Here is a 288358-nt window from a genome sequence, read left to right as displayed (position 1 = left end):
ATGCACTTAGTTATAAAGAAGTTTCACATACAAAGTGACCAGGAGGCATGGGCAGTGGGGAGGGAAACTCCGGTATCCTCTAGAGGATATAGGTACTACCCTCTGTCACATTCAGCTGCCAGCACAACTTATCCATCTGCTTCCTAAGTTTGATCCTACCTAAATTCAACCAGTTCATACATTTCCACTTGTGTTGCATCGTTTTCCCTCTTGAATGTCTGTGGAGTTCACTTTCTGTCTAAATCCTTCTTTTCAACAAGGACCTGAACTTGGTGATTTGCACTTAGGTACTTCCTTAATGTGTTTCCTTTGGAGGAAGGATTAGCTCATTTCTGTTTCAATTTGGGATTTAAAAGAAAATAAATAGTATTTGATAAGCCTTTCCTTCTTTTTTATTTCTCTTCTTCCAATATAGAACACCTACCATTCATGAAACGTGTCTTGAAAGATGGAGGAGAATAAAGGCTGGACCCTGCCTTCAATGAAACTATGATAAGGTAGGGAACCTGACATGCACTTACATAGGTAGCTATGATACAAAGGCAAATGTGGAAAAAAAAAAAAAAAGAGGGGTAGAACAAGCAAGATTTAGGGAGAACTCATAGGAGGTAGACTGGGCTTCTACTGGGTTGATAAAGGAAGCCTTCATGAAGTAGGTGGCTTTTGAGCTGTCCTAATGGATAAATGGGAGGTTGCCAATATTTTTTTTTTTTCTTGCATGTAATTACTACAGGTCTTACAGAAAAAAAATAGGGAAATGTAAATAAAAGAAGAAAATGAAAGGTGCCCGTATGGCTCATTTGGTTGAGCGTCTGACTCTTGGTTTTGACTCAGGTCATGATCTCAGGGGTGTGAGATTGAGTCCCTTGTTGGACTCTGCACTCAGCTAAGAGTTGGCTGGAGATTCTTTCTCCTCCCTTGTCCCTCCCCCTCTGCTCCTCCCCCTGCTCTCTCTCTCTCTCTCAAATAAATAAATAAAATCAGGAAAAAAAAAAAAGAGGGACACCTGGGTGGCTCAGTCAGTTAAGCATCTGCCTTCGGCTCAGGTCATGATCCCAGGGTCCTGGGATCGAGCCCCGCATCAGGCTCCCTGCTGAGTGGGAAGCCTCCTTCTCCCTCTGTCTGCTGCTGCCCCCCTGCTTGTGCTCTCTCTCTGAAAATAAATAAAATCTTAAAAAAAAAAGAAAAAGAAAAAAAAATAAGAAAGTGAGTCATGTTTTCTGTCAGATGCTATTGGTCGATTACCCGATATCCCTTCTCTCCTTTTTAATAACATAGCCTTGATTACATTCAAGGCAGCAATGTTTCCTCCCCAAAAGACTACAATAGCCAACAAACTTTGTGACAGCCACATTACCTATGAAATTAAATTCTGGCCAATGAGATAGAAGTGAAAATGTGTGGAACTTCTAGGTAGGCTCCTTAAGAGAGATGAATTCGCTGGGAGATTTGGCCCTCTTGCCCTTCCCATTTTTCTTTCTTGACACCTGGAATATAAAGGTGATGGTTAAATCTCCAGAAGGCGAGGTAGACCAGGAAATCACTTTGAGGATGCCCATATATATTAGTCAGAATAGACTGGTTTATGCTACGATAAGAACAATCCCCAAATCTCGGTGGCTTTATACTTCTTCCTCAAAAAGACTTCAGCAAAGAACGCGTTCTGTCACCAGCTGATCGAGGCTTCTTCTTGATCTGTGCTTTCAAAATCACGACAGTGAGTGGAAGGACAGATATAAAGAATGGTGCACTGGCTCTTAAAGCTTCTGCATGGAAGAGATACATGTCACTTCTCCTCACAGTTTATTTGTCAAAATAAGTTACATGTCACAGTAAAATTCAAAGGAAGAGGGAAGGGCAATCCTACCATGTGTTTGAAATAATAGAAGAAAAACTATTAGTGAGTAGAAGTAATGACTTCTGTATTACGTGCTAGGATAAGGAGCTGAAAAATTAGAATGCTCTTGAATTCCTAATGACTTTGCGAATTGTCATACCAACCCTGACTGACCATTGCTAGATTTCTTCCACTTGAGAGAATAAACCCTCATGTGTTTAAATTATTGTGATTTTTGGTTTTCTGTCACAGGGAGCCAAATCTAATCCTAACAGATTCATTTCTTCCTCCCCGTTAAGGCAACACAACCAATATTATTTGATGAATGTACTGGAGAGGAGTCATTAGTCTTTGAGGGCTTGCTATGCTTTCAGAAGCTTCTGAGAGCAGCAGCCATAGCAGAGCCTGGCACATACATTCTCAGTTTGTGTCATGTGATCCTGCCATCCTGCCCACAAGGAACTGGATCAAGGTTGCGGGTAGAGTTTAGGCTGAGCAGACCACTGGCCATGAAATGGCCTGGCCTGAGAGTTCTTCCCAGTGCAGGGGCTCCATACTGGGTGATACCTAAGGGACTGAATCAGACCCTCCCATTCATGTTTTGAATTTGAGACACACAGATGACAGTAGAAAGACACTGAGGGACCAGCAGAGGCTGAGAGAAGCTGCATTCATGATATAATATCAATCTCCAGAGTATCTGCCTACCTCTTACAGTGCATTATCACAGTTTTGAACAGTGAGCAGGGGGTTCAGTTCTCTGTGAGGTCTGGCTGGATCAGTGCCGAGACCTTTCCTCCTTCTCCGTTCTTCTTTGTGTGGCTATACAATAAATTTCCTATGATGTGATAAAAAAATTAGAGACTGACCAACACAGTGTGTGTCCTCCTCCTATGTTCTATATTGTATCTACTAGTGATTTTCTATTTTTTAATTTATTTTTTATTTTAAAAATTTTATTTATTTATTTATTTGAGAGCGTGAGAGACAGAGAGAGAGAGAGAGAGACAGAGCATGAGGTGGGGGAGGGTCAGAGGGAGAAGCAGACTCCCCGCTGAGCAGAGAGCCCGACGCGGGGCTCAATCCCAGGACCCTGGGATTGTGACCTGAGCCGAAAGCAGATGCTTAACCAACTGAGCCACCCAGGCAGCCCTGATTTTTTAAATGGTACTTTCGCTTAACCATATATCATGATCATTCTTCCGTGCCATTAAATATTCTTTACAATAGCGTATGACTGGTATATAGTATTCTATTGTATGACTATATTATTTAATCAATCCCTCACTCTTGGATATTTGGTCATCAATTGTGTTTTTGTTTGTGTGTTTGTTTTGTTTTTATATGCAGCCTCAAACTCAACATCTAAAGTTAGATATTTTTATAGGTAAGAGTTTGATAGGACGATGATGAGATGAGAGACATTTTAAACCAGGGATATGGCATGAAATAAACACAAAGCAGAAGGCATGTCATCAAATCATCAAATTTTGCTAGTGTTGGCTACATGCAAGGAGACAGTGGCCAAATTATTGAGGACTTGAATGCCAAGTCAAGCCACGGTCATTAATGAGGGTGTTTTTTGCATACATGGACAGAAAACCTTGACTATCTTGGGGTGAATCTCTTTGTCTCTGCAAGGCTAGTGGTTGTGTTAAAGAGACAGCAAAAGTTAATTTGGCCCATTTCATATTAGTGCAATTTATAGTAAACAGGCAAAATGATCCTTTTGTACTTTGTATTGGGCTTTGTTAAAAAAATAAAATACTGCGCTTTTAAGGGGATTTTATCAGTATAGAAATAGTCTAAAGACAAATAATATCCTAAGTGGAGATAATTCTATTATGGGTTCATACCGCCACTTCATATTTGTGTCAACCTTTTGAAATTTTTTGAGAAATATATATAAACAGTGTTTCACTGGATCCCCAAAATATCATAGCCCAAATGGAAGATAACCTGCCCATTTTACCAATGAAGGAACTGAGGTTAGGTGATTTGAAGAAATAGAATATCAGAGCTAGCATGTCAGAGCTTGATTTTTCAAGGTCACCAGAGCCGATGTCTACATTTTTCAGTGGTGATGGTGAGGGTTAGTTCAGCTATTAACCATCATCACACAGTTCTTGCAAAGGAGGTAGGAACTTGTGCCCCTTCTGATTTCACATCCTGTTTTCTTTCTCCTTGCCATGATGTCATCCAGCCAGCTGGCAGCAGTGTCTGGATAAAGGACCAGGTAGACTGATTCCGAATTCAATGCTTTTTCCAAAAAACAAGTGGAAATACTCTTGTCCTACTTTCTTTCCTCGAGGAATTATTAAACTTTAATATGTGTAAGAATCATCCAGGAGCTTGTTAAACATGGAGTGCCCCAGGCTCAGCTCCCAGAGACTCCCTTTCAGCAGGCCTGGGGTTAGACCCAGATATGTGTATTTTTACCAAACTCCTCAGGTGATTATGAGAAAGGTGATATACAGAGCAGACTTTAAGAAACACTGCCTGTCCAATTTTGAGCTTGAAATATGCTTTGTCTCCTCTTCAAGCATGCCTGCTCTTAAAAATGTGACTCCAGCCCCACCTTGTTGTAACCCCTTATCAGTTCTATGTGTTTTGCAAATTGCATTTACTCTTCATTTATGGACAAACCAGGTCAGCACTGCCAGGCCAATAAGAGCTGGATTTTCCCTGGCCTCATGCATCAGTGACATATTTGCCAACATCAGCCCAGTATCCCTGCAATCGGCAGTGGTTGATGATGATGCAGGATACACATGACTCGATTTGCAGAGAGCCTGCTAAGCTTTCAGGGAAGTCAATAAGAAAAATCTCATTTTGATCTGCAGCTTGAGCTCATTTGATTTGGAAGTTACTGGTGGCGAAAGAAATATGGGGCCTAGGAATGTCTCTTCAAGCCCCTCTCTGACTGTAATCACCCCTAAGAAGCAGTTTTCTCCATCTGTCTCCTCCTCCCCTCCTCTCTCTCTAGATTCAGTGTGTCAGCAACAGAGTGGGGAGAGAAGCAGCAACACTCTCAGACTTTCTGGACGATTCTTCTATCTCAGTCTGAACAGAGAAGAAAGGGTCAAAACAGCATATAAACCATTCACCCAAACCATTCCTTGCATGACTCCTAGGAAACCCATTTGGCTTTTGTGACTTTTCACACTGGTCTGGGGCTTCCAGCTTGAAGAGGTCAGAGAGGAAAAAGTGAATACATCATGATGCCTTGTGAAGTAGCTCTTGGGTCTGAGTGCTCCATAGGCTGATGCGCACGTCAAAATGGTTACTTTTATCTCCTAAATGACTCCACTGAGATCTATTTATTCTCCCTGACATTACCCTAATGTCTCCTTTAGATTCTATGATATCCTCCTTTCTGGTTTCCCTGCTTCCCACTTTTTCCCATCAAATCTGTTATCCACAGAGCAGCTGGGTGATCTTCACATCCTATTCCTCATTATAGCCCTGTGATGGCTTTGCATAAAGATAAAGTACACCTGTGCTATCCATTGCAGTAGCCACTAGCCACGTGTGCCTGTTGAGCAGTCGAGATGTGATGAATCTGAATTGAGATGAACTATAAATGTAAACATCAAATTTCAAAGATTTAGTAGAAAAAGGGGATGTAAAATATCAGATTAATAATTTTATATTGATTACATATTGAAATAATATTTTAGATATATTGGGTTAACTAAAATATATTATTAAATTTAACTTCATCTCTTTTTTACTTTTTAAAATGTGGCTATTAGAAGATTTAAAATTACATATGTGGCTCACATTATATATCTTAACAGTGCTGATCTAAATTCTTGAATATGGCCTGCCCCATATTGTTCTATTTCCATCTTGTACCCTCATTTTGGCCATATGAATTTCCTTTACTCTCTTGAATTACTCACTCATCCTTTAGTTTCTGGGATTTCGGTGGGCTATTGCTTCCTTCCATTACTTCTCTTTCACTAACTCTTACTCATATTTTGGTATGTCTTCTGGGTGTCATTTCTTAGATGTCACTAGCTCTAGGAAATTGTCCTTGACTTTGTGAGTCTGGTTTAGATGCCCCTTCTGTGGATCCAGTAGAATCTCTATACTTTCTCCTCTGTAATACTTTCCACATTCCTTTGGATTTGCTAGAAGAAACCCCCCCCCCACATATGTATAAGGGACATATGCACATATATGTGCCCATTTTACTAAACTGTAGGCTCCATTAAGATGAGGGCTATTATCTGTCTTTTTTTTTTTTTAAGATTTTTTACTTGACAGAGAGAGAGCACAAGTAGGCAGAGGGGCAGGCAGAGGGAGAGGGAGAAGCAGACTCCCCGCGGAGCAGGGGGCCCAATGTGGGGCTCGATCCCAGGACCCTGAGATCATGACCTGAGCCGAAGGCAGACGCTTAACCGACTGAGCCACCCAGGTGCCCCGCTATTATCTGTCTTATGCACCTTTAACTCCAGAGTAGAAAACACAGTAAATGTTTGTTGAGTGAGCCTGGTCACTTCATTAAATAGGCAAGGGAATTGAGGTCCAGAATGGGGAGACTTCCTACCCAAGTTCACACAGTGAATTCATGGCAGAGTACCTTAGGACAGTGGCATGCAGGAGGAACACAAATTTAAATAATGTATGACATTGGGAGAATTTTTTAAAATTCCATGGACAGAGATTCGTGCATGTTAGTTTAATTTTGCCCAAAAAGGTGAAGAAAGAGCTAACTACCTTATATAGAAGCAACTGTCCTGGTTGGAACACTCTCCAGCTTAAGAAAATCTCTACCCCATCAACTCTGACTCAGATACTTTACTTCTGGCATTGTTGGGTTAGAAGGAATAGGGATGGGGAAAGAAGTGACAAGACCATGGAGATCTCGACTATATATAAATGGAACAAATATATAAGGCAACCTGAGTCAGGGCTTTGATGTGCTGCAGGGAAATTGTTTACCTGGATTATAAACCACAGGTCATTTCTTGAGATGCTGGCACAGCCATTCTTCATGTTGACATGTTTCTGAACAGAATGAAACAAGAAGAGTGTTTGAAGCCTCCAGGGTTCTGGTATCATCCTTAGCCAAACTTGCACCTGGGAGAAAATCCTATCTGGTTCTAGCAATCCATAGTTTAGAGTATTTGCAAAATGTGTCATGTCATAAATTCTTTTGGAAAAAGTGATGTAAGGAGAAATCTATCTGCTTTCTATAGGATTTTCTTCTATAATTGCATCTTTTTCCCCCCCTATATAAGCTCAATGCAGGGAAGTTGGCAAACATTTCAGCACAAAGAAGGAAAGCTTACTCCATAATTCCATCACCAAAAATAATCCCACTATTTATACTTCCTGTAAGTCTTTTTAATGTTCTTCATGTATATTCACTTATATAGTTTTATAAAAAAGGTAAAAGTAGGATACTGTGAATACTATTTAGTAGTATTTTTCCTCTTAATATATATCATGAACAATTTCCTACATCAATAGTACTCTTTTGTAATATGATTTTTATTGCTTAATATTCTAATGTATTTAAACCATCCTAACAATCTTCTATTATTGAACATTTAAATTGTTTCCAATTTTTCAGTATTATAAATCACTCTACAGTAAATTCCTTATACACATATCTCTGATTTTTCCAAAGGATAAATTTGTAAAAGTAGAATTTCTTACTAAAAGATAATGCACATTTTAAAGAATGTTGGCATTTATTTTTAATCAGCCTCCTAAAAGTTTTAGCACAGACTGTTTTTCAAAGTTCCAAAGTATTCTTTATACACAAGTTCTTTCATGTTTTTAAATTGTACCATCTACTCTTATGAAATTTGTCTCCATTAAGTTGATACACCCAAAAGGGAATTCCCCAAAATGTCAAAATGAAATAAATTCTAGACTCTGAATCATATTGATCTCCATCTGATTATGTCCACTTTTATCTAGATCCTTAAAAGTGGTATTTTCCAAAATGCTCAATGGGAAAAGAGTTCTTTGTTCCAGTAGGTTTGAGCAAAGTTTTGTCCTCCATCTCTATGCAGATCTTGGAAACTCCTGCAGTAAATTTTAACAGGTTCAAATTTTTCTTTCTTAAGGTTATTTGGTCACCAAACTATTAAAAAAAAAATCTAAGCCTACAAATATTCCAATGTATACAGAGGAAGTTCAAGGCAGTGTATTATAGGGGCTATACATGGGGTTTTTTTTAAGGCTTTGTATTTTTAAAAAATGTATTATTATTTTAAATTTCAGTATAATTAACATACAGTGTTATATTAGTTTTAGGTGTACAATATAATGATTCATACATTACTCAGTGCTCATCACTATAAATATACTCTTTTTAAAGATTTTACTTATTTATTTGTGAGAGAAAGAGTACACAAGTAGGGAGGGAAGGACAGAGGGAGAAACAGACTCCCCGCTGAGCAGGGAGCCTGACCCAGGACTCAATCCCAGGACTCTGAGATCACGACCTAAGCCTATGGCAGATGCTTAACTGACTGAGCCACCCAGGGGCCCCATAGATATACTCTTAATCCCCTTTACCTATTTCACTCATCCCTCCACCCTCCTCCCCTCTGACAACCACCAGTTTGTTCTCTACATTTAAGAGTCTGTGGGGGTTTTTTGGTTTGTTTTGCTTCTAAAATTCCACATATGAGTGAAATTGAGTGGTATTTGTCTTTCTCTGACTGGCTTATTTTGTTTAGCACTAGACTCTCTAGATCCATCCATGTTGTTGCAAATGGCAAGATTTCATTCTTTTTTATGGCTGAGTAATATTTCTATATATGTATGTGAATATATATATCTTCTTTATCCATTCATGTGTTGATGGACACTTTGGTTGCTTCTATATCTTGACTATTGTAAATAAAGCTGCAATAAACATAAGGGTGCACATATGTTTTCTAACTAGTGTTTTTGTATTCTTTTGGTAAATACCCTTTAGTGGAGTTACTGGATGATATGGTAATTCTATTTTTAATTTTTGAGGAACTTCCATTCTTTTTTCCACAGTGGCTGCACCAGTTTTCATTTCCACCGACAGGGTGTGAGGGTTCCTTTTTTTTCACATCCTTGTCAACACTTGTTATTTCTTATGTTTTCTTTGTTAGCCATTTTGACAGGTGTGAGGTGAGATCTCATATGGTTTTGATATGAGCCTTTGTATTTGACCATAGGCAGCAGGGCCAGATCAGCTGAGTCTTGTGTCCTTGGTCACATGACAGAGCTGAAGGACTCTCTGATATCAGGCCTTATAGATCTTTCCAGTAAGCCAAGACCATTTTCTGACGAGCAAAGGTTAGAATTAAGTTTTTTTCCCCCAAAAAAAACTCTATTCTGTCTCCTCCCCCCAAAACAGATTTGCTTATGACTGTGTGAGTGTAAATGAAAAGTTCATCTATGTCTCATCTTCATATGTGTGAAGTCATTATTTTTACTTATTTAATTCCTGCCCCAAATTGTTTTAAAACTAAAATAAAGAATACATTGAAAGTATATATGTTAAAAACCTCTCTTAGGCCAAATTTTCTTAGAACCAGGGAAATACAAAAATCAAACAAAATTTTTTGGTGTTCATTGTGTCTGTGTTTATCAAATATCAGAGTTTTGCCTACAACCATCATTTTTTAAATTGTATTATTAATTTAGTATTTTTCCTTAACTTAAAGTTTTCTCTCTATATATTCTTTAGTTCTCAACAACAGCAAAATATGCAAAAATACATATTTGGGAGTTTTATCTTTTTTCTAATAGATATTAAAATAAACCTATAACTATTAAAAATAAAACTGTTTGCTTTAAAATGCCTGAAATTATCTCAGGTCTTCTGTTAGTAAACTTTTTGTATGAAGGGTCAGACCATAAATATTTTAGGGTTTGAGAGTCATGCAGTCTTGTCACAATTACTCAACTTTGTTGTTGTAGTGCAAAAACAGCCCTAGACAACAAGTAAACAAATGGGCACGAATCTGTTCCAATAAAACTTTTATTTACAGACAGGCAGAGGGCTGGGTTTGGCTCATGGGCTGTAGTTAGCCAACCTCTGCTCTAGATGAAACAAAGATCTTATTGACATTTTTACCTTCTGAGTGACTACATTGGTTCATTTTAGGTGCAATCTAAATGCACTAACCTGGGCAATAATTGAATAGCAAAACCTCTTATTTGCATTTCACTCCTATTTTCAGAGATAGTCCCAATTTCAAGCCATGTGTCTCAAATTTGGGGATCAGATTCATCACCCTGAATCTTATAGGACTAGGATTAAAATAAAAATCAGAAACCAGCCTTTGCAACAAAACAATGGACATCCTGAGACAAATTAACCTCAACCCACCTTCCTAATGAACTTTACAGGAATGCCCTGCTCAGTGATTTTACCCTTGCAAAATTATTCTTCATAAGAGGAAGAAAAAAAATCACAACCCAAGCAATCTGGGATCCTAAATTATTGACACATTAAAATTTAAAATGTTAATTAACAGAGGCTCTTATCTGAGAGAAGCAAGTTTGCAATTAGTTCCCAACCTTGCTGAATCTAAACCCCTATACATCTTCTATTTACTGAGTTGGTGCAAGGTTTGCCCCAGTGGCCCCAAGATTTACAAGAGGGAAACTTCCTAAACATGATAGAAAGCAAGGCTCGCTTCTGCAGCATGCGTGCATTGGACCACATCATCGACCTTTGTAGATAGGAAGAATATATGTTTTGTATCAATACAATAAGCCCACCTCCACTTACTACTCACTGTTTTCCATCTTAGATATTCACAAATAACAATACATCTGAATAGCATTTTTTTTATGTTTATAAAGCTTTTCTAAATATATTGCCTCATTAAAGTTGCTCAGTAATTCCAGGAGCTGGAAATTATTATCCTCATTTTACAGGTGAGGGATCTGGCGTTAATCCTGCAGTTGAACTGCCAGCCACATGTTAGGGAGAACCCTGGAGCTATGCTAGCCAATTTCCACATGCTAGAATGGGATTGCCAAGGGCTCCTAAAGGTGATTCTTTTCCCTACTCTGTTCTGCCACACTCTGCTTATCTTTATCATCCCAACTCTTACCCCTCACCCAGCCCTCCATCTACCGTGGTTGTCCCCATGGGACCTATTCAAGGGTGCATGGCTGGGTCGAGGTAAACCCATCTCTACCACTGAAACACAACTCCAACCTGACTTAACAACTAGTAATGTCAACTCCCATCCCTAATTGGACTCATATTTTCTAATTCTATGTCTAGTGTTTTCCTATATATTGTAACTGCTTCTGAGATACAGAGGAAATTAATCTGTATTGACAGAATTGCTAATTCAGCTTTCTGTTACAAAGGGTAATCAGAGAATTAGGATGGGGAATTATAAAGCAACATGCATTGATGAGTCTATCTTCTTTTCATTTGCAAACCATCTGAAAACGTTCATCCAGAATCCAAGATTATAACTTAAAGGCACCTTATATATCACCTAGTTCAACTCCTATATTTCATATTTAAGGAAACATGGGAGAACTTTGCCCAAGATAATGATTAATAATAATAAATAATAATGGTTATCATTTGTTTAATACTTAGCATGTGCCAGGCACTAATATAAATGCTACAAATGCATAAGGATTGTTATTCCAGTCTACAAATAAAGCATCCAAGACTTGGAGAGAAAACTGGACTTGCCTAAGGCCATGTGTGTGTAGGTAGTTGGGCCAGGCAGGGTATGAGGTCAGGCCATCTGACTCCAGAACTACCATTATAGTGTAATTCTTCTATTATAGCAGAGCCCAAAGTTGTGATGAGAACAGCAATATCCTGTCATGAGAAGGGCACTTTGCCTCTGTGGTCTTCCTCTTCAAACCTATAACAGCAGTCCAACCATGAGAAAAATATCAGACAAACCCAAACTGAAGGATATTCTACTTGCACACTGCCCAAAGAATGGGTGCCCCGGACTTACCTCAACAGACACTAATTTAACTAGTCTTTGAGTGAAGCCAATGTGCTGGCATTTTAAAAAGCTCCCTGGTGATTCAGATGTACAGCCAGAATCAAAATACCACGAGGCATGCATTTTTCCCAGAAAAAGAGAGTTAGTGAGTGAGCCAGGAAGGAAAAGGAGCAGTAGAATTTGGGCTGGATGAAGCATTATATCTGGAAGAGGGGTTCTCACTGCCTATGTGTGTGATTTTTTTCACTGCAGGAAACAACCAGGAAAGAGGACATGGGCGGGGCTGGAGTTGGGATGCCTGGAGGCTGCCAATCTCACCCTTCCTAATCAAGTGGCCTTTCGGGGATCACTTTGGCTCTAAAGATCACTACATCCTTTGCTCAGCAAATTGCTAGTTCCTCTGCCTTTTTTCCCTTGAGTATCTCTGAAGATTGTTTATAGTCAGCCCCACACCTAAGTGGACACTTGTCAGTTATGCACCCGAAAGGTGTGTGAACAACCAGCCTTGTCAGCTAAAAAGGAGGCTGACTTCTTGCATTTAAAATGAATATTGACTTGAAAAGAAGGGGGTAGGGGGAGGAAAAAAATCAAAAGTGAGAAAAATGGCTGACTCAGGCCAACCTCAATGCATATGGTGTGAAATAACATCATTAAGAGTTTGGCCAGGGGTTGGAATTATGCAAGAGCCTCTTTCAGCAAACCTAAGATGTTTGGGAAAATTGCTCTGGAAACTTCCGTGTTAAAAAATTAGGGAGAACTGGAAGGTTACCTGAGAAGATGCACATAATACTTTAGAAAACTTAAAATAGAGTCTCTCTCATTACTACAAAGAAATGGTGCTATTTTTTTTTTTTTAAACTGATAACCCCAAACTTCTGAGCTCGATAGGTACGAGTTCAAACTGAAGCTCCACCACTGGTAAGTTACTTAATGTCTCTGAACCTCAGTTTACTATTCTGCAATATTGGATTAACCATGCTTATGTCAAGGATTGGTTAAGAGGATTAAATGAGATAATTTAGTGCACAGAAATCAGTGACTTGGCCCAAAGTGATGTAATTGGAAGTGACAAGGATAGCTTTCAAATTCTGGCCCCTTGTGCCATGTATTTCTATTTTACCTCCAAGGTAAAGGATAGCAAGGATGCAAAAGCCATGGATAATCCAGTCACCATAATGTGTGCTATGCTCATGGTTAAGGAAACTGCATGGACCTATGATTTCCAGAAAGGACATTGGGAGGCTTTCCCCCTTCCTCAGTTCCATAGGGATATTTTTCTGTAGGAATCTTAACCTTCTTTAGTGAGAGAAAAGGATAGTGACTCCAGTACTTTTTTGCAACTTGAGAAGAGCATGAGAGAAATGGAAAATCTTACATGTGATTGACATGTGTTAATTATCAACATGCTTTCCCCCCATTATGTCCCCCATATTATGTCCCAATGAAAATTTGGGAATCACCAACTCCTGCCTTAACCTTTGTCTCCCTGAACCCAGCCAGTCATCAAGCCTTGTCAGTTCAGCCTTAGTGAAGCCTCTTTCCAAATGAGTCTTCCTCAAGTACATCTTTGACTGTGACCTCCTCTGCTTACAGCTTTCCTGAAGGCCACCTCTCTCTATAGGGGACTTCAGCTGATATGCTTGTCCTTCTCTCCTACCCCTGCTTTTCCTTCATCCCCTCCTGCAGCCAAGTGTAACTACCCAGTGCCCTTGAGCACACCTGCAGCCCCTCTTTTGTATAAACTTGTCCTGTCAGTTTTACTGCCACTCCCTTCCCAAGTACCTAGAAGCAGTCTTTTTGTGGTGCATAGGAACACAGGATCTGGATTCAAATCCTGACTTGACCTTATAGGATATGGGTTCTTGCTAAAGTTATTTTATTTTTCTCAGCCTTGAGAATAGTATGAGGGATGATAATAATACTTAATTCAAGGGGTGAATTAATGAGATTAATAATATCTGACTCATGGGGTTGATTACATGAAATAATGTAAATCCCCTGCTTCTCACAGCATTTGGAATGCAAGAGGCACTCTACAAGTGTTAGCTGCTATTATTACTGCTGATTTCTTATTCTTGTTTTTTGAAAACTGTTGCCTTTTGAAACAAATCCATCATTTAAATATCACCTTCTTCAAGAAGGCCTCCTGATAACACCTAGGCCCTTAGAGAAGTCATCTCTCTTTGTTTTATGTTGCCATAATATTTTGCAGATCACTCATGGACTCACCATTCAACATGCTTTTTTTGTGTCTCTGTCTTACTCTTTCTTTTAGAATATAAACTAATTGTAGGATATTACCTTGGTAATCTTTATATCCACAAAAGCCCTAATCACAGTAATGACCAAATATTTGTGAAATCTAAATAACTTGGACAAATAATAATAATAATAGATGCCATTAAATGTGATCATCTAAATGTGATCACATCTAAATGTGAAAACAAATTTGGTCAATTAGAGGCTGTTAGCTTAGGGCTTGGTTCATAGGAAATGGTCTATAAATGTTAGCTGTTATTACCATTTATATTTGACTGTGATATTTCATGCATTCTCTTAATTTATTCCTCATAATAGCCCTATCAGGCAAGTTCTATTAATGCTACCATTTCACAGTTGAGGATTAAGGTACAAAGAAGGTGAAATAATTTGCCCAAGATCATGTAGCTAGTGAGGGGCAAAGCAAGAATAAGGACCCCTGGGGATTCCACTATGTTCAAAGGCCTTTATCTTAAGCAGTGACTGAGGATCATTGGATTTTACGTCCAAGTAACAGATGAGAAAACTGATGAACTGAGTGAGAATCAATGCTGGGTTGACTAGTCCAGTGGGTTCTGCATAGAAAGGAGAGGAGGCCCATAGGTGGAAGAAATTTTAAGCTTTAACTCTGTCGAACTCAAGTTAAAATCAGATTTCATCAAACCACTGATTAAAGTGCCAAAAATGGTTTAATTTTTTAAAAGCACATGTAACTTATTTTAATCTGCTTGACTGGTCAAGCCAGTAAAAACAGTAAAAGCAGTTTATTCAGTGAAAAACACCCACACCCACACCGTGGTTGTTGGGCCAAGCTGGCCAGCCAAACAGACAGTTAAAATAGTCAACCAGGTGTGGATAGAGTCTCAGAGGGAAACACTGAAGGAAGCCATTAGCAAAAAGCTTTAATGTCTGTGGAGTTCATTTAGATTGTGTACCGAGGTATCTGGCCAAAGAAACTATGGCTAAGCAAGCGCAAAGGAGGAGAGAGGTCATTTGCATAGGAGCCTGGGGACCTTCTATGAGAGTCAGGACCGAGCCTCTCCTCCTTTTTTTTTTTTTTTTTAAAGATTTTATTTATTTATTTGAGAGAGAGAGAATGAGAGACAGAGAGCATGAGAGGGAGGAGGGTCAGAGGGAGAAGCAGACTCCCTGCCGAGCAGGGAGCCCGATGCGGGACTCGATCCCAGGACTCCAGGATCATGACCTAAGCCGAAGGCAGTCGCTTAACCAACTGAGCCACCCAGGCGCCCACTCTCCTCCTTTTTTAAAAAAAAATTCTAAACTGTCTGAATCTGTTGGAGTAGCCTGAGTAGCTTTGACAGACTCACTTGGTGGAAGAGAGGTCTCGAGACTCCTGAAATAAGTAACTCCGAGGGTTGAAATACACTGATCTGGAGTAAAGGGGATGGGTCTTCTGGGTGCAAGAGGCAGAGGACCCTGGAACATGCTCTGATTCAGATCTTCTGGGTTAACATTGAGCCTTAGGAAGCAGCTTTTTTAGTAAATTAAAACACACACACACACACTAATTTGGGAGCCCAGGGAAGTTTTACCCTGGAACAAACCAAATGTAGCATTGACGACCTATTGGATCTTCAGTAGAAATTTGCACTGGCAAGGATAGAGCACCTGAAGCCCCATGGAGTATAGGTCATTCTTGAACAACCAGCACTTTGCAGGAGCAGGGGAGTTGTCTAGGTTCAGGAAGGCATGTCAGAGTTCTGGTTCTACTGGGCAAGAAAGACCAAGCATGACTTTATCTTAGAATAGTCAGGAAATGGAGATGCTGGGTTTCTGCTAACCCAGGCAAGTTATTCCATGCATATTGTACTTGGGGGAGGGGGAGACACTGCTCAGGACAGAATGTTCTTCACACCCAAGGTTATAAGGCTAGATATACAGCTACTAGTCACTTTTCTTTCTTTCTTTTTTTTTTTTAAAGATTTTATTTATTTATTTGACAGAGAGAGACATAGCGAGAGCAGGAACACAAGCCGGGGGAGCGGGAGAGGGAGAAGCAGGCTTCCCGCAGAGCAGGGAGCCTGATGTGGGACTCGATCCCAGGACCCTGGGATCATGACCTGAGCCGAAGGCAGATGCTTAACGACTGAGCCACCCAGGCACGCTACTAGTCACTTTTCAAAATCCATTAGACTTAGATAGATAGATAGACTAGAGAGAGAGAGAGAGATACGGAAGGTAGAATAAAGGCATATTTAGGAATGAGGGCAGGCCTGGAGGAAGAAAGCCATTAGAAAAGCTACACAGGGGTGCCTGGGTGGCTCTGTCAGTTAAGTGTCTGCCTTCTTCTCAGGTCATGATCCCGGGGTCCTGGGATCTGAGCCCCGCGTCGGGCTCCCTGCTCAGAAGGGAGTCTGCTTCTCCCTCTCCCTCTGCCTGCCGCTCCCCCTCCTTGTACGTTCTCTCTCATTCTCTCTCTCTGTGTCAAATAAATAAATAAAATCTTTTAAAAAAATAAAGAAAGAAAAGCTACACAATTGAAGTTACTTCTAAACCTGTGTTTAATGAGAGAAATCAAGAAAACAAATTTGGTCAATTAGAAAGTAATGAGGACCTTGCAAAAATAACTATTGACAAAAGGCAGCAAGGAATTTCTTATGTAATTTGAGCATAACACACACGTATGAATCACAGGTCAGGAGGGTATGCCTCCTAGGAGATTAGAGTTGGTATCATGCCTACTCAATTTTTGGCAATGATTTCTTCATTTAGCAAGCAGAACTGTGATCTGAAATGAACCCAGAAGCCAGATAAATGGGGCTCTAGATGTCAAAACCAGGAGGCCACATATTAGTGACTATTCAGTCCAGGTATGGCTGGTGCATTTCAAAGGAACTGGGCCTGAAGGATGTCCTAAAACAAAAGCACGAAAAGGAATTCAAAGAGCAGGCCATGGTCTGTTAAGGTAAATTTATGGTGTATTAACCAGCTTTATAACCAGATTATTGGAAAATAGCATAAATCATTCCAGACAAATAGTTCCTTCTTAGGTTATCAGAAGGGGAGGCAGTGTGCAATCTTCTTATCAGAGTGAAAAATGGGGACATCATTTCTTTTTTTTTTGGTGTATATCCATCAGGGAAAAAAAAGATAAAGAGCTGACCTCCTACAGTACTGGATTCCATAAAGTTTCACTTCCAACGCGAAATGTGTATGTGTGTATGTGCATCTGTGTGTGTGCATGCACATTTGGTGGGGAATGGAACTTTGACAGAGCCTGGATAGTCTCTTCCTGAAGATGTAGAATATAGGGGATGAATGCAGTATTGGTGTGGTTTTACAGGTATGGGTCCAGGATTTAGTGTGATTTTTAGCCTATGAGCCCTCTAAAAAATTTTAACCAGGCCATTAAGAAATGATAATGTAGAATGTTAGAGCTGAAGGACTATTAGGAATCACTTAGCCCTGCTTGTCTTCTTAACCATTTACTAGACCAGCGATATTAACTCCTTTTCTAAAGCCACATGGTATGTCCATGTCACAACCTAAACTAAAACTTATATTGAGGGGGAGTGGTCTTTGTATTATATCATCCCACTTCCCGATAATGCCAGTTTGCAGTATCTGTTGCTAAGTAGCAGGCTAAATAACTCAAGTGTTTGAAAATAATAAGAAGAAATTCCATTGGAAAAGAAAGTAAAAGATTCATTTTCTGTGTAAATATAACCCAAAACGGCCAGTCTTTACTGGTGGGCAAATGCCCTACAAATAAGCATGCTGGATGAATCTTGAGAGTAATTTAGTTATATGTTGAATCATCTGGCAAGGGGAAAGGCCTTACTTGGAACTGTTCATAAGGCAACATCACTAAAGAGGAAGGGCAGTTTTGTCAGACAATATTGGCATCCCGTACTTAAATTTTGGAAACACTTCTAGGTACAAAAAAAAAAAAAAATCTGGCCATTGGAAAGATTCCAAAGAAAAACAGCACATAATTAAGGGAATGGAATTGAGAAACTGATTTATAGAAGGAATTAAAGCAACACATTTTTTATGGCTCTGTCACAAATAAGGGCACGTCTTTGACATATATCAAGGACTTTAATTGAAATAATGAGTTAATCCAAAGAGAGATGATTTAGGCATAATATCAGAGGACAGGGTAACATGATGGGATTGGAGAATTACCTATTGAAATGATGAAATTGTCATCTTTCAAACAAAAATGAGACAAATACAGAACAATTAGGGAGCTAGTGCTTAATAGTAATTTTATAGAAAAAGATTTGATTTTTGGCTTTTGGAAAAACTATGAGCCAGTAGAATCATGCTTTCTATGTTTCCTCAATTCTTGAAGAAACTTGAACTTACGATACATCGTCAGTTTAATAGCAGCTATTATACTGCATTAAATGTACAGGTTGATTGCAATCTACATCTCACTTTGAAGAAATGTTAAAATGTGAAAAATATATTCATTTTAGAATTGGAGAACTATGGCAATTATTTAAGTGACATACAACTCTGTTCTGTAGGTTCAATTCCTGACTATTTAAGGGCTAACTGTATAGCTTGTATGACTGTGGATGTTCTAGTCAATTTGCTGCTGTGTCCTCATCCCCTTCTCAGAGAATCTGTTCCCACCCTGGTGATTGGGAAGCTGACCAACTTCTCTGCCATTACTGATAGGACCAGGAATAAATATATGACCTGAACTAGGCCAGTAATTCCCTTTAAAAAAAAAAAAAAGAATCAAAAGAGAAAGAGGTGGTCAGTGAGATGGGGGGTCATATAAAGTTGGGGCCACCATTAAGCCATGGCATCCAACAACACAAACAAATTAGTAAGGGGCAGCAGAGCCATCAGTAAAATGGAAAAATTAAGAAAAACAGACCAGATATCCAGTGAGTACTAGAGAAAATAGGTGAGTAAATAGAAAGGTGCTGTATTCCCTTCTTCTCCCCAAAGGTTCAGTGTAACTCCATGAGAGGCAGAGGGAGGAGCTACCATGTTCCACTTTCTAATATAGATCCTAAGTGGTCTAACTGAACTCAGTTTTCAATCTTTGGGTAACCTTGACTTTCCCTTCAGTAAAGATACACTTTTATCTGAACCAGTTTGAATGGGTATAGTTCCTGGCGACTTGGATCCCTTTCTCTCTACTTCTGCTCATTTCACAAATGCCTCCCAGTTATAACACATTAAGAAAAAGCTTTTCAGAGCAAACTCATAATGTTGACAGAATGGATTGTAACAAGAGTTGTGGTAATCCTCCAAATGAATAAACTGGTGTCTAAAAAACTGGCTGAAAAACCATTGTCTCAGCTATTGGATAATGTGATGCAGACTGGGTTCACTCTTGTCCAGAAGGCGGGTCCTAACTCAGCCTGTATTTTCTGGATCTTCTTGCCTTGACAGATTCCATGATAGCCCATTCTTTTGAACTGTTTGACTCTGAGACTCCTTAGACCATGACCAGTCCACACCAGCCCCCATCCCGAACATTCTTTATCTGGGACAGTGGGACCAACATTTACATTCTTAGAATTTATAAGTCCTTTCTTCCCAATGGCCCACATGGTAGTCATTTTGATAACAGGCCATTCTAATTTCAAGAAAAGCTCATTTTCTCTTCTGAATTGCAGTGCCTTCTTCTGCAGTAGTTCCCTAAGCAAACGTATGGGCTGTTTGCTCTGCTTTCAACCTCATGAATTTTTAATGATTTACAAGAAAAAGATTTTTTTCTCTCCGTTTTTTTTTTACAATAAATTTAATGACTTAATACACATCAAGTGGAATTGTTGGTTTGTGGTGACGGTTTTATAATTCCAAGTTCAAGGGGTTTTTTTTCTATTTAATTATGTAAAATAACTCATGGAATATAATGCAATAAGAAAAACATGCACCAATGTTGGCATAAGAGCCTGTTGTTTATTAGTATTGGTTCTATGCTTTATTTTGAAATAAAATATTTGGAACTAATGTTGGCCATGTTTCCTCCAAACTAGATAAAAAAAAAAAGTTTCTTTCTGAAAACATCACGCTCCAACCTTTGGCGATAAAAACCAGCAGCTCTTGAGATAGCAAATTAAATTTTATTTGTAGAAAGCACTGTGTTGTGTTTTGTTGCTTGCTCAGAGTTATTTTTTAATACTAATAATTTAATAAAGTGGAAGACCAATACGTTGACCTGTGTTCTCTGAGGCAGCAGAGGATTTCCCTGGGTTAAGAGGCACAGTTTGCTGAAAGGTTGTTTGTTTTACATTCTAACCTATTATTTCTCTTGCTGTCTTGCCAGATCTAGCCTTAACTTTTGAAATCATTTTTCAATTTTGGAAAACATAAAGTAGTTGGATTTTCAGAATCGTTAAGTCAGACTTTTAAGACTCTGGTAGATAAGGACTGTTTTTCCTCATATCCAACACATTTGAATTTTGTGTTTATGAATAGTAAAATTATCTCCATTCTTTTTTTTTTTAAAGATTTCATTTATTTTTCAACAGAGAGAGAGAGACAGCGAGAGAGGGAACACAAGCAGGGGGAGTGGGAGAGGGAGAAGCAGCCTTCCCGCCAAGCAGGGAGCCCGATGTGGGACTTGATCCCAGGACCCTGGGATCATGACCTGAGCTGAAGGCAGACACTTAGCGACTGAGCCGCCCAGGCGCCCAAATTATCTCCATTCTATGGCTCAAAAAATAATTTAGAGTTTCTTGGTGGAAAGGAAGTAGATGTCCAATCTCATCAAACAAATTCAGCAAGAAGTTTTGTTCAACATTTCCACATTGGTTGGTGAGAGGAATTATCCAAAGGCCCAGCCTGGAAAATCTGGACTTAGGTGAGGGTTCTGAGAGCCTGGTATTTTGCACTGGTGGAGCAGGACTAGCCTGAGGGCTCCAGAGTGTTTGGCCAAACTGGAGCCAAAAGACAATATCTAAACATAAAACCAAAGACCAAGCAGATGCTGTAAATGAAACATCCCTCTGTAGGACCTGGGTAGGAAGGTTGAAATCAGGTATAAGGTGATAGGATGGAAACTGGATGCCCCAGGAGAAAGCAAGGATGGAGGATAGGGGCAGCACCTGGAGAGATTGTCTGAGGTCCTAGAGAAACCCAAGGGTTCCTTAGAGAGTGCCTGTGGCCTTGCTGTGGAGGGAAATGTAACGCAGTATTTGAAGGTACAAACTGGAGGAATATGGACATGGATTCCAGTTCCAGCTCTACTGGTCAACAGTGATATGTCTGTGGGCAAGTCATGTTACTTTTTAATACTCAGTTGCTTTATGTGTGAAGTGGGGCAAGTAAAATAAACCCCTTCATAAAGGCTGTTATAAAATTGAAGCAAGATAATGCTACTGTTGGTTATTATCAGTGCTGAGTCAGACAGGAAAAACTACTAAGTCAGATTCTTTTTAATGTAAAAATGCTGCTTTTAATTGTATACATATACATATTTGTATTGATAGAAATATATGAAGCTTTGTGTTTTTTATACATAAGTGGTATGTATCACTGGGTATCTATACTTTTATTTTAAAAATATTTTATTATTTATTTAACTTTTTTTCTTTTTATGTAAACATTTTTTAGTTGAGGTATAACAATCATTTAGTGAAATGAAGTGTACACCTAGGTGTACTGTTTTTTTTTTTTAATATTTTATTTATTTATTTGAGAGAGAGAGAATGAGAGAGAGCAAGCACATGAGAGGGGGGAGGGTCAGAGGGAGAAGCAGACTCCCCACCGAGCAGGGAGCCTGATGCGGGACTCGATCCAGGGACTCGATCCAGGGACTCCAGGATCATGACCTGAGCCGAAGGCAGTCGCCTAACCAACTGAGCCACCCAGGCGCCCCTAGGTGTACTGTTTTTAACAAATACATTCACTGATATAAACCATATCCCTATCAGGATATAGAATATTTCTATCATTCCAGAAAGCTATATTTCAGAAAACCCTCCTGCCATCTCACAAGCCCAGAAGCACATACTCTTTCAAGTTATCATCATAGATTAGCTTTTCCTGTTCTAGAACTTTATTTAAATGGAACCAATCAATATATATTATTTTGTATTTAAGTTATTTTGCTAGAAAAATGTTTTGGAGATTTATCCATGTTGCTATATGTAGCTGAGTGATACTCCATATACCATACTGTTTACATTGCTGAGTGATACTCCATATACCATACTGTTTACATTCTCCTGTCAATGGAAATTTGGATTGTCTCTATTCTAAGACTATTATAGGGAAAGCTGCTATGAACATTCTTTTTTTTTAAAGATTTTATTTATTTATTTGAGAGAGAGAGAGAGAGAGAGAAACAGCATGAGAGGGGATAGGGTCAGAGGGAGAAGCAGGCTCCCCGCCGAGCCGGGAGCCCGATGCGGAACTCGATCCCAGGACTCCAGGATCATGACCTGAGCCGAAGGCAGTCGCTTAACCAACTGACCCACCCAGGCGCCTGCTGCTATGAACATTCTTATATACATCTTTTTGAAGCATAAGTTTTTATTTCTTTTGATTATATACCTATGAATAAATTTCTGGGCCATAAGTAGGCATAAGTTTAAATTCATGAGAAAGTACCGGACTGATTTCCAAAGCGGTTGTACCACTCTACACTCCTATCAGAATGTATGAGAATTCTAATTGTTTTATACTCTCCCAAATATTTGATGTTGTCAGTCTTAAATTTTAGCCATTCTAGGGAAAACATGGTTTCGCATTACGATGAAAACATCCTCTTGACAAGTTAACGTCTTTGTAATTATTTCAACTAGTGGGTCTTCTAATTGCTCAGGCCAGAAACCCTGGTGTCATCCTTCCCTCTTTCCTTCTCTCACACCTCACTTCTGATCTATCAACAATTTCTATTAATTCTGGCTTCAAAATGATTCTATCATTCGTTCACTTCTTATCATCCCTGTTGCCACGCCAGGCCCACGTCATCATCAGTGCTCGCCATCATTAGCCTTCCACTTTGTCTCCTGCTTCAACCCTTACCCCTTGAGGTCTGTTCTTAACACAGGAGACACACCTTAGATCATGTCAGTCCTCAGCTCAAGACCCTCCAAAGGTCTCTTCTATCCCACTTAGAATGAAAGTCCAAGTCTTTTCTGTCTTCCGCACGGCTTTGCGTGATCTGGATTCATGGCTACTCCCTGTGCTTATTTTCACATCATCTAATATCAAATATCACCTTTTTCCTGACAACACTCTTTACAAATTTAACACTACTTCCACAATTATATCTTTCCCATCCTGCTTTATTTTTTCTTTATGGAACTTCCTATTACCTGAAATTATATATTTATTTGTTTATTGTCTATCTACCTCACTACAATAAAAGCTCTATACTGGCACTAGAATACGCCTAGTACCTCATAAATATTTATTGAATATATTCCTTTTTGTCATCCTTGATATTTCTTCTAACCTGTTTGTGTGTGTGTATGAATATATGTATGTATTTTAATTAACATATCTCATCTCTTCATCCAAAGGCTTTTAGAAGACTGTGACCTGACTAAGAATCTTTTACTTTCAACATATAAGATAGACTTCCCCTAGGGGATGGGTGCTTGAGCAATATTTCCTGAATAACTGACAGTAGAAGAAAAGGGGTGGCTATTTTTCCAACTTGTTTGTTTGTTTATATATCTGTGTGTACGTATGTATGTGTATGTGCATTTTAACTAACAAATATCACTTCCTCATTTATAGGTTTTTGGAGGATAACAATCTGACTTAAATATCTTCTTTTTCCAACACAATGTAGAATTCCCCCAAACTGTTTTTACATACATGATTTTTGGAAAAAAAAAAATACAGAAGACCCAGAGTTTAATTCTGAAAGAATCTAGTCATCTGAATGACAATTTGGGGGTATGACTGGGGACTAGAATGGACACAGAGCACTTTTAGTTCTGTCAAACAAAGCCACAGACTAATGTTAAGGAATGTTTGTGTGATCTCTCCAGTATGGAATCAGTTACCCAAACACAGGAGTCTTTGCAGAGATCCAAAATAATCATAAAACCATTATAACCGCAAGACCTCTTCGGAGTTATCCCCTCAATAGTGAATGCTGCCCTTCTAAGCCAACTCTTACATTCAGGGAAGGATTGTAATATCTCCAGCCTGGAAGAAATCCCTATTCCTGTGGCTCATTTACTTCATCTCTGTGATTCTTGGAAGTTAAGATGGAGTGAAAGCCACCCAAGGCAGTTGACTGAATTCTGTCTTAAGCGGCGTACAGAGAGCTTTAATAAACTTTGGCCATTTATCTAGCCATCATTCCTGGGAAATACTGTCTAGCTATCTCCAAGTCCCAGTAATTTGTTTGCCATGGGACAACCCTCTGACTTATGATCTTGGGCATTCTTAGGAATCTGATCAGTCAGAGAAGGAAAAGGCATACTCACCATGCAGGAGCTCTGAAAGGAAAGCCTGCCCTGGGACAATCAGGTGCTCCGAGAAGGGCACTGGTGGACATAGTTCTTCTTTCGCTTTGTATCTTGCTTTCATTGACATTTCCTGCTCCAACACAATGCTGGACACATAGTAGACACCACATAAATAAATATTACATGGAAGGGAGAATGAAATAAGATAGGAGAAAGAATGAAAAAGGGAGGAAATGAAAAGCAAAGAACTCATTCTTACTGGATGCTGGCTGTCTGATGGGGAGAGAGGGACAAGAGTTCAACTGGTTTTAAGTTATAAAGCAAGGTTAGAACTTCTACTTCGCTGTGAGTTAACACACTTGTGATTTTTTATTTAACATTTGCATTCTCTCATACACTGTAAACTCTGTGAGGGTGAAAACTGGATTTTTTTTTTTTTTTAAATATCAATACCATCACTTGGACCTACATAAAAAGCCTGACATCTGAACCCACCCTGGGCAAGAAACTAAGTAGGACCCTGCTGTAAGCTGGTCTAAGGATATTTCATGTTGTATCCCTCACAGAGTTTAGATTGGTGATTAGTACAACATGGATGTTTAGTAAGTATTTCATAAATGAATCCCTGATTGAAAAGAAATATGAAAAAGCTTTATAACAATGGATCTGTTATGTTCTTAGAACTATTAGAAAAACAACATTGCTGAATATGAAGTAGAAGCACCAAGTTTTTTCCCATGTTCAGTTAACTTTCTCTTGCCAATATGATGGGTAATGCCAGCAGAGTGTGTCAAACAAGATAGTGGGATTTCAACTCATTACATAATAAGGGAAATTTTTCAGAATTCTCAAACCTGCTTTGAAAACATTTCTACGCAGGTCACATCATGATCTATTTGCCATTTGTGAAGTAAAACACCATCATGAAAAAGAATATTTAATGCCATAAAGAAAAACCCTACTTTTACCAGCTAATAAACGTCAGATTCCCCATTCCAGCTGCATGGGAAAAAAGGAATCATAAAGTAAGATCATAGCCTCCTGTGATTTTTGAATCAAAATGGAAATTAAGAAATGAAGGTTTAATAATCCTTAACGTTTGCTCTTTGGGAAGTCTGCTATTTGTTGAGAGCAGGGCTGGCATACATTAGGAGGTGGAGAGCTGAGATCAGACTCCTTTTCATCACCTTGCTCTTGTAGTGTTCATTTATGCAAACGTCCTTGCTCCAGGGTTGTGCAAATACAATGTTTCCCCGATGGCTTCACAGCATGAGACAAGGCAAAGCTGAGGAGATGCCAACCCTAACTTTCGGAGCCCATTTTAAGATGAGAGCTATAGCACCAAAGAAGCCAAGTGCCTGGCATTGTCATGTGCCTCTAGTTGCTTTGGCCTCATGGCTTTTGATGGCCATCTTTAACCTACTACCGACAGAAGTGCCTTTCTTCAAATCTTCCAGAAAGAAAATTCAGAGTTTCTTTAGTTACTATACCAGGGCACGGTGTTTAGCACTCGTAGACATTTTAGAAAGCATTTTGGTATTATCTACAGGGTGGCCACCATGTCTGAAAGCATTTGGTACGTTTGATACATGTGATAAATTTTGGATGTTTATTATGTGTATTAATATATATCAAATGTTTTATTGATATAATTTATAATAAAATACTATTTAGATTTCCAGACTTTCAGCCACCATGGATTACAATCTTAATGTACCTACTCTATAACCCACACTCTACTTCTCATTATCTACTTGGACATGTGCTCAGAGAGGCACAAATAAGGATGTTCACTGTAGCAATGATTGCACTGCCAAAAAAAATTGGTAAAATTCTTTTTTTTAATTATTTATTTTTATTTAAATTCAATTAATATATAATGTAGTATTGGTTTCAGAGGCAGAGGTCAGTGATTCATCAGTCTCATATAATACCCAGTGCTTATCACGTGCCCTCCTTAAAAACTGGTGAAATTCTAAATGTTTATTAGTCTAGGTCTGGTTAATTAAATACCATGTATATGAGAATGAGATAATAAGATAATGAATAATATATAATGATTTATAAGAATGGCCCTCTCACACAGAACACTATAAACTATGGACAAAATACAAAATACAAAAACACCCACCTAAGTGCTCTAAAGAGTGAACAATAATTGGGAGATTTTGGAAGTAAGTTTTGAAGTCAAAACTTAAAGTTTCTGATTTTAGTGATTTTGCCTTACAGTGGGCAGCAGTTTGGACACAGGGCAGGGCAACTAAAGCTAAAAAAAGAAAAAAAAAAGAAAAATCTCACTATTTTTCTGGTCTAAGGAACTAGAGACAGAGCCTAAGGAAAACACTGGTATTAATCTGGAGGGTCATTTTTAACAGCAGGCCACAGATTCCTGCCTTGGTTTAATAATTTGTGCAAAGATGCAAATTCTTGATTCTTGATTTTAGCTTTTGAAAATGTAATAAAGGCATTGGGCTCTTTCCTTAAAAAAAAAAAAAAACACAAGAAGCACACAAAAATCTACATGTAATTTCACAGGTGTCACAATCCTCAGATTAAAAAAAAAAAGCGCTGCTGTAGGGTAGATTCTCTTCATGACAGAGACCAACGTAAGGTTGGTAGACCAAGTAATATCATGGAAAAAAAAATCAGGATAAAACATTTCTTTAAGGATGGGGATGCTCCAATAATTCAATCTGGCATAAATGTAAAATCTTTCATTTAGGTCTAAATTATTAATTGCAAATGTACAGAATGGCAAAGACATGACTCAGTGAACTCATAAATAGAAAAAAAGCTATGGAATTTTGTTGATAATAAGCTCCACTATGTACTATAAATAATATTATGTGCCTGCCAAAAAAACAAATGTGATCTTCAGTTGCTTTAATGGAAATAAAAGTCTCTAGAACTGTACTGCATAATATGGCAGCGCCTAGCCATGCATGGCTATTTAAGTTAAATTAAGTTTAATTTAAACAATATAAAAAACCCGATCTCTCAGTCATGTTAGCCACATTCCAAGTACTCAATAGTCACGTGTGGTCAGGTGGCTGCTGTATTAGCATTGATACAGAACATTTCCATCATCGCAGAAAGTTCTGTTAGCACTGTTCTAGAACAAGGGAGGGAAGAGTTACATTTGCTCTGGATTGGTCAGAACACACCTGGAATAGTAGACCCATGTTTTTTACTGCTCAGAATGCATTCCTCCCTTTCCCTAGAAACAGAATGCCGAATGTTCTATGGGAAAACACCTCTTTCCCATTCTCAGCCATGTGATTTAGGTGGGATTGGTGCCTCTACTAGCTTTAGGAATGGGCTCTTATTAGCTTTACTAGAGCCTTATGGCTCCCTCTGGACAATGTCTCTAAAGATGAGAGATATAGAACTGCACAAGTCTTTTGATAGCATAACTGGAGAGTCCAGACCTGCTGGACAGCCACCTGAGGATGAAGCCAATGCTGGATTCAGAGAGACAGAGGAGAATTGAAAACTTGGTGACATTGTCTGAACTTCTGGATCGAGCTTCGTCTGAAGCCCATCCAATTTCTTTTAGATAATATGAACTCACAACCTCTCTTCAGTGTTAAGTCACATAAGTTTGGTTTTCTACCACTTGGGACACTAAGAACCCTAAATGATGTCCCTGATAAATTGAGTTCAGTTCAGTGAGTGTTCCATTTTGGACAATGATACAGCATGATGGAATGTTTTCAGAGGAGAAAGACCAGGAGGGTGAAAGAACTTCAAGGAAATATTTATCTGCTATTCCCATGACCAAATTAAGTCTTCATTCCCAGGCTAGTCCAAGTGGCTGATGTGACCATTTTGACATTTCATAAATTCCCCTGGGAAGAAGGATTCTAAAAGCTTTCAGTCTTCATTTAAAGTAGTATGGTAGAAGGAACAAGACCATTTGATGGAGTCCCTGAATCACAGAGTCTCCTGGTATCATCAGGACAAAAAATAAGAGAGAAAATCATGTAAAATTACTTTCCTTTTAAAAATAAGTGACATTCATACCAGCATAAGGCTGCATTTTAATAACTATGCTGCTCCAAAATGTGTCACTTTAGTTGGATGATATTATAAAAGAAAACCAGTGGATATTATTTTTGTGTCATTTTCCAATCCAGTACATTTTTATAAAATTCTACAGATTGAATTAATATTTTAAAGCTGTATATATAATGAAATTTAAAATTTTCTTTGAACATAGCTCTCCTGGAAGCTGATAGAAATGTCCAATAAAGGGCTGCAGAGAATTTTTTCAGAGGCTTGAGTAAGAAGGTAGAAATGTTCTGTATACTCTCAAAATTGTTTTTAATTTCTTAATTGTCTTGTGGCTAAATCAGCTAAGCTGCCCACTTGCTTCTTTCCTGCTGCCCCTCTCCTCATATTGGAATGAGAAGGTAAAGATTCTTCAGAGATTACAAGCTCTAACACAGAAGTTACAACCTTGTCTGTACATTGGAATTACCTAGGGGACTTAAAAATACAGATACCATTAAACATAGAATTATCACATGATCCAGCAGTTCTACTCCTTGGTACATACCCCAAATAATTGAAAGCAGGAACTCAAACAGATACTCCTACAGCAATGTCCATAGCGGCATTATTCACAATAGCCCAAATGTGGAAACAATCCATATATCCATCAATGGATGAATGGATAAACAAAATATAGTAATATGGTATATACATACATACATACAATAGAATATATTCAGTCTTAAAAGGAAAAAGATGTCTTCTGGTCTGAAGAGGTAGAGTAGCACACATTTTTTTTTGATTCTCTTCAATAGCCACAGGCTGGGGACAGCACAAATGGGGCTCACAGGGTTTTTATCTCCCTATGATGTTCATCAGCAGTCCCTTTACACCGAGCCATCCCAAATAAACATGCATTCTAAGTAAAAAACCAGCAAACTTGCTAAGCAAATCCAGTCTTAAGACAAATCTCACAGCATTTGTCCTTGTTAGGTTTATGCCTCTAGGCCTCTCCTTTACAGAAAATTTGGAACCACCACTGGCACAGGGAGCTACTACATAAGGCACAGTTACGGGAAGACAACACCATAGTCATGGTCATGGTTTCTCATTCCTTTTTTTTATAAATGAAGTTGTAGAAACGATAAGGAAAGATGTAGTGCCTGTTCCAGAGGGGGTCACTGGATGTTGCTTAAGGTCTCTTACTGTTCAGGTTTCTATCAATCTCTGTGGCTCTGACTTTTTTTTTTTTTTTTTAAACCACTTATGGTCAACTGCTTTGCTTGGAGGTATTTCCTTGATGAGTAATACATTTATTAACATATGTGGCTGTATATTGTGATTTATAACAATAAATATATATTTAGTCTTCATCCTCATTTTTGGCACAGATCTCCTAAAACCCCTGGAATTTCCTGAGGGATGAGAGCAACAAAGGTGTCTTCTGTTATGTTAATGAGGTGACTTTTGGGAAGCACCTAAGGATGGGGGCCAGTTGCCAGGAGAACCAACCACATGATTAGAAGGTTAGAATTTTCAGTCCCACTCCCCTAATTTCTGGGGAGATGAGAGGGGCTGGAGGCTTAATCAATGACCAATGGCCAATGATTTAATCAATTATGCCTATGTAATGAAGCTTCCATAAAAATCCAAAAGGATTGGGTTTGGAGAGCTTCCTGGTTGATAAACATGTGGAGATTTGGTGACAGTGGCCTGGAGAGGCCATGAAAACTCTTTGTCCTTTACCCATACCTTGCCATATGCATCTCTTCCATCTGGCTGTCCCTGAGTTATATCCTTTTATAATAAACCAGTAATTGAGTGAGTGAATGGGTTTCCTGAGTTCTGTGAGTTACTCTAGCAAATTAATGAAACCCAAGGAGGGGGTGGTAGGAACCTCTGATTTATAGCCAGTTGGTCAGAAGTACAGTTTACAACCAGGACTTGCCACTGACATCTAAAGTGGGGGCAGTCTTGTGGGACTGAGCCCTTAACCTGTGGGATCTGATGCTCCAAGTAAATAGTATCAGAATAGAGTGGAATTGTAGGACACCATTTGGTGCTGAATTGCTTGTTGGTGAGGTAGAAACCCACACACATGGTGGAATTGGGTGCAGAACGTTCAGTGGGAGGATTTAGGGCTAGTCACAAGTTTTCTGCTTCCTTTCTTTCTGGTCACATGGCTTTTCTGGGCCTCTAGCTTGCACGCCCAACCTATAGATCGGGAACTTGCCTTTCCTCATAATTATAGGAGCCAATCCCTTATTATAAATCTCTCTCTTTTTCTCTCTTCTTGTCTCTCTCTTTGTCTCTGTGTCTATCTTTCTCTCTATAAAACAAACCAATAGGATGTATATGTGTATATATGTGAAGGTATATATCTATTTTCCTCCTGGTTTTATTTCTCTGGAGAATGATAATACAGCATGGCATGTAAAGGTGGTCCTAGAAAGGTTGTATATTTCCAAGCCATTACTTCTCTTTGATGGATGTTCAAAAGCCCTTCCTAACTAGACCTAGGCTCCAGCCTCTCTTTGCAACAAATCATTATGCAGCCTCACTGGATTCCTCAAACATGGGGGCATCTTTACCTTCATGCCTTTGCACATCCCATTCCCCATGCCTGGAGTGCCCTTCCCTTCCTCTGGAAGTATCTTATTTTATTTTTTTAGCCATCACCACTATCTATTTCCGGAACATTTATATCATCTCAAACATAAACTCTGTACCCATTGAACTGTAACTCCCATTTTCCCCTCCCCCCAGTTTCTGGTAACTTCAATTATACTTTCTCTATGAATTTGCCTATTTTTTTTAATGTAGGCTCCACAGGGGGCTGTGGAGCCCAACACAGGGCTTGAACTCACAACCCTGAGATCAAGACCTGAGCTGAGATCAAGAGTCAGATGCTTTACCGACAGCCACCCACGCACCCCAACATTTTATCTATTTTTGAATTTGTTGTTCATTTTGTTGTTCTTGTTAGGTTGTAGGCATTCTTTTTGTAATCTAGATATTTATCTGTTATCAGATATATAATTTGCAGATATTCTCTCCCATCCTGTGGATTGTGTTTTCACTATCTTGACAGTGTCCTCTTGACGCATAAACATTTTTTAATTTTGATGAAGTTCAGTTTATCTATTTTTCTTTTGTTGTCTTTGCTTTTGGTTTCATATGCAAGAAATCATTGCCAAATCCAGTGTCATGCAAATTTTTCTCTATACTTTCTCCTAAGAGTTTTACATTTTTAATTATTACACTTAGGTCTTTGATCCATTTTGAGTTAATTTTTGTATGTGGTATGAAATAAGGGTCTAACTTCATTCTTTTGCATTTGAACATCTAGTTATCCCAGCACCATTTGCTGAAAAGATTATCCTTTCCCCATTTAATGGTCTTAGTGCCCTTGTCTAAAAAATCAATTGACCATATATGTAAGAGTCTATTTCTTAAAATTACAAGAAAGTTTATTTCTTGGTCTGATTTCCTATTGTCTTTTCTCCTAATTACATTAAAAAATGCAGCTAATAATTGAACTTATTCATCAGGTAATGTAAGTGGCAGACAAAATGGAAAAGCTTAAATAGTGTCTGTCTTATATTTACATTTGTGTTTATGCTTGTAATCAAATTCAGAATTTGCTATAAAATATTATGTATAATGTGAAATAGAGAAATTATACATAATATATAGAAATTCTCTATCTTATATACTTTTTTAGTATAGAAAAATTAGGCACACTTCCGTATTCACAGGAAAGAAAAAATGAAATTATAATCTTTTTAGACAGGTATTAGCTCACTACTTCCTTGGTATCCCTTGTTCTGAAGGCATCTGCAGTCTGAAGAGTCATGCTGTACCCATGCAGTAGGCCCCCTGACACCTTCTGGCTCTCTTCAGCTTCTCAGGGCAAGCATTTAGCAAATGCAGCCCCAGGTAGTTCCAATTATTTCAGCTTCTTTTCCCTTTCTCTTCACACCTTACACTAAATCCAGGAGATAACAGTGGACTCGGAACACCTTGGCTCTGGCTATACTACTTACTTGCAAAGATTATGAAAGTCCTAAAAATGTCAACTTCTGTATTTCAATTCTGTAATGTTTCTCCAGCCTTCTTGCCAGAAACAAGTTCCAGGCTGTGGATAAAGAACACGCTGAGCTGTCATTCTTACTTTTACCCATTGGCATGAACAACCTCTGAGGAACAGCTATCAGGTCAAATTGAGAACCCTCAGTTGCAGAATGATATATAGGGCTTAGAAAATACATGATTTCATTGTATTTATATAAGTAAGTAATACTAAAATAAAATAATGGCAGCTAAAAACTAAGCTTCAACTCTATGCCAGGCACTAAAATGAACGCTCTATGAACTTTAATTTTTATTTAATTTTCATGACATTAGGACTATTTTACAGTTGAAGAAATAGACATTCAATGGTTTGTTGAAGGTTGCACAACCAGTCAATAGTTATTTGAAAACTGATTGTCTATTATCATCAGAGCCCATACTCCTTCTCATATACCATCCTTCCTCTTGTTAACCTCTATTCAGGTTTCTTCATGTAGAAAATGTATATGTATATGTATACATTTGTGTACATGTATATGCATGTGTGTGTGTGTATATATATATTTATATGCAAGTTCACTCCAATGTTAGAGATGCATGATTCTTAAATGATGAGAACTAGTATCTATGTGTGGGAATTACTGGAAGAATTTTTGCTGGAACCTAAGAAAAAAATTTTAACAATGCTGACTGCCTCAGAAGGAGGAAACTCTCCATCTTTGGGAGTATTCAAGCAAGACTGAAGGATTATTGTTAGTCAGCAATGTTGTAGAACAGATACTTGCCATGGATGGGTAGTTGGGATAAATGACCTTAAAGCTCTCCTTTGTTTGTAGGATCTTAGGTGAAAGGATTCTACAGGATCCCTTTTAGATTTTCTGAGCAGTTTGCTCTTCTGGGATGTACCTCCCCACAATCCAGGACTCAGGGATGACCTCCTTGAACTCACGTTCGTTCAGCTTGACTCCGTTCTTTGCAATAGACAATTGAACCAGAAAAGTTACCAGATCCAAGATGAGTGCAACAGCCTCCCATCCTCAGGAATTTGGAATTGGGATAAAAAAAAGCAAGTCTGCGTTGGCCTCTTAAATAGGAAATTTAAACTGAAGAACACTGTACTCCCTGTGTAGACGTGGGATAAAAGGATAGGGTGCACTGAGTGGGAGAAACAAAGATGACAGATGGTGGGGAAATATCACCAGGTCCCTGATGGCCTATAATTCCGAGCTCCAGTTCTTCCTGAAGACTTCAGGTTCTGTGAGACACTCCTATATCTTTACAATTAAGTTCCCTAATGGGTTTCTTTACTTGAAACCAACCAAAAGAGGCTCAAATAAGAAAGGGTGGGTGAATAGGGATCAACTCTCTCTTGAACACTGGCAAAAGGACAGGTCTCTGTACTGCAACCCACTGTCTCCATTTACTTCACCTTTGCTACCTGTGAGTCTGAGTCTGTGAATGCTCAGGAGAGTCCATTTCTGTGTTAGGGGAGTTGTGCAAGTGCAAGGAGATTTGTGGGGCTTTGTTCGATTTTGCTGTGGCTTAGAGGGGTTAGTAAAAGCAAGGGTGAAAGTGAAGGAAAGTTTACCCAACAAAGGGAGCTCAGGAAACTTGTGTTTTAGAGCAAATCCAACCATTACATAGTAGAGTTTGGCCCAAGTCTCATTCTCTTTAGGCAAGTTAATATTATCGCCTTCTATAGTTCAGAAATCCTTGGTTCATACATGATAAATCACCTTTGAGAATGGCTTTAAGGTGAAACTAGTGAAGCCTGACTGCTGCTTTCCAGTGAAAAATTTGGGGCCACCTCTTGAGCAAACTCTTGCATTGGGCATGCTTAATCGGGAGAAACATTACCGCAGAGAGACAAATAATCTTCCCATTCTTAAGGAAGTCTGGACTGTTTTTCTAGCACACATGGACAACTCATAATTATTCTTAAGTAACCCTGAGAATTTTAACATGAGTTGAGTTATGTGTTTCTTGTTAAATGGATCAAATTTCAACAAAGCCCGGGAAACATCTTGAAAAATCACATGAATGCAATTTCCAAAGAAAACAATCCAAGAATTACTGCCAAAGAGTTTTATTTCCACTAGGAAGAAAGAGAAGAGTTTCATTTTGCCCCCCACACAGACTGTATGTTCAATTTGTGGTCTGCAATGGAAAATTTTGCTGATTTTGCTGAATTCAGGAGAGGCGAGAAATGAAGGGGACTATTGTTGTTTGAGTGATAAAACTGTCTTTCTTTCTCTAGCATTAATATGTTATTAGCATTTTCAATTTGATTCTACAAATATTGAGTTTTAATGGTGTGTGAGGTACCATGGGAGAGGGAACAAAGAACTTACCCCATGATGCTTGTCCCATGGGCCCTATAAATTAGACCCACAAGTAGGGCAATGCCAGCTCACAGAGTGCCCTTGTATAAATTAGAAAAAGTTGTGGGCAACCACTTAGCACAGGGGACATTTGTGCAAATTGGAAAAAAAAAAATCTCTTCCTCTGTTGGGCATAATTTTGTACCAAGGTGCACATCTTGATTTTATTCTCTTTCCCTTTGACTGGATACTCTTGTGCTGGACACAACTTACTCATCTGATTGCAACATTGCTACCTACCAGATATGTAAAGGGCTAATTTGGGAATCATCCGTTGTCTAAATGGATGAAATACAACCATTATTTTTCATCTTCAGTGAGTAGAAGGACCATCCGGGAGCTCAAGAATACCTGAGCCTAACTGCAGATATGATTCAGGATGACTGAGATAAGGTCTAGAGATAATATTTACAGCACACTCCCCCAGGAGTAGTTGTGATACAGGTGATCCAAAAAAATAGTTTGAGAAGTAAAGATGTAAGAAATAATGGGCTGAGTCATCTGGAAAGAGAAGAAATCAAGGCTGGCTAAACTTATTGCAGAAGACCTACAGAAGATGGGGAATTTTATTTATGTGATAACTAAACTGTAATTTCTGGAACTTTTGCCTCAGTAGAAAAATGTTTTCATTTCCTAAAATGGATGAGAAAAGCTCAGCCAGGCTTATTTGAAGTTGTCCAGAAGAGAACAATGACAGCTGAAGAAAATTATCTCTAAGATGAATCCCTGAAGTAAGATTTGTTTGGGGAACTGAAAACTTTGCAGTCACTAGTACTAGCTTTTGCCTTTAGACAAGAAAAAAAATGATAAAAAACCAACATGTTAGCTGGGACTAGGCAGAAATTGACAGTAACACCAAGACACTCACTGACATGATAACTCTGCAACCATCTTTCCCATCTGCTTCCCAGAACATTCCTCCAGTAGCACCCATAACTCTCCAAGGCACTGCTGATAATACCACTGCATACCTAATAACAGAAAACTATTCTAGCTTCTGGCACAACAAGGTTTCCTTGGGAAATGGAACTGTGGTGTACATGGAATGGTGGTTTCCATTAAAAAATTCATTAGAGGTTTTGAGGCTGTTAGCTTGGAGTTTTATACTTTTCTAAAGAAAAATATTCTATGATAATAAGTAAAATATAATCCAAAGTATTCTCTGGCACAGAAAATTTTCTTTTTTCATTCTTCCCATAGCAATAATTACCTCTTTTTGGTCATGTGATCTGGGGAGAGGAGCCTTCCCCATCATTCCTGGGTCAACTTTCTGTCTTTGCATTTTGTCTGTGTCAGAGGCAAGCACTTTATCTATAAAGACCATGTTTGGGAAAGCTCAGAAAGAGAAAAGTGAGGAGAGGTGTAGTTGCAATCCATAATATAGCAATCCACATGACTCAACAGTCTGTATGCTGTTGAACACATAGAAATAAGTATGCTGGGTAGTAACAGGTAAGAAGCATTTCAACTGTTAATCAGTTGTCAGTAACAACAGGGTCTTGACCTGTATAGAACCTGAAGCAATAGAGCATTTTCAGTTGGTTCAGGTAACAGCACAAAGGTGGCAAGAAAATTGGAAGTTATCCCATTTGAAGTGATGATAAGCCTTTTCAACCTCTCTTTCATAAATCAAGTATATCATCCAAGTAACAATTCAATTTGTTTCTTTCTTCTGGTCAACTTCATTGATTTGTTAGTGCTTCCTACCGAAGACCAAAACTGAAGAGAAAGACTATGTGTGGAAAAGGGAAAATGAAACTCTTCCTTTATGTTGGAAATAATTCTTCCTTCTTGCCAATTTTCTCTAGACCATTCATTCTCAATTAGGAGAGTATCCCTGGCAGGTAAATGATCTATTAAGGCTTAAATAAAGTAAACAAATATCTTTAGAGTAATAATTCTGATTCCATTTCAATTCAGTATCAGACAACAAGTTCCTTTTAGAAGCTGGAACTGTGTAGAGAGGAGAGGCAGTGTGGGTTGTGAGTGGTCAAGAGCATGAACTTTAGGTCAAACGGGTCCATCTGGGTTTGACTCATAGGTATGGGATTTAATGGCTGTGGGTCCTCAAGAAAATTTTTTTACCTCTTTGAGTTTTATAGAACCAAGATGAGAATATCTAATCCATTGAGTAGTTTAGGATTTAAACCAATAAGCACGGTGACACAGTGACTGACACATAACAAGCATCCGATATACAAAGATTATTATTCAAAGATGAATATCATATGGTTTTACCTTCAAGGCACCCATAGTCTAATCACAGGGATCCACAAGCTTTTTCTGTAAAGAGAGAAGTAGTAAATGTAGGCTTTGTGGGCCATTCAGTCTCTTTCACAACTATTCAAATCTGCTATTGTAGTATGACTTTTGTAAATGAATGAGTATTCTAATAAACTTTGTTTACAAAGACAGGTCACAGATGAAATTTGATGACGCCTGGTCCAGTAGAACAACCTATCATACTAAACTCATTGAAAGCTAGAGCTAGTCCTTGTGCTGCTGTCGCTTTCCTTAAAGGAATGTGTGATGGCCCACTAAATAGTTTTTTATCCTAATTGGCATTCTCCCTGAATATACCTTCTACTTTATGGAGGAAATAGGTTATATGTAATGATGTCAGCCTTGATGTTAAATTTTGCTACTTCAGTGAGCAGTAGATTTCTGTTAACTAATAAATTCATTAACAAATTTATAAGCAATGTATTTATAAATGTCAAAAAGCAATACGTTTATAAATGTCAAAGTAATAAGTTCATAAATGTCAGTGGCTCAATATCAGCTTCATCTGGAATATGACTCCAATAAGAAAGCATAGCTCATGATGGCAACAAGTGATTGATGTTGAGTCTCCACCAAATTACTACTTTTAAGGACTTACTGCTCTTTCTTTTTTTTTTTAATATTAAAATACATAGATTTTTATTTATTTATTTTTTTATTCTTATGTTAATCCCCATACATTACATCATTAGTTTTAGATGTAGTGTTCCATGATTCATTGTTTGTGCATAACACCCAGTGCTCCATGCAGAATGTGCCCTCCTCAATACCCACCGCCAGGCTAACCCATCCTCCCACCCCCCTCCCCTCTAGAACCCTCAGTTTGTTTTTCAGAGTCCATCGTCTCTCATGGTTTGTCTACCCCTCCAATTTCCCCCGCTTCATTCTTCCCCTCCCGCTACCTTCTTCTTCTTCTTTTTTTTTTTCTTAACATACATTGCATTATTTGTTTCAGAGGTACAGATCTAAGAGTCAACAGTCTTGCACAATTCACAGCGCTTACCAGAGCACATACCCTCCCCAGTGTCTATCACCCAGTCACCCCATCCCTCCCACCCCACCCCCCACTCCAGCAACCCTCAGTTTGTTTCCTGCGATTAAGAATTCCTCATATCAGTGAGATCATATGATACATGTCTTTCTCTGTTTGGCTTATTTCGCTCAACATAATACCCTCCAGTTCTTACTGCTCTTTCTATAAGAACTTTTTTTGAAAGCATCATTCAACTGACAAAGGTATTTGATATCTAATTATACTCATGCAAACTTTTCTAAAAATTTGACTTGACCATGAGATAGTAGTCTAAGCAAATCAAGACAAAAGGTCTAATCAGCCACTCCCAGTATCCTGCATGCCCAGGGCCTCTGGCTCAGAGTCTCCCTTCCACATCCGTGTAATCAGTTCAGTATACAGCTGACTCCACCAGAAATGAGAATCTCTCTGTATCATATTTCAATTAATTTTTGATTGAAATGAATTAAATATTGACTCAATTTGAGCTAAATAGTAAGGGCACTTTATTAGCTTATGCATATGAAAAATCCAGAGTAGGATGCCTGGGTGGCTCAGTCAGTTAAGTGTCTGCCTTCAGCTCAGGTCACCATCCCAGGGACCTGGGATTGAGTCCTGCATTGGACTCCCTGCTCAGCGGGGAGTTTTATAGAACCAGAGGGAGAGTTTTATAGAACCAGAGGGAAAGCCTGCTTCTCCCTCTGCCTGCAGCTCCCCCTGCTTGTGCGCTCTCTCTTTCTGACAAATAAATAAATAAATAAATAAAATCTTAAAAAAAAAAAAAAAAGAGAGAAGTCCAGAGTAAGGATTCAGTTGAGGACTGATCCAACAACTCAAACAATGTCAACAGAGTCCTTGTTTCTCTCTGTATTTCTGGTGTACCTTCCATTGTGACATCTTAGTCCTAAGATTGTGTCCTTTCATATTCTAAAGATGGGGCCAGCAGCTTCTGCCTTATCTCTTCCTTAGTCAAATGCAACAGGAATAAGAATGTATTTTTGTCCCAATGATCACAGCAAAATCTGGAAAACTGCTGTTATTAGACTAGCTTAAGTTATATATTTATAACTGAACTAATCACTGTGGCCAGGTGGATAGGGTACTCTAGTTGATTTAGTCTTGGTCACATCTTCCAATTCTGGAGGTCAAGGTAGAGTTGGTCCCCCTGAGAAATTGTAGTGTTGAAATGGAGAAGAGAGGAGCTGATATGTAAGGAGACAACCAACAAAGGAGCAAGAAAGATCTCTGTACCCACTGGTGAGCAATTTATTCAGGTTGTGGACGACACATAGAAATAAGTAGTGTTTCTTATACTATCACAACCCTTGCCGCCTTCCACTGGCTACCAGAGGATGGAGTGCCTCATTACCTTGGAAAACTTACAGCTGACTAGACCTAACATGTCCCACATCTCATGTAATCTTTGGCCATCTTGAGCTGTGTTAGCCCCTCTGTTATCTCTCCTTTCATCTACTCTTGCTTCATGCTTTATGCCTGGCCAACATCCCTCTTTTGTTTCAGCCCTTCCTGCTATGCCCTCTGAAATCTCCACTAGATGAATAACACGCTACCCTGCCTCTTCAACTGTTTCACATAGTCAGTCTCAGCCTCATTACATGTCTCTCTAGCATTTTTGAACTGAAACCTAGATCTCTTAAATTCTAGGTTTTATGTCCATATCCAAATGTTTGTTCAAATTTTCCACTTGAATATTCTAGAGACATCTAAAACCCAGCATGCTACAGATAGAAATCATTACCCCACCCCATTCAAATTCATTCCTTTCCCTGGGTTGGGCTTCAGTCAAAGTTTAATAGATGATAGATAGATAGATGATAGATAGATAGATAGATAGATAGATGATAGACATATGCATTATGTATGTGTATATGTACAGCATAGTTACATATTTAGACATGGATTATTTGAATTGAGTTGAATTCCAAGAAAAAAATAATTTGGGGGTAGGATTTTAAAGCTGTAATACTCTTGATGTCTCCATACCTGGTATTAATTTAAGAATATTGAAATCTTATGTCACAAGTCAAGAGAAGGTATTATTAGTGTATCTCAAAGTGTAATCATAGCATATGTGTTCTGCAGGATTTTAATAGAAATACTCAGAAGTGTTCCAGTCTAAAAAGAGAGAGGAAATACTAGGTTAAACACTAGATCACTCTACTGCAGAATTTCTCAGTTTTTAATGTTAATTCACACTATAACTATGTCAAATAGGGAAAGAGTGTGCATCATTTGCAGTGTTTCATCATTTTTTAAAGCATAGAAACTTCTCTCCCACTTCCATCTACCTTTTCCTCTAAACACACATACACACACACACACACACTTTTAGAATTAATATACTATGGAGTACACTTAAAGAATATTTGCATTAGCTTGTCTCCTTAACAAATAATATTCACCTTTTCCAAAACTCAGTCTTTCATCCAAGTGATTAACAATTTACCTCATGGTCTGAGATGAGCTTCACCATCTTAGAAACTTACATCCTTCAGAATTTATTGGGACAATGAAGATATTACCATTACATGAAGCAAATAGAGAAGACAAAGAACAGTACTGGGTGACATGAGTTGAATCACCATAGCAGACCAGAGAAGGGTGTAGCAGACACTTGTTGCTCACCTACCATCCATTCCCATTTTCTCCTTTCTGGAGGAATCCTGACTTTGTTCAGGTATCAACCTCTTCACATGAAGGCTTGCACCTTTAAAAAGGTGACCCCCTGGGCACCTGGATGACTCAGTTGGTTAAGCGTCTGCCTTCAGCTCAGGTCATGATCCCAGGGTCCTGGGATTGAGCACTGCATTGAACATTGAATCAAGCCCTGCATTGGGCTCCCTGCTCAGCAAGGAGTCTGCTTGTCCCTCTCCCCCTGCGCACCCCCACCCCCCCGCTCATGCTCTCTCTCTCTCTCAAATAAATCAATAAAATTAAAAAAAAAAAAAGATGATCCTAACTCCAGCTCTTGGGATGGGCCTAATTGGTTTATTAGTCAAATTCCCCTTGTCTATGATTGGTTCCAAGAAAGGCACATGACCCAATCCTGCCCAATGAGACAAGAGGGAAAGATTGCAGAGGGGCTTGTGGTAAAAGTTTCCTTCTTCATAAGAAAGAGAGGTTTGAAGAAATAGTCTCTCTCCTTTTTGTGGATGTTGTGTCTTAAGTAATGGCTGGAAATGTCATCTTGCCAATCAGACATAAAGAGCAAGGATCCCTGATGATAACACTCCAAACTCCCTGAAGCCTGCCTGACAGAGCTCAATTTCTGACTATTTTTAAAGTCCATCTGAGTTGAAGTTTTTGTTGCTTGAGATAGGAAGAATTCTAGTTGAAACTGAGGATGAGATAAATGTATGATGGAGTCTTGAGAGGGGAGCTTCTGGTATTTTCCACTTTCCTCTTATTTCTGTGGCTAGTCAAAACATGCTCTCCCCAAAAATCTTGAGTTGAAGCTACATGGAAATATTATGTGGTGAGCTGAAAGATGTTATCTGGTAAACACCACGTTCACATTTGTTAACCATCTGGATCTAGCGAAGACCAGGATAGTGGAATGGTTGTGGTAAAGATCAAATACTGGTGTCAGCAGAATTGGGTTTGCTTCTGAGTTCTGTCCCTTACTGGCTGTGTGACCTTGGGTAAAACACTTAACCTCTCAGAAGTTCTGTCAAAACTGTAAAAGGGGGATAAATAACAGTATTTATATCATAAAACTTTTTGATGAGTATTACATAACACAACCCATGCCAGTTCCTACCACATAGCAACTGTCAGCTTTCAAAGGGCTGGCTCTTAACTACTTAGGAAGAAGAAAGATATTCATTGGTCTCAGGAGTCAGAGAAGGTATTAAAATAAATAATGTCTATATTACCTTCTTATTCTTAAACTGTAAGTTTCATGAAGGTAAGACAGAGTATATGTCTTATTCATTTTATGTCTTCCAGCCACACTTAGCACAGAAAAAGCATTCAGCAACCATTTATGAAGCAAAATTATATCCTGGATCTTCTTCTGAAAACTTAGCCCATTCCTAATTCTGTGTCATGGAAGTTTCAAAGCATGGCTATAAATTCTTTGACACTCCTCCTTTCAAGAAGTGGTTCTGTTAACTTTTGCATCTGGGTGGGCTTATGACTTGATCAACAGATTATAACAGAAGTAATGGGATGTGATTTCTGAGGATAAATCATAAAAAGTCATGTAGACTCCACTGTGTTCATTGGAAAACCTACTCTTAGAACTCTGATCTTCCTAGGATTTCTTTTTAAAATAAAAGCAAATATTAATGATTTTGAGAAAAGTTTGCATATTTCATGACTCCTTCTTCCAAACTTTGATGCAATTGGAGATACCCTGGTTAGGAATGGTACTTGATATTTTATTGGGTTCAGTTTCCTTCTTTTAGAATTCTGAGGAATAAGATATAGCTCTTGATATATCTGAAAATTAAACATTTTTCTGAACTTCTCTCAATTCAGTGCTATGTTTCTGTATATCTGGCTTGAGGGAATTTAATTGTTGGGTACATTTTAAATAAATTTCTTATATAATAAATAGCTAATTAAAGTCAGAGTACCCTTACCCTCTAGTTTTGCTTTTCATTATCTTTGCTCTCCTACATTGTAGGCAATGTTGAATAGTGCCAGACTTTTTAGCATCTGGAAATAATACAAAATTCATTTTCTGAATAAAAATATTCTACCATTTCCTGGTCAATTTATTTTTGTTAAATACCAAAATTTGGCTTACTTCTTTGTAAATGATGAAGAGGGGCAAAAACTAATGCAACTTTCAAAAAATATGTTTTTTAAAATGACAATCCTATTCCATAAAATAGCCCCACAAGTTAAGTAATTTAAAAAAAATCTGTGTCTGAGTAAAACCCAGTTCTAAAAATGCAATCATCCATTGATTCATTCATTTAAATATTCATTCAATAAATGTTCATTGAATACCCAGTATGCATTAACCAGTATGTTGGGTAATAAGATTTCAGAGGTGATAAAACCCAAAGATGTCTCCTAGAGGGATTCTAAAGAGACATAGAAAATGTTTTCCTGGTGATTACATTCCTTTAGCTTTCAGCCCCATTTTTGCAACAGCTGCAGAAGGTTCTCAGAAGCATATTTGCAGTATCTCCAACTACTTTGTCACTGTTGGCAACAGGCAGGAAGAATCTTAGGTGGAGCTGTTCTTTTAATAAATTAAACAATGATCAAAACTTTGTTCATTTTTTCCACCACTATTTGTCATCTAATTTTCCATGACCATCAAGACACTATGTATGTGACAAGTGTGTACAGGATCATACATGTAACAGAAAGAAAACATGCACATACACAGCACATAAATACATACTGGGTGAGGCATAATTTACCACACAGTTTTAAATACGTGCATTCACCCCATAAAAGATAGTTGCTACTTTAAGATTTTGCAAGGAATGTCTTGTTTTGCCTATCTAGCACATGAATTGTTTTGTTTTGTTTTCCTAGTAATATCACCCTAATTCTGCTTGGGGAAACCAATGCGATTCTATTCTCAATCTCTGTGTGTGTTTTTTTGTTTTTTAAAGATTTTATTTATTTATTTATTTATTTATTTATTTATTTATTTATGAGAGAGAAAGCACAAGGGGGGAGGGGAGGAAGAGTCAAACACTCTCCACACTGAGCACAGAGCCTGATGCAGGGCTTGATCTGGGGTTTGATCCTGGGCTTGATGCAGGCTTGATTTCATCACCCTGAGATCATGACCTAAGCTGAAATTAATAGTTGGAGGCTTAACCAACTGAGCCATCCAGGTGCCCCTCAACCTGTGTGTGTTTTAAGTGTGGTGGACCCTGCTCCCCACATCCAGGAGTGGGCATGTGACATAAGCAGCCAGTCAGCATATGTCAATCCTTAGTCCACAGTTATTGGCTCTGGAGCAGCCATGTGACTCAAGCTAGTCCAATGAGAGCTTCACTCAAGTTGCTCACCGGTCCTAGATAGAGGCATTTGGTTTCCTCTTTAGGGTTGCTCTCTGATTGTGATGTATCCTTGGAGCTTCAGGCTATCCTCTTGCTACCACATGGGAAGATTCATTTAGAGAGTGGAGCCAACCCAGAAGGCAGAGCTAAGAGGAGGAAAGAAAATCACACCCCATGATGTTTAAGCCTTTTCCCCCAGGCTGAAATTTCCTTAATTTTTTTTTTTGCTTTTTTTTAAATTAGCAAACCTGTCAGTTTTAGCAACTTTGTCTGCCTCTGTAGATGTTTATAAACTAACCAGTAGATATATAGTACTTAAACACTCACTTTGCTTTAATAAGCTGCCTTTCAAGCCATTAGAGAAAGATTTAGAGGTTAAAGAATGATGTGGTAGGTAATTTATGTTTGAATCAACCTCCTTTTTTATAGACTATGTTAAAAACTACCTATAAATATTTCTTCTTGGCATCTTCAGTAATCTTAATGGGTTAAGTGCCCAGCATGTTCTACATGCTGTTCAATTCATAATGATCTACCTGAGCAGGCATGGGCTTCTCTCCCATTTCCCATTTCCCTTCCTTTATTTCGATTATTACTCCAAAGTCTATCTCTTCTGCAGTGCAGGGCAGTGGATCTCTAATGTCTCTCTCTCTCTCTCTCTCTCTCTCTCTCTCTCTCTCTCACACACACACACACACACACACACACACAGTCATTCCTGGCCTTAACTTTCTGCTTCTACCCCCAGGATTCTGATTTCTCTAAGCCCAGGTAGCAATCCCAGAATATACATTTTTCACTGAAAACCCAGTAATTCTAATCCATATAAGCTCTTTGAGAGGCACTAGTTTAACTAGTTCTAGATTAAAATCCCAGAGGATTATAGCTGGAGGGAAATTTATATATGATGTAGTCCAGTCTTTATCTCCAATACCCATTTCACAGTAGTGAAAACTAGAACTCAGACCCAGAGGTGAATGTAATTGGTACCAGTACTAGAATCCAAATCTCGACTCTGTCCAAAGCCTTTTCCACTGCACTTGTGTGGTCTTCACACTCAAACCCAAAACAGAACACAGTTGTGCTCTCTTCAGTCTGAACTCAAGATTACATTTTTAGAAAAAGAAAGAGGATAAAAGAATAATGTCAAATCTTTTAACTGATGTAATGCTATCCTGCTGTGGTCTTTGGTCAGTTGTTTTCGTATGGGACAGATAACACCTGTAATGACAATATGCTTACAATTTTCTAAGGATATAATATGTGATAAGCTCTATGTGCATACATGTATTCTTTCTTTTAATTCAACATCATTCTTAGGAAAGAGACACTAGCACTGATACTGGGTGTGAAAAGTGAGGTTAAATAATTTGCCCAAATAACTCAGCCACAATTCAACTATGATTTCAGTCCTAACAGACACTGGTAGCTTGACCTACTTTCCCTTCTCCTCCTTCTTTATCTTTCTCTCTCCCTCACTCCTTCCTTTCCCCCACCCCCCCCAGCCCTGCTCTCTTCTTCTTTCTTCTTCCTCCTTCTCCTCCTTTCCTCCTCTTCATTCTACTCCTTCTTCTTTTCCTTCATGCTAAGGACCCCTGACCTCAGCCAGCAAAACTGCAAATGTAGGCCATTTGTTATAATATAGGAGTGGCTGGCAGTGTGCACTATGCCCACACAGCAATTCAGAATGGGGTCAAAGCTTTGTCTTTGTCAATAGAGGACATGTTTTAAAATAAAGCCCCAGAAAGTTGAGTTGCCTGGGACATGTTGGAGATCATTAAGCTTGAATCTCTTGAGGTAGAGGGAAACTCTGGAATATTCCTAATGGTGGTGATGATGATGGCAGTGATGATAATGATGATGGTAAACAATAATCATTGAGAGTCAGTGATGTCTCAGACACTGTCTTCGGGGTTCTGTATACGTTATTACTCTGACTCCCTGCAGCAGTCCTAAGATGTAAGAACCATTATTATTCTAATTGCTTTTGTAAATAAACTGAGTCAAAAACGGTTTAAGTGGTGAGCTAGGAGTCAAACTCAAGTGGTTGAGCTCCTGAACCTATGCAAAATAGGATGGTCACTAAATTAAAAAATTGAAAGACTTGCCCAAGTCAGGAAGAGTAAATCCCCAACTCAGAGGCTTTAGGAGTATCCAGGAAGACTATATTTCCTGCTTCTTTTGTATCTTTCCAGGTCCCTAGGATAGTATTAGTATGGAGAATAATGACAGTAATATTGATTGCTGATACATTCTGAGAATGTACTCTATATGTTGGACACCTTAAGCCCTTTGAAAGCATTGTGCCATGTAACCCCATAGTTACCTCATGAGTTGAGTACTGTTATTAAATTCCATTTGCAGGTGAGAGGTTTCAGAATTTGCCCAATGTCATTGCCCAAGTTGATACCAAAGCCTTTGCTCAGACGTTTGAAGCCACTTGATATAAAGTACTTCATCTCTATCTCTTCCAGGTCTGAAAGTGCTAGGAGATTCCACAAATCCTTGCAAGACACTACAAGAGCTTGGTTATCCCCTTACAGAAATAACCCCAGTCTTAGTGTGGCTCTCAGTGGCTGAGGATACTTCAGTATATTGTGTGCAGAGTTGTCATTAAACATCCTTCAATAGCACCAGAGTGCAATGGTGCAAACCTGAGTGTAACCCATAGCAGAGAGTCCAGAAAGGGTCAAGCCAGGACTCACTTCTCCCAAATAGCAATGAACTTTATATTCTTTCTGAGTATTCCTGATATGGAGTCCACTGGAAATAACCACAAGGCTCCCTTTTAGAGACTGCTTTATAATTCCTCAAAAACGAATTACCAAAAAGTAAAAATTTGAAGTCATTTAGCTGTATATCCTGCAAGTGTAATTTTTAATACCTTCTTTTCCATTAAAGCTTTGTTCTTTTCTCTCTCTCTCTTCCTAACAAAGCAGCTCTCTAGCTGATTTCCTGTCTGTGGTTTTGAGTTGAGTTAGAGTCTGTGGGTTGAACCTGCAACCCACAGTGAGCCCTCTTTCAGTACCATCCACACACCTCATTTAGCACTGAATCATGCATTCTTCTGTCTTAATGTGTCTCTTATATTGCAGCTTGTATTGTTATTTAAATTTTTGTGCGTTTAAGTCTTGTCTCCTCATTTAACTTGTAAGTTCCTTGAGGTCAGGGACTATGATTTATTCTTTTTTGCAGCCCCCACAGTGCTGTTCAGTACATTGCCAATGAAACATATTGAAGGAACTCTCTCACATGCTGAGTTCTCTGTGCCTTGCACATTGTGGTGGCTTCATAATCTTCTTAAACTTGCAGTACTGTGTCTGTTCAAGACACAGTGATAAGTCCCCAGGAGGGCTCAGTAACAAATGGTGGGTAAAGGTCAGACTGCTTTGGCTTATATACCAGCTCCACCACTCATTAGCTATCTGACTTCAGAAAAAAATTTAACCTCTCTAAAGCTAATTTTCCTCAAGTACTATGGTGCTAATCATCATGCCTGCCTTCTAAATTTGGGTTAAAGATTGAGTAAGTAAACACATGTAAATCGCATCAAAGAGGCCCTGGTGTTTGGTAAATGATCAATAAATGGTGGCGATGTTCTCATTATTACCATTAGCAGTGACCTTCAGCCAAAGACCACTAGGAGCAAACTTGTAGTTGAGCAAGTTGGGTTTATTAATCATTGCAGTGTCAGAGAATGTACATCATGAGGAACCATGGGGCATCTCAGTAAGAGGGCATTAGAAAGAACTTATTGTAGGATTTTGGCTTATAGTAGGTGATTTGGGAGAGGGTTTAAGAAAGCAGGATGGGTGCTGTCAGAAAGTAGGGATAATCCTCTGGGTATCTAAGGAAATCTTATTTAGAAGGGGAGATTAGGTAGAGGTTAAGTTTCTAAATAAGTCTTATATGGAAGTAGGGAATGCCAGACAATCCTAAGACTGTATTGGTTAAGAAGCAGAGCCAGGGAAGAGGGAAGTTTGGTTATTCTTGTGGTTAATGTTCATGCTTTGACTTTATTCAGATGTGATTATGGAGTGGTCTTATTTTTGTCTTCATCCATCATGGTCACCAGAATGGTCTTGTCTGAGGTTGATGCTCTGTGATATTGTTTATGTTCAATATGAGAACACCATGGCCTAGCTGACAGTACTAGGCCAGCTCCTGGATGTCTGAGGTGGCTGGTGTCTTTCTTGACGTGAATAAAGTAATAATGATAGCCACCATTTACTGAACACATTTTACTTTCCAGACATTGTATTTATATCATTCTTACAACCATCCTATAAAGTAGGTATTATTATTAACAATTTACAAGTGAGGAAACTTAGGCCTGGAGAAGCTGAGCAAACTTGACCAAGGTTACAGAGTTGGAAAGTGGTGGGATCTTATGAAAACCCAAGACTGACCAACTCTGAAGTCTGTGATGTTCAACCCTATGAAAACAACAGCTGATTGAGGATCTAGATTGGGCCTGGTACTTTGCAAGTATGATCTCATTTATTCATGATCCTTCTCTCAAAATCTTGTCTAGTGTGAGATGCTAGACTAATATAAACATCTATCATATAAAGCAGATTATGATACAACTATGTTATAAGTGTATAAAAGAGGGAGCGATATACTCATTTTTGAATATTTCCTCCAATGTGGGGGCACCATGCTAAATGCCAGATCTAAAGTTGAATGAGTGAAATTAAGTGTCTGACCTCTTGCAAATTACATTTTGTGGGAAGGAGAAACATTAAACAAACAAATAAATAATTATACAATCAGAAAAAGCATAGGAAGATGGGGAACATATCTCTGTGGTAGAGAGTAGCAGTATGAGGTTAGGTCAGATGGTAGTCCTAGGTAGGCAGGGAAGGATCTCTGAAGAAGTAACATTTCAGCTGGAACGTAATAACTGAGAAGGAGACAGCTTTGAGAAAAACCAAGGGGAGAGCATTCCAAGCAGAGGGAATAGAATGTGTAAAGGATCTATGATTGGAGAAAACTAAGGAAATCCTGGAAAGGGAAGCGGATCTAGGGTGGCTAGAATATAGCTTGAGAAGAGATGAGAAGATAGCCAGGCAGATCATTTAAAGCCTTAAGTTTAATCAGAGACTCCGAAATTCTTTCCTCAATGCAGGGGAAAGCCACTGAAGGCTTTTAGGTAGAGGGATGAATTAATTCCAAACTAGAGCCTACAAAGGGCTTAATGGCAGAGAGGCATTTGAGCTGGCCCATGGAAGATGGATATTATTAACAAAGGTGGAGAATCGCATTCCAGAAAAAGTAGGGCATGTGGAAAAAAAAAAAAAAAGGCACAGAATGGGGAACATCAAAATGTGTTGGGACCAGTGAGTGACCCATGCTGCTGGAGAGGAGACTTTATGATGAAGTTGGAAGGTGCAATGGGAAGACAATTCTGGAAATTTTCCTTGGAGTCAAGCTGTGGGGCTTAAAGTCCAAATTTCTACAGAGAATAAGGATTCATAATATCAAGGGACATAAGATTGATAGATGGAACAAAAGGCCTAAATTCTCCTTTTTGATGTTTTCTTATTCCTATGGATTGATTTGTGCATATTCATTGGGTCTTTTCAGATAAGCCCCAGTGATAACAGAGCCCGGAAGATAGATTTGGTTTGCCTACAAATGCAAACAAAGCAAATACAAGCTTTGAAGTTTATGATATTGAAGAGATTCATTGTCTGTGTTGCTAATGCTTTATATCATGATTATTGTTATTAATGAAGTAGCTCTTCTCAAAAAATCTCACACTTGAAAGTTTTAGCTGGTACTGAAGAAGGCTAATCAGTATCCTGACAAACATGTGGCTTTTCTATTTGCACAACAAAGACTTTTGAAAAAAGTCTTTTCATAATACTGTCATTTTTGCCATATTTAGAAGCTCAAAAACCCAAATTTTCACACCTGAGTAGCTTTGTCCTCTGTTTGGACAAAATACCAATATGGTTGTGGGCCTCCTATCTACTCCTGTGATAGGACCATTTGAAATCATAGGGAGGGAGAAGATTTCTGGAATATTGTGCTCTAACTCTGGGCTGTATTGTTGTAATTGTTAGGCTTCTTTTAATTCTAACCTATTTAATCTAGCATAAAAAAATATTTTTTTAAATAAAAATAGGGGACACCTCTTATTATTTTTATCCTACCATCTATCGACCTTACATAGGATAACTATAAATCAATGCCTTCTGGTAAATCACCTCTTTCATATCTCAATCCATGGACTTCAGTAGAGCTGGCTTTTCCTTTGGCACAAGCTTGGCTGTGTAATTCAGGTCTGCCAGCCAGAGCAACACATTCCTCCAGACCCCAGGTATTGGCTAAGTATGGCCAGTTTGAGCCACTGAGAAGCAAAAAAGACTTTTACAGGCACTGCTGTTAAAAGGGTCTCACTTTTGCCACTGAGAATAAACTTAGCAGGGAATAGTACTGGGAGATCCTGCGAGACATCTTACAAATATGAGGGGTGAGCCTACCAGAGAGCTAAGAGGAAGTTCTACTAGGGACTAGAGCTGAATGATGGAGAAAGAGACAGTTCATTACTTGAAGCCTCGATCAAGCAATGCCTGAAGCTGATGTACCCCACATTGTTCACTAATATGAAACAATAAACTCTCTTGCTTAAGTCAATTTGGGTGAACTTTTCTAGGCTTGCAACTGAAAAATACAAGGGGGTGGTGAGGATTTTATGAAACTAAAGAAGAGGAGTTCTGATGGGGATCAGAAAGGGCATGGAAGAAAAAAATAGTTACCCAAGCAGCTTTCTTTCTCTTTCTCTCCTCTCTGCTTCTGCCTAGGTGCCTATTTAACTTTTTCTCATGGCATTCTGGTTTCCTTTCTTCAACAGCTGCCTTTGCAGCACCTGGCTGCCAACAACTCCCGGCGTGCATGTTACCCTTCAGTCACTGGAAGAGATTAACAGAATCTCTCTAGGTCCTAATTCCCAAATCCCCTGGGAGAAGGCCTGAATGGCTTGAGTTGGGTTGGGTAGTTTTAGGAATAAATTTTAGTATCTGAGCTCTGACTTATCAGGGCTTTGGATGGAAAATGTTCAGCTTCAGAAGAGATTTATTACTTCCACCCTAATGTCACCCCTCATTTGTCAGAGGTTTGGGAACAGGCAGCATGAAAGGCATGCTCAGCATTGATAGAGATGAGCAGTCATGTCCATCAGTGAAATGTTTCTGACTTTGAGAGGAGACTTCTATGGTCAGTCCTTTGCAAATCTGGACAGGAGAGATGGTGGCCAACTGTGTTCCCAGGACTGAGGAGTTTCCTGGAGCAAGGGACTTTGGTGCTAAAAGCAGGTCAAACCTGGACAGTTGGTCACCCTAGATTTGCTGTCACAAGCTGAGTCTTTATCCTTAGACTAGGGTAGAGTGCTGGCTTCATGGTATTCCAACTAAAGTTGTGGTTTCAGAAGTCACACAGTATTATCAGCCACCTTCTCCTTGTTTGTACTTCTATTGGCATCCTGTGTCCTGTATCATCGGACATAAATTAGCAATCACTCAGTAGCATTTCTGTCTAGCTGATTAATGCAGTATTGGTAGGTTTATTGGATTGGCAGAAAAAAAAAATTTCCAGTTTTGGCCTGGGACGTAGGGCTCAGTGGAGAGGAGGTGCCTACACAGAGCAGAGGCAGAGATACCATATTTTGGTGTGACTTTTTCTGGGCCCTTTGTCCTCTACAGGGCACACAACTCTCACCAACACTCTATAAAACTCTAGGGACCTTGTAGAAGAAAGATGGATGCTCAGTTCTGGTTCCACCATTGCCCTTTAACATTCAGACTTATATCACCATCATGGAAGATTTCAAGCTTACAGTCTAGGGCTTTAATTTAGGAAAGTGGCTCCTGGCCTTGGCTGCATATTAGCATCACTTGGGTAGCTTTCAAAAAAATATTCCAATGCCTCCTCCCTCCCCCGAGACTAATTGATCAAAATCTCTGGAATAGGAGTTCAGGTTTTGGCAGTTTAGAAATGCTACCCAGGGGATTGATTCTAAGGGGCAGCTGGGATAAGAACTTCTGGTGTAAGGGACTGTTTACAAAGAATGGGCTCTTGTGGTTGCTGAACCAAACTCATCAGCAAGGCTACCTCCTCATCTTGAGGCTGGGTGAAAAAAGCAAAGCCCGTGCTTGGTGTCCCAGGACAACATTTCAGTCTCCCATCCCAGGCGTTCTGAAAGCCTGCCTCCCTGAACTGGCACTCATACTTCACATCTTATCCCTCCTCACTCCACACAGTGCTTGGGCACCCTCTTCATGTTAACCTGTCTTCATCTTGTCCAAATAAGGCTAAGTAGGGTAAAAAGTTAGGGCTGTGACTCACAAAAAGCATTGCATTGCAGAGTGAGGAGGATCCCACCCTCCAAACAATGAAGACTTTCCAACTCTCCAGTGTGGTTCAGCTGCCCATTGTGTTCTGGTTGGCCATGGCCAGTGAGGTAGGCATCATCTAGTATGGACTTGGTTGCTGAAGTCCCAGCCTTACGTTTGTGGATCAGAGGGCAATGCCTAGTAAAGGGGACCATTATGAGCTGGATAAACACTCCAAAGGCATCAAATATAGTGATTCTTTCCAAAAATAAATATCATAGGTGGAGACAAAAAGGGCATTAGTAGGGTCTCATCCCCTATTCTCATCAGTGAAACCTCCCACTCCCTCCAAAACCTCCATTCACAATCTAATGTTCTGTGTGGAGAGAATGACACATTTGGATGAGGAGAGGAAGAAATGATGGAGAAATAATGGTAAAGAAATGTGGGAAAGTGTCGGAACCTGCTTAGAAACAAAATGTTTGGAGCCTAGGTTGCCAAAAGAACAGAGGGTGGGGGAAACCTATTTTTTATCCCAACCACTACCCTCTACTTGGGGGGGGGGAGCGTGGGGAACCTCACTTTGTTTGAACAGCTGGAGTAAGGAGTTAGTATAGTCCACTTGATCTGTCTGGGTGTGCGCCTTTCAAAAGAGCAATTAAAGCTCTAGCACCAGAGAGTGACTGGCCTGCAAAGGGCCCTAGTGCTTGTTGACTTTACTCACTCACCTTACCAATGGATTGATGGGGAAACAGAGGCCCTAGGACAGGGAAGAGACTTACCCAAAATGTTTTAGCTAGTTCAGGGTGGGGCAAGGACTAGCTGCAATGTCTCCTGACTCTGGAGACAGTGAATGTTCTATTTAGAATTAGGACTTACCAGGAAGAGCCACAGTGAATTCCTACATTCTCACCCACTGCCAAGAGTGGGCCCAACATTCCCTCTTTTAAGACAGGACATTTCCAGGGCGCCTGGGTGGCTCAGTTGGTTAAGCGACTGCCTTCGGCTCAGGTCGTGATCCTGGAGTCCCAGGATCGAGTCCCGCATCGGGCTCCCTGCTCGGCAGGGAGTCTGCTTCTCCCTCTGACCCTCCTCCCTCTCATGCTCTCTGTCTCTCATTCTCTCTCTCTCAAATAAATAAATAAAATCTTTAAAAAAAATTAAAAAAAGATAGGACATTTCCTTTCCAAATGCAACCCCCCACTCCCAACAGGATCAATTATAAGTAAGATTGTGAGATTATCCCTGAACCTACAGATGGATTTCATTTTGGAAGAAAACATCACACTCACAATGAGATTACACTGAGGACGTTCTCCAATTCTGCCATCCTGCTGAATGACTGTTTATTATATCATCATATGTCATGTTGGGTTTTTCCTTTTTTCTTTTCTTTCATTCTTTTTTTTTTCTTTTTCTGAAACAGTAAACCACATTATTTCAGACTAGTGAGACGTGTCCACATGGACTAGTGATTATGATAAATTTGACCACGTTTTCAAATAAAAGTGTTTTCATTATTTGAAAGTATCTCCATAAACCTAGTTAGGAGTCTCAATTTCTTATGAGAAATCCTTAAGGTATCTTCTTTAAGCAAAGATGGAAACAGTTAATGTCTGCCCTTAAGAAGTTTACAGTAGAGTGGGAATAGAATAATTAGTTAATGAAGATGATGGTTGTGTGTAGGATACAAGAGTCTCTAAGATGGTTCATAAATCGATCTTTTCCATTCAGCTTGTGCATCTTCCAATCTTCTGCCTTAGAATTTTCTTCATGCTTCAATTCTAGTACGTACCCTCAGCAAATCTTTTCAGTACAGAAAGTATAAGGGCAAGAGCGGTCCAGCTCCAGTTCCAGGGATTGCAAATTCTGACTCAGTAACAAGATTTGATGAGGTATTCCTTGCACACAGCACATAACCTTTCTTACACCAAAATAACAAATATAATGCATGTATCTGCTGATCTGATAAAGGCAACATATCTCACTGTGCTAATCTCTGTGAAAGACTTGAGGGTGTGCCTTCCTTTGGCTTCATCTCTAAATCACCTCCAGCCCTGAAGTTCCAGCCTGTCCCCAGGCGGCAGGGAGAAGGGGCTCCTGTTATCTGGCTTTGCTGATATGCCAAGCTAATGGCATGAAGCTCTCTTGGCTGTCCAGAATGGAAGAAACAGAACACCAATTTAAATCATGAAAAAAGTCAGTGAATCTATCATCATTAATCTTGCTGTCAGTTTTAATTTTGGGGACATTACCTCACTCAACACCAGTTGAAAAGAGCTGCCAAAACCGATGATGTCATCATCACTAGCTGCGTCTGACCCTGCCTGCTGATTCTCAGAGCTCAGAGCAAGTTAATAAATCCCCTGGCACTTGGACACACAGTGGAGTTTTATTACAATGAAGGTATAACCCATGATGTTGTTTCAATTAAATGGCCTGAGAAAATACTTTCTTGTGTTTAGCAAAACTGTAAAACATAATTATCCTCATGCAGTTGGGCCTGTTCATTGTGCTGACGTGATGATTATATATTCTCTTCCCCATTCCCCCCACCTTTCTCTCTCTCTCTCTCTCTCTCTCTCTCTCACACACACACACACACAAACGCGCGTGCCCACGCGCGCACGCGCACACACACACACACACACACACACACGAGTCTCAGAGAGGAGTGGAAAGAATTCCAAACATGGCTCTAAAGACAGCTGAATATTCCACACAAATAGCTTTTCTAGGTCACCACCTAGAGACCTGGCTGGTAGCTGCATAACTACAGAACTACACGGAGGCATCCAGGAACCTTTTGTGTGAAAAGAAGTTGAGGGAATTCTGGGGCTTGGCATTTGAAATCTTAGTAAGAGCAGAACATTGACTCTCTTAAGAAGGGGCTAATACACTGGGGAAAACCTGGAGACCAACAGCTGCTCACTCCAAACTTGGACCTCACTGCTCTTCAAATATTTATGAATAATTTCCTTCGACATGTTTGCTAACTGTTAAGGATATTAGTTTTTGCTGGTTCTTACTCATGGCCCATCTGAAGTCCCCTGGCCTGAGCCTCCTGTGAAGTCATCCTGCTGAACGGGTGCCATTGTCTTAGGGGCATTGCCATAGCGTCGGCACATGGGGCCATAAACACAGGCCTTGACGGATCCCTTCCATTTTAGCTGGAGGAGAACTGGGCCATAAGGTGAGAAGGCTCTTTCCTTCCAGCCCAGTTTTCTTTTAACCAATGTGGCAAGTTTAAAGGACACCACACTTGGTACATGACTGCATGACGTAGAAAAGCAATATTTTCAGACACTACTACTTTGGGGTGATTATCTCTGTTCTTAAGCACTTCCTATATGATATTCTGCATGTGTGACTGCATGAATGTAAACATGCACACACACACATATTCACACACACATTTTAAAGTTTTCAAGTGAAATGAGAATAGGTAAGCATCAGAAACCTGGCCTAGGTCTCCACAAGTCCTCTCCCTCTGACTTATTCCAAGTGACTCCTCCTAAACTCTTCTCCCCCTCCCCCAGGAAGCTCCCATAAATGGCCCTCATCAATCATGCCAAATGATACAGTTGGCTTTGCACAGAGCACAAATGAGGATGAAGGGAAGAGCCCCAAGCTCATTTTTCAAGCCCATCTCAAATAGGGACTGATCCTAGGTCTCCAGGGGTGAGTGAGCAGTACACAAATTCACTGTCCCTTTTGCCCTCCCAGATGGAGGCCCTTGGAGATTCTTTATTATTATTTTTAATGGTCTAATATAAAGTATATCCATTCACAAGATACATTGCCTGATTTGAGAATCCATAACTGCATCCTGTTAACAATTCCTGCTGTTTATGGAGCTTTGTCTTGACATACTTGTTAAACCTCAATAAATATGTTTTTAATAACCATATGGTATTTAACATATAATAACTGTCTTATTAGGTCTAAATTAAATTCTTGCTCATGACACTTAATTTAAAGTGTGACACAGTCTTTTCCTGGCTAAAAAGGGTTTCAAAATATCCACTGTGGGGACACTTCTTTTGGGGAGAACAGAATGTTTAAAAATCATATGTTTTGATGGTATGATTAAAGCAAAATTACATTTTAAAAAAGTCCTACATGGGGGATCCGAGTGAAAATAACAGTGGAGTTGTAACTGTACAGGAAATTGACTAGGTAAAAGCTCACATACAGAATGCAATTATTTCATGCGTGATGCACGTAAGTCTCCAAGGTATGCTAAGAGAATGGTTGTCGCTTATCTCTCCTTTTGTTCTTCATGTTCCTTTTCACTGCCCAGCGTGAAGGTGGTAGACAGTGCTGATTCTGGGCAAAATAGTGAAGAACAAAAATGAGGTCGCAATGCACTTATTCTCTTTATAGGTGACCTTTACCCTTTTTATTGTTTTTTATCACTTCAGTCATTGTGTCCCTTGGTTACTCAGTTTCCCACCTAAGTGCCTGAAAAGGACTTATATAACCTTTCATGCTCCAATGCTTTCCTTAACACTTTGATAATCTCCAATGTGAAGGGTGAGCGGACAGAAAGAGGCTTGCAGACAACTGGCTGGGGAGATGCATGCCATGGTTGTGTTTTGGCTGATGGAATTTATTCAGGCAGGGAGGCTGCCCAAAGTGCTTTGGAGAAGTAAGAAGTGGAAGGCGAGTGTAAGTCTTGGCCCAGGAAGCACATGCTTCATGGGGCTGGGTGAATGAAGCACAAGGGAAAGAAAGCTCCAGGGAGTAGTAGAGAGAGAAGTAGAGAGAGAGACATTGAAGACAGGGACCAGCTGCTGCAGGAGTCCGAGAAACTGAGCTGATACCAGGAGAGGCTCTACAGAGGGGGTGTCCTCTAAAGCCTTAGTAGGGCAATGTTGAGCCCTGGTGAAAGCCGAGGTCCCTTTAGTCTAGACAATGGTTCTGTGGTCCCTGACCAGCAGCTTCAGTATCTCAGAGGAACTTGTTAGAAATGCACATTCTTGGGCCCCACCTCAGATCTACAGAGCCCCAAACTCCATGTTTTTTAAGTTTCTCAAGTGATTTAGTTGCTGCCACCATTTGAGATCCTCTGCTCTGGAACAGGCTTTCTCAGCTTTAATAGTACTGACATTTGAGACCCAATAATTCTTTGCTGTGGGGGACTGTTTTTTGCATTTTAGGATATTTAGCAGTATCCCTGTCCTCTACCCACTAGATGCCAATAGCACCCCACCCCTCCCCAGTTGTGAAAACAAAAATGTCTCCAGGCATTGTCAGATGTCCTCAGGGAGCAAAATCGTTCCCCCTGGTTGAAAGCCACTGCTTCAGAAGAAAGAACAGCATATGAAAAATCATGGCATTAGGAATCTCAGGGCGTGTTTGAAAAATAATGGGTATTCCAGCACAATGGGCATTCTAGGTACGAGTATAGAAGTGTTGGAAAATAAGCTGCAAAGGGAGGCTAGAGCCTGAGTTTGGAAACCATTGAATGCTGGGTAAATTTGTTTGGACTTAATTCAGAGGGCACAATGAAGTCCCTGCAAGGTTTAGGTAGAGGGTGATGTCACCTAAATCTCTGCTTTGGACTACCCTAGATTAGAGCAATGGCTTTTAAGCTATTGTGAGAAATATATTTACATAATGATGGCTCAGGGCATATTCATACACCTTCAGCAAAACTTTTACAAACAAACAGTCTGATTTTTATTTTCCTGTCCTATTCTGTTCTATTTTGTTCTGTTCTGTTCTATTCATTTTATTTTTAAAATGCTGGTTATGACACACTAAATGATTTCATAACCCACTAATGGGCACAGTCCACCGCTTGAAAAACACTGGATTAGACATGAAAGACATTGGAAACAAGGCAGCAGAGAGGAATATTTCAATTACCCAGGAAAAAGATAATGGCAACTTGATGCTAGGGTGGGCATGAGGCAGACAGAAGGGCTGACAGGGACGTTTCAGCTATAGAGACTGTAAGGAAGAAAGAGAAGTCAGAAAAAAATGTCATGGCTTTTGTCAATGTTTGTAATGATTTTTATTTTTTTAGTACAACCAACATAAATAGATGCCTAAAAAAGTTGAAGAAGGTTTTTCTGTTGTTTTTTCTTTACTCATTTTTGGCAGGGAGGGGATAATGTTTCTGGCTATGGGACTGAAGAGTTTGAGCTGCCTAGCATGGTAGAAATGTCCAGTAAAGCACAGGAAAGGTAGGCTATGGCATGGATGAGGGTCAGAGGTGGTATTGTGGATTTATGAGTCATGCCCTTGCAAGGCCTGGTGGATGAGGTCACCAGAAGAGAGAGAATGTGGTTTCCCAGACTAATAGCCTTTCGCTGTATATTGATATCTATCTGAGTAATAATATTCATTTCTAGTGTAATAAAGACCCACTCAGCAGATGGTATCACATCATAAATAAGTCAAGGCAAACCCAAGATGTGATCCTTGCCCTTTGAGAGGCTATAATTCATTTAGGCCCCCTGGTTTGACCTGAATAGTATTTTCATATTTATTGAGCACCAACTATCAACCACAGACTATTCTAAGTGCAGAGAATAAAGCAATGGACAAAACAAATATCCCTGCCAGCATAGAGCTTATTCTCTAGTAGAAGGATGCAGACAATAAACAAAACAAACAAACAGACCAAAAAAAGAAATATATATTATTTCAGATGGTGGTAAATGTTGTGGAGAAAAATAAAGCAAGGAAAGGGAGGGGTGCCAGATGGAGGGATTATAACTTTAAATCAAGGACTCCTCTTGAAAAACTGGCATTTGAGCCCCCTGGGAGTCCTTGGTTTCTTGGGATGACTGACACGACCAAGGATAAAAGCATAATGAGACTAACCCTGATGGTTTCAAGGCAGAGCATGATGGAAGGCTGTAATAGGCATAGGCAGGAGGCAGGGGGTGGGGATCTTACTAGGAACACTCAGCTCTGGCTCCTCTCTTCACAACAACTTTGGAGACACAGAGGCCAGGGGAGGGGTCCCCTCAACCTTGATTCCTGCCTTCATCTTACTATTTTCCCATTTATTAAACTCTTCCTTTCCAAAGTTCTTCCCCATCTTATTTTCCATTTAGAAGTCACAAAACTCTCTGAACATGGGGATCTCAGAACTTAACCTCATGACAAGTGAGAGACAATGGTCTTGTGTTCTAGGTGTGTCTGCTCATAGCTGACTATGGGACACTGGTTCTGTTGGATAAGAGCTAATACCTGAAAATAGGATTTTGTGGTCAAATACATTTGGGAAATGCTGAGCTAAACAAGTATAATAAACCTGTTTATACTAAACAAGTATAATGGAATTCTTGACTGTTAGACATCGCAAAATCTTCAGTGTGCTGTTGGGCATTGCAAATCTCCAGGAAGGAAACAGAGTATGCATGATTTTCCAAACGTATTTGGCCATGGAAACCCTTTATTAGAAAATCTATCAGGGGACTATTTTTCCTAGGTATACACTTTGGGAAATAGTCAACTGGCTGTATTGTATGAAGATGGGCAAATTATTTATCCCTCCTGAATCTTACTCTCCTTATCCATAAAATGAGAATGTTGGCCTGCTGCCCAAAGAATATCAACAGTATCACAGGGCTCTGTTGTTGGCCTTGGAGTTATTCAGGATTTTATCAGTGACCTCACTGAAGAGAAAAGAGATAATTATCACAACTGGAGATGACACAGGGTTGGGAAGGGTGACTAATAGGTCAGATGACAGAATCAAGACTTAAACTTATCTTGACATGTTAGAATGATAGGCCAAACTGATCTGCAGAAAATTTAATAAGAATGAATATATGTTCTGCTTTTAGTTTCAGAAAATTGATTTTTAAAGTATAAGATGTGGGAAAGTAGGTTTGACAGCAGTTTATGTTAAAGAGAGAGAGAGGGAAAGAGAGAGAGAGAGAGAGAAAGAGCTAAAGATTTTGATTGACCACAAGCCCAAGATGAGCCACTAGAGGATGTGGCTGCTCTAAAACTGAAACCAATGAGGCTTTATTAACAGAAATAATTCCATTCCAAGGGAGCTGTGGGCCCACTGGGGCTGGATCTTCTGGTTAGTTGCTACCTGGAGTATTAATATCTAACATTTTTGAGTGTTTATTAAATGTTTATCACTGTATCATGCATGTTGCATGTGTCATCTGATTTAGTCCCCACAATAGACACACGAGGTGCTATTATTATACTAATAATCATTTCCATTCCGCACTTGAGGACACTGAGACTCAGAGATCATACCAAAAGTGAGCTATGGAGCCTGGATTTGAAAGCAGGTGGATTACATCCAGAATCTGGGTTATTATGGCTTCTACCAGGACAGCAAGAGATCTGGGTATCATAAAATTGAGGGACTAAGTGATGTTGTTTAAAAGGATGAAAGAACCAAAAATAGGCACAATCTCCTAACATACAAAAACTCTTCAGTTGAAGAGGCATCAACTCTTACTGTGCTACTGTATTGGATGGAGCTAGGAATGGCTGATGGAAGTCACAGAGAAAAAAAATTCAATTCAATATAAGGAAAGACTTTTTAAGGGTTAGAGTAATCCAAACTGAATTGAGAAACCTCATTAAATAGCATTCTCTTTCTCTTTCTTTCTCCCTGTCTTTCCCATTCCCTCCCTCCCTCCCTCTCTCTCTCTTCAGGTGCTGGCTACATGATCATGGGTTCCAATTTTGGGAACATGTTGAACTGCATTAACTGGGCTACTAATTAACTGAATAACTTAATATGTCTATAATGCTTGAAAAACTTTGGGATGCACAAAATAATGTGACACAGTCCCTCCTTTCAAAGAACTTCTTATCGAGTCAGTGACAGAGACATGTAAACAAATATAGGTGATCCTAGACCTACAGTGGCTTAACTTGTGAGCTCTGCTTTCATGGCCCTTTTTAGCCTAAATATCACTCTCTCAGAAACAACCAAAGCTGGTGTTTTGGGTTGTACAATGGCTGCCAAAGATAGCCTTTTGACGGTTAATGTTGATCAGGGTCTAAGGCAATTCAGGGCACTCTGGTTGAAATGGGAGAGCAAGAGATCATTGAGTGGAGGGTGGGAGGTAGGGGGAGGGGGAAATGGAAGCAAGCATTAGCTGAAGAAGACTAAGAGTAGGGACATGCAATGCGGAAGCTCTTTTTCCCTGACATCTTCAAGAGCTTTCAGAAGCATTAGCACATATTGAAATATAGGGGTTTTGAGACTAATGACCCTAGGTGTGAATGCCATGCAGGTTATGGCAGCAAAGAAGAGCACCTCCAAGGAGAGTCACCGGGAAAGGAAACCTTCTCCAATCCAAGCTCATTGGATTCTTGTTTTGAGAAGCCTCGTCCATTCTAACCCATGATGAAGCAGTTGCCCAAAAGAACTTTTAGAACATAGCATTTGCGTTCAGTGTTTTATTTTTATGTAATGGGTGCTTTGCAAAATCATTTTTTTCAACTCACTTAATTTATATTTGGTTTGGAATTTTTATAGATTTATGGACTTACTTAGAACAAGCTTTACTCTCTATGTCAAAGAACCAGTTGGGTCAAAGGTAGAGGTCATCAAGTGTAAGGCAGCTCCTATAACTGAAATGTATGTAGGATAAAATGGGGACACCAAAGGGGGGTGACCTAAGGCCCCCAGAGGGTTTGGGTGGAGGTCAGGGAGGCTTGATGATGAGGTGTTCCTTGATATACGAGTAGGAATCATTTAGGCAGAGTAGAGAAATAGAACAAATACCAGCAGTGGAAGTAATGAGATCAATATCACAAAGTTCCACAATAGTGTGACCATGGGAAAATCTTCCATTTCTCAAATTATTCTATGACTAGATCATTCTCTACCAGAATTATGGGATAGCTATTACCTAAGCTATTTTAAGTGGGTGACACAAACTAATGGCATCAAATAAGACAGAATCTCATAATGAAGACATTAATTTCTTTTAAAATTCTCTGCTAATCCTTCTGATTATGTCAGGAGAAAGTCTTGGATTCATGCATGCATGCATCCTAACACAGCATTTTAACAAAAAGAGAGCAGGTCCCAAGTTTATCTTTTTGTGCCTCAGTTGTCTCATCTATAAAATGAGGGTGACACGGTGAAAATAGGTACTAATCATAGGGTTGTGATAATTAAATGAAATATTATATGTATGTAAAGCATTCAGAACAAGGCCTGGCACATACCAAGGTCTCAATAAATGCTGCATGTTATGTTTGTTTTTGTTGCTATTATCTTCTTAGATGAGCAACACGTATCTGGCTAGAATTTAATAATATGGCTTTGTTTGTATTAAATTTAATTTTATAGTTAACAGTTACCTTCTGTATATTTTAACTGATACTGATTTCTTTTAAATTAGATTTATGTAAGTGAAGAATCATAAACGTGGTACATGGAAAAGGCACAAATCACGCAGGTAGAATGCAAATGAACACAGTTTGGAAAATACAGACCTGGATGATCTCTAAGGGTCTTTGTAGTTCTAAAAGACAAAGATTGTACTGATGAAGGAGAGAGGCCCAGAGAGAATAGAAATTTTACCCAAGGTCACTGGGCTCATTAGTGGCAGAGCTAGGAGCAGATCCAAGACCTCCAGATGCTCAGACTCACGTTCTTCCCTCTGGGTCTTGCTCATGGTCCAAAGCCATGGGACTTCTCAGCTGAGACAGCCCTGTCTTGGATTTGCCCTGGCAAAAGGGGCACTGACAGGGGTACAGTCCTACAAAAAAGTTCCACTTACTCCTTCTGACTGCAGCAAACCCTGAACCACGTCCTAAAACCAAGTTGCTTGCCGGAATCTTGCTGCATTCTTACTGAGCCCTGACACCACGTTCAACACTGGGAATTTGGGTGGGCCTAGAGTGCCTTTAGTATTACTGCTATAATTCAAAACATCCAAATTATTATTTTCTCCACAAGATGAAGCCAGGGGAGTGCTGTTAAGTGGAGAGAAAAGTGTTTGTTACGCTAGGCGTTCCAACAAAATGTCCTCCTTTGCCATTAAATCATAACATTTCTAAATGAAATGATATTTTGCAAACTTTGGCAGTGCCTGAAATTTGGACATTGTGCAGATTTTTTTTTTTCTCTTTCTCGTTTTGTGCTTTTTCTCCATGTAATCCAGAGGACTACTATTTGCTGGCTTTACTTTTCTTGTTTGTCTTTCCTTATGATTCAAGTTGTCTACTTTCCCCAAAGACCTCAGATAACTTGATTTTCTGCTCATAACTTATCATTTCCAATAAATAGTGAGGGTGATAGAGGCTCAAGAATACCACCCTTGCCCAGATTGGTTGTTTCTCAGTATCCCCCTTTCTCTAGGATTAATCACGAAGGACTTCATAGAAAGAGATCTGCTTGTTACCATGATATCCTTAAACAGAAAATCAATGAGGGTGGTGCATATATATATATATGCCATGGGATATTACTCAGCTATAAAAAAGAATGAAATCTTGCCATTTGCAACAACGTGGATAGACCTAGAGAGTATAATGCTAAGTGAAATAAGTCAGTCAGAGAAAGATAAATACCATTGGTGGATTTCACTCATATGTTGAATCTAAGAAATAAAACAAACGAGCAAAGGGGAAAAAAGAAAAGAGAGGGGCAAACCAAGAAACAGACTCTTAACTATAGAGAACAAACTGATGGTCACCAGAGGGGAGGTGGGCCAGGGGGAATGGGTGAAATAAGTGATGGGGATTAAGGAGGGCACTTGTTGTGATGAGCACTGGGTGATGTATGGAAGTTTTGAGTCGCTATATTGTACACCTGAAACTAATATTATACTGTATGTTAACTAACTGGAATTTAAATAAAAAATTAAAAAATAAAGTTCACCTAAGATTTTTTTTTAAATTAATGAGGGTGTATCAGCATGGCAATTAAATCCTCAAAGACCAAAATTGACCAATAAAATCTATGAAAATTGGCTTCAACCATATTAAACTGTCTACTGGACTAGTGCAGTCTTGTACACTCTGTGTGAACAATACTAATGTGTATCCACCTGTTCTCCAATTACCTCTGCTTCCATGAGGCAGCTCTGGGTATAACTGACTTCCTCAGGTCCCAGTTTCTCTTTCTCTGTCTTCACTGAGAATGGCTGCACAATTCAGGAGAGTAGCTTTTGCATCCACAGCCCCACTGCTGGGAGCTCAACGTCTCGACTTAGCAGCTGAGGAAATCCATTGAAAGGCCTGGGGTGTGGCTGGGCTGCTCTCCTCCTATAAGACCTGAGGGGCATGGAGTAGGACTGAGTTTGCAAGTCAGAAAACTCTCCCAGCAATCTGGCTTATGTTAGGGAAAATTCCCCTTGGTGAATTGAGAGGCAGGACTTGACTGTTCCCCTGCTCTCTGGCTCAGGAGCACACCATGCCTCTTCTCTCAGCATCTTTGGGCAGTGTCCCTTAGTAGGCTTGGCTGTATCTCTCTTTGGGCCCATTCTTTCTCCCTTTCTTGCCAGCTCACCATCCTTAAACAATTATTTAAGCCTATAACCTAACTTTGGAATGTTTGGACTCAGAACTCAAGGCACAGAAATGATAAATAAGAGCAACTATGTTCCCTGGCTTGGCCTGGGAAAAGGGAGATTCTCATTAATCGAGTATCTTGGTATTCATTCATTTACTCATTCATTCATTCAACAAATATTTACTAAGAACAGTTCCAAGCACCATTCTAGGGACTGTCTGTGAACAAAACAGACAAGAATCTCAGCTGACATGGGAGCTTACATTCCTGGGATCAAGACCAGCTTCGTAATTTGCAGGGGCCAGCTCAAATGAAGATGCAAAGTCCTCAGTTCAAAGATTGTTAAGGATTTCAAGACGGCAATAGAAGAGTATTAGACAAAATGTGAGAGCCTTCTAAGTGTGGAGCCTAATCTGACTTGCAGAGGTTGCACACTCATGAAGCCAGCCCTGGTAGGGATAAGTGAAAAGTTAACATGTACACCACCAATGGATGGACAATGCAAAGGATGGGACACAATAAATCTACTTTCTACAAGAGTGACAATTGTTGGATTTTTCTTTGGTGATTCAGGGGTCAGCACAGAATTTTCTGGGTCTTGCGTCACTATTAGATTATCATTTGTCATTGCACAGTTACAGCGTTGACTTTGTGACCTCTTGAGTATCAGGGTGATGCCTTATGGACATTCAGTGTGCTTGGGGATTCTAAAAGAAATAATAAGCCCACAAAAATGATACTCTTTAAGATTAAACTGAGTAGAATTACTTCTCATGATTGCTTCTCACAGCCTCCTGAAAGTCCTCTCAATATCCAAGCAAATAAAAGTACACATGCCATATGAATACAGAAATTGTTCTAGCTGTAGATACCAATTATTCTGGTAATGTAGGACAACCTGTTTGAAAGGGACCCCAGTGGAATGCCAGTGCAGTAAATTGGTTCAGGGGTTAATTTCTCAGACGACCTGTATAGGTCCTCAATGTGATTTTGAATGCACTGTCTGCAGCTATCTGTGAATGGCTGTTCTATCATTTCTGGCCCCAAGCTTGTGCCGGCTTCTTCCTTTACCTCTGTTCCAATGTTTGTCTTCCATCCAAAAGTCATGAAAAGAGAGCCAAGTCTCTGACAGACTCTGTTAATTTCATTTCTGGAGAAAAATACCAAGAACATGATTCCCAACTCCAAGCCCAACTAACAAGGAGGGGAACTCAAATGAATGATGTGCTGACACACTCATCCTGGAGTTTTGTGAAAATAAAAGAAGTCGTGCAATCTTTGAAAATGAAAACCGATTGAATAACAGCACCATGTAGGAGAGGTTTTGTTCTCTAGGTGACTATTTCACAACTTGGACTTTTGGGGCGCTATTATGTTTAACACATGATGTGGCTCATCATATTATTGACTTCAAGTGTATGGAAAGATCACTGCATGAGGAATCAGGATAACTGCTTTTGAGTCTTTATCGTTAAGTCAAGTTTCTAGTTCTCTGAGCCTCAGTTTCTCAACTGTAAAAGGGGGGGAGCTAATAGTTTGTTACTGAACTGCAAAGTTCAGATTAACAATATGTATGAAAGCACTTATAGCCTACAGGATGCCTCACAAATGTAGGGTTGATGATTATTGTTATTGCTATTGTTGTTAGTTTCTATTTTCCAAAGTGAGCTCTTTAGATGGCAAATGCCAAGATGGATGAAAGCAACATTGCAGGTAGAGCCCCCTGATTATTCCCTCATGGGGGGAAGTGGATAGAGTACAAGATTTTGCCTGGCAGTAATGGTTGAGGGCAGCTGAATCCTGTCACAGAAAATTTAAAGGCCCTCCCCTTTTTCATTTCCCTCCCTGAACTTCTACCTGTAGTAATAAAAAATCCTGTGTTCGTGCCTGTGTCGCTTCATTTTAGGAGCTTGACTTTTATATGAATCTTTGTCCCTGTGTGGGGCTGCTGAGTATTATTTCTGCCTCATCTTACCAATGAAGAAAAGGAAGTATGTGGCATTAAATGATTTGCCCAGGTCACCCAGAAAGTCAGTGCTGAAGTTTATGAAAGGGTCCATTGTTTTCTTCGTTCTCCACCTCAGTCACCAGAGGAAATCCCTGCGGAGTGTCCAGGGTAGTCTGATGGCCAGCCTCAATTCCTCGCCAGCACCAGAAGCCATGGTTATCCCTATATGGGGGGGAAATGCGTTTGACCTTCTCCCTGCCCCATTTAACTGGCAGAGCTTGTTTTCCCGTAAGACCAACGCATTGTCAGCCCATGGGGATTCTAAGCAACATTCACCATATGCAAAACCCTTAAGGCTAGGTACCAGCAGACGCCAGGAGGGGACCGACCACAATGACAGCCGAAGCACAAGCCTAGGGAATAGAATTGGTGGAACCTAGAAAGACCTGCTCTGAGAGCCATTTACAGCTGACTTTGAATCTCAGGGTAGCCACTCACTGGCTGTGTCACTCTGGACAAGTTACACAACCTCTCTGAACTTCAATCCCTTCACTTTTCAAGTGGAGCCTTTTGCATCCGCCTCAGGAGGACTGATGTGAGAATCCAGGCAGCCTATACATGTGTACATAAATGCGGGCAAACATGGAGAATAAGACTGAGAGAAAGACAGAAAGAGAAGGGGAGACTGCTGGCATGTGTTTAGCACATGCTGAGAGTGCAGGGAGCAACCATTTCCGGCTTTCTTCCCTCAAATTGGCGGGCTATTAATCTCAACATTCTTGACTCTATGGCACTTCTCAAAGACTATCACAAAGACTATGGTTTTGTTTGAATTGAACACTACTTTGTATTCATGGAAAATTAATGACTAGTACTCAGAGAGGACAGTTCTTTTATGACTTCTTAAAAGAGGATAGGCCTCAGGCACTGTGTCCCCATAGCTCCCTGTACTCCCCATCATAACCCTTCAGAGGGCTCATTGCTATTGCTTGTTTCAATTTTTGTCTTTCCTGCCAGGCTTCCAGCCCCCTGAGGGCAGGGAACGTCCATCTCTTCTCTACTCACACCACGCCTACTACCTGCATATTCTAGCAAACCAGTAAATATTGCTGATGACTGATAATATGAGAGGCTAGCAAGAATGAGGTTTATGGGGGGCTCCTGGGGGGCTCGGTCGTTAAGCGTCTGCCTTCGGCTCAGGTCGTGGTCCCAGGGTCCTGGGATCGAGTCCCACATCGGGCTCCCTGCTCAGCGGGAAGCCTGCTTCTCCCTCTCCCACTCCCCCTGCTTGTGTTCCCTCTCTCACTGTGTCTCTCTCTGTCAAATAAATAAAATCATAAAAAAAAAAAAAAGAATGAGGTTCATGGGTGCTAGGTTTAAAATGGGTTATTAAGAAGCTAAGTGCATTTCAGGTCCATTTTCGTCTTTTCCATATCAGTGTGCATAGGACAAGCTGGCTCTCAACAGTAGTTCCTTGTAAAAGAAAAGAACCTTGGTCTAGCAGAGCCGTGTGTTCATTCATTCATTTGTTCAACAAAATACCTTTAGCATCAACTACACACCAAGGACCGTTCACGGTGCTGGGATACATATACATACATAAGTGACCTAAAAAAAAACTAAAGCCCTGCATTCTAGTAGATTACAGTCTAGCGGGTGAAAACAGACAACAAACAAACAAAATACACAACGTGTCATGTGATGCTATATGCTGTTAAGGAAAGTAAAGCTGGAAAAGAGCCAGGAAGTGAGAGAGGTTCTAGTTTAGATATTTTAGGTGCTGTCCTATTTTAAATAGGATAACGGGAGAGGCCACAGACAAAGGGAAGTTTGAGCAGAAGCCTGAAGAAGTGAGGGACTGAGCCTGTGGGATCAGAGGAAGCATGTCTGATGTCCTAGGATCAGCCAAAGTTGACTGTCATGATTGGCTTTTACTCTGATGGAGGTTGGAAGCCATAGGAGTAAGGGGAAGCTATTGGAGCCAGTATGGTGGTTGCAAAGAAAATATTATGCTTCTGAGAGCTTGCTCAGGGCAATCCTGGCTCCTCTTTGAAGTAAATTCAGGTGACCATTCTTGTCTTTGGGCTAGAGAAACAGCTGTGGCTTTGTTTTATATCTTGGCCAATAGTCTTACGAAGTTTTTAATGATGGAAAATGCAAACCCGCAGATCCGATTCCCACACTACCTGAAGGCCAAACACCTATTTACATTGCCCAGCTGCTGCAGGGCCTGGCGGGACTCCTTTGTTCTGGGAGGCTACTGGCCAGGAATAGGTCTTGGGAGCCAAGGCCGATGCCAGCCCTCCTCTCCACGCTCACACCCCAGAATCCTTCACTGACAAATGACAGAAGAGCTAGGGCAAGGGAAGAGGAGAATGCCACTCGTCCACTGAACACACACTGCAGCAGTGAGACAGTTAATCTTCCATCTAAAGAAATGTTCAGGTGGCTTCAAGAGGACGTATTTCCAATTTCTCCTGAGAGGAGAGACTGATGGGAAAGTCGCACCTCCCAGTCAGTCCCCAGCTCACAGTGAAGAGTTGAAAAATCACACACAAGGAGATGTGAAACAGATAAACAGAGCTGAGAGTTCCTCTGAGAACCTCAGAAACGCAGTGGCAGCTGGAAAACCTTGTTTTCCTCAGGTTTCCAAACTTCCCTCCACGAACCTCATTGTTGGTCTCCGTCTGGTGGGAAATGATTAATTCTTTTAAATGATGTAGGGCATCACATAGATCCAGGGTTTCTTTTCTCTGTTCTGAAACTGGAAAGAAACAGATTTCGTCACTCTGTTCTCGTTGGTTTTGTGATTTGACCTCTCCCCCATAAATATTTATGCTGGCAATTTAAAATGACCAAGTGATGCTGTATTTACCTGGGGCAAGCTTATCCTCATTCATTCATTGTTTTTCTTTTAGACCCTATCTGCTTTGGCCACAGGACATACTTGTCTGCTGATCTAAAGATAATATTCATGTATTCCCTAGTCCCAGGGGTGATGCAGTGCTTGGTAAGAGTAGTAGGAGCTGACCTGGACCACAGGGCTACAAGAAGGTCAAGTAGGTTGAGTGACTGCTTAGTTTGGAATTATCTCCCAGTGTCTTGTGAATTATTCATTGATCCAAAATTATTTTTATTAAGTGCTGGGTGTTGGGGCTACAGAAATGAATAAAATGTGACCCTCAGTCTCAAGATCACAGATTGGCAGAAGAACAGTATGAAACTAGGAGACCAATGTGACAGTAGTGTGTGTGGTAGTGGCCTGCCCAGAAGTTCCCCCCTCCCTGCCCGCCTTCCTCCCTTCTTCCCTCTCTCCCTTCCTTCCCACCCCCCCTTCATTACATATTATTGAACACTCACCTGAGGCAATTACCAGTTAACACATAGCCCATAAGACCAAGTTGTTACCCTCAACACACTGACTTTTTAATATTATCCAATGTCTCAGTGAGAAATGGTTTACTTTAGAGGATCAGGGGCTCTCAGATTACTGTTGTTTTTTTTTTTTTGATTTTGATTTTTTTTATTCTTACATTAATCCCCATACATTACATCATTAGTTTTAGATGAAGTGTTCCATGATTCATTGTTTGTGCATAACACCCAGTGCTCCATGCAGAAACAGATTACTGTTTTTTTTCTTTTTTTTACCCCTTCAGCCACAATCTCTAGAAACATCTCAGCAGACTGTAAGCAGTTTCTGAGAGTAGGAACTCAGTTTTTCCAATTTCCTTCTACTTCCTGTTTATCTGGCACAGAGTAACAGCTCAGTAAGTATTGAATGAGTGAGTGAATAAACGAATAAAATACCCCAGTTACCACAGAGTGTCTGGGAGACTTGACATTCCACCGGAAAATTGGATCTTCATAGGTGGCCAAACCAGATAACTCAAACCACAGATGGAAAATTGACTTTGGTGTTTGAATTGTAGGCCATAGACATAACTCAATAAAAATATGTGGCTTTCTTGCCCAGGAGGTTTCTAGACCCATCTAGGAATGACACTCACTGAAAGTATTTTGGCAGCTCTTTTGTCAACTTCTTACACTGCTTGAAAGCTGGGTTTTAGTAGCAAGACTATTTTACCAGCTCTTACCTGGAAGGTTCTGATTATGCCCAAAGGGAGCCTGAAGGTGACTAGGTGGAGTCTACTGAGCTTCCTATCCATGCTGATCCCATGCCCTGTTGCTATACCTTTAGGCCTTTGGATTCTGGTGTGCTCTGTGTCATGTGCTTGGTGTGGTGGAAGTGGTGGAAGAAGCTTGAATTTGAACTTCAAGGATCAAAGGTCAAGGTATGATACAGGCAGTGGGATCTCGAGTCCTGTATCAGTTTCCTATTGCTACTACAACACATTACCACAAAGTTAGTGGCTGAAAACAATACAAATTTATTCTCTTATAGTTCTGAAGGAAAAAAGTAAAAAATGAGTCTTATGAGGTTAAAGCAAAGCGTCAGCAGGGTTTGGTTGTTCCTTCTGGAGGCTCCAGGGTAAGTTCATTCCTTGCCTCTTCCACTTCTAGAGACTGCTGGCATTTCTTGGCTTCTGGCTGCACCATCCCAATCTCAGCTTCTGTGGTCACACTGCTTTCTCCCCTACTATAGTCAAATCTCCTGTTTGCCTGACCTCTCATAAAGACCCATGTGATTACATTGGGCTACCCAAATAATCCAGCATAATCTCCTCATCTCATGATCCTTCATTTAATCACATCTGAAATGTCCTTCTTGTTATGTAAAGTGACATTCCCAGGTTCCAGGGATTAGGATATAGGTGTCTTTGGGGGTGGTGGTGGTGGTGGTGGTGTCATTATTCAGTCTATTATAAACCTTTTAGTCTTGCTGAAACTATGTATATAAATTACGGAATAAAAATGAATAAATATTCACGTGCTTTCTACATCACTCTTGTCCTGTAAAGACCATTGAAACACACACTTTATTGCTGTTGTTGTTATTGTCATTACTACTAGTCTACTGAAAAACCCCACTACATTTGCCAGTCAAAACAAGTTCATGGTCCTCAAACAGGATTGTCATTACTACTAGTCTACTGAAAAACCCCACTACATTTGCCAGTCAAAACAAGTTCATGGTCCTCAAACAGGATTGTTTTAGTGAATTCCCCCATCCCCACCCAGGCCCCAATAAACTGCGAAACAGCAAAATTTGTTTGTTACATTTCTTAAGGTGCAATTAACATTCAGTAAAGTGAACCAATTTTAGCTACAGCTCAATGAATTTTTATATATGTATGCCTTCGAGTAAATAGATCCAGATCTATTTTTGAATAGATACAGAAAATTCCTAGTACCTTAGTAGGGTTTCCTCAGGCCACCTCCCAGTCACTTCCCTCAGGTAATTACTATTCTGTCTGGATGGGTTTTTTTTCTTTTTTTTCCCCATTCAAAAATTTGTCCTTGAGATTCCTTTATGTTTTTGCAAAAAACAGAAGTTTATTATGTTTCCATTGCTGTGTAGTATTTCACTGTATGAATATGCCATAATTTATTTACTCATTCTATTTCTAATAGATATTTGGGTTATTTAGTTTGGGCGATCATAAATGAGGCTGTCATGAGTATTTTTGTGCATGTCTTTTGGTGGATATAAGCAGTCATTCCCAACAGCCAAGGAAGTCCATCATAAAGGAGAAAAATAGGGAAATGCAAAGCCAATTTCACTTTTAAATACAATGTAAAAAATGACAAATTCTATGCAGACCCAGATGTGGAGTTTTAGAAACACAAAACGTGAGGAAATGTTCTTATCCAAGTTGAGGACGTCAGCTCAAATCCAATGGAAGAATGTCTGAGAAGTTCACAGTCAATTTCATGGCCATGATTTTGTCTGGGGCAAGAACTTTGGTTCTCTGTAGGAGCTGCAAGCACCCATCAAGTGCATTAGCTGACCTGCACCAGTTAGGATCGAAAACTCTGGCAGGAATTGAATCAAACTCTGGCATGTCTCTCTCTCTGTAAAAGGTGGTTGGGTAGGTGGTAGAGGGCACAGTTGAAAGGCAAGTAGGGAGAACTGTGGTTGAAGAGAAAGGAGGAGCCATTGACCGCTTAGGGCTATGGAAATGTTGAAACAATTCATGTCAGTTTATTTTATGATCATTCCTCAGAGTTTCCATCTCACATTGGATTTTTTTTTTTTTCTGGGGCAGATTAAGAAGGGGAATCAATTAATGTGAATCTCATGTTACTGTAAACAGTTGGAGGTCTTAATTGGGCCAGGAGTGAGCAGGTGGTCCTTCCCCAGTCAGCTATCCTTTCACCTGTCAGTCAAATGAGGAGAGGGCCTCCATTGCTCATTAGCAACCATTTGTCACCTCGAACAGAGCTTTGAAAGGATTTCTTTGAACTTTGTTTGGGATTGATTTTCTGCATATGCTGAGCTGTTACTGACAAACTCTGGGCAACTGCTCTTCTGTAACAAATGCATTAAAAGAAAGGGTGAGAAGATTTTAATAGCCTCCAAATTACATAGCCTAGAAGGCTGAGATTCTTTCCCCACCCCCAGTTCACCTCACCAACCCTCCACTTTCTGGCACTGCATCACAATGAATAACAAGAACTTTATCCTTCAAGAGAACTGTCTTGAACTTTTGCTTTTCTTCTTTTTTGAATTTTTTTTTTTTATCTGTCACTGGCTCCAGACTAAAATTGATTCATAACGATGCTTAGTTAAGAATGGACTTTATACCTTGGCTCTGTCTCTTACTTTTCAAGGAACCTTCAGGGAGGGGATTTGAATTAACAAGGACTGGTTTGGAGCACTACCCAGATGGTCCTAAAGATGCTCTTTTAGCCGCTTTCTTCCATTCTGACTCTTCTTTTTTTTTTTTTTTTGAAGATTTTTATTTATTTATTTGACAGAGAGAGACACAGCGAGAGAGGGAACACAAGCAGGGGGAGAGGGAGAGGGAGAAGCAGACTCCCCGCTGAGCAGGGAGCCCCATGTGGGGCTTGATCCCAGGACCCTGGGATCATGACCTGAGCCGAAGGCAGACGCTTAACGACTGAGCCACCCAGGCACCCCCCATTCTGACTCTTCTTAAGGTCAGGGGCCATGGCTGGTTTGCTCAATACTATATGTCAAGTGTGCTTCACTGTGTCTAACACAGAGGTGATGCTCAATAAATATTTATTGAGTCAATTAATTGATAAAAAATAACTAATTGTCACTTTTGCCTTGCGATTGAAAGGTAAAGGCACATTGTAACTTGCTGTAGCCAAGGAGAGGAGCCTTAGTTCATTAGCCAAGTAAATTGTGGGAGAATCCAGCTTTTATTTCTGATTTACTTGTTTTATTGAGTATAAGTAAAATTTATGCATTGTGGAAGTTTGGGAAAACCTACATAACTCTTATGAAGTTGTGATACCCCCTTCCACAGAGCAGGGTCATATTTAAAGAAGCATGAGTGATCCAGCCAGAAATAACCATCTTCACCTACATTTCTGTCATATGTGGAAAGCCACTGAAGAAAGTACAACATGTGAACTCTTATTTAAATCTCTTCTTCTTCCTATTTCTTCTCTGGTACCAGAGAACATTCAGGGTCTCCATTTTTCTCCCTATCCCTCTCTCCTCTTTCACCTCCCCACTCCCTCCAACCCCCTCCCCAACAAAACATTCATCCCACTGATGATGGTTCCACCCATTAGCTTCCCAGTCCCCTTGCTTTTCCCACCATGGGAGGGTAGTTCTGTTGTGGCTCTTAGGTACATTTTCTAGAGATAATCTGTCTAAGCAGCTTCAGTTCTTTCTCAGAGAGCAGGGATGGATGAAAGGTTGCAGTTCCCCTGCCACACACACATTAATAATTATTATCCCATCTCATGTAAAAAAATATTAGAAAATTCAATTTAAATTAAATCTCCCATACACACATAACCATTTTGTACTTTTTTTTGTGACTATACTATAAATTACAGTATTGTATTCCACTTTCTAACTTAGCGTTCTGAGCATTTTCCCATGTAATTAAATAATATCCCCCCAAAATGATTTATAGGTGCTGCCAATACTCAGTCTTATGGAGGCCACATTGTTTTAGACAATTCTCCTATTGTTGGGCATTTGGGTTGATGTGGGTTTTTTATATTTCTCTTCAATTCCATGCCATAGGGAAGGCATTGGCTCTAAAAAGTGGACTTTGCCAGAAGACAGGAACCAGCATAATGAAAGGGGGGCACTTTCATTATGGACCTAGGTCTCAACGTTTACTATACACATTTCCCTCTTGCTGGTTTGGCCTCCTGGGGGTCAGAAACTGAAGCTATAATCAGTGGAAGCCAAGTGTGCGGGCTGCCAACTTGACTCACATTAGGAAGTTCCCAAATCTCCTGGGCTGTATCTTTCTTTAGAACCTGACAGATCCAGGCATAGTGCAAATTAAATAGGATGCACCAAGCCAAATCTCCCCATCTTTCAAATTTCTAAGCGTAGGTCTGAAGCAGCAAGGGGACTTTTAACACTGACCTCTGGTAAAAAATGATAGCACACTTCTGTTAATGGACCTGGAAAACCCCCAATTGCTTGAATCAGTGTAAGGGGAGTGGTGGTGGTATTTTGCATTCTCAATTTTATTAGTTTGGTTCCCTCTACCAGATTTTTATACTCTGTTCCTTAGGAACTATGGAATGCCTGTAAACTCTGAAAACTGCACTGAACTTTGGGAATTGATCCAGTTCTGGTTGCTAAAGAGATAAAAAAAGATAGAAAAAGAGGAGTTTGTCAGAAGATAAGCTTCATTTCAGTGCTTGATGGTCTTCATATGTGAAGCCCTGAGACCATTTTGCCTTAGTTTATTTGTAAGGGAGATGAACAGTCGTTTTGGTGGTGGTGGCGGGGGATGGGGGACGATATCTGCCATGTGTTCTGCACATCCCACTGCTGAGTAATCACTTGCTGGCGGACATGGGCTTTCTGTGGTCAGAGTACTTTGGGAGTCAACACAGATCCATATGGAAAGCCAAGCTCATCCTTGAGATCCCTTCAGTGTTGGTTTTGGGCCAGGATCATGTCTTTGGATCACCAGAGAACACATGCTTTTTGGTGTGTTTCCTTTTACTCTGGCTAACTTTACGCCTTTTGGTTAGGGAAAGGTGGTAGCGTGTCATCTCCCTTGTTTGCTTACAGAGGTGGCCATCCTGGCATTATATGAAAAAAAAACAATGTGAAAAATGTGACCAAAACTGGGGTGGTAACATTAATAAGTGATCAGGTCCGGGTGTATGGGAGACAGGTGTGAACGGGACACTTGTGTCTAATGGCTGTCTCTTTGTGGATGTGTCATAATTTCTTGACACTAAACATGGACAAACCAGAGGTTGTGTTAATTGGGAATGACATCCTGTATCCTGCCTGTGCTAGTGTTTTGTTGAGGTTGACAAAAGTTGACGAGGCCAGGTACCATGTGCTGGGAATTGGGCATTGTTTCTGACACTGACCTATCCTTTTCTACTAATATTAGCTCTTTAATGAGGTCACGCTGGTATCAATTTTTAATATATAAAAATTTCTAAATATCTGACCTTTTAGCTGCCGAGGAGGCCTTCACAATCTTGTCATCATCTGCACAGATTCCTGTTTTGCATGTTTTTCTCCTATCTTCTTTTACCTCCATGCTTTTATCTTTGTCTTTTTACATTTTTTTTAATTCAAAAATACCAGAATCAGTTTTCATGTTGGAATTACATATCATTCCATTGTTTTAAGAGCCTCTTTATTGGTCAGCTACCTCAAGGGGTGGGACTTAGATTCTTCCCATCTCTGTGTTAATCTATTTATATTGTTCTTTCTTTAGTGTTATGGCAACTTCGGATCATTGTAGAAACCACAGGGTATTCTTATAACACACTCTTTCCAGATCACGTACCCAATGAAGACCAGCAGAAAAAAACACTCTTTTAGAGATTTAGTCTATTAGGGACAGATCTATTGTGGCAGATCTTTCAACCTTCTGCATTGAAGCCAGTGTTGAAAGCAATCATTTGAGATACTGCATAGGAGATATAAAGTGTCTGGATCTAGCTTAGTATTTATGATTCTAGCACATCCATGGTATTAGAAAAACAGAATAGCTCTGTTTAAAAATCCTTGGTACTCTCTGGTCATTCCTTCATCTGCCTCATTGCATTTATACAGTGGGAGGTTGATGTTGAAACTAAACTCTCAGAGTCCTGATTTAGCTATCACCAAAGAGTTAAAGAATGGAATTCACAGCTTAGATTTTTCTCACCTATACTTTGGGAATAATATTTAAATACACAGCACCAGGTATTGGCAAAACTGTAAGTTAAAAATGACTAGATGGATAGGGTATCGGGAGTTCAGATGACAGCAGGAACTGAAGACGTGGAGTAGGTAGCTTCACAAGACAATTTGGAGCGAGAGAGGAAACTGAGGCAAAACTAGTAATGGCTTAAGGTATTGACTCTTCTGAGAATATTCCTATTTAATAAACTGGAAAATCTTGAAGAACGAAAGGATTGACTCTGTAACAATAGAACATCAGGCCAAATGACAAGTGGTGAGGATAATTTGGGGGCAGGGGTTTTAGCACAGAGCCCTTAAGTCACTGAATAAGCTATCCCTGTTAAGAAGCCTCTTTAAGCTGAGTTTTGATAGTCAATGCCCTTGGGCACTAAATCGTTGAAATGAGGCAATTTCTCAGAAAGAGTAATTAGTGCCTTGGTGTAGCACTGCCCCTGGGGCCCTTGCTTTGGGACCACTTTACAACTGAGGCTGCTTTGTCACCGAGAGCTGCAGGTGATTGTCAGAAACAAATCCTCTTTAGGCATCCCTTTTCCTTGCAGCTGATGGTTTTAGTCTGGTGAAATCTGGAAGCCTGGTAAGAGTGAGGTGCAAAGACAGCTTTGAGCCATCAAATCTGCACCCGAGTTTAGTTGGAAGTGGGTTAGACCAGAACATGCATGGCACAGGGTCCTGACCAGACTCACAAGGATGTGGCCGGAGACGCGGAGTTCTCAGTGCTGAGTTGTTGTCATGGGCTATTGTCACTTGTTTGATCCCCGGTGCCACTGGCTAGATATGTTGGGAGATAACTGATGGTGGTACCTGGAAAGTCTGGCAGTAGGAAATGAGCAAAAATTCCAGGAAGGTAGGCAAACAACATCCTTACCATATTCTAGAAACTTCCCTGATCTGGTTCTTTCCTGCTTATCCACCCCAGCTCTCCAGTATCCTCCCCTCGTTCATTATTCTCCAGCCATAATGATTTTGGAACAGGTCACTGCTGGTTTCTGCCTCAAGACATTTGGACTTATCATACCAGATGCCCCACCCTCCTGTGTTCAGCTCCTTTTCATCCTTCAGATTCCATCTTCAGTATCACCTCCTAAGATCATGCTCTCCCAATCACGCTACCTAAATTTCCCTATTATTACTTCAGTCACATGGATTATCTGGAATTATCTCATGAATTTGTTTACTTCTAGCTTATTTCTAGAATATAAATTTCTTTGAGAACAGGGAGTGTATCTGTTCTTTTCAGTACTGCCTACCAGGTGCCTGGAGCAGTACCTGGCATATAGTAACTGCTGAATAAATATGTCTTGCATGGATAAATAAATAAGTGGACAAACAGGGGAGCCAACATGGGAACTGAGAGGTAGATAAAAATACAGCTTTGGGGCATAAGACCATGAGCTAATCATAAAGAATTAAGTGAGAAAGTAGTTATTGAGACCAAGTAAAATGTCAAGCTGAGCTTAGCAGTAAATACTGATTTGATGAAAAGCCACTAAGTTGGTCCTTACTTTGCTCTAATTAGTGGTCACTTTTAGACTTACAGCCTGTAGTATGGCTGAGCCTTTATGAGGGTTAAGTCATTTCTAGAGATGGGTGGCTTGAGATAGAAAGCTAAGTGAACGTTATAAATAAAATCTAAAATCAGAACAGCAAATCCCAGGCTAGCATTGGTTCTACCACACTCCTCTCTGCACCCATGGCAGACATTGATAATAGATGACAGAATCTTTACTGCTAATCCAGCAACCACCAACCACTAGAATGTAAACTCCATTACGGCAGGACTTTTGTCTGTTCACCATTTTATTCCCTGCACCTAGAACATTGCCTTTTACTTATAGGAATGCAATAAATACTTATTGAATTAAATATTTGATGAGTGACTCAAATCAGATTTGGCAAATGAGATATATTTTATTTGCCATCCCAGACCTAAAGCAAAAAAGATAAGGAATTAAAATTGATTCAGAGGATTGTTATCACAAAAGAGTAACAATTAATCTGATGATCCTAAGAAGTGTTTCCATGCTGAGAACAGGCAACTGCTTCACCATCACCCTAAAGTACAAAGCCTGGGGCTGTTCCTTCAGTTGGCTATACATTTGAAGCAACTCAGCTAAGATCCAAGATGCATTCTCTTTGTGCCAAATTATACTACTTAACAAAAAATGCTATTGCAGTATATCAGGTTATTGTCATATTCTATAAGGACACCCATTCAACCTTTATTTACTGTCTACTATACACTTACATGTCCTCCATGATGAGATTTTTGAGCCTGAATTTCTGTTTCCAAAGAGGAGAATTTCTCCAGCAGTCATTTCTCAAAGAGTGACTGTTCAAAGAGAGATTTGTCTGGCCCTGATTTTATCTATTAACATACTGTTTATCCATCACAGGGGCTATAGCTAGAATGGGCTTCATTTAAAAGAACATGATCTCCTTTTAATTCATTCATTTATACAGTTTTTTTTTTTTTGAGAACCTACTATGTGTTAGCCCTGTGCTGAGGATACAGTAATGAAAAATAATGTTCAATAATGAGAAAAAACAAATCTTTTTCATGGAGATTATATTTTAATAAGGAAAATGGACAATTAACAAATCAAAGCATAAATATATAATATAACCTCAGATAATGACAGCTTATTTGTTTCAGTGGAGTAGTGGAAACAGGAATTTGATTAGAATGGGTTCAAGAAGGAACAAGATATTAGGAAATAAAATAATAATATGAGATAATTTTTTTAGATGAGTTTTGTTTTACAGGAAAGTAAAAAAATGGCTATAGGAGTAAGAGTATTGGGGTCAAGGATTTTATAAAGGTGAGAGATCATTTCAGAGCTGATGGCGATGATCCACTGGATAGGGGAACTTTACAAAAGAGCGAAGGGATAATTGCAGGAGCAATGTCTTGGAGGAGGCATGGGGCAGGAAGTAATAAGCACATGCACCTCTACCAGAACATAGCTTTTCTTTTGATGAAGGTCAAGGCCATTCAATGTAAGAGTGATAACTTGTCCAGGAAGAGAGAAGATGTGCTTGTTCTCATTCCTATCTGTGTTTCTTCATGCCAGCCTATTGTCAGCCACATTGGGGAAACTGAGGCAGTTTAGTAGCTGGCTTATGACTGAACCTGGAGATGCCAAGAGAAATGAGTCAGAATTCTTGCCTTCAAGGATATCTCAGTCTAGTAGACTTCTGGAAAAAAAAAAAAAAAACCCTCTCCCCATATTAAGGAGAGGTTTCTCTCAGAGAATGACTTGATCATTTAGTTGATTTCGTTGAGTCATTTTAAATCCAGATTTTTATTAACCTTTCTTTCTTTCTTTTACACCCATTCTTGAGTATCTTGCCTTGAATTCAAAAACTTCAATTAAGTATTCTTGGCTAATAACTTCACCATGAAAATATCTCAAACTATTAAAGTCGTGAATAAAGTATTCTGCTCTTGACACTCCCCACAAACCTCATAGGATTTGAAAAACTTGAAGTATGCAGAGGGAAATCAGACTAAACGCGCACATATATTTTATTAGAAACATTTCTTTAAAAACATGAAGACAAGGAAAAAAAAAAAGACCAAATTCAATTTTTGAGCCTGGCACTTCAAATTCTTTACAGATAGCTCTATTCTAAACAGGAAAAATAAAATCAGCTTTGTTCCTGAGCATATGCTTTTGACATTTTTTTTCCTTGAAGTCTGTGAATTATTAATAAACTAATTTCTCTTTATAGTTCAATCTTTGGAGATTTAAAGTGTTCGCTCAAATGCACAGGGAAGAGATAGAGCTTCAGTTCCAATCAGCTCCAATCCTCTCCAGAGATGCTGGCCTTGAGGTATCTCTGAGTCTTTGATATCAATCTTTGATCCGGCTGGGAATTTCTGATCATTTCTTGAACTAGTCTGTTAATACCACTTAATGCCCTATTAAGCTAGGCCATTTCTGCCAGCTGATTTTATTCTTTCACTTTGCTCCTGAGGTATTTAATGTGTGTGTTTATGGCATATGTATGTACATATATCTCTCTATATAGTTATACTTGATGGATTATTTCTTGGCAAGTTGTATTAGAAGACAGAGTTTTTGATAACAGAGGCTGCCCAGTACATTGGCAGCTCTTGTAATAAACCATGTTGGAGCTAAGAACCACCAAGAGTGCTTCTCCCCTCCTCGGTGGATCTTAGTGAAGAGAACTTTTGGCTCTATTCTATAGAAAATAAGTTTGAAAAACTCAGAGTTTTATGACAGTGGAATGGATGAGCTCTGGATTAATTTCCTTCCATCGACCCTGCACCAGTGAGCATGTTAAAAGGAACATTTGGGTGACCAGTGGTCAGAGGAGGTGAGAGAGAGAGAGGATTCCTCCATCAGGTGGGAGTTCACATAATTTTTTAAAAAGATTTTATTTATTTATTTGTCAGAGAGAGAGAGAGCACAAGCAGGGCGAGCGTCAGGCAGAGGGAAAAGCAGGCTCCCCGCTGAGCAAGAAGCCCATGTGGGACTCGATCCCAGGACCCTGGGATCATGACCTGAGCTGAAGGCAGATGCTTAACTGACTGAGCCACCCAGGCATCCTGGGAGTTCACATAATTGAACTGAAATCACTTCCGACATTATAATTCTATTGCCTCCTGTGGCTTCAGTGTATGAAAATTATCTTTCCTTTTTTTTTTTTTAATAGAGGGAGAAACTGAGACACTGAGTTTAATTGACTTCCTGATATCCTGCATACTGTATTAAGGGACTGAGCATGCTTTTCCATCTATTTGATAGACCTTAGGGGGATTCAGATTCTGGATGAGGTCTTCTGCCTCTCTGATCTCTGGTCTATTTTATCGATCCAAAAGGAAAAAAAGATCTAGCAAACACTGGCCAAGTTGTATGCACCAGTTCCTTGCCCCTCTCTCCCTTGATACTCTCTGAGGGAAGTGGCTTCATATTGAACCCATCCCTGCCTTTATTTTCTCTCTCCTCTCTCCCTTAACAACCTGCTGGATTACCAGGGTACAATGATCGAGCAAGAGGCTCACCGGGCCACCATGTTGAAAGGGCTGCTTAGCAGGAGCACCAAAGAATTCAGATTCTTTCCCAACATTGCCAGCTCATGTAGACAGCAAATTTGCCTCCCTCCTGACAAGGCTTGGATCAGAATCTGAGCCACAGAAGGGAAGGGGGAAGGAGGAAGGGAAGGCAGAAGAAGAAAAGAAAGCTTTTCCTTTTTTATTTTTAAAACCAGTTCTATTCTGGGACTTTATTTACTTTTTTGTTTGGCTCCAGAGGTTAAAGTGCTCACAGTAATGGAAACTGGAGGCCACCACTTTATTGCTCTTCCTCTGGACTCTCTGGACTGATTTGCTTGGTGCTGAGCCTCAGCCTTTCTCACCCAAGACCTCAGCCTCATCCAGCCCTATGAACTCGCTCTGTCCAGGACCTGGGAAAACACAACTCAGCTATAGCCAGTGCCAGGCTCAGCCAATTGGAGGCTCAAGTGGTTGTCCATATGAAACAAGATTTGCTTTTACCGATGTTTACCCTTCTCCTTAAAAACCCAGAAAGCTTTGGGATGAAAGAACCTGTTTGTCAAGAAAAACTTTTTCTCATCTTTTGTAAGATTCCCAGTCTTTCCAAATTTCCTTTTAAAGGGTTTGGTTCTCCCTCTTCTCTCAAACTCCTGGACTTTTTCTAAAGAAATATTTCTGTACTCCACCGTTATTCATATTGCAGAAATGTGTGTGCAATAGCATGTCATTTCTCTGTAGAGGTGGATTTGATATAATTTGCATCAGATCCTTTTCTGGAAGGATCAAGAATATCTCAGGAATGGCATGGAGAGTCTCTCATAGACACCAGATCAGGGTTCTCCAGAGAAATAGAACCAGAAGCTGGCTCACATGATGATGGGACCGGCAAGTCTGAAATCTATAAGGCAGGTCGGCAGACTAGAAACTCAGGCAGGAATTGATGGTACAATTTTAAGGCACATGTTTTTCTTCTCTGGGAAATCTCAATTTTCCTTTTAATGTCTCCAACTGATTAGATAATGCTCACCCACATTATCTGGTGGTGAACTCAACTGATTGTAGATGGTAACCACATCTACAAAATACCCTCACAGCAACACCTAGATCAGTGCTTGATTATTTCACTGAGTTCTAAGCCTTGCAAACTTGACACATAAAATTAATTGTCACGTGCACCATCAAGTCCTCTCATTTATATTTACATACTCTTTCTCTAATTCATTCACTTCCATCTAGAATTCCACTCACCACCCTATTCCAAACTGCTGTCATCTCTCCTGGACCAGTGCAACTTCCTAATTTGTCTCCCTGCCTACATTTTCCCTCCAGTCTGTAACCAGAATGATCTTTCCAAAATGGAAACCCAATCCTGTACCCCTCTGCTTAAAAGCACTCAGTTGCATTTGCCTGGATCTAGGATCAGTCACAACTCCTTAACACCAGCTAGGAAGCCCTGCAAGGTTGGGTTCCGCCCATTTCTGCATGCTTTCTGCATTCCAGCCATACTAGCCTTTCATTATCTTGTGTCCATCCCTTCTGCCATGGGGTCTTTGCTGGCTGCTTGCAACAGGGCTGTTGCTTCTCCTTGACAGCTGGTTCCCTCCTCCTGGGCCTGGGTAACTCCTACTTATGGCCATTAGTCAACCTATTCTCTTCTCCACTACCCTGAGCAGATCAAATTCTCTAATTATATATTATCATAGCCCACACCTCTTCTTTGGAAGATGTATTACATTGGGCAGTTTATATTCATTTGTGTGATTATTTGATTGATGTCTATCCCCCACTCCCCCCAGGCATTGCTCTGTGAAGGTAGCAGTGATGACTAAGTTGTACACCACCATACAGCTAATGTCCAGTATGTTGCTGATTCATGGAGGGTACTCAGTAAATATTATTGACTGAATATAGGAATGAATTGTCCAAGTTAAAATGGAGGTCATGAAAAGGATGCTAGTTACATCCTGTCCCTTCCCCCTACTCATTTCCCATTCTTGTCCCCACATCTTGAACACTGTGGCTACAGTTTCTTCTGACTTACCACCTTCCATCACAGTTAGACACTGAGACTAGGAGTTTCAAAAGTGGCCAGGAAATCAGTGGTGTTCACTGTATTTCCACCTATTTGGCTGCTCCACTGAACTTGTCTGGCACCTAGAAGAGGCATAAACTCTCCCACATATCTAGTGTCTTTAGTCCACCATACATTTTTATAGTTTTGAAGATAGTCCCAATATTTTAAAATCAGGAGATTTCATCTAAAATATAAATTTATGACTTTCCATTAAAAAAAATCTGCCCTGAGCCTGTCATCTAATATGGAAAAAATCAACTTGAGTTGAATAGCTACTGTCCATGAGTTGAGCTGAGAAAGGACAGGTATCCTTCCCTGTGGACATTAGAGTTAGAGGCCCTCACTGTAACTGATGCTAAGCTACCAACAACCTTACATTTTCCTCTCCTTCTTCTCCTCTTCTCTGCAGTAAACTCCAAGGAACATGTCCTAGGTGGGGAAATGCAATAGTTTCAAAACAAAGAGCAATCTGATATTTGTCTGTTGATGCTCCATGCTATCGGCTATAGCTGACCACAGCAAGGTCAGCAAGCTCTATTGTTCACTCAAGCCTTTTGATTTGGGTGGGCCAAGGATGAAGCAAAGCTGTGAATTTATAGGCAGTTTCTCTACAAAAACTGAAACAATTGCTGTATCTGCTTTTGTCTGTAGAATGGGAGTGAAAATACTTAGCAGAACTGACAGCCAAAATGGCACAGAATGAAGGCCATGCACACGAATTTTTTATGGCCTTACTTCTCCCGGGAACTTAAGAAAATTCCCTGAGCTTGTGACTTTCCACTGGATGCAATACAAAGGGTTGTTATTTGCTTGATTCTCATGCTTAAAGGAAAAAAAAAAAAAAAGGAAGTCCAGATGAAAGTTAAAAATAGGGCATGTGAATTTAATGCAACTTTCTCTGGGATCATAAGTCTGGTGAAGGGAAATAAAGAAGGAAGAAAAAATAGACACTATATTAAATGCGCTTCCTGGAAGAATGTTATTTGCTCACAAATATTTATCCAGAGAACTCCTCAGACTAATTCCTCATTAACGAAAGTGTCCTGGAATGTAGGTGGAATCCATCTGAATATCCTCAAAGGAAACTTGATATCTCAGAAAAATCCCAGGCTTAGAGACATTTTCCCTGCTCTGTAGATCTTTCCCAACTATTCTTCTCCCTTACTAAGTACTTTTTCATAATATCTAGAACACACACATATAACACTCCCACCTTTCTGGAAGTCAGAATTTTGCTTTGGGTCATATGGCTAAGTCAGAAAAGAACACCCACATCATTCCCAAATTCCAGGGTCCATTTGCACCAAGCAAATCAGTAAAAGGGCCCCTTCAACTTAGCAGCTTCGATTCGCTTATAATAAACAAAGATCGTTTTCTGCAGTTTGGTCGAGGGAAGGGGTGAAGAGTCTAAACTTCCAGCTCTGCTTCTGAAGCATTATTCCAATCAGGGAATTATGGTGCAGGTGGAGACCTGTCTCTTGGAAAGAAAGCATCTGCATCCATACAAATGTCATCAGTAATAAAGAAAGATGGGGAAGTACATGTGATTGAGGATTTGGATCGCATCCATATCAGATCTGCTTTTCGGTTGTAAAAACAATAAGTTACCCTCAATTATTCTTATGCACTATGTGAAAATCTTTTCTTAGCTTTACCAGGGTCCAGAAAGAGACACAAGAACCTGGTAGCTGCTTTAGAAAATGATCGTTTCTGAATTCTGCCTCAAACTCCAAATACCACTTCCTGGTTCAGAAGCAAGAGGCTTGGGGGGAAAATAAGTTTAAGCTCATAAAAACACTCAAAGGGCATACTGGTCATCAAACAGCTCTGAGCAAACTGCATTTGCAAATGAATCTGAAAACATGTGGATTCAATTTTCCTTGAAATGCCCAGAGGTTAAAAAATTAAGGGGGGAATGCTTGGCAGAAGGAGGCTGGGGTTTGGCTATGTGCACAAGTTTCTGAAACATAAATTGATTGTTTTGCCAGAGAGAAAATATTACCTGGTCCCCCTTCTCAATCACATCTCTAACTTAATTATCAATGGCCCCGTTTCTCATTGTGCCTGCAGAGTGGACAGAGGAGTTGAGCTCATTTGAAGAAAGCAAAGTTTTTTTCATTCCCAGGGTGGCCTTGTACGTGGCCAACCCAGGATCCCAGGACTGTCATGGGTTTCAACTCAGTGACACGGTGGCAAGGAAACCATCTGCTAGCAAAGTCGTTTCTCCTCTGCCGATCGCCTCCCATCTGCCTCCACTCATCAAGTTTTACCCCTTTTTTTCTTTCCGCCAACCCCCCAAATAATACCTTTTTTATGACCAAATAAACACAGGCAAATGTGGAACTGCTTTAGAGCAAATCCAAACTGTTTTAAGAGATCATCAAAATAGAGTGGGTGGGGGAAAAACTCCATCTGTGAAAAAGCAGTGATTAGCCTTAAAACAATGTGAGGCCAACGGCACAGAGTCCCATTACAAGATGATGTGTGGTGCCTGTGAGTGGCTGTTCCTGGTCTCTGAGGTAGCAAAATTGTCACATGTTTCTGTTGTTGCCATGGCAATAATCTGTAATTGTGCAGAAAATCCACAGAACTCGCAAGCAACTCCTTAGTGGATTGGGCTGAAAGAAAAGCATCCCCGTGAAAGCCCTGAATTGATGTGGTTGTGAAAGTGTGTTGGCCAAGCTGGTCCACTTTAAGCTGACCTGATTTTGTGGATTTCCTCCCCCCGGCCCCTATCTAGCTAGGATGAACTCCCTCTTTATGTATAGTTTTTTGCACTTTTATGTTCATCACCAGTGAGAGGTATAAATCCTAGTCAGCTAGGGAAATGCTTCAGCTCACTGCTTAGAATTCTGAGCACACAGTTTGGGATCTACAGGGTGGGAATTGTGGCTGCCAGCCGCTATAAACCTTAGACTCGCACTGAAGACGCAGGCCTGATTTGTCCCTGAAGGTGGAAAACCATTAGAGTGTCTGCAAGGCCAGGTGGCTATTGTTCCCCCAACAGAGGCACCAAGGACACACTGGGCAGGAGATGAGTGCAGCAAGGATGTGTTGTTCCTGGGGTAGCTTGGCAACAGAGTACACACACATGTACAACACACCCATCTGAAGGCGTGCCAAGACTCGCCTTCTTGAAGGCAAGCTAATACGAACCATGCCCAGAATATGGCCAAGAAACAGAGGGTAGGTAGCACTTCTCCTTCTTGCACTAGATGCTGTATGACATTTATGTATGTATCAGCCATCAACCCCAAATGGTTGAGGGCATGAGTGAGTGTGGGGGCCCCTGTCAGAAAATTGAGCAGGAAGAGGAGCCAGACAAATCACTCTCAAGTTCCAAACTTCAGCGAGAATCCCATGGGAATGCAGCTTCCAAGTAGATCCCATGAGAACATCTGGGATGAAGATACTCACGCCAGGCCCTAAACCCAGACTCGTTAGTAATAATGCTTCATTTTTTTTCTCATTTATTTATTTATCCTCTCATATACTGTGAGTATGATTTGTTTTCCTTCCACAATTTTTCCTACTGGGAGCAGGAAAAGGAAGGTGGAGAAAGAACATCAAGCTGTATGTTAGGATGCTTTCTCTTGAATACCCTCTCATTTGAAGTTACTACATTGCAGGCAACAGAAACTAACTTCGCTTAATTTAAGCAGAAAGGAATGTAACATAGGAGAGTGGAGGGCTCATGGATTTTTGGGAAAGACTTGAAAATCAGAATAGGAAACAGGAATCTAACAGCTTAGGGGTCTAGGTAACAACAAAAACATGAACGGTCTCAACATAGTTTGTCCCTAGAATATTTAGTTTCAGCTATCTCACTTTTCTGTCATTTTTCTCAAGATTTAAAATCTTGGGAAAGAGAATCCAAATGGCCTAACTTGGATCATAAACCTAGTTCTCTCTTGGTGAGACGGGCGTGAGAGAAAAAAAAGGGAAAGCATAGCTCTTAACTTAGAGTCTCATCAAGATTCCAAAGAATGGGCAAGAGATAATTTCTCAAAATAAATCCTAAAGTGCACTCAGGAAGGGACGAGATTGGGTATTGTGATAGTTGCGGTGTTGGCTTGGAAGAGAGAGCCCAACAACAAATGTTTAGCATTGTAGCTTGGAGAGAAAGTCGCATAGAGGAAGTGTCGATCAACTTACTTACGTTAGTATGCCTGAGCAGAGATTTGCTAAGAAAAATTGGAACAGAAAGGTAGGTAGATGGAGAGTGAGTGAAGAAGAATCTAGAAAATATTTTGTTTGGCATCCAAAAGAATTTAGAAAAAAGACAACAACCTGATTTGACACCAACCATGCTAATGGGGAAGACTTCCTGCTAGTCAGAGCTCCCGGTTAATGTCCACTTCTCAGCATGTCTGATTACGGGTTGAAGTTGACCGATCAGCAAACTACTCAATTATAAGCCCATCTTCTCCCCGTGGTGCCACTAATTAAAACAGGAACCATGTTACAGCTCACATACTCCATGGAGTTCTACCTTCCAAAAGCTGAATTAGTTACAACAATTAGCTGTTGTCAGTGGAATCGGCCTGCTTTTCCCTTTTTCCAATCCCATTCCTGTTTGGTGTGAATTCATCTCTAAAAAGCCTTCCCTCGGGATTATTGATCTCCCCCATACCCTCAGCTGTGAGAAAGGAGCACATGTGGCGGGAGCTTTGAAATGCAACCTCAAAATGCAGCTATGTGGAAATCTCAGTGTTCTGGAATGCTCTGACCTTTTGTCCTGCCAAGTGCCATTTTTTTTTCTGAAATCATGTCATGAAGGGCATTCCTACATGAACTTAATTTTTAAAAGGAGAGGAAAAAATAAAAAAAGACAGGGCTCAATACCCATCCATTTGCAGGAAAGCTGTTCTTCAGGCAGCTGGGACAAACAGGAGTCTTTTTTTTTTTTCCTGTCTTGATAAACATAATGGGCCACTTCAGTAATTTCAGCTGTAAATGCACTTCTCTATAACAGGATGATGCTTCCATGTGCAAGAGTGGAGAGCGAAAAGATGTTGAGAAGCACTATGGTGACAGGCTAGCAGACGAGGGCTTGCTACACAACTACTTGCTACACAACTACTGGAGCGTATCCCAAACTCTCCTGAATGCCAAGTAAATGGCTTCCTGACCAGAGAGGGGAACTTTTGTAAACTGTTCAAGGTCCAGTTCAAATCTCCATTAGTTATTAAAATCAATACCCCTGGCTGGAAACAAGATGACGCTTCTGGCACCCTTCCAGAGAGACTCCCAGTGAGCCTCCAGCAGAAAGCTCTCTGCCTGAACTCCTCTTAATGTCCCCTTTCCCTTGGAAAGAGACAACTTCAGGTGCCTTTGCCTTTTAATACAAACTTTTCCATTCAGCATTTGATCATTCCATTGTTTTTTCCCAAAAACACTTTTGAGTTTCTCTATCAAAATACTCTCTTCTCAAAACAACTGTGCACATTTAAAAGTTTCTAAGAAAATCACTGCACCCAGTTGTAGAGGGGCAGACCCATCTCAGGGTCACTGCATGAATTCAGTACCGTAAACGAGAACAGAATATAGCTAAATGTTCCATATAACACATAAGTGCCTTGACCCTGAGGTTAAAAGATTTTCATTTCAATTCTGAAATTACTAGTTAATTCTTCTCTTCAGGTCTCAGTTTCCAAATCTGTAAAAATGAAAAGAATAATAATGCCTACCTCATATGGTTATTGGGAAGATTCATTGAAATGAGGGTTAAAGCACTGGGCATAGTATTTGTCACATAGAAAATGCTCAGTAAATGGTGAGAGTTATTATGAACAATGTGCATCTTGGACAAGACTCCCAAGCAGGTGACAAGTCAAAGTAGGAGAGGAGGAAGGAGTGTCTGGAGCTCCAGAACCCTCATGATATGCTCACAGTGATTAGCATGGGACTCCTGATGGTCTGTGTGTCTCCATATTACCCAGATCTCTTTGCCACTTTGTTTCTACCACTTACATCTTTGATATAGTCATGCCTTCAATCCCGAATATCCTGCCTTGGGTAAAATGTCCACAGTGGAATATGGGGAGCTGCAGATAACTCATAAAATCACACTTATTTATCAAGGTTCTTTATCCTATGTGGCTTCAAGGTACTAGTCAGATGACAAAAATGGAGCAGGAAACACAGACATACACACATGCACACATTAAACCAGAGTCATCCTGTTACAAGGATATGTGTTCTCAAAGCTAAACACTCAGTGACTATCCACTTATTATCCACTGATGGAGCATCTTGGAAATGGAGATCATTTTGTGTTTTCCATATGTTACTGATTGATTTAGGTTGGGATGACAAACTGATATCAGCCAAAGTTCAAGTCAGTTCAGAGGTGGAGAAACGGGGTCCACAAGTGGGCAGTTTCCTCTAGCCCCGTGCCTTTTTGACAGTCCACACTCCATGCAGGGGATACGGCCTATGCTAGCAAGGATTTGAAAAGACAGGACAGAGTGATATTAGGGAGATCGTGGGTGGGAAGGCAGGAAATAGCATGGCTAGCTCTTACACAGACTCAGGTTGCTCACTGTCATATACAATAAATCTGCTGAAAATGTTAAGGCAATTAAATAAAATGAAGAGAATACAAATGTGGAAAAAAGCTATTGTAATTGGATATTCCAGAACTTGAGACCCAGGCATAATGTTTTTATAATGTGTATATAAAAAAGTGTTCAATTCAATAACATAACAAGGATTATGTAATTGAACAACATTATTTCAAAATATTTTCTGAGTTGGATCTTATGTTCCAGCATCTCAAATACACACAGTTCTAGTTATGGGAATCTGCAGTTTTAGAACAATGAGCTCCAGCCTGCAGAACATCTGGCTTCAACCAATGTTCCCAATCTCTTGTTTTTATAAGCAATATATTTGGAGGGCCAGGTTTGCATGTGTGGGTCATTTGATTCACTTGACGCACAGATAATTTTGACCACTTGTTATAGCTAGTAGTCAGAGGTACCTGACTTTAATCTGTAAGAATGAAAATGGTTGTAGTCTTTCCAGTTAATCACTTAAGTATATTTTAGGTCCCTGGTACCTACATAATACTCTACAATGGGTCATGATTAAGTCATTTACAAAAATATTTATTGAGAACCAACGATGACATAAGTTCCCTGCTCTCACAAGCTTCAAGTCCAGCAGGGGAGACAGACATTAGATAAATCGACACCTAAATGGTTATTTAATTACAGTTGTGAAGAATGATTCAGAGGAGAAGGATGGGGTGCCATAAGGGTGGATGCTCACTTGGTCTGGAAGTCAGGCAAGGCTTCTCTGAGAAAAGCAACATTGAAGACATCTAAATCAATGGCTGTCTTGATCAAGGGAAAAGGGAAGAGGTGGGAGAGGAGAAGTGCATTCCAGAGAGAGGGACCAGTGTTTGCAAAGGCCCAGAGGCAGAAGGGATAAGATATATTGAGGAACTAGAGGAAGGCCAATATGGTGGGGGCATGGGGAGCTGCAGGGAGCTTGGCAGGAGATGAGAGGGAGGACGTAGGCAGGTCCATGCTGAGGACAATGATCTTATTTGCAAAGGTACCATTTAATAGAGAAGGAGCTACTTCTCAAAAGTAAATTTTCTTGATTAGGCTCTCAAAAAATATTTATCTAATCTATAATTGCCCCTCCCAATTTTTCCCACTACTGGTGAAAGAGAAAAGAAACATAATTCAAGATCTGCCCTACTCATTGCAGGTTGGTACAAAACACAACACACTTCTGTTATCAGTGTTTCCCAAGTGTCTGCCATTCATGGATTAGGCAGGGTTCTCCAAAGAAACAGGGTATATATCTCTGACTTATTATGAAGAGTTGGGGGTAAATATGAGGACCAAGAAGTCCCAGAATCTGCAGTTGGCAAGCTGGAGATGCAGGAGGGCCAGAGCTACAGTCCCAGTCCGAAGCCTGAGAACCAAGATTTCCAATCATGGAAGTTCTAGACTGAAAGCTGGCAGCTGGGGACCCAGGAAGAGCTGATGACTCAGTGTGAGTCTGAAGGCCAGAAAAGACCTTGGTTCCCAGCTCAACAGTCAGGCCAGAGAAGTTCCCTCTTACTCATCCCTTTTGTTCCATTCAGGCCTTCAGTTGACTAGATGAGCCCCGCCCACATTTGGGAGAGAAATCTACTTAGAAATCCACCAATTCGAATGTTGATCTAATTCTAAAACATTCTCACAGACACACCCAAAGTAATGCTTGATCAAATGTCTAGGTACCTTGTGGCCGAGTCAAGTAGACATGTAAAATTCACTGTCACACAACCCTAATGATTTTTGCCACACTCATGTGACACCATATCCTAGCTTATATACTCTTTTTGTTTAAACAAAATCCTCTTTTTCTTAGACACGTTTATTTGTAAATGGAACTTTCAGGCACGACTGTAAATGGAATGTCAGTATTACCTGCCATAAGTTGAAGGCATACATAAAAACAGAGTGGTGACAAAACAGTATGATTACATACTTGATAATCATTGTGGTCTACTGGAGTTCTTAGCCTATGGTCTCCTCTCCATTATGTAAAAAGAGAGATTAGCAAGAGATGGAATAAAAAAGATGCTCAAATACCAAACTGAGACTTTTCCCCTGACTCTGTCAATTGGTTTCAAAGAGAATTGAAAAGGAAGCAATTTTCTCACTGTGTAACACAGTGGAGTAATGTCATGTCATTGTGCCACATAAAAACATCCACAAACCACTGGTGGCACGTGGCCCACACTTTGGGAAACAAAGTTATTTCCTAGATAAATGGAAGCCAAGAGTATACAGTCTTAATTCACTGAAGGCAGGCAGGCCAGTCCTTGCCGTGGCAGTGAACTTGTATGAAGTAGACACTTGGATAAACTAGGTAGTTTTTTTTAAATAGACAAAAATCTCAGAGATAAGCATCTTGATCTGGACCATGACTTGGCCCAGGTGGACTCTGAGACTAAGGGGATCAGCCGGAGAGAGTGACTTCAGAGAGGAGCTTGCCGAAGAGTCGGGCAGACCAGGGGTCACGGAGTCTGGGGTGAGATGGGGTGGTGGGTGACCACTAATAGAGGTGGAGTGAAGCCTGACCGCAACCACAGAAGACTCTTAACTAGTATTCAGTAAGCAGAAGCTCTTAAAAGTGTTGATGCCGGTGTTCTCATTTTAAATAAAGGTATTAGCATCAGCAGAGTCAGACTGTTGGCCGCAGAGACTGGGAATCAGGGACACCAGCTCTGACCTGGGGAGGACTCATGAGAGCCAAGGAAGTTCCAGGTTTCAGCAGGAATGGCCTATTAGGCCTATGAGGCTGTTATTCAGTCAGAGCCTGAGGCATGAGGGGAATGAACAGAAAGATTCCATCATCGAATCTGCAGGCAATTGGCCGCCAGGAAGGAGGTGGGAGTTCAGCAGCCTCATGAAGGTCAATGCAGAAGAGAGGCTGACCAGGTCTTGGTTTCTGTACACAGAGCATAGCTAGCCTAGGCCAGCAGTTCTCAAAGTGCAGTCCCCAGACCACCAGCAGCAGTATCATCGGGGAACTTGTCAGGGAAGTGAATTGTCTGACCCCACCTCCTACCTACTGTACCGGAAACTCTGAGGTGGGGCTCAGCAATCTGGGTTGTGAGAAGTCTTCCAGACGACTCTGGTACATGCTAAAGTTTGAGAACTACTGGTCCAGGGCAGAGGGGTGAGTCTGAGTGTGCACAGCTAGGGGACAACAGGGTTGATTTCCCGGCAGGGAGCCTTTAATCAGTAGGCTCTTTCCTTAAGTCATTGTTAGTGTTTATCTCATTATTACTTTTTTTCTCTTTTGGGTAGAGACTTCTGGGAGAATTTGAATACATGTCGTACTCAATACTTGCAGCCTTGGGGCGCCTGGGTGGCTCAGATGGTTAAGCATCTGCCTTCAGCTCAGGTCATGATCCCAGGGTCCTGGGATCGAGCCCCACATCAGGCTCCTGGCTCAGCAGGGAGCCTGCTTCTCCCTCTCCCTCTGCCTCTCTCCCTGTTCATGCTCTCTCTCTCTCTCTCTCTCTCTGTGTCTCAAGTGAATAAATAAAATCTTCGAAAAAAATGTTAAAAAAAAAAATACTTGCTGCCTCTCTCTCCCCATCCTTCATGCAGACATGGGTTAGTTCTGGTGAAGAGGGTGATTTTGCAACAAAGAAACAAAGATCTTGGCAGAGGGAGGCAGCATAGGAGGTAGAAGGAGAGGTGTTGTGGCGGAAGCCCAGACTATGGATCCAGACAGACCCGGGTTGGAATCTCAACTTTGCTAAATGTTGCCTGCTGAACCTAGGGAAATCACGTCATCTCTCTATACCTCAGTTTACTCATAGTAACATAACAATTTCATAAAGTTATAGGGAATGTCCAGAGAGAGAATGTATGCCTGTGAAATGCTAAGCTTACATTAGTTGCTCAATAAATAGATGTCATAAAATTGGATCATTCCCTATTTCTTTCCAAAGTTTCCTGGGATCCACAGCAGGGTAGTTTACTGGGCACAGTCTGACAGATCATAGCCAATACTTACTGAAGTCTTATCAGTTAGATGATTTTACTGCATGTAACCAAAACCTGACTCAAACCAGTATAAATGATAAATGATTACCTCATTTAACAGGAAATCCAAAGAAAGGAGGGGTTGTAGGAGTGATGTAATCAGAGCTCCAGCCCTGATGTTCTTGATTCTTTCTACTCTGTATCTCCACTTTCTGAGTGGCCTCCTTTGTGGTCACAAGATGACTGCAATAGCTGACCTTAGGGGCTTCTCTGCTTACATCTAGCGAGGAGAGGAAAAATGTCTCTCCTAACCAGTCTTATTGGACCAACCTGGATCGTGTGCTTTTCCTTAGAATAATAACATGTACTGATTGGCTGGTTTTTCAGAAATCTGGGGGTTTGATCCAATCACTGACATCTAATTATAATGATTAGTTAGTCAAACCAGAACTGTGTCTGAAACTTGGAGGATAGTAGTACCAGCTTCCCCTGAGATTCTTGGGCTGAGTTTTAAAAGAAGGATGAATAGCTATAAATAAAGAAAAGGAGAGCTTGAGAGGTTCACTCCACTTTCCTACATCCCAGGGATTGTGCTAAGCATTTTATATTTCATCTTATTTAATCTTCACAACCACCCTAAAAAGTTGCTCTTTTTGCAGATGAGGTAGAAGAAATTCACAGATGCCAAAGCACTCACTCACTGTATATCACTGGCAAGGTTGACAGACCAGAATGCAGACTCTGACCCAAGAGAACCCAGAGCCATATTCTTCACCTTTGTGTTGCCTAGTTGGCTGGCCTCTTTGGGATGGGGCAACACTTCACGCTCAGAGTGCAGGGCCTCCAGGGATCCTGGCAATAGCCCAGTGAGGTGGACTCATTTTTACCCCATGCTGAGGAATGATGGGAACACTCTGGAAAGAACTCCAGCTCGGCTCTCAGGTTTCCAGTTATTTGTCTGTTGTTACCAAACACTAAAGACTTTAAAAATGCACTGTGGTCATATAGGCAGGGAAAATGACCTCATGCTTGCAACCACAAATCCAAAATGCTCTGGAATCTGTAAGACAAACTGCATTTTAATTAGAAGAGAGAAAGAGCAATGAAGACGTTTCTTGGATATTTTTTTCAAACCCTCCCTTGGCTTGCCTTCAGGCCAAAATGTGACAAGTGCCCTAAATCTGATAACAAACACACACTTCTGAAATCACTGTTAGCTTTCCTAAAAAGAAAAAAAAAAATCACATTAGTTTCCTGTTACCAGTAAGAGTTCAAGAATGTGTAGCCTTGAAATATAGCACATGGGGACACGGGTAATCATCCTCCATTAAATATTAAAAAGTAAAAGTGGAGCTCTCAACCCATTTTCCTCTTTGCTTAGAAGGTTTTTTATTATGCTAGGTCCTCAGAACCTTGAACCAGGCAATATTAACAAGGCTTGTAGTTTATCCCTAAAACCTAGTCATTGGTTATGGTCCGTGTATTATTCTTAACCACTGGGTCAAACTTCCTAGCTGTTGAAACATTCCCAACCGACAGTAAAGAGTGATTATGCAATATCAACGAGTGACTATATCCCATGATTTGTAAATAGAAACTCTTAACCTTTGACGCAGTAGCTTTTTAATCAAAGAGTGATGTCAGGGAAACAAGAGAACTTTTACATGTTATATGCTTATTATAAGGTATACACCTTCCTGAGGACCTTTATATGTATTATTTCATTCAATACTCTCAACAGGTCAATGTGATTGTTACTCCATTTTATAGATGAACACATTGGGACCTGAAAAGTTAACTATGGTTGACAAACAATATGGGTTTAAACTGCATGAGTCCACTTATATGTGGATTTTTTTCAATAAATACAGTATAGTACTGTAAATGTATTTTCTCTTCCTTATGATCTTCTTAATAAAATCTTTTCTCTAGCTAGCATTATTGTAAGAATACAGTATGTAATACAAATAACATACAAACTATGTGTTAATCAAGTGTTTCTGTTATGGGTAAGGCTTCTGGTCAACAGTAGGCTATTAGTAAAGTTTTGGGGCAGTCAAAAGTTATATTTTTTTGACTGTGAGGGAGATCAGCACCCCAACCCCATGTTATTATTCAAGGTCAACTGTATATGTAAGTTAGAATTATTTCAACTGAAACTAGGAGAATATGCAACTGAAAATGTTAAAGCAAGGACTTGCAAACTCTTTCTGTAAAGAGCCAGATAGTAAATACTTTATAGCTTTTTAAAAAAAAGTTTATTTATTTAATCTCTACACCCAACATGGGGCTCAAACTCATGACCCTGAGATCAAGAGTTGCATGCCCTTCCAACTGAGCCAGTCAGGCATCCCAGATAGTAAATATTTTAAAATATAGGCTCTCTGTCAGGATCAACTAACTCCGCCCTTGTAGGATGGACATATCCATAGATAATATGAAAACAAAGGTGTGGCTGTGTTCCAATAAAACTTTATGTATGAAAAAGGGCATTAGGCTAAATTGGCCCTCACAGTTTTCTGAAACCTGGCTTCAAGCAATGCTTCTCAAACTATCTGAGACAAATAACTAGTTCACTTCTTCCTCTAATTTCTCATATATCATGGATGGATAATTTTGTGAAATATGATAAAATGAATTAACAGAAGATGAAATAAAAAGATGTTCAAAAGTCTTTTGTTAGATTCAATAGACATAAAATTACTCCATCAAACTGTTGTGAAATTTATAAATGCTCTCAAATGCTGTACTTAACCTGAACCACTAACAAATAGCCCACAGAATGGCACTATTATAATTGACATTTTGAGTAGCCATACTTTAAAGATTAGGATATTTATACCTCACCTAGAAATAAATCCAGGGGTGATCAGGGTCAACTACCTAATCATGTTATCAAGGACCCAGACCCTTTCTACCCCTCATTTTGTGATCCTCGGCACTGTCTCTCTTCTTAGTTCAAGATGGTGGCTACAGTCGTCACTGCATTCTCACGGAACATCTTCCAAAGCAAGAGGGCAGAAGGAGAGGCAAAGAGGGCTTCCACTTGGGCTACTAACACTTTTATTAGGCCCTGTAAACTTGCCCCAAGCAGCAGTCTGTTCCTGTATTTCTCTGGCTATGGATGAAATGACATAACTACAATAGTCTCTGGGAAAGAGTAGTAGGGATCCCATGGTTGGCTCAGTCCAACTGTGATTTGTCCCCTCAGGCTGGAACCAGAGACACCTGACCAAAATTAGGACTTTTTAAACCAAGGAGGATGCCAGCTCCAGGAATGTGTTTAAGGAAACCTTGCTATTTGTTCACATTCTGGGCCTGCAGTCCTGATCTATTCAACTTACAAACTGTACTCCTTCTGTTCTAGTAGAAGGTCCTTCCTCTACTATGGTTCTGGCTTTATGATCTGTGTCAAGTTAATCATTTGTATGAAGCTTTAAAACTTACAATGTGCTTTCATGTGTATTATAAAATTTGAATGTCAAAGCTTACATGTTTGAACTAGTATTATGTCAGAGGGTGGAATTTAAGGCCACTGAAGATGCTTGAGATCATACAGCAAGAAGGGGCAACATCAGAGCTCTGGCCTAGGGCTCCTGGCACTCTTCAGTGAGTTCTCCTGAGGTATTTGACTATTTGTTCTGTGTTGATCAGTCAGTAGCATGAAAACCACAGCCTGCTAATCTTGGCAAGAGGTCAACACAGACGATTGTTGGGGTGAATTGACTGGTTGTGTCACAGAAATGACCCATTTTTGACCATGTTGAGCTGGATGGTCTTCTGTAGGATGACCAACTATCTCAATTTACTTGAGACTAAGGGACTTCCCAGGATGTGAGATTTTCAGTTTTAAAACCACAACAGTTTTTTATTTTATTTTATTTTATTATGTTATGTTAATCACCATACGTTACATCGTTAGTTTTTGATGTAGTATTCCATGATTCATTGTTGCATATGACACCCAGTGCTCCATGCAGAACGTGCCCTCTTTAATAGCCATCACCAGGCTAACCCATCCTCCCACCCACCCCTCTCCCCTCTAGAACCCTCAGTTTGCTTTTCAGAGCCCATAGTCTCTCACAGTTCATCTCCCCCTCCGATTTCTCCCCTTCATTCTTCCCAGTCCTGCTATCTTCTTCTTCTTTCTTTTTTTTTTTTTTCTAACATATAATGTATTATTTGTTTCAGAGGTACAGGTCTATGATTCAACAGTCTTACACAAGTCACAGCGCTCACCAGAACAGTTTTAAAACCAGTTTCTCATTTTAAAACAGAGGAAATCCCAGGAAAGCTAGGACAATTTGGTCTCCCTACTTTCTGGCCTCTGTCTACTCTGTCTACTCTCAAAAGGCGCTTTAGTGCATTTTCTGCCATACGAAGTTCATAGGCCCCTACTTTTCCCAGCAAATCAATATACAATGCATCTAGCTTTGTCTTATGAGTGGCATTTTTTTTTCCACAATTAAAATATCTAAATTAAGAGAACCACAGATATATCGGAGATATTCTTTGCTTCTTCCATAGCTTTTATGATTTCCATGGGAATATTTTAGAAATATTTTTCCTTGATTGTGAAGAGAGGCATGCAGGAAGACCTTGTCAACCTTTATTTCTGCTTCTTTTATATCTACTACCAAGTCCAACACAGGCACATGGCAGCAGGTCTTAGAACCCACTCCTTGAGCTGAATGTATTTGAACATGATTCAGCCTTTCCACTGGTCATCTACTCCTTAGACCACTCTCTATTAGAAATTACCTAGGGCCCTTTAAGAAAAGAAAATAAATAAAAAATTCCTGGGCCCTATGCTATGCCTGTATTGGAAGATGAGAGTGGGTAGGAAATGGGGTACGGGTTTGGAGCCCAGGGACCTTTACCTTTCACAAAGTTCCCCAGGTATTCCTGACATTCTGCCAGCTTCAAAAGCAACTGGCTAGAATATGTCATTCAACCTGTCTGAGTGACAACTAAAATTGTAATTATGCTGCTAAAAGAGAACCTTATGAAATTGCAAAATTGCTCATTTTTGCCTTTCTTCCTTTCTCTTCCCCATCTTCTTTTCTTCCTCCTTTTCTTCCTTTTCTTCAATGGTAGCAGTTCACATGAATGTTGGGGGCAATTTTAAGAAATGTTTGTGGGATGACACTTAAAGATCTTTGAAGTAAATTTAAATATGCCTTCTAAAAATTCAGGCTATATGCCACTTAATTGTCTGCAGGGACTTGAAGCTTGAACAAAAGCTTGAAGTTGATCCCCGGGTTTATTCCTAGCGAGGGACATCTCAGGCTGCATTATTCTTCCATTGTCATCGTTCCTCAGGTCTTTTCCTTCTCATGCCTTCGTAGTCCTTACCCACCTGAGAATCCGTGGACAGAGGAGATTTGATTTACATTGCTCATTAGGCCACTGGTCTCTTGGCTGAGCCAAGCAACAGGAACGAAAATTAGTGACAAATCACAGCCTTGCTTTCTCTAATATGACAAAAGCAAGCCCCATAGCTGTAAAAGTTCTCATTAGGGCCTCTTTAACTGCTCAGACTGATTCTATTTTTTAAGCCACCAGAATAGTTAATACAATGTGTGGGACAACATGATTTCCATTGGGGCGCAATCAAAAAGGAAGCTACTTTCCTCACTTTCTTTAATCTCTCTCCTTACATCAACCTGAAGCAGTGCAGGGGTCCCCCTGGGATTCCTGCTCATCAGCCCTGCCTCCTACAAAAAGGAGATTTTGCCTAGACAGCTCCAAAGAATCCTGATTCAAAGGTAAAACAATTAGTACACATTAATCATCACAAGGATGGTACTAAAAGCATAATCCTCTTAGAACTGGAACAAATTAAACTGAAAGTAGCAATATAAAATCAAGCAAAAAAAAGAACACACAAATGCAAGGAAGATGAGAGGACACTGCTCTGAAGTCCCAAATCTCATTGCCAAAGAGTGTCCCCAAGTATCTGGTATCTTTGGTCTTGATACAAAATTACCCTGCCTTCTTCAGTTGTCTGTAAAAACCAAAAGCTTTTCAGGCAGGGGCCACATAACCATCGCTTCACAAATCTAGAAGCTTTGTGAACACCTGGAAGCTACAGTGACACAATCTGATCTGATGGATTTTCTAAAGGTGGAAAGTTGCCCGAAAAGCCTGGAATTGGCCCACCAAGAACTTCTGCAGGAGGAGTGAAAACCAACCCCCCCCTTTTTTTTTTTTTTAAAAGAATGATTTTTGCTCAAATTTCCAAATGAGGTCAGCCCTGGGTCAAAGTCTGATTTAGACAAGAAATGTCTGCTTCCTTCACACCCCACTGTATGGCTCTTCTTTTTTTCTCTCTTTTCTGGTCTTTAGCCTATGAGGTGAACACTGTCTGGGAAGAAAAGCCACATGCTACCAAAAGTAACACTGCTTTCACACCCTATAACAGCTGGAAGGAATGTAGTATGGGTCCACCAACAGGAAAGTTACAAAGATATTACATATGCCAGTTACACATATGTTTGGAATTCAGAGGAGGGTGCAAAGGTATCTTTCCTGCTTCTTTCAAGTTGCCCTTCATGGGCTCTTTGGTATTTTTCTTTGTTCTCTTTCCATCCCTCCATCTTTTTACACTCTCCCAGGTTCCCAGCCATATCCCAGTACCCCTTGTCATGAAGACAGTCCCATTTCGAATTAGTATCTTTCTTCTTTGAGCCAACAAGCCTCATTTGCTCTGGATCTTCAGAGTATCTGAGCAGTGCTGGGTACCAGTAAACTCATGAACTTCTCTCTTGCTCCCTCATAGCACAAATGATGCATTATTATGTTAGACGAACTCCTTCCTACCAAAATTAAGATAAGAGGATCAAAGGGAATGAAATGGACAGAGAACCCATCCTATCACCAAAGGTGTATGGAACTGGCTATTTTATTTGCACATTAAAAGAGAATTATAGAGGAGAGGACAGTTTTTAAAACAAGGGATTATTGGTGGACTTTCATGACAGTGTGGGAACTATTGGAGATAGATGTATCTTCCCAGAACCCTTATATTCCTGCATATGAAGTTGGAACCTCTTCCAGATATAATCAGGTTTTTCTACTGTGAGAGGAACCCAATTTACAAATTCAATTCCTCTAATTTATTTTGAAGCTCATGCTACTAAATAAATGCCTAAGATTTTAAACTCTCTGTTTTTGTTCTCACCTTTCCCCACTTTCTTCCTCTCAGTAAATCACCACTAGAAACAAATAACATGATGCTAGGAGGAAGGCCAAGTAGTCATTGGCTTCAGTTGAGACTCATGCTTGCAAACTCCCCAGAGTCCTCCTATCTCAGTGCTGTGTGTCTGTAGGACATATCAGGGAGGCGCTTGGTTTACCCACCCGTGGCAGAGTTCAGGTCATGTGATTATGAACTTTGTGCCCTTTCCAAAATGGAAAATATTCAGTTTTTGATGAGATTATTAGCTTTCCTCCTGTCCGGGTCCAGCAAATGAAAACCAGATTTGCGTGTATAAATAACAATCAAGCGCTGAAATGATTTATTTAGTAAAGTTACTGTTTTGGAAACTATATCGATGTGTCATGTCAAGATCCAATCTGCCCTTCACTCACATGGCAAAGGAGACTTTTCCGGGGTCTACTAGAAAAAAAAAAATGTTGGAATCCTATTAATAGTTTACTCCTGCCACGTGAGAATTACAGTGGAATCCAGCTATGAGAATAAAAGCTCAAGATAATGTTTCAGAGAACATCCTGATAGTAGCGTGTGCTATTTCTTATTGTATTCAAGACACACATGAATAACTCTCCCCCAGAAGGAAAGGAAACAAAGCAAAGGGCCACATATTTTCCCACTGTGTAAATTTCCTTCCTCAAGTAGAAATAGTTAAAATTGGAAGGCAAATCCTATGGTCATTACATGTCAGAATGCTGACATGATGACAACTTCAAAGGCGTGTCGGGCTACACTTGGCGTGTTCTTTTTAAAAAAGACAATAGGCATTGAAAATTAAGCACTGCATCAAAGCCTTCCAACTCTATTGAGACGAGTCTATGGAAAACTCAAACCAAGAATCAGGGCTGTTCCTGCGTAAATTATGCGGAGGGTTCGATGCATGGGAATTGCATTGTCTAGGATGCTCTGGAGACAACATACAACTCTGATCTGAGTGGCATGTCAGAGCTAATGACTACAGCTAGTAGGGGAACCATCTGCAGCTAATTTTAGTCATCCTTGTGGCATTAAACTAAGGCTTGTAATTTGAATCAACTCTATAAATGCTCAGGGACCTCAGTGTGATGCCATTCAGTTTACAGTGGGCTTGGATAGTTGATAGTGCCAACCTGGAGCCTGTAAGAGGTCCAAAGACCAGAGGGCAGAATGGACCAGAAGGAAAGGCCAGGCTTTAGACCAATCCCAGCTCTGTTATTTGCCAGATGAATGGCTTTAGATCAATTGTTTAATTTCTTTGAGCCCTAGTTTCTTTATTTGTAAGATGGAAACAGTAATAGCTAACTTGCAGGGGTATTGAGAAAATCTGAAACATTGCCTTATATAGTGGGGACTTGATAAATGGTACCATTTACTTATGTACTTATTTATTTGCTTACTTATTTACTTATTATAGCACCTAATACGTCTCTTTTTTAAAAGATTTTATTTATTTATTTGACAGAGAAAGAGAGAGAGAGAGCACGAGCACAAGTGGGGGGAGGCAGAAGGAGAAGCAGATTCCTGCTGAGCAGGGAGCCCAATGCTGGGCTTGATCCCAGGACCCTGAGATCATGACTTGAGCCGAAGGCAGACGCTTAACTGACTGAGCCACCCAGGCACCCCTATAGCACCTAATGCATCTCTTTATAGCAGTGATTCTCAATTTGGGGTCCAAACTCACCCACCTCCACTGAAATTATATGCAAAGTCTCGTGCATATGTGCATTTTCCTGAAGACAAGGATTCATAAATTTCATAATATTCTTAAAGGGGTCTATGATCAAAATAAATGTTAAAGTCACCACTTTCTGATTTGGCTTCACCTATGTGTGGATCCTATAGCACAGAAAGAAAAAAAAAACAGTTTGGGGTTCTTTCCTTGTTCAATGTATGCTATACCTAGTTGTCTTCTAAAGTCAAGTTCTGTGTGTGTCTGGATATGTGGGTGTTCACATGGACATGCTTGTGGGTTTAAGGAATGCTAATTTTATAATAAGCCACAAGTTTACTGAGAAAAGACAGAACAACTGTGAGACCAAAAAAGTTGATGACAGATGTACACATAGAGAGAAGCCTGGGATACTGTGGGAAGAACACTAAGGGAGAAAGCAAAGGGGATGTGGAGAACAGAGCTCAGGCAAAGCTGAGAGCCCATTGGGGTCCATTTTGCCAGATACTTAGCAGACACAGAACCCCACTGGACTTGAGGGAGGGTTGTTACTAGGAATGTATGATTGGGTGCTAGGTATAGAGAGGGTATGTGGAGAATCAGCAGGAAAGAATATGTGTTATCATTAATGGAGACACCACAACAAGTTCTGGAAGAGAGAAACAAATGCCCAAGCTAGGGGCATATTAAATAAGTTACATAAAATAAGGGATAATCCAACAGGCAAAAGACTCAGAGATTTAGAAGCAGAAAAATTCATAGACCTGTTGCTTCTGAGTTCAGCTGGCCTCCTTGACTGAGATGCCAGTGGTTACCTTGCCCTAGGGCCATACTGTGTTTGGTGCATGGTGATGAGCCAGGGTAAACATGCCTCGTCATGCTGACTAGGGAATGAAGTCAAGGACTTGAGTTAAAAAATATATGTATGTGTGTATTCATATACACATACACATATATGCATACATACTTGTGTATAGTGTATTACTCAAGTTCTTGATCAAAATTCTTGAGCTTCTCTTCTGCAGGATATAGCTACGTGTGTGCATATGCACATAGATGAATAGAGTGGCAAACATGCCTTAGTGTTTACTATTTGCTAAGCACTGTGCAGAGAGTTTTAAAACTCATTCCCCTTTAATCTTTAAAGCAGCTATATGAGCTAGGCATTATTATTAGTTTCCATTTTATAGATGAAGAAACTGGGGCATACTAAGGTGATTTCCCCAAGATCACACACTTAGTAAATTGTTAAGTTGGGACTTCAACTAAAAGAGTTTGATGCTGGAGACTGCAGTATTAACTGCTACACTATGTATAAATCCCTAGGGAAAACTGAGTCCTTTTACAAAATGCTAGGATGACAATTTAAGCAGCAGCAGAAGAGCAGGGGACTCAGGTTTGAAGTTTGAGGCTGATTCTGAGTCTCATGGAACCATTTCAAAACATACCCCAATGTGGAGGTATGACATCTTAACCTTGTACTGTGCCCTGCCATGTTTTATTACTTCTCTGTACACCAAGCGATAGAACTCTAAACAGAGAAGAGAGGTCAGCTTAAGAAAGGAGCAGAAAACTATGGAAAGCCCCTTTATTTTTTTCTATGCTAGTCCCATAGGTCTGAGAAAGTCAAGGACTTGGTATTTACCACTCATTGGCTCTACACAAATGGAGATCCACACTCGGAAGGCATAAAAACAGAAGAAAATGAAATTAAGCACCTCCCAGCAGTCTTGGTGATGTTGGAAGGGCGTGCTGGAGCTGATCTTTGATGGCGGCTGGTTAGTTCTCATGAGAAGTGACCAGCAGGGAGGAAGGGTCCCTTCTGTTATGAGCTTAGAGAACATCTTGACCTTTACAGATGTCTTATGAAAGGAAGTCAGTATATTGCGTATCTCTGAAGATTAGAAATTTGGTGAATTTTTCCAAAGGTCTCAGAGGCTTCTGAATGCCCAATAATTCATCAAGTACTACACACTGTTCTGCCTCTGTTGCTTGCATTATCTTTCTGCTCTTGAACCCTGCAACTTGCTCTTCCCTGCATATTGCTTCCCCACCCCACCCCCTTTTTTTTTTTGACTTACTAATGAGCACTACACTGGAACGATGTTAAGATAGAGATTGAATGGCATGCACCTGGGAGTAGGCAGCCAGGTTTCTGCTGCCTGAATACAGCTACTGAGGTATTTGGGACTTCCTTGGAGAAACAGGGACCTTAGAACACATTGAATTGGATGAACCCTAGTAGCCGTAGGCATGCAAAGCCCTGTTCATTTCTTTGCTGAGGTTTTAGATATGCTCTGAGGATATCATAGAATTCAGAGAAAATCTGTGACAGAGTGGATGTTAGTAGATATGTTTATTTTGTTTATGATATTTTGTTTGTTTATATGTATTTTTTTTCCTGGCCAACATACATTCTCTACCATTCCTAGTTACAGGAACTTCTGGAAATTACTCATGTCTGTCTTTGTATTCCATAAATACTTGCTGAAGAAATGAATAGATGGCCAAATGTGAATTTGTGTCACTAACTAGATAGCCTTATCATATTCCAACCTTGAGTTCCTAACACAGTGCATGATTATAGCCAATCTAAACAACTAATGTGAGCTTCTCCTATAATTCTTGGGTAGATGGGCTGTGGGGTGTTATAAATCATATAGAGGAGCTACCCAAGACTAAGTGTTCCTGTGGAGATCACACTAGGATAATGGATGCTGGGAAGGAGGGGGGTGGGCAGAAGCAGTCACCCCTGCTCTTTAGGATCCTAATATTGTTGCCTCGGTTTTCAACACTGCCTTTTGGTTCATCAGGATCTCCTCCCTAGGACCCCCTAACTTAGTCTCTGCTGCATAGTAAATTCCTATTCATGTACTGACTGTAGGAAATATTTCCATTTTAACAGGAACTTTACCCATATCAGGCATTAGTCTAAAGGAGAAGGCCTAATAGTGGACTCTTCAGAGAACTTAACAAGCCAAAACAGGAGAGTTATTTGGAAGGAAGTGATTATTTTCTGATCTTACTCAAATTCCATCATTTTGGCATTGTCTTTCTCTACCTCCACAAAAAGGGAGTCATTTCCTCAGTCACTATGGTGATATTTCTCTTATTGGAGGGACAAAGAGACTCTCAGGAAAAGAACCAGACCAGCCTAATTGAAAGAAATAAGATTTTTAAAGAATCCCTTTAGATTCTTGCCTACTTCCTACTGCCATTTCTAATCAGCATTCTTCGTAACTTTGCTTTAGAAGAACTCCACCTCCCCTGTGTTTTGTTTATGAGGAAAAGCAACTCCACTTGTTAAAAAGCCATTGCAGCTAGCATATTAGAAAACTATATTTTATTTATTGATATTTCTAAAAAAACCCATACATTTTTAACAAAATTTTTGTTGAAGCTGTATTTATGTGATATCAGCCCTTGGATAAAATGTGACAGTGTATACACAGCATAAATGAGTGAAGTTCTGCACATACAGTCTGGCAATTAATGCTGTATGAGTTTCATTGCATGTATTTTTCCTTTGTATAATACCTATATCTAGAGTAGTACCAGTAGTACCAGTTTCTTTATGTATGTGTGATGCTCGATGTCCTCTTATGTGACTCTGAAATGAGCTCTGGACCAAGAGTCAAGTGCTCTGGGGTTTCATCCTGGCTGTGTCTGAGGCCTTGGGCAAAGGAAGATTTCTAAACGTCAGTTTCCCAGTTTTTAAAAGGGTGTTATTATAATTTATAGAATAAAAGCACTGGATCTTGACAGTCTTGGTTTGGATTCTGGATAGACTCTTATATGATCCTGTGACACTCATTTAACCTCCCTGATCTCTTTATAAAGTGGAAATGATAACAGCATCTACCTCACAATGTTTACATATTAAGAGGCATAATCTATGGACTCGTGCTTCAAGGTTGGCTCTAATAGAATATGGTAGGCAAAAACTCCTGTTGTAATAACCAGTTTACAAAAACAAACTTTTAAAAAACAAAAGAGAGCTATAAGAACAAAGCAGTGGGAACTAAATTAAAATTCCAGAGAAGGAAGATCCCCAGATAGGAAATTCAATGGTTTCTGGTAGTTTTCTTAATTGGAGACATTTGCAAATTCTAGAATTGGCCTAAGAATTGAACTTGAACCAAATTGAGGGATTTTATAGAGGAAAGATAAATCAGCAGAGGCTTTGGCAGTCAAGAGCTGGCATAATAAACCAGAAAATAGAAGAGCCCCAAACCTAAGGGAAAGTTGCTGAGCTCTAGGAGGGTATAGGAGACTTGAGTGCTTGGGTGAGAAAAGAAAAGTGAAAACATGTACACTCTTGCAGTACACCTAAGTGTGGCCAGTTGTCTTAACTTATCTGGGACTCAGGGGACTCCCAGAATGTGGACCTTTAAGTTTTAAAACCAAGAGAGTTCCAGGAAAACCAGAATGAATTGGTCACCCCTAAGTGTTTAGGGAAAAAAGTTCCACTAGAGTGAGGAAGCCTAAATACACCACCAATCTCCTCCTCAAGACATTTGCCAAACATTTAACTTGTAAAAAGTATGGAACTAAGGAACTGAATTCAAAATACACAAAGCTTACACTTTCAGAGTTGAGGAAATTAAGACAATGAAAAGCCTTGGAGGGCCAACCCTGAAGAACCAAGATGGAATGAATCTTACTAAAATTGAAATCTAATCATGACCCAACCAATACTTGATGGGATTATAGTGATCAGCTCCTCACTGTATCTGTCGGTTCTTTTATCTCAATGTTCAGTATAGAATAAAGATTACTAGACATAAGAGGAGCAGGAAAATGTGAGCAATAATCAGGAAAAAAAGAACACAATAGAAACAGACCTGCAGAAATCTAGGTATTGGAGTGTATGTATAAGGAGTTTAAAATGACTATGATTAGCATGCTAAGGGAAATAGTGAGGGAAATTGACAAAATAAAAAGATGGGAAATTTTAGAATTTCAGCCAATAATTATAGTATATAAAAAGAATCAAATGGATATCCTAGAACTGCAAAACACAAATATTCAAAAAGCTGTCTGAGATAGTAAAAGATATAATTAGTAAATTCACAACTAGTCAATGGACAATATCCAAATTAAGGCATAAAGATAAAAAAAGAATAGAATGAACAAGAGGAATATGGAAAGCAATCAAAAGATATAAAACCTGTAGTTAAAGTTCCAGAAAGAGAGAAAAAGGTGAGGCAGAAGGAAATGTTTGACTAGGTAACAGTCAAGAATATCCAAAAACTAATGAAAACTGTTAACCCACAGATTTGAGAAGCTCAAAAACTTCAAATAAGATAAAAGCAATCAACAACATAGTCACATTTTATTTAAGCAATTAAAAATTAAAAACAAAGAAAACATCTTAAAGACAACCAGAAGGAAAAGACCCATTACCTTCAAAAAAGAAACAATAAGACAAATAACTAACTTTTAATTATTGTTATTGGGGTCAGTGGAATGACATCATTAAAGTGATGAGAGGGGGGAAATTGCCAATCTATAGCTCTATACCCAGCAAAAATATTCTTCAATGGTAAATGAGAAAGAAAGACCTTTTTAGATAAACCAAATATGAGAGACTCCATTGCAAGCAAATAGACATTCCAAGAAATATTGTAGGAAAATCTTCAGGCTGAAGGTAAATGATCCCTAATGGAAGCAGGAAGAAATAAAAAACACCAGATAGGGTAAATGGATGAGTGAATGTATACAAATATTAACTGTTTAAAGCAATAATAAAACCATCTGGTGGAGTTTATAACATCGTAGAAGTAAAAAAAAAAAAAATAGGTCAACAATAGCACAAAGAGTAGAGGAGCAAAAAAATGTTGTGAAGCTAAAATGTTTCTTTTGTTACTTAGGAAGTGGTAAAAGTACTAACATAGACTTTTAAAGTCAGGGTTGCATATTGAAATTTCTAGGATAATTGCTAAAAATAAAATATGAGAATATATATCTAGAAAGCTAATAGAGGAGAAAACATTAAATAAAAAACACCTGAGGAATCCAAAAGAAGCAGGAAAGCAGGAAATGAATAAATGTAAAAAAGAGAAAACAGAAGGCCAGGAAGTTTCAGTAATCACAATCAAGGTAAAGGAATTAAATACTCTTTAAAAAACTGAGTGTTTTGAAAAACCTTATCTGTATGTCATTTCTAAGAGATACAAGTTAAATGTAAAATTGCAGCTGGCTTGGAAGTAAACAGATGGGAAAAAGATGCATCATCAAACACTAACAAAGCAAAGTTAGTATCACCACATTTATATTAAATAGAATATTTTACTGGAACATAGCAATTGCTGAGGTTTTTTGTAGGGAAACTTAGAGTTCCACCAACAAGATTAGGAACCTGTGATTCGCAGGAGACTTGCTTTTCCCAACCCCCAAGGCATTTACTTAGTGTCGTTCCACTCTTATTCTAGAAACAATTCTAGCAGATTTGGTAATTTCGTTTCCTAGCTTATAACAGGTTTATCAGCAATAAGTTACATGAAAAAAATAGCTATTAAAGGCTGGCATGGCGATTACACAGAGAGGAGGCTAGAATTATAACTGCAAAACTACAAAAAACAGCCTTTAAAAGGGGGACAATATTCGGATAAATTTGGCATGTGGACAAGGATCCAATCCATGTCAATAGTTTGTGAGGGTGTTGGAGTAATCCGGGAACATGGAGGAGATAATTTAGGATTATAAAAGCACTTTGACATCCTCTATTCAGTGTAATTCTTAAGGTGCTGAAGTGTATAATATAATTTATAACAATTCCCATCAAAAACAGCTTAAATCAAATAGATTTGATACACAATGTGTCCAGCTTCAGTTAGGTTAGTAGAGCACTTTATTTCTTGAAGTTGTTGAATAAATAAGACATCTCTGTGTGCATTAGTATTCTTTCATCATTAAGTAGTAGAATACCTGACTGAAACTGCTATATAGATAAAGAGTGTAGTTGAAACTTAAAAAGTTTCAGGTAGGGTTTGATCTAGTAGCTTACTAATATTAGCAAGGATCTGATTTCCTTCTGTTCTCCAATGTGCTTTCCATGTTCCCATAGGTCTGGCCCACTTAATGGCCACAAAATAGAGGATTGCTTCCTTATTCATGTGCGACAAGGGTGAGGTGGAGAGCGGTGAAGGGAAAGAGAGAGGAGTTATATCTCTTTTGTTAATCATTAAGAGTCCTCAGTTTGAGTGGAACAACAGTTTGTGCACCCATCCCTGATACAATAGCTGTAACAGTAGAGATGACATTATATGAATTGACTTAAGCCAATCAAGGTCTACCTCTTCAGCTAGAGATGATGTTAATTCCCATGGGCCCCATGGTGACATACATAGAGAAATAAATGCCTGAGATGGTAACAGACCATATCCACAGCACTGTTTCTCAAGGTAAATATTGATCAACTGGATTCTAAGCTCAGTGAAGTCAGGAATCATCCTTCTCTTGTCCATTGCTATAGCCCCAGGATGAGGAACAAGGCCTATTATCAGAAGAGCTTAATACTATTTACCTATTTATGAATAAACAAATGGATTTTTTTTTTTCTGTTTAGAGAAATGCACAAGACTTCAAGTTCATTTTTCTACTTCTTGATGCTCCCTGGTTGCTTGTTCTAGCTTAACAAGAAGCAGGAAGTATCAGGATCAGTTGTCACACAGGAAACATTTTATCCTCAGATGCTAAGCACTATTTCCAAAACCCAAGAGGATGAAATCAGTTGGAATAAGGCAAGATGAAGTCAATCATTTATTTCCCCAATCATGGATATCAAAAAGAAGAGAAAGGAAGAGAAAGCGAAGGGAAAGGGAGGGGGGAAGGGGAAAGGAAAAGACAAAAAATAAGAAAAGGAAGGAAGCAAAGAAGAAAGGAAGAAAGAAGGAAGGAAAAGGGAAGGAGGACAGAAGGAAAAGGGAAGGAGGACGGAAGGAAAACAGAAGGGAAGGAAGGATGGAAAGAAGGAAGGGAGGAAGTTTTAACTAGAATATGTTTCCAGGGCAAAGACACTTGAGATAGTGGTTAGTCTATGACCTGAATTTGCTCTGTGTGTGTGTGTTTCTTTTCCTGATAGAGTAAACATCAAGCCTAGTCTGAGGCTTTAAAATTGACCAAATAGCTATGAGAATGTGGATAGCAAGTTATAAATCACCCAGTCACTTGGGTGTGGATAAAAATCCCGGGCCAAATACCTGAGTGTCCACTTCATAACAGGGATAATAAGGCTATTTGAAAACATGACCCAGACCCCAAGCTATAGTTGTTGTTGTTGTTTTTCTAGAGGACTGCCTGACATGTTTATATGCACATACTGGAATTGTATCCAAGGGGGAAAAAAACAATTGACTTTCTGACTTTATAGTCTGTCATTGACTTTTAAGGTATTTTATGAAATGAAGTAATAACTTCAAGATCAAGGGCATTTTCCTTTGGGTCTTCATCAATTATTTCACTTTCTCTTGGCAATGGCCTCCACCCACTTCTTCCGAAATAACACCGGGCTGATGTTGCACTGGAAAAACTTACTCTTTCTCTTTGCCTTCCTGAACGCGTGTTTCATGCATTAAATTGTTTTAATCACTTCAACTTTTACTAGAGTTTGGCAGTTGGTACTATTGCTGAATTGTGTGTTCCCAATTTAATGTTTTTAGAATGTATTTAAGTAAGTTCCAATGCATTTAGTCGTTGCTATTCAAATGAGAGAACCATATTTCAAGGAACAGAGCTCAGGGAGAAAGATGAGGTGAGTAATGAGTAATAAGCAAAACTCATCTACCAAGACACATTGGAGGCTGAAACAGATGGTGAAGAAATGCCCCTGAGTCCATCCCCCCTTGCCCTGAAGGGCCTACCAGTTTTATTTCCAGCAAACATACACCTTGGCTGGCTTCCTCTCATAGCTTCTGGCTGATGTTTCCTATTTTAAGATCTTAGAGAAGTGGGAAACTCACTTGTTTCTCAGACTTCAACTCATGAAAGAGCCAGCCCTGTGGGAAAGATAAAGCCTAATCCTAGGAGCCCTGAGCAGGTGCCGACATTTATGGAGGGAGGGTGGGCACCGCACCCATCCTTAGCACTGGTTTCTGTCGAGTGTTAGCAATAGGACAAAGGAGCAGTGGCATTGAGGGCAATATTCAAAGTAGAGAAAGTTTGGCCTCTGCACCCTACTTTTATTACTCATCCTCCAGGTGCCCAGGGCACTTGTGGCCCCACGATTGTTCAAGTTCCAAAGCTGAACTTCTCTTTTTGAGAAATTCACTCAGCTTCTGAGCGTCCAAGTCTTCATACATAGACAGGATGATACCAACTTCTTAAGGATGATGTGTGGCTTGCACAAGATAATGTGCATAGAGAACCTCCCAGAACCAGGTGCGGGTTAGTTGTGTTCCTTGCCCATTTCCCCTACCCTGGCCTTTCTCTGCAGAATCTGGGCTGCTAACAGTAAGCTTAAGGGTAGGGAGGGCTCTACCACAACTCAGTGTATAAGACCTAAAATTTGGAAAGGAACTCCTCAGACAACCTGGCAGTTTGTACCAAATCAGCAGTATAGGTCATGCAGAGCAATCCCATTTCTGGGAATTTATCCTAAAGAGACATTCACTGAAGTTTGCAAGATGCACACATAAGGTCCCACATCACATCATTGTTTATAATGACAAAGAATCACAAACCACCTAAATAACATCATAGGATACTGGTTAAATATGGCATATCCCCATAGTGAAATAGTATTCAACTTTTATTATTTATTTATTTATTTATATTTTTAAATTTTTTTTTTTTTTTTTTTTAGAGAGAGAGTGAGAGAGAAAGAGCACAAGAGGGGGGAGCGGGAGAGGGAGAAGCAGACTCCCCGCCGAGCAGGGAGCCCGATGCGGGACTCGATCCCGGTACTCCAGGACCATGACCCGAGCCGAAGGCAGCCGCTTAACCAACTGAGCCACCCAGGCGCCCTATTTTTAAAATTTTTTTAAAGATTTTTGTTTATTTATTTGAGAGAGAGTGAGAGAGAGCGAGCACACGAGCAGGGGCAGAGGCAGAGGGAGAGGGAGAAGCAGGCTCCCTGCTGAGCAGGGAGCCCAATGTGGGACTCGATCCAGGGACTCCAGGATCATGACCTGAGCAGAAGGCAGACGCTCAACCGACTGAGCCACCCAGGCGCCCCTGGTATTCAACTTTTAAAAATGATGTAGTAATTCTATTTTTATTGCTATTAACATTTGTCCATGTCACACTGTAAAATAAAAAAAATGAGTTTACAAATCAGTATGCAACGTACGATTGCATATATGAATATATATATCTATAGCTGTAACCATATTTATAGCAGTGCAGAATCAGATGGCTACAGAGAGCTATCTGGAAGGATGTTAAACAGGATTTTAACATTATATTATCTCTGAGTAGTGGCATCTAAGTAAACTCTACTTTTTTCTTTGTACTCTTCTACATTGTGTGAATTATTTTAAGCGATGGGCCTATGTCATGTTTAATCCAAAACACTAAAACTAGGTGGCCCCTGAAAATTTCTGTGCTAGTTTGAAACCCTGAGCATAGATATTTCTATCTCAATCTGTACTTAACTTTACCTCATCTGTTCATCTCTCTACTGATATAATTGCCTAGGTAGCTGATTGTTTTCCCACTAGACTGGAATCTCTAAAACCAGATTTTACCTTTACCCCAGTCCCAAGGCCACATACCATTACAGTAATACTCAATGAATGTTTTCAATTTTTAAATCTAGAAGTCTGGTGATCTGTAAACTATCCCAAATTCTGACACTGCCTGGCAGTGAGGCTATGATCGACGCTTTCTCCTGAGATGGCTCAACCTAAAACAAAACTGGAATGATCGCTGAGGTTCCTGCTATTGCTAACCTTGTGATTCTGAAACCGAACTTGTCCAGTCCTCATAAATCAAGTGAAATCAAAGAAGACAACATACCTAGATCAGCTTTACAGACTCCAAAATGCTATAAAAATGTAATGTGGGATTTAAAATTAAAAACGAATAAACAATACCAGCAATGATCATAGTGACCCATTGTTTATTGAGGCTGGTATAGAGAAAGCCAATTCTAGTAGGATCTGAATGATTTCCTATTGTCCTGCATCTCTCCCTGCCCTCACCTCTGGGCCTTAATTCCTTGTGGAGTTAACACTGGTACTCACTTTGGGGATTAAAGCAGGACCTGACCTGGATTTGCTCCACATTGCCCATGCCCTAGATTGAAATGTTAAAGGACTTGGAATAAAGAAAAAAAAAAGTTGCATTTTCAGTAACAGCTTCACAGTAACTGGGGAATTAATGTCAACCAGGCACTGATTTCCCAGTGGTTGGGTTTGTAGCAAAAGTCTTCAACTTTTATGTGTGGCCTGTTTGAAGTTGAAAATTGTTGTTAGACTCTCCAAAGTTGTTTGAGGTGTCACTCATCCTTCCCTTTTGTGTTGGGGTGAGGATGTGAAGCACAGCGGCTGGGAATAGTTCTGTGACTACCACCCCCAAGGCAGGTCTCTGCCAGGGCCCAATTGAGCCTATCTCCTAGGGAATTCAAAGCTTCCAGCGCAATGCAGCTCTGCATCCACCTGCAGCCTTATCACCCATTACTCCCTTGCAGGAACTCTTCACTCCAGGAAGAGGGAGGATCTCATGGCCCCATGAATGTGCCATGCAAATGCACATGTCTAGCATTTTTATTCAACATACACTTTTCCCTCCTAGGGTATCGTTCTTCAGAGAGGTAACAGCACAGGATAATAATAATAAATAATAATAGCATTGCAACAATAATAATACCAGCAGCTAATGTCTTATTTAGCCTGGATACAGGTCAAAGCACTTCACATAAGACTTCTTTTGATTGTCTCAATAACCCCATTGGGTAGATACAAATATCTTTATTTTACAGATGAGACAATCAAGGCCCCACAAGCTTAAATGAATTCGCCAAGACCCTACAGCTAATAAGTTGGGATTTCAATCCTTGAGTCTCACTCTGAAACCTGTGCTCTTTGTCATTATCAACACCTCGAAAAGCACAGTTTTGGCAGCAGAGAGACCTGCCTTCGAGTTCTGTCGCTGGCATTTACTCTGTGTAAACTTGATCAGGTATCTTCACCTTAAAGCCAAGTCTCCCTCATTTAAAAAGTAGGGTAAATACTGTTTGCCTTGTAGGGTTGCCGAGAGAACCAGAGTTAATAAATGTCAGATGCCTGACCAATGAATGATAAACGCTATCATTGACCTTGATTCATTTTCATCCTAGCCATTTCTGGAGATTGTGCCCTATTGGCTCCTCTAATCCATTTCTGGCTACCTGAGCCCAGGGTGATGGCTCCTTCCTCTTGACTTTGTATTATTCAGCAGAGGTTTTATGTTTATCCACTGGATAGACAAAAGAGAGCTGTGAGGAATCCAAAGAACTAAATCTTAGGTGTTCCTCTGCTAATAAGCCTGGAAAAACCACACATCCTAAGATCTGTGGGCCTGAGGGGACTGAGAGACACCGAGTCCCACACAAACATCTACCCATAGGGAGTAAGGTAGCAATTCCATTCATGGACTTTGAAGGCAAGGTTTAAATTCCAACTCCTGGGGCACCTGGATGGCTCAGTCGTTAAGTGTCTGCCTTGGGCTCAGGTCATGGTCCCAGGGTCCTGGGATCAAGCCCCACATTGGGCTCCCTGCTCAGCGGGAAGCCTGCTTCTCCCTCTCCCACTCCCCCTGCTTGTGTTCTCTCTCTCGCTCTCTTACCCTGTCAAATAAATAAATAAAATCTTAAAAAATAATAATAAATAAATAAATTCCAACTCCTCCATGCTCTGCGTAAAGCAAATAGCTGTTACTGTAACATGGTGCACTCAGTGCCCATTTCACTGCCCTACTAGTTTGACATTCTTATTATAGAGGCTGAGAAGCTCTTGCTAGAGCTCACCTAATCTTGCCTGGACTCTGTTGCAGTTAGGGCATCCACACAAGACTTGGAGGCAGCCCTGAGCAATGGGAGGTAGTGACTGTGTTCAGGGCGAGCAGATCTTCATTGTGAAAGAAGCTTCTTTCTTTCTCAGAAAGCTGTGGTACCATTTCCAGTATCCAGTCTCTAGTGTCAGATATATTGATTAATGGGCAATGCAGGCAATGGTGTAAGTGGGCCTTTCTCCTGGGTGTGTATTACCCAGTTAGTAGTATGCCTATTCTCTGTACCCTCCATACCAAAGCTCTGGACCTCGAGGAGCTTCTAGAAGCTACATAGTATCTTTTTACAAACTTGCCTGCTTGAACCAGCTCTAATGGCTTCTGTGTTCTGCAACCAAGAATCTTGACTGATACGTTACGAGTGTTATCACAGATAATTCCTTAACTTCTTTGATCCTCGGTTCCCTTTTCTGCAAATTAGTAATATTAAAAGGATTGCCTCAAATGAAATAATTCATGCAAAATATTTATCACAATATATGGGACAAATGAGCTCTCACAGAGGATAAAAAAGTAAATAGGAAATTAGAATTAAGCGTGATACATAGCCCGGGATGGTAGAACTCACACGGAACTTTGAAGTCAAGTCCAAAGGAGGAACACCAAACACAGATTTTTCTGGTCAGAAAAGGCTTTTTGGAAGAAATGAAACAAAAAAGCAGTGCTTAAGTTGATATCTAAAGTATGAATCCAAGATAGCCACACGCAGATGGTATGAGGAGAGAGGAATGGTGTGTGGCTAAGCCTCTTTTAAGAAGAAGAAACAGAATATGTGAAGGCCCATAAAGAGGAGAGAACATGCCTTGCTTGAGGAACTGAGAGAAGTTTACTATGACTGCAGTGGCACGTGTGAGGAAGGGACTGGGCGATGGTTTAGGTAGAACAGATAGTGAACAGCCTGGGAAACAGGTGCTTGGAATTCATCCGCCTTCCCCAGCATCACTTGAAAACCATTAGTCTGTGGCATTCCTAGTTTTGCTCCCTCAAGCCACCCTTTTGTAAGTATACATAACCTCAATCCAACCAGACGCAATCTTCTGGAGGATGGAGAATATATTTTGTACTTCTCAAGGGGCACTGTCTTGCCTGTGTAGCTTCTCCACAAATACTTGTCCATCGTCCTTGGTGTTAAGCAAAGTTTAATTGAGCATGTACTTTTACATGGAGTATTTTATAAATAGTAAATAGCTTTCTATTTAAGTAAGGACCTCTGGGCTCCACCCAACACATATGGAAAGTTTGTTCCCTTGAACTAGCACGTATTCTTTGTGGGGAGAGGTGTTTACAAAGTGAAGGACTTAGGACAGGGTCTTTCTCTTTTTTGACTTTTTTTCTTTCCTACTATGACATTAATTATTTTCTAGCCAGTTGAGTTTTTTTTTTTTTTTTAACTTAGAAATCACGCCATAAGGTTGAAAGGGCCAAGTACACTTTTGTTTGTTTGTTTGTTTAAGTAAGCTCTACACCCAACATGATCAAGTCCTCCCCCTCCCAACCCCAGATCAAGAGTCACATGCTCTACCAACTGAGCCAGCCAGGCGCCCCTAAATCTGTTTGTTTGTTTGTTTGTTTTTGTTTTGTATTTGCACCTTAAGCTTTTGTTTCATAAGATGGTATTTTCAGCATTCCAAAGAACACTCTAGCCTAGTCGGGAGTTTCTGATTGCATGGTGAGGAGCCAGTCTGTAATCACCCTGGTTATTGCCCTGTGGGTTTTGGAAGAAATCCTGGAAGGACTTTGTAGATTCCTGAGGAAGAATTTAGACTGGAATTAAGGGCCATTTGGTGGATACTCATCAGGAATCTAACAAATGCTACCATTTCTTAGGCTAAAGAGGAAACAAAAACCCTTTGGTCTCCAACAGTATGCTAGAGTAGGCTCAGGGCAGCCTATGAAAACTAATGATTAAGTATTCAGAAATTTGTCAAACCATTGGTAGCTTAAAATCATCCACAGTGGGAGCATTTACACCATGGGAATTGGCAAATGTTACCAATCAGGGCCTCTTCCTTCTTGAAGCTGGTTTATCAGCACACCACTGGGTCTAGCCCATCTTGAGGAGTAATATTTTGTATATCCAAGTAAAAAGCCTGTACTTGAAAGGACTGGGAGAAGCTGTATGAAGGCTAAATTCCATATGAGCAAGAACCATGTGTATTTTCTTGGAGAATATATCCCAGGACAGTGGACGGCATAGGGCCTGGCATGTAGTCAGGGTTCAGTAAACCCCTATTGAAAAGATGCAGTATTGGTGGGCTGAGGAGCGCCTCCGCAGCAGCATCACATCAGCCCAGTCCCCCGCAGGAATCCTTCCTGAGCCACACATCCTCTAGAGCCACTCAGGAAGCTGGGTTGTCATATTGCTTGTGTTATTTTACTTTTTAAAGACAATTCTAATGCTATCCGTATACTCAGCAACCACAGTAGACTGAAGCTCTCAGAGGCAGGATTCGTCTGATTCATTACTTTTAACATTGCAGGTGCTCAATAAACTTATTTTTAAACAAAAGAAAAATATGTGAATAATAATCTCATAAGAGGTTGCCACACTTCATGGTATTTGATGGACTTTGCTTTATTGATACCATGGCATCCCTGTGAATAGGCAGAAATTATCCTTCTGATCTGCTAAAACAGTGCCTGGCATGTGGGAGCACTAAATATTTGTTGAATTAATTATTAATGAATCATCTCATTTTACAGATGAAAAAACAAGCTTGTGGAAGTTACCCGACATTCAGTTTTAGTTTCTATCATTTCCGTTTACACTATGCTGCCTCTATTAATAGTCTCTTAACTTTTAAACATCCTTTATTGTGTATCTTCTCACTTATCAGCCCTATCAGATGGGCAAGTATTTTCATTCATGTTTTAGGGGGTGGTAATACTATGGCACAGAAAGTTTTAGTAACATGCTTGAGGTCACAGAGGGATTTGAGGGTAAATCTATTATAAAATCTACCTTGTCCAAAGATTCTGAAGCTAGGCTGTATATTGTATAAGACTGCATTGTCCTTTACTTGCTTGTTCATTCCTTCAGAGGGAGAGTGACTGATGAAAACAGGCTAACGAAAAGCACTGTACCAAAGCACATTCAGAAATACCTCTGAAATATTGTCACAAATCCCCCAAGTTTGTTTCTCTTGCTTGAGACACCTTAAAACACGCTGATGATAATAAAATTTGTGCTTTGCCACTTAGTCTACTGAAGATTCAAGTTGAAGTTTCAAATATAATATTACAGGAAATTACCTACTTTTTCTTTTGTGAATGGAATTTTGATTTCTTTTAGTCATCTGAGAAGGTCCTGATTTTCCATGAATATGGAAATTCCATGATTTTTCTTTCCCTAGGACTCTAACATTTCAAAATGGCCACAAGACTCCTGTATGAATTATGAAAAGGACACAGAATTAAGCATGATGACTTTTAAATTTATGTTGCAAAATCCAGTGTTATTCCCAGTGCAGTGCCTCATTTCCGATGAAAAGCATGCTGCCAACTTCCCACTTCTTCTATGGACGATATCACCACTCATTTTATTAAAGCCACCAGACACTCATGGAAACATGCATGATGTCGTTTTTTAATGTGGGGGAAAGAATTTTGGAAGTGGGAGCTAGTTAACATTTCTAAAACATGTTTTTTTTATTCTTGCCTTTCCCTTTTGACCTTCCTGAGGATGCATGTGGGTGTTAAATTGTTACCAAAGGGAGTGGCCGTTGTAACTACATCGGGATCCACACACACAAAGACACACTTTCCCACACAGAGGACTTGGCTCTGTTACACGTTAATGGAATGCTGAATGGAAAAGATGCAGGGTGTTTTTGATCTGCAGAGAAATACAGCCAGTATAGTGTCCATCATTTTTTTTTTTTTTTAAACAGCCAGATTAACATTTGGAAGGCAATGTGTGTGAGGGAGTGGGTGTCACGGGCAAATAATTTTCCTCTCTTTTTAAACACAGTATACTCTGTTTATAAGCATTTAAATAATAAAGAGGAATATAAAGTGAAAAGTAGAAGCCTCCCTTTGCCCCCACCCATCTCATCTCACTCCCACATGTAACCATTAAAGAGTTTGATGTTTGAGCAGAATTTTTCTCTATTAATTCAAGATCCACATACTGAGATTCTACAGTTTGTGTTAGTCATCTCATTCGAGGGTGAGAGTTTGGTATAAAAATGTATCTTTATACGTACTGTCCTACAACTTGCTTTTTTTTCATTTAAAAAATGTATTCTGGGTATTTTTTTCTGTTAGAGTAGACTTCTAAACTTAGGCCATTCTTTTCAGGGTGTATATAACGTTTCATTGTATTGACTGTGCCTTATTATTATTATTATTATTATTATTATTTAACTGATCCTATATTGATGTGTATTTGGATTGCTTCCGGGGTTGTCCACTGTTACTCACAGTGTCTCCTTTGATCTTTGTCTTTACACATTAGGGTTGTATTTCTCTAAGGCTGATTTCTGGGAGCAGAATTTTTAGAGGGACCAGACTATGAATACCTGTAATGCCAGGGGGAAATGTCTCTATTTAAAAAAAAGAAAGGATTTTCACCGAGCAACACATGGCAAGACTCAGCTGCATACAACACAAGACTGGTTCCAAGATTTGTTCTGTTGTAGTGTTCTCAGTACCGGCAACTCACTAGATTCACTTGGGCGAGAAGAGTTTTTGAAACAACCAATCTTTAGCCGCCCCCCTGACAAATTACATCAGAATCTCCGGTGTTAGAGCCCAGGTATCTGTATGTATTTTGTAAAGCTCCTTAAGCCAGATTGGGAGCCATTGCTGTAGTGATAGTCTAGTGAGGGGGCCTTCAACATAGCAATGCATGTGCCATTTCTACTGTTGTTCTATCCCTAAGTATCTAAATATACGTATTATGTATTAAATATTCGAGCTTATACAGGTATGTATGTACACACATACCATGTATGTTTTATGCAGCTGGAGTAATAAGATTTTTCTGCCTTTTGCTTGGCTCTTTGGTACATTTGGCCTCAACTGCTACCAGCTAGCCCAGAAACATAGTATGTGTCATGTACAGTTCTGCATATAAACAAGAATCAGGAGGATGATCAAAGAGACAAATGGGAACTTTATGGGGGAATGGTGAGAAGTCCTAGATGTGATTAAACAGAAGATAAAAGGGCTATTAAGCAACTGTGCAGAGTAATTTTTGGACTGAAAAATTGTAGACAGTCCTATATAAACAGAATCCATATAGGGCATTAACTACCAAGGTAAATGACCCTTTGTCGTCTTCTGTATTTCTTCAACTTACGGAGTTTGGTTGGCAGATGGTGGAAGGATGCAGTGTATCTGAATAAGTGTGTATGTAGGGAGAGTTGTCTTGTACTGACAGGGGCTGTTCGTTAAAAACACCATACATTTATAGTATAGCTTACAATACATGAATTGCATTCATATACATTATTTTATGTGACCCTCACCTCAATCTTGGAGAGAAGATGATGGTATCTCCATCATTCAGAAGAAACTGAGGCCAAGAAAGAAGGGATGAGACCAAGTTCATAATGCTAGCACATGGAAGAACTGGAGCAACACTGTACTTTAAATTTATGCCTCAGTGGAACTAGCACCTAGGCTTTCTGATTCCTAGTCTATGTTCTTTATGAAAACACACAAGTGTCAGCATTGGCAAATAGAAAGTGGTGGAGACTGTGGCAATTAGCTCTGTCTAAATGCATTCAAAATGAAAATGTTTAAAACACTGTGAGAAAAAAAAAATCTTGGGCCAGATTCAATAGACAGGCTTTCAATTGGTGACCATAATTTTAGAAACTCTAGATTTTGTATAATAGAAAATGAGAGGAAGAATCTGCCTTAGCATTTGACAGCAACATTTGCTAAACATTCAAGTAAGAAGATATTGGAAGCTGGTTATAAACATAGATAAATGTGGTCTGATGTGGACACCTTCTAGAATCTTTTCCTTTTTGTGTTTCAAAAATACGTATTAAAACACTAATTTGTAATGCCACTGCCTTCCAATCTTCTTTTGTTAGAAGACCCTGACATTGCTAAGCATGGTTTTGCCAATCCTGGTAATTTTTAGGAACATAACTTCCATGGTGGTCCAGGGATTGCTATTTTGTTGCCTAGAGAGGGAACACATTATGACCCATTTCCTCATAAGTTTGGATCATTTACCCAGTTAGTCAGTAGTCATCTTGCTGACAATGCACAGGGCAGTGTGTTGGGATGAGGGACCAGTAATTGGGGAAGTTCTGGGGTTGAGGGGGTGGGTGCAGATTGAGGTTGGAAATAGGAGGGAGAGCCAAATGAGGCAAGGATGCCAAAATCAAGGTAGATAATGGGCAAGGCCAGTGGGCACAGCCCAGACCCCAGCCTGAACTCTGAAGCTGAATTATTTTAACCTTATACATCAAAGAGGCATTTCATATTTTTTTCTTCTTTACCATTTTCTTCTGTTGATTTTCTCAACCATCTTGTGAATTCAGTGGAGAAGGTAGTCTTGGCTGTAATGTCGAGATTAACAGCAGAAAATGGTTCAATAAACTGCCCAAGTACAACATTAATACTGCAGCGGAGACCATAACTCACGATTCTGTACATAGTTTTTGTCTCTGCATCTCATACTTCCTATTTCAAAACTGGATGGTGGCTGGCCCTGTGGTGGTGTCCATCTGGACACAGACTCTTCAATAAACAGAAGGACTTGTCTCGAAGGTTCACATTTGGGGAACCAAGAGGAAGAGGAAGGTGAAAAGGAAATCGGCAGGTAAAAAGGAAAATGACAGATGGCTGAAGTTTTCTGTATGAGAAGAGAAATTTATTTCTCCCCAGACTGCTAGGGAAGGGAGGAGGGGGCAGGATATCACTGTGGGTGTGGGTGTGGACTATGGACATGGATCCCATATTATGTTGTTAAGCAAAGCTGTTTATAATCTTTGAGGCTGTTTTAGGAATGGGATCCATGTCAGAATGCTAAAGGCAAATAAACATTTTAATGTTTTTTTTAAACAGCAAATTCTGGGAACTATAGAGAGGAACTTAATTTTAACCACACTCAACCAAAATTCTAGGAGAGGCTATTGACTAGAGGAACTTTGGAGCCTGAGCAAAGAATGTGGTGAATTATAAGAGCAAACATGGGTTCACTAAGAAGGAAGCAGACAAGACTAACTTATTTCCTTAAAAAAAAAAAAAAAATGATATGACCGTGTTAAGAGCCCATGGGACACAAATCAAGTTGATCTGAATTTTAGTCAGGTTTTGTCAGGATTTCCTTTTGGAAAACTTGGTGGACTACATACCAAATATTAATTCTGATACATTTTAAACTTGTTGAATAATTAGCGGTTTTGAATTAGTGACCATGAATTTGAATTCCATCGTACTTTGGGCTTTGGACAAGCCACGACACCTACATCAGTTGTGAAGCCCAGTATGTGAAGTCACTTAGTACACTTCAGTACTATTCAAGTGAAAATTATCCTGGTCAACCTAGGGGAGGGTCTCTGTTGGCATGCCACTTGATTCTACCATTGATTTGGTTCCATTGAACATGTTAGCAAGTATTTCCCTAAGTATGTGCTTATGAAATTTTCAGATGCAGAAAACTTGAGGGGACTATTGATATGACATTATAAAGAATTGATTTATCAAAAATCATTCATAAGAATTTTAAATAAGACGGGGCACCTGGGTGGCTCAGTCATTAAGCGTCTGCCTTCGGCTCAGGTCATGATCCCAGGGTCCTGGGATCGAGCCCCACGTTGGGCTCCCTGCCCAGCAGGAAGCCTGCTTCTCCCTCTCCCACTCCCCCTGCTTGTGTTCCGTCTCTCACTGTGTCTCTCTCTGTCAAATACTAATAATAAAAAAAAGAATTTTAAATAAGAAAATAAATGAGAAAATGAAAAGAAATGCGTGTCTGGGAGGAAGGTGGAAGAAATGAGACTCCCCATACTTTCCCTCCATGCGGAGTGAGGGAAGACAGGTGTTGTGGGGCTTTCAAGTCATCCAGCCGTCCTTAGGTGGCCCAAGATGCCTTAAAGCAGAAATCTCCGCAGGCACATTCAGCTTAAGAGCAGCAGCCTGATTTTGGGAAAAGAGATGTTTGGGGAGAAAGCCACATTGTGGGGAAAAAAAAGCTGTAAAGAAGGAAAGAGTGTAGGAAGTTGGAAAGAAGAACAGATTTTGGAAAGAAGAACAGATTTTAGCAGGTGTCCTGAGTCAGACACTTCGAAAAGGAAGAGAGTAACTGCACAGAACTTCCCTCCCCCCACCCGAGAGAGAGAGAGAGAGAGAGAGAGAGCACGCGCAAGTGAGAGAGTGAGAGCATGTTGTGGGGGGATGGACAGAGGGAGAGGGAGAGAGAGAATCTTGAGCAGGCTCCATGTTCATTGTGGAGCCCAAGGCAGGGCTCGATCTCACAATCCTTTCTTTCTTTTCTTTTTAAGATTTTATTTATTTATTTGAGAAAAAGAGAGAGAGAGAACAAGCACAAGTGGGTGGAGGGGCAGAAGGAGAAGCAGACACCCCGATGAGCAGGGAACCCAATGCGGGGCTCAGTACCAGGACCCTGGGATCATGACCTGAGCCGAAAGCAGACGCTTAACCAACTGAGCCACCCAGGTGCCCCAACTGAACAGAACTTTTGAAAAGCATTTTAAATGCTACTCCCTTTAAAGAAGAAACTCACAGTTAAAAAGTTTATATTATTTCTCAAGATTTTTGGAGTTAAGCAGTTGTATTTTTGAATGCACACAGAACAGATTGGGCCATGTAGGGTCTCAGTTATAGCTGGTTTAAATTATTACTGCAGGTAGCAAAACTAACTTTCACCATGATATAAAAATGGAAGAACCTCAGGATTTCATCCTGTCCTCTTGTTTTCTCATCTTATCTCTTTTTCTTGGATAGTCTCCTTAATTTCCATGGGCTTAGCTACCAAGAAACATACCAATGACTATTAGCTTTATTGCTATATCCCAAACCTATCCTCTGGGTTCCAGCTTGGAATTCTGATAGCTAGATAGTTGGAATTCACAAACACTTCAACCTCCACTCATGCCATAAGGAAAACGATGATTCTTCATGCACCTGTAGGGGAAGCCTGTAGAAAAAGAAGCACTCAGTTTTCTTAACTGCAAAATGGGAAGCCTCAGTAATGAGATCTCTAAGGCTCTTTTCAACTATAACATCTTATGAAAAAATGGGATAGCCTTGTTCTTCATTGTTCTAAAAAGACCAGGGTAAAGGTTACCAGGAGGAAGATTTAGATGTCAGATTAAAGTGTAGAACTTTTCCAATAGGACTGCCTCTGTAGATAGTGAGGTAATTAATTCAGACCAACTATGGGAATATTGTGGGATGGATTTCTGCCTACAAAGATTATATAGGTAACTCTTGATGTCCTTTTTAACTCTGAAAATTATATATATACACATACATATGTAATATAGAGTTTATATGTATATAAATTATGTATATATTCATACACATATATGTTTTATACATATTATTTAAGTTATATATAATTTAAGCATTTCTTCACACTGTTATAATTATGAAAATTTCTCATATGAACTCATCCCACCTATATGGTAAATTTTATAAATTCCTATTTATCTTGTTACTTTTTCTTCCCTTTCTGCAATTAAAAATTATATTTACTATAGGGGCGCCTGGGTGGCCCAGTAGGTTAAACATCTGACTTTTGGTTTCCGCTCAGGTCGTGATCTCAGGGTTGTGAGATTGCTCTGCGCTCAGTGTGGAGTCTGCTTGACATTTTCTCTCCCTCTCCCTCTGCCCCTTTCACTTGTGCCTTCACTCTCTCTTTCTAAAATAAATGAATAAATCTTTTAAAAAAATTATATTTGCTGTATATTGCACCAACTTAGACCTCTTAGGTTACTTCATTTCTGAATATTTTTATAATTGTACACAATAAAGCAGTTCTTTTTATTAACTATATCCCCTCTATATCCCCTCTAAAAAGTTACTAATGGGGTTGATAATGCAGTTCCTACTGTAGGCAACTTTGGTACTGTGAAAAGTAAGGACATCATGCTAAACAGTCCAAGCCTGTCCCAACTAACCTTGGTCACAGGGTCTCATTAATCACTATATTTTCCATAGCAACAAAATTGCACATTCAATAAAAAGCAATTGCTCTTAGCAAGAGTGAAACCCCAAGAGATGGAGCAGGAGAGCATTATTTTTTATAATAGCTAGAAGACCTAAGTTTTATTAGAAGAAAACACAGTAGGAAAGCATAGTATAAAAAATGATGCCTTCCTTAAGAGAGGGCTCCAGAGGGTAACTGGGGCATGTTGGCTCTGGGAGAGATTGGACTTGCTATATCTTTCAAGGTAAGGGAAAACAGCAATGTTCGGAACTCTGATGATTGGTCCAGTTTGTCACAGGGCAGTGTTTTACCCTAAAGTGCAATGGAAAGTAATAATCATAAGAAATGTAATTGATAGCATTTATTAAGTGCCTACTGGATGCCACAGTGTATTAAGCATCATGCATACTTTATTTTATTTAATCTTCATAATAATGGTCTCATGTAAGTCCTATTGTTATCACCATTTTTAAGTTGAGTGAACCAAGGCTTCATGATTTGTCCACTATCATAGCTGGTGGATCTCTTACTCCAAGGCCCACCTTTTCAGACAGTTGGCTGTATTGTCTTCCAAGTCCTGCACTTCAGTTGATCTCCAACAATGGAGTGGTCATTGGTCACTGGGAGAAAATCATTATTAAAGATCATTATCTCTCCTTGAAATTCATCTGGAGATTTTAAGGCTTCAACTTAACACTCAAAAGCTCATGAAAAAGACTGAAGAGTGTCCTCAGTGGGCTAGGAACAGTGAAGTTGTAAAATATGGCCCCTAGCCTAAGACTAAAGTCTTATTTAGGCTTATCCACATACGCGACCTGATTAGAAATTAGTTTTTATGGTTCACATTCTAAGAATTCAGAAGTAATGGAGCTCAAATTGAACTCAATTAGGGAACTTATTGTAGAATGTCCTACACACACCTGTATTGGAATATAGCCTTCATATACATTGGATGGAGAGACATTGGGCAGATGCGCTGATGGATGCCTCTTAGATGATGGAGGGAAAGTTTATATTTCAGGGTGACCCTAAAGTTTGGGCAGGTGTGGAAACAGGGGCAAGGCTTCGGCTCGATTTGCCCACATCTCATTTGGCACAGAGATATAAATCTCAGTTTGGCTACTTCAGTAATACTTTTCTTTTGAAAGAATAAAATAAGGTAATGTTCTTCCTCAGATCTTCTCATGGCTGACTCCTCACCACACAATTCTCAGATCCCCTGTCAGCTCCTCAGGAAAAGCTACCTGATCTCCACACGTGAATTGTTCACCCTGGTTCATGCCACTCTCCACTCCATTGCCCATTGCATGTTCTTCAGATATTTCTCACTGTCTGTACCAAACATATTTATATATTTATTTATGTGTTTATTGGCCTGTCTCACTGAATAGAATGCAAGCTGTTAGGGGTCGGAGAGTTTGTCTTTCCATCCAGGGGAACATGCCCAGTGCTTAGAACACTGGCTGCCACAGGGTAGATGCCCATTAAATGCTGGTCTGATGCACACCTGAATGGATGAAAAATGGTAACCACCAGGATGTTTGTTAAAAATACAAATGACCTGGCCCCAACCTTAGAGACTCTGATTCAGAGGATCATTTAGGGGGATTCAGGAAATGAGAATTTTGCAAAGTTCTTCATGTGATTCTGACATGCAACTGGATTTCAGAATGATTATGTTACAAAAATCATCTTTGCCCTCAAGCAACTTGCAATCTTCAAGGCAGACAATATCACTGCTTAGGGAGAGAAAGACAAATACCTCCACCAATTTGATCACCACAGTCCCAAGCTTGAACTCCTTTGGCTTTCCCAAATGACAAGGGGGAAGAAAAAAAGAAAGAAAGAAATGCTTTAAAGATTTTTTTTTTTATTTGAGACAGAGAGAGAGAGAGAACACAAGAGGGGGTAGGGTGAGAGGGAGAAGCAGACTCCCTGCCGAGCAGAGAGCCCGATGCGGGACTCAATCCCAGGACTCCGGGATCATGACCTGAGCCGAAGGCAGTCGCTTAACCAACTGAGCCACCCAGGCACCCAAGAAATGCTTTAAAGAAAAGAAGACATACAGGAAATGAGAAGAAAGAAGCAAAGATAGGGTAGGATGAGTAGATACACAATAAGACACCTCTCGCAGCACTCTGTTAGAACAATGGTGAAGAAATAAGAAGGAAGGTGCAGAAGAAACAGATGTAGCTGCCAGAAGTTAAATACACATCTGTTAAGAAGGCTCTTCTCATATGCAGGGTCAGAAAAATATGTACAAATGTAGCACCTCACTGATTGACAGAAAAACCTCAGCTCTGGCACTGGGAATCTTGTTTTCTTGACAGCACTTTGTTTTAAAGCTGGAGGCAGAGAAATGTCTTATGCATGTCCTTAAACTGGAAGGCCTTTTGTTCAGGATACTTATACCATTTGCAGATAATGATGTGCATAGCAGTTTCAGCTGTCTGCATATGCATTTTTATGTTTTTTTATGACAGCTCTGCGTACTGAACTAAAAGGCCATTTAGAACTGTCAGGCACTGACAAGCATTACCCTTTACATTTACAATTCTGTTAGCGTGCATTGTCAGGTGGGCTCACCAGACTGCAGAAATGTGATTTCCTTTGAAACCTATGTATGACTTTAATTTAATACAGCAGCCTCAAAAAAGAAAAAAAAGAAAGAAAGAAAAAAAGACAGAGTGTGAGCCCAAGAGAGCTTCATTAAGTATTCTTTTTCCATTAATCTCTGACTTTTTTGTTTTTACAAGACCCTTCCTTTCTTCCTCATCTTCTTTCTCCTTCTTCCTCTTCCTTCTCTCTCTCCATTATTTCCTCTTTTCTTCCTTTTCCTCTGTGGAATCCTTCATGTCATGCAGAAGGGCAGGCAGCCTAGGGAAATGACTTTACCTGTCTGAGCCAAGCCAGACCATCTCTTACTTTCCATATGGCCTGAGGTTAATTTTCAGTCAGACCGATTTTTAAAAGATGTTTTTGGCTCAGTGTAGGGCTGGGCGACTAGTCAGGACCTGGATAGTGGGAGCATGGAAAGAATCCACCTAATCCAACTAATGACTTATCACTCCCCATCTTCCCACCACCTGTCTTTGGGAGTCCCTTTCCCTCCTCCTAGACATTTATTTCAACAGTATGGAGAGCCCTTCCCCAAAAGACACTGGCATGTGCACTCTGAGAGTCTTGGACGCAATGTGAAACTGTGGTTTTGCCCTGAAGGATTTTACAGTCCTCCCGGGTGACGGACTGTGTGTGCCCAAAACAGAAGTTTCTACTCAGATGGGGCTGAAGTGAAATGCCCACATGTATGTGCTGACCTGGACCAGATTTACTGCAGAGTGATGAAGCCTGAGCTTCAGAGAGTTCCTCTCACTTGCCTGACCCATATGCATTCTGGGGGTGGTTGGGAGCTGATGAGAGTTCTAGATACAGATCTGAAGGTGAGTTGCAAACAGGTAGCTTTGTTATATGAACGCTGCTGATAAATTGCTTAAAGAACTCCCAAGAAAAAAGGGGCCTGAAATTTCCGGTCTCCTTTTTGAAATCTAATTTTGTAATCTGATTTGTATTCATAATTTTGTATTCTCTATCTTATAAAGAGTTCCCCATATTGTGTAAACCTCAGATCCCATGACCCTAGACCTGCCCCCAGTTCTGATAGTAGGTCCTGTAAGGAGTTCAGAAATCATGGACCAATGTGGTTTTGGCAGTCAAGGTTAGATTTTCTTTAGAAAGCTTGTCTTCACCCAGCCCTTAATAAAACCTGGGATCTGGCTAGTAGAGAGAAGAGATAGACCATCATCAGCTAATAGAGTTTCAGGAAAATATTGGTGCACAGATAAGATTTTGAGAACTAATGTTTTTGTCAGTGGACAAAAGTGGATTTTACTTTGTAAAATCGAGATATATGCGAAATGTAACATGCACTAATCTTAAGTGTATGACTTGATGAATTTTACTGTGCCTAAAGCCATGAAACCACACCCAGCTCAAGAGGTAAAACATTTTCAGCTCTTCAAAAATGTCCTGGCTTCTGAATATAAAAACCATAGTTCTCTGCATCAAATTTTTTAGAAAGGCAGGGTTGGATATCCTGGGAGTGCTAAATATAGTATCAGGAGATCACCTTTTATGTTGACCTACTAGTAGTATGGCTGTTCAAAAAAAAGAATCCAACCCTCAGGGTAGGGAGATACCTCCCCTCCTTTCTTCACCCACAACAAATAAGTGGGAACATTCTGGCACCCTGCTGGCAATGTCCAGCTTTATGTGTGGGTGGCAGAAAGTGTTATCCATTATCTAGATGATGACTTGCCATTTCACTGATACCTGCAGATCCCCTCATTCGGTCCCTATGACTTTGGGCCAAGCACTGCCTTATATGTGAGGTTCTTTGAGACATGATATTTGCCTCCTTCAGTCTGTGGGGGGTGTCACATCAAGTTCCAACACCTTTCTGTCAATTTACTAATCAGTACCTTTCTTCTCTGGCAGAAGAGGTGGGACGAGACCCACAGGCAGGCTCCTGACAAAGGGTGGATGAGAGCAAGAGGGAAGCTGAGTGAGGCAAGGGATGGTGAGTGCAGACTTCACGTCTGCCATACAGGGAGCCTGCCTGTGAGGCTGGCTGGTTGAAGCTCCCTTCTGGAGGAAAAAGGGTAAAAAAGAAAACAAAATCCATATAGTACACTCCCTCTCAGCCCCTCCTCTCTTGTCTCCTGTGTGTCACTAACCTCGAATGCCCTGCGGGAACCAATTACAGTATTCTAATGAGTACAGTTTCCAATAACTGCATTTGGCGGGCATGTTACCTCCTCGTCCACATGCTGACCGCCACCGCCTCATCTCAGATCACCTTTCCCGGCGAGGAAGCTGCCGGCCTGGTGCTTGCTAGCGGGCTGGACACCTCCCTGCGGAGTCACCAGGGTCAGGGGGCCATCAGACCAGCTGTGTGAGTGCTCAGAGTTTGCAGAAAGCAAAGGACTGGGGGCCTTGCGGGCAAGGGAATAAACCAGTCAGGTTTGTGGCTCTAGACAGACATGGTTCACCTGCTTGAAATAGTCTTTGGGGACCAAAATGAAAAGCCACCTTTTTAAAAAAAAAAAGCTCCCATGACCTGGGTATGATTACAGAGTAGGGATAAAGTGTAATGGTGAAGGCGTGGACATCAGAGTTAGAAAGACTTACCTGAGACTAATGTCCCCATTGCTTACTAGCTGCATGACTTCCAGGAGGTTCCTTAATTTTTGAAATGAACCTCAGTTTCACCGTCTACAAGATGGGAATAATAATAGTCCCTACTTCGTAGGGTGGGTGTAAATGTTTAAAGAATAGTGTATGCAAAGCTCTTAGCTTACTGACTAAAATAGAGCTGTTGTTATTCTAATATAGCTTGGTCTAATAAAGATGGAAATAGATACAAAAAACACGAATTCTTGTCACTTGCTGGCAAAGCCCTGCCCCCTCCCCGTCTCTGTCCTTGTCTCTGCCCTGGTCTGATCCCCGTAATGTACTCAGCACTGTGGGGACACCTCTATTCTAGGTAGCTGTTACAAAGCATGTGATAAATCTCCATGGACCTGGTAAACCCTCCCATATTTCAACTGAGAAAGGGACATTTGTACTCATGACATACATGTGTATGTACGTACACAGGTATGAACATGCATAAAAAGGCACTGACCATGATTCTCCCAGGCAAGGAGTGGGCGTAATGTGAGTGGAGCAGGAAGGGAGATAATTTCACATTTTACTCTGACTACTCCTGGGTTTACCCAAATCTTTTAAAATTAGATATATTCAGGTGTTTCTTGTGTAATAAAAATAGAAGTGCTAAAGATGTATTTGAATGGCCAAAAGTTACATGTCATGCTGTTGCTGTTGTTTGGGGTCCTAGTGGTTCCCCATACCCTGCAGGGCCTCCCCATTGTGCAAAGGGCCTCACCCAGCTGCTGCAAAGCAGAACAGCCCCCCTTCACCACTCTACCACGTGTTACAATTTCCCTCTTGACTATTCACAAGAGACTCTGTCACTTAAGCCTCTGACCCTTTTCCCATTGATTGTAAGGATTTGGGAATTATATAATCTTTTAAAGCATTTTCCAAAAAGTAAGAGAGAAAGAAAGAGGGAGAGAGATTGTCTCTGAATTGTTTATAAAGAAAATCCAGGTTTACAAACAGATAATTTGGAAAGTGACTATTGCCTTTATATGGGCTGTTGAGAACGTATTGAAACATTGCAATTATTTGTCTCCCTTGTCCACCGGACATGTCTGCTTCCTTCTAATAAAGCCATAGAAAGGAGAGCCAGAGACAATAATGACCATTGCTGGCAATTAAATATCAATACCAAATGCAGATAAGCCTTCTCCAGTGTCAAGTCCAGGCGGTCAGCACCAGCAGTGGGTCTGCAGAAATCTGAAGGGAACTCCCCCAGCACCATGCTTTTTTGCAGTTTGCAATTATACATACAAGTAAGTAGAGAAATCAGCATCTATCTTAGGGAGTTCGTGTTCTGTCTGGCCCCCTAAGTACGTGAAAGACCACAAGCCTCTTAAGGCACTTGTCCTCTGCAGGGAAGAGAATACCGAATCTGCAGAGCCATGGTGTGTGACATAAGGGGGGTGCTAGGGGTGAGAAGCTGAAAGGTAAGGAGAAGGTGATAGGCTTTGTTTGGTGCCTGAGCCTGCTGAGGGTCAAGCAGAAGTCCGCCTGTCCCTTCCCCCCTGCCCCCCCCCCCCCAGTGGCCTGACTTTCCTGACCTAGCAACTTCATACAGGCTGTTCCCTAGGCCTCGAACACTCTTCCCCCAATTCATTCCCTCACTGACTCTCACTCTCCCTTCAGGTTTCAGCTCCTAAGCCTCCTGCTCAAGAATGCCATCCTTGACCTACCTGAACCCACACCCATTATAAATTCCTCCCTTGTCCTTTCTCATAAAACCGTTATGTCCCTTCAGGGCTCTTATCACTCACGATTTGTAACCACACATTAATTTGTTTGTTGAATTTATATAATGTCTGTCTCCCCAGGATTATTATGCCTTTTGAGTGTGGGCCTCTTGTTTTATCTCCCTGTTCTTAGCTTAGCACAGGGTCTGGAGTATAGTAGGTGCTCAATAAACATTTGTTGGATGAAATGATAAATTAAGTAATTGAATCAGGCAGTTGCCATAGGTATCCTATAACAAATACTTATGCCTATAAGCCTTTACTTCCTCTGCTCCATCTCCCTGAAATTTCCCTTCTGTATTTATCCAAATCCTCTTCAACTTCAAGACCCAATAACAACAACAGGGATAATGATGATATTAAATTACTTCTGGACCTTGAACTGGGAATCACATCAACATGTAATCTGTCTTCATAACTCTATTCTTATTGTCAAATATCAAAGGGCAGACACTCAAAGATCCTCCAGGAATGCGAGATTCAGCCATCGACATCTCAGGGCTCCAGGTCTGCCGGAGAATTTAAACAGTGAGGACAGTGGCCTGGTTCTTTGTGATTTGCACGTGGTGTCTCTTTAATGTGTCTGTATTTTAAGCTGAAGGGCAGTGGCTGCGACTTCCTTGCTTTTGTAATTCTCTCCAGCACTCTGGGACTCCTGGCCTCTGCTGAGGACGGAAGAGCAGAGAGAGATTCGTTATTGCTTTTCTGATGCTTTCGGTTACTCGGTCCTTGGGGAGTTATAGGTAGGGAAGAAGCCTGGGATATGCGGTAGCCCTAGCCTGTTAAGATAGAAGGTGTGTGACTGGGTATGATTTGAGGCAGTGAAAGTTACTCTTTCTGCCCCCAGTACACCACACCCCCGCCTCGATCTTCACCACAAGCTCCCAAAGCGCAGGGCGGAAAGGTGACGGTATCCTCAGAGGTCTGTCCGCTGTGCACAAGCAGCTCCAGCCAGGAGCTCAGCCTCTACACTGACAAACCTGGTTCCTCATCTCCAAAATGGACATAAGAATAATTCATATCCCACAAGGGTTTGCGAGGATTCCATGAAATAATGTGTGTGTGTGAAACCTTCACACAGTGCCTGGTACAACATCGCCTTTTCAATAGGCACTGGTTATTATTTGTATCATTTATTTACGGAATGCCTAAAGTCAAACATCAGTCTAAATTCAAACCTAGATCTTTCTGATTCCTCACTGTGTTCTTTTCTCATCAGCCCTGATCAATTTCAGGACTGTTTGCTGGCACTGTGAGCAGAGAGGGGGGAAAAAGGGAAGATTAATTAAGAAAGAGTTGTAAAAAAAAATTCACTGAATATCGAATGGATGTAATATTAACATACGTAATTACTTCTCAACTTCAGAAGCTATAATATCAAAGATAAAAATCATGTCAGCTTCAATCTTTTTCTCATTGTAGATTCAGACCATTACATTAATGACTAACTTTCTGAGCTGTATAATTTTCTCTTGGAAAGATACCTTTTTTTTGGTGCTAAACACAGAAGCTCCTTCCCAGGCACACCCTGGACTTGAGGGAGGAAAGGGACTCCCTGCGGAGGCCACTCCCCTCCCCTCCTACTGCCCCATTGTAGCGGGTGTGTTCCCTTTGTGAGGGAACAAAGGCAATTAATCACACAGGCAGCCAAGGTTTGCCTTTGGCTGGCTGTGGAGTTGGCTCCCAGGACTTCACTGGGGGGCTGGGAGCCCCGGTGAGTGACTCCATGGAGTGCATGTGGTTCAAGACTGCTCCAGTAATTGCCAGCCTCTGGGCTTTGTCTTGTTCCTAGAGAAGAGGTCCTCAAGTATCTGGATACCAGGCCTTTGTTCATTTTAAACAGAGGCCCTCACTCCCGCCTCTCCTCCCCTGGCCCTCTGGCTGGAACCTTCCATCGGAGTGACAAAGAACAGAGTCCTGGGAACCACGGTTTGAAACCCTCTCCTTGGAACTAAGTCAGTGCCTCTTCCTGCGAGGAAAGACAGGAGAGATGTCCTGGGGATTTTTGCCATATAGGATGCAAGCAGAGCATCCTCCTAGGTTCTACCCCTTTTTCAGGATCTCAGGGTAGAATTGGGACAAGGAGGAGGACCCCATTTCTCAGATGTGATGTTCTGGAGCCTGCACAATGTCAAAATTGCTGCTAAATGGGAACAGAAGTTAAATGTTCTCTCTTTTTTTTTTTTTAAAGATTTTATTTATTTATTTGACACAGAGAGAGTGAGAGAGAGAGAGAGCATAAGCAGGGGGAGTGGCAGGCAGGCAGAGGGAGAGGCAGGCTCTGTGCTGAGCAAGGAGCCCGATGTGGGACTCGATCCCAGGACCCCGGGATCATGACCTGAGCCGAAGGCAGACGCTTAACGACTGAGCCACCCAGGCGCCCTAAATGTTCTCTTTTTACAGCCCTCTGAAACAATGCACAGAATGGGAGGAAAAGAAAGGTAGTTTGGCATTTTTTTCCCTCTTTTTCTTTGCTTTTGGTGCCCGTCTTTCCTTCAAAGCCTTCTCCCTTTCGTTAAATGTCCAGTTTTGTCACCCTAGCTGCTCAGAGCACCCCCTTCCTGAAGTAGCATCTTTTCTCTGGCCCTCTCTCCTCTCCCTATTCCTATGTCGGGTACAAGCTTCTTATCTGCCCTCTGGTTCTTTCCTTCTGTTAGCTCTGACTCAGCAAAGTAGTTCTGGAAACATAATTCTCTACTTGTTTATCTGTTTATCTGTTGCCCCATCACACGAAGATGCCAATAAGTTTAAGATGGGCTGACTTGTCATTGAGGCTACAAAAAATGAAGTCCACAAAAGATTGGCAGTCTTTTGGGGCGCAGCTGAAACAGGTTTCTAGAGCAGTCTTAGTGATTCCACCTGGGAGAGGTATGCCCTGAATCCTGAGGAGTTCTGCACAGAGAAAATAAAGAGTGCTTTTTTTCCCCTCAAATCAAGTCTATCCTTGACTTGGAGCAAGTGTTAAAATGAAGATCCATGTACTGTATGACCAAATATTTAAATTATAACCCCAGCTAACTATTGAATAAAATCCTTTCCCCTCCCAATTTGACACATAGATCTTCATAACATCTTATGTTTTAGTTTAGAATTCTTGGACTCCTTAGAATTAGCATCAGACCATGGAAAAGCAAGACTTGACCCTTGGTGCCTAGTCTCCCATTCCCCTCTCTTGTCTTCACACACCCAATGTTGTTCCATACTGTGAGGGGCCCCATGTCCACTATAGATACCCTGGTCTGAGTCCATTACCCCAACAGCTGCCCCAGCTCAGGCCTTGTGATGCATATGTCTGCACATTTTTCCCACAAGAGAACAGGCTAAAACAAGCCTATTCCGGTACTGAAGCTGGGTTCAGAGTCACTTGGACAGATAATTCCAAGGTCCTTGGTACCCAGAGTATGGTCTAGAAGGAGACATGGCATAGCTTCAGATAGGCACATTCCCGTGGCCCTGTGGACAAGACCCAAGGGGCACCTTCTGAAGCTCAGAGCTCAAGGCAGGATTCTGCTTCCCCAAATCTTAGGTTGACACTAACCTAAAGGGCAGATATTCCCTGTTCTGTGCATGTACTTGGAATGGAGCTGCTTCTCATATGGGCAACTCCAGGTAGGATGCTCTAAGTTGTTTAATTTCAGAAATGGTTGCTTTTATAATGGCTAATGAGGCAAATGAGTTCACACTAAGATAGGCGATCCCTCCTGAATAGCATTGACCAACACATGGTAAGAATTTAATAAATACATTATGTGTGAATAAATGAGTGGCCTACTGAAATTTTATAAAGGGTTTCATATATGAAAGGAGTGACCAACGGTAGAAATTTCAGGCACTAATAGCAGATGAAAAAAACTTCACTTGACTTGGAAACCTTAAGAAGAACCTGCTTATTAGAGGTGACCCCTCTATAATAGCTGAAAATAGAACCTATTTCTGCCGATAAAGCACTCATGGCTGCACCCAGAGACCAGAAAGTATATGTGTGATGCTACTTTCTGGTTAAGTATTGTTAACGCAGGATTTCTGCACCTATCATCACTATTGACATTCGAGGTAGGATCATTCTTTGTTGGGAGGGCAGTCCTGTGCATCATAGGATGTTTAGCAGCCTCCTGAACTCTTACCCACTAGATGCCAGTAACATTGCCTCTCAGTTGTAACAACCAAAAGTGTCTTCAGACTTTGACACCTGTTCTCTGGAGGGGCAAAACAACCCCCAGTTAAGATCCATTTTTCTTAAAGGAACTGATTCTAGATAGATCGGCATCATCTGCACCCAGGCAGAACGAACACGAAGCAGAACTCACAGCACCCAGATTTATTGTCAGAGGAAAACAAGAGTCAGGGAAAGCCAAAATAATGTTACAGCTTGCTTTGTTTCATCAGTCTTTAAGATCATACAGCAAATGGAGATTTTAAGTTGAAAAATAAGAATGGAGAGTAATAATGCTTATATCTCTTAGAGCAAGAGCTTTAGTAATTTTTATTCTTTGTTTTTTTAGTGCTAGGGACTGAGCCAGAGGGGATGTGTTAAAATCCCAGCCTAGAATGAGATAAACATAGGACAGGAAGGCATATGCCAAAAGCAAGTCTGCTCTAGCCTCATGTAAGCTCTTTTGGGAGGTTCAGGAAAGGGTTCTGTGGTCAGAGAGAGCTCCCCATTTCCATGGTCCATTCTCCAGGCCTTTTTCTTACTGCTGATCCTCCTGTCTCTTGCTACTTCCTATGTCAAAACAGAAAGTTGTGACTCAGTGACTTAGTGGTAGGTGCATGTGTGCCCGTCATGATCTGCTGAAAGCAGAACATCATGAAGTTTCAGGTTGCATGGCTATTCATGTGATTTTGGGTCCCAGAAACCCTCGGGATACAATTAGGCATATTACTTGTGTTATAAGGACAAAAATTATTTATGCATGAGACACAATGTTGCCTTTTCCCCACTTTTTCTGGGCAGGAAAGGATTATTTATTGCCACCTTAGCTTCCAGAACCTTTTTCTGTTGTTGAGAAGCTAGTTAGTAAAATGAAAGAAGGAACTAATTTAAACTATATCATAAAGAGCAAGAGTGGGTAGGGGATAGAAGAGCTACATTGCCTGTGATATGTATCTTTAAGAATGCTTGGAAAAGGAAAGGAGGGAGAGAAGGATTTGGGGAGACAGTTGTCATACATGTGTTCTATTAATGGTCGAAAATATTTTTAATTTAAAAAATGTTTTTAATTTAGGTTTTTATTTTGATTTTTCTTAATTTAAGTTTTTAATTTTAAAAGTGTTTGCAGATGTTTCATCACATATTCAGACTCTTTGGAGTAAATAGTGGAAGTTCTTTAAATTAAAGCTTAGCTACAAAATTGAGTTTTTAAAAAAAATTTGAATAACACAATGCCAAGTCTGAGCTATGTGGGCTCAGGGCTAATTCATGGGCTCAACTTGGAAGTGATTGATTGTAGTAACTTCCCTGTCAGACTAATCTTCACACCTACTGTGAGGCCATTATTTTATGTCTAGTTCATCTCTTAATTTAGTTCTTTGGACAAGAGGGCTAAGGAAAGATTTGTCAGCTAAATATGTAATCCACCATATCATTCATTATATACAAATTCATTAAATTGACTATATGTGATAGGACTGTGTGAGATTTGGTGACACAAAGAAGAGGGAGACAGAGCCCCTACTCTCAAAGAGCTTACGGTCTTGTCTATAAATAATTTGTTATAAATACATATAACAACCCACATATAAGCTAAATGTGTATTGTCAAATAAGCCTGGTATTTTCATAACAACCAAATTTACTCCAAAATTGTATGTAGCCTTCTGTAGAATCATGCAGATTTGTAGAATTTTCCAACTGAATTAGACTGGTGTATATAATGTGAATAAATTTGTTAGAACTACTCAAGTCCTCACAATTTTTGGACATCTCTAAAATAACAGGATTCAGAAAGATGTTTATTACATGTTTATTACATTTTGTACTTTCCTTGCTAAATCTGATATGGCTCCAGCAAAGAAGAACACATCTTTCTAACATAATGACTCAGACTCAGAATCAACACTATTTCAGGAGCTGGACAGGCCGATGAGAAAATACCTCACCCTGATGCATGCCCTCCGTTGTGTTTCAGCCTGATGCCACATCAAACTCCAAGGCTTTTACTGATCCTTAAACTAACCGTGAGAAGGAGCCTTCTGTCTATTTTCTCCTCTGGGTCTAGAGACATGTTATATTCCACTAGCAGCCTCTCTGATTTTTCATCTAAAGCCCTTCCCTTGCCTTGGATATTGACTAACATTTTCCACTGCTCAGAAACTTTGTTTATACAGCTGATCAAGTTAACGGTTCATCTCCTCTGCTCTGTAAGCACTCCAATTCTACCATCATCATAACTAGGATTGGTTATTTTACTTGGCAGAATTATTTCAGTAACACAAGATAACCAAATTGGATTGGTGATTGATCAGTTTGTTCAGCACTCATTCCAGTAAATAAAAACCAACCAGGCTCCAAATGGTTGAATTGCTATTGCAGTAGAGACATAATGTGAATCAAAGCTTGGAGACCTCAGGGAATTTCATAAAATCCAACCCTGCAACCAGATGATTGCCCTGTAATATATACTGTATACCCAAGACCTATGCATTTCAGTCTTTCCTGGTGGCAGTCGCTAGTTTTCTGTGGTAGTGGAAGAGAAATACCACCATTTGTGCAAGTTGCCTTTGAAGACTAGACTCAGAGAGGAGTCCAGAGGCCTAAATTCCACTGCTCCCAATGGTTAATAGCTGCTCATTTTTCTGTTTCCATTTCCGCGTAAAATTCCGATTAAGAGAAGAGTTTGAAGGGCCATCATAACCTTTGCACCGATGAACACAGAAGATTGACTGTTGAGTCAATAAATAAGTTTGTTTTTAAATATCTTTTGTTTGAGGGGGAAAAAGTGATTAAAAGAAAACTTGATAGGAGCCTCAAAATTCATTATAGAAGATATAATGGAGAATTTGTCAATAACCTTCAAAATGTATTTTTCAAAAAAAAAAAAAATCCCAATTTCTAGAGAGGGCTTTGCCATTGACCTGCTATGTGAAACTGAAAATATCTTGTTTTGTACTTCTGTTTCCAATAGAATAAAAGTCATAATTACGATTCTGTCTACATCACCTGACTTATCGTGAAAACCAAATAGAACGTCATATATGGAAGCACTTTCTGAAGTCTAAAAAAGGTGTTTAAAAGCATTGAGACTGCTAACAAGGTTCCCAAATAGCTGATGAGATGAGAGCCATGCGTAGGCCTTCAGGGGTTTGCTTTAGGAAACGGACATTAAGCAATATTGAACAACATAGTAAGATAGTTAATCCTTTCTCAATTCTCAGTCACTTTTTCTGATTCCTACAAGAAGCAACTCTTAGGTGCTAGCATGTCTCGGTGCTTCTTTAGCACTTGCTAATCTCCCTTAAAGAGAGAGCTCAGGCATGGAGCTTTGAACAGGCAAAGGTATTTAGCTAGATTTTAATAGCATGATTTAGTTTTCCTTGCTTGTGTGTTTTTGTGGTAAAACTCCTTAATGGCAAGTGGTAATGTTTTTCCATTAGTAGCGGTAATATAAAGTTTTATTTCTATGCAACTTTATCTAAGTGGGGAAAAAAGCATTTTAAAGAAAAATATTAAGTAAATAATAGTCAAGTGATAGATGAATTTGACAAAAGTTGTAAAAGTGAGATGAACATGTTCGAAATTTGGGAATGTATGCACTAGTAAATTTGATGCATAAGCCAAGACCTAATGCGTTTGTCTTTGAGATAGTTAACACTTTTTATGTTGCTGTGGCTCATCCCTCAGCATCCTTGAACAATCCTTACAAAAAAAACACTGGGGAAAAAAGGAAGGAAATTGGAACTTTCAGCTGCCATTTTAACTTCCACTGATAAGCCCTTCCACTGAGAGAACCCAGGCACTGCAAACCCACTTACATCCTATGAACTTTCCAACATTAAAAATTGGCCGTGTTGACTAGTGCTAAAGAGACAGCCCCCTCCCCAAGAATCCAGTTTGTCTCATTAACCTTGGAGAGGGAGCCAGGCACACAGTGATTGACCTGGCACATTCGGACACACATATGCAGTATATCAACCTCATTCAGAACGGGCTTCAGCACTTTGATGAAATACATCTTGCTCTGTCCTCCAGAGACCATATGAATCCACAAACAAATGCAATTTTGAAGAAGATGCGGGTAAACGAATTCCCTGTTTCAGAGTGTTTTCTCACCGTTTTCCTCTCTCTCTCTCTGTCTCTGTCTCTCTCTGTCTTTCTCTCTCTTGGTTAGGAAGGGCGTAGAAAAATCTTCAGACAGTTGTGTCAGAACAAGAAGGGAAAATTTGTTGGTGGGTTTTAAAGATGCTATTTCTAAAAATTTATGGATGAGCTCAATTTAGGAAAAGTGGGGAAAGCACATGATGACATTCAGTCAGCTTTGGGAGCCTATTTTTTTCCGTATAATGTTGTGATGAATAAAATCCCAAAGTAATGATTTCCACTTGTTAATAAATAATTCTTGCTTGAAGTGAGGAAGTCTTGAAGGAAGAGAAATAATAATAAAAACATCACTAGGATCATCTTCATTCCTTTCAAATATGTTCAACTCCAACCTTAGAAAAGTAACTGAACCCCTATCCCAAAATCTAATGTCACTTCTCCTGTGAGTTTTTTTAATTGATATATCTTTATTCCTCCAATCTTTTAGCCTGTGTTTATATAATTATTGTCACGGTGGTAGATACGTGATACTTTCATAACATATTATTGCACTTTAAGGAAAACACACCCTTCTGTACTATTCTTCCTGCCTGCCTGGGTGTAGAGCTCCTTTTTAGAGCAGATGTTCTTGGCTGTTACGAAAGGGCTTTAGAATGCTGGATTCAGATGAAGTTTGGAGGCGAGCACCAATTATGTCATATGGTGTCAGTGCCCAAGTTACAACACTAATATAACCAGCTTTTTTATTATTTTTAATTTTTTTTTTGGTTTTAATTATCCCCATGTATACTTCAGGGCTCTCATTATGGAAAGCCAGGATTAGAACTGCTGTTATGTTTTTTGCCTCAATGGGACAGAGAGTTTTTTTTCATAGTCTGATTTTAGGAGTATTGGGAATGTCTTAAAATGAACAAAACCAACACAAAACCAAAAACCTCTCTTACTGCCTGGTCACTGATGAGTAAAAGTACATTTTTTTTTAATGTCTGGCATACCATAGATTTCCAATAAATTTGCATTGAATGGATTAATTGGATAAATAAGCTAACACCACTTTCTGTCTTTTATTTAGTTCAATTATAGCCTTTCCAACTTCTCCCATTCTGATTTTGGAATATTCATACTGATGTCACCTGAAAAAAAAAAGAAAGAAAGAGTGGCTCATTCACAGGAGAGCTATTTAATCTTTTCACATCTAGGCCAATGCTCTTCCCACATTATTATTATCATGAATTTACGTTACATAGACATAATGGAAATAAATTTGTTGAGGTTTGTTGTTGTTGTTGTTTTTGCTATTTGTTTGACTATAATGGGTCAGCCAGCCATGGCCGCACATGCCAGATCCAGCCTGTTCTGTGTTTTTGTAAATAAAGTTTTATTGGAACACAACCATGCCCATTAGTTTCTGTATCATCTAAGATAGCTTTGTCTCCACAATGACAACCAGATAGTCTGCCAAGCCTAAAATAATTACTTTCTGACATTCTACAGTAAAAAATTGCCAACCCTTAGACTGGAGTAAAGGGAATTTTAGAAGTAGAGAGGAGTCTGAACAGTATTATATTCCTCAAATTCTACTGAAAGTGCTTTTTTTAAAAAAAATATTTTATTTATTTATTTGACAGAGACACAGCAAGAGAGGGAACATAAGCAGGGGGCATGGGAGAGGGAGAAGCAGGCTCCTCGCAGAGCAGGGAGCCTGTAACAGGGCTCGATCCCAGGACCCTGGGATCAGGACCTGAGCCGAAGGCAGGCGCTTAATGACTGAGCCACCCAGGTGCCCTGGAAGTGCTTGTTAATTCAAAGGTTGGCTTCCTCTGGGCTCAAAGATATATGGGCTTGCCTTTTTTTTTTTTTTTTAAGACTGACTTATTTATTTTTTTAGAGAGAGATAACGTGTGAGAGAGTGGGAGGAGAGGTAGGGGAATAGGAGAGAGAGAGAAAATCTCAAGCAGACTCCCCACTGAGCGTGGAGCCTGATACAGGGCATGATTCCATCACCCATGAGATCATGACCTGAGCTGAAATCACAAGTTGGACACTTAACTGCATCTCTCTGGGCTTGCCTTTATAAAATTCTTGATATAGCATGGAAGGCAATACATCAGTTCATTAATATTAAGTTTTTACTCTCATTTTTAATAGTAATGAAAGTAATGATAATTGTAACAAATGCTGCCCTTTTTGATAGAGTAAGAGGATTGGTGAGGTAAAATTTGCATTCGTACAAATCAGCTGCAATTTTTTGTATCAAGATTAGACCAGATGTATGAATGTCACAAAGGAAGTCAACATGTATATTCCTTTCCCCAAGTGGTTCAGTTTCAAATAACATATCGATGATTCTCAGAGAGATTCAGAAATCCTCTTGTTTCCTGGAGATCAGTACTACTACACCTGTTTAAGTGCTAAGGTATTTCCTGATAGGAGTTGCAAACTTTGGAACCCTAAACATGTGAATGCCTCTGTCAGAGACCTGGGGGCTTATTTGGGGCATGCAGGGAGGGGTGGGGGAGGGATCTTCTGTTCAGAAAACAAGTCAAATGACAAAGGGGGTGCATTTGGTTTTCTCTACTACTTCCCAGTCCAAGCTCCTTGGACTATTTGTCTCTATTCACCACTCACCCTGTGCAAAGGCTCTGGGCCAGTGAGCTTGTATCCACAAGGCATCATTTCGAACCTTGCTAGATGCAAGAGGGATCCCTGGGCACAGCATTGGAGAGAAAAGAAAGGAGTTCTTTCTCAAAGTAGCCAGCCACCTCACTTGAGAAAAGAGAGTAATAATTAATTACTACTTTATTTGTGTCTATTATATGCTATGCTCTGAGCTAATTAAATCTGCCCCATAACTAATGGCAGCTAATTGAGTCCTACCCACAATCCATTATAGGGTTATCCACATTTAAAGATGAGGAAACTGAGGCTCAGAGAGGTTAAGTAATTAGCTCAAGGTCACACAGCCGGTTAGTGGCAGAGCAAGGATTAGGTTGCAGAGATCTTATTCTTTAAAATGCTAAGTGAGGGACTTTTTTGCAGAGGATTGGGTTTCATGAGTGGGTGATGTCATTCCACCCCTGACCTGGAGTTGTTCAATATAAAAACCACTTCTTCAAGGAAGTTATACTAGACGACCTCAAGCAGAAAGAATTTTTGCTGTATTAATACAGTCTAGGAACATTCTCCCCCATCCGTTTGATCTGGCTTTTCCCGGAAACCTGGGTCGCTCTTTGTTATATGGAGATCCTTTCCCACTAAGAGTCAGATGTACATCCTAACATGAGAAGCACCAACTGGATTGCCCTGCTTTTGACTATACAAGCATCAGATCAGATGAGGATGTTCAGCAATTCCCAGCTTTTCAGGGGACAGAGCAACAACCAGAGTGTCTGGCTCAAATGCAAGACTTCTCAAGCTTCTCAAAAAACCCCTCCCTAAAAACCTATGGGTCTTCTCCTTGGGCCAGCCTGTAGGGAATGCTGGTAGAGCATCGACATGGCGAAAAAGGGAATTAGAATAAGAAATAGTATAGGATAGAGGGGAAACGGAGACACATACCGCATGTTATTAGATGGAGCCGGGGGCTCGCTGGGAGCACTGGCCTAGGAGCGTGTGTTCAAAAAGCCTGGGCGGTGCTCCCCATCACAGTGTCTCAGAGAAGCTGTGGGCTGTGGCTCATTCCTTAAACTCCATGTTTGATTGCCAGTTCTCTTGCCTAGGGCCTGGGTCTCAAGAAAGCTGCCATTTCAGAGGAAGAGCTAGAATCTCTTTGGGCCCCTGGAAGAAATGATAAGGCAAATTGGGGAGAAGGGTCCTGGGAAAGGCCTCTGTTCACCAGGTTGGACAATTTTTTTTTTTTTTCCAGAGGGAAGAAATAGATACAGTCTGTCCCAGCAAATAATCATGATTCTTACTAGTCATGATCAGCTGGCATTTCAAGACCACCCATGCCAGGCAGAGCGCTCTGTGCCTTCCATGTATTATCGCATTAAATCTTCCCGGGGACCCTAAAAGGCAAATGTTATTATATGCTCATTTTGGAAAGAATTATTGAGCTCCCAGACTGCCCTGGACAACCCAGGAGTCACCAGCCCCATGGGACTTTTGAGCACCTGAGATATCCTGTCAATGTAACGTACACACAAATTTCAAAGACTTAGTACAAAAAGAAAAAAGGAAAAAAAAAGCAAAATATCATATTGATAATTTTTAATTACTTATTGAAATGATATTTTAAATGGGTCAAAAAAATTATTAAATTTACTTTTTTTTTTACTTTTTCTAATGTGGCTACTAGAAAATTTAAAATGACATACGTGCCTCACAAACATGGCTTGTGCTCTCTTTCTATGGGACAGCTGTGGTCTAGAGCAGAGGTCACCAAACTGTGGCCCTCAGGCCAAATGTGGCCCACAGCCTGGTTTTGTTTAGCTAAGCTAAGAATGTAGCTAAGAATGATAGAATAATTTTTACATTTTCAAATAAATTATAAAATTAAAACCGAAACAAAACAAATATATGACAGAAACTGTATGTGGCCTGCAAAGCCTTAAATATTTTTATTAGCCCTTTACAGAAAAAGGTTGGTGACCCCTGGTCTAGATGACTGACAGAACAGGCCTTAAGAACCACAGTCTCCAAAATCTGTGCTTTATCCACTCCGGATAGCAGCTCTTACTAGATGCCAGACATTGCATAGAATCTTTATACAGCACATCTCGTTTGATGCCAAGACTAAATAATATTAATTAATAATGTTTACTAATAATGCTATTATAATATTACATAAGATTAGTAATATTATTATATCCATGTAACAGATGAGCAAGCCAAGGTTTATAGAGACTCAATAATTTGTCTTAAATCACACAGCTAATAATTGATGGGACTGGGATTTGAATCCACTTCTTCCTGAAAGGAACACCTGTATGTCACTTGATATCTTGCCCCTGAATTGCTGTTTAGTTGGGACCCACCTCTTCATTGGTTAGCCCTGAGTTATCTAGTCCTTGAGAGTCTATCTCAGGGTGGTTTGTCTTCCCTCGTATAAGCTAATCCAGGGACCAGCATACTAAGGCCCACGGGGCGAGAATTTGGCCCTAATGGTTTTTGTTGTTGTTTTGTTGTTTAATAAAGTTTCATTAGGACAATACAACCCTGCCCTTTTGTTTATGTATTATCTATGGGTCGCTTCATGCTACCGTAGCAGAGTTCAGTAACCGCAACACGGACCGTGCATCCCACAAAACCGAAAACATGTACGACCTGGGCCTTTACAAAGGAGGTTTGTTGACCCCCAGTCTAACTCAAATGGAACAAGGATTGCATTTGACCTGCAGTGGCTACTACAGTGTGGGGTTGGCGAGGGCTCAGTAAACCTGGAGTGGTGAAGTGAGTACGTGAGTGATGATCGGGAGAGGGGGTCAGGAGTGTTTTCCTCTCCTTTTAGTCCAGACCCTGCTCTGTTGGTACACGTGTACTCACACCCCTGAGATACTGCATTCTCTCTCTCATTGCTGATGTTGGCATTCTCCCATATTCTTTCTGCACTTCCTTCCCCAAAACTTACTTGACCAGGGACTTGCTGATTACATTTCACTTCAAATACACAGGGAATTTAAAATCAGAGGAAAACATGTTTGGCAAAACCTAAAACACTTTGCAAACCATCTGGGATGTTCTCTTGTTTGTTCTGGAGCTGAGTGCCACTGTCCTGCATGGAGAAATGATTTTCACAAAACCCTCATTAGTTTCAGGACAATGGGACTCTTCACACTTAAGAAAAGCCAACAGGAGTGTGCAGGACCTGTCTCACTATGGCTTTGGAAAGGAGTTGGCAACCAACTGGATGTGAAACAAAGGTAGCAATTCAAGAACATTTTGGGGAGAGCCGAGGCAAGAATTATTGTGTGAGGCTGCCATGTGCCATTTCCAAACTATGTAATAGCTGGGTAATATATGACTGTTACTGAGCATTTCCTATGTTCCTGGCATTTTTGTAAGTACCTTCTACCCTTTACCTCAATTAATCCTCCCAGCAACCACATGAGATGGTCCTATTATTGTCCCCATTTCAATTTCAGGAAACTCAGAATTAGGCAGCTCCAATAATTTGCCCCAAGTCCACACAGCTAGTAAGTAGCAGACGACTTAAACTCAGACTGAGGACTAGCTAACTCCAAGGCCTGGCCCCTTACCATTATGCGACACCTGACTGCCCAGAAGGCTCACTAGCTAGGGCCTTGTGACTCACAACAGTGCTGGGCACATGGCAAGCACTCAGCTAGTACTCATTTCTTCACTTACGTATTCAGAAATAGGTATTTAAATCTACTTGATGCCAGGCACCATGGTAAGTGATAGGTATTTAATGGTGATCTAAGAAAGATAGATTTAAACAAAGTTTTTTAATTAAAAAAAAAAAAACAGGCAGCATCGAGTTTTGTACCAGCTATCTCTCTATTTAGAGGATTCCAAACTCAGGGAAGTTTTGCCCGTTTTATTCCCTTTGCTTATCCATTCCATCTTACTTGGAGGACAATTTATGTTTCTGTCTTGTTTCTCTGTCCCTCTCGCTCTACATAGCCCTTTCCTCCCTTTCCAAAAATCCCAGCCCTAAAACAGTGTACATATTGTGAAAAAGATTTCTTAAACCACAGGGGTGATGTAACTCCAGGCCTGTTTTTTCTCTGTCACACACACAAAATATTGGATATGAGTGAGATTTTTAAAAATTGGTTTTCAAATGTGATGAAAAGAGTGTCCTTTTCACCAGAACAAAACAACCCCTAACACTGAAACCTCCTTCCTGATATGGTTGACTTCCAAAGATGAGGAAATCTGTGCATTGGGCCATAGCTTCCAACAAAGTGCGAGGGACTCAGGGAAGCGATGGGTTGGATAGAGCTTCGATGTTTAGAATGAAGCTGGAGGCTCCCTTTGGGCTCCAGAGGCCGTGGTTAAAGACATGGCCTGTATTTAGATGGGCAATGGCCCAGAAGGCTCAGTTGCAATCCAGCTGATATGACAGGGTTTTTGCCATGGAAAGTGTTCGCATTGGAGCATTTCTCAGCAAGTCACTAGCCATCAATTACTTAAGAGTCAAATCTTGGCGAGAGGCCCCCGTTCCACAAAGTATGTCATTCTGTGTTCACAGAAATGGGGTTTACAGTCCTGCTGCTAAATTAAAACTGGTGCTTCCAAATTAAAAGCAGACAGGACAGATGTGCAGGGAAGAAACGGAGACTCACATCTTTTGTGAATCAGCTAATCATTGTGCCAGAACTTGAAATCAGCTTTTCCTGTAGGGGCCTCAACTGCACCACACCTATGTAAACTGCACTAAATGAGGTGGAATTAACATTTTACCAGATATTTCTTTCACTCTGCCATCTGGAGGAGGATAAAGAGCTCAATGAAGCCCTGAATCCCAGGGACTCTGCAACGTGGGAACATGGGGTCAACACCCGAGGGTGGCCACATCTACCTGTCCCCCACGCTGAGGGATATGGAGCTATTTACGGCACGAGGAGTGGATGAAAAGCACATGAGAACAAGCGGGACACTCATAATGACAAAGAGCTCAAGCACTACCCCAGAGCTTTGGGACATGCATTCCTCGGGGGAGAATGATGAAGAATAAGGCTTTCAGTACCTCTGTCTGCCCTGTTAATCTATTCACAGTGTAAGCATTAGCTTTAATTTATTGAGCACTTATTATATAAAATTTGAAAATCTTCAATATGATCATGTGACTCCCTGCTTAAAAGCTTTCAGTGGCGGGGCGCCTGGGTGGCTCAGCCGTTAAGCGTCTGCCTTCGGCTCAGGTCATGGTCCCAGGGTCCTGGGATCGAGCCCCGCATCGGGCTCCCTGCTCCGCGGGAAGCCTGCTTTCCTCTCCCACTCCCCCTGCTTGTGTTCCCTCTCTCGCTGTGTCTCTCTCTGTCAAATAAATAAAATCTTAAAAAAAAAAAAAAAAGGCTTTCAGTGGCTCCCCGCTGCTCTAATGCTAAAGACCAGTATCCTTTCTTGACTAAGTCCTATAGGGTCTGATCCCTGACTCATCTAGTACTTCTCCCCTCCTTCTTTGTGCTCCAGACACACTGAGTTTCTCCCACGTGCTGTGTTTTCGTCCACTACTGGTTATTCTCTCTGCTGCAGTGCCTTTCTGATGGTCTTTTTTTTTTTTTTAAATCTTTCTTGAGAAATAATTCATATATCATAGATTCACCCATTTAAAGTGTACAATTCAGTGGTTTCTAACATAGTCACAGAGTTATGCAAACATCACCACAATGTATTTTACACCATTTTTTAAAAAAGATTTTATTTATTTGAGAGAGTGAGTGAAAGAGAGAGAGAGCCCAAGCATGGGGTGGGGGCAGGCAGAGGGAGAAGCAGACTCCCCTTTGAGCAGGGGGCCCGATGTGGGGCTGGATCCCAGGACCCTGGGATCATGGCCTGAGCCAAAGATGCTTAACCAACTGAGCCACTCAGGTACCCCTATTTTACAACATTTTTTATCACCCCCAAAAGAAATCTCCTGCCACTAAGAGTTGCTTCCCATTTCCCCCTAACCTCTCTCCACCCCCAGCCTTAGACAATCACCGATTTACTTTGTGGCTCTATTCTGTCTCCTATTGTGGACATTTCATACAAATGGAATTATACAATCTGTGGTCTTTTTTGTCTAACTTCTTTCACTTATCATAATGTTTTTAAGGTCCATCCACGCTGTACCATGTATCAGTATTTTGTTCTTTCTTATTATCAAATAATATTTCATTATATGGATATACCACATTTTGTTTTTCCATTGATCAGTTCATGGACATTTGAGTTGTTTCCCCTTTTTGGCTATCATGAATAATGCTTCTATGAGCATTTACACACATACATACATTCACATGTGGATATATGTTTTCATCTCTTGGGTATATACCTAGGAGTGGAATTTCTGGGTCATACTGTAACAATATACTTAACATTTTGTGGCAACCATCACCTTTTGATCTAACATTAACTACTACACATTCTTTAAGCCTCAACAAAAGTGTAATTTCCTCACAAATGAATTCCTGTCCTTCCATTCCCTCTTGAGTTGAGTGCTCTAGTTACATACCTCTCATAACTTAATGTATCTTTTCTTTCATTGTCTTATCCTACTAGGCTGTTATGTTTTATGTTCATAATAATTTGATATATACCTGTCTCTCCTGCCAGACTATATGTTAGATGGCTCTTTAGCTCATCACTTTATCCCTAGAACTCATGCTAAGGCACTGTTGTAGCCTGAAAGATGGTTCCCAATAATCCTACCTTCTGGTATTCACGTTCTGATGTAATACCTTCCCTTTGAGTGTGGACTTGACTTCATGGTCTGTTTCTTAGAATAAGGTGGAACTGACAATATTTTATTTGAAGAACTAAATCTGTTGACTTCCTCTCTCTGTATGATCATTTGCTCTGGGGGAAGCCAGTGTTTGCCTCATGAAAGCACTTTATAGAGGCCCAGTAGTCTTGCCTATAGCCATATGACTATTTCATATTGGAAAGAGGTCCACCAGCACCAGTCAAGCCTTCAGATGATCGTAACCCTAGTACATGTCTTATAACAATCTCCTTAAGGATCCTGAGCCAAAACCACCCAGATAGTTCTTCGAATTCCTGGCCCACTAGAAGTATCAGATAATAAATGTTTGTTGTTTTAAGCTATGGAATTTAGAGGATAGTTTGTTACACAGCTATAAAAAAATGAGTATAGTTATACTGCCTGTAACATAAAAAGAGCTCAATAAATGAGAACAAATGAATAAACAAATGAATGAAAGAGTAAAGAGATGAAAACCTAAGGTTTCTAAAAAATAAAGACATTAAGATATTCCAGATGTAATGTCCTGAATCTGAACTCATCATCTTCTCCCCGTAAACCTCTTCTTTCTCCTGTGTTCCTCATCTTACTGAGAGCTGTCACCATCTCTCTGGAGTCCAAGGGAGCAACCTGGGCAACATCCTCAACTCTTACCCTCTCTTTGCCCCTTACTTCATCCATGCTTTCCTGGATTATACCCTTGTCACTGACTCTCCTCCCTCTGCTTCTATATTAGTGCTGCAGTGACCCTTTAAAAATAAGCCACCTTGTTCATAACCCTGCTTAACAACCAAACCAATAAACCCTGTTTACCAGGTCCTTCATAATTCATTCTGTGCTTTTCTCTCTAACTTCCATATTTCATCACCCTCCATTTGGGTCAAATAAGCTTCCTCTTTTCCTGGAGCCCATCATGACTTTCCATATGCTGTTCCCTTTACTGGAACACTGTTCTCTCCATTATCCTTTAAAACGGCTAACTCCTATTCTCCCAATTTTTTAAAAAAAGAAAGAACTATATTAAAAGCTGCATTTATTGAACACTTCCTAGATTTAACTGTTTATATCAGAATCTCTTGTAATGGCCACATCATCCCTAAATGGTACACATGCTGGTCTGCATCTTACTGGTAAGGAAATGGCAGACCAAAGAAGCTAGGAGTAAGAACAGATCTATGTGACACCAAGTCAGGAAAATAAAAAATCATGCCATGTCACCACCTGGCAGAGCAGATTTCCTCACCCATCCAAGGGAAACCCCGGGGCCTGAAGCAAGGTGAAGGCTCGACCACATAGAACCATGCCATTTCATTTTCACGTTATTTTTGTTGTTGTTGTTGTTTAACAATTTATTTTTGAAAATTTTTTGAGGTGAAATTCGTATAATATAAAATTGACCACTTTAAGACATACAATTTGATGGCAGTTAGTACATTTACAATGTTGTACAACCATCACTTCCATCACCAAAATATATTAATTTATTTTGGACCTTGATTGCAGAGAGTTGAGTTAGTCACACTTCTCAGTTCATGACACATTAATATCATCAGGGCAAGATTCTTTCTTTAAATCACTTATTTATGATTCCCTTTTATTCCCTATCGTGGGAGCTCTGCCCCCAACCAGGCTAACATGTCTTATGTCTATCTTATTGTTTACCGTGCTTTGTTTTATAAAATCCTCATGCACTTTCCAACTCTGATCTTCAATTTTTCCTCAACATTAAGAAAACAACAGGGATGTACAATTCATCTGTCATTAAGGAAAAAGCTTTGTTTTTGTAGAAAAAGTGCTAAATAAATAGTCAAGAATCCTTTGTTCTAAACCAGGGGTCCACAAACTACGGCCTGAGGGCCAAACCCAGCCCTCAGCTTGATCTGTAAATAAAGTTTATTGGAACACAGCTATGTTTATGTGTTTATGCATTGTCTGTGGCTGTTTTCTCCCTACAGTGGCTGAGTTGAGTACTTGTGAAGAGACTGGATGTCCAGAAAGCCTGAAATATATTTATCATCTTGCCCTTTACAGAAAAGAGTTGCCAAGTCCTGCTTGAAACCACAATCTGTCACCTAGAACTCTTTGATCATTAGGCAAATCTTTTCATCTCCTGGGCCTTATTGTCTAGTCCTTAAAATTGAGGCCATGGTACGAAAACTATAGTTTTCAGTCCTCTTTTTAAATTTTCTTTTCTACTTTCTTCTTCTCTGTCCCATACAGTAGGATACATATTGTCAAACAAAATATGTATGAGAAAACCCAGTGTGGATAATACAACAGTGAAATTTCTCTGGTAGAAGCAGAGTCCTACCTGATGGGCCTTCCCCTCTTCTATCTTTCCATTAGCCTCTGAGATGCCATATTGCTATGTGAGGGCAACCCACCTCTTAGGTACATCCAGGGCCAATCCCTTCCATGGCATGCTGCTGTGTTATGGTGGAATGGAAAGCGATGGATTTAGGAGTTAAATTCCAACTTTGACATTTGCTGTGTGACTTGGGCCAGTCACTTTAACCTCTCTGAGCCTTGGTGTCCTCATCTGCATGGGAAAATAGGGATAAATAATCCTGACATCATGCTGGTTGTGAGACTCTAAGATAATATTTCTAAAATACCTGGCACAGGAATCCACACTCTGGGAATTGGAGCTACAAAGCATAAAAAATAATATTCATGAGAGAGAAGCCATGTGTTGCTCTTTGTGTGTGTGTTGGCCCTGGGTCCCCATTTAGAGTATAAGTTCCTTGAGTTTAGTGATCATTTGAGTCTTCACTTTTTGAATATTGCCACTAAGGCGGGAGAGATCAGCCTTATTATTTGGATGGAAGTCTATTACTTACGTGCTTCGACTCAAGGACACTGCTCAGTATCTATCCCTGTCTCAGAATGGTGTTCACAGTGCCTGGATGAGTGCTTGACTTCTACCATCAGTGGTCGTCAGGCTCTGGGCTAAGACAGTGCATCTTCAGCCATATAATGTCCCAGAGAAGAATGGTATGGCAGGCCATTGTTTTCCACAGGAGTTTAGCTCAAATTAATAAATTTTTCAAGTTTAAGTTATTGAAAGAAAGAGACATAAATAAGGCTTAGGAAAGGCCCACAATATGTGTAACCAATTCTGAAAATACACAGCAGTGAATAGCAAGGGCCCTGGGAGGACAGTAGAAAGGGCTCTTCACAGGGAGTCATCCTGAGTTGAGTCAGCCCCCATGTCTTACAGACTGTGTGGCTGTCCCCTCACCTCTCCGAGCTTCAGTTTGCTCATAGGAAACAAGGCTGAGAATTTTGACTGACCTCCCAGGGTCATTGTGAGCATTAATGCCTGATCCAATTCCTGGCAGATGGTGGGCACTCCATCAAATCTTCCTGTAGGAATTGGCACAGTGTCATAATCAATACGATGAGAGCACTTTGAACACCAAAAATTTCGTGTAACATTGAAGCTGTTCCTTGGTGGAATGCCACAATAAGAAACATCAATAAACTAAGGGTCCCCTTGAGGGTGCTGGGCACCCTGGGAGTGCTGAAAGGGGGGAAAAGGCTGAGGACAGGTAGGGACACATCGACAAAGATGAGAGAAAGACCTGGCTCCTAAGAAAATCTGGTTCCGACAATGGACCCTGAGCAGGAATGACCAGTGGTTTAATCCAAGTCAGAATTGCGCGAAATCAAGTCAGACGGGCACAGAGTCAAAAGTAATAACCATCACCAGAGCACACAACAGGCACTAACCATGAGCCAAGAAGTGTGCTAAGCATTCCATACATACTGTCATTTAATCTTTTTACAACGACAATGTGATTTAGGCACTTAGCCTAATTGACGGTAATGACGGCTTCCCGCGCAGTGAGATTGGGGCGATAGAACTGGATCTGGGGGCAGCGCTGTGGGTGGGAAACCTGCGAGCCCCATCTGTAACGGGGGTGGTAAGAGCCATGTGCTTCCTCCGCCTTCCTGTCCTCTGCCACGGCAAACCTGAAAGCCACAGATGGGACAGGGCACGGTCAGCAGAGGGCAAGGTCCCAGATCCCTGAGTTGCCTGGTAGAGAAGAAATCCCTCCCCACGTCTGAGCGAGAAATAAACTTTTATGATGCTAACCCACTGAGCTCTTGAGGTTTATTTTTCACTGGAGCAGAGCTTGATTCATCCTGACCAAAGCGACAGCCAACGCTTATTGAGCACTTGCTACTAAGGACTTTACATATATTTTTAACTTCATTTCATCCTCACAGCAGACCTCCTATTCGCATTTTATAGACAGTGAAAGCAGTATATTATCTGAGAATACACAGTGAGGACGTGGCGGACCCTGAATTTGAACCCAGGCATTCTGATGCAAGAGCTGCCTTCTGCATCACTGCACTTAGCTGCTTCTCTACAGAAGGAAAGGATGGTTGAGAAGTTAAGGAACTTGCCCAAGATCCTGGAACTCAGAAATGGCAGCACCCTGACTCAAACCCAGGGCTGTCTGGTTTCACATTCTGTGAAAGTTGGCACTCGTCTTTGCAGTCTGGGTCCGGGTTGATCCAGAGGGAGCCCTATCTGGCTTTCCCTGGCTTCTCCGCTCACTGTCCAGCATGTGGGATATTGAAAACGCTTCGTGCGGTGTGAAGGGCCGTGCAGATGTGATGGGTGGCACTTGCTGCCACTCTATGGGTGTGGCGGGGGCAGGGGCCGTCCGGCTCACCTTGTGCTCAAATCCCTGTTAACACGGGAAGCTGTAGATGCTCTGGCCTCACAGGGACACAGCCCTTTCTCCGGGCAGCGTTTCCCACCACCATGAAGTTTCTCTGTGCAGGGCTTGGGGAGCTCAGCAGCACCAGCATGGACACTCCCTGGAGAGGCCATGAGTTCTGCTATCGACAGGCATACTGACTTTCAAAACCACAGTGTTAGAGCCTTGGGGCACTCTTTGACTTATATGTCTTTTTTCAGTCTATAATGCCACAGAGGTTCAGAGAGATAACCGGAAAGTCAGGCCCAGCCCTACCTGACTGGGTAATGAGGAATGGACTGTGGCTTGAAGGGAAAGAAATGATAACACTAGCTAACAATCGGGGGCACGTGTGCCAGGCAGTGTGGGAGTTATGTCATGGAATTCTCACAGTAATACTGAGAGAGGGGTTTTATCTGATCGTACAGGATAGAAAATTGAGATTCAGAGAGATCTTGTGACCTACCCAAAGTCATACATCTACGAGCTGGAAAATTATATTGGGTTCCTCTGGAACCAGGCATCTCAATTTGCTTGGCTCTTTCAGTGTTGATTTGCCTTATAAAGGCTTTTCTATGTGGGTTCACTTGACAGTTTTGCTATAATAAATAGTCCATTGGGGTTCTTACCTTGCAAAAAGCATTTGTAAATGTTAATTTATTTGATCCTCACAAAAACCTTGTGAGGAAGGGAGGATGTATCTATTTCCTAGTCAACGACACTTGGACACAGAGAGGTAAGCATCTCACCCAAGGTCACACAGTGAGCAGCAGAAGAAGGACCTAAAATTTATGGGTTCTGAAACCTGATCAGATGTCTTCCCATAACCCCACTGCCTCTTCTCCAAAGCCCAAGATTAGAAAGTGGCCAAAAGCATAGGCTTAGACATAGGGCCATCTTGGATTTGAGTCCTGGCTCAGAGCTCAAGAGCTGTGTGGACCTGTACTATATAAAGTCTTTCTGAGTCCAAGTTTCTTTAGCAATAATGTAAGAATAATAGTAATACCCACCTCATGGTTATTATGAGGATTCAGTGTAAGTCTAAGTCAGTGTTCGATGGATGGAAGCTATTATTTTTCTTATGCTATAAAATCTCTTCATCTGAACGTTGCTATCTGAGAAAGATCACATTGAAAAAATCCATCATGACTATGATAGAGCCTGAGACTCCTACCAGCTCATGTGTGTTTCATACTCTGAGATTTCCAGGGAACCTGACTTTGCCAATTTTGTGGATTCCATGGAAAATCATACCATCCTGTTCTCTGGCTTCTGGCCCTTTAGGAGGAGAGGTTGGGGTTGGGCTGAATTAAAGACCCTACCTACTGACGGATGGCTTTACCGTCTACACAAGCTTGGTTGCTACTGCCCCTCTCAGCGGCTTCAGCTGCTTTCCTGATAACAGTATTATTCTGTTTGGTCTTCTGGGAGTCCCACCAGCATCATTAATCAAAGCACCACGTTGCTTACTCGTACTGAAGTATCCTCACCGCCTCATCAATCATAAAAGCAGCAAAGGGTGTGCTTTGGATTTCTAAGGAAAGCTCCAGACAGCAACCAAAAGAAGAAAAAAATGTGAGGGGGAGGGGGAGCTTAATTATCAGCTGGTCCTCAGCCCATCACTCACGCTAGAAATGTCTTTACAGCTTTATTTGGGTTGTGTCTCTTTTTAAATCCTAGTAAACAGCCGTTAAGCTAAAAACCCTCATTGCTCGGCACAGGGAGCCCCACTGGTTTTCAAGCTATTATTTTAATAAGGCCTATTTTACAATTAAGGCACCATGGGCTTTAAATTACATATAAAATAAAATGTGGAAATTGAAGCATTAAGTGTGTGACTGCTGTTAGAGAAACAACAGCCGCTCTTTGTGGTAAAAGGCTGTCTGGTGTAAAAGGAATAGAACAGAAGGCTGGGGTTATGTGCCACCATGATAATAAAAACGAAAAAAAAAATACACATACACACCATGAGAAAGGTCTGTTCCGTCTTCTCCCGGGAGGATTTGGGGTCTTGACTAAATGGAACTACATAATAATAATAGCTATGACTGTTATTAATAAGAGCGACTCACAATTTTTGAGCATTTTGCTATGCGCCAGGCACCAGCTGAGAAATGTCTCCTGCCCAGTGTGGTCCTCACACCAAGTGTAACGGGGGAGGGGGGTTACAATTCTTATCCCCATGACTGAGAAGGACCTGGAGGCTTGGAGAGGAAGTCATCTCAGTGCTGAGGCCTCAGTGCAGGCAAGGGACAGAGCTAAGACCCAAACCCACATCCCTGAGGAGGTGGTGTTGAAGGTCAAGCGGAGGAGTGAGCGAGGAGGAGCTGAGATGTGCGAGATGAAGCACAGTCTATGCTGTAGCCCAGCGAAGGGGATGCATTTAGTGACTTCAAAGAACTGAAGGGAGGCCAGTGAGGTTGGAGGGTGATGAGAGAGAGAGAGAGAGAGAGTGACAGAGAGAGAGAGGGAGGGAGAGAGAGAGAATGGAATAAGACACTGGGATAAGGAGGCAAGCAAGGGTCAGCCCAATCATGGCTGCAATAATAAACAGGCTTTCTTCTAAGTCTTGGGAGAACTTCAGGCAAGCAAACCCATGCTCCAGTTGTAAATAGATCACTTGGGCTGCTAGTGAGAATGGATTAGAAGTAGGCAAAAAGGAAAGTAAGAAGACTAGTCAGGAGATTGTCCTAATAGCCCAGGTGGCCTGAAAGAGGTGGCAATGGACGTGGAGACTGGATGGATTCCAGTGGAAGCAGCAGGATTGCTGTCAACCGCCCATCTCTCATCTGACTCCGTGTTATATTATGGTCTGGTCCTTGTCCTCCCAGGGGAGGTTCTATCCACTCCCTCCAGCAAAACTCCATGTTCTAAACCAGTCTGCCCCTCCCTTCCTGGAGTATCCACTGGTTTCTTAAAGAGCTTTGCTGGTCTTGCCAGCTACCAACCCCTCCCTCTTTTAAAAAAATAAAGAAAGAAACACTCACACATACTCACATGTTGGTTTTTTGTTGTTGTTGTTGTTTTAAGATTTTATCTTACTTATTTGAGAGAGAGAGAGAGTGCATGGGTAGGGGAAGGAACAGAGGGAGAGGGAGAAGGGAAGCAGACTCCTCACTAAAGGTGAGGCCGTGAGGGGCTTGACCTCAAGACCCTGAGATCATGACCTGAACTTTTTTTTTTTAAAGATTTTATTTATTTATTTGACAGAGAGAGAGACAGCAAGAGAGGGAACACAAGCAGGGGGAGTGGGAGAGGGAGAAGCAGGCCTCCCGTGGAGCAGGGAGCCTGATGTGGGGCTTGATCCCAGGACCCTGAGATCATGACCTGAGCTGAGGGCAGACGCTTAACGACTGAGCCACCCAGGCGCCCCCCCAACACACACACGTTTTTAAGCTACCATCCACTCCCACCACCCTCTCTATGGTTGGCATTTAAGTCCAGGGTATTCAAAAAGGGTTGGAGGGTTATTCTATGTGTAATGAACCACAGGCAAATCCGACCTGCTTGCCTCTGTAGACAACTGTCAGCAGAGGGTGATGCACTCATTTGTCACTCATTTGTCTTTACAAAGCATCACAGCCCCACAGGCAGGATGCCTTTACAAAACAGCACTGAGGGATGGACAGTGCATCTGCCCCAGTGGCCAAGGATACTCTGGTGGCAAGCCTTCGTCCTTCCTCAGAATATTAACCTCCTCTCCGAGGAACAGAGGGCGTGACCGGCTGTGTCATAGACTTGGAAGCTTTTCACTTCTTGTCCACAAAATCCAGCTCCTGGGTGGTACTGAGTCAAATTCATTAACATCTGACAGCTGTTCAGTGGCTTAGGGAAAATGACTTGCAGCTTCATGGTTTGATTCCCAGTTTGGCCCTTTCACAGCTAGAAGCTTCCTTGACAACCAGGACAGAGAGACTGGGATGGGGTGAAGGACCTTCTGAAAGGAGTGGCTCCCTTGAACTCTGCTTCCGTTTCAGTATTAACAGGAAAGATTCAGAGGCCAATGCTGGCAGGGTGGAGCTTAGAACCTTGCAAAAATGCAGTGTAGGGCTCTGTCTCCTAATGCCCTGCAAGTATATTGGGAAGGTTCTAAGCAGAGAGATCTACTGACTTGTCAGGCCCACCTATGTAAAATCTTCCATTTGCAAGAACTGACTCTCTCACCCCCTCAATCCACATGCTTCTTGTGGGTGAAACCGTATTTTTGCAATGGGCTTTCTGTGCTGGCTTCAGCTAATGGAAGACTCCCTCCCCCAGGAAAGTAGAATTAAGATGAAGGTCTCAGTGGAGCTGGTTTCTTGAACAAAGGAAATAGAATCCTACCAGCTGGGAACGTCAGGTTTTCCTCCAGGTAGTGTTAGGTAAATGAGTGCCACCTACCACAATAGACAACCCCCAAATCTCAGTGGCTTAACACTGTAAGAGTGTATTTCTCATTCACACATGTAAGAATGCTACACGAACACATGGCCTCCGGGTTGTCGTGGCAGGAGGAGAGAGAACTGGAGCATCACAAGGGATGTTTTTAAGGGTCAGGTCTTAACATCATTTCCATTTGCATTCCCCTGGCCTGGATGAAATGAGATGATGCAAGCATAACTACAAGAGAGACAGGGAAATGGAGTCTCTCTGCACTTCAAAGAAGAAGAAATGTGACAGTGATTACATGGTATTGCTTCACCACATAGGTGAACCTGAAAACAAGGAAAGCCCATCCCCAAAGAAAGGGGGAAATGACATAGACACATGCTACAAACAGCCTTGTTATAAGGAAACTCCAGTGTGTCCTGAGGTAGTTCAAGGGGTCTCTGCACTTACAAAGAGTAGCATACAAATACAGACTTTAGCATCCAGGGCACAAAAACACTTTAAAAGACTTGAAGATGACATGGCTCAAGGTCAAGCCGAACTCCTCCCAGTGATAAAAAGGTAAAGGCCTACACATTTCCAACTCTAGGCTTCTAACCACAAACGACCTGGGGGACCCAGGTGTCTGGTGCTATGGAGGTCTGTTGGCTCACGTTCAAAAAGATAAAGCTTTTCATCCCGCCAACTGAGAGCTTACCCTTCAAGGCAGTCAGGGTTTTTTTTAATTTATTTTTATTTTTTTTGAAAGAGCATACTGTTTTCTTGCAAAGGTCATATTCTTTTGCATTTCAGACAGAGGGCTGCAAAGCAAGGAGGAAGCCTGACTCCAAGAACAGAGTGAAGGAAGCAAATGCACCATCAACATCCGGACGGTTCCATGTGCCGATGGAGTGCTTGGTGTCATGGGTGTCAGGAGAACCTCACAGGCTCCTACTGCTCATCCCCGAAACCCCATCCTAAGCACTTCCTTTATTGCCATGGCTTCCTTCTAAGTCTTCCTAACCTCATCTTCTTGCCCTCAACATTTCAAAGCTAGTGATTCCTGTCAAATTCCCCAGACTCACTCCAATCTGTTTATTTCTGTCCTGCTGTATCCCTCTGTCAGCTCAGTTTGTCCTTGGTCTCTTCTTCCTCAAGGAAAATTCCACTCACTTTCCTCCAGCCCTCTTCAAAGCCATCCCTGTGCAGCCAGAGATGATCACCCCTTCTTCTGTGGCACCATAACCTTTACCATTGCTCTGTCTTGTATTTATTTCCTGCTCAGTCAGCCTCCCCTGGCCCTGTCCAAACCCCTAACCTTGAGCCTGGGCACTCCTTGAAGATAGGCTTTTTATCTTACTTGTATTTTGCCTGCTATGGAGTCACCTGTTGTCTGACACATATGAACAAGCAAATAAGTGAGTGAATGAATGAATCTGTAAAAAGAGTTACCTCTAGGAAGGATAACCAATCAAGTCTTAGCAAATATGTAAGTGAGCGCTAATCAATTGATTTGAGCTCTAGGGTGAATGAGGACAGTTTTTGTTACTGCTACTAGAGATTTTTTTTTTTTCCCTTTTCTGGCTTCACCCCATGGAGCACTCAGGTTTTCAGTCCTCCTCTGGCCTTTGAAAGTCCACTTACTTCAAATTGAAAGTTTTCTGCTCTACCTTGCAATACAGTTTCCTTCTGTCTCTTGCTCCCATACTTGTACATACAAACTCATTGATATATTTAATAGTATTAGAACATTAGAACCACTGGGGTACAGACCAGGCTTATCATACCCATCAGTATCCCCAGTGCCTAGAACAGTACCTGGCACATAGTAGTTTCTCAGTAAATGCTTGCTGAATTAATGAGAGAACCAACAGAGCAATGTATATGTGAAAAAAATTAAGTCCTTCCCATTAATATGCTATTGATTTCTTGAAAAGTAGTCTGGGTTTTTAGATAATATTTTCCCCTGTGCCCTGTTACAGGAGGATGATAAATTGGTTTTATTTCACTTAAAACCCTGATCAGTTGGAACACTCTATTGATAAGAATTCAAATTTGGTTCAGTGGAAGAGGACCATGATTGATTAGTGATGTCTGTCTTGGAAAAAGGAGAAGAAAGTGGTAATGCATCTTTCATCCCCAAACTAGAAAAATTCCAGGGTAATACATAAATAATACTTGATCATGTAGTCCAGGCTGGAGACATCTGTACAAGAAAGAAAGTAGGGGTGGAATGATCGGAATGTCTACAGTTCCCAGGTAACTTGAATTTGAAAAAAAATTGGTAAGAAGTTTTAAAAGAAATTAGTTAAAAAGCTTCAGTTGTATAAATAAATCTATCAATTTTAATTGTCAAAGCACCAAAATATGAAACTGTAAAAACTATTCATCCAATCAGGTAATACATAGACTGAAGCAAGTGTTTGCGTGTCTTGGAACAAGTCACTTTGAGATTCTCTGTGGTATTCATTAGTGCCATTCATTAGGTATTTCTAATATGTCTTTTGCTAAGCATATGATAGGATTGCATTTTCTCTGACTTCTTTAAGTTGGGTGTGGTCATAAAACACATTTGCCAATGAAATGTGAGTGGAGCTGATATGGGCCTCCCTTGAGCAAAAACCTTTAAGTGCTAGTGTATGATTTGCTCTTCCATCTCCTTCCAGAGCAACCAGCAAAGCTCAGAGATGGTAGGGCCTTCATCAGTCTGAATCCCTGACTGAGGACAGCATGGAGCAGAGCAAAGACTCCACCTGATCTGCTATGGACATAGAGCACGGAACAAGAAAGAAACCTTTGTTAACATTTTTAAGCCACTGAAATTAGGTATATGTTTATTGCTACAGTATAACTATGTCTGTGCTGACAGATACATTTTCCAAATTGGGAATTTGCAATATGTCACAGCACAAGGTAGAGATAAGACTAGTCGCTAAGGACCAGTTACTTGGCTAAGCATCCCCTTCTCTAAACTGTGGCTTCTGTTCATCTGAAATATTTAGGAAAAGAATCAATAGAGGGAGAAATGAAAGCTCTACCTCCCACTGCTCCCCGTCATGAACCTTGTGCTCCAGCCGAACAAAGCAATGCACTGTTCTTTATAATCACCCCCAGGCTTTCTCATTTCATGCCTTTGTTCCCACTGTCCTCTCTCCTTAGAAAACCTTTCTATCACCTTGTATCCAAGTCACTTCCGTCTCCCAAGGACCAGCCACAGTGCTAACTCCTCCAAATGTATCTTCCCACACACTAGGAGTGATGTCTCCCTCTTCTGAACTCACAGAGTACTTTACCATTTTCTCTCTTATTATGCATTTCATTGTCTACCATAAAGGTTTATTGATGATTATATAAAAGACTAGAGGGAGGGAGAAGAAAGGGAAAAGAGAAAGAGAAGGAGGCAAATTCAGGAAATTACGGGTGCCAAGGTAGAAGCAACATTTTCAAATTGAGGAAATTGGTCTTTGCGCCTCTATCTTATATTTTCAGCTTCCCTCCACAAGCTACTCCTTCTCTGTGCTGCCCCACTTTTCCTGTGCCCACCTATTGCCTCTTCCCAACTATGCCTTCTGATTAGTTATGATGGATTGATTGTTTTGATAAGATGTGTTTTTGCTAACAGGTGAAGGAACCTGTGATCCTTGCTGATTAAATTATGCATACTTCGGTTGTTCTTCCTTTCATCCCTTGGTGGCTCATGACACATGTTGATGGCAATTCTACTGTCTCCAGGATATACAATTTGAAAAATTAAAACCTTATCTCCTTTATTGGCCCTTTGGAAAGACACAAACTAATTTGCAGTGCCTGGTGCAAAATGAAAATCCTGGATCTGTTGTTCAAAAGTTACTGAGAATTTCAAGATGGCAACGATAGAACATTAGACTAGAGGTGAGACCTGTCCAGGCACGAGGACCCTGTGTAACCTCACAGGTTGCATCCCCGTGAAGTCATCTCTCATGTGTGATTTGGGAGCTTTCAATGCCTTCAAATCCTACAACGTAGGGGGCAGCCAATTCCACCTATATATAGATCTTCTCCAAACTGGCATCACCTTCGTCTACCTCCTCCTATCTACTAGACATGTCCTAACCATTGGATGAAGACATTGACTGCTAGGAATCAATTATCTAAGGAGTTTGGCAGCCTTCAAGAAGGTAGCCTGCTCATCTTTGTTCTCTGAGAGAAAACGGGATGCATTTCAGCATCAAAGCAGCAACTTCACTCAGCTTCTTCCCATTACCCTTCAAGATGCTGCCATAGATTGAAGGTTTGTGTCCACCCCAAATTCCTATGTTGAAACCTAATTCCCAATATGATGGTGTTTAGAGGTGAGGCCTTTGGGAGGTGATTAGGTCATGAGGGTGGGGCCTTCATGAATGGGATTAGTGCCCTTATAAAAGAAACCCAAAGAGCTTCCTCACCTTTTTCACCTTGTGAGGACACAGTGATAAGACAGTTGTCTACAAATCAGGCATCAGGCTCTTATCAGACACTAAATCTGCTGGTGCCTTGATCTTGGACTTCCCAGCTTGAGAACTGTAAGAAATGAATTTCTGTTGCTTATAAGCCATTCAACTTATGTTATTCTTTTATAGCAGCCTGAATGGACTAAGACAGATGCCAAGGAAGAGTTTTGATTTGTCCTCATTTTCCTCTAACAGTTTGTCTGTGTTCATCTCCTAGAGCACTTATCTGTTTCTTGGCAGAGTTGAAAGTTTGCCCATATCTTCTAAGAACTGTGGTCTTGATGGCCTGGGAGTATGTTTTATTTTATCTTAAAAAAAATTTTTTTTTCCTACCTAAATCAAAGGGAGGTTGAGAATACTTTTAGCTTATGTTGTCTAACTCCTCTACAGTTCAATTCCACATCAAGGTAACAGAGAAACTGTGGAATATTCTCCAGTAGGGCAGGCCAGCAGGAGTTCCCAGCATGGATCTGTGATGCTTTGTGATCCACTCACAGCTTTGGAGAGTACACCACACACAGGGGAGGACTAGTCTGCTCTGTTCAAAATTCCGGGAAACACCAAAAGATTGTTACAGGACCTGGAAGTCATATTGCTATTGTCCTTGGCCTGCCTTTGACAAACTAAGTCAGTAAGTTTGGTAAGTGAGTGTGCAGGGCAGATGAGGTCAAGGTGGTGGCTTCAGTCCCCACAGGGCCAGGATCAGGATGCTCTGGTTGGCTATCCTGTTCATTTACAGTCCATGTCTACAGTGATTAGACCAGCATCCACTCTGATGGACTGGTACCCATATCATACCAGTGGTTACATTTTACTTACTACCATCCCTAGAACAAACCACATACCCATTTTCAATTTGATATTTCCACTTTATACCAGTGACTGAGAATTACTGGAACACTTGTGTGCTGAAGCCAGCTCAGACCAGCTCATGCAACTCTTCCCGACCGCACAATCAATGATACAACATTAGCTTAGAATCAGACATGGTGAGAGTATATACACCACAGAAATCAGCACACACTACAAATCAGGGCTTATCTGCTTTTTTTTCAGAGAGCCAGCTTCTCAGCTTCATCACATGTCTTAGATGTATGAGAGATGTGGGTCTCATTGGTTTAGTTATTCATCCATTATTTCACCCATGATACAGTCAAAAACATTTATTGCTATATAACTTATCTCTCATATTATGGCATTTTCAAGAGTAAGGGGATGCTATTAAAGATTGTACCAGGACAAGCAGGGTAAATGAAGACTGGCTTGGGCAATCTAGAATGTGTTGGCACCATTTTGTCTTGCTTCTATGCACTGTGCTTGTTGTTGGGGATACAACGGCCATATGAGAGACACGATCTCCATCCTTCTGACATTACAGCCTAGTGAGCTAAAAGAATATGTCAATAAATAGCATTATTTGCTGTTTCATCTTCCATGGGTAATATCAAGAAGTTTAATCAAATACTATGAAAACAGCTATGTAAAAACTGGTTTTATCTTAGTAATCTAACCTGAAGAAATTTTGAGTTATGACCATATAAAGCAATTTGGCTATCCTAAAAAATAAACCATATAAACACTACCGTATTCCAAGTGATAACCCTGAAAGGCTGTATATTTATCACAGTGAGGCTGCCATTACTAGAACACTCAAGTCCCAAGGATATTTTGAGAAGTTTTTTTTTTTTTAAGATTTTATTTATTTATTTGACAGAGAGAGACACGGTGAGAGAGGGAACACAAGCAAGGGGAGTGGGAGAGGGAGAAGCAGGCTTCCCGCCAAGCAGGGAGCCTGAGGCAGGGCTCCATCCCAGGACCCTGGGACCATGACCTGAGCCCAAGGCAGACGCTTAACCGACTGAGCCACCCAGGTGCTATTTTGAGAAGTTTTGATGGCAGTCAGTCTTCATCCTTGTATAGATTTAACTTTTGAATTGGACTGGAAGTCATCTAGCATTAAGTGTGATGAAGAAAGAAAATGGCCAAGCAGGGTAGAACACTTTGGTTTACAACAGGGAATCATAAGGTCATGAGATGAAGTTTCCCATGTGGTTACTTAAAGTGACTTTAAAAATAGACACTTGCAAGAAAGCTTACAAGGTGAAGTTTCACTCAGTTCATTTGTATAAGCATTCCTAATTTTAAAAATCACTCCAAGAGCTTTTGACCTCATCTTATATAGCTCAGGTAATGAGGGAAAAGCAAAGTTGCCATGGAATGAAAAGATCCAGTTTGTCTGATATTTATGTCACAGATTCACAAAAATCTTACTGATGTAAATTTTTCAAGACTCTAGAAGCATTAAAACAGCTAGTCAAAAGTCAAAAGTAAATATGGTTAATCTTAAAACATTTCTGTGAAGAGAGAACGGTTGTTGGTTTACTGATCTTCAAAAGGTGCTACTCATCAAACAAATTCCTATTAGTAGAAACCAAGCTCAAGCCCAGGTCCTATCTTATTATATTCATTCAATCAACATAGAGTGATGGAGCAACCTCCCATGTTTCAGGGCTCAGCCCGGGGTGCAGGGCAGTGAGGGAAGTCACAGGCTCCTATTTTCTTGGAAATTAAAGCCCAGCAGGGAGAGATAGGCTTTGATCAAACAACATACAAATAAAAGGACAGTTTCAAGCTGCTGCACTAAATGCCATGAAAGGCAAATTCAAGGCCCTCTGAGAGAGTAGAACCCTCCTGAGGAAGTAAGGTTCAAGCCAGGATGTTAAGGATAAATAAGAATTGGCTGGTTAAAGGGAGAAAACACACACACACACACAAACAAACCAACACACTGCAGGAAGAGAACAGCATGTGCAGAAACCTACGGGTCATGTTAGTATCAGGGAGTCATGCTACTTTGGAGATCGTGTGACCCAACTCCTCTTTTGATAAGTGAAGAGGGTGGAAAGGTCAAGTCTAGAGACCAGATGTCCAGACTTACCTCATTTAACATGTGTCTCATCACCTTCCTGTATTTTCTTGAATTCCAGATGTGTCTGGAGTACGCAGAGAACCTGAGGGCTGGGGGTGGTCAATAGGTGCTGTTCTTGGGGCGCCTGGGTGGCTCAGTCGTTAAGCGTCTGCCTTCGGCTCAGGTCATGATCCCAGGGTCCTGGGATCGAGCCCCGCATTGGGCTCCCTGCTCGGCAGGAAGCCTGCTTCTCCCTCTCCTGCTCCCCCTGCTTGTGTTCCCTCTCTCGCTGTGTCTCTCTCTGTCAAATAAATAAATAAAATCTTTAAAAAAAAAAAATAGGTGTTGTTCTTGACGTTAGTATCTGGGGCTTGTGTGCGTGCACACACAAACACACACACACGCAGGTGCATATACATACATCTATATGTGTGTAAACACTGAAAGAACACTGAATTCTAATCCTGGCCATATTGGTACAAGTCACTGTATCCTTCTATGCCTCAGTTTCCTTATCTGTAAAATAAGGACAAGTCTTCCAGTCTAAAGAATGCACTGGGTTTTAGAGAGGCGCTAATCTGATGGTTAACATGAAATCATTAAGTATACATAGTACATTGGTATATTATTATTAAGTAGCCAGAAAATTAAATGATGGTTTGGAGAGAACCCTTGTGTGGTGACACTATGACTTTGCTTCCTTCTTTGTCTCTTAATCAGGAAATTCTTTACCCCATATGGCCACTTGGTGCAGGCTCTAGAGATCTAGCACCATGAGAACTTCCCCACCAGGCCAGGCTCAAAGCTCTTCCAGGTAGGGTTCAGGGTCATTAGCCTTGGAATCAGAAAAACGCAGATCACTGTCCTGGCTTGGTTACTTTCCAGCTCTGTTGCCCTTAGGAAAGCTACTTAATCTCTCTGATCCCCTCATTTGTAAAATTTGGATGCTAATATTTCCCTCATAGATTTGTGAGGGGTAGGGGCTATTTTTGGAGCCCCCTGAGACCCTGCCTGATACACAGTAAGCCTTAAGAAGCTGTCCTTGACAGGGCAATGCTTTGTTTCCAGGATCAGCCTTAAACATTGCCAAACACCCAGAAGTCCTGTGTATCTGTTGCACCATCATGGATCTGTCAATCTGTGAACTTTAAAGTCTTTTGGAGGTACTACTCGTATTTTCAATCTGTCCCATGTCTTTGAGTTGATTTAGTTGTTTGTTCATGCATCAAACATTTATTGAGCATCTACTATGTGTCAGACACAATGATAGGCACTTGGTATACGTTGTGGACAAGATATACAGAAAGTGCCACTCTGGGCGGTGGAAGATAGATAATAAGATGTAAACACAACATATTAGTAAATTCTGCAATATGTTAAAAGTGATAATAGCTGCGGGAGTAAAATAACAGTGTGGTTGTTCAATGGGTATAAGGTTTCAGTAAATAAAATGAATAAGTTCCAGAGATCTGCTATATAATATAGAGCCTGTAATTCACACCATATTGCGCATTTCAAAATTTGTTGAGAGGTAGACCTCATGCTAAGCCTTCTTGCCTCCAAAAACAAACAGACAAACAAAACCCAAAGGGATACAAAGAAACTATTGAAGATGATAAATATGTTTATAACCTTGGTTATGGTGTTGGTGTCGTAGGTGTTTGAATATGTCCAAATTCATAAAATTATATATATTCATTATGTGCAATTCTTTGTATACCAATTATATCTCAATTATATATAGACACCATCTTTTATATATTAAATTGTTATATCACAAATAAATATCAATTACATATAAAGCTATTTACAAAGCAAGGAGCAGTGTAAAATTATCAAGAATGCCAAGGGTTGGGTAGCAGGTGTACTGTTCCTAGGTTGCTCAGGGTAAGCTTAATTGGATAGAGATTATTTCAGAAGAGATTTGTAGGAGGTGAGAGAGTGAGCCTTGCAGCTATCTGGGAAGTTGGGAGGACAGAACATTCCAGACAGAGGGAAAAGGACCATGGCTGACATGTGGGAAGAATAACAAGGAAGGCAGATGGTAGGAGCAGTGTGAGCAGGGGGAAAAGTAGTAGGAGAAGAGGCCGAAAAGTTTAAAGAAAGCCAGATCATTGAGAGCTTTGTAGGCATTGTTTAGACTCTGGATTTTACCTTGAGTTTATTCATTTGATGAACACGTATCAGGTTTCTGTTTCACAGGCAGCCACACATTAGAAGCCATGGTGGCCAGGAAGAAGTCAGAAACTAAAAGAAATAACAATCAGTTGGTCCCTTTACTATTAAAACTAGTGGACAATCTTAAAAATAAATAAATAAATAAAAATAAAACTAGTGGACAATCAAGGACACCTATTAATGCACCTTTTCTTTTGTTTATCTGTTCAACATATAGAGCCCTTCCCTTGACGGTTGCCAGAACATAACTGTGAGAAAAACCAGAGAGGGTCCCTACCCACATGGAGCTTTCAGTCTAAAAAAGGGTCTCTCCATCTTGGCACTATTAACATTTTGGTCCATTTAATCCTTTGTTTTGAGTTGGGAGGGGGCTGCCCTATCCACAGTAGAGAATTCATCCCTCTACCCACTAGATGATAGTTACACCATTCCCAGTTGTGACAGTCAAAAATGTCTCCAGACATGAATGTCCCCAAGAGGGGACAGGCAAAATCATCCCTAGAGAATCACTCTTCAAGATGGAGTGGACTTTTGTCATTATTTTTGGCTGGTAGCAGCTAAACCTTTTCCCTGATATTTTGCAATCCTTTCACTTTATGAGATTTAGAGGCAGGCCAAGTCGTTTTCCATCTACAGAATCTAAAAATGCCAGAAACTTGCTTTCAAGACTCCCCTGACAGTGAAGGCATACCCCTAAGCTTGGTCAATCATATGTATCTACTCCTGGTTTTGTACCCGAGGACGGAGCTGCAAAGATGCAGGAACTGTGGAAAATTCTTTGGCAGTGATAGTGAGCACAGCAAAGTGTAATTTCCAGGAAAGCAGAAGAAGGATGATCCCAAGACCACCTGGTCCAGATATACAAGTTCCAGACAGAGTACTCAATGCTGAAGGAAGCACTATCTTGCTCACACTATTTTGTGACAGGTTGTGGTTATCTTCCAGACTAGCAGTTTCTGAGCTTGGTTCCTTCTGGCATTTTACCCTATATCCTTTTGATAAATTATTTGTTTCTGCACAAGTCAGCCCCGTTTAGTTTCTGTTGCTTGCCACCAAGAACTTTGCCTGAAACAGAAGATTAGATAGTAAATGAACAATAGTTGATTTCTGAAGACAGAGACCCAAGAGGGTTGGTGTACACACCTTGGACACAATGAGGTTTTACTGACTAGTTGCCATTTGAGTGTTCTTGTGCATTTTGATATTTTAGCATCCTGCCCTCATGGCCTTTGGGTTTTTTAAAAAGAGGACAGAATCTAAAGTCTTAAGTGCTGAGAGGCATTGCCTCAAGCCTTTCCTGGAGACTAATAATTGGGGAGCAAGGGGACAACATGCTACACATGGAGACTTGGGTTGTCGCCTGACCTCAGAGGTCACCACTAAATCCCACCCACCCACAACCTCCAAACTTCCCTTGAACTACAAAATGACTGCAGCAATTTTTACTCAACTCTTTTGGTGGTTTGCCTTGGACCAGTCAGGTGACCTTGTTGGTATCTCTACTGGTTGATAACTGTTTGACTATGGCTCTTCCTCAAACAGATTCCATGAAAGAATTAAATCCTGATGTCTTAATGCATCCTTTGTATATAATGAGCGAGAGGTTTATCAAATAATGATGATAATAATAAAGATTAAGAGTCAACACCAAGCACACTCCTGTGCCAGGGACTATTGTAAGTGCTGTGCACATACAACTCTTCCCTTAATCTTTGCCTTCACAATGTGAAGCAGGTACTATTATTACCCCCATTTTATAGTTGGGGAAACTGAGGCACTGAGTGGTTAACCAGCTTGGCAAAGGTCACGTGGCCAATGAAGGGCAGAACCGCAAGACTGATGATTGATTGATTGATTGGTTGACTGATGATTTAGAGACACCTACTCCTTTCAACATAGTGATTAAATCTGACCTTGAAGCCACGGGTTCAAATGCTAGTTCTTTTCTTTACTGACTATGAGAACTTACTTTTAACTTCAGTTTTCTCACTGTTAAAATAAGTAAAAGTGTCTAGCTTCATAAGGATGTGAGGAGGTTAAATGAGTTATCACATGTAAAAAAGATGTTAGCCAATATTATTATTATTTCTTCATGCACAACTCAGGCAGACCGACTCCAGAGCTTGTGTTCTAACTACTACAGTGTATTGCTCTTCTTGCTAGACTCTGTGTCCTCAGTTCCTTAGCTGAATGGTTAATACATATTAAGCAGTTGATAAATACTTGATAAAAAAAATGAACTAATGAATAATTGAATGAATTAGTGAAAGATGCAGAGTAGAATAGATCGGACCCTACTGGGTGGTGTTTGGAAGGGAAATACAAACTCTTATTTCTTAGGAAACAAAAACAATCACTTATGCTTACTATCATTAATGGATCAAGACAGGCACCTTCCTTCAAAGGAAAATAACCAGCTTGTCTATACTAAAGCAAATAGCAGGCCTTTGGACCTCCCAAGCGCTCAGAAGGGCTGGTCCCTCTCATACTTTCTCTTTGCTTCTTCATTCACAATCCCTTATCCCCCAGCCTGTGCTGTGAATTTCATGGCTGTAGCTTACGCCAGTAAAAAGCCTTTCATGCTCTGCTAATGTGGCATTTGTTTGGTAATATGCAGGAGAGAGCATTAAAAATAAATCCAGAAATGGCATCTTATAAATTTGGATTTTCTGTTCTCATAATTTATAGGAGTTCATGTTAGAGAGCACTGTCTTATGCATAAATACAATTTCTTTGTGAGCTGATGATGGAATTTATATCAAAGGGGGTCGAATATATACTTCATGAACTCGGCATCCGCTATTATAAGCTATTTCATGTATAACTGGAGACAAATGATCTCTCTCCCTGTTTGTCTTAACTTAAAATTCAGTTGGTTCGCTCAAATTCATTTCCAAGGCACGGGAGTGGGGGCAGGGAACCCACGATTTATACACCTTTAATATAATCAATTCTAAACAGATCTTTAGACAAATAATTTAAAGATCAATGCATCATGAAACACCTCTATTAATTTCAGGATACACAGTTTGGTGAATTTTGTTGTGATTGCGGATTTATGTGTTTTTAAGATTTAAAAAAAAAAAAAATCCATCCTCTCTTTCCTTCCCCCTCAGAAAAAATTTTAACGGGAACATTTTGAAATAAAATCCCACAAGGAAACAATCCCCTTAGACAATTAAACTGGGAGAAGGTCCCCTGAGGGCAGACAAAAAAAATCCGTAAAAATAATTGCTGTGCTGGGTCTCTGCTGTATTTTGGCTGGGTGTAAGGAAAGACAGCGGGTGCCTGTACACTCACAGAAAACACACACACACACACACACACACACGAGTAAGTGCGTCCCTCCATGGAACTGGCTTGTGACACTGCTGCGTATAACTACCTGGCCACACTTGGGGCCTTTCTGGCAAGCAGCAGTGATTTGGAGACTGTAGGCAATATAAAATAACAGTCAGGTCATTTACAAGGTTCTGCCCAATATTAACCTTCTATCCAATTCTCCTCCAACCTTTCAGAGCCCCTAATGTGAACCAGGCCAGCTCTCACATCACTTTACAATATTCTGGAATGGGGGGTGGCAGCAGTGGGCGGGTGGGGGGAGCTGGTACACACTTGCTAGAATATTTTAAGGGGGTGTGTTTATACCGAGATAATGATGTGGTTTGTTGTTTTGTTTTGTTTTAAGTGCCAGGAAGATTGTTTAATTGCCCTCCTCCTCCTTAGGGGAAACTCAAAGGTTAATTCGTCCAAGAAAGTGGGGTTTACATTTGCCTTGAAGATAACAGAATTACTGGAGCTGTGGTTGAGGGTGTAGGAAACTGTGGTTTAAGGCCAGGTGGCCGAGAGTGTTTTGGCAGGGAGGACTGAAGTGATGGTTTCGTGTCCGTGTTAGGGAATTGCTTTGGACGAGAGTCATGCAATACTGCGTTTAATGCCACACTTAGGAGCACACTCAGACGGTTAGTATTGTATTAATATTTATTTTTAACATAGTATAGTAATTATTTTTAGCACTTTAAAGAGATCATAGATTGGACCGTGACCTCCACTTCTTCACTTCTCATTTTTTTTAGTAACCATGTTTGGGTCCTTACCATGGGCCAGAACACCAGAGTTGACATCCATTACAGTCTTATTTAATCTGTATGATAACCCCTAGAGGTGGATACTGTTGACATCTCCATTTCAGAGATAAGAAAATACTTTTCCCAGGTCAAATCAGCACTGAATACAGAGCTGGATGCAAATCCCCCTGCCCTGGCAGCCCACAGTCCTGGGCACTATGCGCGCCTTCTGTTTTAAGAAAGCGTGAGCCAATCATGCCTGGATCTCTTCTGCAGGCATTTCTAGTCTTTGCTTTCAAATGCCAAGGAGGCAGAGGCTACTGAACTAGTCTGAGCCATGTCACAGAGAACTATACTCAAATCATTTGTGATCACCAAGATTTGATGAGGGAATCAAGCCCCTCTGTTTGAAGAATGGATTTTACTCTTTCTCTCTCCCTGCTATATAAATCCTAGCCAAGTTTTCCTGCCCCCTCTAAAGACTGATCATACCTTCCTGCTGAAGGCCTTGGAGAACTTCAGTGCAATTTCCAGCTTGAAACTAGGCCAGGTAAAGGCTCAGACAATAACCACAACAGCAACAAAACTGGTCTCTCTGGGTCTTCTCTGGAAATCGATATGATCACTACTTCATTGGAAGTGGAGTGACATTTCTTGTCAGCAAAGATACTACATCTTGCATTTAGTTAGTCTTCTTTGAACATACATCTTTCTTTGTGGGGTGGAAGAGGGCAGGGGTAGCCAAATTCTTTTGCAAATGGAGTGTTAGAATAAACAGCTCTGCTTGAATGTTGGGATGGTGTTTTAAAGCGAGTACCAACGTATGTATTCAGGCGACCCAGTTTTAACAGCAGGGCTGTTATTTTAACAATAGGTTACCAGATCCATTGGGCAATCCAACTAAAAGCCCATATTTATTTCCCTAATTTTATAAACATTTAATAGGTCCTTATTAAACACATCAGCCAGCATGATTTAATAACACAATCAGTCTAGAAGTTTAAGAAAATTGAAAACAGGATTTGAATGTAATGCAGCCACAATTACTGGAGATTATAGGGAATCATTCCCATATGTCTCCAGTGGGGAGCTGCTAATCTCTGTTTGCGTGGAGGTGATTTCTTTTGGAACCCTGCCCAGCCTTCAACAGCACTAGTGCTGAACAAATTAGATTTGAAAGTCCCCAATTTTATGACTAAGGTAATATACTCTGTGAATTTAGAGAAACACTGAGTTCCTATTTTCACTGGCTCTCAAATGCTGGACAGAGACCTTGATTTCATCTAGTTTGGCTTCACTTAGAATATGGTCATAGTTTTGAACGGGTCAGCATATGTTTTTGTGTGTCTTTCATAGATACGCTAACTCCTCTCCACCCATCATGCTGAGGCATTTGCATCATGGCTCAGTGAATGACGGCAGATCTCAAGAATGTGCTGCAATTAGACTTGGAAGACAGCCTGCTGTAGGGGCCTGGGGACCCACACCCCCTCCTCTCCATTTTTGAGCCCCCACCCCATTCCCTGTCCTCTGCTCATGGGCCCTCTGAGGGGCTTTTTGTATGCCCGGGGAGGGACAACCTGTAAATTAGGCTTTGTTTTTCCTCTCTTTCTTAGCTTTTAGGAAAGGGGTGGATTCTTTGACTCTGGGTGAAACAGCAAGGATCTATAAGCTAACAATTAAAGTTCTAGGAGCTGCAGTGTGAGGGACAAAGCCGAAAGTAGGTTTTCTAGGAGCCTGGGATAGGACTGGACAGTCTCTACCTTGATGTTCTCTTCCCATGCTGCCTCGGCTCCTGGTAGAACTACCAAAACAGAATAACTGTGACTTCCGATTACTCCCAATTACTTCCTATAGACCCGCACACTGTAGTATTCATGACTTTAAACCTCCTCATAACCCGATGGGGAGGGCATCACCAATCACACTTTATAGAAGAGGCAACAAAGATTCTATCAACTTCAGAACCTTGCTGTGGTCTCAGCAAAGCAAGGATTCAAACCCAGAGGCCTTTGATTCCAAAGTTCCTATTCTTAATTGTTATTTGGAGCTTGCTTCCAACAGTGGTGTAGATAATGAGATGAGTACAGTGGGCCTTATGTGTGTATGAAGAAGAAGTATGTTTTCCTAGACATCTTCCCATTCGACCCCAGAGTTCTGGTTCACAATCTCTTCCTGACCTTTTTTTTTTTTTTTCCTCTTTAGAATGGTTTCTTTGGCTTTGAAGATAGGGAAGCAGCAAGAGGAGGAGGAGTCAAAGGACTAGAGAAAGAATTTGGGGTAAGGTTTAGAAGTGTTGCACAGCTTGCAGAGAACAAGAGGAAATGAGATTATAAACTCTTGAGTAAGATTTATCGACCGCTTACCATGTGTCAGGCAGTGTTCTAAGCACCTTTCTATATTTCCTTTCATTTTAATCCCCCAACAATCCTGTGCAGTAGTTGTATCCTAAATGATTCCTTATTTTAACCACATTAAAAAATTTGTTCTAAGTTACTCATCTAGTAAGTGACAGCACGGGGCTTTACACCCAGACATTCTGGGTCCGGTACCCACTCTCAACACTGTTCTCTGATAGGTGTGTATCGGGTAATCCCTTCACTCCAAGAAATACAAGGGAGGAATTCATGTTACTTTCAGGTCAAGTTTGTTAGCTGAGCTGTATTTGTTTGGCCTTCACTGGACCCCTTGTCTGAAGGCCTCAGTAGACTTATCTAAGCAGAGTGGGATGAAAACACGTACGAGCTGATCTTGCAACCTAAGCCCACATCCTCCTCCCCGTCACACACATACGTACACACACACACACACACACACTTTCTCTTTCTCTCTCTCTCTCTCTCGCTCTCTCGCTCTCTCTCACACACACACACACTACAGCTCACAAACACAAACAAATCCATTACTATACATTTAGGTTATATGGGCCAAATGTTAAAATAGAGTGAAGCAAAATTAAACCCTTCAGGCAATCAAGAACACCAGAATACTCCATTCACCTTCCATCCTAGCAAGGGATTTGATGACTGCCCTAAAGGCAGAATGTTTGAACACCCAGACATCTGCATATAGACTTTCCTTTTGTTTTTTCCCTTAATCTAGAGCAATTGGTTCCCAACTCCAGCATGCATTAGAATTAGAATTAGAATCGAATGCAAACCCGAAGGCTCCCCGCTGAACATGCTGGGCACAGAGGGTCCTGCCTCCTCAGCAGCCTGAGCCCACCCCAGGAGAAGGCTGATGCAGTGGCACAGTGCTTAGGGGCTTTTGAGGAGCCCCAACCATTGCTTTCTCTGGAGTCCTTTACGCCAACTTTGGGAGGTCGCGTGTCCAGAGCCTGGCCTGGTGAGGGGTCCTATTTACATTACCATTTCACCGATGGTGACGGCAGCACAGGGAAAAGCCCCAGCTTAGTCAGATGGTGCTGGGCTCTAACGAGAACCTCAAACTCGCCCTGAAATACAGTTCCTGGGCCATAGTAGCATAGCATCGTCTATCAACATTTACCTTTCACCATCCATGACTCAAACAGCTCCTAGAGCCACGGTGCTCAGCAGCCTGAGTATTTAACAATTTTTTAGAAGAAATAAGGGGCGCCTGGGTGGCTCAGATGGTTAAGCGTCTGCCTTCGGCTCAGGTCATGATCCCGGGGTCCTGGGATCGAGTCCCGCATCGGGCTCCCTGCTAGGCGGGGAGCCTGCTTCTCTCCCTCTGCCTCTGCCTCTCTCTCTCTCTCTCTCTCTCTCTCTCTGACTTTCATGAATAAATAAATTTAAAAAAAAAATTAAAAAAAAAAGAAGAAATAAAATAAGTTGAACTGTTTGAGAACAAATCCAACTAAACTAACAGAGAGGCTTTTCTGTTTTCAAAAGACAATGCCTCTTGAGTATCACTCCATTCTATCACTAACTATGTTATTTAATCAAAGTATTCCAGTGTAGACTTTCCACCAAATCCTTGGCATTAATTCTAATTTCCGGTGTGTGGTTCAGTAGTTATAGAGCATGACCCCTCCAGGGCCCGCCTGCCTGGCTTTGAATCCTCACCCTGCCAACCGTTAGTTTTGTGTCCAAGGCAAGTTGACTTAATCTCTGTGTATCAGTTCTCCTGTATCTAAAACGGGGACAATAATGGAATCCACCTCCTGAGGCAACCACTTAGCCATTTTTGCATGTACAGTTTAGTGATAGTAAGTCCATTTTCACAGTGTTGTGCAACCATCCCCACCATCCATCTCCAGGACTCATTTTATCTTACAAAACTGAAACTCTGGACCCGTTTCTCTCCCTCCCCACAGCACCTGACAACCACCATTCTACTTCCTGTCTCTCTGACTTTGACTACTTCAGGTACCTCAGATAAGTGGAATCATCCAGTATTTGTTATTTTTGTGACTGGCTTATTTCACTTAACATACTGTCCTCAAGGTTTATCCATGTTGTAATATGTGTGCGAATTTCCTTTCTTTGTAAGACTGAAGAATATTCTATTGTATGTATACACTACATTTTATTTATCCATTCATCTGTTTGCAGACACTTACGTGGGTTGCTTGCACATTTTAGCTATTATAAAGCAAGCCGTTATGAACATGGGTGTACAAATATCTCTTTGAGACACTGTTTTCAATTATTTGGGGGATATAGAAGAAATAGAGTTGCTGGATCATATGGTAATTCTGCTTTCAATTTTTAAAGGGACTGCTATCCTGTTTTCCACAGTAGCTATACACTGAGCACCCCCACCAACAGATCACAAGGACTCTAATTTCTCCACATTCTCACACACCCTTGTTATTTTCTGTTTCTTTGATGGTAGCCATCTTAATGGGTGAAGTGGTATCTCTTTGTGGTTTTGATTAGCATTTCCCTAATGATTAGTAATGTGAAGCGTCTTCTCATGTACTTATTGGCCATTTGTGTATTTTCTTTGGAGAAATGTCTACTCGAGTCCTCTGCCTGCTTTTTAATTGGGTTGTTTGTTTTTTTTGTTGGTCATTTGTAGAGAAAGACATTGTCTTCCAGAGACTCATTTTATGGAGAAACTTTTATTTCCTTTTTTCATCAAAAAAAAATTAATAAAGGAAATATTCTTAACAGAGAGGAAAACAGGAACTGTGAAGTTGTCTTTGCCATAGGTTGACCTAAAATCTCCCTTTTCCCAGGAGTGGCTTAACTAGAGGCCTCGGGTTAGTAGGCGCAGAGAGGGCCTCTGCTTTATGCAGCCTCCCCGCCACCCTCGGTGCCTGAGACTGTGAACTCCACCCAGCACTTTCAGGTGTCCATCCAGGCCCTATGGTAAATGGTCACCACTGGGGGCACCGTAGTGGGCCTGGCAACTGACGTGTCTCCCAGCCTGGCTAACTAAGGTGGCTCTGGGATGACTTCAGTGGAAGGGCATGCCTCCCATTAACTGAACCCTGCCCCATTCACCCTATAACTTGAGACACCGACTTCCTCATTGCACCTTTTCACCTCAGAGCATTGGTCTTGATAGCCTTTCTTTTTGAGAGTCTTCAGATAACTCCTAGGTGAGAACTGAGCTGGGTCGCTGCAGAGGACAATAATATCCTGCTCTGCTTTCCCAGCTCAGCACTCTGATAAGTAGCCAGCAGAAACAGAAGATGGGTTTTACTAGAACCCAAGGCTCTCATTTCTTGGGTGTTCTTGCGGCTGTTCCCAAACCCAAGGCCCGCCTGGCACCATCTCCTGCTTCCATCGTTAGGGAAATGGCAGGATCTCCCTCTTTGCCCTTATCAGATGGATCACTTTGAATTCCTTGCCTTTGACTTCCTTTATTTAATGCTGTTTAATTCTATTTAACCCCTAGGCTTCTACCCTTAATTCAATATTCATTTACTCGATCATAGGACTGGTTGAGCTTGCAATGAAACAGAAAGAGGTCAAAATGTGAAGGGGTGTAGTGTACAAAGACAAATGGATAACTTTTGTCTCCTTTTTTTTCCCATTGAGGATGAGGGCATGGGGCTGAGGACCATCAAATGTCTGGCAGGAATCTGTGAAAATAATATTCCTGTGGTAATTCCTCCTAATATGCAATGACCTGAGCACATTTCAAGCATTTTATTTTCATGTCTGCTCCAATAACTGAAAACAATTTAAAGAAGCAAAATATCGGGGCCAAAATTTTTCAAAGAGATTTTTTTTTCACCTCTAGCTTGAAAGCAAATTGTAACTTTCTAAGCAAGAAACAAAAAGAGCTTTTATGCATATCTGATTAGCTCATTTCCTTTGATTTTGGCAAGTGATGTCATTTGGGCCCAGCTGTTGGTATGCTGCAAATGATTTCCCTTCCTGGTGTTTCAGCAAGCCATTTCTACCCCTAATGGAATTACTTTGACTGGAACCCAGCATTTTTCATGGTTCACCTCTCCTATCAGCTGATACCCAGGACTCCTCTGGAAAGAATGAGGAAAGACCGCAAAGGCATTGAAGTGCCTGGAAAACAATACTCTCGTGTAGACTGTTTTCACACAGTTGTTTTATTGAAGTCTTTTTCCAATGCCTTAGCTTCTTGATTTAACCTATAAAATAATAGTGAGAGTCTGAAGTAGATGGGGGTCTCTGAATTTAAGGGTCCTGGTCCTTGAAAACAGAATTAGCCCACCCCTTTTTGCCTCAGGTGCTTCCAGCAGAGCTGACAGTTAACACAACAAGGAAGGCATCAGGGCTGTGGAAAGAACCAGACCATGCCCAAGAGCATGGCTTTCAAATTCTGCTGATCCCAGTCCAAATTCCAATGCTGCAGCTTGCTAGCTGAGTATTAGAGGTTCTATAAGTCTCTGTTTCTTATAGGTAAAAAGCTACTAAAAGTGAGCTCAGATAATGGGAAAAGCTCTGCATATGTGGGGGCAAGGGGTATACAGAAAATCTGTACTTTATGCTCTATTTTGCTGTGAAGTTAAACTGTTTTTGTTTGTTTGTTTGTTTTTTAAAGTAAGCACAGAGTGTTGCTATGAGAGCAGGCCTGGAAGGTGCTCAGAACCCTATGTAGTAACATGGTAGTCATTATCTGCTGCTTCTAGTTATCTAAAAAACTAGTTTTTACATATCCAGCTAGGGCTCATCTGCTGGGTAAGGGGTTTTCAACCTAGGCACTGTTGATATTTTGGGCCATTAATCCCTTGTCGTGGGGGCAGGAGGTGTCCAGTGAATTGTAGGATGTTTGGCAGCATCCCAGAATCCCTGGTCTTTCCCTACTAGATGCTCATAATACTACCCCCCACAACACATCTACTCCGTTGTAGCAACCAGAAACAGCTCCAGACATTGCTAAATGTCTCCTGAGGGACAAAATTGCCCCTAGCTGAGAACCCCTGTGCTAGGTTAAGGGAAAAACAATAATCAGTGCATTTGATGGCTCCCCTTCACTGTCAAGGTGAAAACTCTTTGAAGAGTTTTGCTTACTTGTCTCTATAGTACTCAAACCCAACAGCTCTGGGTTAATCTCCCAAGCACATCTGACTCCTCTTCCCCCATCCCTGACCTCCAACTCTCCCATCTGGAATGCAGTGTGTCCCCCCAACCTCCTGTTTGAACCATTCCTAGCTTCCACCTTCACTGTCTTCAGTAATCAAGCTTCCTGATTCTTTTAAACCGTCTGAGTCATCCTCTCTTCCTGGCCTCCTATCTGCCACTCAATACAGCACTGAATTCTGTCTTGGCTCTGCAACAATTGCCTTAAAGACAGGGTTTTAGAGCAGGAAGGGACAATGCAAATCATGTGACCCAAAGGAGCAAATGAGGAAATGAGGGCCCCGAGGACCCAAAGACTTGTCCAAGTTCACAGTGCTTGTTGATAGCAGAGCTGGGCTTGGAGCTTTTGCCTGACGGCCATTACCCTGGAGTATATCATCCCAGAAGTTGGTCTCTGTGTCCAACCTGTGCCTTCATCCACAAATAGCAGCTCCATTTGTAGACTCTTTAGCCGGTGCAGACTCATCAGGCATTCAGAGATATTCAAAAGTCTTCCGCTGGGTGTTTGGTTTAAAAGACTATTCTTCCTTACTCTCCCTGTTTGTACTGAACCCCATTTAAGCTCAATAGTCAGAGAAGTGGTATAAGCAATATAGTTCACCAACTTGAGCCTGCATTAGAATTACCAATGGAGGGCTTTTTCAAACACAGATTTTGAGGTCCCACCCCTGGAGTTTCTGATACTGTAAGTTTGGGCTGGGCCTGGGACTTTGCCTTCCCAGGTGATACGGGCATTGCTGGTACTAACCTCCCTTGGAGTGCCTGATAGAACTGATTAAGAACCTGGACTTTAGAACTGGATAACCCTGGTTTGGAGCTCCTGCTTCACCACATGAGACAAGTGGCTCAATCTCTTTGAGCATGTGTTCTCATTTGAAAAATCAAGATAATTAGAAGTACTCATTAAAATGTACTGTTATTTTTCATTAAACATAATATCTTCAATTTCTGGCATTTACCAGCTCTCAGCACGTGTTCTGCCCAGAGGAATAAAAAGGGGCCAATTTCCTTCCATTCATTTAAGCTGGTGGCTTAAGAGGAAATCGCAGGTCAGTTGAGCTCAGGGAAAGTATTTCATTTGGTATGGAACTCTGCAGAAATCACTGGATTTCTCCACCATTTCTGTACGGTGGGCAAAATGGCCCTTCTCAGATTCCCTCCCAACCCCTCAGCCCTGTTGAACAGGTCAGAGGAGAGTAAGAGTGCTTTACAAAATATTACTTGAAAATACGATACTAGTTATTCAAGTTTATTCTTGACTGGAAGCCTCTTTCCTGATCATCCTTTGTTTCTGTCAAAATCCTGCATGTTTTCCTTCCAGTAGGCACTTTCCTCCTCCCTCTAGCCCACATGGATAGCTCCCTTTTCTGACTTGTCTCTGTTACCTAATTGCTACTTAACTATAAGCAGCTTGCTTTGAACCGTACTTGTCTAATGAGTGCTGTCTCCACATCTCTTCTCTCCAATTAGAGTAAACATTCTTTGAGGAAATGACCTTTGCTTCCCATTTCTTTTGAATTCCCCCCCAAGTGCCTGGCATCATTCTGTGAACAGTCAAAAGACAAATGTTGGTTGAATGTCTATTATATAGTTTGCATAGAATTAATATCAAAGCTTCAACCAGGACCTGGGGAAAAAATTTTTTTCGACATCTTCTACAGCTTTTTATTTAAAATGTAGGTCTCTTCATTGTCCAGGTTGTCGGTTCTTGTGTAGGAGGGATTGGTCATTGACAAACTCCTTACCCGTCAAGTTTACTGCCTACGGAAGGATAACTCCTAGGGTGAATCGATACATAACATATTCCTCTGGTCGTGTACTGCAAAATCATTTGGGAAGAGGAAATCACAGCCTTAGGAAACTGAAGCTTGTCTGGCTTTCAATTGCCATATCACTTTGTGACTAAAATTATAAAAGCATTATGCTGAGTGAGTTGCCCAGCCTTCCCAATTTAAATGGACCAACATTAAACTCTTAAAATAATAAAACCCCAAGAGTACTGGGAAGTAGAGCGGAAAGGAGGGAGTTGAGAAATGAGATGAAGGTGTCCAGTCCCACTAAAGTATGGCCATAAAATAAATAACGGGCCTGTTGGAGTGTCTGTGGTTCAACTCATATTATCTCTTGCTTCCCAAATGTGCTTTACTTTAATAGCATACTGATTCTCCAAAGATAGGTTTCCTTGGGGAGAAGTTGGGGAAAGAACCATGACCATGGTCTAAAATCTTCCAGTAATTGGGAGAGGGTTCCTTGTTGCATTTTTTAGCTAGTCTATGTCACTTCAGGAAAACTACTTCATCTCTTTTCATTGTATTCCTCACTCACTCATTATTGGACATCTTCAAAGAGGACTGGGCATACCAATCCCATTCGACTACCAGTTGTGAAGAAAGACTACTCAGCAAGGGGTGGGGCTCCTAAAGGAGACAGCTGGATGGAGGTAACAGGGTCGTGGATTTGCAAGAGGCAGCTTGACTCTGCTACGATGCTCTCCAGTTTTCCACTTGGACTAGTGACTGTCAATCGTGGGTCACGGCACACGTTGGTATATGGCGTCACAAGCCATTACGCACAAGATACAGCACTGATGAGTGACTTTGTCTTTATAAACCCAACTGGAATCAAAGACCTTCCAGGACAAAAGTCACTCTCATGCATATTCAGATGTTCTTTCCGAGTGGTGTTCAACCTCTGTGCCTACATATGCCTATGGGAGTGAGAGTTGAATGTCTCATGTTGAAAATGATTTTAAAAGACTGATACACATCATATTAAACATTTGTATCCCCTCCTTGTGCCCAGTGTGTATAGTATAGCAAATAAGACCTACGTCTAGGGAATTTCTGTTCTGCCACTTACCATCTGTATAGACCTATGCTATTTAACTTTGGGAAATTTTAGATTTCTCATCTGAAAACTAGGAAAAGAAAATCTAGCTCAGAGAGTTGTGGAGATTAAATAGAACAAAGTATGTGCCTATATGTATAAGCCATCAAATGCTAGGAACTATCAATATTATGACTACTTATTAATATATACCAGATGCGTAGCAATGGGCCTAGCACATAATGAATGCCTACTAACTCTTAGGTGCGGTTATTTTCATTATCAATTTTCAAAAAATTGTGGAATAGGACATAATTCTGACAAGCTCAGACCTCATGTTAGCAGTTTTATTTTCTGTCTTTTCTGTGGGTGACACAGGAAATTAGTAGAGCTGTTCCTTTAGTGGATAAAGAAACTTTTCTCTTAAACTTTCTTTATTCCTTCTGTGCTTTTCACCCAGGACTTGTCCTTGATCGAGAAAGTATGTGTACAATAGATAGAGCACTGTGCTTTTGTAATAAATGCCACTATATAAGCTTCATAGTTGTCAAATTCTTGCTGCATTTTGTTATAATACACACCGAAGTCGGTGTAAGATGTTTACTTAAAAGATATTTGTTTTGCCCCTTTTCACCTACCATCCAGTAGTAATGCTGAATGTTTTTAAAAATCATAAAAACTATAGGCGCGCCTGGGTGGCTCAGTTGTTAAGCGTCTGCCTTCAGCTCAGGTCATGATCCCAGGGTCCTGGGATTGAACCCCACATCGGGCTCCCTGCTCAGTGGGAAGTCTGTTTCTCCCTCTCCCTCTCCCCCTGCTTGTGATCCTGCTCTCACTGTGTCTCTCTCTGTCAAATAAATAAATAAAATCTTTAAAAAAAAATCATAAAAACTATAAAATATGGTGAGTGTTCTCTTTGTGCTAAGCATGATATTAAGTGCGCTCCACGTGTGAGCTATTTTCTCTTGAGAGAGTGACCATGTGCATTTGGTATTTACTGCTAACCCATTCTCTGTATGAGAAGACTAAAGCTGAAGAGCCATTGGATGGGTTGTCCTGAGCAAGTGGAAGAGCTGGATCCATATCTGTTGGATTCCAGAACCTCTGAACTTAACTGTTGCAGGCTCACTCTTTAGAATTTTATCGGGAATAGTTGTGTGCCTGCCTTGTAGTTCAACTGGCCTTCCTATCACTGAGTTTTATTCTCCTAGACCATAAGCTCTTGGAAGGCAGAAACCATGTTTCATTCTTCTTTGTACCTTCCTTCTTCCTTTTGATGTGCCTAGAGAATTCTCAAAAAAAAAAAAAAAGGCTCATTAGATACTTATTGGGTGATTTTACATTCCCATCATTGTCAGTTGCATCATATAATTACTGCAAATGAATTTTAAAAATAAGTACTGCTGTTCTTTTGGGGGGTACAAATGGATACCATGGAAATAGTTCCCAAGTTCTTAGATCATAGGACATGATCTGTACCTAAACGCTTCAAGTGGAGAAAAGGAAAATTTGGAGTTGCCTTTCTTCTTGATGCTTCAAGCTTCATTTTCAAGGTATTGGTTGATTAACTCTCAAATTTTACCATGTGTCCAATGTCCAGTAATGGGCAGCCTCTGATGTGTGAACGAATTTAATTGTGGGCCCAGATGCTACTTTCAGGAGTAATTCACTTGTGATTTGAGGAGGTGGTCCCACACCAATCAACTGGGAAGGAGAAAATTACAGTGATATGTTGAAAGCACTCACTGCCCAGGAAGAGGGTGGCTGAACGATTTCTGCCAGGATGGAGGATGTTTTATGGGATTTAAAAGAAAAGCATACTGTGTGCATTTCCCTTTGTAAACATCTGTGTGCATTTCCCTTTCTAAACATCTGTGTTAGCCATATCCCCACCTCTCAGAACATTAGGAAAGAACCAATATGAGCCACTCAAGAAGGAGGTGGCTATGTTCTCTCTCCCTTTTTTTTAAAGATTTTATTTATTTATTTGGCAGAGAGAGTGCAAGCGGGGGGATGGGGGGGGGGGGGGCAGAGGGAGAAGCAGATTCCCCGCTGAGCAAGGAGCCCTATGCAACACTGGATCCCAGGACCCTGGGATCATGACCTGAGCCCAAGGCAGATGCCTACCCGACCAAGCCATGCAGGCATCCTGGTTGTATTCTGTCTTAAGTGGAAACTTGAAGTCAAGGTCTCCCTCCAATTGTGCCCAAGCAAAACTAAAAATGTTAAGTTGTTGATTTGCAGACATATGATCCTAGTTTTTTTTATTTTATTTATGATGGTAACAATGTTGCTATATCCAAATTCTTTTTGTTCCAAGTGACATAACTCAAATTGCTATAAACAGTGAAACAAACAAGAAGCTTTCAATAAAGCCTATGTAATCAAATAGACCAGCATAGATATGACTTTACCTATTGCTGGATACAAGGCTCAAAGGATGCCACCAGGAACCTGGTTCTCTCTCTGCATTTCCCAGTGATCTGTCCTTCAGTGCTGGCTCTTTTGTCAGGCTCCACGTACTCATGGAATGGCCGAGACAGGCCTAGGTCCTACATTTGCTCTGATTCACTTCTTAAAAGGAAAAGTTGATGGTCTATTTCCAGAACTCCTAGCCAACATCTCACTGCTGTGATTCGGTCATTGGCTCATCTCCAAGCCAATCACTATGGTCAGGGCTGAAAACGTGACAAAATAATGACTTATGCCTGCATACATGCTTGACCCCAGAAGTCCGTGGTTTTGGCATTACCAAAACAGATATCCATCATAAATATTAACACCCATTACTATTGCCATGTATCGAGAGCTATAGATCAGGCAGTACCAAATATTACCCCCGCCACTGCCTCTCATTCATTCATTTATTCATTCAGAAAACATTTGTTGAAGTCCAGTCATGATGAGCAAAAACAAACATAGTCTCCACTCACAGTTTGGAAAATTAATGTATTACCAGGTGGGTATGACCATCTACATTTTACAGACGGGGCAACTGAGCCTTCCTAGAGTTCTGTCAGTTTGTTATTTCAGGTCCTGATAGCATTATAATAACTAAGTAAGAAACAGATCCAAACCCAAATCTCAGTTTCCATAGCCCATGTCTGTAACTGCTATGCCACTCTAAAATGTTTTGCTTTGGGGAATAATCTGCCCCAGACTAATGTATGTTTATTTGTGACCGTGACCCCCCACCTCCTCCCCACCGCCCCATCATGAGGATTATCTCATGATAAAGAAGAGAGGGCCAGAATGTGAAGGTTCCAAGGAATATGTGTTCTCCCACTCTACCCCATACTGATGAGTCAATATTAAATTCTTCTGGCTTCTTAATAATTAGCCAGGAATTACCAACTAGCTTTTGTGAATGTGCTTTCATTTAACATTATGTTTTATAAATAACAACCAATCTGGTCTCAGATAATTGGTTCTGTGAGAGCATCTTTGCAGCTCCTTTGGCAAGATCAGCATTTTCAATCTTCTCTGGCTTCCAAGAATTCGACAGGCCACCTAACACTACGCATTAAGGAAACTGAAGTTCGGAGAGGTTAAGTGACTTGCCCAAAGTCCCTCAGCTAATGAGAGGTGGAGCAGGGGCCTAAACCACCTATTCTTTTAATTCCTACACAACACAATTATTTCCCGAACTGCTGTCATCCCTCATGACATTTTGGTCATATACTTACAGCTTTATTTAAATATCTACTCTAGGGGCGCCTGGGTGGATCAGTTGTTAAGAAGCGTCTGCCTTCAGCTTGGGTCATGGTACCAGGGTCCTGGGATCGAGCCCCGCATTGGGCTTCCTGCTCAGCGGGGAGCCTGCTTCTCCCTCTCCCGCTCCCCCTGCTTGTGTTCCCTCTCTCGCTGTGTCTTTCTCTGTTAAATAAATAAATAAAATCTATTAAAAAAATTAAAATAAATGAATAAATAAATATCTACTCTAGTCTTATTCTAAGCAGCAATATTTGTCAGTTGGTGTTCCTGAGTGTATATTTTTCTAAGGCACATTTCATTTAACATAAAACTATCCAAAAATGTCAATATTCGTTCATGAATCCCTGAAAAATTTCTCATGGGCCATTAACAATACTGTCTAACGCATTGAGAAACCTGTTCTATGCTATGCAATTTCCTCACCAGTTAGCTGGCTCACAGTTTCAGGGCCAAGGCGTAGGCTTAGAGGCAGGCGATAGGCAATTTCCATGGAAAGTTTTTTTTTTTTTTTCCTCTCCAGGAAGAGACATACATGTATCAGCTGAATGGAGACGTGATCGTTTTCCGTTCCTTCCGGTCCAGTGCCAGTCTTCCCAATCTCCATCACATCCCCACACTCTGCTTACTTCCTGCCTTTGCTTGTGGGTGAGACACACCTGCTATTTAAAGGCTAACCCAACTTTTCAAGCCCCACTGATATCTGATGGCTTTTTATTGTTTTGCAACTTGCACGAATTTCTGTGGTATACTCCTTTAATCGTCGTCACACAGCATTATTGTTCAAACTAAGAAGTATCTATTTTGGAGAGCGACTTTAACAACCGAGCTATTGCCACCTTCACTTTATTTTGTTTTAATTATGTTTGGCTCCCCATAAGTTTTCCTACTGATTTCTGAAGTACTGCTACCCTCATAAGCCACTTAGGGATGAAATTCAGATCCCAAAGTGCATTTTTATCCCTAGTTACTTGGAAGGAAGGATTAGGTAAACTATCTAATACCTCTCTGTTTGAACACAGGTAATAGGAAGAGAAAAGACCCATTGCACGAGCACATTCCTTCACAAAATTCAAGCTCTTAGAGGCGGCTCATTTGTTTTACCATTTAACAATGAAATTAAGGAAGTCTGTATTTGTCCTCATAGTTATTCTTGGCTACCATGATGCTCAGGGAGATTGGAGATATTGAATGCTAGTATGCCTTCTTGAGGGAAAGAAGTTGCACATTTATCTGTTTGTTTTTTATTCTTTCTCATGAAAGAATCTATCAAATTGCAAAATAGCACTTCAACTCTCCTCAACTATGCACTGGGATGTTAGCCAGTTTACAGACTGCCACTGTTAACTTCAGATGGAGTTTAGATCCGTTCTCCTACTGAACTAGACCTCAAATCTGTTACACATTAAAATCACCTGAGATGTGTTTAACAAATATGATGCTCAGATCTCAGACCAACCAATTAAATCAGGATCTCTGAAGACAGAACTCAGGCATCCTTCTGAACATCACCAGGTGACTCTAGTGGGCACAAAGGGTGGAGAACCTCTCTTCCTCAGGCCCCTGACTTCAAGGGTCCATATAGTGTCATGGTTCGATGCAGTCAGGCAGGTGTGGGGTTTGAACCCCTGCTTCACTTACTAGCTGTGACATAGGGCTATTTATTTAGCATTTCTAAGCCTTAGTTTTTCATTTATAAAATAGAGATGATCATGGCTCTTACCTTATGCAGTTGTTTTGGGGTTCAATGAGTTGATGCATGGACAGTGCTGCCCACTTCTACTTCAGTGACCAGCTAACTAGTCTTTCTGCCTTCGATTGTCTCTTCTGCTCAGTTCATATCTTATACAAATGAGTCTTCCTGAAGCACAGTACCCATGCCCACTAAGAAAGAAAAAGCAGCCTCTGACATCTGGGAACTGACATATATATATATATATATATAACTAGGACTCGGCGTTGTTAGGAGTTGGCCCGGAACTCAAAGCTAGGCCATGATGTCCTTCTGTTGTACATAAACATTCTCACCAAACATTAACAGCAAACAAGGTCACTCTGTGATCATAAGGAAATGAGACAAAAAACAAGACCACCTCATAATTTTGACTAAACACAAAAAGAGGTCACTGTGCAAACAAGAAAGATACCAAACACCTCCTTCCTTCAGTTAGTATATGAATAACAGCTTCTTCTTTACCTATTTAAGGGTTAGCCTCACTCTAGTCTTCTTTCCTTCTAGGTAAAGTTTATTAAAATAATCAATTACAGAATTATACCCACTTTCTGACAGCACCTGATCCAGAGTAAACCCCTTTTCTTTCAATTCCAAGGCCAAATCCTATGATAAGTCCTTTCTAACTCTTCTTACTGAGGTGCCCCATGGTTCCCAATGGTGTGCATTCTCCCCCATGACAAAGAGTAATAAACCCAACTTGTTCAACTATACATGTCCTCCTGGAGATCTTTGGCTGGAAATCATTGGCACCAGTCTCTTGTTTGAAGTCCTGTAATCCCACTCTGATTTAAAAACTTAAGGACTATTAACTCACCTTTATATTGCTCTGCAAAATTTTCCAGGCATTTTTCACTCTGTCCTTATGTTACCTATTCAATCCCACTTATCATCATTCTCTGGTAGGGCCTTCTGGGATATTTCCCTTTCTCTCATTCTCAATGCTTTTTTTTTCTTTCTTTCTTTTGGTCATGTCATTTCTATACTTTCTTCCCTGACTACTTCCTCTACTCATCCATCCTGAAATAATAACAATTGAGCACTTACTGTGTGAATTAACATTAGCTAAGTTCCCAAAGATAACCATAAATTGATTCATTAAGTCTGGACAACAACCTTTGAAGGAGGCGCTATTATTATGTTCATTTTACAGATGAGGAACAGAGGTTAAATAATATGTTCACATTCACACAGTTAGTAGGGAGCAGAATCAGGATTGAGAAATATGTTGATTTAACTTCCTAATAAGGCTGTTATAAGGATTAATGTGATAATGCAAGTAGAGGGCTTAATATCATGGGCTTCCCAAAGGTGTTCCTGGTGCTTAACCCGGTTTTTGAACCCCTATTTTGTTACTGAAAACCTTTCTTTTGTGGTCCTCCTACAACATGAGGCCTGAGTAAATGTTGTTGTATATACTCAAGTGTAGCTTGCCTTAACTCATTCATGTGTAGAATTCTGTTTGCCCCCAAATTTAAGCAGCCATTTGGAGCTTGTCTGAGTCATTTTTGCCTTTCTATTAAGAAAAGTCACATTAATTATCTGCTTATTGATCAAAAATGATCTGAGAAGTTGTTCCAATCCTAGCGTGCTTTATTTAAGATTTATAAAATGCTAACACTCAACTATCTAAAATTGACTTGAAGATACCTCACACATAGAGGATTTTCAGGAGGCTCAATAAATAATGTAATAAATGTTATAAAATTATTTTATTATAAAATAAAAATTATTTTTAAATTACATAAGATACATATAATAAATATTATAATATAATAAATAATATATAAGCATTATAAAATATTGCAAACACCCACTTCGAGAAACTCTGTATTTTCTTCAGGTGGCAACTCTTTGCCAGATACATTGATTAATTAGTTAAAAATAAATGATTCACAGCCCTCTCTTATAAGGCTCAGAATTTGTATAAGACAATGGGTTGCATTCTTTTCTCTTTAATGTAGCAATCAAAATGTAAAGGCTTCTGCATTGCATACTTGCTGGGGACTCATTTAGTTTTCTGTTATATTTTGTTTTGTTTTAAATACGTGTTTAGGGGGCTCTTTTTGATATTTGTCTTGAAGGCACACAACTCTACAATTACAACTCCATCCTTAGGGATGGACCTTGTACCTTGTACCTTGAAGGAGAAGGGATTTCAAATGAGATTGAAATGGAACCATCTCAGTTACACAATTTTAATGAAAGTAAGGAGCACGGAAAGAGAAAACTCCTTAGAACATCATTAGAGTCCCAAGACCCTGGGTTCTGTGTGAAGACTTTGGGGAACCTAGGGCTTAGAAGATTCTGAGAGGATGGATATGTCCTGGTATACTGAACTTAGAAGCTAGGAATGGAAGTCTAGTTTAAAAAGGGACAAGATTCAATCAGGGAGAACAGAAAAGAGTGAAAGGAAGGACAAGTGGGAATGAACCCCCACCACAGTCTTGTACTCACAGCTGGGTATCAAAAAAGTGCTTAATTTAGGAGTTGAGAGTGAGAGAGAATTTGGGGGAGATTAGGGTCATCAGTGTGCAGGACATAGAATAACATCCATGGGGAGAGCATATTTTCAGTGTGTTTTGCAGACAAATGTACTTCTCTTCCTGTCATTTGAGAGTCATTAGAGATTTGAATTTTTTATATTTTAATGGATTTTGTTGCTAACTTATGTTGCTTGACATGTGATGCTGCAATTGGACCTGGCTACTTTATAAGCCCCTTATTTTGGGGTCACATATGTTAGGTTTCATTCAACCCATAAGTAAGCCTAGGTCATATTCAGAATTCATGATTAGTTCATGGCACTATGTTTGAAGAATCCTGTAGCTCAACTTGAATGCAGCCAGGAAGATGAAAGAACTCAAAACCACCTCATCTTAGAATCCTTCAAAAGAATGGGGAATGTTTAGATTGGGGAAAAGAAGTATTGGGATCATCCTCAGAGCCATCAGAAGGCTATCCATCAAAGGGATCATCTGATGAGAGATGATGTATGTGTGTGGTTCCATAAGGGAAACCAGGGCCAGCAAGAAAAAGATCTCTTTTCTTTTCTTTTTTTTTTTTAAATGTTTTATTTATTTATTCATGAGAGTCAGAGAGAGAGAGAGAGAGGCAGAGGCAGAGGGAGAAGCAGGCTCCCCACTTAGCAGGGAGCCCGATGCGGGACTCGATCCAGGACCCTGGGATCATGACCTGAGCCGAAGGCAGACGCTTAACCATCTGAGCCACCCAGGCGCCCAAAAGATCTCTTTTCTAAGGAAAGAAGATTTTAGACCTAAGCTAAGGGAGAATTTTCTGACAGTATTGGCCACAGATGAAATAGTAACAAACAGCAATAAAGTTCTTCAAGGGGGAATATTCAAGCACAATATCTGGGGGATTTGGGGGGATGCAAAAATGTGGTAAATGGATGAATATGAAGTCACTAATCCCCAAATTAGAATGATCATTGGAATACCTGGCCTAACCCCAAAGATTTTTAAAAAGTAGGTCTAAGGAATATATATCTTCTTCAAAACACAACACAGGGCAAATAATTCAATACAGTGGAATATTAGTCATAAGAAAAAAGTACATGCTACAACATGGGTGAACCCCAGAAACATTATACTAAATGAAGGAAGTCAGTCACAAAGACCACATATGATATGATCCCATTTAAAGATTTTATTTATTTATTTGAGACAGAGAGAATGAGAGAGACAGAGAGCACATGAGAGGGGGGAGGGTCAGAGGGAGAAGCAGGCTCCCTGCCGAGCAGGGAGCCCGATGCGGGACTCGATCCAGGGACTCCAGGATCATGACCTGAGCCGAAGGCAGTCGCTTAACCAACTGAGCCACCCAGGCGCCCGATATGATCCCATTTATATGAAATGCCCCAAATAGGCAAATCTATAGAGAGTAAATTAGTGGTTGCCTAGGCTTTGGGGGTATGGGAGGAAAATGGGGAGTGACTGCTAGTGGATATGGGATTTCTTTTCGGGTTATGAAAATGTTCTAAATTGATTGTGGTAACCGTTGCACAACTCTGTGAATATACTAGAAACCATCAAATTATAGACTTTAAATGGATGAACTGTATGATATATGAATTATATCTCAATAAAGCTATTATATTTTTAAAAAAACAGTCCAGATGATGCTGTTTTTGGTGAAATTTGGGAACCAAATCTTAACCCCAGCTTCAGTTAAAATCATCTGAGTTTTTTTCATAAGATACAATACCCATGTGCCATTGCCTGGAATTCTGATTCAAATGAGAATAGAGCACCAGTTTCCAAAAAGTTTCCCACATGAATTTAAAATACCACTTAGGTGAAGAATTTCAGGAACATTTGAACTTTCAGGTCCTCTCTTCCTTGAGGATGTGATTTTTCAAGCTTCTAATTATATTTCAGTGTTTAAGAGCATGAGCTCTGGATCAGGTACCTGCACTAGCATTCAGCTCTGCTTTCATAAGCTGCGTGACAATGAAAAAGTGATTTCGCCTCTTTGAGCCTCAATTTCCTCATCTCTAAAATGGATGTAATGATAGTACCTTCTTCGTAGAGCTTTTTAAAAAGTTAAATTATGTACGTAAATCATCTAATTTTGTGCTTGGCATATAGTAAGAACTCAGTGGTAAAGGTGATGATGATGACGATGATGATCATTTTTTTTGCAAGGAGTAGAAATATAAATTTGGATGTGGGAAGGCTGCATGTTTCTTAAGATGAAATATGGCCAAAACACAGATCAAGTTCATATGTAGTAGGTTTTATGGACAAAGAGTGTGGGGTAAGAGAGCCAATGGAAGTAAGAAATATTCTTATTTGAATACTACAGGATTAAAAAAAGCAAAGAGCTAAAGTTTCTCATTTTCATGATCCTCTTATAAGATGACATTTGGATAGGGCTAAGCACAAACATTGCAATCCTTCCCACTAGCTCTGTTAACCTGAAAATACAGTTTCTGCTCCTGATGCCTGGGCAAGATGGGGGATGTATCTGAGAAAGTTCTCCATTAGGTGCAGGTGTATTTTTAGACCGGCAATGTTTTTTTGTTTTGTTTTGTTTAAACATATATTATCAACAAACCGACGTGGAAAGCCACCAAGCATGAGGAAGCAAGACCCTAATTTAAGCCTTCTGGGAGATCCCAACTCTATCATATACCCATATACCCACATGTGGAAAAAATAATGTGGCACAAAGTTTCTAAGACTTTATTTTCTAACTCTAGAAAACAAGGAAGTTTGATGATGCTTAACCTGCCAAAGGATCAGTTTCTTGCTGCTCTTTTCCATTTTTATTCCTCACTCCCTTCTCCAATACCAAAAAACAAAATCAGAACTCGCTATCCTATTAGTGTACTTTTGGCAGAGCTTGGCTTTGGCATTGTCTTTCTGACCAGTTTACTGCTGAGTGTTTATTACTAATCCTCTGTGGCTAGAAACATGACCCGGAGAGGAGAAAGACCAGGACAACAGCATGCAGTGACATTGTTAGAATTATTCACAGTGTTTTCAGCAGGAATCACTCAACCCAAATCCACAACCACAACAGATGCCTTAGCATGCCAAAGCCCAGGCATTGGCAGCCAGGCAAAGCAGACTTCCCTTAGCACTTGGCGAGATTCCTCTTCCCTTTTCCTGGTATCTGGAGCCCAGTGCTTGGCCAGGAGTAAAGGTGAGACAGGCTGGGGGAATAGGTTTGCTGCGTCTGACAGCAATGCTCTGATCCCATGTATCTGCCTATTACACCATAGAAAATCAAGTTTCAGTGAATAAGCACTTGGGCATGCTTGGGCGTAAAGGCAAGGGGTTTGGGGGAATATTCAATGGCGTACTTTGAGTCACGATGCCTCTTTGAGTAATTTAACCCCTCAGAACTCAGGTTTTCTGATGAAATTTATTCACTCGTGTATTAGTTCAAAAATGTTTATTGAATAGCTACTACAGGCCAGGTCCTTAGTGTTAGAAGGAAGGCAGGTGAACAAAAATATTAAAATTCACTGTTAAACAAAGGACATCTAAAACAGTAATTTTGGAACTGCCACTGTTGCTTGGGGCGCACAGGAGAAACTCCTAGACTGAGGTTTGCCTTAGTGAATAGATATGATTATATATTTTTTCTTTTTTTAACCAAGTTCAGAACCTAATTATTGCTGACTTTGCTAATATTGTAATTCCTTTGTCTGAAAATATGTCTTTTAATAGTTAATTTTTTCCCCTCTGCTTCCAAAAGTAAGAAATCCCTGTTCTTAAATTCATGTGGAAAATATGGGGAGAAATGTTTTAAATCACTTGTCATCTTACCACCTCAAAACAACCACTCTCAGCATTTGGGCATAGAATGGGGGGGTTGGGGGTAGAGGTTAGACCATGAAAAAATGCCTTTAAGATGAACCATGAGAGACGATGGACTCTGAGAAACAAACTGAGGGTTCTAGAGGGGAGGGGGGTGGGAGGATGGGTTAGCCTGGTGATGGGTATTAAAGAGGACACATTCTGCATGGAGCACTGGGTGTTATACACAAACAATGAATCATGGAACTCTACATCAAAAACTAATGACTTAATGTATGGTGATAAACATAACAATAAAAATTTAAAAAAAGAAATAAAGAGTTCAATTCATCAATAAGATAAAAAAATTAAACTTGTGTTTCATCTAAAAAAAAACACCAATCTTAGGCTAATAGATATGCTTAGTATATTGCAAATTAAACTGCCTAAAACAAGGACAGAGGCACAGTATTCTAATGTAAGGATTCTTTAGGAAATGATGGTTTCTTTCCTGGGTGAAATTTTCTAAGGTAAGTGAGCATTTTTGCCAAACTAGGACGGTATGAGGGGATTAGAAAGTGGTAGAGGACAAGATGATGGTATGGTATTTGATGTTTTACAAGCATATTTGTTTAAAGTTGGCAAACGCATTTTCATCTATGAAGAAAATTCTACTGTCCAAGAGAGCTGTAGCTGAGTAATGAGAATGGCTTTTACTTATTTATTTAATATTTTTATCAAGTGTCTTTTATATGTCCATATTTAGGCAGTACACTAGAAAATATAGCGGTGTTTAGTTCCGGGGCAGATGACCTTAAGCCAGAGGTAATACTTAAGTATCATGACTGCGTGTCATAAAGAGAAATGCAGGTGTTATGAGATCACATAGCAAGGGCCCTAACTTATTCTAGATAATGAGAGAAGTTTTTCATCATCAAGTACCCTTTAAGTTCATGCAACGTGAAGGCAGGGCATTCAGTCTGGTTCATGGTGGAGACCATTCCAGCAACTGTAATCTGGTTGGGATTTAATCCAACTGTTCAAAATCACCCCACACCAGCACTTTTCATAACTTGCTGAGATTTTGGTGCTGTGAGTATGATTACATAGTAAATCTGGAAAATTACAGACTAGTGTGGTCAGTATCAGCTAACTGACCTTACTCAGAAGAGCAGGCCACTTCCTGGATGCCATTTGCTGGAGCCCCACCCTTCAGCTTTTGATATATGGTATAACTTTGGACCTAGTTAAGGAGATACCAGGAATTCCAGGCCATATGCATAAATGGATACAGAAAGCATCAGATAGGTTCTTTGAGTGGTTGTGGCAAAAGATTCATCATGATTTATGCACCATACATCGGGAGATGTCTGGTGTGAAGTCAACAACTGAAATCGAATGAATAATTCAGCATGCGGATCAATCGCATCATCTCACTTGCTATGTTATTGCTATTTTTACGTAATTGCAAAGTGAAAAATAAATTGATGTCATAAATAAACAACTGTCATTTGATATGAAATAGATCTTAGCATCTTAGGGAAATTCTATTTTCAGGTACTACTCTGAAGCTTTTTAGACAATTAAAAATGTACCCTTATTAAAATACGGGGAGAAATGTCTCTACATGCTGTTTCAATGCCAATGTTGAAAGAAAAGAACATAGAATGATGAGGCATTTGATCTCTTCTTCAAAGTCCACTTCTTTGCTGATCTTGTTCTGGAAGGCATTGCTCAAAAGAAAGCTCTTAGTGCCCATTGCATAGTGTGACAGTACGATTGAGTATGCAACCAAAACAAAATGCTGAGCTTAATACCTTTCATGTTCGTTTTTAAAGTAGATAGATATGAATGGACACAGTCTAAATGCCAGCTTTCCTTCTCCATGAATCTTTCCTTGATTAAATGAATAGTAATTAATAATATCCCCTTGTCATATTCATCTTATGCCTCTTTCAAGAAAAACACAAAACATGGTCTAGGTGATCTCATATCTTAGGCGGTACTGTAACCTCATTGTGATCGTTGTTACAGCTAGCATCTACTCATAATAACACAAAAAGAATAATCAATTTAATTAATTGTGCATTTATTGGCCTTTCCATTTTTAAGGTTTTTTTTTTTTTTAAAAGATCTTATTTATTTATTTGACAGAGAGAGACAACGCGAGAGAAGGAACGCAGGGGGAGTGGGAGAGGGAGAAGCAGGCTTCCCGCTGAGCAGGGAGCCCGATGCGGGGCTCGATCCCAGGACCCTGGGATCATGACCTGAGCCGAAGGCAGATGTGCTTAATGACTGAGCCACCCAGGCGCCCCCATTTTTAAGGCTTTTAATTAAAGTCTTGCTTCCCTTGATAAGAAATCTTGCTTCTCAAAAGTGTGAACAAAACTTGTTTCCTCGATGGGACGTATAAAAATCTCTAATGTCTAAACTCACTGTAAAAACTCGAACACATTTTTACTTATTAGCCTTTGGTCAGAAGACAAGCTCTAACTTCCTGTTTAATTTTAAAAATATGTGTTATCAATGGAAATTAATGAATCTTCTAGAATATTATCAATTATATCTGCCCTTAACAGAATAGCTGTATATCTTTAAACATCTTATCTCTGGAACTCTTTGAACTTCATGTGAGTATCAGTTAGATCCACAGAAATATTTGCTGTTTTAGAATAGAAATTCCCTGCAGGTCAGGCAGGCACTCTGGATAATGTATGCTGTCTAACAGGACACTAGGTAGAGTTAGTAGTATGGCATGATTCTGAGAGCACGGTCTTTTCTCTGTCTCTTTAGATAGCTACACTTCTCTTTTGTTCATTCTCCGAAGTGAAAATACAGTGTTTTGAAAAGCCAAATATAATTTAAAATAAACTCTTTGGCCTTCTTCTTTCCCAGCTCAGATCTGGGAATGGACAAGACCTAAGTGGGAAAGAATTAGACCTTTTGAACTTGGAGAGGGAAAAGCGTAGGGAGTTTGAAAGCTTCTGATGTTTCTCATCTGGGGCTGGGATTATATCACGGAGTTGCTGGTGTTCTTGACTGTGTCCTTCAATACAGTCGAGCATGTTTGTGCAGCCAAATGTCATTTCATAGGAAAAATCAAACTCGATTTGGTGAGATTTCTGGAGAAGAGTGAATCCAATCTAGGGTGGAATTGACAAAGCACACCAATTAAAACAAACGCTATGCAGTGCCTTGAACATGCCATTGTAATGTCTAAAGATGATTGCTTTTAGAGAAGTACAATAGTTTTAGCTCAGAAGTGACAAAACATATTCTCTTTCCCTTTTCTCTTAGTAGAGCTTCCTTTCAGAAGGGAAATGAATCTCTATTATGTCCCAGTGATCAGGGAGGAAAAGACAACCTTTTGCCAGAGCTGAAAGGCAGAGGAGGTTAGTGATATTGACTGAGTAAATTGGAATCTTGGGTCTGACAGATTCAACACTGCACATTTTAAGGAATACTATGACTTTGCAAAGTGCATGTTTATCTGAGCCTATATTGTAGAAACTTGATACTGTTTTTCTCAGAACCAACCCGAGTGATTTTTTGTTGCCTAGAGTTAGATGGGTAGCTAGATGGACCCCAGTGCCAGGGGGTCCAGGAGTGTAGGTTGGGCACTGCACACCTTCAGAACAATGTCCCTCACTTAGACTACAGTGTGAATGTTGCCCCCTCGAGTAAAGGTAAAGACCACTGGGAGAGTAGTAGCAGCCCTAATGTTCTCCTCATTCAGGTCTGCTCCACTTAGTTATTTAGGTCTTTCACTCAGCCTTCCGCAGCACCAGAATCCAAAAAGAAAAAAATTGATCAGTTTTAAAGAAACAGCAGAATGATAAATATATCCATTGCCTAACAGTGCCTAAATCATTGTACATTCTCAGTAAATTCTTGCTGGATGTATGATTTTATGTTGTACTTGTCAGTGAATCTCTCTTCACCATTAAGCTATAACTCTGTGAGAGCAGGGATCGGATCTGTCATGTTCATCTCTGTCATCCAGGTGCAGGCCCCAGACAGTGGCAGACATTGAGTAAGCATCCAGTTAACATTTACTGAGTGAATTAAAAAAAGTATAAACCAGGGCGCCTGGGTGGCTCAGTCGGTTAAGCGACTGCCTTCGGCTCAGGTCGTGATCCTGGGGTCCCTGGATCGAGTCCCGCATCGGGCTCCCTGCTCGGCAGGGAGTCTGCTTCTCCCTCTGACCCTCCCCCCTCTCATGTGCTCTCTCTCATTCTCTCTCTCTCAAATAAATAAATAAAATCTTTAAAAAAAAAAAAGTATAAACCATTATCTTGTAAGGTACACACTAATATTCCCATTTTACATATGTGGAAACTGAGTTCTCAAAGGTAAAGCGAAGATGCATGGTGTTGCAACCAACCCATCCTTCTGACCTGAGTGTCTAAATTCAGCGAGATCATGGCAGGTTTGCCCCTTTGGACCACTCTCTTTTGGTCCATGTATAATTTATCACTTTTAGCAGATCGATGTGGATTCTTGCACTGAGAGATGCTAAGAGAAATGGCCAAACAAAACTCACCATCTATTATGGAGATATTCTGGAGCACACAAGTAATGAACTACCTTTGAAGACTCAGAGGGAGATTTCTCAGTCCTCTGTGCTGGTAACATTGACTCCTTCTGAGTAACTAGAGGAATTTTGTTTTGTTTTATCTCTTAATGGTTTTTATTTTTATTTTTTGGCAGCTGAAGGTATTTTTGTTTTGTTTTCCTTTTCATATAGACTTTAGTTTTTAGAGACATTTTAGGTTCACAGCTAAATCGGGAAGAAGGTATAAAGACTTTCCATGGTTCTTCTGCCCCCACAGATGCATAATCTTCTCTGTTATCAACATCCTTCACCAGAGTGTTACGCTTGTTACACTTGATGATCCTACCTTCACACATCATTATCAGCCAGAGCTCAAAGTTTATATTAGAGTTTGTTCTTGGTGGTGTACATCCCATGGGTCTGGAAAAATGTATAATGAAACATATCCACCATTATAGTATCCTACAGAGTAGTTTCGCAGCTCTAAAAATCTTCTGTGCTCAATTGATTCATCCCTTCCTCCCTGCCAATCCCTGGGACCACTGATCTTCTTATTGTCTCCATGCTTTTGTTCTATACAGAGGGTGGTAGTGTGGGAATCATACAGTGTGTAGCCTCTTCAGATTGGCTTCTTTCTCTTAGCAATATGCCTTTAAATTTCCTTGCCTTTTCACAGCTTGATAATTCATTTCTTTTTAACACTGAATATACACCATAGTTTATTTATCCGTTCACTCACCAAAGATATCTTGGTTATTTCCAAGTTTTGACAATCAGGAATAAAGCTGCTATTAATATCTGCATGCAGGTGTTTATGTGGACATAAGTTTTCACATATGAAAATGTGTGGATTCTTTGGTAAGAGTATCCAAAGATACTCCAATCCAGGAATACTGGATTTCCTGGATTCTTTGGTAAGAGTATGTTTAATTTTGTAAGATTGGTAGGCTTTTCATTTTACGAACAATGTGCATTGTGTAACTGACCGCAATTCCCTTTTTGCTTTGTCCACTTGGAAAGTCAAAGCTGACTTCGAAGGCCACCTTAATTTTGTGTACCAGTATGTGTGTTTTCTACACACATGTATGTTTCTGGCATTTTATAATCTTTTCTTTTCTTAACATGATGCTTTTTTATTTGTTTTATTGCATTTTAATATGCTATTGCATGCTACATGTTATCTTTAATTTTACTAAATAGAGATGAGAATCTAAGAAAGAACTCCAGTGGACACAAAGTTTATGGGAGTGGTTAAGAGAGTTTAGAGACCCTGGGTTCAAATGCCAGCTTTACTAGTTGCATGACCTTGAGTAAGTGACCTATCCTCAGTTTTTTCACCTATAAAATAGGGTAATAATAATTTTGACCTCAAGGAATTATTGCCAGGATTAAAAGAAATAATCTATGCAAAACACTGTTCTAGAGCCTGGGATTCACAGTACATATAATTTTATGATTTTCATGTTCCAACCCACCTCCACCCTTCCTACCCAAGTCCACTGACTCAGTGCCCAGAGGAGGCTCTGTCCACCCCCACATTGTTGACATCTTGGGTCAGATCATTCTTCACAACCGTTCTGTGCATCGTAGGATGTGAGGCGGCATCCCTGGACTCTACCTACTAGAGCTACTAGCACACCCTTGGTTGTGAAACCCATAAAATATCTCCGGACATTGCCAAATGTTCCACTGGGGACAAAACCCTCCCCAGTTGAGAACCACTGTTCTGGAAGTCTCCCGCTACCGCCAGTTGTTTGGGACCACTTTCTCGTAGTTCTCAGATATTCTAATTCTAATTCGAGATCACATATACCCAGACCAGTCCATATACTGTTAGGTTCATTTATTTCTGAAATCCAAACTTAGTGGCTCACTTGGAATCTACTAATCATGGAGCAAACATTTATTGAGAACCAGGTACAGACCTTTGCCCTTGAGGCAACATCATCCAGGGGGGGGAGTTTAGCCATGGATGCAAACCACTGTGGCACATCCCAGTGACTGCTGAAAGCGGGTGACATGCAAACTCCTCAGGCTTGTACTGCACTTTCAGATTGAAAATGCCAGACACGGGGCACCCGGGTGGCTCAGTCGGTTAAGCGACTGCCTTCAGCTCAGGTCATGAACTCCGGGTCCTGGGATCAAGTCCCGAATCCAGCTCCCTGCTTGGTGGGGAGCCTGCTTCTCCCTCTCCCTCTACCCCTCCACCCTGCTTGTGTGCTCTCTCTCAAGTAAATAAAAAAATCCCCCCAAAAAAGAAAAGAAAATGCCAGACACATGCTTTGACACAGGATTTTTTTTTAACACTTCAATTTATGTAAAATATCGTGAACCTACACAAATAAAATAAGTAGGTTAAAGTTTAATGAATCATCCTTTTGAAAAGAGTAAATTACATGAAATTAGAAAGTGTTTAGAAAAACTGGAATATATGACAGATGTCAGAGGAGGGAGTAATTAATTTTTCTAGAAATAGGCAGATAACCTGATTCCTACTGAGGCAGTGATAACTGCTAGGAGATTAAAGTGACATGCCTTCCTAATACCATTTACTATTTAATGTGGGACCATAATGTGCTAAGTGAGAGCATGAGTGTACGGGGATTAGAACTGTAGAAATGAAACTTGAACATTTCCCTGAAAGCTATTGGTGGGGAAGGACAGGGCAGGGAATGTTCCCTGTAACAAACAAAAACAAAGCAAAGCACGTATTAAAAACAAACAAACAAAACAAAGGGAACAAAAACAAGTTCTGGGTCCCTGGTGATCTTGGGGATTCTTGCCATGACCAACAATGACACATAAGGCGGTAGATAGAGTCCAATAAGGTTGGGAGGGACATTCCTAAGATGAATGACAGTGCTAGGAAATGTATGAGTTAATGATAGCTGGAAGAAACCTTGGCCGTATTCCTCTTAATTTTTATTAAAAAATAAATCAAGAAAACATGACTTTGGCAAAACTTTCCTCCCTGCACTTTCCTCTTTGCACTCCCAGTTATTCACCTCACACAGATGAAACCACCTCTTCACTGTACAATCATTCAGAGGTGTCCAGAGACATTATGGAATTTGTTGTTTTTATGAAGCTTAGGGCTGTGAATCACTACAAGTGTTCAGTCGTAGAAGTTTTCTCCTGGCTATTCCTGTGCTTTCTAAATGTCCCATATCTACATTCAAGTCTCTCCAAGGACAAGGCACATTAGGACACGTCATTTCTTTCCTTTTATCAGTGAGATTGTGGTCGGTTTTGAAGATGGAGGGAACATGAGAGAGAAGACAAACTTCTTTTTGAGAAAGGGCTGGCACTGATGTTTTTACATCAAGTTGTACTGTTGAAGTTACAAAAGACCCATCATACCTGTACACAAATCTTTTTGCCTTCGAGCCTAGAGAGCTGTATAATCCAATACGAGGACGAGGTGAGAAGGTACTAATACAAACCAGAAATTCCTTCTCAATGTGTTTTCTGAAGCTCAACTTTGTACAGTCCCATGAAAAGCACTAAGATACTTCCTTAGTTGTATAATAGGGTCATTTTAAGGACACAGTTGTTGGACTTCACTCTTTTGGCATCTGTTCAGGACAGCTAACAAAAGTCAGTTGTCTCCTACCTTCTCATCACCCCCTCAGCATCGCCCCTCCACCAACAAATCCCTATAGCAAATTCCACTTGCTTAGCGTCCTCCTATTAGCATAATGATGTGTTTTAATTTGGAGAAGAAGCATGTGTTTCCTATAAGAAAGTTGTTTTAGGTCTTTAAATGTCTCTGTCAAACACTTTCTTTTTGTTTGGAGAAATAATTACAAATCAGTACTGTTGAAACCAAAACATCAGAGAAATTGCCTGTCCCAGTGTTTCTAATTTGGTGGATGTCTGCTCAGTGAATGACAAAAGTTTAGCTTGGCCATGCCAAGAAAAACACATCCAGTGACCAGTGCAAATGCTGACTTGGTTATAAGAGATGGCAGTCACTGCCCTTGGGTTGCTTTCCTCAGATCCAAGTGGAAGACCTCTCCTCTACAAGGACAGAACAGTTCCTGTGACTCCAATGGCAGACCCCCAGTGAGACTGTGCTGTTGCCTGTGGTTTCGTTGGATGCCATTTTCTCCTTTTGTAGTGGCATCTTACGTTGGCCTACAGATACTCAAGACAACCACATTGACATCTTAGTCGTTGTCTCTCCCTGTGAACAGTCCACCCTAGACTTTTCCAGTCCCAGACCTAGATGTGTTTTTGTCATAACTGTCATGGCTTCACTGGCTAAAGGGAAAAATATATAATTTTGAGAGTTGCACATAGTAGCATTTAAATGGATGGTATATTCATGGGCTAAAGCTGATACAGATATACACATGCATACACACATATGTATGTATATAAAACTTAATTTAGAAAATAGAGAAAATTATAAGGTAGAAATAAAAATCAGTCATAATCATAGCTCTGGAGATGTACTGGAGAGAGTAGGAAGTAGGTCAGGAGAGGGAACAGATGGTGATCTAGGCTCCACCTCTCCTTCTACACAGTTTCTCTCCTATCTGGTGCTTCAGAGGATGGAATCCCAAATGAGGTTTTATGTCAAGGACAGTTTCTATTGGTGAAAAAGACAAAAATTGAGAAACCACTCTCAAGTCACACAATGGTACAATCTACTGACTATGCGAATGAACAGTCCATAACTGTACACAACAGCATGGATGAACCTCACCCACTTAATGTTGAGCAAAGAAATCAGGCAAAATAGAAGATTCCACTCACAGAAAGTATAAAATCAGGCAAGACAAACCTATACAGTGAGAAGTCAGGAGAGTGGTAATTTACCTTGGGAGTCATGATTAGAAGTGAATGTGAGGGGATGGTGCTTCCAAGGTTCTAGCAATGTTCTGATACTTGATCTAAGCGCTTGGTTACATAGGTGTGTTCAGGTTATGAAAATGTATGGAGCTGCGCTTATATGTGCACTTTTCATATGTATATTTTACTTCAGTACAAAGGTAAACACACATTCACAAAGCCAAAGGATGGCTGCTAAGATAGGATAGTTTTGTATTTTGGAAATCTATTGAGATGAAGAAGGTTTCTAGAAGATCTACTGGGGAGAGGAAGGCGGAAAGAGAAATGTAGAAACTTGGTGGTCTTCAAAACAAATACATGGCTTTCTAGCATAGATATGAATGGAGCTGCCATGTCTGCCCTCCGCACTGAGCCTCTGATACACCCCAATCAATCTCTGAGGTCCACTCTTATCCATACTCTGGAATTCCAAACATACCTATCTTTAAGATCCACAAAAGAGGGGCGCCTGGGTGGCTCAGTCATTAAGCGTCTGCCTTCGGCTCAGGTCATGATCCCAGGGTCCTGGGATCGAGCCCCGCATCGGGCTCCCTGCTCAGCGGAAAGCCTGCTCCTCCCTCTCCCACTCCCCCTGCTTGTGTTCCCTCTCTCGCTGTGTCTCTCTCTGTCAAATAAATAAAATCTTTAAAAAAAAAGATCCACAAAAGATGGCTATATGCTACATGCTATCTAGGCTATATGCTAGACAAATAGGGCATTCAAGTAGATAAAAGACATAATCCTCCACTTAAAAATCTTGCATTAAAAATTTTGGTTTATTAGGAAAGAGCCTAAATGTCCATCCGCTGATAAATGGATAAAGAAGATGTGGTATATGTGTGTGTGTATATACGTGAGTGTGTATATACGTATATATGTATAATGGAATATTATTCAGCCATAAAAAAGAATGAAATCTTGCCATTTGCAATGACAGCTAGAGAGTATTATGCTAAGTGAAATAAGTCAGTCAGAGAAAGACAAATACCATATGATTTCACTCATATGTGAAATTTAAGAAACAAAACAAATGAACATGGGGGGCAAAAAGAGAGAGACAAATCAAGAAACAGACTGTTAACTACAGGGAAAAAACTGAGGGTTGCTGAAGGGGAGGTGGGCGGGGGGATGGATCAAATGGGTGATGGGTATTAAGGAGGACACTTGTGGGGCACCTGGGTGACTCAGTTGGTTAAGTGTCTGACTCTGGATTTCCACTCAGGTCATGATCCCAGGATGGTGAAATGGAGCCCCAGGTTGGGCTCCCCACTCAGCAAGAGGTCTGCTTGAGATTCTCTCTCTCTCTCTCTCCCTCTCCCTCTGCCCCTCCCCCCATTCATGCTCTCTGTCTCTCTCTAAAATAAATAAATAAATCTTTAAAAAAACAAACAAAAAAAAGGAGGCCACCTGTGATAAGCAGTGGGTGTTGTATGTAAGTGATGGATCATTAAATTCTACACCTGAAATTAATACTACACTATATGTTAACTAACTGGAATTTCAATAAAAAGTTGGAGAAAAAAAATTGGTTTATTAAAGCAACAATTGGGAAACAATCTAAATGCCAATAATATAGGCCGTTTAATTAAATTATCTTAGATCCATACAATGATATAATAGTCATTAGAAACAATGTTTCAAAGAATATTTCAATAACATATAAAATGTTCCCAGTATGAGTGGAGAGTAAGCAGGTGAGAGAACATATTTTACAGTATGAGAGCCCGATATTATATATAGCAAAAAACAAAAAACAAAACAACAACAAAAATACCCCAACCAAATAACCCTGGAAGGACATTCACTGAAATGTTATCATCTAGGCATGAGACAATGGGTAATTTTCATTTACTTTTCTTATCTAAATTTGCTAAATTTGTAATCTGGAGCATGTGTTGTTTTTGTAGTAAAAAACAAATTATGTTTTTTAAAACTAAGGGTTATTCAGCCTAGGAAAGGAAAACAAAATACAGGTATAAAAAGAGCAATTCAAATTCTGGTGACTACATAAGTGCCAAGCACAAGCATGACATTATATCTTGTGGGTGCAAAAGGGGAGCAAATACTAAGAAGTCATTGGAGGTGGTAGGAATTCCGCGGAGTATAGATGCTAATATTGAGGATAGTCTGCGTTCGGGCAAAGCTGGTCTCTGCTGAGAACTGCTTTGTTAGAATTTTCCATACAATAGTCTCATGATTTAAGTCCTGGTATTTCTCCTTTGTTTTTGTTTGTTTGTTTGTTTGTGTTTGTTTGTTTTTGTTTATTTTGATGAGAGCATTTTAGTAAAGGGAAAACAACTTGTCTTAGATCACCATGGCTCATAAGTTTCACAGTCAGTATTAGTGGAACCCCCCCTTCTCTGATTCCAAAGACTGTGCTTTCCCCACCTTGCCTTCTTCCTTAGAAGGAGAAGCAAAATTCAGAAAGTTTCCTTTTCTTTGTTCTCAGTCAGTGTGTATGTTTGGGGGTGGGGAAAGGTGATGGTGACAAAAATGGAACCACTCAAGCAAATAGCATTTCCTCTACCTAATAGCCTTTTTGCCTGATATTAAGTTACCGGTCAGGAAAAATGGAAAAATTCTTTCTCTGTCTAATTCAGCATAGGAAATCATTATGCAGAGGCTCTGTTGCCTCTTTCAGAATAAAATGTAACATGACACTTTGGGTTTAACTTTAGAATTATACAGCCAAACTTTCTGGGATTGTTGATACATGTTGTCTTCCAGATTGTCTGCACTCGATTACCTGACTGGAGATGCTCTGCTCCCACATGGCCTGGAGTTTGTCCTCCAAGTTTCTATAAGAGCATTCTGGGCCTATTCATCAGATTCCTTGCCAGCACTACAAACTGAGGATATTTAGGAGGTGCAATGAGTTTATGCATGTGGTAAATCTAAATCCAGCAAAAATAAGTTCTCTACCTCTCTGATGAGATGGATATAGAGAATGCGAGAGGTATATGAATGCATTGGCTCTCACACCTCATCCAGCTGGAGAAAAGAATTAAAATTCTGGTATTCCTCTAAATGGATGTGACAATATCAGTTGGCATATTTCAGACCAGTTCAGCTATTAGATCTTAATTTGTGTTTAAGAGCAAGCTCTCGGCTTTATTACGCTTTTAAGGAACTCCTCGTATATGTTTTCTACTGAAAGATAGACCAGAATGACACTTTTGTGTCTTTTGTTTACTAAATTGCAATGTCAGGATAATAAATGCTGTGGTTGGAGGATATGTGTGTTTCATTTCTCTTAGGGAATTCTGTACTTCAAGGGCTTTTCCTCTTCCACATTGCAGATAAAACACTACATCACACTCTTTAGTGAAAGAGACACTTTCTCCTTCAAGATGCCTGTTCAGCTGTTCTACAGCTGAAGAGCTGGGAAGACTTAAATTACATTCTTTTTCCTGCCATTAAAGGGGAATGGGCTGGGGGGGGGGGGGGGGGGGGGCTGGAGCAGGAGACAAGAAACTTGCATCTGGTTCAATTTCTTTGCCAAATTCTTCATTTAATTGTTTTGTAATTTGAAGAAAACCACAAATGACAAGATGAAATTGCTAGGAATATAAATACAGAATTTAATTGTTCATTTCAGGATTTCAATTCCCAAACCATGGTAATCTGAGTTGCAGTGTTTGGACCAACAAACAAGAAAAGCATTGGAGGCTGCTGCTGAGTTTGCTGAGCCCCCATTATCCCACCCCGCTTCCCCACCAAGCTCACATACCGTCCTTAAATCAGAAAGAGAGAGGGAAAAGGAAGTGGACTCCTCTTACCTCTGTGGCTTTGATCCCAACAGCTGGGATCGAAGACAAGTTTCCTCAAGAAAAACCATTTCATCAAGCCCACGATCCAAAATAAACCAGCACCTAAGTGCTAAACACTTCACTGGTGGGCTTCTACAAGTTCAGAGCATCCTCAATAGCAATGAAGTTCTCCTAAGGAGATACTGTTGTTTTGGTTTATGACATAATCTTCCCTAGACCAAGAAGCAATTTTGCCTACTGGGGTTATTCTGGATTTTAAGTTGGAAAATGTGTGTTGCTCTCAGCCACCAAGCTGAATTTGTTTCTCTTGTTCCACTGCTCGGGATCATGTTACATCTATAGTGCATGCTCAATTAATATTTGTTGAATTAATTTGTTTGATGAAAAAATTCACAGTAGAATGAGCCCTAGAATTCTATAAAGTAGTTGAGTAAACAAGTTCTTTGATTCTCTAATCTGTGTTCTTTTCAAATCTTATGAAGTCTCCAAATTCTCGCTTACCAGAACTGTATCTCATTCCTTTAAAGCTCCGGTTTTGGCTACATTAAAATCTAACAAAGTAATCGCAACTAAAACGCTATTGATTTAGAATGGTTTCATTTGCCATCCAACCAGATAATTTTCTTTTTACCAGCCTGCTTTGTAGTCAGGGAGCTCAGGGTCTATTATAGAGTCAATGGGAAACAATCTTGGGGGGCAGAAGCACCTCTGTATGCCTACAGGCCAACTGATTGCTTTCTTAGAATCTGAACCTTGAAAGGGGGAATTAGTTCCTAATCTTATTTCAAGGTACTTTTTTATAAGATAGTTTGTGGGAGTGATTGGTTATACTATTCAGTGAAGCAATTTAAATCTTATTTTCATATAGACATATTCATAAATCATAGGACAAAAAACTAAGAGTCACAAGAGAGAAAAACCTAGAATTACTCAAGTCATGTGGATGATTAGGAAAATATGAAAGAGATTTATTTATCCAGATCTTTGTGAGATTTTAAAGGAAAATTAATTCTACATATATACTTTAACATACTTTTTGTCAACCACACAGAATAGACATGCTAAGTACTTAATGAGGTATGGAAAAGTTTTAAAATTTATATAAATACTTTTTCCCTCAAGACAACTACATTCAGTTTGTCTTCTTTCTGGAGAACAATGGAAAAATCCAGGCAAAACTGAGTTATCCACCCAATGTAATCTGTACATTGAATCCTACCAATCTATCGGAAATCTTGGTTTCATCACAATAGAGATCTTTTTTCCCCCCTCAGTAAGAAAAATCCCCATTTTGACAACTACCTTGTTATATTTTTCACAAACTTTAACTTTTAAGGATATCAAAGATTATAGTACCATTAGGAATGAACTGTGTGGTTCTGGCTTTAATACTCAGGTAAATGAAAAATATGGTTTCATATATTTTTGAGTTGCACCATGGTATTTTCCGAAGATTTTCTATAAATTTTCATCATGTGGATGTGTATAGCGATACTAATTTAGTAGGTAAGGTAAATCAAAGATTGCAAATTTTGGTGTATTGCCACTTATTTGCTTCTCCATTCATCCCAATATACCATTACATTGAGAACCATAACCATAAGAAATGTTACAAACACCTCCTCCCTGCAGCCTTTCCAGATTAGCTCCATTAACCACCCTTTCCCTGAGAAGTCTTCAGATAGAAATAACTGGTTTAGCTTTGGTGGTACACTTCTCTGGGAGAGGAGTAGTCATTTTGAGGTATCTTTCTAACCACAGAGCCATCTACTCCCATATTATTTCAGAAACTGCCTGCTTTCTTTCCCCCTCCACATGCATAGACCCCAGCAGCCATTTCTATAATGTATGACTATACCCTGACTGGCAAGCTAGGCCAAAGCTGGACATGACAACAAGCAGGGTGAAGTAATCCTCTTTCCTAGAAATCCGTAACCAGGACCAAGAGAATAGAGTGAGGTTGTCTGTGTGGCTAGAAGTCAAACATGTAGACTCAAACTGAGAGTGACCAAATTCAACCATGTGTAACAGAGGCAGAGAAAGTGAAGAAGGAAACAGGCATACAGAGACAGAGAGAAAGGGAGAAAAAGTTTCAACTTTCTAGTTCTGGCTACATCCTCAGGTCCCGTCAATTCCTGCCCTTGATTCCTATACAACGTCTCTACATCCCATAACAAACTCCCTTTTTTACCTTAAACTAGCTAGGAATTAGTTTCAGTTACTTGCTACCCTAGTGTCTCAATGAATTCAAGTAATTTGTCCTTGAGAGGTTGGACAATATTGACCTGATCTCCCCCCATTTGACTGCATGTTCTTCTAGGACCAGCAGTCAAGCCTCCTGTTTCTTTTGGATGCTCCCATGGCCTGGTTCAGGAATCTGTCTTCAGGCTTTGCTGCCAACTGTCATGTGGGGAGGATGGAGGGGGGCAGGTTAGGACTAAGGGATTTCTCCCTATATCCTAATCTCTCTGGGGACCAGCTCAGCTCTTCTGAGCTGCTCAGCTTTCTTGGAGAGGGAGATTCAAAAACTGTGCTCTACCTGATGTTCTCATGCTTCTAAATAACAAGTTTATATGTGAGCATATTATATGTACTTTTTAACCAGGATGTTGGTGGGACTCTTCGGACAGACATCTTCTGATGACTTCAGTGCCAGCTGCCAATCATCAACGGTTTGCTTTGAATAGATTTGTATAGTTATCCTACGTGTAGAAACCAACTTGCCTTTATTATAGTTCATATTTTATAGTTTGATTTTTGATTTGATTCAGTCTTGGTATTTGGGGAAATTGCATTGTTGGCTTTAGAAGGCAAGTCTTACAACCCACGTATCCCTGCTGCCATCCATTGACCTTTGACTACTATTTTCACTGTGGTGGCTACATTTTCTTCAGTGTCTTAGTGGATTCAGAATTATAGGTCCTGCTTTTTTCCCCTAACTTTGTCCCATATTTTAAAGTATTCATTCTCTCCTTAGTGAGCAATCCTGTTGAGATTCTAGATTAATGGTTCCCAAACTATAGAATGCATCAAAATTGCCTGAAGATCTCGTTAACACACAAATTTTTAGGACCCACCCCAGATATAATGAATCAGAAACTCTGATGTGGGATCCAGAAATTTGTGTTTCTAGTATGTTCCAAAGTGATGCTATTGCTACTAATTGGGACCACACTTTGAGAACCACTGTTCAGAACATGAAAAAAGAGCTGCTCTTGACTTTCCCCATGTGTTACTCAAATCACCAACTTTTAATTTTCCTTAACCACTAACTTAGTATTATCATACAGTATAGTTATTAGCTCAACCCTTTTCTAATTTTACAATATAGGTCTGGCCCTAAACCTAGAAAGTATCTACTCTTTCATACACTCCCATCTAGACATAATACAGAAATTCATCTCTCCATTTACCTGAGAGTTCAATGTATTGGGCCTTGATTATAGGATATATATCCTATTGATTCTGCTTCTCTGGATAACCCTAATACAATTCCTTCTATCCTTGATAACACCACGGTAATTTCAAAGATTTTCAATAAAATTTAGCCAGGTGGGTTTTGTATGATGATACTATATTATACAGTTATTAGCTCATTGGAAGGGGGGCTATTAAAAAGAATATGGGCTTCTTAGGCCAAGGAGCCTGGATTTTAATCCTATTTCCAATTTTTGCTATGCCAACTTACAGATCTTTCTTATGCTATATCATCAACTATATGGTGGAAATTATACCACCTGACCTGCAGGTCTATAGTAAGGATTAGCCATATGTACAAAAAGGAATAATATGAAATCCAGCACATAGTAGATATTCAGTAAGCCACAGTGGATGTTGCAGTGGTACTGATATTATGGTTGTCATTGACTGAAGCTGGGAGAATATTATGCCTAACCTAGTCATTTTTTTCCTCCTTGCCTTTGTATTTACTCTTATTTATTTCTCTTTGCCAATTCATGTCCCTCTTTTCCCTCAAAACTCTATTCCAGACTCACCTTTCCATGTCCTTCTTCTTCTACTCCAGTGTGTCTCTATATTCTCATCATCTATTCATGGGGGTATAAGCTCATTTATTTGTCGATTCAATATACTCATCAAATATTTATCGAGTTCTTACTTTATGATAGATGTTAGGCTTCAGCAACAAATGGTACCACTTGAAGTTATCATATTGGGTTAATCATTTAAGCTCTTATGTAAATAAGGGTCAAGATTAGTACTTTTAGGGGGTAGAAGCCAAGCCTTATGGAATAGTAGCTACATATAGCACATACTCAAATATTTAATGACTTGGAAGATTGCTTAGTGTAGTAGAAAATATAGGGGATTTGGAATTGATAGACCTGGGTTCAAGTCTTAGCATTACAACTGGTTACCTGTGTGACCTGAAATATATCTTCTCCACTTTATGTTCCTCCCACCAGCATCACTGACACATCCCGTATGGTTTAAGGTACAGCTCTGGGAAGCCTTCCCCGACCCCTGTCACTCCAAGTTAGTTCCTCTTTTCTGGACTTCTAGAACCCTGGGTTTCTTCTGCTAAGCACTTATCACATCTAGAATTACATGTCTGTCTCCACACCCAAATTTTAAGCTCCTTGAAGAATAGAAAAATCATATTTGTGTTTCTAGCTCCAGTCTCTAGCATAGCATGTGTAGTGGCTAGTGAGGGTCTAAACTGGTTCCAGTGCAGTTTGCTCACTGTCCTTTTTATGTTGTCCCGCTCAGTTTATACACTCTTCATTTGCCCTGATGCATTAGTTAATTTGGAAGCAATGCTGAGACATAATTTGAGAGTTTGACCTTCCTAACTAAAGTATCAGCTCTCCAAGGACAGAGCCCCCATCCTCTCCTCCTTGTTTATGACTTCTGCTGACCCATGCTCTGCTCTGGTCTGTGTAAATGTCCCCTGTCCATATTGTTGACCAAGTGTTAAGCAAGTAACTCTCCAAATGTTAAATCTTTTTAAGAGGTCAGCAAAATCCTTATTTTGCCATTTTCCTTGTTCTTTGAGGACAAAAGAATGCCCCCAGAATTTTTTCTATGCTGTTCACTTGCTGTCAGCCCCAGATGACCTCCTCGAAGGCACAGCCTCTGTAGGTAAAAGGTATTTGTTCATCTTTATGAATGTCAGTCTCTTGACATTCATGGTAAATAGACAAGTTCTCAGTCTCTTGACATTCATAGCAAATAGACAAATCCTTCAGTAAATGACAATGGTCCCCGGCATCACATTAAAAACTCTTGGGGATAAACACTCAAGGGTAGTCATGGTTCAGGCTCAACTTTCAAAGGCTTTGTAATGTGCTTACCTACAAAAAAAAAAATGTCTACCATCACCTGTTACAGCCTCAACAGCAGCATTTTTAGAGCCCTCATCTATATTTAAACTTGCTCTTGCTTAGTCAGGAGTGGAGATGTTGCCTGCCAGCATTTCCTAACAGCAAGAACGACACGGCAGCTTCCAGTATAACAAGCACAGCTCAAGAGGGCTGCTTCTTTGGTATTCCCTACTGCACTGGTTTGCCAGATGATGCTGATCTTATGCACCATCCGAGTTGCCATGTCGATGACTTTCTCTCCAATCCTCAACAAACTCAAGGGCCTTGGGTCTCCCGGTAGGTCATTTAAGCAGCAATCTGTTCATTATTCATTATTAAATTAATAAATATTTATTGGGTAATTACTACTAGAGCACCTGCTACTACTTTAGAAGCAGATTGGTATAATGGTTAAGAGCATGGACTTTGAAGCCAGATTCCCAGGGTTCAAGGCTCAGATGCCCCACTTATTAGCTGTGTAACTATGGGCAGCTTATTTAACCTCTCTGTACCTCAGTTTCTCCATTAGTCAAAGGAGGATAACAATATCTTCTTCATGGGTTGTTGCAAATATTAGGAGTTAACATCTAATGTATTTAGAACTGGTTAATAATGCCTGTTGTTAGTTAGTATTACTACTATGTCCCTAGCCCTGAACAAGGCTCTGGAGATACAATGATGAATAAACTTGTTAAAGTTCTCACTTAAGAGTCCAATGAAATTAAAAAATAATTATGCTAATGGTTGCATACAGTAATTACAAGTTTAGATAAGCATACATAGGAGAAAATTACAGGAAAGAATGTGAGGGTATAATCACAAAAGCATCTGCCCTGAACTTGAGTATTAGGTCTGTGTTCTACATAATCCAAAAGTATATACTGAAGTTGCATGAATGGAGGGAGGGAGTGGTAGGCCAAGAAAGAATGGAACAGGATAGCTATAAATGGTCCTTCAAACCATGTTAAAGAGTTTATTCTTATCCATTTGGAAAAAGGAATTCACTGAAGGATTTTAAATAGGTGGGGAGTTGGTGTTTGATTTGCATTTGAAAGGAGTACTCTGGCTGCACCTTAGAAAATGGATTGAAGAGGTACTTGAAAATAGATATGATGAGACTGCTTAAGTGACCATTTTAATGACCAAGGCAAAAGATGAAGGTGGCTTGGATTACAATGGTGTAGGTAGAGATAGAGATAAATCAACTAGGCCCTTCTCATGTTACCTGGTATCTCCTACCCTTGAAATACCAGCTCTGCCTTTGCCTAAGGTGATGGAGTGGTTTATTTTTGTAAACCTTCTACTTGACTCTAAATACTAACAGACCCCCTAATGGAAGGGACGGGTCACCAATTAATGTTCAAATATTCAGAAATTATTTGCTAGATGCATGGGATCTTCTGATGTTGCCAAGAAGACAAAAAAAAAAAAAAAAAAAAAAAAAACATGCTCAGAGACAAGGAAAGGAATGTTGAAAGAAATTATAAATTTTGTTGTCATGAAATGAAAATAAAAGTGCTCCAACAAAGTGTGTTAGCCATGACTTTCCCAAGGATGGATGAATTTTATGGGAGGTGCACAGCCCTTTGGCACCTCCCGTGGAAAAGCTCATCTCCCTGGATATGGCGAGACTTTGCTCTTGCACGAAAGCAGATCCTGGCTAATGTGTCACAGGCCTGTGTTGACAGTTTTCAGATAGGAAGCTTTCAAAGACAGAGGTTTGGAAAATGGGTCTTAGCCAGAGTGCCTGATGCAGGAAGAAAACATTTGGAATTAGATTAGAATCTTTGCATTTACTACCAGGAAATGGAGACAGCATAACAGCTCTTATGGTACAAGACACTGACATGACAAGAGAGAGAAGATAAATAGCCTAAATCTTGAGCACTATAGTATACTAGCTTCTTTACCTACCTGGTTCTTACCTAATCTTCAGAACAATATTAAGTATTTAGTATCCTTATCTTTTAAATGAAGAAATTTAAGCTCAAAAAAATTAAATGACCTGTTCAAGGAGATTCAGCCTAGAAATGCAGATAAAATTTGAATCTACTGCCATCTGGTTCTCAAAACACTTTTTTTTTTTTTTTTTTACTATATGACATCTCTATGTTTATGGCATCATTTGCCCAGTCTTGTTGGCTTAACTGGGCTTCTCTATAAGGACTTTCCCCCTCATCCTTCTCTTGAAAGTGTAAATAGCTCCCAGATATCTTTCAAATTATGATGGAATTACATTCCAATAAACCCATTGTAAGTTGAAACTATCACAAGTTTAAAATGCATTTAATAAACCTAACCTACCGAACACCATAGCTTAGCCTGGTCTACCTTAAATGTGCTCAAAACACTTATATTAGCCTACAGTTGGAAAAAAATCATCCAACACAAAGCCTATTCTATAACAAAGTGTCGAATATCTCATGAAATTTATTGAATACTGTACTGAAAGTGAAAAACATAGTGGTTGTATGGGTACAGAATGGTTGTAAGAGTGTTGGTTGTTTGCCCTCGTGATCACATGACTCACTGGGAGCTCAGCTCATTGCCCAGCATTACAAGAAAGTATTATACCACATATTGCTGGCCCTGGAAAAGATCAAAAGTCAAAATTTGAAGTACAGTTTCTACTGAGTGCGTATTTCTTTCACACCATTGTAAAGTAAAAAAAAAAAAAATCGTAAGTTGAACCACTGTAAGCCAGAGACTGTCTGTAATGAGAAAGCAAGATAAGTAAGGAAGGTAAAATCAACAACTCTACTAGTTTGTTTCCCCAGCACCAGGGCTTAAGGGTACAAGACAAAATATTGGAAGAAGGAGAAGAAAGATATTTTATAAGAAAATAATAGTAAAATGGGTTAGAAACATCATCTACTAGTAATATTTCATAGCATTAAAATTGGTACCATGTGCTACTTTATGAGAGTCTGATGGATTTACTAAGGGAACATTGTGATTAAAATGGGGGACACAATTCCTTTTTTTTTTTGAGAGAGAGAAAGAGAGAACTTGAGCAGCAGGGGTGGGGTGGGAGAGGGGCAGAGGGAGAGAGAGAATCTTAAGCAGGCTCTATGCCTGGCGCAGACCCCGAGCTCTATCTCACAACCCTGAGATCATGACCTGAGTCAAAATCAAGAGTCAGACACTTAACCGACTCAGCCACCCAGGCACCCCCACCATTCCTTTTCTTTCCATATGGTCTCCACCTTGTGTCCCCACATGCTTTTCTGGGCCCAGCCTCCTTTTGATAACCTTCTTGTCATCAGAATCAGTAACGGTGTTATCCTCACTGGGGTATTAGTTGGGTTATGTGGATTGCCAACATTCTCTGGAAGAAGCTAACAGCTTGAGTCACAGGCAAATGCCATAATCAGATCTCTAGCAGCTGTAGCAAGGTTGTGCTGGTAAATTATAGTGAAATTCTAGGATGAATTAAATATATATATATATATATATATTCCAGTCTTTATGTCTGAATCTCAACCTTGATCTTTTTCTTGGTTGTTTTCCTATTCAACATTAATGAGGAGATCATCTTCCTCTGCTTCCATAAATTATATCCATAATTTTAGCCATTTCATTGTCTCATCAGCATTATTAGTGTTTTAAAATTAACTTAATTTTTTATACTTAGTTTCATCCTCAACTTCTGAGATTAGTAGTAGTTATATTTTTCTATAGGCATTAGAATAAATGTGGAACTATTTGTCCCATCTACCATCCAAATTAACTTCCCATCAGATCAATGATGTGTGTACTCTACTGGAGAAACTTCTCATACGGTGAAAAGAGACTGGCTCTGCCACTTACAGGGCATGTGGCTGCAGTCGTGTTCTTTCCCCTTCCTAATATCAGTCTCTCCATCGGCAAAATGGGCAGGCTACAACCTACCACCTAGAGTTGTTACGAGCATTCAGTGAGAGAATCAGTTACAGCTAATATTTATTCAGTTCTTACTGTGTACCAGAGACCATACCATGCCCTTGATGTACATGTTTTTTTTTTATTAATCCTGATAATGATCTTATGAAAAAAATATTATAATCATGTTAATTTTATAAATGAGGACTCTAAGATTCTGGGTTGTTATGTAATATGTCCAAGGCTCCTCTTTAATCAAGTGGTAGAATGAGACTTTTCCCAGGTTCCTGACTCCTTACTCTACACCATCAGTATATCTGGCACCATGCTTGGCACCAGTAAGTGTTCGATAACCATATATGCCTTTCTTACTGTTTGGAGATACCAACTCATACTGTTTCATCAAAAGTGACAGATTCTTTGTGTCCAGAGCTGCCTTCTTCTCCCCCCATGGCCACCAGTATGATGTTACACAGAGCTGAAGCTAAAGAGCTATTTGTGGTTGATTTAACTGAAGGCTCTATGATCCCAGTGGAATCACTTCCCACATTTGCCTCGAGGAAGACGATTTGCATAACTCTCTAGTGACTCTGGGACAGGCGGGGGGGGTTGTAAACAGAAACTACACAAGCCTGAAGCATTCACCAGCTGATGAGTTCTGAGACTCTGGTTCCCTGGTTTTTTCCATCAGCTGAAGACTTCAGTCTCCAAAAAGAAACCTTTTAGAGACATTTTCTGTTATGTACATTTTCAGAGTGAATTAGGACTCAAGATGAAGACTTCCTAGGAAAGTGGGGAAAGATTGCATCTGGGTACTTGGTGTCTGGAGGCTAAAGGCCAGTATTGAGGTGAAGAAAGGGCATGCCTACAGGAGAGAGACTTTGCTTCCTTCATAATTCTGCACAGAACTCTTCCTTAGTCTATCTTCATTCCCCAAATACAACTAGTCACTAACCTTTTGTTTTGTGATCTGATCTGATGCACACTCTTGGCCCTCTTCCTAGGAAAATGTATGCCCATGCATACACATGAATTTGCATAAAGTTGGAGGGACTTTGAACCCTACTAAGAATCTATGGAGCTCCCCCCAACCCAGGTTTAATAACTGCACATGTTCTGGAGACTTGATGAGGTAATTCCCTCCAGGGAAAGAGGACAATGCTTTTGGGGTATCTTAATATGATCTAGAAAACTTGGTGTTTGTTTCTTAGGAACTAGAGTTGTTAGTAAGCACTCCAAATCAATAGTCTTCAGTGTTAACACTTTCATTAAAAAAGAATTATAATAACACTAGAATTTCTTCCCTTGAACAACATACTGATATCCTATTAGAGCATTTAAACAGGAAGGAAGAAAAGATAACCAAAAGACAGAAAGAGATGGCATGTAAATGATTATCAAGATTAAACACCAAAAATCTGAGCACTTAAAAATAACTATCCTCTGTATACATTGATGCCTAACATAGAAGTGCTAACAATGATGAAAGGAAAAATTTAAGTAGTTCTTACAAAGTGCCAGACATTAATCCATGTGCCTTAACTAAAATGTATGATCTTGTTACCCCTTCTTCCATGAAAACTATAAGAAAAAATATTTTCTTATTCCTAGATGGATATACAGAAATAATCCCACCCTAGATAATCCAAGGTGGGATGGGGATTTAAATACTCCTTTAAAATGACTGAAGAATTTGCATTACTTCATTGTTCTGACACTTTGTTGAGTAAGTTTCATATCTCTAAGGACATAAAGAGATCCACTTAACTGGCCGCTCAGTAGATTAACTGGCCAAGGATTCCTAGCTCTCCACAGTTCATCTGGTGGCAGCAAGTGAGTTAAATTTCCCAGGTCCGGCCTCCTGGAGAGGAATCTTGTGAAGCAAAATGTCTTGCTTACCCTCATTGTTCTCTAGGAAAACTCTTGTTTTCCACCTCAATTGGTATGTTGCAAACACTTTATCCCAGAGACACTGGGGGCCCTTGGGGACTGGAATGCTGCCCATGAGCCAGATGTTTGTAAACCTTAGCTCTGAAATGTGGCACAATACCACAAACTGTCAAGTTGTGTAAGAACTAAAGCAAAGACAAAAACAGAATGTAATATTTACCAGATGAGATTTGTGTGTGTGTGTAATCTTGCTGGAATTTTGGGAGTATCCAACTCTCATACATTTCAAAACGAGCCTTGTGTCCCACCCCATCCTACCCCCACCCCTCACCCCCAGTTTTTCCCTCCTGCACAGGGAAAGAGAAAGTTATGGAAGTGAAAGGCTTTGTCTGAATAAACAATGAGCTTGATATAGCCCTAGGCAGTTAGCTATACATTGAAAGGTGTATAAGACTTTTTTGGCCCCATCTCAGAGGGAGAGTCCTGACAATATTATTTCTGGAACAGTTTTCAGAATTAATGCTGAACAATGGGATATTGTGTGCGTTGGCAATTTTTACTGAGCATGAGTGGTTGAAGTTATATAAGCTGTATGTTCATTAGCTTCTCCAAAATTTTAGGGCGTGTAAAATAAAACTGGATTTAAATGAAAATTTCCAGGCATGTGTAAGAAAACAATTTTCTTCATATGACTATTGGTATAATTTCACTATGTGTGTACACACCAATAGAAGGTACCTGTTTAAAGAAATTTAATTTAGAAAGAATGGGAAGAGTGGGAGAATTTTAAATGCATTTGAAACACAAGCCTTCTAAAGAAGCCTTGGGTTATTTTGGTTTTAATTTTGAAAAGTAGTATGAAGAGTCCCATCACAAGTTCTTACTGCCTTTGGGTATTTCTTCTACTAAGCGAGGAAGCAAGAGATTTGATTCAGTGGCTTCATTATGACATATCTGTGAGTGCTGAGTCTAGGCCACCAGGTTTGTACCATGTTACCTCTCCCCGATTACAGCTGGTTATGTCAGGGTAGACTTATGACCCAAGGGAGCCAGTCCATGGATTAGGCAATGACTAATCTAATTCTCTCTTTCTCTTGAAAATCTGAACTGAGAGGCCCATTGCCTGAGATCAGACAATGGCAGGTCCCTAAATTAAAAGGTCACATTCAGATTGGAATGGGATGGCCTTTTTCAGCCAGTTGCAAACCAGAGGATTAGCAGAGAAAGCCAATCTGCCCAGAAAAACGGAAAGTTTGATCAATTGCATAGAAAAAAAAAAGGTATAAGATGACATGTTTCCAGAAGGAGAAACATGGTAAGCATAGATGCTTGCAAATGGATGGTTTTCCATTTCCAGTCCATGTAAGACCGAGAAATAAGTCACTCTCCCTTGTTTAAGCTAGCTTAGGTAGATGCCTTTCGGCAGCTTGAACAAACTTACATACATAGATACCATTCTTCAAAAACACTCTGATTACAATAGCAAGTTCCAGCACCATAAAACCCAACACTAGAAGAAGTTGCCAAATATTTCACTTATTCAAGTTAAGAAAAAGTAAAGTTTACATCTTTACTTACAGAGGTGGAGATTTTTAAAAATTGTTGTTTACTTGGTTTGTTTTTTACAAAAGTCCCTTCCACCCTTGGGTGACACTGGTAAGAATTAGGTATGCTGAGGAAAGCATAGTGACTGTGCTTGACATAAATCTGCATCTAATAATTGTTTTTTGAATGGAATTTGTGCCATGACCCAAGATAAGTGAGAGGAGGGTAGGTCTGCAAATAAAACTGCTAATAGCTACATTCCAATTCCACCATAGATGGTTGATTTCAATTCTTTTTATCCAGCTGTGTTGAAGTAAGTGAAACTGTAAGTGTTAATAGCAAATTAAATGAAATAGATACTGTACATGTGCATTATGGGAACCATAAAGTCCGTAACATTAGCAGAAGATTCTAGAGGCGGAGAAAAAGATCCCCATGGTATGCTAGCGGATAATTTGAAAGAAACTACCTTACTTTCAAGTCCCGCTTTTGACTAATGGAGGCTCTGATGACAAAAGATCATGCTGCCACTTTCGCAGGTCAAGATTCTAGTTTCAAATTGCAATTAAAATGGATTTCTGCATCGCCAACCCCCTCCCATCTCTTCTCCAGCACCTCCCTTCCCCAACCCGGTCCCTAGATTTCTCATTTATGACGTGCCCTTCCCAAACACTGAACTGAGAAGGAAGTCTTTTTTGCAATTTAGCACACACGTTAACAATGAATACTGCTGATGATTACTTACTATGTGCCAGGAACCTTGCTAAGCACTTCATATATTTTATCTCTTTAATGGTCCCAGTAACCCTGGGTGATGGACATTTTCCTGTTCTCTCGTTTACAGGTGAGGGAAGTGATGCTTCCAGAGGTCAGGTGACATGCCCAAAGACACACAGCTGTAAGTGGCAGGGCTGGGATGCCCCCCTCCCCCAGATCTGACTGCTTGGCCCATGTCATAAACAATGAAGCTCTTCAAATTACATAGCCGTGTGCTTGAATATCATGAAAAACCGAATCTCAGGGTTACCTCTGATATTAGTTATTTTTCCATAAGTGACCAGGAACCTAGATCAGAAGAGTAGAGATTCTATAATTGAGAAAACACCACTTCTCAGTTTAGGGAGTGTGGTTTTTCATGTGCTCACTACCATAAAATGTTTTTCATGTGCTCACTACCATAAAATGAATATTTTTTCCTATATAAAAACAAAGTCATTCCTTCTAGTATTCTTATCTATTGCAGCACATTGACTTAACATGCAAAAAATGCTTTATAAGTTTTAACTATAAAGGTTATTCAACTTCATATAAATTAATATACATACCTTTGGACTTTATGCTCTGAGACGGTCTTATCATAAACTCCCATTTCAAGGGACCTAGGACAGAGATATACATCCTGCATAATTCTGTGTGGCAGCAAGGCATAGACAATAAGATAACAAGAGTTCCTCCAAACAAATGCAGAATTCTTTGGATTTACCTGCTTTTTTTCAAGAATTATTAGGGTTGATAGTTGACCTCTCTTAGAATGAATGGAGACTCTTTTTGGAGACCCATTTTTCAGAACAGCAAAAAGTTCTTGCATTCTGGTTTCCAGTTCATTTTTAACCTTATACCAAATTTTTCTCTTAAATGTAATGTCAGGATAAAATTTCATCTGTAAAATGTGTTAAAATTTTTCCCTGAAGGAATGAGGTGAGAGGGAGTGATAGAGCAGGGTAAGTCCTCCCTGGCAATGGGACATTGGCCTTGGAGGAGACATAGGTTGCTATTTCCCCCACTGGCTGTTCCCTGATGAGGCATAAGGTCTTGCACACTATGTCCCTTCCGAATCTAATGCTGTTGGTTTTGCTGCTATGCTAATATAGAAAATGGGAGTCACAATTATGCAAATAAATATTTGCTTAATATAACAAATTGTTCTATTTTGGCTTCTTTAGCTGTGTTGTGTGATTTTTTTTTCCTTTGAAAATAAACTGACATTGGAAATAAAGGAAATGTAATAATTACCATGGGAAATATAGTTTGAAGATGCCAAAGGAGCCAAAATAGCAGTTGTGGAAAAGGGAATCAAAATCATTTGATGTTACCAACTGTACTATTAATAGGGCTACAAGGAGAAGAAGGAGTGAGTGAGTTCCCAGAGCTATTAAGATTCCATCAGCCCTTCTCTTGCTTTCAGCAGTTCTGTTGTATACCTTTGATTGTTGGCATGGATTCAAGGTGTAGAAGGGTACTTCACTTGGAAATTCTCTCTCACACAAGCAAAGAAGGATGGGGATAAATGAATGTGTTGCCTAGAAATGGAAGCTGCAACACAGCACTCAGCCAGTATCCATGGCTCATTCATTTACCTGTAATACTCCTCATACATACTTAACCCTGCTGATTTCTTCTCCCCACTTCTATATTTTCTGTTTCTTATTTTCTTTTTCTCTTTTTTGAAGAGAAAATGTCATCTGATCTGGCAGAGGATGACAAACCTCCAAAGTAAGCATTTTGTATTCTAATGACAAATGTTATCCTGGGGCAGCAAGCGGGGTCTGGATGTGCACACAAAATGAGTTATCTAGTTATAACAGTGACAATGCCGGGTAACGGGAGAGCTTGGGAAAGGTCTTCCATCAATGGCCAGGTGCATTTTCTCTTCGAAGGAGAGTCCGAGTCAGCAGGTGGGATTCTCTCCTTGCCTACTACAAAGGCTTGGGGGCACTAATTAAGATTGCAGACCTCACCCTTATCAGAGTGGTCAGAATACAGTAATGCTAGCCTTTTCTTTGTCTTACCAAATACAAAACCCTGTCTCAAAGAAGGCAATAGGAAACCCTTTGTGATTTCCGGGCTTGTATTGAGTTTACGATGCTTCTCTGAATTCATAGTACATTCCAGCTTGGAGCCACCCTACGCTCTAGGCTGTCTTGTGTTCAAGTGGGATTTGGGGCAGGGGGAGGAGGGTGATTTAGGGTCCCTCCTAAGACTGTTGGGAAGGAAAAGTTTTGCTTTTTATTTTGTTTTTGTTTTATTTTGCCCATCACTCCCTGAATGGTCTTGGAGAGAACGCAAACTGGAAGAGTAGGGCTGCTTATTGAACTTGAGGAGATCGGAACAGTGGGATAGAATGGGCCATGAAACGTGGTTATATATACAACTTCATACATGCTAACATGGAAACACATACATAATACATTGCGGGGGAAATAAAAATTGGGCCATGAGCTAATATGTATGATATCTATCTTAAAATTATGTATGTGTGTATATACTTTGAAAAAAAACATGTCTGGAAGGAAATAGACCAAAACGTTAACAGAGGTTGTCTTGGAGTGGGTCATTTGGATGGTTTTACATTCTTTTCTCCTTGCTTATGTATAGTTGTTCCTTTTTTTTCCTAACATGTTCGAGCTTTTATTACATGTATTTCCATTTTAAATTAAGAGCTAAAAAAGTAAGATATTAATGAAAAAAAAAGAAGCAAAGATGCCAAAGCTTGGGTCCTGCTCCTGTCCGCTTCTGCCTGAGGAACTTCTAACAACTGTCCTCACATCTTCAAGTTCCCACTTATAAAACAGTGATGATCACTGTACCCTCCTCACAGGGTAGTTGTGAGAACTTAATGATTTAACATCTATAACAATGCTTTGTAAAGTATATACTTCCCGTCACCAGGGAGCTATGCTTCCTAAGATTTGGCCTCCTCCCCTTCTGGGAAAGCCAAGTCCCTCTTTAAGGATTTTCTGTGGGTCTCCTCTGTGGCTTAGGGAGTGGTGGTGGTGTCCTGCCTCCCAGGAGGGCACCCCATCCCCCAGAGCCCTGCCTCCTGGACTCCATCTGGCACTTTCTGCATCAAGGTGGTGGCAGTGTTAAGCCTGTGGCGCAGAGGTTACCACCGGACGTTTAGTCAGAGAAGAATGGGAACTGTGTACAAACAGCCCCAAGATAGAATTGTGGCTACAAGGGAGAGCAAACAACCCAGAATTTAACCATCTTTGGGACAAGCCACAGAACCAGCCTGAACATGAGCATCCTCATCTGAGAGAAGGAAATAGCATGTCGCGCCCTCCCTGGGTTAGAACACCTGTCATGAGAGAAGGACGACTCAGCACTTCGTGGGCAGCCAGGCACAGAGCGAGCGCTCAGTAAGTGTTCACTGCCACTGCTGTTCATCCCCCCAACAGCCCCTGCTAATGACCTTCAGTGCTGACTGAGGGTTACAGTTATTTTTACAAACTATCCGGTAATAGTAAGAATAGTTATAATGTGGATCCATTAACACTTGGATGGCACACCAAGGGAACGCCCAACGTGCTGCATACTTTATGTTAACTTTCTCATCTTTTTGGTGTTTGAAATGCCACGGACTTGGTCCTCTGGATGGTCTCAGGGCTTCATTACATTCTGCCCACGAGTATTTTGTTTGCCCAACCCAAGAGACCTGGGGAGAAAGATCAGAGAGAACACGGCTATTGCAGCAATGAATAGGTAAGGCTGTAATCTGAACACTCTCCCCACCCAGTGCTGCAGGGTTTGCAGCTCATTTTATAGCTTTGCCCTGACTGCCAAAGTCAGAGGCCCTGTCATTCCTTGGAAACTCAGCACAGACGGAGCACAAACAGTGTGGAGGCATGGAGCATGACAGGAGGGCCCCCTCCAAGGCCCCAGAATCTGTTTGGATCCCCGCTCCTCTGTCTCTTAGCGACACAGGCCTGTGCAACCTCTCAGGCGTCCTAGGAATGAGAAATGATGTTAAAGAGTCTAGCATAATATCTAAATATAATAGACACTTAATATAGTTTGTGTGATTATTAATACTACTACTATCGCAAAGCTGACTTAAAGAACATTTGTGGATGACGGTCCTTCCCTAACCTGTGCTGGACAAACAGTCCCTCGTGTTGGGCTCTGATCACCACAGTGAGAGAGATCTAACACACTGAATCTAACACACTTGGTTCTGGAAAAGACCATGGAGATAGAGCAGCTGTGGGTCATGTCATGGCCGGCTGTTATAAGGACGCTTGGTCTAAAATTGAGAGGACAAGAGACTACAAAGAATATTAATAAGAATAACAGTAACAACTAATATTATTGATCATTAATTATATGCCAAACCCTGTTCCAAATTCATTGCAAGCAGTAAATTTTTTAACATTCAAAACAGCCATTGGAAGCTTAACATTATCCCCATTTTACAGATAAGAAAATCAGGTCATAGGAACGTTAAAGAACTTGCTCAAAGTCACACAGCTAGTAAATTTGGGAACTGAGATTCAAAGCTGGACCATCCAGCTTCAGTGTCCGTGTTCTTTTTTTTTTTTTTAATTTAAATTCAATTAGCCAACATGTAGTACATCGTTAGTTTTAGATGTAGAGGTCAGTGATTCATCAGTCACATATAACACCCAGAGCTCATCACATCACATGCCCTCCTTAATGCCCATCACCCAGTGACCCCATCCCTCCACCCTCCTCCCCTCCAGCAACCCTCAGTTTGTTTCCTGGAGTTAAGAGTCTCTCATGACTTGTCTCCCTCTCTGATTATTTCCCATTCAGTTTTCCCTCCCTTTCCCTTCCAGTGTCCATGTTCTGCCCCACTGTGCCCATATCCATTTTCATCATCTAACACGGTTGTCGAGAAAGAGATATTAAACATCCTCTATTACCACAGGGGGTCAAAATAGGACTAATCAGAGGAACTTCAGAGAGAGATTTCATCTCAATATAGGAAAGGTTAATGGTCAGCAGTAATTCAAAGATTGGCTGCCACATGAGGTAGTGAGTCTTATGTTCTCAGAAGTATTCAAGTAGCTGTTGGACAGCCATCTAGGATGGGAACATTTCTGAGGGGGTTCTAATATCTGGAAAAAGATTACACGAAATAAATCCTAAGTCTTTTCACGACATTGACATTCTCCTGTGCCTCATGTAACACATTGTAGTTGTTTTAATAAGCATTTCAGTAAGTGAATAACTGAATGAGGCCCTCGATTGCATCAGATCAAAGACTTGCCTAATATGTGCAGAGCAAAAATGATCTTTTCTTCCAGATGCCTTAAGTGTTCAGCGCCTTTAGATATGTCAATCAACAATAAACGTTATCCTCATATTGTAATATTGTATTTGACTATTTTCTTTGTTATAATTGGATTTTAAAATCCTTGCAAAGACAGTGCCTTACCTCATATAAAACCAAGCACATATTAGAGGCCCTAAATATGGTATTAAATGATGGAGTCAATAGAAAAATATGATTCAGCTTCAGATGAATATTCTAGATGCTGCCAAGATGCCCTGGATCAAAGATACATGCTGAACTGCTCATTCATTCATTTGCCAAAGTTGATGATTTTGTTTAAATTAACCTTTACTACATGCCAAGTGCTGCACAAAGAATGAAAACGATGCTGCCATCCAGGGGGAACCCTTGCCATAGAAAGTAATAGGTAAACCCATGGTGGAGGAAGCACCGGTGATGCCCCAGGGGCTCAGCTGAACTCAGCCTGGGAGATACGGAAAGTTCCAGAACTCCAAGACAAAGACACTGTCGATTCAAGACCTGGAAGCAGTTGCAGGGCCAGGCATCCAGGAGGCATTGGATGAATAATGGGTTCATCGAATACAGCTGATCTGTGGGGCTACATTGCCTAAATCAGGGGTCCTCACAGTGTGTCCCCAGATGAGCAGCTTCTGCGTCATCCAGAAACTTGTTCGAAATGAATATTCTCAGGCTGCACCCCAGATCTGACTCTGAAACTCTGGGAGTGGAGCTCAGCACTCTGTTTTAACAAATCCTCCAAGTGATTCTGAGGCACATGCAGGTGGCTCTTCCTCTCTAGCAACCAGGCACTCAAATAGGATTAAGCCAAGTAAATCTCCCCTCCACACACATCTCAAATGAGATTGTAGGTAAACACTGGTAGACCACCATTTCTCAGGTGAGGCAAAGCTCTTCTGCCTGTGGATCCTTCAGAGCATTCTCCTAGTTTGGGAAGGGCAGATGGAGCAGTACCTGCTGGCCCTGGTAGGCTAGTACCTGCTGGCCCTGGTAGGCAGCACCGATGCCCTCTCCAATGATGGAACAACATCAAGAATTCCCTCTCGTTCTCACAGGGGTTAATGGCAATCTGTGGCTTATTTCCCTGTGACATTCAGGAGTGGGGATCCAGGTCTGCTTCCTGAATCTCCAAGGATAGCCCTAAGATTTGGGCTGTGAGTCTCTGGACAAACCAAGGAAATAGAGAGAGAAAACAAACATGGATGTTTATTTTCCTAACTTGCCAATTGCAAACAGAATTTTGTTTAATAAACCATGAAATGATTCACAGAGGTCTGTGTATTATTCCAAAGTGCAGCTGGCTAATGTAAAAGAAGTTTTCTCCGTGGTCTTTCAGTCCATATACAATTCTTAGGCATGCCAATTTGTGTTTATTTATTGGTAAGACCTGTTTGTGCTCTGTGAGTCAGAGCATCGGGAATCCCACTGTCAAGTGGGCACCGTCAACAAGAACCGTCAGGGGCAAATGAGATGCTATTCATATCAGACACTCTTCCTCCTCTCCATGGCTCTCACCCCAGCCCAGGTCATCATCTGCACCAAAGGGTCACTGCAAGTCTCCAAAATAGTCCTCCTGGATATCAACACCAGTTCTTTCCAGTCTGACCTTCACACCCAGCCAGAGTACATTTTTGAAAAAGTCTGATTATGTCAACCACTTGTTTACAAGAATATCTTCACTTGGATTCTTATAAGAATATCTTGCCACTGTAATTGGAATAAAACCCATGCTTTTATTATGGCCACCAGCCTTGCCTGTGGCCCTTCCCACCTCCCATTCCTGTCACTGTGGCTCATTCCACCAGCCACAATGTCCTCCCTCCTGGTTTTCAATTCAGGACAATTGCTTTGTTCTTTGCTGCCTCCGGACCTTTGCACCATCTGTGGCCTCTGTTATAAATGCACTCGCTTCTGCTCATCACCCAACTGTGTTCAGCTCATTCTTGAGGTCTTATCTGAGCTGTACTTCCTCAGGGAACCCTTTCCTTCAACTCCGGCAGACCTTGAAGACTAAGTCAGGCCTTCATGTTACACATTCAAAACATTCCCTGGATTGGTGCAGCCACCAGGGAAAGCTGTATGGAAGTTCCTCAGAAAATTAAAAATAGAACTACCATACCATCCAGCAATTTCACTTGTGGATATTTTTCTGAAGAAAACAAAAACACCAATCTGAACAGATATATGCACTCCTATGTTCATTGCAGCATTATTTATAATAGCCAATATATGCCCATTGATAGATGAATGGATAAAGAAGATGCAGTATATATATGTAATATTACTCAGCCATAAAAAAGGATGAAATCTTGCCATTTGCAACAACATGGGGGGGTCTAGAAAGTATTACACTAAGTGAAATAAGATAAAGACAAATACCATATGATTTCACTTATATATGGAATCTAAAAAGCAAGACAAACACATAAATAAAGCAGAGACAGACTCTTAGATGCAGGAAACAAACTGCTGGTTACCAGAGGAGGGTGGGGTTGGGGGGCAGGTGAAATTAGTGAAGAAGATTAAGAGGTACAAACTTCCAGTTATGAAATAAATAAGTTATAGGGATGTGATGTGCAGCATAGGGAATATAGTCAATAATATCATAATGACTTTGTGTGGTGACAGACACTAAGTAGACCTATTGTGGGGGTCATTTTGTTATGTGTAAAAATACTGAGTCACTATGATGTACACCTGAAACTAAGAGGATATTGTATGTCACTTATACCTCCATAAAAGAAGAAATTCCCTGGATAACCTCCACCTACCATTGTCACAATTGCAAGAAAACAACTGTTTACTTGACTATATACTATTCTCTTTTCTTGTGGGATACAGCTTCATAAGAGCAATAACACTACTCTTCATTATTGTATCCCCAGCTCTGGCATAGAGTAGGTTGTCAATCACTGTCATTCAATATCCACTGAATGACCCAATGGATAATCTAAGGTTTATAAGGATTTAAACTTTCTGGAGCAATCTAAATGAAGGGAGAGAGACGTGTTAGACTAGGGTGAAGACCATTCCAGCATAGGAAAAAGTCAAATTTAGACACAATTTTAGGCAGAGGACTTGTAATTCAGAGGCCACAAAATGAAGAGTCATCATTTGAGAGTATCCACACATAGATTCCACAGGTGTTACAGCCTCTGAGCTCAGCTTTCCAAATGGAAGGAATGAAGTGGAGAACCCCAGCACTGTAATGCAGGATGTGTCTTTTTACTTGAAGTTGGATACATTGTTGAAAACTCTTTACGGTTTATTAAATCAATCTCTGTTTTCAGAGTTCAGAAGCAAGATCATTTCCTCTTGCCATTAACATTTAAAGGCCTTGATTCCCATAATATTGTGCTTTCTAGAAACCTCTCCCCATAGACAATCCCAAGTAAGGAGGCTCTGAGGACCAGGGCAGCTCTAGATTTAGGGTGAGGGCATAGGGCAGTTGATGCAGCCTGTGGTGCAGCTTCTCTCAGGTCTTTTGGCTTATCCATTATTATAGATTTGTTCTGGCCAGAAGAAGACATATAAAGAAATAGATTTGTTCTGGCCAGAAGAAGACATACAAAGAAAGTGATCTACTTTTAAAGAAATATTAGTGTCTTGAGCTAAACAAAGTGTCAAAACTACACTTTTTTTCAACACACATACACACACAAGGCATAGGACTCCGGGCTGCAAGATAGCTTCCACTCCAGACATGTCACCCACCACGTGCCTACGTCATGCAACGTGATCTGACTCAACACATACTGTGTCTGAACCACCTGAAGGATACCACAGAGGCCCTTTCGTTTTCTCTCCTCTCAAATATTTTCTATTTAATGCCTCAGTGTGTGAAATTTACGCTGTTAGGTAGCCTTTCTGTGAGATAAAGAACTGCCCTTTCTATGTAGTCTTTTTCAGTAACAAGCATTTAAGATTACATTTAACAAAATATAAAATAAGCTGCCTAATATTCTGTATCTTGATAGCAATTTGAGTTATACAGATATATTCATTTATCTAAACTTGGTGAATATACACTTAAGATTTGTGCATTTTTTTTCCCAGAAAGTTTACATCAAAAGAAAAAGTAAGCAAATATTGTACTCTAGTTAATGATATACATGTTGAAGTATTTAAAGGAAATTATACAGATGTCTATAATTTGCCTTGAAATGTGTAAAAAAGCAGATGCTTTGATGGATAGGAGGATAAGTATATGATAAAACTAGAAATAGTAAAATAATGGTCTAATCTAGGTGGTCTGTAAATAGAGTTCACTATAAAATTATTTCGACTTTGCTGTATGAAAAAAATTTCATTTTAAAAGGTTGGGGAAAGAAAAAAAACCTAACCTGCTCCAGTTTCTATTAGAGAGCTCCATACATAGTGGCCACTCAGTAAATGGTAGCTGCTATTTGATTAATGAGAGAGCTAGTAGAGTGGTTTTCAACCTTGGCAGCTCTTTAGAATCAATGGGGAGGCTTTTCTAAAGCACACATACGGGAGCCCCTCCCCAAGATTCTGATTTAATTGATCAGGCATCAGCATCTTTCGGTTTCAGCCCCCATCATCCTTGTAGGCAGGCAGCATTAGGAACCTCAGTCACTCAGGCATGAGGTGGCTGACTTGAAGGGCATGTCTTCCCTGGGGGTGGAACCAGGCCCGCTCAGAGAAAGGAGTAAGGGGAAATTGCTCTCACAACCAAGGCCTGAGATCACACGAAGACCCCTCACTGGTATAATGCAGAGTTCTGCCTTTCTCTCTACTCAGACTATGGCTTTCCTGTTTATAACTCAAGAAGAACAGAAAAGGCAAAAATCACATATAATAGAAGGAGATGTTTCGTCGAGGTGGATGGCTAAAATAATCCTTACTACTTTCAACTCTGGAAAACAGATATAATAGCATCAATGAAAAGGAAAATCTTCTTTTATTAACTTTTATTCACCTTCATTTAATTTTTAAATATGTAGTAAACATGATTGTAAGGCTTCTCATTAACTAGGGTATCTTAGAGTCATAATTTTTGATACACAACATTACTTACCAATTAGCCTGTCTTGTTCGTTTAAATTTCTTTGCTCATATTTTAATGGGAGCTAATGATGCCTTTGTTGACTTATTTAATGTTATGTAAATGTGGCTATAAACTGTGAAGGGTTTAAGCAGAAGCATTATTTTTGCTTACTCTTCAGATTTTGGAGTGTGTAGAATCCCCAGGAAACACACATATCAACACAATGAATATAAGCTACTGAGGAGACCAAATAATAATAATAATTTTTAAAACAAGCAGTGAAGGATGTTCAGAGAATGAAATTTTTATTTTCTTCTGGGTTAATTGTTTATTTGGATATTAAAGGAGTTTCAAAGTTAACTTCAGTAAGTTTTTTTTTTCTTCTTTTTCTGGTCCCACAATCACAACATAGGTCAACCTAAGACTATCTTCTAAGCTCAGGCAGGGACACCTGGGTTTAGCAGTGGCTCTCTTGTTGAGTTTCGTGAACCTTGCTCTCAGCAGAACTCCATTCTGCCTATGGCCAGCACATAACTATTTGAATGAAGAAATGAATGAATGAATGAATGAAAACATACACATAGATGACAGTGACTTCTCAATTCTGTGGCCTCCACTCCTCCGACAATCTTGTCCATTCCCCCACCTCAGACACTCACTCCTTTGTCACCTTAGACTTTGTAATTGAAAATAACCAAACACCATTTTATTTCACTTCCATGCACCTTACTCTCTTCCTACCACTTTGCAATTTTCTAGCTTGCTTCCTCAAGGGCCCCACTTTAGTCATCTTTCCCCCTCCCACCAGGACCCCTGATCCATTGATCCTAATACTTTTTCTCTGTCCCTTCCACCTTCTAGTCCTCTCTTCTCTCCCTCTCCAGCTTCAATTCCATAGTAAATCATAATAATCACCAACTGGCATATGTCCTTGAATCCCTTGCTTGAGCTTATCATGTAAAACCACAACTTTGGATAAATCCAGTTCTCTTTCTACTTGGTACTTGTGCCCATGCAACTGAATGTTAGTGGAGGAAATGGCCTCCTGGAGTTGTGACCACAAATGTTATATGGCTCCTTTTGCTGCCACGTAAGCTCACTATACTTCTAGCCTATTCTGCTGCCAATCTTCTTGATTACTTGTTATGGACTGTATTATGTCCCCACCCCCAAAATTCATATGTTGAAGCCCTAACCCTTAGTATCTCAGAGCATGACCTGATTTAGGAAGAGCATTGTTGTAGATGTAGTTAGTTAAGGTATGACCAGGTCATGAGGGTGACCCTTAATCCAACATGACTGGTGTCCTTATAAAAAAGGGAAATTTGGACACAGATACTTACATAGGGAGAACACCAGGTCAAGATGAAGTTGAGAGATTGGGGTGATGTTTCTACAAGCCAAGGAACACCAAAGATTGGCAGCATACCACCAGAAGCTGGAAGAAGTGTCATAGAAGATTTTTCCTCACAGCCTGAGAAGGAACCCACCTGCCAATACCTTGATCTTGGACTTCTGGCCTCCAGAACTGTGAAACAATACAGTTCAGTTGTTTAAGCCACCCAGTTTGTGGTACTTTGTTATGCAAACCAATATGTCACTCCATCATAGCTTCTCTAACTTCAAATCATTGACATCTCTTTCCTATCCTCACTCCTCTCGACAGATGACTCTGCTTTATTCCTCCCTGAGAAAAAATAGAAGCAATTAGGAGCTCCCACCCCCACATATACTCAGCGGTATAGGAGCATAAACCAACTATGCTCCTTTCTGTTGAAAGCTGGTCTGATGCACTAGATGTCATCCCCACTCACCTCCTCAAGGATGCTACCCTGATCAGTCACTTCTCTTTCTCCTCTGTGTCAGTTTCTCCCTTTCCACTGGATCATTCTTACAGGAAAATATGAACATTGTGCTATTTCTCCTAGTTTCTCTTGAAAAAAGAAATTCTCCAAGAAAATGTCAAATATTCTTTTGACTCCCACTTTTCCCCACCAATACTGGCTCCTTTTGTTTCTCCCCTTGGCAACAAAGCTCCTTGAAGTAGTTATTCACATTCAGTCCTTAATTCCTCTCCTCTCTTTCTCATATATTCACTTAGACCAAGTTATCTCCCCTACCATCCCACAGAAAGTTCTTTTGTCAGGTCACCAATGCTTTCCATGCTAAATCCAAAACTCAATTCTTAGAACTTATCTTCCTTGATTTAATGGCAGCATTCAGCACAGTTGATCAATCTTTTTTCCTAAAAACAATCTCTTCACTTGTTTTTTGTTTGTTTTAGGGCAATATAAGATGCCATACTCCTTCTCAGTTTCCTTTGCTGATTCTTTGTCTTCTGCCTGATTTCTTCATTTGAGGTTTCCCTGGGTCTCCATCTTTGTTTCTACTTTGTTTCTAACTATACTCATTCTCTTATATCCCCAGCAGAATGCTTTTTATGAAACTTCAAACTCCAATATTAGACTGCTAATTTAACATCTCCATTTGGATGTCTGATATTTCAAATTCAACTCATCAAAAACTAAATTATTGCTCTTCCTCATCATCACTTCTACCTGCAGCCTTCCCATTTCAGAAGCTGATATCTATGCTCTTTCATTTGTTCAGGTGAAAAACCTCGGGGGGGGGGGTCATCCTTGACTCTACTCTTTCTCTCATATCCCATGTCCAATCTATCAGGAAATCCTCCTGGCCTCACCTTCACAATAGATTCAGAACCTGACCATTCATTACCACCTTCATGCCCACTCTAGTTTGAACTTACCATCATATCTTGATGATAAATTACTACACAATAGCCTAAATCTATTCTTTTTTTTTTTAATTTATAATTTAGAGGACATTTAATTATAGGTCTATAAAAACTTTGGCATTATATCCTTATTGCATTCTTTTTTTTTACGTATTTTTTTTATTCTTATGTTAATCCCCATACATTACATCATTAGTTTTAGATGTAGTGTTCCATGATTCATTGTTTGTGCATAACACCCAGTGCTCCATGCAGAATGTGCCCTCCTCAATACCCACCACCAGGCTAACCCATCCTCCCACCCGCCTAAATCTATTCTTAACACAGAAGCCAAATGATTCTTTTAAAATATATCAGGTCATGTCACTCTATTCAGAACCCAGCAAATTCATTTCATGCAAATAAGAAATCAAAGTTTTTACAATAGCTTAAAAGGCTTTACCTGAACTGTCCCTCCCATTGCTCCCCAACCCCACCTACTGCTCCCCTTGCTCATTCTTCTCCAGTCCCCTCTTTTCAGCAGTTGCTTCTTAACATACCTGGAATAATCCCACACTAGGGCCTTTGTACCAATGGTCCCCTTTACCGGGAAAAGCCTTCTCCTGAATGTCTCCATAGCTAATTCCTTTATTTTTGCCAAATCTTTGCTTGGAAGCTTGCTTCCAGATGAGATTCTATTAAATATTGCAATGTGCTCTCCAAAGCTCCTTATCACCCCTAGCATTCTCTTCTTTTACTTTTTCCCATAGTTCTTGTCAATTTCTCTTATTGGATACATTAGTTTGCTAGGCTGCCATGACAAAATACCACAGAGTGACTTAAAGAACAAAAATCAATTTCCTCACTGTTCTGGAGGCCAGTAGTTCAAGATCAAGGTGTCAGTAGATTTGGTTCTTTTCAGACCTCTCTCTCCTTAGCCTGTAGATGGCCATCCTCTTGCTGTATCCTCATGTGGTTTTTCCTTTGTACTTGCACCTCCAGGCTCTCCCCCTGAGTCCAAATTTCCTTTCCTTAGGTACCCCAAACAGATGAGATTAAGGCCTGCACCAAGGGTCTCATTTTAACTTAATCACTTACTTAAAGGCTTATCTCCAAAAGCGGTCACTTTCCTCAAAATATACCAGGTACTAGAGCCTAAATATATGAATTTGGGGCCGGGGGGAGTGGGGGAGGATATGATTTAACCCATAATATTAGGAAATTTACTTATTATGTTATTTAATTATTCTCTGTCTCAACATCCTGGCCCCAAATTTGGGAAACTAAGCCTATGACCACAAGCACCTGTCTGTCTTGTTTCCTCCTGTGGCCTCCACACTGGGCCACAAATACTGATATAAAGTGGGCTCTTGATAATCTGTTGAGTGAATGACTGGATGAATGGGTGCAAGTCCAGGGTATTAAGAGTTAAGAGAATTAAGGAAAGGCTTTATGGGTCACTAGGATTTGGGAGATCTAGGTTGCGTTTCCGGGTATGTGATCTTGAACAAATAGTTTATTTTTGCTAAGTCCTCATCTACATAAATGAGGGTTCTCATCTTTCTCTCTCACCAGATGGCTTGGATATTCAAACGTAATAATGTCTATGGAAGTGCTTTGGGATCCTGGATTTTCATTCAGATATGAATCCTTTTATTTACCTTGTCACTAGTGGTAGTTATAACAGTAATGATACTTTCTACTAGTCCTTGCTGTTTTGTAGTATCTATGCTCTTTCCTTGTAGTAGGTGTTTTACAATTCACTACCTCATTTAAATCCTCATAGAAACCTTCTCCATTTTTTTTGACTGAGGGAACTAAATAGTGCTCATTGAGCATTAAAAAGATGTATTTATTTGCTCTATACTATTTGGCAGAAATTAACTTGACCTTAGAACTTCAAAGAAGCATATGTTTGTGGGTGTTCATGTGTATGTGTATTTAGATTAGTATTAGAAGTCTATCCTTTGGATGATTAACAGTAAAAATAAAAGATCTATAGACTGGTGCTCTGTCTCATGACATTATACTCTATAAGGTAATATAGTGTCCAGGGAATTTCAGAAATGGCAAAATCTCTGGGGTTTTCTGTCCTTTTTTCTTTAACTCTTAAAAAGGTAGACATTAAATTTAGAGAATTTGGAAGCATTCTTCTCTCTTCTTTAGGTAAATATAATCTACTGGCTGTCTTGACTATATATATATATATATATTTTTTTTTTTCCTAAATGCCGCATTCCTTTTTGTTTTTCCAGCATTTTAGCAATTGCTAAAGGTCTGCCAAGAGGGATTATTGCTAAACCTTGTCAGAGCGAGAACCAGAGTAATTTGTGTACAGTACAGTTAAAATTACACCATTACACTTGAAGCTAATATTATCCTAATGAGTTGAAATGGGAGAAGAAGCTTGCTTAGAAAAGACTATAAGTGACTTAGCACCGGTTTCTCACTTCCAATGATAATGTTCTTCAGAACTGTGTTTTGAACACATTATTATAGATTTAAATATTTTAATATTCATTTATTCTAATTTCCCTTTTGATAGGTACCATCTCTGTGCTTGCTTTTCATCAGCTCTGACTAGTGACACCACTCTATTTATAATGTCTTCCTTGGCCAAATTTCTCGTGAATTGGGAACTAGATTTTAGCTGCTTGAGGTTTTAACAGTTCCTTTGTAGCTCAACATTTAAAACTCAGATATTAATCTAAAATCCTTTGACAAGGAATTATTCAATCCAGAGTTTATATAAGTGTACTGGGATACAATCTATTGGAGATATTGTCAATATTTGGCCTAAATTGCAACCTAGCTCCATTTTTAGTTATATTTGGAATTGAAATAGAAATCTTTATTAAGTGTCAGTTTGGAGTATATTCTAGATATCACTGATTTCTGCACACAGGAAAAGCCAGCCCTGAAAGAAAATATGTATCTCCCTATGCCGGGCATCTACTCTACAATACCCCCTTAGTGGTCTCCATGATGCCTGGATTCCCACATCTCTGCCACTCATCTAGAATCTGGTTGCCTTTAGGGGGTCCCTGTGAAATGTAGATGTTATCTGGGAGGAGTAATTTATGTCCCTTAGGTATGTCAGCCAGTATGAGTTACTGAGGAAGTGGGGCACAGGAAAGGCAAGTTTTGATGGAGAAAGGAAATCAGAAAAATAACAAGCCCAAGGCTTTCTGAGAAGGGTGAGACCATGTAGATGGTTCCATAGGGATCACAGGTACCAGTTATAGGCTTTGAATCCTAGCCATGAGGCATTATTGGTAGAGCATGGAGGAGAGGAATGGAAGAGCGGAGAATTGATGTCCTTATGTGTCTGTGTCATAGGTATACAAAGGGCCAGTCTTCCTTACACAACCTCCTTACTCAAAAATCTATTCCTTTATCCCAGATCTTCACTTGACTGGCTTTTTGTCAACATTCAGATCTTAGCTCAAATGTCAGCTTTTTAGAGAGGTCCTCTCAGACTACCCAGTCTAAAATGGCAGTCCCCAAGTCACAAGTCTTAGCTTGGGCTGTCATAACAAAATACCATAAACTTAGTGGCTTAAACAACAGAAATTTATTTTCTCACAGATCTGGAGGCTAGAAGTCCAAGATCAGCATATCAGCATGGTTAGGTTCTAGTGAGGACTCTCTTCTTTTTTCCCCAGATGACAGCTTTCTTGCTGTGTCTTCACATGGTGGCGAGAGAGAGAGAAAGAGAGAGAGAGGAATGGAGGAAGGGAGGGAAGGAAAGAAAGGGAGTTAAGGAGGGGAAGGGAAAGAGAGGGAGGGAGAGGGAGAGAGGGGAAGGAGGTGAGGGAGAGGGAGAGAGACAGGGAGAGAGAGAGAGAGAGCAGAGGTTAAGGGCCTGGCATGGGGCCACTGAGCCAATGTCAGGGATGGCAAAGAAATCTGTCTCCAGAACCCTCACCCTGAACTACTACACTTAATTTCCTCTAACTCCATGGAGTTAGAGATTTGGATCTAAAGAGTGACTATCACCAAGTCTGTAAAGGACTGAGTCCTCAGCTGTAAGTTATTTCAGAAGGTTCAAGAAGCAAAATGGGAAAGAAGGTGAATAATATGGAGTGAGGAAGCAGAAACGTAAGGAGAGAAAGGAAAAGAGAAGAGAAACATGCCTGTAGTAGAGGGAGAAAGGGCTACAGTTGCCTTCTATGACACTCAAGTGAATACCCACTTTCACTCTCACTTGGTGATGATCAACCCTGAGCCTTCCTGAGCTTTGCTCCCATGTGCAAAGTGTACAGGATGGTGCAGTCGGGGAAGAATTTGTTTTGGAACTGGGCAGATACAGGTTCTCATCATGACATACTGTAAGCCATGTGACCATGGATGACCTTATCTTATATCATTTATAAAAGATACTTAAAAGTTTACAGTCAATATTCGGTGAAAGCACATATATACTGTATATTAATATATATATTATACACTTGAGTCCAACGCTCCTCCCCTCCTGCCACAGAATGCTCCCCTTGCTCTTCATAGCTTTGGACTGGAGCTTGGTGACCCTCTCAAGTGGTAAGTAAAATTGTGTGTGCGCGTGTGCCCATGGGTGCTCTCCTGGGAGTAAGTCAATCTTTCCCTTCATGTCCTTCCAGGAGTTTATGATTCCAAATTATTAAGGACTCTAATTTTAACCACCCTCCTTAGTTTCCTTCTCAGACACTCACAGGGTGTCCGCACGTGCAGCATGAGCACAAGGCAGCATCTTCTTGCCACATCAGATGTTCCTCAGCTCCGATAATCGCTCTCAGTTCCTGGGACCGCATTTGTTCCTCCTCTCTCCACCATCTCTCTTCCACATGCGATTGGCCACCAGCTCCCGGCACTCCGTCTCTCCAGTTTTCCTGGAGCCAGTCCCTTTTTCTCTGCCCTAACCGGCATCTCCCCAGGGCAGGCCTGTACCACCTCTCACACTGACCAGCACAACAACCTCCTTCTTGGTCTTTCTACTTCTGCCCTAAATCTGTCCCTACTGTGGCCAGATCCCACCAGCTAACACATGGCCTGTTCACCTCACTACTCTGTTCACATGACTTGCCAGGGCATCCGAGACCAAACCTACATCTTTAAAGGCAAACAAGACCCTCCATGGGCCAGCCATTTTATCTACCTCCTCAGCCCCATTCTCCCCACGTACTCGATTACATGTCACACTCCAGTCAAACTGCACAACTCACAGTGTCCCCTATGCACCTGCTGCTTCATGCCTCTCAGAATCCTATCCTCCTTTAGAATATCTGATGCTCTGTTTTTCCTTCAAGAGTCTGTTGTCTCATCTCCCTTCCCCAGAAGCTTCCCCCCCGACTCCTCCCATGTCACCTTCCTCATTCTCTCTTCACTCAGATGGACCATGCATCTCTGTGCTGACAGAGCCCTTCTATGCACCGCTATTACCTGGACCAACCCTAGTATGTGAAGCTGTTCGTTTCATGTTTGTGTTCCCCATGGGACTGTGAGGTCCTGAAGAACTTCAACCATCTTGTAACCCAGTGCCCGCCACATGGCCTACCCCTTAACAGATACTCAGCAGTGCCTATTGAATTGAAGACAATTAAATGCAAAGAAAGTAGTTGTGCCTGAAAATTCTTTTTCATATTTGGCAGTGCAGAGAAGTAAAAACTAAAATAGTAGCACAGTTACAGTTTTACTCCACTCACTGGTACTTTTTTTTAAGATTTTTTGATTTATTCATTCGAGACACAGAGATACAGAGAGAGAGAGAGAGAGCATGAGCAGGGGGAGAAGCAGAGGGAGGGGGAGAAGCAGACTCCCTGCAGAGCAAGGAGCCTGATGCAGGGCTCGATCCCAGGACCCTGGGATCATGACCGGAGTGGAAGGCAGACCCTTAACCATCTGAGCCACCTAAGTGCCCCTCTACTCACTGATACTTAAGATGATCTGCAAGTTACTTTTTTTTTTCCTATTTCTTAATACCTGCGTCAATGTTTTCTGTACATGCTGATATGAAATAAAAACATATCTATAAAAAAAACCTCTTTGAGAAATAGCACACACATCTAAGTAATCAATGACATTGCTGATGCCATAATTTGTTCCATGACACTTTATACCCTCCATAAGGATCTGCTCACACAATCAATAACAGTCTTCCAGAAATGATGGTCCAGGTTCACCTGGACATGCCAATTCTGAGGTCAAGGCAGAATTCTAAATTGGCAGGAGGGAAGTTCAGAGTTTTTCTGTAAGATGCACTTTGAAACCTATATGACCAAGGCATTGATGCACTGGACAAAGATGCACCATAGAATTCTCAATGGTAGATAAGTTTTTTGGGGAGCCTGTGAGCCCCAAGATGAACGTGCAATTCTATCGGTAGGGCCATTTCACAAGAGAAGATGTCCACAGCTTTTATCATATGTCAAAAGGGATCTCTGATACTCCAAAGTTCATGAAGCATTTAAGAAAACTTTAGATTCCTTTTCATGTGATATCTTGTTCTGTTTATGACTATTAATCCTGGGTGGTGGTGGTTGTGGTGGTGGTGGTGAGTGGGTGGTAGATACCAAGTTGAAGCAATCTGTTCTTCATTGACCAGCTTATGGCTCATAAGTGAGTAATCAACATAATCTAAATACTCTACAATGAAATATTCTTTTGGGCTCAACAAAATGCTTGTTAGGTTGAAACCAATCAGTAGGTAATGACTGGTGTTTGTTAGTGTTTGAGAGGAGAGACCAGATTCTTTGCACATTAGCATTCCAGTTGGTGCCAACATAAACCTCCAGACCTCCAAGTCACAGAATGTGTTATTGTTTTCATATGAGTGAATCTGGGACCACTTGTTAGTCCTATTTCCATCACTCGCTTAAAAAATCGAGCTCCATATTTCCACACACTGGTGACAGAAGTAACAAAACAATCCTTCTGGGCACCTGGGTGGCTCAGTTGGTTAAGCGACTGCCTTCGGCTCAGGTCGTGATCCTGGAGTCCCTGGATCGAGTCCCGCATCGGGCTCCCTGCTCAGCAGGGAGTCTGCTTCTCCCTCTGACCCTCCTCCCTCTCATGCTCTCTGTCTCTCATTCTCTCTCTCTCAAAAAAAAAAAAAAAAAAAAAAACAATCCTTCTATGGGTTGAGCACTCAGAGAAGGACATTCTTTCCCCAGTTGGTGTAGTCCTGGCTATTGTTTTCATATAATCATGGAGTTGGGAGAGGACAAATGGCACAAACACCAATTTGATGATCACATAAGCTGAAAGCTTTCCTCATTGGAACTCAGCCCACACAGTGAGGGGCCCTTCCTGCTTGTGGAGGAAGCTCCCCCAGAAAGAACATGATAGTTTAGGCCTGTTAGGCATTTTTCTGAGGATGCCATAAAATATTATTTTCTAGTCTACTGCCTATCATATAACAACAATTACCTAGCACTTCGGAGCATGTTATTACTCTATGCAGAATCTTTGGATTCTGGGGCTTTAGGAAGAGAAGTGGTAATAGAATCTCCCTTTTATACTCAAGGAAAATAATGCCAGTGTCTTTCCAAACCCCACTGCACCTCCTGAAATGGTGGACCTGAGAGGAGGGCCAAATCTTGGGGCATTTGTTTGCTCCCATCTTCACTTCACTAGTGAATGTAATGTTAAGAGTTCAAGCAGAAGGGTTCAATAATCAGAGTCTGAGCCCCTGCACTTCCATTTACTAACTGTACCCCTGAGCATGTTACCTGATCTCAAGTCTTAGTTTTATAATCTGTAAAATGGCCCGAGCTGTACATGTGTCTCATAGGATTGTGGTAAGGATTAAATTTTTAAACGGCATATTGAGTGATGTTGGTTAGAATGGAGTAAGTAAAAAAGTATTTCGACTTCCAAAAATTATCTCCTCCACAAAAGCAATTAGAAAACTGGCAAAAATTGTCAGAGCCTATTTTTTAGAACTCTGGGAATTAACCAAAGGCTTACAGTACTTGAGAGAACATTTAGTAAAGAAAAGTGACTACAGCTCAGTAAGAACAGAGGCTCTGTGGCATTTCTGGTTGCCCTATTCCCATACCACACCCATCCACCCAACTCTTTGGTAGCCTTGAAAACCCACAGCTCATAATAACAGTGAAACCCAAGCCCCTGGCAGCAACTGAAGGGGGCAATATGGCATTGGAGCTCCTTCAAACCTCATTCCCATTATTTGACCTGTCTGGTGGTTCCCTGGAAGACCTCACATGGGAGGTTGTCTTTTTTTAACCTAACTGAATGCTTGCTCTGGGAAAAGTTTTTCCTCAGGGTTGTTTGTCACAAACAAATAGAGGCAATTGATTTTTTGTTTGTTTCAAGTTTTTGTTTAAATTCTATTTAGTTAACATATGGCATAATATTAGTTTCAGGAGTAGAATTTAGTGATTCATCAGTTACATATAACACCCAGTGTTCATCACAAGTGCCCTCCTTAATGCCCATCATCCATTTAAGCCCATCCCGCTACCCACCTCCCTCCAGCAACCCTCAGTTTGTTCTCTATAGTTGAGAGCCTGGTTTATGGTTTGCCTCTCTCTTTTTTCCTCTCTTTTTTCATCTGTTTTGTTTCTTAAATTCCACATGAGTGAAATCATATCGTATTTGTCTTTCTTTGACTTATTTCACTTAGCATAATGCACACTAGCTCCATCCACATGGTTGCAAATGACAAGATTTCATTCTTTTTGATGGCTGAGTCATATTCCATTGTGTGTGTGTGTATACATATATATACATAACACACAATTAATTTTAAACACACACACACACAAATATATGTATGCACACATACACACACATCACATCTTTATCCATTCATCAGTCAGTGGACATTTGGGCTCTTTCCCTAATTTGGCTATTGTTGATAAACATCAGGGTGCATGTGCCTCTTTGAATCAGTATTTTTGTATCCTTTGGATAAATACCTAGTAGTGCAATTGCTAGGTCATAGGGTAGTTCTACTTTTAACTTTATGAAGAACCTTCATAGTGTTTTCCAGGATGATTTCACCAGTTTGCATTCACACCCACAGTGTAGGAGGGTTCCCCTTTCTCCACATCCTTGCCAACATCTGTTGTTTTCTGTGTGGCTAATTTTAGCCACTCTGATAGGTGTGAGGTGATATCTCATTGTAGTTTTGACTTGTATTTCCCTCATGATGAGTGATGTTGAGCATCTTTTCATGTGTCTATTAGTCATCTGTATGTCTTCTTTGGAAAAAATGTCTATTTATGTCTTCTGCCCATTTTTGAACTGATTATTTGTTTTTTGAGTGTTGAGTTTGATAAGTTCTTTATAGATTTTAGATACTAACCCTTCATCAGATATGTCATTTACAAATATCTTCTCCAATTCTGAAGGTTGCCTTTTAATTTTGTTGGTTGTTTCCTTCATTGTGCAGAAGCTTTTTATCTTGATGAAGTCCCATAGTTCATTTTTGCTTTTGTTTCCCTTGCCTCTGGAGACGTGTCTAGGAAGAAGTTGCTACAGCCCACGTCAAAGAGGTTGCTGTCTGTATTCTCCCGAGGATTTTGATGGTTTCTTGTCTCACATTGAGATCTTCATCCATTTTGAATTTACTTTTGTGTATGGTGTGGGAAAGTGGTCCAGTTTCATTCTTTTGCATGTCGCCGTCCAGTTTTCCCAGCACCATTTGTTGAAGAGACTGTCTTTTTCCCATTGCATATTCTTTCCTGCTTTGCCGAAGATTAGTGGACCATACGGTTGTGGGTCCATTTCTGGGTTCTCTATTCTGCTCCATTGATCTATGTGTCTGTTTTTGTGCCATAGCTTTGTAATATAGCTTGAAGTCTGGGATTATGATGCCTTCAGCTTTGCTTTCCTTTTTCAAGATTATTTAAGCTATTCAGGTTTTGTTGGGGGTTTTTTTGTTTTGTTTGGTTTGGTTTGGTGGTTCCATACATATTTTAGGATTGTTTTTTCTAGCTCTGTGAAAAATGCTGGTGGTATTTTGATAGGAATTGCATTAAATGTGTAGATTGCTTTAGATAGCATAGACATTTTGACAATATTTGTTCTTCCCATCTATGAGCATGGAATGTGTTCCCATTTCTTTGTGTCATCTTCAATTTCTTTCATAAGTGTTCTATAGTTTTCAGAGCAGAGAATTTTTACCTTTTGGGTCAGGTTTATTTCTAAGTATCTTATGGTTTGGGGTGCAATTGTAAATGGGATCGACTCCTTGATTTCTTTTTCTGCTGCTCCTTTATTGGTGTCACAATTGCCTGAAGAGCTGGATAACAGAGTAAACAGAGTAAACATTAAGGCATATGTCTCCTGTGCTGATAGTGAGAGAGTAAATGGTACACCCCTCTAGACAACTGGTTGGTGGTATAAAAGCTGAGAATACCCTGCTTTCTGACAGCAATTCCATTCCTAGGTATGTATCTAACAAATATGTGTACATATGTTCACAAGGAGACATGTTCTAGAATATTCGTAGCAGCACTATTTATGGTAGCCTCAAACTGAGACCTACACAAATCCCCATCAAGGGTAGAAACCATAAATAAATTGTGGTATGCCTACATGATGGAATATTCCACAACAATGAGAATAAGCAAACTATAGCTAGGTATAATAAATCAGATATATCTTATAAACATAATGTTGCATGAAAGAAGCTAGACACAAAAGACTGTATACTATGTGATTTCATTTATATAAAGCAAGCAAAACCATTTGATGTTTTTGGAAGTCATAATAATCAATTGGAAGAATTATCAGCGACTGAAGGGAAAGAGGGAGAATTCTGGAGTAATTCTGTAAAAACAGAAATATTCTGTTTCTTGAGTTGATTACATAGGTTTGTTTAATTTCTGAAAATGCATCATACTATACACATAGTGTGTGTATGTTTCTGTATAAATGTTACACATACACCTTCCATTAAAAATCTTTGAATACAAAGAAACATGCAAAGAAAAGAATATCCATAGTCCCACTAAGCCATTAACCCCAAATGACTATGGTTAATATTTTACATTATGCTCTTCCAGTAATTATTTATGCATATCTGAATACATGTATTCTTTTTCTTATAAAAACAGTATTGTACTATACTGTTGTAGAACCTACTTTTTCCATGACAGTATGCTACAACCATCTTCCCTTGTCAATACATAATGTCATTGCTAGAACATCTTCAATCTTGTGAATATAATTTACTTAACCAGTCCCCTATTGTTGGGCATGGTGGTTGTTTCTAGCTTGATCTTTTACATGAATTGTTAAAACATGAATCATCATACCCATCTCTATTTTTTTTTTCTAAGAATAGAATTGCTGGTGAAGAGGAATGTAATAGTGAACTCTTTGAAAGCCTTAGTACATGTTTTAAAATCATCTTCCAGAGAAAGTTGTACTGAAACTCTACTCCAATCAAATTTTATGGAAGGGTCCATTTCCCTTGCCAAGATTGGGGGTTATGAATCTTGTTCATATTTTCCATTTGACTGGGCCAAATAAATTATATCTTGATTTATTTTTGTAATTTTTATTACTGCAAGAGTTGAACATTGTTTGCATATGTGTATCAGCCGTTTATATTTCTTCTTTCATGAATTGCATGTTCATGTACTTTATACATGTTTAGAATATCAACCCTTTGTCCATTTCAGATTTAAAGTATATTTCCCAGTCTGTTGTTTGCTTATTGATTTCTTCATAGCTTTTTAGGGGTACAAGCCAAATCTATCATGATTTTCCTATACAGAATTTATTTAGTTATATTTCTTAATTATTGCTTTATTTTTTATATTTAAAGTCCTCATCTGTCTAGAGGATGCCTTGGTAAATGGAGTAAGATAAGAATATAATTTTTTGCTTTCTAATAAGTAACCATTTCTCTTCATTTATTGAATAATCTTTTCTAAGGCTGGCATATTATAGGAAACATTTGCTTTTTTTCAAGGACTAAGGAGAGAAATTTTAGGTTAAGATCTTAGCAAACCCTAAAATTCAAAGAAGGAAGTCTCTCTGAATATTTAATATTTTATTCAACACACTTGAAACAAAATTTTGCTTATCAGCATTCCAAGTTGCTTACAAAGTCCTTAGTCCATTTAGTCTTTATCTGTTGAGGATGTTAACTATTTGTCATCCTATATATACATCAAAATATGTTTCAACTGATTTCTCTCTTCCCTTTTGAGGAGTAGTGAACTTGGCAACTTTTGTTGAATCTGAGTACAGATAAATTTGAACATGCCAAAGCAAATAAAGGAAGTGCTATTGTTTATTTCCTTCACAAATAGAAAGCCAGCCATGTACCAGGTTTTGTGATGGGTAGTGGGGATCCAGTGGGAAAGAAGGCACATTTCATCCTGCCTTTCCTGAGTTTACACTCTAGATGGGCATACTGATACTTTGTCTTTCTATGCTTAGCTATTATTTATTGTGTGAGATAGCTATATGGAATTCATATATGTATATATAAATGTATATATACACATTTGATATATATGAAGTACTTACAACAAAGTATAAAAACTGCTCAAAATTCATAACCAACTACTACATAGCATAATATGTTGACCATCAAGTATTTATCAGGCTTACAAATCTATTTGAGCACAGTCCTTAAAAGTCATTACTATGCACAGCTTTCTTATTTGTTGCTTGTGAATCATAGTCACCAGCTCTTTGTCCAAATCAATTGATATAACCACTGGTCTAGGCTCAGCTTCTTTATTGTTAGGTTGCTGATGGAAAAGAAGGAAATGGAGGAAGAGGAGGAGAAGAGGAGAGGAGAGAAAAGGAAAAGAAAAGGGAAACTCCCAAGCTGGGTAAACATAAAAGGGGATTTATTAACTCAGGAAGATTAAAATTCATCATGGTCCGACTCAAGTACTCAGATAATACCAGGAATCTATCTCTGTAACTTTTAGCTCTGTTTTCTTCACCCTCGGCTTTTCCTTCAGACAAGACCTTACCACGTGTTAGCAGAGGTGGATGTCAGCCGCTCCAGGGTTTCAGCCTTCTACTTTAGCCAATTCCCCAGGAATAAGAGCACCTCTTTCCCACTAGCTCTGGCAAATGCCCTATGTGATTCTTGTTGCCCAGCAGAGGTCCTGTGTGCATTCCCGAACCAATCACTATGGCTAGAGAAGAAAGGAATGTTCTCACTGCCCGGGTCTGTATCACATGCCCACACCATGACCTGAGAGTGGAAGTGATACTGTGATATAGTTGTCACTAGTTGGAGGATGTTTGCAGGCAAAGCAGATACCCTAGAAAATTCCAAATAGTTGACTTGGTCAATCTTGCTTCCCTATGCCCAAACTGTAGAGTACTATCTGTAGTAAAAGTAAGGAAAGCTTTTCTATAAAGGAACTTTGAGAGTGACTTCTTTTCAGCACTTTCTTTTAAAGAGGAGAGACATGCTTCTACTTCCTCCATAGCTACTAACATTGGAAAACTTAAAACATTGTTTCCTTGCATTTTGTTTTGCCATATGCCATTGACTGTCACATTTCACAAGTTAAGAAACATGCTATTTCTTTGTTTATTTTGTCAATCTTTGGTATTCTCTGGAGAGAAATTATATATCTATGTTTCAGTGGAATAGATTTAATCTGTTTGTCTTGTTGTGTCTAGACTCAACTAACTTCTTGTCTTTCACAGTCAAAGGTTTTTCTTTTTTTCCTGACTTGGTGATCAGGTGAATCTGTTCCCGATTCTGGAAAATACAGATTTCTATGCATACTATGCCAAGGGCTGGAAAACACAGATTTCTAAGTATATCACATTAAAGACTTTCCATTGTAGAAGGAAGTTGCCCTAGAAATTTTATCTCTTGCTTCAATTTTGTTTGAAAGTTGCCCCATCAAGATAATTACTCAGCAACTCCAAAGGAGCCTTGACCTTGTACTTTGGACTTTTCCATCATTCCAATGATACTTTGCCTGCAAACCTGTTGTTGTCTTCTATATATTAAACATCCACCTTCTTATAACCCAAGTTACATTGCAGATGTGTACATTGTATATCTGGGGTTGGGGTTTGAGGAAAATCCTTTGAATGCTAGTTTTCCCAAGTAGTTTGTCTGATTTTATGGATTGCCTTCTGGTCGATAATAAGGATCAGTTGGGCCATCCTAGTTATGTTACAGAAGAGGAAAGCAGTGGACCAGCTGGATGCTTTACTGAATGTGCCCCTGGTATGTTTTTATGAAGACATTTGTTTCCTATCACTTAAAATGTAAGGAAGTTAGATGCTGTCCTTTAGGCTTATTTAAGTTATTCTTATCTTTAGGCTGCCTTATTATTTATTTGTGGGTTATACCCTATATATTGCAAATTCTTCTCAGCCAACTATGTATAAACATCATGTAATAGCTATATTGCTTAGCATATAAATTTCTCATAACTAATAATTAAGTATATTAAAGTCTTTGCTAGCTGTCTTCAAGTTATCTGGCTTCATTTGCCCTTTTTCCAAAGCTTTATTCCCCCATGCACATTCCATGTAGCACTAGTTCTGGAGGATGCTAATGAGTGTTACCAAAAAGGGGCTGAAGTTCCTTGTTCAAATATATTTGGAAAAAAAACAGGTGAAGCCAAATTAAGCCTTTATGATATCAAATGTATTGTTATTCTCCAGATGACTACATATGTTTCCCATACTTAGGGGAAAGTGAGACAAGTCAGAAAATCTCCTGGGACTAATGGCTGATGGAATACAATTTGGGAGGTACCTTTCTGGAGCCATATATCCAATGTCAAAATTCCCTTGATTGCATCCTTACATTCTGATCACTCTTCCTTCTGGAAGGGCTGTAAGCTGTCCCTCCAGGATTCCTCAAAAGGCATCAAGCAGGACATCATTGGGGCAAAAATCAAGTCCCATGATTCATTATCTTATAATTCACCAGGAACTTGTCTCTATTTGGATACCACTAAATTCCCCAGGACTTCCTCTAAAAGTATGAAGTGATGAGGTTGTAGTTTGATGGGTAAGAATTTACGGAAACTTTAAACCTCACTATCTGTATAATTCAATCTAAATTAGTATATTGGAGCATCCTGATGAAATCCAGTTCTACTTTGTCTCATCTATAAGACATGGCCCACTGGGGGAAAACGATCCATTGTGAGATCTGCCACAGATATTTTGGTACCAGTCTCTCTCATATTGTGGTGACGTGTGCTTAGAATACTGCCATAGAGTGATTTCTTAACTCAGTAAGTTCTTATTGAGAATAATTTCTTACATGCTCTGAATTGAGATAGGTATTGGGAAAAAGACAAAAATATATTAAGACATGATTCCTGTCCCCAAGTGGAAGGTAAGACTAACACAAATGAATGCTTGGCATGCAATATAAGATAGTTTATTATTAGAACCAAACTAAATGTAGAGTAGACTCTTAACATCCAAAAGGGATTAGTCCAGAGACATATTCGAATCCCCCAGTATGTACAACTTCGTCATAAAATGCATGGGATGAGAACAACAACACTTAGTGAATGCTGGTTAGAAGGTCCAGCTCACTCACCAGGAACCTTTGGATGTTTGGGGAGAACCAACAAATGGTTGAACCAGAAAGCTCACTCTGTGAATGCCAGAAGTCTACTGCAAACATGTTAATACATATCTTATGCATAATAAATGTGAATAGCTTAGAAGAGGATAATGGTCATTTTGGGGTAGAAGTATCTGGCTTAAATCATGAGAAATGGAAGTCAGAACATACTCTGAAATATTAGTAGAATAGGAAATCAGAACAAGGGTAATCCAGGAGAGGATCGAAGGGAAATGAGGTAGGTCTGAACTCTGTCATAGGCCAGCAGAGCTCACTGAGAAAGCACTTGCAGTAAGTATCACAGGTAAACCATATCCTCTCCACCTGGAGCCTCTCCTCTGTCCTCAGGCCAATTATAGATAGTGTTCTCCTCCATTACAGTGCATCAACCAGTGTGTGCATCCCATCTTCCAGTCCATATTCTGCCCCGAGGTCCAATTCCCCACATAGTTGTGCAGATTACACACTATACAAGGATTTCATATCTATAGGAGCACAATTTGCCTAGTTGATATCCCAAATTGGTAAAATGATAATGACAGCTTTTCTGCAGATTGCACCCAAGTATCCACCCAAAATCAGTGAATTAGAGTCATTTTCTGACCCATGGAAATAATGTGTCTTAAAGGAAGAGGTGTCATTTTCTAATTTACACAAATGTACTCTATGTGCAAGGGACAGTCTTTGTTATGATGAGTGGTTGGAATCGTGGACACTTGTGGGAGAGCCAGTAGCCGAGACTCTCTGGGCTCGTCAAAAAAACATGAAGAAAATGGAGAGCAGCCCTTTGCCTTTATGTATTGGTTGAAAGTATTTCTCAACTTTAGTGTTGTTCCCCCCAAAAGCCTGGAAAATCAAGCATCCTGTGTAATCATCTGTGCCTAAATTGCTGTTCTCATATCGTAGATGAACAAGTATGGTCTATTACCTTACCTATTAATAGTTTGATGCTTTACAAGTCGTATCCAAATGTGCATTTCTCCTTTTAAATTTAGTACAACTTTGGCATTCTTCTGTTCTTTGCTGAGATGATATGAAACCTTGTAGTGAGAGTGGGTTCTAAAACTCAACAGCGTTTTGCTACTTGTACACCTTTAAATGAGCTATTGCTTGTCAGCCCACCCTATGCCAGCCAGCTCTGTCCAACATGCGCACCTGTGTATTTGAGGACCACTGAACAAGGTTCTAGGTCCACTTTCCAAAAGCAGGTTCAGTAAGTGACCAATCTGACAAGTTATCAAGTGACCAAACATCCTCAAACAAATGCCTTAAACCAGATCTGGAAGAGTCAGCCAGCCATTTGCCACAGGCATTCAGCAGAGACCAGCCAAAGTTTAGTAGAAACTATGTCCTGTTCTTTGGGCCCTCTGAATTTTCAGAATGAAAACTCCTATATTCTATGTTAGTGGCAGTTGGCATTTTGTGAGTTCAGGTCGACATAAGTGATAAAGCGAGGGTTTCTTCTAAAGCCTTTTCTGAGTCCGGTCTACTGTGTTTTCATCATCTCTTAACTCATTGACTTCTTAAATTGGCTTGATTGTGTATCTTGTTTGGAATTCAAATTTCAAATGTCTCAACCATTCAGACACAAAGGATATATATGCCTTTTATTTTTTTTTAAGATTTTATTTATTCACTTGACAGAGAGAGATACAGTGAGAGAGGGAACACAAGCAGGGGGAGTGGGAAAGGGAGAAGCAGGCTTCCCGCGGAGCAGGGAGCCCGATGGCGGGGCTTGATCCCAGGACCCTGGGATCATGACCTGAGCCGAAGGCAGACACCCAACAACTGAGCCACCCAGGTGCCCCTATATATGCCTTTTAAATGTTCCATGCTAATTTGCATCCTTTTTTATTTTTCTGGGCTTGATTTGTTTTCCAAATGGTGGCTTTGTATGCATGTTAATTTTCACCAATCTACGACAACTTTCCTAACTGCTGAAACTAAAATTTGGAAAAAAACAAATCCTCGAAGGCTGTGGAAATCATCTCATGCAATTTGAATTCTGTAAACTTTATAATTTGACAAATTGGTTGTTCAGAATTGCTCATTTGGCAAATTGGTCTGTTTCCCACGGAGCAAGTGTCCGGAGAGCTTTCTGGCACCTCGATCCCAACACACATGCGTCCTAGGGCCCCGTATGAAAATGAGGCCCCTGCCAGGGGTCGGCGAGACAGCAAGATCGGGCTGGGCCACTTCTGCAGCTGCAGCCGGGGTCACTTTCTGTGCTGTCACTGGGGCTCTCCACGAATGTGCCCAGCCTCCCTGCACAGGTCCGCTTTCTTTGCCCTGCTTCCCTTGGGTCTCGCCTGGCACTGGCTATAGCTCCGACCCTGCCTGGTTCTCGAAGTTTGAGGGACCTGTGCAGCTCATCAGAACTCCTTTATTTCACGTCAATGAGCTGATTCGTCCTGCTTGAGGGTGATTCCTGTTGTGTCCACTAAAGTCCTTTTTTTATTCCTGGGTGTCCAAGGGCTGGGTTTTCTTTTGGCTCTTGTTTCTTGTCTTCGTGGGAGTCCGGCTGTAACAAAGTAATAAAGGAGCACTAGGAAGCTTGTCTACACCAGCTAAAGAATTCATGTGCAATAAAGCCCCTGATTTCTGCTGGTGTTGGACCCGTGTTCACTAATCTTGAATTCTGGCTCTTCTGTAGTCACCATAACCATATAAGGATCACTGTTTTCCCAAGGCATAAAGAGACAACATGTAATTTCCTGTAAACTTAGGTCAAATAATTATATCTCTGATAGTCCAGAATTTATGAGGCTTCAAAGTCCTTTTTATTTCCCTCAATTTTGAGTTTACCATAAAAGTATGGAAATTGTTAAGGGAGAGTTTTAACTCCTAAGATATTGGATGATAGAAGTTTGTAACATGCCAGTTTTCCTAAAGGTACCAATTGTTTAAAATCCCTGGTCTATTTTGTTTGGGGAGAAGGGTGGTTAGTAGGCAGGACTGGGGTGGAAAAGAAGATATTCTGATTTCTCACCAGAACATAAACATGACTACATTTGCAGGGCCTTCACTTTGCCTTATTGGGTCATATTCTTACGGGAGGTTACCCCTCCTAATAAACTTGGAGTTACTCCTATCTTCTGAAAGGGAAAAACGCAGCCATGTTTCTGGGGGAAGAGCTCATGTCAAAGGAAATGCCTCAGACCCTCTCAAAGAAGCCCACACTGGGTAGGTTAACAATTAGTTCCCAGTTTACCTGGCCATGAGTTAATTGCCTTTTCCAGAAACTGAACTTGCCCAAACATAGCCAGAAGGCTCAAGACCCTCTCTCTCCGGCCGGTGGGTGCATTTCCAGGGAAGATCAGAGCACCTGCGACCTCCGATTGGCAATGTAGGCTGCCTTGCTGGCAGGAATGGCTCAGAGGAAGATGGGGGTGTGATTAGCTCTAAATGAAGTTCTAAACCACTGGTACATGAAATGAAACTATTTTTTCTCTCTCTCTTCTTCTCCTTTCTTTAACCTGAGCTGCTGATGTAAGTGGTTCTAATTTCCGTTCCCCGAGAAAACAAAGCAAAATAAAAGGCGGAATGGCAAAAAGATCCCTTTGCGAAGTGTAGCGCTTCTGCTCCTGATAAAAGAGAGTCTTTTGCAGCTTTCATGGTGTCAGTATTAATTTCCTAGCAGTCAAAGCCACCGCTAATTTATTTACGGAACGATCTCCTTGCCCAGGAGCCGGGGCTGGGGAAGCAGCAGTTTCTAGCCTCCAGCTTTGTTTGTTGACAGGCTGATTTCCCACAAGGCCATTTCCACCTGTGTTTCTGTTGTTTTTAGTGCGTGTCTCCCTTTCTTCTCCCCCGCCGCCGCCTCCCGGATGGCTGCTGAAGGCCCTTCTCATCTCTGGACTCTCTCATCCACTTCCTCCCTCCAGCCCCAAGGACTCCTCACGGGGCTTTGCAGTCACTCCGCACTTACCCAGAGCCTCTGCTGGCGAAGTCCCAGGGGGCACTGCATTTCTTTCTTTCCTTTTCCCTCTTTTTTGTTTCAAGGACAAGATTCAAAAGAGCCTGCTACACACGGGTTGTGGGGTGCACCCTCAGATGTGCCTTCAAATAGGGGCTGAGTGATTTGAATATTTGTGCTCCTGGAAACCAGCCTGTGAAATTGTCCCCCAAAGCCCATTAAATTCTGCAAAATCGCTCCTCTTTGAGGGCTTCATTATGGAGTCCAATTTGGGGCCCTGGCACCTCCCTGCCAAAGCACTCATCTCTGAAGATGCTTACAATTGAAATTATAGAGCAGCTGATTTGGCCTTAGCTCCTTGCATATCAAAGGGTGGGAGGGCGGGAGGGACGCTTCCAGGGAGCCTGGAGATGCTTGCTGCATGCCAGAGCCAGACAGGTAATGTATTGAGATGTTTACAGCACATTTCTCCTGCATGCACACGTGCCTGCCTCTCTGCCATCTTACAGCTCATCTGCAGGGCGGCATGGGAAAGAGGAAGGCATGTGTTCAAGTTAGCGGTGGTCCCGCATAGGCACAGAGTGGGAAAGAGGCTTTAGAGACCCATTTTCCGGATTATATATTGCTACGTTGTTAAAAAAAAACAAAACAAAACACAGAGACCAGGAAAGACGTCAGTTCAGCTACATAGAACCCACACCCACTGTCGCCACCTTGGACCTCTGAGGCCCTCACTGATTAAGAAATGTCAAAGGTAGAATTTTGCCCAGAAGACATGCCTTGCCCTTTACCCCTGGCCTCTGCAAAGTATGTACAAATAGTTTTGTGACCTCTTCGTTTGCAAATGCTGTTTCTCTGGATTTAGAGCATTTTATTACTTTGTTTGTGTTTGAAGGTGCTGTGTGTAAAATATCCATTTACTTATGAGAGGAGGGAGACCAGAAGGAAAAGCATAAAGCTTTGTCCATTTGGAACCATGCAATCATGTTGTGGAGTACTCTGGAAAATTATAAGGAACTGGAGGCCTAGCAAAGGGAACTTTGTTCTCTTCGGTGGCTGAGCAGAAGAGCATGTGAATAAGAGTAGCGCTTTCCATCCCGTGGTAATTATGCAGTCCAAATGAAAAAAGTTTCACATTGCTAACAGAATCTGTCTGCCTCCCCGGCTCCCCTCAAACTCCGGCAGCTTCTTTATTCAGACCATTTCCCCCCATGTCCTGGAGATATTTTTGCTTACCAGGGATGTGGGACTCCTGACGTCTGGAGGTTCAGCCATTTCTGAGTTCTCACTGCTGAGTTCTCTGTGACCAAAAACTCTCTTATTTATTTTGAAGGTGGAAACAATGTCATTTCATTGCCTGCATGCATAACTCCCGGATGCCCAAAACAGTTTTGCTCAAACTTCCTGCCAACTCACTTTTGGGCTGAGACTAAACAAGGGAAAGTTTGGGCCCCAAAGGACAGTTGTTCAGAGAAGTTGGGAGCAGGTAGAGGCAAAGCCGAGTGATGAAACTCATATGACAATTGTCATCTGCCCTCTTTGCATCTCCGGGGCTCATTCCTCCTGGTCTCCTGGGGACGCCTTGCTTCCCTTTCCTCTCCATAATGTTAGCCGTTCTGCTCCCTTCCCCTCGTCTGCCTGTCCTCTGGGATGAAGCAAACGCTTTAAGCCTGTAAACTGTATACATTTTCTCCAAAATCAACTTGAAACTCAGTTGAAATTGGATGGCGGGCCGGCCGACGGCACCCCAGCTTCTGAGGGCTCTCAGGCCGCAATCAGATGGGGGCGCCTAGGGGCTCCCAAGTCAGGGGCCTGGAGCTTCTTAATGTAGATTGGTCTGGAGACTGTGCCCCCATGAACCTGCAGGGCTGGGGGAGGAGGCCAGCGTTTCCCTCCCTGCCCAGTGGACGATAGCATTCAGAGTGGGGGTTTAGTAGCCAAGCTTCATGACGGAAATAACCTCAAGCCCCCCGTGGAAATGGCAGCGCAGACGCAGCTTGAAGTCCTACTCTCAGGGGTGCAAGAAATGCAAATTGCCCTTCTCCTAAACTGAGTTTTGCTTTCAAATCCCATTCCACTGATGAGGCAGAAACCGAATCTCCATGGAGTTGGGGTTTCCTTGGTCTCTCCTGCCCGAAGGGGACCTCAGATCTGGGCCATCAGTGGGGTTCCCAGACCTCTGGGAGGTCGGCTCTCTGATCTTGTCAGGGTCTTTTCTGAGCTGCCGTGGCCTGGGCGCCCTCCGTGGCGATGCCAGCTGGTTGCTGCTGAGGCGTCCTTATTTCTGGCTCATCCGTCAGCCCTGGCAACCCCGTGGCTGCTCCGTGCCACCTGAGGGCAGAGGGCTGTTCTGTGACCAGGTTTCCCACCATGCAGAACTCCCAGGGAGGCTGGCCAGCCCTGTCTGCCTCGTTCCACACTGGCCATTCCCTTCCAGGGGCCTTGGGGCACCCCTGAGGAAGCAGAGGACAGAGCCCTCCTCCAGGACCCCCACACTTCTGCCTCATCAGGTCTCCCCCCACTTCCCCCCTTCCCCAAGTCCAGAAGAACTTTCTGGTGTCCAGGGGGAGCCCAATTCTCAGAAGACTCCTTGGCCTATGCACGGGATCTTTCCCAAACATTTTGTGAATGTCTACCACCTTTGTTTACCTGAGGGCTTGTGGAACACAAAAGCCTCAGAGAAACATTTGTTTCTTTGTGTCCTGTCACAACCATTTTCTGAATTTGTGACCTGGACCAACGTAGAGAATGATATGCAGCAGGGGTCGTCCGAAAGAAAAAGAAACATGTACGGCTACTGTTAAACCAACGCTCCTCACTTGTTCTGTGTTCGTATCAGACGGCTTAACGAAGCTGCCCTTTGCTTCGAGACTGTTTGGCTCATTTTCCATCAGGAGTCAATGGCAACAGTGTACATAGTTAATGGTGACTAGGATCTTCTCACTAAGCAGTTCTTCTCAAGTCCTTTAGGTCACTCACATGGCCAGTTATAATCTGTGGACTATCACTGTGATTAAAAACATGAGCTTCAGAATCAGACCTAGTGCGGCCCTTACCTACCAGCTCAGTGGCCTTGTGCAAATTAAAGGAGTAGGAGGAGTCACCAGCTGGTCAGAGCCTCGAGAAGTCTCTGGCAAGCTTTGGGGGAGCTCTGCCTTGCTTCTTGAGCTCCGCAGCAGCCCATTCCAGCATCTCTGCTTTAGAGGGAAGCCTCTGGAAACCCCTGCCAGTCATTAGCCCGGAGCAGCAAGTCCTGGGGAAAGTTACAGCTCTTGGTCCACTTGGGCAAGTGTTGGGCCTCAGTTTCTCTATGCAAAACAGAAATTATAACCCCTGTTCTTCTCTGTTCCCAGGGTAGGATATTTTTCTATGCCTCCCCAAATACTTCCTAACACTTATGTGGTACCAGGCACCATAACATGTGCTGAAGATGCAATAGTGAGCGGTGTAGACGTAGCTTCTGCCCTTGTACTACTTACATTCACATGGGAAGTACAATAAGAAAACAGAAAATAAGCAGACCTTGGGCTTGGTACTAGAGCAAAGAAACACAGGACTTTGGGGTAGGGCATGACTGGATTGGGAAAGGGTTGGGATGTGTGAGATTCAAATCGTGCATTTGGGAAAGTAACATGTGAGCCAAGACCTAAAGGATAAGAAGGTACGAGACATACAGAGAAAAGAAATCCTTGTAGGTGGAGGAAAGAGCAAGTGCCAAGGTCCTGTTGTGGGCAAGAGCCTGGCTTATCTCTGGGACGGAGCTGGCCAACGGGAGAGGGGCACGAGATGGGCTTGGAGAGAGAAGCAAGGCCCTTGTGGCCTTGAGAAGAGGGTGGTGTCTTATTCTAAGTGGTGAGAAGCTATTGAGAGGTTTTCAGATCTGATTTGTGACTTAGGGAGACCACACTTGCTGCTGATGGGGAGCAGGATATGAGGAGATGCGGAAACACAGTCGGTGGGGGGGGGGCATCAGCTCGTGCCCGCAGAGCAGCAGGCATTCCTGAACTTTCCGACTTCTCCAGGACAGCTCAGCTCATCAGAAGAGACGAGTGCAGAGAAGAAGGAGCTTGGATTTGTCTGTTTGCTAATTAATTTCTCCTGATCCTTGAAGAGAATTCTGTCCATATATTACAGGGTGGATCATTAAGTTGACTTCAAAAGTTAGAAATTACGTGGACTTTCTAAGAAGGACATGCTTTAATACTTCTTGGATATTATTTTACAAGAACCTCCCAATAAGAAGAAGGCATTTGCCTTTTTATTCAACTCTTCAGCTTTAAAAATCCCCTTGACTGGAGACGCCTGGGTGGGTCAGTCATTTAAGCACCTGCCTTCGGCTCAGGTCATGGTCCCAGGGTCCTGGGATCGAGTCCCGCATCGGGCTCCCTGCTCAGCAGAGAGCCTGCTTCTCCTACGCTCCCTGCTTGTTCTTTCTCTCTCTCTGTCAAATAAATAAATAAAATCTTTTTAAAAAATTCCCTTCAGAAATCTTTGTTTCCACTGCCCCAGCCACTAGGGGAGCACAGAAAGGGAATGAGAACAACAGCTCTTACAGTAGGGGTGGGGATGGGGACTCTAGTGACAGCGCTGCCCTTGCTCTGTGACATTAGGCACAACGTCGCCCCTCTCTGAGTCTCTTTTCATCTTGTAAGTGGCAGCACTAGAAAAATAATCTCTAAGGTCATCCCTTCTGCTCCTACCGGCTTGTGATTCTTTGGCCTTTAATCAGAGCAAAGATCAAGAGGTTGATCATTAGCTACTGATTTTTCTGAGATAGACTGGTAGGAAACAGCTTAGTGGTTCTCTTACTATGTTTTTTTGGTCCCTTTTCCTGAAACCCTGAACAGGTCGAGAGCCTCCTTTGTTTTTTTATTTTATTTTATTATGTTATGTTCATCACCGTACAGTACATCATTAGTTTTTGATGTAGTGTTCCGTGATTCATTGTGTGCGTATAACACCCAATGCTCCATGCAGTACGTGCCCTCCTTAATACCCATCTCTGGGCTAACCCATCCCCCAACCCCCCCTCCCCTCTAGAACCCTCAGTTTGTTTCTCAGAGTCCATAGTCTCTCCTGGGAGAACCTCCTGTGGAAGCAGGGAATTTTCAGTCCCTTCCTTCCCACCCCCTAATCCACCGCTGAAGGTGTTCCGGGGCAATGACATGGGCCATTGCAGCTGCTGCGGGCCATACATGAGCTGCCCCTCAGAAGGCGGGCTTGTCATTGTGCCGGCCGGCCCCAGCCCCACCCCTGCGTGCTGCTGGGGCTGCATCAGCTGGTTTCTTCATTCTGCGGGACCCCTCCTGGATAGCGTGATCAATGGCATGAGTTCTCTGGCTGTTCCCACTGCCCACAAATCAAGCTCTTAATAGCTCAATAAAATCATGAGATTCGGGATAAAAAAGTGATTGCATTGCTCAGATGCTAATGAGGCATATATATCTGAGACAACTGACTAAAGTCTATGGAAAGAAGGTCTCGGTACAACATGCAAGGTGGCTAATTTACAAAGACGTGGAGCATTCCAGATAAGAGAATGTCACACACCTTTACTTCAAAGAGATGTGTTTAAAATAGCCTGCTTTTCCTCACATATTTTCCCGTGAAATATTGGCACACTGAAGGAGTCAGTACGGGCAAGATGGCTGAGTTCTCCCATCAGGGTCCTTCTGCCTGCCAGGTGATAGCCAACGAACGTACCAAGGTGGCAAGCCAAGGGCCTCCACTATGTTCCTAGAATGTGTTGTGCAGTTGATAATAAATAACTCCTAAGTTGTGTGATTACATAATGATAGCCACATTCATTCACCTGTCTATCAAAGGAGCCATATTTGAGTTTGAGCTCCTATCCCCTGGGCCCATGAAGCATTAGCCTGGAGTCTTGAAAATTCCCAGCAACCCTGGGCTAAGTGCACTGGGGTAGAATGTAGTCCCTTTTGCTTAGTAATCCATTAGCTAATGGGTGTGAGCCCGTCAGTTTTCTATTTATTCCTTAAACCATTAAGGTTCACCTGCTGTGCGTGAGACTACACTTGACAAAGAAGAGTGATAGTTGAAATAAAATAAATATCAAGGCTTACGAGATCTGATGGGTATTGTTTAAAATATAACGGGCTTCATGGAAAGGTAAAGGTGAACCAACTATTGCAAGTTGACACATGGCATCCTGGGCACAATGAAGCAAACAGGACTCTGTTATGTTCCAGTCCATAGGAGCTCACTAGTGGAAAGAGAGTTATTTGAGAACTGTCTTCTGAGGGCTCCCCAATATTTGTCAGCAATGTCTACCTGAATCTCTCAGAAGCGGCTCAATAAATTTCTCAGTCAACCTTTTAATGGTTTCCTTTTACTCCTTAAATATAAATAATATCTCAAATGAATCTAAGCTTGTGAGAATGATAGAATCTTTGAGAGAGAAAGGAACTTTAAGTCAAAGCACGTCTATTCATTATTGCTATGAGCCAAGAACAGTTCTAAGCACTCAGATATGGCAGTAAATAAAAATATTCACAAAGAAATACATAAATGAGATAACTACAGAAAGAGAAAAGGGCTATGAAGAAATTAGGGGTGCCTGGGTGGCTCAGTCGGCTAAGTGTCCAACTCTTGGTTTCAGCTCAGGTCATGATCTCAGGGTCATGAGATCCAGCCCTGAGTTGGGCTCTGCACTGAGTGTGCAACCTGCTTGGGATTCTCCCTCTCCCTCTCCCTCTGCCCCCCTGCCCCTCTCTCTCCCTCCTTCCCTCTCTAAAATAAAAAAATAGTGAGTGGTGGTGGTGTCAGGGAAGATGACTAAAAGGATCTGCTTTCATTGTGTATTCAAGGCCAATTAGGTTCGTATGGTCCAAGTTCTATCCAAGAACAGGAGTTGCTATGTCAGCCATTGCCACAATAATGCTGCCAGACCCAACTCATCCTGAGCAAGCCACTTGGCCCCCACTCACATCATATCCGTTAACACCCAGCTGGTCGAAGCGAGTCACATGGCCAGCCCAACACCAATGGGTTGGGGAACTTTACTCCATCCACATTCTGCTTCCTTGAAGTAGATTCTTAGAGGATTGTTTTCTACAACTTCTGGCTCTGCTTTCTGGGGAACTTTTCTTTTCTTTTTACTCTTTAGTCATTTCTAAAAGGGCAAGGCAAGGATTTCTCCCTTTCAGTAACTAGGCAACATTCTCAGTCTGCTTCCTGCCTGGAGAAATTTCAGTAAGTCAGATGTCTTTTTAAATCTCTAACAGCCACAATCTCTTCTAGTCCAGGATGGCTGCATGATTGCCAATACAACTGTCTCAAAAACTGAGTGGGTTGGTTATGTATTTAATTCCAGTAAATTCCATGCACTGAAGCCATACTTGTAATTCTTTTCAAAAATGTCATTCTCTCTAGAGTTAATTGTGGTTCTTAATTTGGGCACCTCAGGCTTCTGTGTGATCTTTCTAGGAGCCCTTTGTGCAGCTAAAAGGATCTACTTAATCTTTTCAGAGGTCTTAACAAAGGTTGTGATGGCCACACTCTTGAGTTAGATGATGCCCCTAGACTTTATCTTAATGGCCATGTTCTTGATCTTTTCCTTCAGGCTTTATTTTACTTTGAGGATATTTTACTGGATGGAGTACAGAGATGAAAAACAGTATCATTTTCTACACAGCATATCACCAATTTTCTGAGTTTTCTGTATTTTCTCTCAGTTGTGTTTGCAAACCAGACCATTCTTTTCCGAGCTCATCTCTTTTGTGTGGCACCTTATCAAATGTGGCTACCTATAGCCGGTTCAGGCTTTTACCATTCCATATCCGTATCTCCTTGTGCACACCCTGAGTTCAAGAAGTACATATCTGCCTTTCTAGATTATCATAGGAACTACTTTAATTGCATGTTTTACTCAGTGTTTCACCATTGCATAACACAGGTCATGATTCTCCTGATCTCCTATTGTTTCCTAAATACCTACCACTGAGTTTGAAAATACTTTTTTCAGATTTTTCTTACAATTGTACCCTCTTCTAGGTTTCTACTTCTGGGTCAGTCGGCTATTGCTACAATTAATGCTGCATAACAAATTGCCCCAAAGCCCAAGGGCTTACAGCCACCACAAGTATTAATTCTCTTGCTTGCAGATTCACAGGCAGTAACTGTGAGGGACAGATGATACTGTCAGGGTGGCTGGGGATGCTGCTTCAGGCCGAGGGGCAGTGTAGTTCAGCTCTAGTCAGTATGGACTGGTGGACACTTCGGCCCCGGGCTGGAGCTTCCACAGCTTCCTGGAGGAGCTCTTCTAAAAGCGGATCTGGGGAGTGTGAGAACGACGGGGAACATCACAGTCACATCTATGGCCTCTGCCTTTCTCATGTCAGCTTGTGTTCCATGCACCACAGTAAGCCACATGGCCCCGCTCAGCATCAGTACGATGAGGAGGTATACAAGACCCTGCCAATTTTCTCATGGGGCTCTTCTGAACATGTAATCAAATGCTTGTTTATTAATATTCTTTTGTTTTTATGCTGAATTATTGTCCAGCGCCTCTTATACGAAGTTCTGAGGACAGCGACTGATACATACTGGCCACTTAGATTTTTGAGTGAGTGAGTAAAGAAGGGATAAGTGATTTCAAGAGTTTTCTTGTTCTGACTGCAAATAAGCACCTAAGAGTCCATTCTGTAACTTTGTTAACCATATCAAAATTTCACCTAATCACATTTCACCTAAACATGTAGCAGTTCAATTTTCTTAAATATGAAGGAGCATAACAGGATCCCCCAACAAGAAATGATTTACGGATGCCAACATAGAAGAAATATTTTTTTACTCTTGTTCCTTGTGTGCCCATGTTACCCACCTTTCACCTTTATCCTCTCCCACCTTGAGCAGCAGTGCCAAGCCCTTACCCTGCAGATTTCTTGCCAGAGTTTGCTTCCTTAGACACGTGATGATATTCAGAATTATTGTTCTTCTTTCCTGTATGGAGCTCACTGGTACCTTTCCTGGTACTAAAGTATAACGAGGAGAAATGATTTGGGGGATATCTCTTGTTTTGATCGTGCTTATGACAAGCATCAGTCACACATCATCTTTTGGTTTTATATGGGAGCTGTTGGGAACATTTTCTTTTGTTAAAGGAGGAATCCTTTCTTTGAGGGTGACCCTTTGGATGCCAGGGATACTATGTAGTTAGCTTGTGAGAAGTGAGAAAGACTTGCAAGAATTTTATTTTTTTAAGACAAGGATGTCCATCATAATGTTGCATATAATATCAAGAAATAAGAACCTAATGTCTATCATTTTGAGATCAGTTAAAGGTAGTATGATATATCCATGTATGTATATCTCTGTCTATCAACACACACATACACGCGCACCCCGAATCACAATTGCTAATATTGACAGACTAGCTAATATGTGCCAGGCACTGAATGATAACTCATCATGTGGCTTGTTTTATTAACATCATCTTCTTAGATATCTTTTAAGATAAATACTCCTATTGTTACTTCTTTTTAATGGATGAGAAACTGAGGATTAGAGAATGTGAGTGATTTTTTTGAAGTAATTTTCAGTATATACTGGTTATTGGGTTAATACATTCCATAGATCTACCGACTGTTAAGTCCATATATGTCTTAAACAAATGGCCTTCAGGGTCCAGTGGGGACCTCTGTCCTCATACAAAGTTGGTGAGCAATTCATTTTTAATTGAGGATAACTATACCTATATTACATGATCATTGAGAATTTAACAAACAAATTTCTATAAAGTTACTAGAATATCACATCCTATAAAAGTAGGTCCCCAACAAGGGAATGCCAACTGCCATTAAGACTATTTCCCTGTTAACTTTTATCCTCTCTTCTAGGTTCATCTTAAATGTAATTAAGCAAATTGGCATCTTGCTGGACATGAGGGTGAGTCATAATATTCTGTGCTTGTGGGAAAATTTGGGCCTTTTCAGTTGAACACTTTGGGCTGTGGGTGTTTCTAGGGCATCAAGGGTGGGGAGGAATATTAACCTTGGAATCATAAAAGGCAATCTTGGGGATCTCTAATCTTTCATCTGGTAGCAGCTGCTGGATTGAAGAGAAGCTGAGCTTGTCCCTAGAATTCCACGCAAGAAACTCATAGGGCAGGTAGGAGTCAGGGCAAAGAGGAGAGGTCTACCCGGAGGTCTCTCCAGAGGAATGGCTCTGCTTGAAGAGCAACCAGGGAACCAAGCACTGAGGAGGAGTGTTGCATAGACAGAGAAGAGGGAAACAATGTTGGAACACAAAAAAGGAAATGACAGAAAGAGGAGAGAAACTGAGAAGGAGGAGCATTCCAAGGGGAAGAATTGAATGCATTAGTCCTCTGCTCTGGGGTGGTCTGTCACCTCCATTTAGAATGCCCTCTCCACTCCACTCCCAGCTCTCCCTTGCTAACTCCTGCCCCATCAGAACTGCTCTCAAGCATGAGCAGAAGGCTGCATCTTGCTGTATGTGCTCCTGGCTTTCTATTCTTGCTCCCTGGAACATATCAGGTCAAACACTCACAAGGAAGTATTTATGGACTCTCCCCTCCCACAGCCTGCCAAAGGGAATTATATTTGGCTAGCCCAATATCTACCCCTTTCCCAGCTTCACTGAAGAGGAAAGATTTTCTTGCAGGGGAAAAAGACTTCATTGAAAACAACGCAATGAGAGAGATGGGGAAAGAGAGGAGGAAAAAAGAAAAATCATGCAAACTCAGAATACGTTTTTTGTTAGATGGATTGAGGAAACCAGTGTCTGAGTAAGGTGAGGAGTAAGGAAAAGGATAGTAGAGGAAAGAGAATTTTAGTAGGTATTACCATGGACTTTACGTATAGATTATTTTTTAACGGCTTTTAAAGGATTTAAATTAAAAAAAAAATCCATGTGGAATTTAAGAAACAAAACAGGATCATAGAGAAAGAGGGGAAAATTAAATAAGATGAAATCAGAGAGGAAGACAAACCATAAGAGACGCTTAACTCTAGGGAACAAACTGAGGGTTGCTGGAGGAGAGATGGGTGGGGGGATGGGGTAACCGGGGGATGGGCATTAAGAGGGCACATGACGTGATGAGCACTGCGTGTTTTATGCAACTGATGAATTATTGAACTCTACATCTGAAACTAATGATGAACTATATGTTGGCTAGTTGAATTTAAGTAAAGTAAGTTTTAAAAAAATCCAATTTCTTTCTACCTAAATTTGGGTGTTGAAGTAGGTCTGGATGCGTGCAGAGATAGAGCTATATGCTCTGTCAGATATATTAGGGTGACCGTAACATTTATCACAATGTGAAATTATATGTTTATGTGATTGATTCATAGTAATGGAAGAAGAAAATGTGTCTATTTAAGAAACAGTCATGCCCCAACCCTTTGCACAGCCCCTGACAGAAAGAGGGCCCTCAGTAAGAATATCTTGACTAAACAAATGTGTTAGAGAAAGCCAAGGCTATTGCCTGGGTCTAATTCCCTTCCCCTTGCATTCCCTTCATTTTATGGCCGCTGCTGTCCTTGCCAGAATCCCACCCAGATCTGTGCTATTGAGCAAATGAACTTCAGTGGGACTCCCTCCTTTTTGTTGACATTTTGTTAACTCCTTTCTGGAGTACTAGATTCTCCTTAGAGCCTAATTCCCTGTGCAGGGTATTTCCTGCAGAAAGCCGACCTCAGGCCTCGGGTTCATTCCAGGGTTCAGAACTTTCATTCTTAATATAGAATGTGGAAATTCTACAACCGGTGGGAAAAAAGTATGCCAAGTAGATAAAAATCAGTCCTTCTGCAGCATAACTCTCCAGAGAGAAGAGATAAAACTGCTTGATGCTTAAGTTAAAAAAAAAAAAAAAAAAAAGTAACAAAATATTTCCAGTTCCGGAAACTGAATTTCATTCCTAACGTAAATATAGAAACCTCTGGAGAAGATCATACTTGGGAGAGGGAAGGAAAGCAAAGGGAACAGGAGGAAGGGATTTCACAACCCAACTCTGCAGCTTCGTAGCAAAGAAACCACCTGAAACATCAACCACGTCTTCAATAGTAGTTGCCCTGGTCAGAAAACGGAGTTTGTTTTTGACTTCTTCCTCTCCCTCAATCCCCAGGTTGCATCAGTTGCCAAATCCTGGTGGTTCTCCCTCCCTAAGTCCTTCTCTATTTTTTTTAAGGACTGAGTATACTTGACATGTAACATTACGTAAGTTTAAATTTCACAATGTGCAATGGGTTGGTTTACTACATTTATCTATTGCAGTATGATTACTACCAGCACGTTAGCTACCACCTCCATCGTGTCTCATAATTACCATTTCATTTTGTGATGAGAACAAATAAAATCTACTCTCTTAGCAACTTTGACGTATATGATACTTGATCGTTGACTATAATCACAATGCTAAATATTTCTAATCCTATCTATCTTCTTCCTTTGATCCTCCTAGCCCAAGCTATTCATTTTTCACCTGGACCATTGCACTGGCCTGATAGATCTTGTCCATTTCCCCGCTGCCTTTCTTCAACTCTTTCTCTATGTGGCAACAAGAATACTACTTCTAAAATATACGCTTGATCCCTTGTTTACAGTGTCTACGACCCCACACTATTCACAGTTACAGTACACGTCTGTTGTCGTGTGGATAACAAGAGAATAGAGATGAAGAAGGAAAGACAATAGACTCGGAGGACTCCCGTAAGGGGACTTGTTATAAAAGGGGAGAGGGTCCAATAGTTCTTTTCTTTCCTTTAAAATGTGATCATATTGTAGGTTGCTAAGAAAGTACTACTGAGGAAGGAGAAATCGATGACTTTGGAGAGAGAGTGTAATAATTCCAGGAGCCACATTCTTGAGAATGTGAGTGATGGGAAACATGCTAGGGCAAGCATAGCCCTGAGCATGGTGTGTTGGCAAGACTTCACTTCTCTGGAAGTCTACCTAAAACTGAATTCACTCATGAGGGTCTTTCAGCAAGGCAAAAGGAGATTGAAAAAAAAAAAATGATGTATACATGTTTACATTGAATGTGGCCACTGTAGAGTATAGGGATTTTTTTCACAATTACATATTCCATTTTCCCATATTCCCATTCCTTTCCATTGACCTTAGGTACTTTTTTCTCATATAGCCAGCTCCAAAGGCATTGACCATGGCCTTCCATGCCCTACTTTCCCTTATCTGCTCGGAGAGTTCCTATTCACACCACTCAGGCATTCCCGCTTTGCAGTGTTCCTTGATCTCCATGGAGAGGGCAGATCACTCTGACCCTCAAATCAGGCTGTGTAAACATCTCCTTTAGCAACGTGTCTTTTGGCCAGAAGCCCCAAACTGACATTCTAGAGGCTCATGGATTTTGTTTGCCCAATGCAGTGTTTTTAAAACACTATTTTTGGATTAGAGGACAACATTTACAAAAATGAAAATTTTACACCAAAAAAAAAAATCCAATAATATATATAGCATTCTTGAAAAATGAAAGACGGGCATCACTGGGCCCAAATTCCCACGTGGGAGCAACTGCCTATAGAGCAGGCAAGGTGCTCCCTGTCCGTTTTCACCCCAGCTCACCCCTCGGGCTTTGTCAGCATAGCTCCTGTGGACAGATACAAGGCTGTGAATGTACGTGCCATGCTGAGCCGAGACTTGGGCCCGGGGGGCAGGAGTTATGACTGGTTTGCCTGTGCATCCCAGCATCTAGTGCAGTGCCAAGCACACCTGTTCTGAATTGACTTTCCCACGTTCCGCAGTGTCACCTTGCACAACCTGCATGCCGCCTCGCACGGCCTATTTCTGAACGCAGGCATTCACCCCCAAAGCTCAGATCCTTACACCTGCCTTCATCCCCGCTGCCTAAGGCGCCCACCCCACTTGGTTACCGAATCCTTCACATCTCCGCTCAAATGTCACTTTCTCTGGACACCTTCCCCAGCCCTTCAGGTTAAGTCAGATCCCACTGTAATATGCTTTCAGAGCACTCTAGACTTTTCCTCATTGCCATTGTGGGGTTGTTAGTATTTACTTGCGTGGTTGCTTCACGTGGGCTTGCCCCACTCAACTCTAAGCCCCGTGAGGGCAGGCCCAGGGTGCCGGCGCTCACTGTGGAATCCGCCGGGTGCTCAGTAAACCTTCAAGGTGTATGTGAACGAATGAATGAACAAATGCTTCCAAGAAATAGGCCTTAAGGAAAGTGGAGGCCTGTGTGGAGAGGTGTAGATGTCTGCTTTAGTCTGTGGAGCGCTGTGACATGCATGTGTCACTCTAAACTTCCTAAACTGCTTTGATTTGAGTCTGGATTTGTCTAGTCGGCGACTGTGAGCAACCCGAGGGCAGCCTTCTCTTGTTCATTTTTTTATTTTTCTGTGTCTAATACAGGGACCTGCATCTACTACAGAATTCCAAAAATATATATTGAATGACCAGACTAATGAACACAGACTCCCTTCTTAAGAAAATGATGAGAGTTTCTCGACTTATTAACTTACTCATGACACTCTGTCATTACTTCAGATTGAGCTCTATTCCAGAGCCGAAGTGTATCGACAATGGCCACCACAAATGATCAAGACGGTGGCTGTATGATGCCCTGTTAGTTCTGGTCATCAACTTGCTGTGGTCCCTGGCCTATTTGCTAAGTTTTTGAGGCATTTTACGAGCATCGTTAACCTTACCATGTCCAATAATTGCAAAAGCAGGGGAAGCATTGAAGGATCAATTGGAAAGACTTACGATGATGATGGAACTTAAAGTGAAATCATTTTACAAGAGAAGGTGCCTACTGGGTGTCTGTGGAATGTTTGACTCCAGATAAAGTTGGTTTTATCCAACAGAGAGAGTGCCTTATCCACCAGGGATCTAAAACTATAGATCATGGAAGGTTCTGAGTTCACACATGCCTCCTCATCAATGAGCCGGGGCACATAACTAATTGACCATAAGGCTCACTGGGACTAATTAGCAGCTGTATGTGAAGAGCTTGGTTCAGACTTGTAGCACAGAGGACGGCATTCTAGAATGGCCAGATCCTGGACTCACAATTCAGTCACCGCCCGGGGGGGGGGGGGGGGGGGGGATCGCACTGGTTGGCTGGTGAAATGGTTGGGGCTCTTGGCTCCTTTGTGGGCTGGTGTGCGCAGGTGCGCATCCATCCACTGCCGGCAGAGGGCAGCAGTACGCTGTGCGTGTGCAATTTGCATCCCAGATTGGCAAATCCCCAAGGATTTACAAAGAAAGAGAGTGGGTGTCCCAGGACTACCCAGATTTCTTTTCTCTGGGTGTCAACACTGGTCTGAGTAATTGCAAACACAGACCTTCTACATATGTTGGACTTTGGCTCATCTGAAATACTGAAATGAATACACAACTAGAAGCTGCCATCACAGACAGGAAGTAACTTTAATTAAATATTGTGAAAGTTGAAAAGTTTTTACAGCTTGAATTTTTGCAAAAAAAAAAAATTATAACAATCTCTACAGTAGTTAGGTTCTCTAACAATTGAACTGTACAGTGTGTGTCTATTCAAAAAGTTTGATAAGAAGGTGAAAGGTTAGTAGATTCAGAGATGACTTCGTTAAGCTGCATCCTAGTACAATGTGAGGCCAGGGCATGTCAGGCAATCCAGTCATCCAGAAGCTGTATTTTTCCCCCAAAACTGAAATCTTAATTCTCTGTTTCATTTTCTTCTTAAAGCCATATTCTGTATTTAGGGGAACATTTTTTATTTGTAGAAATTTTGTGTAGAAGAAAGAGGGTCAGAGGGCCAGAACATCTTTTCATCTAATCAATATAAATAGAGGTGACAGAACACAAATTATACACATTTTAAAGGCTCTTTGGACTTTCCAGAAAAGTTCTAACCACTACACATGGCTGACAGATGGGTGGCGTTTGTTGTCAGGGTCTGAGCCGGACACCTTGCCGGCTGACCATTCCTTCACAAACAGTTAAGGGGCTCACCAGACAAAATATGGCTTTAAATTGTATACATCTCAGGCCAGCACTTACCACACGAATTCAGACAAACTTTCTGAGTACCGAGAAGCAATGCGTCCACCTTGCTTACATTTTCCAGTTTTTTTATTATTATTAATCATCATTATTATTATTTCTCACCTTGAAAAATCAGCTTTCCTCCCCTCCCTTCCCTCCCACGACTCCCCTCCCGCACCCGCCCCAACCCATAAAAATCGCACTCTTGACAGTCTAGTGAAAACCATTGCAAAATCCATATGGGGGCATGCACAGTTGCAGCATTGTTGTAAATTTCTTGCTCTACTAGAAAAAGTTACATTGTCTTAAGGTAACAAAACAGTTCTTTTGTGCTTTTCCATTTCTTTGTTTTTTTTTTTTTTTCTTTTTTCTTTTTCTTTTTTTCTTAGAATGTTAGTGATGACTGACAGTTCCGGTGCACAGTTACAATGTACAAGTGAAATGAATATGATTTGCATTGTTAAGGCATCCAATCTGCTGGTTTATATTTATGTGAAAGACAGAGGAAATATACAAGCAGACTTAAGAAAGAAAGTATGTTCATTGATTTCTATGAAGTTTCTCCCCCAAATTTAATGCACAAAATGCGTCACTCCAAAGGGAGAGATTCCATGCATATTAATAGAGTAAAACAGCATTAGGGTTTTTTTTTTTCTTTTTGTAAGCTTCCAAAGCAAAGGATACATTTTTTTTTTAATCTACAGAACTAAATGCTACAAGAATAATATGCTACTATTTTTTTTTTTTTGCCATATATTGGAAAAAACTTCTTAACTTACAAATAATACAAAAATAGACAATGGCTTTTGGGTGGAAATAAAAAAAAATTGAAGCATGGTTTAAAACAAAACTAAAAATAACTATAAATGAAATGTTTAAAAATCACATTGAAACTGCTAATACAACTGTAGGTGACCAAATACGCACTTTTCACATAGCAAACATACACAATAAAATAAACTGGGAGTGGGAGGAAAAGGAAGAAGGGGAAAGCAATGTACAAATTCCAAAGATAAATACATTATTTATATGGATATTTTACAAAATCCCCTTTAAAACAAAAAGCCTTTTAATTAACTTTGCAAGTATGTGCAAGCTAAAGGTAGTGAGCTTTTTTTTTCTTTGCAAAATATGCAGTAAAATCTTTTTGTGATATTGAAAAACTGTCTTAAGACATTAAAATGTATAAATAGAACAACGACTTTGGCAAAAATCACAAAAAATCTACAGTATTTATAACTACATACAAAAACACAACAGCAAAGGAAAAACTATCAGGCAAATGCATCCTCAGAGCTTTGCTGCATCTTTGCTATTTATTCTTACTTTTAAGAACACTTCCCAGATGATGAGAGCAAAAATTCCATAGAACAAAAAGCTATGTTTTGGAGCTCTCAACCTTCTTCTCCTTTCTCCCAGTTTTCCTTTTACTCTTAATTCCAAAGCACTTAACCGGTCGCTCTAATCTATTCGGTTACAAACGGTAAGGGTCACCGAGAGAGGTGCGTTATCTCAAGTGGGAAATCTGTAACACCTGCCATGTTGCTTTTGTCAGCTTTTGGAGGATTGGTTCTGAAGTCAGCATTTAGGATGAGTAAACTTTAAACTTGCAAATGGCGGCGTGAAAGTGGGATTTTGGCTTGATAACTGGAGAGCATAATGTGGAATTCTGTGCCTGGACCCTGTTCCATGAAGTCTCATAGGAGATTCTCACACAGTATGTTTGCCATCAAGCTCTCGAGAGGCCATCGGCTTCAGAAGAAGTTGACACAAGTGAAAGAGAGAATGATATCAGGTTTAAATATGCAGTTTTAACAATCTGTCTAGAGGCACTGGATTTTTGAGTAGAAGGGAAAAGTGTGATCACTTACATCACTTTTTAACTTTCCAGGCTGCATTTATTTACACAGTTACTTAAGACAACAATACAAAAGAGATAAATAAGCTTGCACTGCTAAGGGATGGCATGTTAAGTTAGATATTGAAAATGCACTGTCTGAGCTAACTACCATTTGATATGCTTTAAGGCGCAAAAGCCGACCCTTAGTTTTCTAAAAAATCTAACTGGCATTCCTATTCTGTCCCATACAAGCTTTTTTTTTCTTTTTTTCTTTTTTTTTCTTTTTTGACTTTTTTGTAAATATCACCACTTCATTCTCCCTTTACACAGCTTTAAAAACATCATAAATTAAAACATGGAGTCTTATTTATAGTGTCCCTTGTATACAGCTTTACGGTTTATAAAAGACAAATGATTGCAGAGTTAAGCTTAAAAAAAAAAAAAGAAAGAAAAAGAAAAAGTGGATTTGCTTTTATCAACACAGAATAAATATATCCCCCAAATACTTGGGAGGTACAACTTTTAACCAACACTCTGCACTTGCAGATCCCTTCCAATTTCAGTATTTGCAAGGTCGGTGATATTGTTTGTTTAAAAATCTGCAGTTATCGTGATTCCTCTTAAAAAGGCCTGAGTTAAAAGTTCCACTCGGGGACTTGTATCAGATTACTCTCTGTAGCAGAATCCAACCTCTTCATTAATAAAATTCTTCAAGGCAATTCTTTCACATGGGAGGAACAATCATGCCAGATATCGCTGTGGAAAGAGAAGACAAAAGTCAGTGGTTTTGCATCCAAATTTCTCACTGAGGGGGGAAAAAAAAATGGGAAAAAACACCCACACACCACTATGTTGGTTGAATATTAGTCACAAATGTGCTCTCATCTTCCCTGGAACGAGGGTTTGTTATAAAATATACATGTACTTTATTAAGAATGGTAATATATCAGCCTGTGTATGTGTCTTTAACAGAACAGAAGAGGCTAAGCATCCTCCAAGTCTGATTTCAATTTTGAAACGTAGCTGGAAAGTTGCATAGTTTGAATACTGCTGGGAAAGTTGCGGCCCCAAACCTTGCAAAATAGTGAAAATTTTCAATTTGTCACTCTTTTTCCCCCCTCCCCTTCACTTCCATAATATAAAATTAAAAAAAAAAAAAAAAGAACAACAAGAAAAAAAACCCAGTTCATCCCAACTGCCAGCAAGTTCTACAAAAAGCCCATGCTCTGTGCTCTGTGCGTGCACGAAGGCAGGGCGCTAGAGCAGCAAGCTGAATGCCTTCATTTCAGTCGTCCGTGCCTGGGAAAAGGAGGTGCCAGCCACCGAGGGCCTTGTTCCCGGGGCAGATGAAGCTGGGAGAAGAGCACGGCGGAGGAGGCAAGGCAGGTTTGCATGAAACTACAGCATGTTTCCTATACTACGGCTTCACTCAAGGCTCCGGAATGGTCTGACCACGTTCCTAGAAAATTATAGCCTAGGAAAGCTGGGGTAAGGTCCTGGGGTAATCAAAAAACTCTTTCAAAGTGTTCCGAGTTAGCAGGCCGCACACAGCGGTATTTAGAAAAGCAGGGAATCCGCTAGGCCAGCCTTCCACCTCTGGCTTTCCTGCTTTCTGAGTAGGATGCCCTTCCTCCTCCACCCCCCGCCCCCAAGGTAGTTACTTGTTTCCTTGAACCTCTGCCTCCTCAGCTAGAAAATGTAGTTAAGGGTATTTGTAAGGGCAGTGACATTTTTAGGGTTGCTGGAGATTTAAACAAAATAACATGTGTGAAGTGCTTGGCCCAGAGTCAGCTCCTAGTAAAGACCTCATAGAGGTTAGCTGCTGTTACTTTTAATCCATCCCTTCTGCTGCTAAACTAGCTGTGTGACCTCATGCTAATGGTTTGACTTCTCTGGGCTGTGTTTCCTCTTATATCAAATAGGCACCACCTCGTACAGCATACTTCACATGATGAGCATGAGCAATGGAAGGACGTCTGTAAGAAAGTTAAAGCAGTATGGCAACTTTGAAATATGTTGGGGGAAGAGCGATGCGTCCATTAGAAGCAAGAGGCAGCCATCTTTGGTTCCAAAGAGGAGAGAGAAAGTCATTGCTTTCTTCTCGTTGGCAATTCTAACTTTAAATTGATGTTCTTGTCAGCGATGACTGATACTAGGAAGTGGCGCTCTTCGTATCCCAACTCTCATGTCCGGAAAAATGTGCCTGTTTTTATGCGAACCCCAACTACCACAAATCCTGCTGCAGACACAGGGTGGCTAGGTGAGGCTCTAAAGCCCTGCAGCCTCTGCACCCCTCCTGTTTCCCCTCCCCCACCCCCGACATTTTAAATTCAATTAAAAAATGTATTTTGCCAAACACTTTTTCCGTTAATTTTTAAACCCATCTGTATTCACAGGGAAATTTAATCCACATGTTTCTGATTCATGTACACGTAAATCATCCAAATGTTGTTTTGCAAGAGCCGTTTTGCAGTCCAAAAGCTCCTGGAGTCTTTTTCGTAAGCCCTCATAAGCCATTTTTCTTAGAAACAGGAAGTGTCTCTTGCCAAATGCAGACCAACTTAAACTCCCAAAGATTCGGGATCAGTTGGAAAAGCAGTCCCCCTAAGATTCAAGTGAGCCCTAGATCTGACGGAAACGGGGAGCTCAGATTTTTAACCCAAGCCTTAACATGAGAATTCAAGATGCTGCAGCTCCAAAGGCAAGGGGGCGGGGGGTCTCTGCACCGTGACAGCTCAGCATGGCTCTGCCTCCCTAAGGATCTTTCATCTAGGCTGGAGGTGGGTCCAGGCACCCTTATTAAGGCCAGGCCTTTCTGTGGGGGTTCTAAACCTCTAGCAAGAGAACCAAGTCCTAGTTTGCTCTCCACCCAAATCCACTTTGTGCGCCTGGCATTAAAGGGCAGTCCCCTACAATACAGCCAGGCGGCTCAGGCAGCGTCGATGGGATGCAAAGCAGAGAACCGACAAACTTCCCGCTAATTTGGTCAGTGGGACCAGCCAACATTTAGTAATTGGACCCTGAAAACATCAGGGTTGTTTTTTAATTCTGAATGGCCAGAGGAAAAAAAAAATCTAGCCGTGTTTTGTACCTGAATAATGTGCTAGATTAATTAGATTAAACCTCCACTAGGGCCCCATTAGAAGTTACAAAGCAGAGCTAACCGGTGTGCCAGTCCATAGCTAACAGTGCTTCTTAATCTGGAATATAGGGGTCACAAACTCCAGCGCCCCGAGAGCCCAGACTGGGAACAGAAGTGAGCAAAGTGCACTAATAGGGGTGGAGGGACTCTGCCAGGGGCATGGCAGGCCTTCTCTAGAGTGGGCTCCCCACAGTTACTGCACAGAAATGCCTGCTCACAACCACCAGATCTTCTGAACTCTTGCAAGAGAAGATGGAGATGTGAATTTTTTAAAATACAAAAGAGCCCAGTTTATACCTCGTAGCAAATAATTAAAATTAAAAACAAGCCAACAGACATATCTGAGGGTACCTAGGGGGTGGCTTTGGTCTGCCCACACTTTCCTAACCTTGCCCTTGTTGGCCCTCAGACTTCTCTTAGAGTCTAAGGGAAACCATGGAATCTCGTTTGTACCTACACCCCAAACCCTGATTATAATATCAGGGTCATAGCTCCTTAAGTCTCATCGGTGATCTCCTAAACTCCAGACGCAGAACACTTACCGATAGATCAATTTTAGGAAAAGATCTCTGTTTGCAGCCTCTGAGTTGCTATACCTCTAAAGAGGCCTTTTTATAAAGTAATCCCACTGCATGATTGCAGGGAAGCTCCTGGGTTTTTAGGACCTGTTTTTCTTGTATCTGTGCTGCAATCCTCAGGATTACTTATGTGGGTGAGAGGGATGGGTGTTTGAGGCTTGGAATGTTCCCGAAATGCCGCTGGCACACTGACTTGCCCAAGTGGGGGCCATGAAGATTTCCATGAGGACACAACACTCTCAGCAACACATGCCAAACATCACAAGACATCATAAGACCGAGGTGGCTCTGCCATTTTCCCCGGCAGCTGGGTGATCACGTTCTCTGACAGAAGGTCAGAAAACTATTGGTCTGAAAGGCCATGCATTTTGCATTATGGTTTTCACATTTTGATAAGAACAAAGACAAAATGAAAAGTTTTGCAGAGCTGGGAGAGTTTGGAGTGAGAGAGTGGAATGTGGTCTTCCTCGAACCACCATATGGGTAAGAATTATGAGCTAATCAGGACCAGAACGGGGGTGGGGGGGGGGATCTTGCACAAATTGAGCATGTGCCCAGAGCAAAAGACAATTCCACGAGATCACCGCTGGACTACATGATATCTAGAGTCAGGTGGGGCCAGCCAGCCTGAGCTCCAACAAGGTGAGGAAAGAAAAAAAAAAAAATCAGTGTGTGTGTACAATTTCTGTGAAATCACTCTGGTCTTTTGTTTTTAATTTTTCATTGCAGGGACTGTCCAGGACTTGGTTAGGGTTTAAAATCACTACACTGTGGGGCATGCTGACAGCCTCCTTGGGGCTGCCTCTCTCTTGATTAATGAAGTCCTCTGAGGCCTGAAATTGCATAGAATCCATGCTCTAGGGGCCATAAGCCTTTGGAGAAGGGGGAGGACGTCTCCAGGACAATGGCTGAGCAGAGTGGGTCACTCAAGTCTTTGACCTATGAAAATAGACACACCTGGGGAGTCGTCAGGATCAGGATTTATCAATGACTTTACCTGGATGGAAATGGAAGAAGACGTCTCTGCCTTTTCTCTTTAAATCCAAAATACAGGTACATTTTCCAAAGTTTTTCATGGGATGTTAATTGGTCTTAACACTCAGAAAGGGTTCTCTGGGCAAATAAATTTAGAGAACTAAATGGAATACTCTTTTTTTATTTAACTGCAGGATGTCTGTCTCAGAGCTTTTAATAAACTTAGGTGCATTGTTGCTCTCCAAGACTGGGATTCAGTAAGCACCCCACTTTCTAGATTTGTTTAACCACAAAAGTTAGATTTTTTTTTAACAGCATATCTTGTGAGACTCCAGAAGTGCTGAGACAAGAGTTGATTTATCCTAAAAAAATTTCTCAGACATATGGTAATTTGTCCAAGGTTTTATTTACCTGGGAGAGAAAGCCAGTTGGCACCGCAGGAGAAATTGTGAATTATAAAATATATGGAAAGAATGGAATTTATGGCTTCCACGTAAGGACTTCCTTGTTCAACCTCATCCCCACTTCCTGGGCCTCCATGCTCCAGGATGCCAAGTGGCTTGCTGGTTACTGCACATTACTCTTTGGCTCCAGTTATCTTTAATCCTCTGCTTCAAATGCCCCCTCCCCATCTCCCTCTGCCTGAATCCTCCTTGCCCTTCATGCAAGGTCCAGTTCAATGGCAGCCTTCTCCAGGAGACTACTCTGAATTCTCCCTGATCTTTCCCTCCTCTGAACTTCTACAGGTGGGCACCCAGCCTCTCCTAGACAGATCTGTCTGCTTTACTGGGGTGTTGTGTTTCCTTTAACACAGGGAAAGATTTGAAGGCCAGGATTTTGTGGTCCACCTGGGCCTAACCCAGTGGCTTCACAATAGTATGACCATAGAGCATAGGGACTTACTATCAGGCTGCTAGGGTTTTAACCCCAGGCTCTCCCAGGTTGTTAGCTGTGTAACTCTGGATGAGCCATCTTGGCTCTAAGGCTCAGTTTCTGCATCTGTAGAATGGGGACAACAAACAGCCTACATCAAGGGTGGTTGGGAATGAGATAATGTAGAAGCCTGGCTGGGAACAAGCCCTCCCATGTTAGTAGCTGTGACCATCGTCATCACCATCATGCGAGACTGCAATGCGTGTTCACTGGGGAATAAACATACATGCAGTCACTAGAGACGGGGCCAAGACGGGGCTGCTGGGGAAAAGGCCTTTAAGGGGCTGGCTAAAGAAAAACCCAGGATGATCTACAATTCGTAGAGTGGCAGTTGGAAGTACACAGGCCTTTAAAACCCTCAAATAGCCTGAACGTGTCACCTCTGATCTTATTTAAACAGTCCATTTGCTTAACCAACTCTTCCTTTGTCACTTGCCCGGTCCTAATGATCACAGTTCTGAACTAGGTGGGTCCAAATGAAATCACTGTAACAACGAAAAGGAGAAGGACGGTAACACTGCAGAGGCCCCCCCCGCCCAGCCACCCCGCCATTCTATAACCCGCCCACGTCCTTTCTCCATAGGTAAGCAGAGTCTAGAAAACTAACAATGAGGTCATTCTTTAGTTGCAGGTCTAGAAGCCCATCATCCCAATGTCCCTGTCTTCAGGGGAGACCCCAAAGCCTCAGGCAGGAGCTCCCCAGAAGCAATGGTATAACGCACCCTGGGCAGTAGTGATGGTGTACAGAGGGCCAAGGTGCGGTCCCAGGTGTGTGGGCCCTGCCTCGTGAGGGTGGCAGGAAGACGGACAGGATGGCTTCAAGAAAAATGGTGTCAGTTAATTCGACTTTAATTTCTCTACTCATACCTCCTCCCCTGCCGCCCCTCAGGAGCTGTTTGGTACATGATGGTATTGGAAAAACAAAAACTAGCAGAAGGAATCTCCTGGACACATGCTCAAACAGAAGGCAAGGATGATGTCGTCCACAACAGCAAATCCAGCACCAAGTGTGTCCCTGAATTTCACCTTGAACCCTCCCCACTGTGCAGCTGTGTGTGAGAAATGTGATGGAGAGGTGGCGATTCGGCTGCTAATCAGAACAGGGCGGAACGGCCTCTGTACTTTTGGAACCTATGCAGACTTGTGTTAGAAATGCCCTGGGTGACAAATGAACAAATTCTGTATGAGTCCCTGTCTTGAAGCCATTCCATTATTACTTAGGAGCGCCTGCACACGCACGCACGCATGCACACACACACCCCAGATGTTCCCTAAATCCAGGACATGCTACCGTCTGGGCCGAGTCCCTATTTTCAGTCCCTTCCTGCTCTCTCCTCGGGACACATGCAGGCAGAGACCCTGGGCCTGGCAGAAGGGTGGTCCGCTTCGGTTGCTGTGGGCCAGGGATCCAGCTGCTGACCTCCCAAGAGCTGCAGGCCTTTGCTTCTCAAGCACCACCTCTCAGCTGCTGATTACAAACCCCATTCTATCGTATTTTGATATCAAATCTATGTTTTAATGCGGGTTGTGATAGGCAGCTCAAGAATGGCAGATTTCCATTTCCATAGGTGTTACCCTTAGTTAAACCCATCGTAAGTTATATGCACTTACGCATTATATCCTTAGTTTGCCAGCCGGAAGTGTACTGAGGGTGACAAAGCATTATTTTCAGCGGAAAAAGACTCAGATGTGTATGAATGGGTGGCTCCCCTGTGTGGAGGTGGGCATGACCCACTGTGAATAATGTTGCCTGAAATGTAATTCAGATTATTTTCCTCTGCCCTCTAAGATGGCTTTGCCAATGCAGTTCAAGGGAGGGCCACGAGCATGTTATTCCGGGCATGACTCCGGCTGTGCTGGGCAGATTTGCCAGCAGGTTTCTGAGGAATGTTTAGCAGAGCCTGTCTGGAGTCAGAAGTCACAGTGATTAGGAGCTCAGGTTCTGGAATCACACAGTTTGGGTTCAATTTTGGCTTTATCAGTATTAGCTGTGTGACCTTGAGCAAACTGGGCCTGAATTTACCCATCTATGTAAAAGGAATAGTACTGATTTCATAGGGTCTTTGGAAGAATCAATACAAGGTTACGTCCACGTAAAGCATTCAGTGCAGATTACATATGTACTCTGTATAAATAACATAAATAATATACATATACATAACATACAATACATAATATACATATACATAAGAGACAGGGCTGAGAGATGCCAGATGGGTATGCCACCCTCCTGACCCCTCCCGCCCCCCCTGGCTGACGTCCATCAGTGAAGGTGGCATGACGACCACTGAGGGAAGGCACTATGGGGAGCTGTGTAGTCCAGGGGTTAGGGGCAGATCCTGTGGGGTTTACATTCATCTCCACCATTTACGCACTATGCCTATAGGCAGGTATTTACTCTCCTTGAGCTTCAGCTTTATCATCTGTACAATGGAGATCATAATATCCTCATATTTCACCAGGAAGTTGTGAGGATCAAATAAGATAAAGCATGCTCAATGCTGAGCACAGCGCCTGACACATGGTTCTGTGCTAAATAAATGGTAGCTGATTATTTTATTGATATTATTTCCCTGCCAGTTGCCTTAGGCATCCTGGGTGCATCCTTTTTACCCCCTATGAGTAATACAGTGCTTGGGAGATGGAAAGAGGAGAGATGAACTTTTGAGCCTGAATTTGAAGCCAGCTTCTGCTGGCTTCACACTATTGCCGGAAGTCAAACGATTTCATAACCTCCCTAACCTTGAGTTTTCTCATCTGTAAAGTAGGGGCTTCAAATGCCCAGCACACAATCCTGCCATGAGGGATGAACGAGCTTGTGCGGGTCAACAGTGCCAGCACATGAGAAAAATGTGAGACGCGGCGGCCCCGTTTTAAAAGGGTGGGGTTCTTCTTCCTCAATGAGTAGAGGGGTCACCTCAATTCTTGGTGACTCTTATTTTCCATACTCCATGATGGAGACCAAAATGGAACAATTTTAATATGAACCAGAATACTCTAGTAACAATTTGGGGTTTCTGGTCCCCGGCAGTCAGTCTTGGGCCTTTGGTCTACAGTGCTCTAACCTCAGGGCTCTGGTCAGGCCATGGCTCATGCACTCCCCGTGATCAGCCCCACACACGTTCACTCTGACAAAGGCAACAGGAAGGGAAGGTTGAGTGACCTACTTCAGGAGAAGGCCAGTCCCGGGAGAGACCCTGCAGTGGAGAACTTGCTAGAGTCCACAAAAGACTGGTCTGATTATGGCGACCACAGGGAATGAAAGAGGAGAAAAGAGAAATGCTGATATTAGTAAGTGGAAATAGTATTCTTAAGCAAATCCCGGGCCTGAGCACAATTGCTGGAGTGGGAAAGAGGACAGCTCAGGCAACTCCAGCAGAGAAGGGATGTGTGGGGCCAGGGGCCAGGGCCAAGGAGAGTGAACACAAAGGAACAAACAAAAGGAGGGCAGAGAGAAGCAGGCCAGGCCAAGGCTGATCCCCCGCACCAGTGACGCATCTGCTTCAGGCCCTGGGAGGGTGAAGTCAGGGCATCCTGTTGGCCTGGGTGGGGCTTACCTTGCAGGCTGTTCCCATTGGTGCTGGTGCAGGTGGGAGGCGGGGAGGTCTGGGGTCTGACAACTGGCGCAAAAGCACTCTTCTGTTTCACAGCTGAGACCATGTTGGCTGGTGAGAAGGAGAAGATGCCCGAGGAGCTGCTGCAGTTGGAGGGGAGGCTTGTGGAGGAGGCCATGGTGGGGCTGGATGGCACAACTGGGTGGGGCAATGGGAAAGGAGAAATCAGCACCTCTCCTGGCATGTGAGATTACACAGCTCAGCTCTGCCCTTCACCCAGCCACCCTGCTCAGGTCACCCTTCCAGCACGAGCCTTCTCTGAACGCTTGGGATCTTAGCTGCTTTCATCACTTGGTGCTTGGCACATGCGACCTTTTGTTGGTGGTGATCTTTTATGTGTTTATTGTGGGTCTACTACATGCTGGGCAATGTGCTAGGCACTGGGGCATCCCAGGCCATGAAACGAAAGTGCTCTTATAAGGGATAGGGTAGCACAAAATAATGACAAAGGTGAGCGTGGCCAGCTCTGCAGAGGCAGGGAAGAGAACCAAGGAAGGCTTCATGGGGGAGGTGTCAAATGAAGCATTCCAGGTAGGGCCTAAACTAAGGTTCTAGCAAAGGGACTGGGAATGTAAGACACAGGAGGAGACCAGCCTGAGACAGTGTGGCCACCGAAGGAATGAGAGGTGTGAGGAAGAAGGGTAGGTTGCAGGTAATGCCAGGATTCCAACTTAAAGCACTGGCAGATAGTGGTGTGTATGTGCCCCTGTTCTCCCCATGAAGCTATGAGTTCCCTAAGGATACGACTGTGCCTGAATGCTTCACATACACAGATATAGCTAGGTAGGAGGCCAGGTGGATAAATAGACTGCCACAGGCAATATTTGGGGATAATGCAGAACTACAAGTCAAAGTCACAAATTCTTTCTATCCCCGTAGAGCTGTACATGAACGCTTGTGAATTAATAAGCAGTAGGACAAGAGCTTTGTGTAAATACTCACAGTGTAGTAGTAGTGGGGATGTGGATTATCAATGATGGGAGAATTTTGGCAATTCATGGAGGGAGAGAACCTAGTTGCTTGGAGACATGAGTTTGGTAGATGCACATTCTCTACTGACCATGGTCCTTTCAGCCTGGCCATTCATATTTCGTTAGTTACTAATGATCTCATGGTTACTTCAGGAGACAGAGATTTTGCACACAGTGAGTCCTCTCCACTCAAGACCAGTATGTTCATATACTCACCTTCTATTTCCTCCATCTCCTCGGGAAAAGCATGGATCTTGCCCAGTAATTTTCAAGCATTTAATTCAAATTCTAAGTACTTCCTTCTACTGTATTATTTTTTCCCATGATGTGATAAACATTACATATTGCTTTATCATTCACAAGAATCTTCATGTCTTTTTCATCTTATGTCACTGTCAAAGCAACCTTAAGTTGGGGCCTATTACATCCCTTTTACATCTGAGCAAGCCGAGCAAGCTGAGACTCAAAAAATAGTTTTGTGACATGCCAAAGGGCCAGAGCTGGAATGTGGTGGAGCCAGGAACCAGACCCAAATCCAGTGTCTTTTCCACTACACTCCCCTGCAAAAGAAACCAATCCCCAGGGAAAAAGTCCTCCTTCCCATGAGCCCACTGGAGTCTAGATTGCTGGATAGGGGGCTGGCCTTCCCTTGGCCTACTGGCTGTGGAAAGAGGGAAGTGGGAATCAAATGGGTCTAGGCAACAACTGCCATCAGGGGGAAATGACCCCTTGGAATCAGCCCTCAGCACTACACAATCCAAAGGCACTGAATGCTTGATGGAGTAGAACACTGGGCCGCCATCCTCAGAGTTTTCACAAATATGTTCTACACTGTACTTTTTCTTTTAATGAGGCCAGCATTTTTATACATCTCTTAGGATTTGTAAATGTAAAAATACGCTCAATAATAACACCCATTTAAATTGCAAAACTCCTGCACTGGAGGTTTGATTTTTAAATATTCGTAGACTTGAAATCCTGCTGGTTCACTGAGGAAGGCAATTAATCTCGTTGGCAAATGCGATCATTATGTGTATTTAGAGGTGGGGAGTTTGAGGGGGTGGTTAACAGAGGAAAGGATGAAATATAGTCAAGCAGCTCCATTTGTTATAACATTATTAGTTATCAGCCACCACACCACAAAGTGTGTTCACCAGTGCAATGTCTTATTTTATTTTTTATTCTGTTCGGAATTTTTCAACATGAGTGGTTTATGAATAATTAAATATTATGGAGGCAAAAATTCAAATCAGCTGGGCTTTGTGTTTATTGTTTTATTTGCATTTATGCAGATAAAACCGTCCCATCTGAGAGCCTATTTGAGAATTTAATACTATATTTGTGAGCACTGAGGAAATCAATTAATGGAAATTAAATGTTGGAAGTTTCACAGACTGACAGATGCAGTCTCAGGCTGAAGTTGCTGGGTGTCTGCATGGGCTTGGGAAGACAGCTATCCAAGCCCCTAAATTGAATTGCTACCATATAGCAATTAGTTTATTGATTTAATTAAGAACGCCACCTTTTAATTTTCAGGTCATGATTGAAACATTTTCTGATTGAGTAGATGGGAGAACACTGAAATGATAGATCTATGAGAAACCATCTTTCGATGAATCAAAATCCTCAAACTGGTCCCGTTGACATAATGCAGGCAGACATAATGTATGCAGATTATTTGGGGACATTTTAAACGCTCAAAAAGCTGTGATTCTGAACAGATAAAGTGGAAATATAAAGTTTAGCACACACTGAGCATAAAAATTCAACAAGAAAGTAAAAGGCACTAAGTATTACTTTCAGAAATAACCTCTCTCAAAGGCCAAGAATGATCTTTCCTCTCTCAAAGGATTAGAACACTCCACATTTCCACCATCAGAGACAGCACGGTTTTTAGGTTTTTTTAGCCAAGACTCTTTAAAAAAAAAAAATCATGAGTATTCTTTCATTTAACAACACATCTTCTATCATTCCACAAATGTCTAAGAGTTCGGCCTCATTTCACAAAACGGAAGAGTCACCCACACTGTCCAAGATAAACTTGGTTATCTAGGTACAGATCCTCAGCGGGAGATCAAGAGATTGTAGAAACACAGCCCAGGACAGTTTATATGTAAAGATGCCAGTTCCCTGAGGTTCTTTAGATGCAATCTAAATGTTGTACTGGAAATTCTTGAAGCTAAACTTCTTTAAGGCGAGGACAAGGCACCAAAAAAAAAAAAAAAAAAATTTCTTGTGTATGTGTGTTTTTTCATCTTGCCAGATTTTTGGAAAAAATAAAGTGTTTTTGTTGTTGCTATTGTTTGTTTTCTGGTATACATCAAGCACAAAGGGGAAAAAATTCCAAGCATTTAAAAAAAAAAAAAAGGAGTCCTATTCCTAAAGGGAGAGATGTGAAGTCTTAGAGTGTTGTGTTCTGTCTAAGACTGAAGTCTTAGACCGTCATCGCGATGAATTAGGTTTCCTGACTGTGCCTCTTGTGGGCCAGACATCAGGACAAGCTCATTCCATGCGTTATTTTATCAAAGTCTCACAACTGTATGGGGTGGGGGGAGGATGTTAGTTCCCTCCCCATTTTACAGATGAGCAAACTGAGGCATGGAGAGGAGAGAACTTGCATAGGGCCGCCAGTCAGTAACTGGTAGAATCAGGGGTCAAACCCATCTCCACTCCGACTCGAAGCTTGGGTTCTGGTGATGACATCCTACTGCTGCTTTGGGTTTTAACAAAGTTCTGACAACGAGGGAGACTCTGGGATGAGGAAGGTGAGCAAGGGAAGGCAGAGATTTCTGCCAGAGACAAATGGCGCCTTTCATAGCATCACCTGGGTGGGAGCCCTCAGGCTGAAGAGACCCTGTACAGTGGGCCACACAGCCCACTCCAGTGGGCTCCAGTTCTTGGAGCAAAAGCACGCAGAAATGCAGGACACACGGGTCTACTTACTGGCATAGGGCGAGTTGGCAGCTGAGCCATTGAGGAAAGTTGGGGAGCCGCCCAAATTGGACATGGCAGCCGTGCCGTATCCGTTCATGCTTGTGCTGACGGAGTTATAGTTGGTCTGCTGCGGGGTGGTGCTCGGCACGTACCCGTGTGGTGACACGCTGCTTGAGTTGCGGGTGAAACCTGAGGGGTGGGGGCAAAGCCGGGGATGAGGGTGGCAATCCGGGAAGGCTCGGGGACAGGAAGGTCTCTGGTTCTTGCCCCATCGCCGCATCCCGGAGGGAAGGGGTTGGGTGATTCATGTGCGTGGGTTGGTGGTGCTAGCTCTGTGATTAAAATGGGAAGCGAGCAAAACACACATTTCTTAGGAGATCATAAATACTTAGCAGGGCCATGAGAAGTGGCAATGTAGGGCCTATAAATTATCATTTTGGAGCAGAAATACATCCCAATCTAAGAGATGTACCCTGGAGTTAACAGGTTCTTATTCCCTGAGCGAGTATGATGTGCTTTGGCCCCTCAGAACTTTAATTCCAAGCCTCTTTGCGATCTGTCATTCATGGTTTATGATGAAAAGTCAAATGGAGAGATGGCTAAGTGCGTGCATCCTTTCTAGCCTCTGATACCACACTGCCAGTCGTGATAGCTATCACCCAAATTCTACAGCAATATCTGATACACACAAACTAGGAATCTCCCCTATTGGGAAAAAAAAATGTTTTTAAATAAAAACGGTTTCGTGCCAAATAAATGGTGGGGTCTGGGGGCGGTGGGGGGGGGGGCGGGTGGCGTGAAGAAGCCTGAGGTTGGGAAGGGGCAGGGCAATGGGGAGGGAGGAGGGCAGGCTCCTGACCCTGATTGGTGGCCTGCGACGCCTCGGAGACGTTCACAGCCAGCTGTCCGCTGAAGGAGTTCACGCCCATCATGCCCGCGTGGACCGAGGTGTTAGTGAGGGCGGGGAGCTGGCTGTGGTTGCGGGGGACGCTGTACAGGGCCTCCGCAATGTCCGCTGCTCTCTTCAGAATAATTTCCTGCAAAGTAAAAGCAGTAGCCCCTTAGCTACCCTAGTCATACTCCTAGGAAAACCATCTATTCCAGTGTTTGTTTTATGCCAGGCAAGGTGCTCAGGGCCTTGACTTCCGCAACCTCTCAGCAAACCTAGGACAAGTCTCATCATCATCAGGCCCATATAGCAAATGGGGAAACTGAGGCGCAGAGAGACATGAAGCACTCACTTAAGGACACTCGCCTATTCAAGGACAGAGCTGGGCTGCATAACCTTGTTTGTCTGACTTTGAAGGGCCATTGTCTTAGGCATCCCTTCATACTACCCCACATGTGACAGGGCCATGGCGTTTCCCTCTGCTGCCAGTAACACACAGGACCTCTGGTGTTACACACACACACACACACACACACACACACAGCCTGCAGCTCATCTCCCCTGCTAAAGTTAAGGGCGGTTTGCAGATGACTCCCTGTGTCCCTGAGTATTAGTGGAACTGTGTCCCCTGGACACTGATTCAAGTGACACAAAAAAAGGGGAGTGAGGGGCGCCTGGGTGGCTCAGTCGTTAAGCGTCTGCCTTCGGCTCAGGTCATGATCCCAGGGTCCTGGGATCGAGTCCCACATCGGGCTTCCCGCTCTGCGGGAAGCCTGCTTCTCCCTCTCCCACTCCCCCTGCTTGTGTTCCTGCTCTCGCTATATCTCTCTCTGTTAAATAAATAAAATCTTTAAAAAAAAAAAAAAAAAAAAAAAAAAAAAAAAAAAAAGGGGAGTGAATGATTGCTCAGACTCCTAGTTTCCAGAGCAATCGGAATCATATACACGGAGTAGCTCCGTGAATAGAAGCAGACAATTATATTCAGGCCTTATTATGCGTTTTAGGAGAAAAAATTAAACCCCCCTTTTCCTCCTAAATTTGCTTGAAAACCTGAGAGGAATAAAATAAAACATCAGTAACTCTCTTCCTCAATTATGAAGCACACTCCCACAGAAGATTCATTTTAAATGGAGTCCCGTTTCCCCTAAGGAAAATGATTCTATACAAAAGGTAACAAAAGATTTACAAAACAAGAAAGAAGAACTGAATAGCCTGACGTGTTATGTCCGGATGACACTGAACTCATGCAAGTGGCTTTCATATTTTTCACCATTTCTTGACACAAGAAGGAGTCCGCGCTCTTCAAATGAACGCGGAGGCCCACGCAGTTTCGAGCCCCAGGACCGCTCACCTGGTTGTTGTGTGGCATCCCATACAGTGCCTCCACCAGATCCGCGGCC

General features: G+C 40.9%; 1 protein-coding gene across 13 annotated transcripts in view; it reads right to left on the bottom strand.

Moving 5' to 3' along the window:
• Positions 1–273210: 273210 nt before the first annotated feature.
• The window catches only part of EBF1 (EBF transcription factor 1), a 394047-nt gene continuing 378899 nt past the window's right edge, over positions 273211–288358 (bottom strand). For 5 of the 13 annotated variants that reach the window (XM_021697812.1, XM_021697789.1, XM_021697805.1 and 2 more), the window contains 5 exons: positions 288310–288358; positions 286929–287106; positions 286079–286258; positions 282108–282302; positions 273211–273678 (listed from right to left, as the gene is read on the bottom strand). The exon at positions 288310–288358 is cut by the window's right edge and continues 17 nt beyond it. In XM_021697812.1, the coding sequence (XP_021553487.1) occupies positions 273647–273678; positions 282108–282302; positions 286079–286258; positions 286929–287106; positions 288310–288358 (634 nt within the window). In that variant the 3' untranslated portion in view covers positions 273211–273646. Of the gene's footprint in view, positions 273679–281718; positions 281787–282107; positions 282303–286078; positions 286259–286928; positions 287107–288309 lie in introns of those variants that run through there. The other 8 variants (XM_021697770.1, XM_021697780.1, XM_021697798.1 and 5 more) reach the window with 4 other exon arrangements.

The sequence above is a fragment of the Neomonachus schauinslandi genome, chromosome 7 (assembly GCF_002201575.2).
Source record: "Neomonachus schauinslandi chromosome 7, ASM220157v2, whole genome shotgun sequence".
NCBI classification, from domain to species: domain Eukaryota; kingdom Metazoa; phylum Chordata; class Mammalia; order Carnivora; family Phocidae; genus Neomonachus; species Neomonachus schauinslandi.
This window is presented reverse-complemented; position numbering and strand designations above follow the sequence as displayed.